This window comes from Canis lupus, chromosome 2 (assembly GCF_003254725.2).
Source record: "Canis lupus dingo isolate Sandy chromosome 2, ASM325472v2, whole genome shotgun sequence".
NCBI classification, from domain to species: domain Eukaryota; kingdom Metazoa; phylum Chordata; class Mammalia; order Carnivora; family Canidae; genus Canis; species Canis lupus.
The window spans coordinates 70,380,492-70,667,584 of NC_064244.1; the positions used below are offsets into that span (position 1 = coordinate 70,380,492).

General features: G+C 42.4%; 7 protein-coding genes, 3 long non-coding RNA genes, 9 other non-coding genes and 1 pseudogene across 41 annotated transcripts; 10 read left to right on the forward strand and 10 right to left on the reverse strand.

Moving 5' to 3' along the window:
• Positions 1–14,421: 14,421 nt before the first annotated feature.
• LOC125754274 (uncharacterized) lies at positions 14,422–18,383 on the reverse strand. Its single transcript, XR_007408053.1, has 2 exons — positions 17,833–18,383; positions 14,422–15,030 (listed from the first exon to the last, which is right to left on the reverse strand). It is a non-coding gene; the product is annotated as an uncharacterized LOC125754274 (long non-coding RNA).
• On the reverse strand, positions 14,531–14,664 carry LOC112660745 (U11 spliceosomal RNA). Its single transcript, XR_003137182.3, has one exon. It is a non-coding gene; the product is annotated as a U11 spliceosomal RNA (small nuclear RNA).
• A 5-nt stretch (positions 18,384–18,388) lies between the features above and the next one.
• TAF12 (TATA-box binding protein associated factor 12) lies at positions 18,389–51,524 on the forward strand. 2 transcript variants are annotated; one of them, XM_025447501.3, is made up of 7 exons: positions 18,422–18,548; positions 33,621–33,705; positions 34,435–34,686; positions 36,400–36,477; positions 43,812–43,926; positions 49,466–49,554; positions 51,047–51,524. In XM_025447501.3, the coding sequence occupies exons 2-7, from the start codon at positions 33,634–33,636 to the stop codon at positions 51,080–51,082; spliced, it is 642 nt and encodes a 213-aa protein (XP_025303286.1). In that variant the 5' UTR covers positions 18,422–18,548; positions 33,621–33,633; the 3' UTR covers positions 51,083–51,524. The 2 variants fall into 2 exon arrangements, with proteins under 2 accessions (XP_025303287.1, XP_025303286.1); XM_025447502.3 differs by lacking the exon at positions 33,621–33,705 and having other exon boundaries at positions 18,389–18,548.
• On the forward strand, positions 26,739–26,845 carry LOC112660704 (U4 spliceosomal RNA; annotated as a pseudogene).
• A 7,733-nt stretch (positions 51,525–59,257) lies between the features above and the next one.
• LOC125754273 (uncharacterized) lies at positions 59,258–60,462 on the forward strand. The gene is made up of 2 exons (XR_007408052.1): positions 59,258–59,395; positions 59,987–60,462. It is a non-coding gene; the product is annotated as an uncharacterized LOC125754273 (long non-coding RNA).
• Positions 59,738–61,338, reverse strand: RAB42 (RAB42, member RAS oncogene family). Its single transcript, XM_025447500.2, has 2 exons — positions 61,094–61,338; positions 59,738–60,293 (listed from the first exon to the last, which is right to left on the reverse strand). Exons 1-2 carry the CDS (start codon positions 61,330–61,332, stop codon positions 59,870–59,872), a joined length of 663 nt encoding a protein of 220 aa, XP_025303285.1. The 5' UTR covers positions 61,333–61,338; the 3' UTR covers positions 59,738–59,869.
• A 7,470-nt stretch (positions 61,339–68,808) lies between these two features.
• On the forward strand, positions 68,809–68,943 carry LOC112660736 (small nucleolar RNA SNORA16B/SNORA16A family). Its single transcript, XR_003137174.1, has one exon. It is a non-coding gene; the product is annotated as a small nucleolar RNA SNORA16B/SNORA16A family (small nucleolar RNA).
• A 492-nt stretch (positions 68,944–69,435) lies between these two features.
• On the forward strand, positions 69,436–69,566 carry LOC112660741 (small nucleolar RNA SNORA44). Its single transcript, XR_003137178.1, has one exon. It is a non-coding gene; the product is annotated as a small nucleolar RNA SNORA44 (small nucleolar RNA).
• Positions 69,567–69,783: 217 nt separating this feature from the next.
• LOC112660744 (small nucleolar RNA SNORA61) lies at positions 69,784–69,916 on the forward strand. The gene has a single exon (XR_003137181.1). It is a non-coding gene; the product is annotated as a small nucleolar RNA SNORA61 (small nucleolar RNA).
• Positions 69,917–70,738: 822 nt separating this feature from the next.
• LOC112660693 (small nucleolar RNA SNORD99) lies at positions 70,739–70,812 on the forward strand. The gene has a single exon (XR_003137141.1). It is a non-coding gene; the product is annotated as a small nucleolar RNA SNORD99 (small nucleolar RNA).
• Positions 70,813–71,297: 485 nt separating this feature from the next.
• Positions 71,298–97,382, reverse strand: LOC112659938 (tRNA selenocysteine 1 associated protein 1). Of its 3 annotated transcripts, XM_025447177.3 has the most exons (9): positions 97,231–97,381; positions 96,615–96,712; positions 88,175–88,274; positions 87,509–87,561; positions 85,748–85,879; positions 84,332–84,451; positions 80,768–80,930; positions 80,544–80,577; positions 71,298–72,168 (listed from the first exon to the last, which is right to left on the reverse strand). In XM_025447177.3, exons 1-9 carry the CDS (start codon positions 97,255–97,257, stop codon positions 72,032–72,034), a joined length of 864 nt encoding a protein of 287 aa, XP_025302962.1. In that variant the 5' UTR covers positions 97,258–97,381; the 3' UTR covers positions 71,298–72,031. The 3 variants fall into 3 exon arrangements, with proteins under 3 accessions (XP_025302962.1, XP_025302963.1, XP_025302964.1); XM_025447178.3 differs by lacking the exon at positions 84,332–84,451 and having other exon boundaries at positions 97,231–97,382; XM_025447179.3 differs by lacking the exon at positions 85,748–85,879.
• On the forward strand, positions 89,253–89,352 carry LOC112660694 (small nucleolar RNA U13). Its single transcript, XR_003137142.1, has one exon. It is a non-coding gene; the product is annotated as a small nucleolar RNA U13 (small nucleolar RNA).
• Positions 97,383–101,761: 4,379 nt separating the features above from the next.
• Positions 101,762–126,085, reverse strand: RCC1 (regulator of chromosome condensation 1). 10 transcript variants are annotated; one of them, XM_049105606.1, is made up of 13 exons: positions 125,929–125,999; positions 124,300–124,351; positions 118,558–118,688; positions 108,871–108,952; positions 108,229–108,276; positions 107,131–107,318; positions 106,772–106,951; positions 105,630–105,726; positions 105,393–105,515; positions 104,745–104,900; positions 104,369–104,488; positions 103,883–104,035; positions 101,762–102,917 (listed from the first exon to the last, which is right to left on the reverse strand). In XM_049105606.1, exons 3-13 carry the CDS (start codon positions 118,678–118,680, stop codon positions 102,742–102,744), a joined length of 1,446 nt encoding a protein of 481 aa, XP_048961563.1. In that variant the 5' UTR covers positions 118,681–118,688; positions 124,300–124,351; positions 125,929–125,999; the 3' UTR covers positions 101,762–102,741. The 10 variants fall into 10 exon arrangements, with proteins under 10 accessions (XP_048961563.1, XP_048961562.1, XP_048961560.1 ...); XM_049105605.1 differs by lacking the exon at positions 124,300–124,351 and adding an exon at positions 124,423–124,568 and having other exon boundaries at positions 125,929–125,997; XM_049105603.1 differs by lacking the exon at positions 124,300–124,351 and having other exon boundaries at positions 125,929–126,085.
• Positions 126,086–127,077: 992 nt separating this feature from the next.
• Positions 127,078–127,281, reverse strand: LOC112660729 (small nucleolar RNA SNORA73 family). The gene has a single exon (XR_003137166.1). It is a non-coding gene; the product is annotated as a small nucleolar RNA SNORA73 family (small nucleolar RNA).
• Positions 127,282–128,002: 721 nt separating this feature from the next.
• On the reverse strand, positions 128,003–128,207 carry LOC112660730 (small nucleolar RNA SNORA73 family). The gene has a single exon (XR_003137167.1). It is a non-coding gene; the product is annotated as a small nucleolar RNA SNORA73 family (small nucleolar RNA).
• Positions 128,208–135,680: 7,473 nt separating this feature from the next.
• On the reverse strand, positions 135,681–233,802 carry PHACTR4 (phosphatase and actin regulator 4). 8 transcript variants are annotated; one of them, XM_025447790.3, is made up of 15 exons: positions 233,580–233,802; positions 208,854–208,907; positions 166,844–166,871; positions 165,687–165,860; positions 165,046–165,126; positions 158,025–158,189; positions 156,886–157,287; positions 151,238–151,835; positions 149,700–149,884; positions 148,276–148,429; positions 146,582–146,637; positions 145,387–145,448; positions 143,025–143,162; positions 142,342–142,418; positions 135,681–137,908 (listed from the first exon to the last, which is right to left on the reverse strand). In XM_025447790.3, exons 4-15 carry the CDS (start codon positions 165,826–165,828, stop codon positions 137,893–137,895), a joined length of 2,076 nt encoding a protein of 691 aa, XP_025303575.1. In that variant the 5' UTR covers positions 165,829–165,860; positions 166,844–166,871; positions 208,854–208,907; positions 233,580–233,802; the 3' UTR covers positions 135,681–137,892. The 8 variants fall into 8 exon arrangements, with proteins under 8 accessions (XP_025303575.1, XP_048961548.1, XP_048961558.1 ...); XM_049105591.1 differs by having other exon boundaries at positions 233,637–233,801; XM_049105601.1 differs by having other exon boundaries at positions 166,848–166,871; positions 233,637–233,699.
• LOC112660278 (uncharacterized) lies at positions 175,618–184,824 on the forward strand. 2 transcript variants are annotated; one of them, XR_003136821.3, is made up of 3 exons: positions 175,618–175,816; positions 183,512–183,783; positions 184,520–184,824. It is a non-coding gene; the product is annotated as an uncharacterized LOC112660278 (long non-coding RNA). The 2 variants fall into 2 exon arrangements; XR_004813716.2 differs by having other exon boundaries at positions 183,530–183,783.
• LOC112660276 (60S ribosomal protein L39-like) lies at positions 177,304–177,960 on the reverse strand. The gene has a single exon (XM_049105636.1). The coding sequence runs from the start codon at positions 177,901–177,903 to the stop codon at positions 177,748–177,750; it is 156 nt and encodes a 51-aa protein (XP_048961593.1). The 5' UTR covers positions 177,904–177,960; the 3' UTR covers positions 177,304–177,747.
• LOC112660701 (U4 spliceosomal RNA) lies at positions 201,207–201,342 on the forward strand. The gene has a single exon (XR_003137144.1). It is a non-coding gene; the product is annotated as a U4 spliceosomal RNA (small nuclear RNA).
• Positions 233,803–265,443: 31,641 nt separating the features above from the next.
• Positions 265,444–273,483, reverse strand: MED18 (mediator complex subunit 18). 3 transcript variants are annotated; one of them, XM_025447809.3, is made up of 3 exons: positions 273,303–273,483; positions 272,570–272,712; positions 265,444–266,348 (listed from the first exon to the last, which is right to left on the reverse strand). In XM_025447809.3, the coding sequence occupies exons 2-3, from the start codon at positions 272,640–272,642 to the stop codon at positions 265,795–265,797; spliced, it is 627 nt and encodes a 208-aa protein (XP_025303594.1). In that variant the 5' UTR covers positions 272,643–272,712; positions 273,303–273,483; the 3' UTR covers positions 265,444–265,794. The 3 variants fall into 3 exon arrangements, with proteins under 3 accessions (XP_025303594.1, XP_025303593.1, XP_048961586.1); XM_025447808.3 differs by having other exon boundaries at positions 273,290–273,466; XM_049105629.1 differs by lacking the exon at positions 273,303–273,483 and having other exon boundaries at positions 265,444–266,412; positions 272,570–272,708.
• Positions 273,484–287,093: the final 13,610 nt, after the last annotated feature.

A 287,093-nucleotide genomic window follows, 5' to 3' on the forward strand; every position in this document is an offset into this window, starting at 1 on the left:
TTTGATAGAAACGAGAGACTAAGGCACAAAGCAGTAAGATGATTAAGAGGAAATAAAGTCATGTGAAGGCTTTCCTTTTTTTCACTTGTTTTCCCTGTGAATTACTTACTCACTATAGAAAATTGAGGGATCCCTGGGTGGCTTAGCGATTTGGCGCCTGCCTTTGGCCCAGGGCACGATCCTGGAGTCCCGGGATCGAGTCCCGCATCGGGCTCCCGGCATGGAGCCTGCTTCTCCCTCCTCCTGTGTCTCTGCCTCTCTCTATGTCTATCATAAATAAAAATAAAATAAATCTTAAAAAAAAAAAAAGAAAATTGTAGAGTGCAGGGCAGCCCCAGCAGCTCAGCGGTTTAGCGCCGCCTTGAGCCCAGGGCCTGATCCTGGTGATCCAGGATCGCGTCCCATGTCAGGCTCCCTGCATGGAGCCTGCTTCTCTCTCTGCCTGTGTCTCTGCCTCTCTCTCTGTGTGTCTCATGAGTAAATAAATAAAATCTTTAAAAAAAAAAAAAAAGGCTGAATAATAGAAGGATCAACAACTTTAAGGGACAGCTAGCAGTTAGGAGAGGGATGTTCAAGGCATCCAGGCCCCTGTGGGGAGATCGTGAGTGTGAACTGGATGCAGGCCTACAGTGGTTACAGTCAGTTTGGAAATAGCAGGGGATCAGGAAGTGTGTGGAGGGTTGGGGTAACTGGATGATGGGCATTAAGGAGAGCACTTGATGTAATGAAAACATTGGGTGTTATCTGCAACTGATGAATCACTAAACTACCTCTGAGACTAATAATACACTATATGTTAATTAATTAAAAAAAAAAAAGAAATAGGGGAACTGAGGGATGCTGATGCCCAGGTCTGCCAAGGCCCCGCTAGCTGCCACACACTGCTGTAAGCATCTGAAAAATACACAATCTCCTAGGTCCTTTTATTAACCCAATTTAACAGGAGAGGTTAAGAACTTGCCCACGTTCACACATCTATTTATTGGCTCAGTTGGATTTGGACACAGGCAGTTGTGTTCCAGAGCCCATACTCTATCTCTCTATTGTGGAGTTCCTATTCCTGGCTGTACATAGAATTACTTGAGATTTTATAAAATACCTATACCAGGGCTCCACCCCAGATGAATTTGGAGAAGATCTCTGAGGATAGAGAAAGGATGCCTAAGTGGCACAGTTGGTTAATAGTCAGACTTGGTTTTGGCTCAGGTCCTGATCTCAGGGTCATGGGATCAAGCCCTGTGTCAAGCCCTGCCTCAGGCTCAGTACTCACTGTGTACTCTTTTGGCTTTTCTCTCTCTCCCTCCCACCCTCTAGCTGGTGCTCTCTTTCTCTCTCTAAAATAAATAAATAAATCTTTTTACAAAATAAATAAAATGTCCTTAGAAGACTCTAATGGCCAGCCACGTGCAAGGGCCAATCTAATCCTTACTCAGTGCCATGCAATTTTATTTTATTTATTTTTTTTAAAGATTTATTTATTTATTTATGATAGAGAGAGAGAAGCAGAGACACAGAAGGATGGAGAAGCAGGCTCCATGCCAGGAGCCCGACGCGGGACTCAATCCCAGGACTCCAGGATCACGCCCCGGGCCAAAGGCAGGCACTAAACCACTGCCCAGGAATCCCCCAGTGCCATGCCATTTTAAACACTTCGTATTAACTTATTTAATTCCCACAAGTTTGGTATGATAGATGTTCCCATCCTCAGATAGGAAAACTGAGGTTGCAATAGTTAGCAAGTGGTAGAGCCAGAATCTGAACTCTTTACCTCAGCCTCTGCTATGGCCTAACCATTCTGATTTCCTGAGACTAGGTGCTCATCAGATTGAAAGGGAAAGAAATAAACACTGCTTGAGCCCCTTTTCCGTGTCTGCTACTGTGTTAGGAGCTTTCCCATAGATGAAATTCCACATAGGGATTGTTATCCTCATTTTCCAGAAAAAACAAGACAGACTCAGTGAAGTTAAGTGGTACACTCTGGGTTGCAAGATTGAGAAGCAGCTGAACTGCCACTTGCATGGGTCCATCCAAAGTCTAGGCTCTGTCTCAGGACAACTTTTTCCGCTTCTATGATATCACCTCCTGCCCATGCCAGAGGTTGAAATCAGTACCACCAGGACCAAGCATTGAGCAGACCTACTAGGGTTAGACCAGCTGGAGAGTTTGTGCCCTATTTTGAGGGGCCACAGTCTGCCATGGAACCAGAATGTGGGTCCAGTGTGGCTAGAGCATTCAATTTGGAAGAGGAAGTAGAAATCCGGAGTTTTATTTGATATCTGTGGATTTGTGTCAATAACCAATTTCAAAAAAACGAAAACAATTCGAAATTTCAAGCAGGGACTCTGGACTCTACCTTGCCCATCTGTGAAGAGGTGTGGCCTATGGGTCCCAGGTGGCAGGGTCTGGTTTCTCTTCCCAGGCATCTACTTCCAGCTGCCTGACCAGCCACGGATTCTGCAAAGTCAACATGTCCACACTGAATTCATGATTTCTATCCCCACTTCACCTTAGATTCCCCCCCTTCCCCCACCTCTTGTCTCCTGTACCTCAGAGAATGGTACCTCCATCACTCAGTCACCTCCCAACTGCCTCCTCTCTGAATCCCACCTAGTCCACACGACCATCATCACCTGCTTCTGAGCCAGAACCTCCTTTTTTTTTTTTTAAGATTTTATTTATTTATTTCTGAGAATACACAGAGAGGAGAGAGAGAAGCAGAGACACAGGCAGAGGAAGAAGCAGGCGCCATGCAAGGAGCCTGACGTGGGACTCGATCCTGGGTCTCCAGAATCAGTGCTAAACTGCTTGAGCCACCTGGGCTCCCACCGTGAGCTGCCTCCCAGGCTTCACTGTTACTTCCTCCAATGTCTTCTCTTCCTCTTACAATTAACCTTGAACTCCTCATCATGGTCTACAAGACCTTTCATGAGCTGGCTCTGGCATCTCCTCTTGACTCTTGTTTTGTTTTAATTTTTTTTTCTCTTGACTCCTTTTTGTCACCCTGCTCTAGCCTCACTGACCTTCTCCCAAGTTCCTCCAACACATGGATTGCATGACTTTCCCCTGTGCTGTTCCCCAAAGAATCCTGGAATGTTCTTCCCCCCACACCTTCAGCTGGCTCCTTTCCATGCTCCAGGTCTCACCTCAGTTCCTGAGCCAGGCCTGCCCTGTCCTCACTGTCTCCAGTCGCCTTGCTCCCCAGTCACTCTCTCTCACATCTCCTTTATAGCCCTTATAGACACTGGCCACATCTTCCTTGTCTGTATCAACTTCCCTCCCCCTCCCCCACTTCCCTTTCTAGTCCATCCCCTTCTCTTCCCCTAACCTGCCACTGACATGCCTATATACCCTGTAATGGAATCCCCTTGAAGGCAGGGACACAGTCTGTTTTATTCAACCTCCAGAACATTGCCTGGTACGAGGGGAGTTCCCAAAAAACATTTATTAAGGACTGCCTACGCTTTTGTGGCTACTTACCCACTCCCACAGCTTACCCTACCCTCTGCATCACATCTTCAGAAGCCAGAACCCACTAACAGATGGAGAGTGAATCAGAAAAAGAGGTGGAGAGAAAAAAGGAGGAAGTTCTGCCAGTGAGTGAAAAAAAAAAAAAATCTGGGTTGAATCTAGATTTTGTCAAGTGAGTCACCTACTCCCCCCATCCCAGACCCACCACCCACTGTCCACCACCATGACCAAATCAAAAAGCTTAATTTCTGGTTTTGGAGAGGCCAAGATTTAAGTCATGCTGACTCCTTGAACTTGGATCTGTCTCTGTCTCAGCCTCCGTTTCCTCATCTGTAAAAAGAAGATGGTAAAGGTACCTCATTTACAGAGGAGTTGTGAAGAATAAATGGGGTTAAAAAGACGGAGAATAATGTCTGGAATGTATTAAGAACTCAAGAAATACCAGCTGGTATTACTATTAATACTCCAACTGGCAACACCCACCTGCCTTACAGAACTCAGAGCCCAGTCAGCTGGGGCCTCTATTGGATACAGGACCTCTCTGGGCCTCAGTCTCCTTATCTATGATGGGGCCCATTAGTAGCTACATTTCATGAGTACATGCTCCATGTCAGGCACTTGGCTTACACACTCTTTTGCTCCCTGAGCTGGTGCCAGCTTCCAGCCCCAGTGATGGAGACTTTTTTTAAAAAAAGATTTTATTTTTAAGTAATCTCTACACCCAATGTGGGCCTGGCACCCACAACCCTGAGATCAAGAGTCACACCCTCTACCGACTGAGCCAGCCAAGGCACCCTGATGCTGGAGACATCTTAGGCACAACCAAAACCTTGTTCTTTACCATCGTTTCTTTTCCTTTAAAATTTTTCATTTTGATGTATTCAGTTTTAATTTTTAAAGATTGTGGTAAAATATCCATAACATAAAACTTAGCATTGAACCATTTCTAAGTGTACACTTCAATGACATTAAGTACATTCACATTTCAGCACCATCCATCTCCAGAACTTTCTCATCATCCTCAGCTGAAACTCTGTGCCCATTAAACAATAACTTCTCATATCCCCCACTTTAGCCCATAGGAACCATTGTCCTACTTTCTGCCTTTATGAATTTGACCGTTTAAGGTACCTCAAGTAAGTGGAATCACACATGATACTTGTTCATGTGAGTCTGGCTTATTTCACTTAGCATAATGTCTTCAGGGTTCATCCATGTTGTAGTGGTTACCAGTACTTCATTCTTTTTTAAGACCAAATAATATTCTGTTATGTGGATATTTATTTATTTTGTCTATCCATTTACCCTTTGATGGACATTGGGATTGTTTCTACTTTTTGACTATTGTGAATCATGCTGCCATGAATATGGGTGTACAAATATATCTCTGAGACTCTCCTTTCAGCTCTTTTGGGTATATACCCAGAAATTTCCAGAAATGGAATTGCTAGATCATCTGGCAATTCTACTTGCAATTTTGTGAGGATTGCCATACTGTTTTTCACAGCTGCTGTATCATTTCACATTCCCACCAGCAGTTCTCAATAGTTCCAATTCCTCGACATCCTTGCCAACACTTTTTTTTAAGTTTATTTATTTATTTAAGTAATCTCTACACCCAATTTGGGGCTTGAATTTACAACCCTGGGATCAAGAGTTGCACACTCTTCCTGAGCTAAACAAGTGTCCTGCCAACATTTGTTTTTTGTTTGTTCATTTTTTTTTAAGATTTTATATATTTATTCATGAGAGACACGGAGATAGAGGCAGAGACACAGGCAGAGGGAGAAAGAGAGAAGCAGGCTCCATGCAGGGAGCCTGACGTGGGACTTGATCCCCAGTCTCCAGGGTCACACCCCCTGGCTGAAGGCAGCGCCAAACCACTGGGCCACTGGGGCTGCCCTCCCCTGTTTATTTTTAATAGAAGCCATCCTGATAGGTGTGAAGTGGTATTTCATTGTGATTTGGGGTTTGTTTTTGTTTTTGTTTTTTCGCTTTTAAAGATTTTATTTATTTACTTAGAGCAAGCCAGAGAGAGAGGATGAGCAGGGGGAAGACAGAGAAGGAGAGGAAGAGGGAGAAATAGATTCCTTGCTGAGCAGGGAGCCTGACCTGGGGCTCGATCCCAGGACCCCAAGATCATGACCTGAGCCAAAGGCAGACGCTTAACTGACTGAGCCACCCAGATGCCCACACATTGTGATTTTGATTTGCATTACCCTAATGACTAATGTTGAGCATCTTTTCATGTGCTTATTGGCCATTCCTATATCTTTAGAGAGATCTCTATTTAAGTCCTTTGCCCATTGTTGAATTGAGTTTCCTTTTTTACTGTTGAGTTATAGGAGTTCCTTATAGAGTCTGGATGGCAGCTGTTATCAGATATGTAATTCACAAAGATTTTCTTCCATTCTAGGAGTTGCTTTTTCACTATCTTCCTATTGGCCTTCAATGCATAAAAGTCTCAAATTTTGATGAATTCCAATTTACTTATTTTTTTCTTGTTGTTTCCTGTGCTTTTGGTATCATATTTAAGAAATTACCAAATCCCATATCATGAAGCTTTCCCCGTTTTCTTCTAAGAGTTTTATAGTTTTAGCTCTTACATTGAAACTTTTTATACACTTTGAGATATTTTTTGGATGTGATATAAGGTAAGAGTTCAAATTCATTCTATTGCCCATTCTATTGGGCAGCCCGGGTAGCTCAGAGGTTTAGTGCTGCCTTCAGCCCAGGTAGTGATCCTGGAGACCCTGGATTGAGTCCCATGTGAAGCTCTCTGCATGGAGCCTGCTTCTCCCTCTGCCTGTGTCTCTGTGCCTCTCTCTCTCCCTCTCTATGTCTCTCATGAATAAATAAATAAATAGAATCTTTAAAAAGAAAAAAAAAATTCACTCTGTTACATGTGAATACCCAGTTTTCCCTGCAACCATTTGCTTGAAGACTGTTTCTCCCCTACGGAGTGGAAAATAGTTGTGACACTCTTATCAGAAGTCATTTGAGGGCAGCCCGGGTGGCTCAGGGGTTTGGCGCCACCTTCGGCTCAGGGCCTGATCCTGGAGACAAGGGATCGAGTCCCACATCGGGTTCCCTGCATGGGGCCTGCTTCTCCCTCTGCCTGTGTCTCTGCCTCTGTGTGTGTGTGTGTGTGTGTGTGTGTGTGTCTCATGAATGAATAAATAAATTTTTTAAAGAAAAAAAATCATTTGATACCAGGACTTTCTATTCTATTACATTGATCTATATGTCTGTCTTTATATCAAAACCACACTGTTTTACTTATTGTAGCTTTGTAGGAAGTTTTGAAATCAGGAAGTGTAATCTTCCAACTTTGTTTCTTTTATAAGAGTATTTTGGCTATTTGGGGTCTCTTGAGATTCCATCTGAATTTTAGGGTGGGTTTTTCTATTTCTGAAAAAAGAAGTTGGGATTTTTATAGAAATTGCATTGAATCCCGGGATCACGACCTGAGCCAAAGACAGATGCTCAACTACTGAGCCACCCAGGTGCCCCATCATTTTGTAGTTTTTATGTACAATTTACACTCCTCCTCGGTTAAGTTTTACCTCCTTGTTAAACTTATTCCTGAGTATTTTATTCTTTTTGATGTTATTGTAAATGGAATTGTTTTCTTAATTTCCTTTTTGGATTGTTAGTGTATAGAAACAATTTTTGTGTGACCATCTTATCAGCGGTCACTTATCCCAATATCGTAGATATGGACCAATAGGGGAGCACAGGGACCAGGTTTTTGTTTTCTTAAGTAAGCTCTATACCCAACATGGGGCTTGAACTCATGACCTTGAGATCAAGAGTGGCATGCTCTACCAACTGAGCCAACCAGGTGCCCCTAGGTTTGGTTGATTTTAAGAGGAGCCATGCTTGCATCTCTGTCTACCTGAAGGTTAGAAATGCCCTCTTCCCCTCTGACAAATTGACACTCTCTTCCTCTCTCCTTAAAATGCCAAAGCTTGACAGCCTCTCAAAATGCATCTTTCTGGAGGTGTCTGGGTGGCTCAGTTGGTTGGGCATCTGACTCTTCTTTTCTTTTAAAGATCTTATTAATTGGGATCCCTGGGTGGTGCAGCGGTTTGGCGCCTGCCTTTGGCCCAGGGCACGATCCTGGAGACCCGGGATCGAATCCCACGTCGGGCTCCCTGCATGGAGCCTGCTTCTCCCTCTGCCTGTGTCTCTGCCTCTCTGTCTCTCTCTCTCTGTGTGACTATCATGAATAAATAAATAAAATCTTTAAAAAAAAAATCTTATTAATTTACTCATGAGAGACATACAGAGAGAGGCAGAGATATAGGCAGAGGAAGAAGCAGGATCCATGCAGGGAGCCTGATATGGGACTTGATCCTAGGACAGCGGAATGATGACCTGAGCTGAAAGCAGATGCTCAACCGCTAAGCTACCCAGGTGTCCCTGACTCTTGTTTTCTACTCAGGTCATGATCTTGGGGCCATGGGATGGAGCCCTCCATTGGGCTCTGTGTTCAGCAAGGAGTGTGAGATTCTCTTTCCCTCCCTTCCTGGCCCCTGCACTCTCTTTTTCCCTCAAATAAAGAAAAACTAAAAAAAGAAAAAAAAAAATCCATCTCCCTGAACCACATCCCTTGCCCTCACCCACCTGGAGTAAATCCATCCTATTAGGAATCTATGACCTGATTAGAAGGAATTCCATTCTAGTTACAGAAGGTCCTGCAACTTCCTTACAGGTGGTGTAGGCTTAGACTACCGGTTAAATGGGAAGACTGTTCTTGTCCTACCTAGGAGAATGGACAGAAGCAATCTGTCTTGTTTATACCTATATCCTATGACATAGTAGGTGCTTAATAAATAGCAGTGAATGTACTCATATATACATAAGTACCTTATGGATTATGAAGATTGTATAAATACATATTGAATGAGTACTAAGTACATATTGTGTACTAAATACATATTGAATCAGATACTACAAACACCAAGGATGTAAGTAGTATACAAGACACAGACAGGTTCCACACCTTCACATAAGAGACATTCTGGCTGGGGAACATAAATATTGAGCAACTAACTTTACATTACTTGTAAATGCATTAATAACAATTATGATAATGTTCCGGTGAGAAGTACATGGTGCCATGAAAGAGTGTAACAGAGTGGGGGAGCTAACCTAGTAAAGGGTGGGGAATCAAGGAAGGCCTTTCTGAGGAAGTGATATCATATGAGTTGAGATATGAAGAATAAGGAGAAGTTAGCCATGATGGGAAAGGAGGGGAGGAGGAGGACCTATTGAAAAAGAACATTTTCAGCTAGAAGATAAATTTTTTGGAGGCCCTGGGGCGAGGAGAGAGTAGTGGCTTCAGAGATATACAGAGACCAGTGTGGCTGGAACCCTGAGAACAAAGAGGGTGGTGAGTCATGGAGACTTACAGGATGTTAACCCAAACTAGTTAGGCGCCACTGAAGGATCTTAAATGAGGGAGGAGGCGGGAGAGGGGGGCAGTGACATAATCCGCTAACACACAGGAGCTCAGCATGCAGGAAATTCACTAAGGTCAAGTTTATAAATTAGAGAACTTATTCCATAAACTGATTACAGATTCTCAGGCTCCTAGCTGAGTATACTCTCCTTCTAGCCCTTGAACTTTTTTTTTAAATGTCTTTATTCAAGTAAAATTGTCATACCACAAAACCTCTTTTTTTTAACAACTGATAATTTGTTAAAAAGGTCGGTTTAAGCATCTGCAATGGGGACTTCAACCTCAACTCCTTTCTCAATACTGATGGAAGTAATCTGCTTTTAACTATCTCAGAAGAACTGTGCAAATCAGTTGCTTTCGGATCCTCATCTGAAAACTATCCCAAGTTTTAGAACCTTCACCACAGGAGTTTTTCTTGTAGTGATTCTCAGAGTCTTGGTAGGCATCTGAACTGGTTGTTTTACATTGAGATTCTCTTTGTGCCTCTGATCAAGTCAACACATACTTCTTCCAAAGATTTTATGCTGCAGCTGGTGAGAGTAATTCTACTTCAGTGAATTGCCACCTCTGGTTCCGCCGGTGTCCTCCCGGTGTGGCTTTCTGCCTGACTTGTTCCCCAGGGAGAGTGAATGGCAGTGAGGCAGGAGCAGGAGCAGGGCATCCAAGGCTCTGCTGTAGCTGCCACCACATCTTACTCCAAGAGCAAAACCCGTCCATTTTAAGTGTATGATTCAAAATTTTTAATAAATTTATAGAGATGGGCACCTCTGACCATAATGTAGTTTTCAGACATTTCCTTCACCTCCCCTAAACCCCCCATGCCCATTGTAGTTAAGCCTCACCCCACAGGCAGCCACTAATCTTTTTTCTGTCTCTCTGTATTTGCCCTTTCTGGGCACTTTGTATAAAAGAAATCATATAATAGTTGGTCTTCTGTGACTGGCTACTTTGTGGTTTTGTTTTGTCATCAGTTGCCTTTCAGTGACTCTGTGTCTCCATTATTTCTCTAACCTTTTTGTGCACTCTGTACTTTCATAGAAAATAGGAAAATATGGTGGCGCCAGATTGGCTCCGTTGGAAGAATGTACTAATCTTGATATCAGGGTTGTGAGTTTGAGTCCCATGATGGGTATAGAGATTAGTTAAATAAATAAAGCTTTTTAAAAAAGGAAATAGGAAAATATGGGTAAACAAAAGAAAAAAAAGCTTCACTTTCCCAATAAATCTTTCCTTTTTTTTTTAATTTTAAAGATTTTATTTATTCATGAGAGAGAGAGAGAGAGGCAGAGACACAGGCAGAGGGAGAAGTAGGCTCCATGCAGGGAGCCTGATGTGGGACTAGATTCCTGCACTCTGGGATCATGCCCTGAGCAGAAGGCAGATGCTCAACTGATGAGCCACCCAGGCGTCCACCCGACAAATCTTTCCTAACAGATTCTGCTGTAGTTGACATTCTCCTGGAGCATTCTGTGCAGTCAGAGCACCTGATTCCTGTCAGAAGACCTGAGCTCACCTCTTGACTCTGCTATATTCTAGCTGTGTGATCTGGGCCTCTTGGAATTTCTGTGTTCTATTCTGTAAAGTGAGCAAAATAATACTACCTACCTCATTGATTTATGTGATGAGTAATAGGAGCTAATGCATACTAAGTGCTCAATAAAGGGCCTGGCACTTGATAAGTGCTCCACAGAGGTGAGCCATTACCATAAATTTTCCTATGCAACATTTTAATTAATTAATTAATTTATTTATTTATTTATAGTAAGCTCTGTGTTCAATATGGGGCTTGAACTCATGGCCCCTAGATGAAGGGTCCCATGCTTTACAGACTAAGCCAGCCAGGTGCTTCTCTATGCAACATTTTGTATTATTTTTTAAATTTAAATTCAATTAATTAACATATAGTGTATTTACTGTTAGTTTCAGAGGTAGAGTCCGGTGATTCATCAGTCTTACGTAATACCCAGTGCTCATTATATCACACACCCTCCGTAATGTCCATTACCCAGTTACCCCATCTCCCCAACCTCCTCCAGCACCCCTCGGTTTGTTTCCTATAGTTAAGAGTCCCTCTCTGATTTTGTCGTTTTATTTTTCCCTCCCTTCCTCTATGATCCTCTGTTTTGTTTCTGAAATTCCACATGAGTGAGATCATATTATAATTGTCTTTCTCTGATTGACTTATTTTGCTTGGCCTAATACCCTCTAGTTACATTCACATCATTGCAAATGGCAAGATTTCATTCTTTTTTTCTAAGATTTTATTTTATTTATTCATGAGAGACAGAGAGAGAGGTAGAGATATAGGCAGAAGGAGAAGCAGGCTCCCTGCAGGAGCCTGATGCAGGACTCAATTCAGGACCCTGGGATCACGACCTGAGCCAAAGGCAGATGCTCAACCCCTGAGCCACCCAGGTGCCCCAAGATTTCATTCTTTTTGGTGGCTGAGTAATATTCCATTGTGTATATATACCACATCTTCTCTATCCATTCATCTGTCGATGGACATCTGGGTTATTTCCATAGTTTAGCTATTGTGGACATTCCTGCTATAAACATTGAGGTGCAGGTGCCCCATTGGATCACTACATTTGTATCTTTGGGGGTAAATACTTAGTAGTGCAATTGCTGGGTCATAGGTTACCTCTATTTTCAATTTTTTGAGGAAACTCTATATTGTTTTCCAGAGTGGCTGCACTAGCTTCTATGCAACATTTTAATGAGTACGTTGTATCCCATTTGTGGCTATCCCTTAGTTGGTTTGACCATTGCTCTTGAATATGTAGGCCAGGGGCCAGTTAACTATGCTCCCTGGCTATTGCTTGGGAGTCTAAGAATGGTTTTCACATTTTTAAAAAGTTTTTAATTTAATTTTTTAAAGGATTTTATTTATTCATGAGAGACACAGAGAGAAGGCAGAAACATAGGCAGAGGGAGAAGCAGGCTCCCTGCAGGCAGCCTGATGCAGGAATGGATCCCAGGACCCTGGGATCATGACCTGAGCCAAAAGTAGACACTCAACCACTGAGCCACCAAAGTATTCCTGGTTTTCACATTTTTAAATGGCTGGTAGGATTTTTTTAAAAATCAAAATAATACTATTTCATGACATACAAAAATTATATGAAATTGAAATGTCAGGGTCTATAAATAAAATTTTATTGGACACAGTTACACCCACTTGTTTATATATTGTCTGTTACTGCTTTGCAACAACAGAGTTGAGTGGCTATCAGAGACCGTATGATCACAAAACCCAAAATACACACCATCTAGCCTCTTTACAGAAAGTTTGCTGATACATTGTGTAGATAATTCTTCATTTCTTATGCTTCATAAAAAATACTGCAAGGAACATCCAAGGCCTGTGAGACTAGGTCTCAGGGGCTGGTCTCTTCAGGCTTCCCTATGTCCTGCCACCTGGCTGGTTTCATTCTGGCCATTCTGGTCTTTCAGCTCTGGGACTGTGTAGTACATTGGATCCACCCTCAATGGTTTGCCTCTACATAAACAGCCCTTCCCCCAACAACTTTGTTTGGTGGTCTTCTATTTCTTCTTTTGGTTTCAGCTTCAAATTCTTTGCTTTAGGAAAGCTTTCCCAGAAACTCCCCTTCCCAGCCAAACTCAGCATAGTACTCAGTTTGCTCTCTCTCCCCTCACTAAGCCTTGTGAAGTTAGACACTTGATGGATCACTACTACACTTGACCCTTGAACAATGCATAGGTTAGGGGTGCGCCAACCCCCGCCCACTCTCCCTACTGTAAAATATACCACTATAGGGGCAACTGGGTGGCTCAGTCAGTTGAGCATCCAGCTCCTGATTTCAGCTCAGGACATGGTCTCTGGGTCATGGAATAGAGCCCCACATCAAGCCTCAACCAAGCTCCACACACAGCGAAGATTCTGCTTATGCCTCTCCCTCCCCCTCTGTTCCTCACCCTGCTCTTGCTCACATTTACCCCCTCTTTCTAAAAGAAATGTCTTTTTAAAAAAATCCGAGTATAACTCCCCACCCAGTATAACTTTTGACTCCCCTAAAGCTGCATTCTGTTGACTAGAAGTCTTACTGATAACATAAACAGTGGATTAAGACATGTTTTTGTATTATGTGTATTATATGCTGCAGCCTTATAATAAAAAACTAGAAAAAAGAAAATGCTATTAATAAAATTCTAAGGGAAGGGCACCTGGCTGGCTCAGTCAGTGGAGCATGCAACTCTTGAAGAAGTATAAGTTCAAGACCCACCTTGGGCATAGAGCTTACTTTAAAAAAAAAAAAAAAAAGACAAAGGAGAAAAAATACATTTATATTACGATGAGAGTGGACTGTGCAGTTCAAACCCATGTTGTTCAAGGGTCAACTGTATATTGAATCACTAGTATACACTTGTTGTTACAATGGATGAACCCCTTGCTAAATCTTTTTTTTTTTTTTTTTTTAGTTGCTCCCTCCCCCCCCCCCATAATCTCCACACCCAAGGTGGAGGTCCAGCTCACCACAGGGACATCCAGAATCCCATGCTCTTCTGGCTGAGCCAGCCAGGTGTCCCTAAATCTCCTTTTAAACATAGTTTTACATATGAGGATACATTCTTGAGAGATGATTTTTTTTTAAATTTTATTTATTCATGAGAGACACAGAGAGAGGGTCAGAGAGGCAGGCAAAGAGAGAAGCAGGCTCCCTGCAGGGAGCTGGATGCGGGACTCAATCCAAGGACCCCAGGATCACAACCTGAGCCAAAGGCAGATTGTCACCCACCCAAGCGGCTGAGCCACCCAAGTGCTCTGAGAGATTTTTTTTTTTTTTTGAAGGTTTTAGATTCTTACCTCTTTGTTGAATAGTTATCCAGAAAGGTTGTTGGTAGCCAGCAGTAAGAAAGTGCTAAACTGATACTTTAAACTATTGCTTCTGTTTTTTTTTTTTAAGATTTATTTATATATTCATGATAGAGAGGCGGAGACACAGGCAGAGGGAGAAGCAGGCTCCATGCAGGGAGCCCGACGTGGAACTCGATCCCGGGACTCGATCCCAGGACTCCAGGATCGCGCCCTGGGCCAAAGGCAGGCGCTAAACCGCTGAGCCAGCCGGGGATCCCTATTGCTTCTGTTTTTAAAGGCCAAAAGCTATCGAAAGAACATTAACACAGCTTCATTTTATTTTTATTTATTTATTTTTTTAACACAGCTTTAGAAAGGGATGTATACGCCTGGTTGAGGGGAAGAATTTTTATAAAATCAGTTATGTTTGCTGATTCTATCACCCCTGCAAGCAGACACTTAGTCTGGATAGTCCCTCTGGACTCCAGAGTGCCCTTGAATAAACATGTAACTTTACTTTGCTCAAACCTCCATTCCCTAACCTGTGAAATGGAAAAACAGCCGCTTTTCCTACGTCAGCCGTCACCCGCTTTACTGTGAAAAACCACAGTGTGTAACCACAGTCCTTTGATGCTTCTCGTAAATAGTTGGCTTAGCTAATCTAACCAGAACGTTGTCGAGCTTCTTACACGTTGGAGACTTCAGTTACTCCCTATAACTTCTTAGGCGTAAGCATCAGAGCAACGCAAAAGTTCTTACATTAGTTAACTTCTGACAGGGGCGCCGGGACCAACGATCACCAGCTGCCCAAGTACCAAAAAATTATGCTTCCGAAATCTCTTGATGTCGATTCCGCACGAAGAGCAATGGAGCTGCCCTACGTGTGCCACTCACGACAGAAGCCCTTTTTGCCTTGCCGGGCCCATAAACAGGGTGGCAGTGCTGGCGAAACCCTCTTTCGATAAAGGTGAAAACAAAGTGCAAGCAATTTCCTAATTCCTCTTCCTCAGGTTGAAGTGGGGAACTGCAAGACATGCTGAGCCGTAGGGCAATCTTCACAGGGAGACTTTTGTGATTTGTCCTTTCGATTTTTTATATGCAAGTAAAGGCAAGGACGTAACTGATATGCAAATGTGCGCGGTGCTTGCTGGGAAGGAGCTGGCGAGCGCGGAGGGAGTCGGCGAGCCGGGAAGCTGTCGCCAGCTGCAGTGCACGCCGGCTCGCACCTGTTGTACGCTGCGCACGATACCCGCTTCTTGGCGCCGTGGGTACCTATCTGGGGAAGACATGAATCCCATCCTATTAAAATTGAAAATGCACAAACTTGGGCCACCCCTAGCCATCTATCTACCCTGCAGCGGCCCCACCATAGAAACATTGGAGACACAGGGAGAGAAAGACCAATGGATTAGCAGAACGTAGTGTGTTCTTCAAGTGGAATGAATGGTATCTGCTGCGCTGCCAAGAAGTGAATTAGACACCAAACACCACTGAGTACTGAGTTGCAGAATCAGGTACAGCGTGATGACCATTAAGGTGAAGGGGAACAAAAGCAATGCTAAATTTGGATTGGTTAAAGTAGATCTTTATCAACAGATATAAAAGTGGTTGAATAGGCTCACATATCATTAATAAAGAGCATATTACATAAAACAGTGCTGTATATTTTCTAATGCCACATACTTTAACCTTTAAAAAAAAAAAAGATTTGAGAGACAGAGAGCGAGAGAGAGCAGAACGGGGAGGAGAGGGAGAAGCCGGCTCCCTGCTCAGCAGGGATGCGGGGCTGGATCCCAGGACCCTGAAATCATAACCTGAGCTGACGGCAGACATTTAACCCACTAAGCCACCCAGGTGCGCCCCTATAATTATTTTAAAAAGCAAAATGGGGGCAGCCCGGGTGGCTCAGCGGTTTAGTGCCGCCTTCAGCCCAAGGCCTGATTGTGGAGACCTGGGATCCAGTCCCATGTCAGGCTCCCTGCATGGAGCCTGCTTCTCCCTCTGCCTGTGTCTCTGCCTCTCTCTGTGTCTCTCATGCATAAATAAATAAAATCTTTTAAAAAAAAAGGTGGGGGGTCACATGCTCTCCAGACTAAGCCAATCAGGTGCCTCCCTATATTTCATTTTTTAAAGTCCAGCTTGTTGATATGTAATTTATATATATTAATTTCACCTTTTTTTAATCATATGGTTCAACTAATATAGACATGTACCTTTTACCACAATCAAATCAAAATATCAAACATTTCTATCACCCACAAAAGGTCCTTTGTCTCCTTTTCTAGCCAACCCCCACACCCCCTAGGCCCAATCCTGGTAATCAGTGCTCCTCTGGCCCTGTAGTTTTGCCTTTTCCAGAATGGCATAAAAATGGAACTACTCACATAGACTTCATTTTTAATATAAAATCAATATGTGCTAATTGTAAAAAAAAATTGAAAGAATACAGAAATGTGAGAATGTTTTCCCCAAACTACTACTAAAAGTTTAGTCTTTCTCTTGCCATACTGTTTCCTGTGTACATATATGTAGATTTTTATAGACAGGCACTTTAATATCATACAGAGGTAACTGGCCTCTACAAAGAAGCTGTAAGAGAAGGGATTCACATAAACAGCTCTTACACTATAATAGGAAGCTGACTTGTACTATAAACGTGGAAAGCCTAGATATGGGCAGTCAGCTGTTTGTTGGGGCCTCCTCCTATAATCCACCACTCATCTCTTCAAAAACAGATTTTATTTATTTATTCATGAGAGACACAGTGAGAGAGACGCAGAGACACAGGCAGAGGGAGAAGCATATCTCTTCAAAACAAATCATTATTTCACTCCTCTATTCACCACTCCAGTGCCTTCCCCTTATAAATAAACCCCGAGTTCCTACCATAGCCTATAGGTCCTGCCTGAGCTGAATCCTGCCTGCTTCTCCAAACTCTTTACCTGCCACTCTCATAACCTATGAAGGTCCAGCCACCTTGGCCATCTTGGTCCTTAAAGATGCTTTCCTAGCTCAGGGCTCGCCCATCACCCAGTTAGATAAATCTGGTTTATTCTTGTATTCTCCCTTCTTACACTTTTGTGTACTTTTTGATGGTCTATTTTCCTACTGTAGATTGTAAACTAAGGACAAGGATATTTATTGTCTGTGGTATCTACTAGAACAGACTCAGCATTTAGCAAATAGCTTGGCACATAATGAACACTCTATTGAATGAATGAATGTACATTTACTATTTTTAAAAAGATTTTATTTATTTATTCATGAGAATACACAGAGAGGAGAGAGAGAGAGAGGCAGAGACACAGGCAGAGGGAGAAGCAGGCCCCATGCAGGGAGCCTGATGTGGGACTCAATTCCCGGTATCCAGGATCAGGCCCTGGGCTGAAGGCGGCGCTAAACCGCTGAGCCACCGGGGCTGCCCTGAATGTACATTTAAACTGGTATTAAAAAGATGGGAGAAAAAAAAAATAAAAGAAAAAAAAAAAGGAAAAGAAAGATGGGAGTTGTGGGGAGTGTATGTGTGTGCCCAGATCCTTAGGAGTGAAGAGAGTAGTATCAGGGAAATTAGACTAAGGAAGACTGCTTAAAACTTAATGGTGAAGGGGACTTGAATCTAAGAATTCGGATCTGGTGGCAGTGTAGATGGTGACTGGAATGGGAGTTTGGTGGGATTTTAAGATAAAAAGACAAAGAGGGCACTGGGGCACCTGGCTGGCTCAGAAGAGTGTGAGACTTTCAGGGTTGGGTTTGAACCCTATGTGGGATATAGACATTACAAAAAAAAAAAAAAAAAAAGAGAGAGAGAGAGAGACAAGAAGGGCAGGTTACTGCACTGATACATACAGGCGGGAGACATCTCTTCTGATTACTGTGGACAGTTACCATGGCTCACTTTGGGCTGTCACAACCCTTTGTACATTCTTTTACGTTTGTGGGTTCTTCTTCATCTTAGGGTAAATGCCACATCGGCTAGGACTGGGTCTTACGTGCCTATCACCTGACATAGGGTTAAAAATAAAATTATCCCAAAGCGCTTGCTAGAAAAACCAAAACCATCAGTTCAATGGTTACATACACGACAGAATCGGGCTTTACAGGGAGACTTCTGAGTTCAGGTTGAGACTGCACAGCTAGAACCTTAATCTCTCACGGGTTTTCTTTAAAAGATTAAATAAATGATAGATACATCGGAAGGGCTGAGCAAAATTCCTGGATGACAGCAAACACTCCATTGATATTATGAGTCGCCGCCAATCCACAGGTACAAACGGTGTCTCGTCTCCAGGTTGTTGCGTTGCCAATTCCCTTGTTAAGGTGCAACAGGATTACGTACGGGGTGATGCGGTCCCAGGTGGTATCTCTGTCCCGAAATCAAGATAAAGGCACCAACTAAAAATGGCGACCTCTCGACCCTCGGAAGGCGTCAATTACCGGTAGTGCTTGCGATAATACGACAGGCAGAGACGGCAAGAAGCAGCCAGGGCACGGTTCCTAACACCTGGCTAGAGGGCGAAGGGCTCGCCCACGCTGCCAGTCAACCACCAGCAGGAAAAAGCACCGCGGCCGGAGCGCAGTAACTGCCCAGGACCGCGACCACGTGTCAGAGGGCAGTCTGCGCCTGCGCAAGCCAGGCGCGCGCCCGCCGGCCGGAAGAGCCGCGCGTTTCCGGGTTGGAGGCGGGGAGCGGTGCCGGAAGTACTCGGGGAGGGCCGAGCAGTCGGACCGGCTGCTGAGACGAACGCTTCACTGGGGCAGTCTCCGCATATCATGGGGAGATAGACGCTGCTGCCTGTGAGTCTTGGGCCCTGGCAGTTGAGGAAGAAGAGCGGGAGGAGGGAGTCAGGACCCAGACCCACAGTGGGTCAGTGTTTGAAGAACCAGGTTGTGGAGGAGACCGGGTTGTGCGAGGAATCAGGCTGTTGGGACGGGACTAAGGGGCTCGGGGCTCGGAGAAGACGCGGCTGTGGGGACCCGGGCTGGAGACGGGACTTAGGGAACGGGGATGGATGTGAGTTCCCCGGCACCTGATGGAAAGCGGGGTGCGAGGGACAGGATTGTGAGGACCCGTGCTCCTCGAGAGGAGAGGGTCGGAACGGAAAGGGGCGTGAAGACACGGGCTTCCGAAGGGTAAGAGCGGAGCCGCGAGGACTTGGGCTCCTAAGAGACAGAAGCGGGACAGTGAAGATCCACGCTCCTAAGGATTCAGAAACAGGGCAGCGAGGACTCAGAGAACACTTGGGTTTGGAAGGAACCGCAGCGGGCAGTGAAGATGGGCTTCTCTGGGGACGGGATCAGGGCTTGGAGACTCCGAAGTACCTGAGGGAACCGGGCAGTGAGGACCCGAGCTCCCCCAAAGCGGGGAGTGTAAGGGGTCATGGCTGCGAGGAGATCAGCCTCCAAGGGAAAGGGAGAGAGTTTGGAAAAGATCTAGGGATCCGTTTTTTTCTTTTTTCTTTTTTCTTTTCTTTTTTTTTTTTTTTCTTTCCCCATCACATTCTCTGAATCCTGAGTGGTAAAGGATGTATTCAGGGGAAGAAGACCCTTCCTTCGCGCTGCCTGCTCGGCGTTTGGCAGGCTTTTCTTGTGTCAGATACTTTATCTAGGAAAGCCCACATGCAAGCATCTCCGTTTTCTGCTTCATTCTTAACGAAGCTCTGATGTGAAGTCGAAGCCGTTTGAACTCAGTTCTATGCTCGATAAGTGCTTTAAATACCATTCCACTCGACCCTGATGGAGCACAGATCTCTGCATATCAAACCAAAGAATGTTAGACGGGAGGACAGGATGGCCCAGAAAGATAATCTTTTTTAAACTCCTGTTTTATATGTAAAGAGGCTAAGGTCCAAAGAAGGCACAGGATGGAGGTGAGGCAATGATTGATTAGATCATAATTTTGATAATAGTACCCTGCTGTGCCCAGGAAGTAGGAGAACCTTGGCTAATATCCTTGAAAACATGCTTCTGGAATCTTTGCTTTAACGTCAGACTCAAGAGGGAAATTTTTACAAATTGAGTACTTTATTTTGAGGCTTGTCACTATATTGACCTCGATACCATGAATCTCACTTAACCAGTTGAGAGAACCTTTAAACCCATCCGTCCACCCAAAGAAATACAGTAAGCTGTTTGGAAAGTTGAAGTTAAGTAAGTTGTATCCTGTATTTTTAGTATAAGCATTTACTGGAGGTGGCTGCTTTTAGGTAAAAATGTCAGGGATACTTGGGCCAGTCACTTCCCTTCAATAATATCTTTTACTGAAACCTACTCAGACCAATTAGGCACCATCATAAGCACTTCCAAATGTTGTATCATTTAATTATCACAGCCCCACGGGTTAGATGTTGGGAGTCCCATCATACAGATACGGAAATTGATTCCGAGAGATTAAGTCACCCTGCCTGAAAACACATGGTACTAAGTGACCCAGCCCCAGTCAAACCCAGTTATGTGTTTGACTAACTTTTTTTCAACTTTTCTAATTGAATTCTTCTCCATATATCGGTTTGCCCATCAACAAAATAGAAATAAGAGTTATACAGAACATATCATTGAATGAAAGCACTCTCCTCCTCTTTAAGATGTCTCTTAATGTCAAGTACTATAACTTGTTAGGGTCCTTGTCTAGTGTAGTATTTGAGGAGAACTAAATTACTGTGTTTTTAAATAAGCATAAGGCAGTCAAGATAGAAAAATGGGACCTGAATAGAGCTTTTCTTCACAATAGAGTAAGATATATTTAATTTTAAATTGAAGAGGCCAAGAAAGACCAAATTGAAGAACAAGAACTTAAGTTGGATTAACTTTACAATTAATTGTAACATGAAGTAGATGATCAGGGAAATTGGGCTAACTTAGCTGAAACTATTGTTTTCTCCCAAAGGGTTAGACTATTTGCAAATGCCTCTACTGTATGCAAGTGATAAAAACTTACACCAAATTATGAAGTAAAGCATGCCCATGCCACCATTTCAAAGTACTTGATGGTTTAATTAATGGTAACTTATTCCTGAGTTAATATCCTCATTTACATTTGCAAAATGTACTTATTTCACTCATTTGTGGCTCTAGCATTGAGTTATTATAATAGTATTTCAAAGGACCTGATCAGAAAATCATTGTTAGAGCAGATATGAATATAGAACATATTACTTTTGACCTGCAGTCTTCATGGAAAGCCCCCAGATACTTTGGAGATAAGATTCCAGCAGTGTTTAGATTGTACTGTACGTGCAGTACAGGTGCGCTGGGTGCAGAAGACAAACTGAAATTGGTACATATGAACTTAATCTGAAAATCTTACATTAATTCTTAAAGCCAGAAGGGATTTTAAAATTTGTCTGATCCTACTCAATTATAGATGTAGAAACTCTGGTCAAAGGAAGCTTACATAACTCAGTGGCAGAAGTAGGATGATACCCAACCCTCTTGACTTCAGTCTTCCCTATGCCATAGTACCCCTCATCAGCCTCTTGTTGACTATTTACCACTACCATTTTATTTTTTAGTCACTGTTGTTTTTTTTTTTAATGTCTATAGTCAAAAAAAATGGTTATAGGAGGCCACATCACATACTACAATGGGAAAACCTTTTAGTTTTAATATGCTGATTTTTTAGAACTAAGATCTAGAAAAGAAGAGCATGTATATTATATAATATTAGCAAACATTTATTTGTACTTTCCATGTGCCGGGCACTCTTCAAGGTGCTTTATATACAGAATCTCAATATATTGTCACAATAATCCCATGAGATATACTTTATGACTAAATTTTTCAAATGAGGAAATTATTTAGGCATAAAGAGATTAGATAACTTGCTCAGGGACATAAAGCTAATTAATAAGTGGCAGAGTTGGTACTTGAACCCAGACACTGCCACCAGAGTCCATGCCCTTGATCACTCTACTGCCTTTCTGTTAAATCAAAACTACCTAAATGGGACCAAACTAGTCAAAGAACTAGTGGGAAAAAAATTCCATGTTTCTGTTGCTCTCAAGTCTTACAGAATGCAATTAGTTGATTTTTTTTTTTTTTTTTTTTTAGGCTGGGAAATAGGAGTTCATTTAGATACATCTAGAAGCAGTGAGGAGAGAAACAGGTAGAAAACCCAGTCATTAAGTTAAGTCAGTCACCACAATGATAGGGCTTTTATGCTATCATCCTGGTAGTCTCCTTCACCCCAGCATTTGTTTAAATAACTCCTAAACATTTCAGAAGTTAAAGGGTTTTAAAGACAATCTGGTCTTCTACTCCCTTACTCTCTTCACTTAAAAAAATATATATATTTTAAAGGGAGGGAATCTGTAGGGTGCTTGGCTGGCTCAGATGGAGGAGCATGCAATTTTTGATCTCAAGATTTTAAGTTCAAGCCCCCAATATTGGGTGTAAACTTAGAAATAAAATCTTAAAAAAAAAATCTGTTAATGGAACAGATGTCTCTAAAAGGTATGGTCTTATAACTAATACAAGCCATCCCCACATCTCTTACCCTCTGAAAAATCAGATCCTCTTTATACAGTAATAGAGTTATAACTCGGTTTTTGTTTGAGGTACAAGCTGTTAGAAGGAAAAGCAGTTAGGGCTTGTTGTCCTGAGCCTGTCAACCATAGTTTAAATGCAGCTGGTAAAGGGGAGGGTGGATAGACCCAGTATTTATTTATTTATTTGTTTGTTTGTTTGTTTGTTTGTTTGTTTTTTATGATAGTCACAGAGAGAGAGAGAGAGAGAGGCAGAGACACAGGCAGAGGGAGAAGCAGGCTCCATGCACCGGGAGCCCGATGTGGGATTCAATCCCGGGTCTCCAGGATCGCTCCCTGGGCCAAAGGCAGGCGCCAAACCGCTGCGCCACCCAGGGATCCCTAGACCCAGTATTTAATTGAACTCCCAGCCACATAATCTTGTTTTGATAAAATTACTAAATAATTTTTACTCTTGATAACTGGGGCATGGACTTTCTGGACTTATTTTGTAAATCCCATAGCGTGTGATTTCCACATAGTAAATGCTAGTTTACTATTATAATTGTTAACTGTCCCACAGTTAATGTCTTTGTTTTTACACTGTACTACTTCCCTATTTCTTGGCATTCCAAGTAAGTGAGCATTAGAAATTTGAGTAGCCCAAAGGCAACCATGGTATATTACATAATAGAATTCAGGTTATTTACAGTCACTTCATTCCATTGTGCTTGGTCAGCATCATCCATAATTTGACTTGATGAAAGTTGTCAGTAAACAGGTAATTTGGAAGTGGAGGCACTGACCATTTCAGAATTGTTGTGATGTTTTATTTTTAAATTTCCGTACCAAAAATCCACCCTTATGAGGGTACAGTTCTATGAGTTGTGACAAATGCATACTGTCACATAAGCACCATAACACTCTTACCTAAAAGTTCCACCACCCCCAAAATTTCCTTTATGCTGCTCCTTTGTAGTCCAATCCTAGCCTACCCCAAGCCACTGGCAACTACTAATCTGTTCTCTCCATCCATATAGTTTTGCCTTTTCCAGAGTGTCATATAAATGGAATCATACAGTTAGTAGCCTTTTGAGTCTTGCCTCTTCCACTTAGCATATGCATTTGAGATTATCCATGTTGTTGCACATATCAGTAGTTCTTACTATTGCTAAGTAGTATTCCATTGTATGGATATATAGTCATAGTTCACCCATTGAAGGATACTGGATTGTTTCAGCTTTTGACAGTTATAAATAATGTTGCTATAAACATTCACATACCAATTTTTGTTGAATATAAGTTTTTATTTCTTTAGGGTAAATACCAAAGAGTGGGATTACTGGGTCATATAAGTATATATTTAACATTTTTTTAAAGATTTTATTTATTTGACAGAGCACAAGGAGGGGGAGAGGCAGGCAGAAGGGGAGGAAGAAGCAGGCTCCCCACTGAGCAAGGAGCCCGATGTGAGGCTTGATCCCCAAGGTCCTGGGATCATGACCTGAGCTGAAGGCAGGACGCTTAAGCCACCCAGGCAACCCTATATATTTAACTTTATAAGAAACTGCCGGGATGCCTGGGTGGCTCAGTGGTTGAGCGTCTGCCTTCAGCCCAGGGCTTGGTCCTGGAGTCCCGGGATCAAGTCCCACATTGGGCTCCCTGCGTGGAGCCTGCTTCTCCCTCTCCCTCTGCCTATGTCTCTGCCTCTCTCTTTCTCTGTGTCTCTCATGAATGGATGAATAAAATCTTAAAAAAAAAAAAAAAAAAAAAAAAAGGAAAAAGAAAAACTGCCAAACCGGGGTGCTTAGATAGCTCAGTTGGTCAGGCATCTGCCTTCCACTCAGGTCATGATCCCCGGGTCCTAAGATCCAGCCCTGAGTCAGGCTCTCTGCTTGTCAGGGAGTCAGCTTCTCCCTTTGCCCCTCTACCCCACTTGTGGTATGTCACTCTTTCTCCCTGTCTCTCAGATAAATATATAAGATCTCGAGAAAAAAAAAAAAAAACTTCCAAAGTTTTCCAAAGAGATTGTACCATTTTACATTCACACAGAAATATATGACGTTTTCAGTTATTCAATTACTTCTCCAGCACTTGTCTATTTAACAAAAATTTTATTATTCTAATAGTATTTAGTGGTTACTCATTTGCCTAATTGCATTTCCCAGATGACTAATGATATTGAGTATCTTTTCATGTGTTTATTTGCCATCTGTATATCTTCTTAGGTGAGGGATCTGTTCAGAATTTTTGCCCATTTTTTAATTGGGCTGTTTGTTTTCTTATTGTTTAATTTTGAGAGTTCTTTACATATCCTGGATACAAGTTGTTTGTCAGATATGTAATTTGTAAATATTTTCTTTTAGTCTATGACTAAAGTCATAAGTCATAAAGTCATTTGACATATGACTAAGTCAAAAGACTTAGTCTTTTGTCTTTTTAAAAGATTTTATTCAAAAAAAAAAATAAAAGATTTTATTCATTTATTCATGAGAGAGAGAGAGAGAGAGACAGGCAGAGGGAGAAGCAGGCTCCATGCAAGGAACCTGATGTGGGTGGGACTCGATCCTGAGACTCTGGGACCACACCCTGAGCCAAAGGCAGACACTCAAACCGCTGAGCCACCCAGGCATCCCTTCCCTGTGCTTTCTTGTAAAAGTTTTATAGTTTTCTATTTTTAAGTCTGTGATCACTTTTGAGTTTGTTTTTGTATAAGGTGTGAGATATAAATCAATGTTCATTTTTGTTGTTACTGATATATTTTTTTGTTATTTTTAAGATTTTTTTTTTTTAATCTTAGACATGTGCAATGTAGGGGAAAGGCAGAGGGACGGGAGAGAGAATCTCAAACAGACTCCCTGCTGAGCACGGAGCCCAACAGAGTGTGATCCCTTGACCCTGAAATCATAACCTGAGCTGAAATGAAGAGTCGATCACTCGACTAACTGAGCCATCCAGGCGCCCCGATTTTTTGTTATATTTTTAAAAACAGTTGTCAGAATTACCTATTTTTTCAGAGGAAACAAATCCAATAGTATGCTAATTCTTTTTTCATAGATAACATATGCAGAATTTGAGGTGTATAATGAAAAGTAAATATTCCCCTTTGGTCTCATAGGCCACCCAGATACTACCGTTCCCCTCCCCACCAAGATAATTGCTGTTATCAGTTTATGTATCTTTCCAGGAATAATTTATGCATTTACAATTATATGTCTTTTTTTGTCTTTTAATAAATGACAACAAATTATACTCTTCCATACCTTGCATTTTCTTTTTTATTTATTTATTTATTTATTTATTTATGTATTTATTTATTTATTTATGATAGTCACAGAGAGAGAGAGAGAGTCAGAGACATAGGCAGAGGGAGAAGCAGGCTCCATGCCGGGAGCTTGACGTGGGATTTGATCCCGGGTCTCCAGGATCGCACCCTGGTCCAAAGGCAGGCGCTAAACCGCTGCACCACCCAGGGATCCCTATACCTTGCATTTTCAATGAACAGTGTATCTTAAAGGTCACTTCATGAGCTTCCTTGTTTTTCCAAAGCAGTTTTATTGAGATGCTATTCACATATCATACAATTCACAATTATCAGATGTACGGTTCAGTGGCATTTTTGGATATTCAGGGTTGTGCAGTTATCATCATAATCTAATTTCAGATTATTTTTATCCCCCCTAAAATCCTCTATTATCAGCAGTCAATCCCTATCCCTCTCCTACCCCCCTCCGCCCTGGCAACCACTAATCTACTTTCTGTGTGTGTAGATTTGTCTATTCTGGACATTTCATATAAATGGAATCATACATGTGGTCCTTTTTTTTTTAACATGTGGTCTTTTTGACTGAATTCTTTCATTTATTATTTTTTTTAATTTTTAAAATTTTATTTAAGTAACTCTACACCCAACATGGGGCTTGAACTCACGACCGAGATCAAGAGTCGTGTGCTCTTCTGACTGAGCCAGCCAGGCAGTCCTGGATTCTTTCATTCAGCTTAATATTTCCATGAGTCTTACACTTTTCAATATATTTCACTATGTGGTTATACCTTAATTTATTTAACTAGATCAGTTTTTTTTTAAAGATTTTATTTATTTATTTGAGAGTGTGAATGAGTGAGCCTGAGAACACGAATGGGGAGAGGGGCAGAGGAAGAGGTAGAATCAGAGTCCCCTCTGAGCCCAGAACTCCAGGATCATGACCTAAGCCAGAGGCAGACGCTTAAGTGACTGAGCCACGCAGGCACCCCTATTTAGCTACATCACTTTTTTTTTTTAATTTTTTAAAATTTATGATAGTCACACAGAGAGAGAGAGAGAGAGAGAGTTAGAGGGAGAAGCAGGCTCCATGCACCGGGAGCCCGACGTGGGATTCGATCCCAGATCTCCAGGATCGCGCCCTGGGCCAAAGGCAGGCACCAAACCGCTGCGCCACCCAGGGATCCCCAGCTACATCACGTTTGATGGACATTTAGGTTGATATTCCTCACATGTATAGTATTCTGTTTACATAGAAGTCCAAGCTTTGCACAGTGGAAGTATCATAGCCAATGACGTTTATCGGAGGCCGATTATTGCTAATTGAAACCTTTACATAGAAGCCCAACTATAGGACAGCCCCGGGTGGCTCAGCAGTTTAGCGCTGCCTTCAGTCCAAGTCGTGATCTTGGAGACCCAGGATCAAGTCCCACGTCAGGCTCCCTGCGTGGAGCCTGCTTCTCCCTCTCTCTGCCTGTGTCTCTGCCGCTGTGTGTGTGTGTTATTCTCTCATGAATAAATAAAATATTTTTTTAAAAGTCCAACTATAATATAAATTGCTAAAGATGGAACTATGGGGGCAGCCTGGGTGGCTCAGCGGTTTAGCGCCTGCCTTCATCCCAGGGCGTGATCCTGGAGACCCAGGATCGAGTCCCACATCAGGCTCCCTGCGTGGAGCCTGCTTGTGTCTCTGCCTCTCTCTCTGTCTCTCTTTCTGTCTCTCATGAATAAATAAATAAAATCTTTAAAAATAAAGATGGAACTATGGGATCAAAACAATATGTTTTGCTTTTTTTTTTTTTTTTAAGAGAGAACACGTGTGAGCAGGGTGAGGGAATGCCAGAGTGAGAGAATTTTTTTTTTTTTTTTTTTTTTTTTTTTTTTTTGAGGGAGAGAATCTTAAGCAGGCTCCATGCACAGCATGGAGCCCAACTTGGGGCTTGATCTCATGACTTTGAATCATGACATGAGCCAAATCAAGAATCAGACACTCAACTGACTGAGCCACCTAGATACCCTAATACATCTTTTCTAATTATGGTAGTACTGCCAAGTAGCTGTTTGTAGAGACCAACAAATTTAATATCCTCCCCCTCCTGTCCAACAATGTGTGAAATGACTATTTCTTTATAAAACTTTCAAACAATATGTATACAACTTTTTCATCATTGCCAAAGGAAGATTTTTTTTTTTTAAAGATTTTATTTATTTATTCATGAGAGACACAGAAAGAGAGAGAGAGAGAGAAGCAGAGACACAGGCAGAGGGAGAAGCAGACTCTATGCAGGGAGCCCGATGCGGGACTCGATCCTGGGTCTCCAGGATCAGGCCCTGGGCTGAAGGCAGTGCTAAACTGCTGAGCCACCAGGGCTGCCCGGAAGAATGGTTCTAATTTGTATTTTTATTATGAATGAGAATAAGGATTATTTCGTACCTTTAAGGACTATTTTAATTTATTGTACTGTTGGGGTTTTTTGTTTGTTTTTTTGGTTTGTTTTGCAATTTTTCTTTGGGTGTTTGGGTGCTTATTGAAGTTTAGGTATTTTTTATATGTAACAGAAATTAGTCCTTTGTCTTTGATACATTCCATATATTTTTGCTAGTTTGTCTTTTGTCCTTTAACTTTATTATGTTTGTTGCCATGCAGACATTTTAATTTTTATATAAAATTTGTTTTTCTTTCTTTTCATTTTTCTTTTTTAAAAAGATTTATTTATTTATTAAGGAGGGGTGGTGGCAAAGACATAGGCAGAGGGAGAAGCAGGCTCCATGCAGGGAGCCCGATGTGGGACTCAATCTGGGGACTCCGGGATCATGACCCATGCCGAAGGCAGATGCACAACCACTGAGCCACCCAGGCATCCCTATTTATTTATTTTTCAAGCATTTTTTTTTTATATGATTGAACATGTCAGTCTTTTATGGCTCCTGGGCTTTGCATCATCTTTAGGAGGGCTTCTCTCTCTCTGTCTCTCTCTCTCTCTCTTTTTAAAGATTTGATTTATTTAGAGAGAGAGAAAGAGGCCAAGTGAGTGGGAACACGAGCAGGGGTCAGGGCGTGCAAGAAGGAGAAAGAGAATCCCAAATGGACTCCACGAGCCTGATGCAGGACATGATCCCACAATCCCGAGCTCATGACCTGGGCGAAACTCAAGAGTTGGCAGCTTAACTGACACACCCAGGCGCCTGTGAGAAGTGCTTTTCATTTACTGCTGAGAATATTTTTTCCTGTTTTTAAAAGTTGAGACAATTGTAGATCTATGCACAGTCAATAAGAAATAATACAGAGGGATCCCTGGATGGCGCAGCAGTTTGGCGCCTGCCTTTGGCCCGGGGCGCGATCCTGGGGACCCGGGATCGAATCCCACGTCGGGCTCCCGGTGCATGGAGCCTGCTTCTCCCTCTGCCTGTGTCTCTGCCTCTCTCTCTCTCTGTGACTATCATAAATAAATAAATAAATAAATACCTTTAAAAAATTAAAAAAAAAAAAAAAAGAAATAATACAGAGAATTCCCTTGTGAACTTTGCTCAGTTTTCCCCAATGGTAACGTTTTGAAAGATTGTTGTCTACTGTGACAATCAGGATATCAACATTGGTATAATTCACCAGTCTTACTCAGATTTACCTAGTTTTACTTGTATTCATTTGTGGGTGTATATGGATTAAGTCTATACAATTTAGTCATTTTTGTAGATTATTATTTTTTTTTAGCAAAAGGCGAAAGATTTATTCAATCTGAAAAGAAACCAGAGTATTTTTTTTGTAGATTCTTTAATCCATCATTACAGATGATGATTCCATCACAAAGGTCCTCCTATTGCCCTTTTATAACCACATCTGGTTCCCTGCCACCCAGTCCCTGACAGCCTCACTAATCTGCCTCTCTCTAAAATAAATCTTTAAAAAAAGAGTTGCATGCCCTATTGACTAAGCCAGCCAGATGCTCCTCCCTTTTTCATTTATTTATTTATTTATTTTTAATATTTTATTTATTTATTCATGAGAGACACAGGGAGAGAGAGGCAGAAACACAGGCAGAGGGAGAAGCGGGCTCCATGCAGGGAGCCCGAAATGGGACTCGATCCCGGGTCACCAGGATCACACCCCAGGCTGAAGGCGGCGCTAAACCGCTGAGCCACTGGGGCCCCCCTCCCTTTTTCTTTTTAAAATGAACTATTTCTTAGAACAGTTTTAGCTTTATAGAAAAATTGGAAAGATAATACAGTTTCTGTACACTCTGCACCGAGTTTCTCCATAATAACATCTTACATTAGTAGGGCACATTTGTTCCAAGTAATGAACCAATATTGATGTATTGGTTCAGTATTATTGGTTCAGTATCATCGGTTCGGTATTATTAACTGAAGTCCATGATTTATTCAGATCTTAGTTTTTCCATTTGTCTTCATGTCTCTTTTGGCTCCTCTGTGATAGTACATACTTAAATTTTTTAAGAAACTGCAAACTATTTTTACAGAGTGGCTATACTGTTTCCATTCCCACTGGCAATGTACCAGTGATCCAGTTTCTCTTCATCCTTGTCAACATTGGTGCTATCACTATTTTTTATTTTAGTCATACTGATAGATGTGTGGTTTTATCTCACTGCAGATCTTTTTTTTTAAGATTTTATTTATTCATTTATTAGAGAGAGCGCACAAGCAGAGGGAGGAGGAGAAGCAGGCAGGGAGCCCCATGTTGGGCCTGATCCCAGAACCCTGGGATCATGACCCCAGCCTAATGCAGACACTTAGGCGGATGAGCCACCTCATTGCAGGGTTAATTTGCCCTTTCCTTAGTAACTGAAGATGTTGAACATCTTTTCCTGTACTTCATTTGCCATCTGTGTATCTTTGGTGAAATGTCTGTTCGTATCTTCTCTCCGTTTTGTGACTGAATTACTTAAAAAAAAAAACCGTTGAGTTTTGAGAGTTCTTTACGCATTCTGGTTACAAGTCTTTTGTTTGATATGTACTTTGTAAATATTTTCTCATAGTCTATATCTTGTCTTTTTATCCTTTCCACATGGGGCTTTCACAGAAGAAACTTTTATTTTGATGAGGGCCAATTTTCCAGCATTTCCTTTTATTGATTGTGCATTTGGTGTCAAGTCTAAGAACCTTGCCTAGCTAGAGCCCAAAGATTTTTTTCCTAAAAGTTTTATTAGTTGTACATTTTACTTTAAAGTTTATGATCCCGGGGATCCCTGGGTAGCGCAGTGGTTTGGCGCCTGCCTTTGGCCCAGGGCGCGATCCTGGAGACCCGGGATCAAATCCCACATCGGGCTCCCGGTGCATGGAGCCTGCTTCTCCCTCTGCCTATGTCTCTGCCTCTCTCTCTCTCTCTCTCTCTCTGTGACTATCATAAATAAATAAAAATTTAAAAAAAATAAAGTTTATGATCCGGGGTGCCTTGATGGCTCAGTTGATTAAGTGTCTGCTTTTGGCTCAGGTTGTGGTCTCAGGGTCCTGGAATCGAGCCCCACATCAGGTTCCTGGCTCAGCAGGGAACTTGCTTCTCCCTCTCCCCCATGCTTGTGCTCTCTCTATCTCTCTCCCTCTCTCTCAAATAAACAGAATCTTAAAATAATAATAATAATAAAGTCTATGGGATCCCTGGGTGGCGCAGCGGTTTGGCGCCTGTCTTTGGCCCAGGGCGCGATCCTGGAGACCTGGGATCGAATCCCACATCGGGCTCCCGGTGCATGGAGCCTGTTTCTCCATCTGCCTGTGTCTCTGCCTCTCTCTCTCTCTCTCTCTCTCTCTGTGACTATCATAAATAAATAAAAATTTTTAAAAAATAAAATAAAATCTTTAAAAAAATAATAAAGTCTATGATCCATTTTGAATTAGTTTTTGTACAAAATGAGAGGTTTAGATTTCAGAATTTTAAAAAATCTCCTATATTCTAGCATATTATTTTATATTTAAGGTTTAAATATTTGATCCAACAAATATAGAGGAGAGTATGAAGGGAGGAATATATAGTCCCCTCTCATTCCAGGTGGATCAAATATTTAAATTTTAAACATGAACCAGATGTTTTCCAGATGTACTCATATACCATAATTTATTCAATGATCTATATTTTCCCTCTGCTAAATGGAATGAACATTAGTATATAGGTTTGCGTGGGAGCACAAGTATTCATTTTTCTGGGATAATTACCTGAGAGTATAATCCTTTACTTATTTCGGTGAGGGGTGGGAGATTTGATTTATCGTCCTTAATTGTGGTATGATTTATATACAGTAAAATGCACGGATCTTAAATATTCAGTGTGATGTATTTGACATAAGCCCATGTAATCATCACCCATCTGAATGTAGTATTTTAGGAGATCCCTGGGTGGCCCAGTGGTTTAGCGCCTGCCTTTGGCCCAGGGCGCGATCCTGGAGTCCTGGGATCGAGTCCCACGTCAGGCTCCTGGCATGGAACCTGCTTCTCCCTCCTCCTGTGTCTTTGCCTCTCTGTCTCTCTCTCTCTATGTCTATCACGAATAAATAAATAAATCTTTTTAAAAAAATGAATGTAGTATTTTAAATCCAACCCAATAAAGGAATGGTCTAGGAAACTAAGGGCAGTGTCAGTCTGGTAATGAGTGTCTGGTTATTATCTGTTTCGTTTTGTTTTGTTTTATTTATTTATTTTTAATTTTTATTTATTTATGATAGTCACAGAGAGAGAGAGAGAGAGAGGGAGAGGCAGAGACACAGGCAGAGGGAGAAGCAGGCTCCATGCACTGGGAGCCTGACGTGGGATTCGATCCCGGGTCTCCAGGATCGCGCCCTGGGTCAAAGGCAGGCGCCAAACCGCTGTGCCACCCAGGGATCCCACGTTTTGTTTTGTTTTAATGAAAGAAGTAGCTCGCTTATACAGAATTACTGAAAATGCAGAAGTATTGTTGTTCGCTCTTCAGCAAAACAGTGTAGTAAAGTGCTAGTTTCTGAGGGAGAAACTCAGATTTTTCTTACATTGCACGGATTCGTTGTATTTCCTTAATAGCCAGCCATTGGAGCGATTCTTTAAGGTTAATTCCTAAATTTTTATTTTTATTTTTTAAAAGATTTTATTTATTCATGAGAGAGTGAGAGAGAGGCAGAGACACAGGCAGAGGGAGAAGCAGGCTTCCCACAGGTAGCCTGATGTGGAACTCGATCCCAGGGTCTTAGGATCAGGCCCTGAGCCAAGGGTAGACACTCATACACTGAGGCACCCAGGCATCTCAGGTTAATTCCTAATTTAATAAATGATTATTCATATTTGGTGCTGAGAAGATAGGCTATTTTTTGTCTACAGGTCTTAGTATAGAAACTCTATTATATGGAAATCCCTGTTTAAAAAAAGTCTTATTTTGAGCAATACTCAGTTCTATTTGGGAAGCCCCTTGAAGGTTGTGGGACTGTTATTTGAAAGGTATAATATGTTCAATATGGTAAACATACTGATAATCTTTAATAAAGCTCTTTCATAGCTTGCTGTGGGGAAATAGTTTGGCTTTATAGCATTACAGAATTATTACCATGTTAACAATATTTCCCTATCCTGATTCTTCCATTAATAACATTTATGGGTAAGGAAAAAGAAAGCATATGGTTAAAAAACAAACAGGTGACCCAATGTTCTGCTGTCCCCCTCAGCTGACTCTTGGACAAGTTTCTGTTGATCACTTAACCAGTGCATAGTTAGTTGCTTTTATTAAGGGCAAACCAGGAAAGGTGATTTCTCAGAGAGTTAGTTTGCTGGGGAGGAACTCAGCAATAGGGGGCAAGAGTTGATGGGTATAGATATATTCGTTCAGGTTGCTAAGCTTCAACAAGTTCTGAAAACCACTGCCATGATTCCTGCAGGTTCGTTTCACCATTTTGGCAAGTTTTCATATGCTGCTAGCTTACTCCTAACAATAGAACATTGTTTTATTGGAAGAGAATCTATATCACTATAATCATCATTAATTTCAAAAGTTGTGTGTGAAAGAGATGGAGATGTTTTCCTCACTGTCCAGTATGAATAGGAGACAAGAACAAGGATGTGTTTTGCCACATCCAGTTTGCTAGGATCCTGGTCAGTGAAGTTGTGCCAGGCCACGCAACTGAAATAGTCCTGTGGCAAGGGTGGTGGTTGATGCCAGTTGTTCATTTACAGGTAGCTTTTGAAAATGGCTGCCTCTCATTTCACCGGGCTCACAGCCGTTGCTGATGTAATTAAAGATCTAGACACTCAGATAGCTGTAAGTAAGCTCGTTGAGGCCACTGTTGGCAGAACTCAGTAAATGTGCTTCTGATCTTGATGACACCAAAGCTGCTGTCCACAGAGTCCACTTCATGGCTTTAAAATTTAGGAGTATTGGCTACTCCAGGCTAGGGACTCTGCATGTACTTAAAAGAGTGCTAACACTCAGAGAAAATTTGCTCTTGATGACAAAGAACAGCTTACTTTTAACGGTTGCTAAAAATTGTGTTTATTAGACATAGACCTGACATAGATTTAAGCATGTTTTGAAGTGCCAAAATGAACTAATCTGTTTTCTTAAGTTTTGTGACTGGGTTTTAAGTATGTTATTGTGCCATGACTTATTTGAATTTAACATTATTTGCTGTTCAAAAATAATGCATGTAGTACCTAACCAAGTATTCTATTTTTACAAAGTCTTCAAAAATGTCTTACTCATTCTAGTTTATTTTTGTACATAGATTTCTCGTTTCATTTACTTTCTTCCTTATTTAATTTTGTGGACTATTTCATTTCACTTTTGGAGAAGAGATGGTTTCTAAATATGAGGTGAGAGCAATGAACATTCTTCATTCCCTCCATTTTTAATGTACAGGTACCAAATGGTGACTGTCCCAGCTACCCTGGAGACCCTTCCAGTCTGACAGACCTTCTATAATTTTACTTTCACACCTTATCCTTTATTAAAGGTGTTTCTGGAGCTAGTTCTCTTGTTTTCCTTCTACAGTTGATTGGCCTTGGTCCTCACAGCTCCAAAAAGAAACAGGATCTCGATAAGCTCTATGAGCTGAAGTCCAAAGCTCGGCAGATTATGAACCAGTTTGGCCCCTCAGCCCTAATCAACCTCTCCAATTTCTCATCCATAAAACCGGAACCAGCCAGCACCCCTCCACAAGGCTCCATGGCCAATAGCACTACAGTGGTAAAGATACCAGGCACTCCTGGGACAGGAGGGCGTCTCAGCCCTGAGAACAATCAGGTATCATCTCTTCCTTTTCGCTCTCCTAGGCATCTCTTATCTGTGATTTGAACCAGTAATGCTTTGAGAGTTGTTGATCTCAGATGCTACCTCTTCCTCTCAGCTGGAAAAGAAAGCCTTTTTTTTCCCTTTGGACTTCTAAAGTTCTTTATCAAATGATCATGTACAACATTGATCAGTGTTTACTCTGCAGTGTTTATGTGTATGTATGTATATGTACATACAGTTACACACAAACAACGTATTGCCTATGACAGGTTTTTATATATGTATATAGAAAAAATATATATATGCTTCTTATATGCTATATAATTCTTAAATAAAATAGTAAAATAACTAATGGATTCATTATTCATTATCCCTGTAATAAAAATACCATTGCTTCTAGTCTTTTCTCCTTCTAGTTCGTCCAGCTGCTGCCATTATTAACTTTCTACACTGGTTCTAAAATCAGCACCCCACCCCCACTCCTTTCTGCCCATGATTCTGATTCTGCCCTCCAGAGCCACAAGAGGCAAGAAATAAGTATAGTCTCTTGTCTTGGGCCTTGTAGGCGGGATAGAATAGGAGGGAGAGACATTTCAAGAAAATGGTGGGAGGGACTAGCAAAGATAAGTAGGGAGGGTTGGGCAGATAGGAAGCTAACGTGTGTTTAATGTGGAGTCTGTTGGAACAGGAGGGAGGTAAAATTGTATAGGAGGGTCATGGGAGAATATACTGGGCAGATACTAGTTAGTCTCCTCTGAAACTTTTGATCATTAGACAGTCTTTGCAAATATTTAATAGAGGAATAAGAGTAACAATAAAAAAAAGTCATGTCTTAGGAGGACTAACTTGGCAGTATGTGGACAAGAAACGTAGGAACCATGGCAGACTGAGAGAAGACAAAGTCTAAAACTTTCACAGTAAATCAAAACATAGAATGAAGACTTGCACTAAGGGGTAATACTAGAATGGATAAATCTGACACATAATTAACAAATATTCATCTAAAAATTTTGTTCTTTATTTTCAAGATAATACATGCTTATCACAGAAACTTATACAGAAGAATAAAGAGCCCATAATTCTACTGCCAAGCCAAAATAACTATGATTAGCATTTTGACGTATATTGTTTAATGGCAAGTGTATGTGACATGACATTTCCTTTATGAAAGAGAGATCATAGTTGTACACACACAAATATTAGACAGAGATGAACAAATGTTCCCTGCCCTCAGGGAGCTTTCAGCCTATTGAGTCAGAAACAGGCAAGCTTATAAATATAGGCAGTGACAGAAGGGTGCACTGGATACAGTGGAGGCCAAGGAGTGATTCCTTTTACCTGGGTGGGCTAGGAAAAGCAGAAAGAAGGCACCATGGACTGAGCAGATAGGAGGAAGGATGGAAGAGCATGTCCAAAGGCAACAGAGGCACGGTACAAGTTGTGGTCAGAAAATTGCAAATAGAAGGTAAGGCACAGTGAGCAAAAGAGGCAGAAATAAACTGACAGATGTTGGCCTCTCTTGCACACTGCTCTTTCAGCCTTTCCCTGGGCTACTTCTGTCATGAGAGTATAGTCTTATAGCATTCTACTGGGTCAGCCACACTGTTAACTTCTGGAAAGTAGAAACTAAACCCAATACATAGACAGCATTTCTTCGTTAGAGGGTAACACGGTGTTCTGTTTCCTTAATACTTGGCTGAACAATCTTCTCCCAATTAACTGTAGGTATTGACCAAGAAGAAATTACAAGACTTAGTAAGAGAAGTGGATCCTAATGAGCAATTGGATGAAGATGTGGAGGAGGTAAGGTGGGGTTGGACACCCCATAGTCCATGTCCCTGAGAGCCAAAACAGGACAGTGATTAAGAGCACACACTTTACAGGCAGACAGATCTGAATTTGGATCTTGGATCTGCCGCTTCCCAACTTTGTAGCCGTGGACAAGTCACTTAAGCTTTCTGAGACTCTATTTACTTTTGTGTTGGTGGAGTATGGTACTATTTACCGATAGGGTTATCCTGAGAGTCCCATGGAATCACTGTAAAGCAGTCATCTAGGAGAATGCCTAGCACTTTATACCTAGCAGCTGCCGCTACTTTTGCTTGGCAAAAAGGATTTAGTTTGCTGCTCATAGGCATTCACTTTCAACAATTTTGGTTGTTTCTATAATATTCCTCCATATTTCTAAGTAATACGCTGAAACAGATACTCTTTGATTTCTGTCTACTGACTTCTGGTAGATGAGAATTTTGTTAAGCCACTCGCACATGTCCATCCATGCTTTCCTTTCCCTCATTTTTCCAATATAGTTTGATCTCAGCTTTTGGATAACTCAGAAATCAGTATTTAAATTATTCTGACCAAGTACATATTGTTCACCACTGAACCAAGTCCTGCTTTGTACTACATATAAAAGTTGATAATTGACTTTTTAAAATTTAAAGATATTATTTTTTTATTTTTAAATTTTTTATTAAAGATTTTTATTTAGGGCAGCCCCAGTGGCGCAGTGGTTTAGCGCCGCCTGCGGCCTGGGGTGTGATCCTGGAGACCTGGGATCGAGTCCCACATCGGGCTCCTTGCATACTTCTCCCTCTGCCTGTGTCTCTGCCTTTCTCTCTCTCTCTCTCTCTCTGTGTCTCATGAATAAATAAATAAAATCTTTTAAAAAAATAAAGATTTTTATTTATTTGAGAGAGAGAAAAAAAAAGAGTGAGAGAACGCATGAGGGAGAGAGAGAGAGAGAGAGAGAAGCAGATTCCTCGCCAAGCAGGAAGCCCGATGCAGGGCTTGAGCCCAGGACCCTGGGATCGTGACCTGAGCCAAAGGCAGACTCTTAACCAACTGAACCACCCAGGAGTCCCATATTTTATTTTTTTAAGTAATCTCTGTACCCAATATGGGGCTCAAACTTACAACCCTGAGATCAAGAGTCGCACACTATACAGACTGAACTAGTCAGGCCACCCCCTTGATTGACTTATTTTTATTTAGTTTGTGCCATTTTTGTTCTCCTTTGCTATCAGCTCCAGTATACACCAGTATACACCTATCAACATTGTTTTCCAAATGGAAAAATAATCACAGATTTGGGTCCTCCCCTCCCTTAGATTTCACTCTCAGAAACCTCCAATGTTCTGGTCTGATTAATTTTAGGCCACTTGAACAAACCCCTCCTGCGTCTTCCTTTTGCTATTTTTTTTTTCTCTTTGGCTCTCTTATTTCCTAGATCCCACATCCTCTTCTTTACTCCCTTTTTTTGTTAGAGCACTTTTTTGTTGTTGTTGTTGTTACTGCCTACAAAAGGATGGATGAGAGGCAAATGTTTGAAAATATCTACATTCTTACCTCACACTTAATTTTTAACTTGAATGGATTTAGAATTAGATTATGAAAGTATTTTTTTCCTTTCAATCATGAAGGCATAAACTCCATTGTTTTCAAAAATCTATTAAGAGATCATGCAGGGCGCCTGGCTGACTCACTCCATAGAGCATGTAACTCTTGACCTTAGGGTCATGAGTTCAGCAAGGAGCCTGCTTAAAAAAAGAAATCTTTTTTTAACTTTTTTTTTTTTTTTTTTTTTTTTTTTTTAAATTTTTATTTATTTATGATAGTCACAGAGAGAGAAAGAGAGAGAGGCAGAGACATAGGCAGAGGGAGAAGCAGGCTCCATGCACCGGGAGCCTGATGTGGGATTCGATCCCGGGTCTCCAGGATCGCGCCCTGGGCCAAAGGCAGGCACCAAACCGCTGCGCCACCCAGGGATCCCCCTCTTTTTTTAACTTTTAAAAAAAAAATATTCTGTTTATTTATTCATGAGAGACACAGAGAGAGAAGTAGAGACGGAGAGGGAGAAGAGTAGGCTTCTCGCAGAGAGCCCGATGTGGGACTCGATTCTGGGACCCAGATCACGCTCTGAGCCAAAGGCAGATAGGTGCTTAACTGCTGAGCCACCCAGGCACCCCAAAAGAAAGAAATCTTATGTTATTCTTTTTTTTTTAATTATTTATTTATTTATTCATGAAAGACACAGAGAGATAGAGGCAGAGACACAGGCAGAGGGAGAAGCAGGCCCCTCACAGGGAGCCTGATGCGGTACTCACTCGCTGGACCGTGGGATCACGCCCTGAGCTGCAGGCAGACGCTCAACCCTGAGCCATCCAGGCATCCTGAAATCTTATGTTATTCTGATTCTGATTTTTTTAGTCTTCCTTTTTTTTATTCTGAAATTTCATACGAGCCTTAGTATGTATCTTTTTTCATTTATTGTGCTGGGCTCCTGAATCCTTCTTTTACTTTGGGAATTTGAGTGCCTTATCTCCAGGATTTTTTTTTTTTTTCAGATTTTATTTATTTATTAGAGCACAAGCAGGGCGAGGGGCAGAGGGAGAGAGAGAAGTAGACTCCCCACTGAGCAGGGAGCCTGACATGGGGCTTGATGCCAGGACTCTGAGATTGTGACCCAAGCTGAAGGCAGAGGCTTAATTGAGCCACCTAGGCACCCATGTGATGATCTTATTTATTTTGGGGTTTAGAGTTTCTTTTTTTGTGTGTGGGTTTTTTTTTTTTTTTTTTTTTTTTTTTTTTTTTGCCTTTGCTGAGGAATATGTAGTGACAGGGAAAAGAAATACAGGTTACAAAAACAGTATGACTTCATTTTTATTTTCATTTTTTAAAAAAGGTTTTATTTATTTATTCATGGGAGACATAGGCAGAGGGAGAAGCAGGCTCCATGCAGGGAGCCCGATGTGGGACTTGATCCCAGGACTCCGGGATCATGCCCTGGGCCAAAGGCAGGCGCTATACTGCTGAGCCACCCAGGGATCCCTATTTTCATTTTTTTACCAGAGGGAAAATATTTGCTCTCTTTGTGTGTATGTGTGGGGGTGGGGTGAGGGTGGGGGTGGGGTAGCAGTTTTATTGAAGTATAATTCATATACCATAAAATTCACTCATTTGAAATTACAGTTCAGTTGTTCTAAGTCTTTTCACTGAATTGTGCAACTCTCAACACAATCATTTTTAGAACATTTTCTTCACTCCTTAAGAAAACCTATACCTACCTGTTGGCAGTCACTCCCATTTTTTCCCAACCCCTACAGCCCCCCCCTTTTTTTTTAAGATTTATTTATTTATTTATGATAGGCAGAGAGAGAGAGAGAGAGAGAGAGAGAGAGGCAGGCAGAGACACAGGCAGAGGGAGAAGCAGGCTCCATGCTGGGAGCCCAATGTGAGACTCGATCCCAGGACTCCAGGATCGGGCCCTGGGCCAAAGGCAGGCACTAAACTGCTGAGCCACCCAGGGATCCCCCCCTACAGCCCTTAAGCAACTAACTGCTAATCTACTTTCTGTCTCTGTAGATTGGCCTACTCTGGACATTTCAGATAAATGGAGTCATATGATATGTGGTGTTTGTGACTGGCTTCGTTTATTTAGTATAATGTTTTTAAAGTTCATGTTGTAGCAGGTATGAGTACCTTATTTCTTTTTATGGCTGAATACTCTTCCATTGTTTTTTTTGTTTGTTTTTTAAAGATTTTATTTATTTATTCATGAGAGACACAGAGAGAGAGAGAGAGAGAGAGAGGCAGAGACACAGGCAGAGGGAGAAGCAGGCTCCAAGCAGGGAGCCCAACATGTGACTCGATCCAGGGTCTCCAGGATCATGACCTGGGCTGAAGGTGGCGTTAAACTGCTGGGCCACCCGGGGCTGCCCCAATACTCTTCCATTGTATGGACATATGTATTTTGTTTATCCCAGTCATCAGTTGATAGATTGTGCCCACCTTTTGGTTACTATGAATAATGTTGCATAAACATTCATGTGCAGATTTTATTTTTATTTTTTTAAAGATTTTATTTATTTGTTCATGAGAGGGCAGCCCCAGTGGCACAGCAGTTTAGCACCACCTGCAGCCCAGGGCATGATCCTGGAGACCCTGGATCGAGTCCCACGTCAGGCTCCCTGCATGGAGCCTGCTTCTCCTGCCTGTGTCTCTGCCTCTCTCTCTCTCTGTCTCTATGAATAAATAAATAAAATCTTTAAAAAAAAATTTTTTTTTTATTCATGAGAGACATATATAGAGAGAAGCAGAGACACAGGCAGAAGGAGAAGCAGGCTCCATGCAGGGAGCCCAATGTGGGACTCAATCCTGGGACTCTGGGATCACACCCTGAGCCAAAGGCAGACGCTCAAACGCTGAGCCACCCAGGTGTCCCTCATGTGCAGGTTTTAAACAAATTTTTGTTTTTTCTTTTTTTTTTTCTATATTAATATATAGGCGTTTGTGTAGAAATACGTTTTCATTTTTCTTGGTAATATACTGCAGAGTGGAATCGTGGAGTCACGTGATAACTATGTTTTTATAAACTGTTTCTCAAAAATGCTGCATCCTTTTAGATTCCCACCAGTAGTGTGTGAGATTTCTATTTTCTTACATTAGTTTTTTGATAATTTCTTCTCTGCTTTTGCTCTTTCATTCTTTTTTTTTTTTTTTTAAGATTTATTTACTTATTTGAGAGAGAGAGAGTGAGGGAGAGAATATCTAAGCAGACTCCCATTGAGCATGGAGCTTGAGGCAGAGCTTGATCTCCTGAGCCATGAAATCAAGACCTGAGCTGAATCCAAGAGTAGGATGCTTAACTGACTGAGCCACCCAGGCGCCCCATCTCTTTCTTCCGTAGTAACGGTTGTATATTGAATCTTCGGCATTAATTCTCAGGGATTTTTTTGTCTTTGCTCTCTTATTTTTCATTTCTTTAAAATTCTGAGTTCTACTTGATAGGAAGATTTCCCTTAGTTTATCTGTTAAACCTTTTTAAGTTTTTTTGTTTTGGGGGGGTTTGTTTGTGGGGTTTTTGGGAAAGATTTTATTTATTCACGAGAGACAGAGAGAGAGGCAGAGACAGAGGGAGAAGTAGGCTCCTCTCAGGGAGCTCCGTGCAGGACTCTATCCCCGTGCCAGGATCACGCTCTGAGCCGAAGGCAGATGCTCAACTGTTGAGCCACCCAGATGTCTGGGGGTTTTTTGACATAAAAATTTTAATTCCCATGAGGTTTTCTTATTGACTAATTGGTCTTTTTTTTTTTTTTTTTTTTAAGATTCTGTTTTATAAGTAATCTCTACACCCAAAATGGGTCTTGAACTCACAACCCCAAGATCAAGAGTTGCACGCTGTATTGACTGACCCAGCCAGGTGCCCCTAATTGATCTTTTTTATCCCCAAGCCACTTTGTTCTTATTTTATGATTGTAATATCTTCTCTTACCCTTCTCTCTGAGGAATTAGATTTTTTGACATTTTCTTCTTTTCCCTGTATTATCTTAGTGTCCTCTGTGTCCGTTTTTTTCTCCTTTGGTTTATTTTCTTTTTAGTGTTGGAGATTTTCTTCACATGTTTGGTATTCTTGACTATCTGTTTTTAATGACTAAGCCACTAAAAAACTGATTCTCTACATGTTGGTATCTGTAAGTCTTTTCTCTGGAGTCATTTAGCATCTCCAGAGAAAAGTCCTCTAGGCTCCTATCTGGAGGGTTTATCTCTAGCTTCTGATATTCTGGGAGCAAGACAAGAGAGAAAGGCTGTGTCTGTCCCCTACCTCTGCTGTGTCTGGTTGTTCTAATCCAGAGCCATGCCTATTCAGTTCTCTAGAGAATAAACCTGTGTTCTAGGTCAGATGTGTGTGGGGAGGAGTAACTTGTTTGTTTTTGGAGAATGGGGGCATGGGGTCCAGTCTGTATATAGACCTATAATTTCCCAGTTTTTAGTTCCATGCCTCAGCCCAATTTTCCTTGATAGATGACATTTCCAGATCCTGGATCTTTTAGGGATGTCAGGGGGCAAATCAGTTCAATTCTCACTGGGGTCCCCTCTATGGGCACTTATGTTGTACCTTCTGTGTGCTAAGTCAGATCCCAATTTTCCTGTTACCTCTTTGGCAAAAATTTACTTTGAAAGTTTATTGGGATCAGGTGCCTGGATGGCTCAGTGGTTGAGGTCTGCCTTTGGCTCAGGGTATGATCCCGGAGTCCCAGGATTGAGTCCCACATTGGGCTCCCTGCAGGGAGCCTGCTTCTCCCTCTGCCTATGTCTCTGCCTCTCTGTGTGTCTCTCATGAATAAATTTTTTTAAAAAGTTTATTGGGATCTCTTAAGTTTTTCTCTCCTGTTCTTATTATCTTTGTGGATTTATATGTCTTTTTTTTTCCTTTACTGTTATTTTAGTGCATTTAGGGAAAGAGAGGAGGTTATTTTTGAAATTGGTCTGCCATGTTTAATCATAAATCTCTCCGTCGGGGGTACTTGGATGACTAGGTCAGTATAGCATGTGACTCTTGGTCTTGGGGTGGTGAATTCAAGCCCCATGTTGGGCATAGAGCTAACTTAAAAAAAAAAAAAAAAAGCGAAAGGAAGGAAGGAATCTCTCCATTAGATGGCATCCATTTGATTTCATAGGAAGATGACAATGTGATAGTGGCCTAGCAAAATAAGGAATGTCTTCTGTGGTTTTAATTTTATTTTTGGTCAGTAGAGGAAGCCATGGGGATTGTATTAACTGATGAAAATTCCAGTTTTTTCACATAGATTTTTAGCTTCGCAATTCTGACTTTACTCTTCACATAGTCCAGGATAATTGATAATGAAGTAGAAAGAACCCAAGTTTTGGATATGGAACCTCGAAGTCAAATCGTGATTTCACTCTTTAACAGTTGCATGTCCATGAGTTAGCACCCTTCTGTAGAAGGAAGATAAAATCCATGCCCCATTTTTTCCCACAGGATTATTATAAGGACTTTAGAAACTAAGAGTGAGGAAGTATAATGATTCACTTTTGTTTTCCCACATAATTCTGAAGAAAACATGAGAGTGAGGGTGAGGGCTGGTTGAAGCCTCTAGGTAGAAAGTATGAGAGTCCTCAGAATGGTGTGAGTTGCAGTCTACCTGCTTAATGAGTTGATGTGTTTCTAGTGTTGTCCTCACTCCTCCTCATCCTCACCTTAGCCCAAATGCTGATTCCAGGCCTTCTAATAGAAAGCCTAACAAAATACGTGATTCAAGCAGACAGTTGTCTCAGCAACAGGAGCTTACTCTGCCAATGTCATGGTTACTCTCCCCCACTTTTGTCTTCCCCAGATGCTGCTGCAGATTGCTGATGATTTTATTGAGAGTGTGGTGACAGCAGCCTGCCAGCTTGCTCGGCATCGCAAGTCCAGCACCCTGGAGGTGAAAGATGTCCAGCTGCATCTAGGTATGGGGTCTTGTTTCTCCCTAAGGCATCCACACCCTTCCTCCTTCAGGACTACCAGGAAAGTGTAGTGAGAGGAACTTTCCTGTCAGGATTAGACTTTGGGGCTCTGGGGTAGATGTATTCATTCAGTAGTAGCATTACACAGAGAAGAGAAATCCATCGATGGTCTGGAGAATGAGCCTGTACGCATTGGGTTTGCCACTTTCTGTCTGTTATCACCTTGTCTTTCCTACTTACTTTCTCTTAGAGCCTCTTTCCTCATTTGTAAAGCAGAGATCATAATATCCTTATAGAGTGATAGTGAAAATTATGGGTTATGTTTTAGGTGACCAGCTTGGGGCCTGGCACAAAGTAAGAGTTTTGTAAATGTAGCTATTATGTCTCCACCATTTAAATAATGGTATTTCTTTCCTAGTTTTTAGCCTATTTATGCATTCCCCTTCCCCAAATTATAAGCATAATATACATATAATTAATTCAAGCTTGGGTTTTTCTGATAGATGCTTGTCTAACATTGATAACCATAACCACTTGGGAAATGAATAAGCTCCTCTCTGCATTGATTACAATGTGCTCAAAAGAAAGTGAACAATCTTGTGAGTACAAAGATAATCAGGTCAAAAAACAAAACAAAACAAAACCAAAGATAATCAGGTCAACTGAATGAGGCAGAAGATATTAAGAGATTCAGTATAGATCAGCTCATGAGTCATTACTGAAAGGCTTTCTTCCCAGTGTCAGGAAGATGTGGCTTGGGGAGGAGCTGGTAGTCTTGGTAGAATAACACATTTCTGGTTAGCATTGCTGCAGGCATTAGTAACAGATGACAGACATTCCAATTATCTATTATTAGGTAACAATCTTAAAACGGTAATAGTGGCTTAATACAGTAGCAATCGTTTATTCTGTTCATATGTCTGAGGGTTGACTGGCTTAGCTAGGCGGCTTTGCTGAGGGTCTCTCATATAATTAAAGACAAGTGGTAGCTGGGGCTGAGATTGTCTTGAAAGAAGATGTATTAGTCTCCTAGGGCTGCTGTAACAAAGTGCCACAAACTAGGTATCTTCAAACAACAAAATGTAGGGACGTCTGGGTGGCTCAGCCGTTGGACATCTGCCTTTGGCTTAGGGTGTGATTCTGTAGTCCTGGGATCCAGTCCCACGTCAGGCTTCCTGCATGGAGCCTGCTTCTCCCTCTGCCTGTGCCTCTTCCTCTCTTTCTGTGTGTCTTTCATGAATAATTAAATAACATCTTAAAAAAAAGTATTCTCTCACATTTCTAGAGGCCAAAAATCTAAAATCGAGTTATCAGCAGAACCATGATTTGTCCAATGCTTCTACAAAGAATCCTTCCTTTTCCTAGCTGCTGGAGGTGGCTAGCAGTCCTTGGCATTCTCTGTGTATAGCTGCATCACTCCATCTATGGCCTTCTCCCCTGTGTGTGTCCCTCTCACTGTCTCTTCTCCTCTTGTAGGATGCCAGCCATACTGGATTAAGGGCCCACCCTACACCCGTACAACTTTGTCTTAATTAATTGTATCTGCAATAACCTTATTTCCAGTATATTCTAAGGTACTGGGGGTTAGGACTTAAACATGTTTTTTTGAAGGACACAGTTCAACCCATAACAGTTTCATCATGTCCAAGTCTGATACCGGTGCTAGAAACTCTCAAAAATCTGGGACACCGGGGGCACCTGGGTGGTGCAGTATGTTAAGCATCTGATTCTTTGTTCCTGCTAAGGTTATGATCTCATGGTTGTGAGATCAAGCCCCAAGTCAGGCTCAATGAGGAGTCCACTTGGGATTCTCTCTCACTCATGCTCGCTCCTTTTCTCTTGCTCTCTCTCTCTCTCTAAAATAAGTAAACCCATAAAACAACAACAACAAACTTGGGACTCCAAAGGTCTCCCTCTCTTTGTAGTCTCTTGACTGTGCAGTCTGAGGAGACCTGGACTTCTTACCTAGTAGCCAAAGGCTCCCAAGATGAATGTCCCATAACCACCTGACAGAAATTACACAGCCTTTACTAACCCAGTATCTGAAGTCACACAGCATCATTCCTACTGAATTCCATTCTTTTTTTACCCCTAAAGATAGATAGATTGATTGATTGGTTGATTGGGAGGGGGCACAGAACCAGGGGGAGGGGCAGAGGAAGAAGGAGAGAAGCAGACTCTCCAGTGATTCAGGGCTCGATCTCACAACCCTGAGATCAGGTGACCCCTGAATTCTGTTCTTTGAGGCTATCAAAAAGATTTGTCCAGATTCAAGGGGAGGGAACACAAGCTCCACTTCATGATGGGAGGCACGTAAAGGAATTTGCAGGCAGACATGTTTTAAAACCATCACAATGCAAATTGACAGAGACAGAAAGTAGAATGGTGGCAACAACGGGTTGCAGGAGGGGAAATGGGGGCTTATTTAATGTGTACAGAGTTTCAGTTTAAGATGATGAAAGCACTTTGGAGGTGGATAGTGGTAGTAATGGTTGCACAACAATGTGAATATGCAGAATGCCACTAAACTGTATACTTGAAAATGGTTAAAATGGTAAATTTTATGTATATTTTGCCATAAAAATCCCACATACAACAGATTATATTACTTTGAGAGTTTAGCATTCCTATTTTTAAAATTTTTTGTATTTTAATTATTGAAAATAAAATTGGAATGTTGTTTGTTCTTTAAGGATGAGAAGTACTTACCACAGTGACAAGAATACTCACAAATCTGCATGGCCAGAGGAGCTTCTGTAGCAGGCCTAATAGAGACTGAATCATAATCAGAAGATTGCTTAGTGGGGCATGGGATTGTAATGTGGGGAATTAGGGAACCACCTAGATCTGCTGAACACCCCCCCCCCCCCAACAAAGATAGGCTTGCCGGTGGGGCTGTAAATTCTGGACACCACCTCTCTCGTAACAGACTGGGATGGGTACAACCGGGTTTGCTTCTAACCGGATTTCCTATGCTTGTGTAACTAACTAATATTCCCTTCTGATGTACAGTCTTAAGAAGTTTAGAAGTTCAATGACATAATGTACATAGAATGCTTTGTATAATGCTGCTATATGCCACACATTTTACTATACCTTTTAATCACTAAATGATTGTTATTGCTATTACATTAATATTACATAAAATATAAATGCATACATATTTAAATATTTTGCCACACACACATAATGTGTGTACATTCTTGCCTGGTAGCTACTTTTTTATTTTTTTAAGATTTAAATGTTTTTGATTTATCTTTTTTTTTTTAAAGATTTATATATATATATTTAAATTTTTTTAAAGATTTTATTTATTCATGAGAGAGACAGAGAGAAAGAGAGGCAGAGACACAGGCAGAGGGAGGAGCAGGCTCCATGCAGGAAACCCAATGTGGGACTCAATCCCAGGACTCCAGGATCACACGCTGGGCCAAAGGCAGGCACTAAACCGCTGAGCCACCCAGGGATCCCCTTATTTTAATTTTTTAAAAAATATTTTATTTATTTTGGAGAGAGAATGAATGGGGAGAGGAAGAAGGAAAGAGAATCTCAAGCAGACTTGCACTGAGTGAGGAGCTGGATGCAGACTTGATTCCACAACCCTGAGATCATGACCTGAGCTGAAACCAGGAATTGGATGCCTAACCACCTGAGCTACCCAGGCACCTGGATTTATTTATGGGAGAAAAAGTCTTAAGCACTGAGTGTAGAACCCAAAGTGGGGCTCAGTCCCACGACCTCAAGATCATGACCTGAGCTAAAACCAAGAGTCAGTCACTCAACCGACTGTGACATTCAGGTTCCCCTAAGATTTTATATATTTTTTTAATTATTATTATTATTTTTTATGATAGTCACACAGAGAGAGAGAGAGAGGCAGAGACACAGGCAGAGGGAGAAGCAGGCTCCATGCACCGGGAGCCCCATGTGGGATTCAATCCTGGGTCTCCAAGATCGCACCCTGGGCCAAAGGCAGGCGCCAAACCACTGCGCCACCCAGGGATCCCCAAGATTTTATATTTTTATGGAATCTCTATACCCAATGTGGAGCTCAGACTCACAACCCTGAGATGGAGTCACATGCTCCACCAACTTAGCCAGCCAGGCACCCTTCTACTCTCTTCCTTTAAAGAGACTTTGCAGATCCATATCCTGACCCACTGAGTGTTGATTGTAATTTAATTCTCAAAGAATATCTCAGTGTCACTGTCTTTTTTTTTTCTTTATTAGAGAGAGAGTGCACACACAAGCAGGGGAAGTGGCAGAGGGAAAGGGAGAAGCGTGCTCCCTGTCTAGCAGGGAACCCAATTGGGAGGTCAACCCTGTGATCATGACCTGAGTTGAAGGCAGACGATTAACTGACTGAACCACCCAGGCACCCCTTTCAGTGTCACTTTCAAGTACTGACAACAGATGATATTAGCAGAAAGCTTCAGACATTTTTATTTTCAAGAAATATTTGAGGAGAGCTGTATGTAAAATTATTCTAGAACCAAACATGAATCACTCATTCACCCAATAGTTACTGTACATTAGACACAAAGTATTACCGTAAAACCACTAATATTCAATTCGATTTAAGTAAGTGCTGTGCCTGGGGCAAAACAGATTTGCAAAGCAAATTTTTCAGTGCTTTTGGGGAGTATGATAAAGTAGACTTAATCCCTAAATAATCTTGCATAAGTCTAATTTTTATATTGGGTATACTTAAAGTGCAGCACACTTAGTAGCTATGCCAATTACTGACATAGTCAAGTAAATAAAAATCTCTGCCCTCTTGGGACTTCTGGTGGCACTCTGACAAGGATGATCATATCCAGTGGCACCAGGACACAGGGCTGTGGCATGGACATACCTATGTCTATATCCATATCTCCGTGAATATATCCCAGGCTCTGAGATTGCCTTATGCCCTTGAATGCCCTCAACCCTCCTGTGAGGCTGTTATTACAGTTGTTACTACCATGTAAAAGATAAAGAAACTGAGAAACTGAGACCTGGCACCATCCAGCTCCACAGTGAAACAGCAAAGTTGGGACTCAGCTCTTAAATCCCGAATGCTAGGAATGCCTTTCTGCTCCTCATCTTCCTTTGGGTTTGAGAGAATTGACTTTGAACATAGGAGTAAGGCAACTGAAGGGGAGTCTGGCTGATTCAGGTAGAGTATGTGACTCTTGATCTTGGTGTCATGAGTTCAAGCCCCACGTTGGGCGTGGAGCCTACTTTAAAAAAAAAAAAAAAAAAAGAGGAACAAAGGACTTTCCTCTTTTGTGGAGCTGCATGGAAACCATAGGGCCCAGCGCTTAGAGCCTAGACTATTCCTTTGACTTTGCAAGAAGGTCGAATGATGTCATTTAAAACCTTGGAGGCACCACATGTGATTCACCCATTTGTATTCCACAGAACCCGTCTGCAGGGCTACTGTTAATTACTGTAGTTGGTCACTCATATTAGTCCTCCCTGACCCTTGTCTGAGGGTCACACTGCACCTGGATACTGTCTTCCCTGGTCTCTCATCTCTGTGCTGGCCTCTTCCTTGCAGAACGCCAGTGGAACATGTGGATCCCAGGATTTGGCTCTGAAGAAATCCGACCCTACAAAAAGGCTTGCACCACAGAGGCCCACAAACAGGTGAGGAGTTGTCAGAACCGCAGGGCAGCCCCAGCTGATCCCTTGAGCTGTGTCTCTGAGAGAGTGCACATAGCTCCTGTCCCTGCAGTTGTCATATCCTCCACACAGTAAGCTCCGCTCCCTGGACCAAAGATCAGAGAGGGCAAGAGGCAGTAGGACTCCATGGGAAGAGCAGTCAGTTATTTCTCTGGTACTCTGCTGTTCCTACATGAGGTCTCACTCAGGTTTTTTTCTCAACCCTGATGGATGTCACTTAAAGCTGTTGATTGTAGGTTCTTCTAATATGGCCAGAACTTGCCCCTTCTACATCTTGTCCCTAATGAAATCTTCCTGCATTATGGCTGATTTGAATGTTGTAAGTGGCCCTCTGACAATAGGGCAGTTTAAAGGAAGGAGAGCTATGCCGTCCTTGTGCTGGAGGGTAGCAGCTAAACTGCTGTGCCAGGCATTTTAGCCTCTGTCCCTCTGACTACAGACCTAACGGGTCAGTAAGAGAACCTAACTCCACTTCTGCTGTGGAACAGGTTGCCCCTGCCATTGGTCAGTCTGATGGCAAAGATGACTTCCTTTTGATAAAGTCTTATTTTAACTGGCTGCTCTGATTTGAAAAATGAGCTATTTTTCCAAGTGTGATGGGCACATTTGGGTGGTTCTGGCTGAGTGTCTCTTGCTTGTCCATAGCCTGGGATCTCTGGAGTGTGTATGTTTACAAACCTCACAGAGGAAGCCCTACAGGAAAGCCACCAATAGCCTGAATCAAAGGGGACCACAGTATTCTTCAGAAGGGAGTCCCTCCAGACAACGGATGGCTCTGTTTTCCAATTATCCACTTTGCAGCTCTATCTATGTATCTATTTATCTATCTCTCTATCTCTGTCTCAGCAAGTATCATAATATTAGGACAAGCTCTTGGTCAAAAGAGTATAAGCAGAACAGTCAAAAGAGTATAGCAGAGCAAATTAGTAATTTGGCCAGTAGCTGGTATTAGTAAAATTTGAAACCCATGACCTGAATATTTTCCTGATGGGTCGTGGTGGAAATTGTCAGTGTACATTTCCTTCATTGTAGGTCACCAAGTGTGAAATATCAGCTCTCTTTATGTGTGGCAGCAGGTTTGAAACAGACCCCTTCCCTGTTTTCTTCATCCTCAGAGAGATTAGGGTGGGGGAGCCTAGAAAACATGTTTTGATGGCCTGTCCCTAAGTCCCCAAAAGGCAAGAATTGTCATCTTCTGTTTTTAACTTTTTTGCTATCCTGCTAACCTATGGCACAATTTGGGTCTTTTGGTCAACAAAATGGATCTCCTGGCCTGTCTAAACATCCCTTGGGGCCCTGAAGACTGTTCTCAGGCTCAGAGGAGCCTGCCGGGCTTCTCTGTGCATGTGGGTTCCTGAGAGCTCCAGTCTGTGGTATAGACCGCACCCTACATGGGTGACTAGGTGCAAGTTCCTGACTCTAAGCTATATAATTGGTTATTTTGCTCTCCTTTCAGAGAATGGCATTGATCCGGAAAACAACCAAGAAATAACACACGGAAAGGTCAGGGGATGGACAACAGTGTATTTGGAGATACTTGAGCTGAGACCTCAGCCATCTCATCCTTGGATTTTTTTTTTAATGCTTTACAGAGAAGCATATATTTTTTATTAACAGTGCAGCAATATCTATAATGACTGAGAGGATCTGCCAAAAGAATAAAGCCTCCTACCCCAACTTCCAGTCCCTTTTCCCTGACGTCTCAAAGAAGAGCAATGTATCTTCCAGAGAAGATTTTATTTGTGGTTTATTATATAAGTGATTGAATATTGGACGAAGCATTATGGTCTTGTTTGGTGAGACAGTATTAGCAGGATTTGTAGAGGTTTGTGTTTCCTTCTCCCTTCCCCTTTTCCCTGTACTTTGTAATGTCAGTGTTTATATGAATATGACTTTCATTTGCTTTTCCAGAATAAAGAAGTTATTAATCGAAAGACAGGGTACATGGCTTCCAGCCTTTGAAAGGCCAGAGGGAGTTGAGGACAAGCAAGGCTGGATGTAGCTCTGTCAGCAGGTGGCAGCACCATTACTCATTTCTGTGAGGCCGAAAACCCAGGAATTTTTCTATTTTACTCCAAAGAAGGCCACACCATCAGTAGGAGTTTGAGTCTGGTCTCTCTGCCATAAGAATGGGGCAGAGTGACCTGTCCTCGTGAACGCCAAGCTGAAGAGGCATCCTGGTTTTGGCAAAGCCTTTTCTGACCCTCTCTTCTGGATCTCCTGGCATTCATCGTTGGTCCTAAGAAAGGACGGCAGTGACCTGGGGAAGAGCCAAGCCAGTCTGCGCAGGTGCATTGTCTGTTCTAGTTGCTGATACCCCTGATCTTGGTATTTTCACCATCCTGCAGAGGAAGCCAGGCCCCTAAGGCCTCCTGACCTTCTGTAACACCCGGCATCATCCTGTCCTGAGCCCAGCATAGCCCTTGTGAATTGTCAGGGTTCCTTGGGCTTCAGAGGGCATGGCTGTTTTATCCAGGGGTTACCAGCACGGGCACATCCTCCTTGCCCTGCTTTTCACTCCCTCCCACTCAGAATTTGACCCCAGAACCCCTCTCTTCAAGCCCGGTAGATCTCTTGAGGCTGTGCTGATGGTCCTGTTGCTCTTGGTCACGGTCTCAACATAGCATGCAGAGAGGCAGCCAGCTTCTCCCCTTCCTCCAGCATCACCTGTTGCCCAGGCACCAGGTCTCTTTTGTGGCCTCCAACCGGGAAGTGGATGTTGAAGGGTTTCACTTTTTCCTGAACCTCCCAGTGCCACTGAGTGACTCTCTCAAAGGATGTTCTGTTGGTGATCTCAAACAGCAAAAGGCCTCCTGCTGTGTTCCCAGATCAGGAGCAAGTCACTGATCTTGACAGCCAAGAAGGAATCAAGAGTTAGTTTTGAATCCTCCATTGAGGACAGAAAGGGACAAAGGAATTGGGGCAATTTAATGAAGAGAGCTGGGGTAGAGCCCAAAGTTCTCAATTCTTGATCAGCTGTGTGACAGGTAAGTGACTTCATCTATCATGAGTTGTCCTACTTGTATGTAGAGAGGCTTATGCATTCAGCAAATATTTATAAGCTGGGCCTGGGCTTGGGCCTGTGCTGGGCAATGGGCTACACTGATGAATAAAAGCACAGGGAGCAGTCCTGCGATAGGGTGAGTGTAAAACTGGACTTGCCTGGGGCGCTTGGGGGGCTCAGTCAATTAAGCATCTGATTTGATTTTTGGCTCAGCTTGTGATCTCAGGCTCCTGGGATAGACCCTGCATGGGGCTTGGGCTCAGCATGAAGTCCGCTTGAGATTTTTCTTTTCCTCTGTCCTGTGTGCTTTCTCTTTCTCTCTCTGGAATAAATAGATACATCTTAAAAACAAAAACAAAGCAAAAAACCTGCCTCTGTGTGCCAGGGTGGCTCGTCATTTAGGTGTCTGCCTTCATCTCAGGTCATGATCTCGAAGTTCCAGGATCAACCTCTGAATCAGGCTCCCTGCTCAGCGGGGAGTCAGCTTCTCCCTCTGTGCCTCCCTCCGTTCCTGCACTCTCTCTGTCTCTCTTGCTCACTCGCTCTCAAATAAATAAAATCTTTAAAAGCAAAAACAAAAGAACCTACCTCTGTGCCTAGGGCTACAAAGGAGAGGTCGACAGGGTGAGAGAGGGAGTCTGACCAGCTGAGTTGAGTGACTCAGGTGAAGGCGTGGAGATCTCTGAGGGAGAGAGACCTGCCTGGAAGCCATCTCAAGCAGTGCTGTGAGGTGGATCAGGTCATGCAGGGCCTTGCAGGCCCCAGCAAGAGTGGGCTTTACCCAGAAGGTAGCGGGAGCAACTGCAGGCCCTTAATCAGATTTGTGTGTGGAGAAAAGGTCACTCTGGCCAGGCAGTGGAGAACGAATAGCTGGGAGGGGAAGAAGACAAGTGTGGAAGCGACAGATCCTTTAGAAGGCTGCTGCCTGATAGAGGTGGTGGTAGTGAAGTGGAGGGCAGGGGAAATCTGAAAGATGGTTGTGTGGTTCATGATCTTTGGTGGCTGTGTGTAGGGATACAGGACAGGGCATCACCATGTGATCTGTAAGGCCTCCTCTGACTTGGTGTGACCATCCCTGCTGCAGCTCAGCCCCACCCTGGGCACGAGGCTAAGTAACCACACCCACTTGACTGAGTCCCAGAGCCCAGCATGATGTGGAAGATAGGGCATTAGGGCCAATGGACTCCTGTGCTCCAGTGTCCTTGCAGAGGGTCCTTGCAGAATGCCTCCAGGTGCCATGTGCTCTGCTAAACACCTTCCATGGATAATCACATTGTGTTTTTCCCACAAGTCTGAAATAAGAATGTGCTTGGTATATGTCACTCACTTTAATTGTAGTATCATGTAATCCCAGGTTTCTGGGTGGAGGGTGGGGGCAAGACTTAAGGAGTTTAAGGAACTTACTCAGGTCACACAGCTTGCTTCAGTGCCAAGGCTTTAGCCAAGTCCATCTGACTCCGGAGCCTGCACTCTTAACTCTGCCTTAACTCCCCCTTAGTCCTATGGAGACAAAATGGGGGTGACCGAGAACAGCATATGCAAAGAACCAGAGGCGTAAAGGTCAGTGCATCAAGATGGCTCAAGCACAAGGTCTAACACTGGGAGAGGACGGCCAGAGATGAACAGGAAGTAAGCTCAAGAGGCGAGCAGCTTGCAGGTATAGTGGCAAGGTCCAGCACCCGGGCTTCAGAGGCTTGCATGTGCATGTGTGTGTGTGTGTGTGTGGTGTGTGTGCAGTGTGTCTGTCCGTCTTGCAGGGGTGGGTGTAGTGTAGGCAGCCCAGCAGACTGGCTTTGGGCTTCCCATCCCTCTTCTGCCTGAGTAATACCTTTTATTTTTTTTTTAAGATTTTATTTATTTATTCATGAGAGACACAGACATAGGCAGAGGGAGAAGCAGGCTCCCTGTGGAGAGTCTGACGAGGGACTCGATCCCAGGACTCTGAGGTCACGACCTGAGCCAAAGGTCAGGTCAGTGAGCCACCCAGGTCACAACCTGAGCCAAAGGCTCAACCAGTGAGCCACCCAGGCATCCCTTTTTTTTTTTTTTTTTCTTTTTTAAAGATTTATTTATTTCTTTATTTGAGAGAGAGGAGAGAGTGAGGGCAGGGAGCAGAAGGAGAGAGAGGAAACTCAGTATAGAGCCCAGTGCGGGATTTGATCTCTGAGATCATGACCTGAGCCGAAATCAAGAGTCAGACACTCAACTGACTGAGCCACCCAGGTGACCCTGAGCAATACCTTTCATAATTGTTGGACATTTTAGGCCGAATAGAAAGACTCCCATCTGATAAAAGGATTCTGATGCTAAAAACAGGCATATAAACAGGTTGAAAACCATGCAGGTGCTAGGGACCGGTGGGGTTTTTGGTGGAGGACTAATGTCATTGTGTTGACATGTTAAAAGCCTTGCTCTGGCTGCCAGTGTAGAGAATGGAGTAGGAAGCAGGTGGGAGAGGGACCAGCCAGGAAGTTGCTGGAGTTATTTTGGGCTAGGAGTAAAAGAATATGGCGTGCGAGGTTTTCCTGAGAAAGTATTAACCAAAAGATAGAGGTAGAGGCTGGTTGCAACAACACAGGTGAGTTTTGAGGATACAGAAGTTGCCATTGGGACCAGAAAGCCATCCTGGAAAGTCCCCTGTACCTGCATGAGGTGAAGCGGGAAGGAGGCAGCTGAACTGGACCGAAGCCTTACAATTGCCTGTAGTTAGGAAAGAAATTAGGCCCTGGTGTCACCCACTGCAGCCCCGCATTTTATAGGTAAAAACATGAAGGTCTGGAGAGGTCATTATGACCTGTCTGAGGTCCCTGAGCAGGCCCCAACCCAGACCTATGCTCTTGGTCCGTTGTCCATCCTTCTCATGGGAGCCCTGGCCTTGAAACGCTACTGTCTAGTGGAGCAAAATAAGAGATAACAGAGCCTGAAATCTCCAGTTGTCCTGAAGACTCAGAGAAGGTATTGATACATTTGGTTAGGCCAAGCCTTGAAGGATGAACCAGAGTTTTGACAGAGATGGAGGAAGGACATTCTAGTGCAGGGTCTGACACGAGAAAGACCCAAAGGGAGTTTATTAGCAGAAGGAACTTAACATTATTGTGCACTTCACATACGTTGTCCTATTTAGTCCTCCAATAAAGCTTCAAGGTTGGAATTGTTCTTGTTTTACCATGAAGACCAAGGCTCAGAGGTAGAGGACAGAGGCTGGGTTCCCACCCAGACATCTTTAGTTCCAGCCTATGTGTGGAGGGTAGAATGTGTCTTCACTCTCCACCCACTAGGTTTCAGTGGCTCCCAGTATGGGTAGGGTCTTTGGAAAGGGTCCCATGGGTGGCCGACTGTCTCTTCAAAAGGGCAAAAGGCATGGACCCAGGCCTGAGAGCCTGACCTTGTCCAAGTCGCTGTGGCTGGAGGGTTTAGTCAGGGTGCGGCTTTGGAGACTGAGTTTTGCTTGCTCAGACTACTAGGGATAAACCCAAAGGGAATGATTCTGGAACTTCATCCTTAGTATGGAAGCAGAGCCCAGTTCACATCTCCAGAGGGGGGGTCACGATCTTCAAGAACTTCGTTAGAGCATGGAGCCCTTGTTATTTCCCCACAGTGTTTTTACTCTGTTCCTTTACAGTGATCAATAAAACCCTGAGGGGAAGAAGAGGACTTCCATTTTGTGGATTCCTAATGTGTGACCAGCACTACCTTTCATTTCTCACCTAAACCTTTCTAAAAGCCTGTGAGTTAGGTATTACCAGACTCATTTTCCAGAGAAGTCCACTGAGGCTTGCAGAGATGAAGTGAGTTCCCGGGTCCCACAGTTACACATAGTGGAGCTGGGAGTTAGACCAGGCTTGACTGCAAAGCCCACCCTAGTTCAGGCAGCTGGGATGCTGTGGTTAAGAAGTGATACTTATCTGAGGCCAATCCCGTCACCCAGGTAGAAGGGAGAGGGCTGGGGGCCATCCAGTGGAAGGGAACCGCGCAAAGCCCGGGGCTGCAGGTGGTTGGGAATTTGTCAGGGCAAAGTGGAGGGTTGAGGTGGTGTGGGGAGGCAGCACCCACCAGCTCTGGGAGGGCCAGGACTATGGGGAGAGGATTTGAGTTATACTCTGCGGTGATACGGAGCCAGGGAAGGAAACTGGGAAGGGGAGCACCCATGTCAAATGTACTTTAAAAACTTCCCTCTGGGGCACTGCGGGTGCTGAATCAACAGGGGCTACCCTACAGGCCTCGAGGGAGGTGGCCCAGCCTACACCAGAGACTGCAGGGCCTGACCTGTGACAGCAGTGGCACCCAGCATGGAGGCTGCTTCTGAGCTGCACTGGGAGGAGAGTCAGGGCTGCCAGGTGGGTCTGCCCCGCCACTGCTCTTCTCTGCTCTTCCTCTAGCCACTGGGCTGGGCAGGGCTGCTTCCTTCTGCTACCAGAATTCTACCCATCGAAGACACTTGCAGTCTCCAGAGGTTTTGCGACACTGAGAGGGGTTTGTGAGGTTGGGACCAGGGCCCTGAGACACAAGTTATGACCTTCTGGGCCTGGCCCGAGGCAGTGGACAAGGCTGTTGGAACACTCAGTTGGCCTGGTTTTAGCAGCTGAGCCACATCAGTTTGCCATCATGGACTTTAAGGTCCCTGTCTATGAAATGGACGGCTCAGCCCCACCTCACAGGGGTTAATAAGCCATAGAAAGAGCCCACAGTGCATGAGCTCGTGTGTGTAGTAGGAATTCACATAATGCCTCATTTAATCCTCACAACACCCCTGTGAGATCGAAACTACTGTTCTCCCCATTTAACAGATGGAAAACTGAGGCTGAGGAGCCTTAGAGATGTGACTGCAGCCTGCTGAACAGTCTTCCAGGGGAGGCATCTGGGGACAGTGGGCAACATCTTCTTGGAGAGGGACCCAGCCTTGGGTGGGCCTGGGCTTCAGGCTTGTCCTCTGGTGGCCAGATAGGATTTGGACAGGGGAAAAGTCAGTTTTTTCTTCCTCTCTTTAGGGATTTGGGTCGGTTCTGAACACCTGACAGCAAACTCCTCACCTCCATCCTCAGGACCAGCTGCTCATCTCCCAAACAAGCTCTGGTTTACACTGTACTCCTATCAGGGAAGCTCAGAGATGAGAAACCACAGACCAAGCTGAAGGTCACTCCCTGCTTGTTCATTTAAAGTAGCTCAGATCTCCAGTAAATTACTAGAAAGAGCCCAGCTCTTTACCTGTCCCTTGCCTTGGGACTTCTCCCTCTGCTTACTGGCTTCAGTTAACCTCACTGGGCCTTAGTCTGCACATCAGTAAAATGGAATAGTAGTACCTACCTCACATGGACATAAGTCCTCAATGTTGGCCACTGCTCCTCATGCCCAGACCTGCCTCTTAGCTTGGCCCCTCTCTTCCCTCCCCCAGCTCTCAGCTCAGGGAGGCCCTCCTGTCCCATCTCTCACACCTGTCTCCAAGATCTGTGGGCCTCTGGCACTTTTACAACTGGAATTTAGTTCACTTATTTACTCATTTTTTTTCTCTCTCCCACTAGAATGTCAACCCCAGGGGAGCTTTTCTTTTCTTTTTTTCTTTTTTCTTATATATATATTTTTTAAAGATTTATTTATTTATTCAGAGAGAGAGAGAGAGAGACAGAGACACAGGCAGAGGGAGAAGCAGGCTCCATGCAGGAAGCCCGACGAGGGACTCAATGCCGGGACTCCAGGATCACACCCTGGGCTGAAGGCAGGTGCCAAACCACTGAGCCACCCAGGGATCCCCCAGGAGAGCTTTTCTGTCATGTTCGCTGCTGCATCCTCAGAGCTCAGAACAGAGTAGATGCTTATTAAAACAAAACAAAACAAAACACAAACAAGTCATACCCCTCTCCCTCTCCAAGTGGTGAAATGAGGGTAACTGCCAACCTTGCAAGACTATCTTAAGGATGAGTGATGTTTTAAAAGAGGAGGCGGTGCATGGGGAGACCCACCCTGGCTCAGCCCCTTGGAGAGGAAGCTAAGAAACCCACCCTGACTGGAAATCTCCCAAGAACCCTTGAAGAAGGGATAATCAGTCATATGATACTGAGGAGGAATCTGGGACCGATTAGCTCCCCAGGTCACAAAGTGAGTGACTGTGTTTGTGGTCTTTATTGTGCCCACTGGCACAATGGCCCCTCCTCTACACTTGCTCATATTACCAACATAAACCCCATCTCCAGGAAGCCTTCCCTGATTGCCCTAGGACATTCTCTGCCTAGCAGCGCCTGTTCCCCTGGAGGCAATTTCTGAGATGAGGATTAGTGGGCTGACATTGATTAGAGGATTGTTGAGATCAACACCTGTTTGGGGGAGGAACTGTAGGAAGTGGGACTGAGCAGAGGGAGACTTTAGCTGTGAGGTAAGAACAATGGGCTCAATCAGCCCCCTGAAGAGTGATGATGCTGGGTTTGACCTTCAGAGCTGGGGCAAGAGAGCCAGGCCTCTACCCCTCAGTAGATCAACAGATCAACACTGGATGCAGTCAGCCCTGAGGGGTAGGCAGTTCCCGGAGGGTGCTGTGAGCACAGCATCATCACTGTCATCACCGTTAAGAGCAGCACTCCCAGCAGCTGGGGGAGGGGGGGTATTGGAAGTGGGAGGAGGAGGCTGTGGGTGTCCGCTATTTCCTAGCGTCCTCTATTGTCTGACCTAGGATGCTCGCTTGCCTTCATCCCTGCCTCCCAGATCCAGATCCAGCGCCCGGCCTTGGAAACGGGGCATTGGGCAGCAACCCTGAGTTCCAAGGCACACTTTAAGACTCATCCAAGTCTGAGGACCTAAGGAGGCTCCCAGGTAGGCTTGCCCTGAAATTCCTCGCCCGTATGGCAGCGTCCAGACTCAGTGCGTCTCAGCGTCCAAGCTCAGGAGCACTGCCAGAAATGTCACAGAGGAGAAAGGGTGGTGAGGACAGTTCTTGTCATTCAGTTCTTATGGTATGGCTGGCTCTGGCTGAGCATGTCCCCCCATCCATTGTCTCATTTTCACACACCCTCCCAACCCCCACTGTGGCAAGAGCCCCACTGACAACTGAGGAAACATGCTGAAGGACTCTGAAGGACATGAAGCTGCACACCTGGCTTCTTAGAGCTTTCTAGCAGAAAGGGGCTGAGCTCTGAAACCCCAGAATCCAGGAGGTGTGACTGCTAGGATAGTTTATATTAACCCTTTGGATACATCCTGCCATTTGCTCTCAAGAAAGATATTGACACTCCCCATCCCAGCAGCACTTTTGAGGTTGGCACTGCTATAACCCTTTCCCTCCCACAGTCAACACTGGCAAGGACCTGGGGGCTGCTGTCTTGGGGGGGCCCTGGGGACTTGGGTCTTGTGGATGAGCCGGACACCCCCCCAATCCTCCTCCATCTTGATGTCCCCCTGCTCCAGGGCCTGCTGGATGGAGTCAGCAATGGTGTTGAAGGCCAGGTCCACATTGCAGTTATTTTTAGCAGAGGTCTCCATGAAGGCCATGCCCAGGGAGGCAGCCAGCTCCTCGGCCTCCTGAGCAGAGACACAGCGGGTGCTCCGCAGGTCACTCTTGTGGCCAATCAGTAAGAAGATCACTTTGTCGGGGCCCTGAGTGGCTATAACCTCCTGATGCCAGTCGCAGATATGTTCAAAAGACTTCCTGTTTGTCACATCGAAGACCAGTAGGACACCCACCACATTTCGGTAGAAGGACCTGGTGATGCACCTGAAGGAGAGGGAGTGAGCTGGGAGACGTCTATACCTTCAAGGCCCCCCAAAAGGCAGGGCTTTCCCTGCGCCCAAGCTCCTCATAGCTCCCTACACACTGCCAGGTACTTCTCTGCTCCGGTGTCTGTCTCTCACAATATAGTGCCTGTGTCTCAGCCATGGAACAAGCTCGAGTCACATCCTCTCTGGACCATTCCTCCATTTCTGGAGGAAAAGGGATGTTTTCCTGGAGCGCTTTTTTTTTTTTTTTTTTTTTTTTTTTTTTATGATAGTCACAGAGAGAGAGAGGCAGAGACACAAGCAGAGGGAGAAGCAGGCTCCGTGCACCGGGAGCCCGACGTGGGATTCGATCCCAGGTCTCCAGGATCGCGCCCTGGGCCAAAGGCAGGCGCCAAACCGCTGCGCCACCCAGGGATCCCGTTCCTGGAGCTTTTTACAGCTTTTTGCTTCCAGTTCTCTGCCTGGCCAACTCCTAAGGCATGCTTCCAGGCTACCCCAACCCTCTCCTCCTTTCCCGTGTCTCTGATCCTTCTCGCTCTGCTCTAGTGGGCTCTCTCAGCAGCCAGGTCACCCATCCCTCGGGTCTCCGTGGCAGGGCCCTTGCGCCCTCCCAGCGCCAGGGTGTCAGGCCTCTGGGTGAGGGGCTTGGCCCACCGGCTGCATCTGTGGGACGAACGACTCCACGTGGAGGGCCAGAGACCAGGGCAGGGGCCCCCAGGTCTGTACCTGGACCACTGAGGCCGAGCCCTCTGGGGGGACTGCCTCCCCCCCAGGTCCCTCATCCCGCCCCGCCCGCACCTGAAGCGCTCGTGGCCCGCCGTGTCCCAGAGCTGCAGCTTGACGCGCGGCCCGGCCCGCAGCTGCAGCATGCGGCTGTAGAACTCGACGCCCACCGTGGGCGCCGGCTCGGGCTCGGGCTCGGGCTCCGGGGTCCCGGGCGCGCCCGCCACGTAGCGCCGCAGCAGCGACGTCTTGCCCACCGCCGCGTCCCCCAGCAGCGCGATCCGGAACTGGTAGCGGCAGCCCCCCGCGGCCATGGCCTGGGTCCCGCCGCCCCGCCGCCCCGCCGCCCCGCCGCCCCGCCGCCCAGCCTTCGGTGGCCACCTGCCCCGCCCCGCCGTCGGAGGCTGGCAGCCAGGCCCCGCACCCTCGCTGCCCCGCCCCGCCCCGCCCCGCCCCCGGAGCCCAGCTCCTTGCCCCGCCCCTCAGCCCCGGGCGGCAAGACCCTGGGCACGTTCCCGTCCTCTCTGCGGGCCCCAGTTTCGTCCTCTAGTAGCCCCTACTACGCGGGATGGGAGATTAAAGAAGGCAATGTGGGGAGGAGGACGAGCGAGGCCCGAGAACCAGACAGGCCCTGGCCCGAGCTTAACGCCCCGAGCGTCCAACAGTCTCCCCCGGGCCGGCTTCTCTCAGCCCCACTCTCCGGGCAGTTCCCTGGTTGGGCCCCTGCGGCTGGAGCTGGAGACACTAGTCTAGAAAGTTGGTGGCTTACAGGTGCCCCTTCCCCACCCAGGTGATCCTTTCCCGGAGCCCCACTGGCCCTGGCGCAGGGCCTCCCAGGGCCTTCCGTTCAATGGTCAGGTTCAATGTTCAACAGCCCCCCCCCCCTCCCCCGCCCGAGTCCTCAACACCTGCCCGGGCTAGGCCTCAGGGCTCAGGGAGAGATGCCAACAGGGCTGGTAAGCAGGCGGACATAGGCGAAAGCCATTCCAGAGGGAGTGCAACTGGCCTGTGGAGCGGACAACTTACATTTATGAGGCCAGAGGGTCAGTTCTTCACGCTCAGCGGGCAACAACTTTGAGAGGGCCATAGTGTGCCCATTTTAGAGCCAAGGAGACTGAGGCTTGTCTCAGGTCACAGAGCAGAGCTGAGACTCACATATGAGTTTGTCTCACTCTTCATTACCCCTTGAGCCCACAAAGGGGACTGCAAACCAAGTACCTAGAGGACGGAACACAGTGATCAGGTCCCACTTGGGTTAGTGGCAAGGGTAAGCCATCTCCAAGAGCCAGTCTACCCTCTCCAGTCAGGGCCAAGGTTGGGTTTCTGCTAGTCCCAAAACAGTTCCTCTGTTGGTTTACTTTATTTTTTTTAAAGATTTTATTTATTTATTCATGAGAGAGAGGCAGAGACCCAGGCAGAGGGAGAAGCAGGCTCCCTGCAGGGAGCCTGAAGTGGGACTCCATCCTGGGACTCCAGGATCATGCCCTGACCCGAAGGCAGACGCTCAACTGCTGAGCCACCCAGGCGTCCCTCCTCTGTTGGTTTAATCTCACTGTGCACTGTGGGTGGACTTTACCAGTTTCACTTGTTTTGGCAAATTTGTGGTGAGAGAAAATCCTCACTATTGCAAAGTATCAAATCATCATGTTTCCTTCTCACAGAACCTTGCAAGATGTTGCTATTCTGGTCATATTTACAGATGAAAAAATTGAGACTCAGAGAGTGACCCTGAGGTTCCAGCGTCACTAAGGAAGACTAGCTGCCAACTTTTCTCAAGGTCAAAGCCTTTTTTGCTATTTCTGTTTCTGTCTGGACAGGTTGAGGATCTGGGAAGGCCCAGATTTTCTTCTAGCTATTTTTTAAAATGTATGTATGTATGTATGTATGTATGTAAATAAGTAAGTGATGTCTACACCCAAAGTGGGGCTTGAATTCATGACCCCTAGATCAAGAGTCACATGCTCTACCAACTGAGCCAGCCAGGTGCCCTTCTTCTGTTTAACTCCTAACAAATCAATAACAAGCCATTTTGACAGGTCTCCACGTAATCACCTGCATGGTAGAGTCGAGAGGGGCCCCTATCTCTGCTCATCCCCCACCTCTAGGAGTAGTAGAGAGAGAGGAGCCTGAGAATCCAGGAACCCTGAGGAGCCTCAGGAAAAGTGTGTTCTGGGAAGAATCCTTCCTGCCAGCTTCGCCCAAATCAGCCTGCCCCACTGATGCCTCGATCGAGATATTTTCTCTGTCTCACTCTGTTTAGCTGGAAAAATATATTTCTTTAAGATTTTATTTATTTATTCATGAGAGACACACAGAAGCAGAGACACAGGCAGAGGGAGAAGCAGGCTCCATCCTGGGGATCTCAGGATGCCGGGATCACAACCTGAGCTGAAGGCAAGATGCTCAAACACTGAGCCATCCAGATGCCCCTGAAAAAATATTTTGTGTCAAGTCCCTAGGATGCCTCTGGCCCCTTCTTTACCCACCACTGGTACTCTGAGCTCCAGCCATGCTGAACATCATTCCTCCTCTCAGCCCTCTGCTGGAAACACTCTTCTCCTCTTCAAAGGGCTAACTCCTACTTCAGACCTTAGGTTAGATCCCTGTCCCTCAGGAAGCCTCTCACTGGCCAATGAGGTCACATGCTCTTCTGTCCACTGCAATAGCTATCTCCTTCCTAGGTTACTTGAGGGCAGACATGAATGGTTGTATCCTCAGTGTGTAGCACAAAGGAGGAACTCAGCAAATAGTTATGCTCGAAAGGATGAATGAAAGTGGGTAAGTGCTATTGAGTCATTAATTAATTCAGTCAAATCCCACAAAAGGGCTGGACTGAGGGAGCTACAGGGTCAGCATTGCCTCCTGCAGGATGCTGGGTCTCCCAGGAAAAGTAAGAGCTAGGGAGTTCCAGGAGGAAGGGCGCTCCAGGCAGGAGCAGCTGGAGCAGAGGCAGAGGGGCCTGAAACAGCTTGAAATGCAGTTTGAACCCAGCATTCCCAGAAGCCTTTGTGGTCAGCACATGGGCAGTGCACTGTCAGCATTCAACTCTTTGAACTTCCTCTCTCAGACACTCCCGCTGTGGGCCAGGGTCAGGTGCCTGCCCCCCCACCCCCACCCCCACCCCCCAGCATCTAGCCCCAGAATCCAGATGTCAGCAGACCTTGCCAGAGACTCTCACTATGTGACTAGGGGTGGGGCCAGTGATGTTTCCTCCCTACCCTGCTTCCCCTTCTGCTAAGTAAGCAAGTCATAGAGCCCACCTCACAAAGTAGTTCTGGAGAACATGCAACACAGCAGGCGAGTTGTACACATTTGTATGAGATCTAGGTGGTCTTGGCCAAGTTTTATTCAGTAATTAATTCATTTATTTGTTTTGTTTTAAAATATTTTTTTAACTTTTTTTAACTTTTTATTTATTTATGATAGTCAGAGAGAGAGAGAGAGAGAGAGAGAGAGAGAGAGAGGCAGAGACATAGGCAGAGGGAGAAGCAGGCTCCATGCACCAGGAGCCCGACGTGGGATTCAATCCCGGGTCTCCAGGATCGTGCCCTGGGCCAAAGGCAGGCGCCGAACCGCTGCGCCACCCAGGGATCCCAATTTGTTTTGTTTTAAAATATTTTATTTATTTAGTCAACAGAGAGAGAGCACAAGCAGGGGGAGTGGTGGGCAGAGGCAGAGGGAGAAGCAGGCTCTCCACTAAGTACACAGCCAAGTAGAGATGGATGCAGGGCTTGATCCCAGGACCCTGGGATCATGACCTGAGCCGAAGGCAGATGCCCAACCAACTGAGGCACCCAGGTGTCCCTAATTAACTAATTTACATAGTAATTATTTGAGAAGTGCTAACTATCTTTTATATACCAGGCACTTACACAGCAATGAAAATTAAAAAAACAAACAAACAAACACAATTCCTGTTTGGGGGAGCTCACGTTGTAATGGGGAAGACAAAATAAATCCATACATAACATGATAGCAAAAAGCCACAAGTGCTATAAATAACCAAGGGCAGCCCGGGTGGCTCAGCGGTTTAGCGCCACCTTCAGCCTAGGACGTGATCCTGACGACCTGGGATTGAGTCCCGCGTCAGGCTTCCCGCATGAAGCCTGTGTCTCCCTCAGCCTGTTTCTCCCTCTGCCTGTATCTCTGCCTCTCTCTCTCATTAATAAATAAAAATTTTAAAAAATCTTAAAAAAATAAATATCAAGCAAGCAGGACAATGGCTTGAAGGGTGACAGGGTGCTGTTTCAAAACGGTATTCTGAGGAGGTGACTAGAACAGAAAACCAGGGGCTGTGAGGAAGTGAGTAGTGTGGTTGTCTGTGATATCCAGAGGATAGTTCCAGGCAGGAAGAACAGCAAGAGCAAAGGCCCTGAGCTGGGACCAGGCAAGGGGAGAGAATAATGAGGAAGCAAGTGGTGAGTGATGAGGGTAGAGAGGAGGAGGAGTCAAATAAATTATCTGTGGCTTCAGAGGCCATCATGGGACTTCAGCTTTTATTCCAACTGTCTTGCAAAGTCAGTGGTGATTTCGGAGCAGGTGAATAATTTAGTGTAAATTTTTTATTGGTTATGTTTTCTATTTTTATATCTTAATGGAGGTATAAATGACACACAGTAAACTGTACATATTATAGAGTACAATGTAATCAGTTTTGATGCAACTGTGCATCCATGAAACCATTACCACAATCAAGATAATGAACATATATCACCTCATGTCCTTTTTATTTTTATTTATTTATGTATTTGTTTTAAGTAACCTCCATGCCCAGTGTGGAGCCCAACACAGGGCTGAACTCATGATCCTGAGATGAAGACCTGAGCTCACATCAAGAGTCAGACACTTGGGACGCCCGGGTGGCTCAGTGGTTGGGCATCTGCCTTCAGCCCAGGGCGTGATCCTGGAGTCCAGGGATCCAGTCCCACAGCGGGCTCCTTGCATGGAGCCTGTGTCTCCCTCTGCCTATGTCTCTGCCTCTGCCTATGTCTCTGCCTCTCTCTGTGTATCTCATGAATAAATAAAATCTGAAAAAAAATTAGAACACAAAAAGCACAAAGCATAAATAAATGGACATACTGGACTTCATGAAAATTAAAAACTTGGGACGCCTGGGTGGTTCAGTGTTGAGCATCTGCCTTTGGCTCTGGGCATGATTCTGGGATCCGGGATCGAGTCCTGCATGGGGCTCCCTGCAGGGAGCCTGCTTCTCCCTCTGCCTATGTCTCTGCGTCTCTCTCCCTCTCTCTGTTTCTCATGAATGAATGAAGGAATGAATGAATGAATAAATAAATAAATAAATAAATAATAAGAAAATTAAAAACTTTTGGTCTTTAAACACGGTAGCTGGTGTGTTGAGACCAGACTATGGGGAGACCTGCAGAATCAGGGAGACTAATTAGGAGGCCAATGTAGTTGTGAGTCCACAATGAGAGCATCAGTGGAGGTGGTAAGGGACGGGCTTACCATCTTATTTATTTATTTTTTAATTTACTTATGATAGTCACAGAGAGAGAGAGGCAGAGGAAGAAGCAGGCTCCATGCACCGGGAGCCCGACATGGGACTCGATCCCGGGTCTCCAGGATCGCGCCCTGGGCCAAAGACAGGCGCCGAACCGCTGCGCCACCCAGGGATCCCGGGCTTACCATCTTAAAGGTGGAGGACACAGGATTTGCTGATGGATTAGAAGTGGGACGTTAGAGAAAGAGGAGACCAGGGTCACTCCAAAGATTTACCGAGATGGGGAAGAGCAGGTGTGGGGGAGGGAAGCCTGTGTTCTGAGAAGCTTATTTACTAGCCACGTACAGGTGTCCAAGAGGCTGCAGGTTGGAAGGTGTGGAGCTCAGGGGACAGGTGAGGCTGGAGAAGCACATCTGGGAGTCACCAGAAAGCTTCTGGCCCTCTCAGAGTCTGTTGCTTTTTCCATAAATGAGAATGATAGTAGTACCCACTTTTTAAAGTGTATATTAAGGATAAAAATGAAAGAATAGTTTAAGCACAGAATAGGTATTTACTTCTTGACAACTTGTTTTACACTGATGCTGGCTCATTCCATGGACAAAACAAATGGATGGCACAGTGACTCTGCGTGAGGTCTCTGCGGTGGACTCGAGGATTCCTGTCCTTATGTCATTAGCTACCTGGGTGATGCATGCCTCAGTTTTTTTATCTGTAAAGTGGGCATAACCGTAATACCGACACGCGGGGTTATTATGAGAACTAGCTGAGATAACGGAGCATCATTTACGCGGCGCTCAGTAAAGGTGTTTATGTATTAGCGGAAGAGGCAAGTGTTGCACAAATAACGCGGTCAGCCTCCGCACTCGGTCGCCTCCTCCGCCCAAAGACGCCCTCCGAGCGGCCCCTCCCCACTCGGCGGCTCGGCGGCGGCTCCCGGCGGTCGGCGCGAAGTCCTGTCGCTGTCCACAGCGTCACCTCCCGGCTTCGGAAGCCTGACGGAACTGCAGCGGACACGGCGGCTCCGCTTCACCGTGAGCCCAGGGCCCGGAGCCGGGCGCCCAGGGAGCGCAGAGCGCGGCGGAGCGCGGCTCCAGCCTCGGCCGAGAGGACTCCGCACGCGGTTAGGGCTGCGAGCGGGACCCGGCGCCTGAGGGCGGGCGGACTACAACTCCCAGCGGTCTGCGCGGCGCTTTGCTCCTTTTGTCGCGCGGCCGCCAGGGGCGAGGCCTATATAAGCCCCCAGCTGCGGCGCGGCCGTCCTTTTTCCCAGCCGCCGTGGTGCTGGCAAGTCTTGGCGCCGAGCCGCTGCTCTGCCGCAACGCACGCCCATCCTCCCCCCACCCCGCCTTGGCGTCGCCGCCATTGGCCCCGCACGCACCGCAGCCTCTGGCCGAGGCCACGGGATGTTGGGAGCGGCTCGGAGCTGCCGGGCCTCCCGGCCTGCTGGGACTAAGGCCCGGAAGGCCGGGTCGGCCGCATGCGCGGTGAGAAGGGCCGGAGCCCGGCGGGGCCGCACATGCTCCCGCCCCGGCCCGCGTGTCCCTGCTCTGCGGGGCGACGGGTGAGTAACGGCAGTCCTGGGCCTGAAGTGGCTTAGTTGGGGAGACGCCGCTCTGGGGTGTTCACCAGGACTTCAGATCTGAAGTTGAATCTGCCGATTACAGCTACCCGTTGGGTGACTTTGGGGAAGTAGCTTCACCTGTCATCTGGCTGCACAGCAGGTTGAGGAGTTCATGCAGGTGGATTAAACGATAGGGTTTCTAGGGGTCACGTTTTAGAGCCCTTGAGGTCCTAATTAGTAGATAACTTAATTGGTCTTAACGTATTTGTAAGATAAATGGTCCTGTATAGATTAAATGAGACAAAACTGGTACATAGTAAAATAAAAGTAGTAACTGGGACTGTTCTCAGGATTCCTCGCTGACTCTGTCCGTAGAGCATGTGACTTTTTTTTCCCCCAGATTTTTTTGAGGGAGCACGGGGAGCCCAACCGGAGGCTCCATCCCAGGACTCTGGGATCATGGCCTGAGCCAAAGGCAGCCACTAGCCACCCAGGCGCCCCAGAGCACGAGACTCTTTATCTCAAGGTTGTGAGTTGATCCCTAAATCTCGATTTAAAAAATAATTTGTCTTTGTCTGGCTGGAACTGAGGACGGGAAGATCAAGACTTAACCTGAGCTGAGCACCCCCAGGCGCCCCAAGGGTATCTTCTCTTTATTTGGTCGCCAGTATATTTCAGTAGATAAATTCCAGTTGGGCAGTAGTGCGTGGCTTTTATGGGAGTCTGACCGTTGGACAGCAGTTGGGGCGGTCTTGGGACCTGAATTGCCCTGGCCCTTATCGAAGCTGCAGCTGCTTCCACATAGCTGCTGTGGTCAAAAAGGAGCCCAGAGTGACAGTTTTCCTTGACGGTCGCCGTTCTGTTTGATGTAACTGATCTGCAACATTTCAGGAAAAGACAGTTCCTGTTGAACCTTCCATTTCTCAGGTATAGGTGGAGTCCTTTATTAAAATCGACAGGTTTCCAGAGGCTAGCAGGAACATTCTGTTGATGGGGCCTCGCATATAGTTATTGTCAAAATAAAACTTTTGGGAAGTAAGTTGCTGAGACCAAAAGCCAGTATGGAGGCCAGGGGAGCGGGTTGGACAGGTGTACTGGGAAAATCTAGAGGCATGTGGCACAGATCTCAGCAGTGCTTTGGGTCACTGCCTTGAACGGTGTAAGGCATAAGTACCAGGTTCAAAAACCACACCTTGGATTCTGAAGACGAAGACCATGAGAAGGGAACAGTAAGATCATTCAGGACAACTGTTTTCTCATCTTAGCTGTGCCGGCTGAAGATTCCAGGATGACTTTGAAGTTGAGCTTTCTGGTGAGGATTCTGGGGTCATGACTGATGGAACACAACCACCTCGGGACCTGGTAGGTCTCTGGGAACTACCTGATGGGTCAGTTCAGCATGTTTCCAAGGGCTGTGGCCGGTAGTGGCCATGGGATCTCCAACTGCATGCGAGAGCAACTTGGAGAGACTTTGACAGCACAGGTCAGCATAATACCTGCAGCTGCCACTCGCCTTTCCTATAACCACTCGGGACCTGGGCCAGAAGCCTTCTGCCCCAGTCTAGGTGTTTCTGTAAATGTCCATGTGGTTGGGTGTACTGGATCAACTTTGTTTAGAGCTTTCACACTTTTCTCTGCAGGCTGCCCCCAAGTGTCCTGGCAGCGTCTGTAACTGAAGAATCCAAGGATACCAAGGTGTTGCTGTCCTTTAGACAAGGTAAGTTAGATGTTGAAGACAGCCTGACCCTCCGGTTCCCTTTCCCATCGGATCTGAACGCTGGTCTTGGTGGTCGTAAAAGGAGGAAAAGGAAAAGTGAATCTGGCCCTGCAGTGCTTATAGTCTGGTATATAGCTTGTGGGCTAGTTTCAAACAAGGTTTGAATTCTCTTTAAACTGGTTTCCTCTTCTCTAAAATGTGATTGTCTTAGGCTCTTTTTTTTTTTTTTAAGATTTTATTTACTCATGAGAGACAGACCTAGGCAGAGGGAGAAGCAGGCTCAATCCCAAGACCCTGGGATCATGACTTGAGCCAAAGGGAGAGGCTCAACCACTGGGCCACTCAGGTGCCCCAATAATCTTAGGCTTAAAGGGGGGATGTATGTAAAGCTCCAGGCAGCTGTAGTGCTTGCTGACTTAATTCTGTGTTTGATAAATATCAATGGCTTTCTTGTCTCTTGATTGAGTGTCCTTTTCGGTTGCGGTTTTTTTTTTTTAGATCTGTTCCCAGTAAAGTTGCCCTTGTCTGTGATTATGGATCCATAGTCGGGTAAGTTGGCTACCTGAAACTTCCATAGCTTCCTTGCAGCTTTGAGTAGTGCTTGAGCTTTGTGAATCCTGAGTAGTGTAGTGAATCAGTATAAGCCTACTCAGGCCTTCGGGAAAGTGTTAGCTTTTTCATACATCATTTACACCTGACCTCCCTGTGTGCCCTACTGGCTGTTAATAGCCAGAAGATAAAAATTTGCCCACTCTGTTGGAAGGCCAAGAGCACATGTGCTAGGAGTAGAAGATACCAGATGCCAAAGCCCTGCACCTTTGGTGGCAAGGGCTGGTTGCTGTGAGTGTACTGTAGTGGTTTGAGCTCATGCTGAAGTTTGGGGAAACCTCAAAACATGGAATCTTACTGGCCCCTGTCCTGGGAGAATGGGAGATGGGTTGGGTAAAAACAGATAGTTCATCTAGCAGGTTTTTTAGGCTGACTGGTCCAGGATGAAACCTAATCTGAGTGGACATCTATGGATGATAAATGCGGATATGGGACTGAGACCAGCTCTTCAGAAAAACCCAGCGTGGCATTAATTAATTGGGGATGTTAACACGCTGGCTTATACTTCCTTTTTAGGAGAGAAACACTATGGGATGAGGCAAGTTGAAAGACAACAGATGATTTTAGTGAAGAATCACGACCTCTGTATTTCTGTGAATGCTGGCACAGGGCATGTAAGTGACCAATAAAAAATTTGGAGTATGTTTGTGTCTTGTCTTTTTTTTTTTTTTTTTAAGATTTTTAATTTTCTCTATTCAGAGACAGGCACAGGCAGAGGGAGAAGCAGGCTCCATGCAGGGAGCCTGATTGGACTCGATCCTGGGTCTCCAGGATCACGCCCCGGGCTGCAGGCGGCACCAAACCACTGCGCCACCAGGGCTGCCCTGTGTTTTAATGTCTCTTGAATTGCTGGATATTCCATACCATTACAGTGTCCATCTTTCCATAAAAATAGGTTGACCTCTCAGGACAATATGATCAATTCCATAACTGCCATCGTATATAATATATCCTTTAATAGGCCTGAAAATTCAGGCAGAGCCTAAGACATGTCCCCTAAAACATCTGAAGGCTTTTTCTGACTTAAGCTATTTATCTTAAGTTGCCCTTGTTGTGGCCCTTCCCCGATATACAATTTCCTGTTGCACAGAAGTAGGGAAGTTCTGATTTTCCACATGGGTACTGGAGAAATTCATACCCATCAAATGAAATTAAGGTCAAGAAACAGGTGAGCCAGGTACACAGAGGTCACAATTAAGACCCTCAACATGGGTTTGTCTGAGTTGCTCTGGGAGCATGCCCCTAAGTCTAAAGCCTTCTAGTCTAGATTTAGCTGGTTCCATGCAACTTCCTTCCCAGCTGGAAATCTAGCCTGCAAACTTGGGGGGGGGGAGCTCTGGGTTAAAAAAAAAAAATCCTAATCCACTTTTATTAATAACCCCAAACTCTCCTTTATCTCCAAGAGAGTATAGATAACTCAGCCTGGGAAGTTGTTTAAATACAATTAGAACCTTGCTCAACAGTGCACCCTGGTTTTCAAACTGGGAAGGCTGATGGGCAAATGAAGGCAGCGGTGTTGCAGGAATGTCAATCTCAGAAGAGTTGATTACTAAAATCTTACAAAACATTTCCAGAAGGGTAAAAGTTCTTCCAATATTACTGTTAAAAAGGAGTCTCTCATCTCCTTCACACAGTCCATCCATTTCGGCTTGTCCTCTGTCCTGACTACATCATGGCAGGGATTTCTGAAGATACGCTGTCGAGGGGCTGCCAGTGACAATCCATAAGGGCATCATATAGCTCCTCACTCTGCTCCATGAACTCCTTGTTGGCCTCTGTCACATCCAACTGCGGCATGGGATCTGCAAGAGAAGTCAGGGTGGGTTCAGGGCACCCGGAGAAGCACTCCAAGGCTTGGACTCCATTCCCTCCTCCCAGGGCTTCCTGTTCCCCACACCCAAGTTCCCTGTCCTTTGAGGATCAAAGTAGAGTCTACTTAGAGAATGCAACAGTAATACTCAAATAATGGTGGCTGTTAGTCCATCTCGTATCTCTGGACTTTACATGCCCTGGCTTTCCTAGTGTGGGCCTTCAATTTTGGGTTATGGAAATCTGATCAAAACTACGAAGTCCAGAGCGCTATTCTTCAAAGGGAACATTATAGAGCAATGAAAATGAGCCTCGGCTGCATTCAACTTGGTGGATCTCACAAATGGTGTTAGTAATTTACCAGGATGCGCACCGAGTAATTATAGAATTGTCAAGTCACTATACTGTACACTCGGAGCTAATAGATCTATATGTTAACTATAGCAGAATTTTACTGAAAAATGATGTTGAATGAAAAAAGGACAGTACATACAGTACAACTGCATTGTATGAAGTTAAAACAGGCAAAACTAAATCATGTTACTTAAGGATGCAGATCTAGGTGGATAAATGGTTATCACAAAAGTCAACAGTTTTCCCTAGCAGGGTTGTGACTGGGAAGGATAGCTTCTGGAGGCTGGCAATGTTCTCGATCCAAATAAAGGTTTCACAAGCAATTGCTTTATAATTACAGAACTGTATACTTGTTTTACATACTTTTCTGTATACATTATTTTTCACAAGTTTTAAAACTCCTTAATCACTATGACATAACCCTTTATAGACTTTTACTTGTAGTCTTGTGTTGGTTTAAAATGCACACACACAGGGCAGGGCGCCTGGGTGGTTCAGTCAGCTAAGTGTCTGCCTTTGGCTCAGGTCATGATCTCGGGATCCTGGGATCAAGCTCTATGTGGAGTTTCCTGCTCACCAGGGAGTCTGCTGCTCCTTTTCCCTCTGCTGCTCCCTACTACTTGTGTTCTCTCAAATAAATACGTAAAGTCTTTTAAAAATAAAATGTACAAACATAACCATTCATTAAAACACTTATTTTACAATTAGAGAAATTAAAGAGGACCTAACAAAATAGACATCCTGTGTACAATGGAATATGTTGCTTAAGATAGCAATACGCCCCAAATTGATCTACAGATTTAATGTAATCCCTTGTCAGCTGCTTTGTTTAACAAATGGAGAAGCTAATTGTAACTTAGATGGAAATGCAAAGGATTCATAATAGCAAAAAAAATTTTGAAAAAGAACAAAGTGGGCAGCCTGGGTGGCTCAGTGGTTAGTGCCGCCTTCAGCCTGGGGCATGATCCTGGAGACCCTGGATGGAGTCCCTTGTGAGGCTCCCTACCTGGAGCCTGTTTCTCCCTCTGCCTGTGTCTCTGCCTTTCTCTCTGTCTCTCATGAATGAATGAATGAGTGAATAAATCTTAAAAAAAAAAAAAAAAAGAAAGAAAACAAAGTTCAAGGACTTCTCCATTTCATTTTTTTTTTTTTAATTTTTTTTTTTTTTATTTATTTATGATAGTCACAGAGAGAGAGAGAGAGAGAGAGGCAGAGACACAGGCAGAGGGAGAAGCAGGCTCCATGCACCAGGAGCCTGATGTGGGATTTGATCCCGGGTCTCCAGGATCGCGCCCTGGGCCAAAGGCAGGCGCCAAACCGCTACGCCACCCAGGGATCCCATTTCAAAAACTATTACAAAGCAACAGTAATAAAAACTGGCAGTGGCTTAAGGATAGACATGCAGATAAATGGAATAAGTTTTAAGAGTCCAAACCCACGGTATAGATTTATAGTAAGTTGGTTTTCAACAAGGATACCAGACAACTCAATGGTAAAGAACAGTTTTTCAACAAATGGTGCTGGAACAACTGGAAAAGCACAAAGAATAAAGCTAGACTCTCCATACTTTACACAAGAATGAACTAAAAATGATTTAAAGAACTAAATGTGGGATCCCTGGGTGGCGCAGCGGTTTGGCGCCTGCCTTTGGCCCAGGGCGCGATCCTGGAGGCCCGGGATCGAATCCCACGTCGGGCTCCCGGTGCATGGAGCCTGCTTCTCCCTCTGCCTGTGTCTCTGCGCCTCTCTCTCTCTGTGACTATCATAAATAAAAAAAAAAAAAAAAAAAAAAAAAAAAAGAACTAAATGTAAGAGCTAAAACTCTAGGGATCCCTGGGTGGCGCAGCGGTTTGGCGCCTGCCTTTGGCCCAGGGCTGATCCTGGAGACCCGGGATCGAATCCCACGTCGGGCTCCCGGTGCATGGAGCCTGCTTCTCCCTCTGCCTGTGTCTCTGCGCCTCTCTCTCTCTCTCTATCATAAATAAATAAAAATTAAAAAAAAAAAAAAAGAGCTAAAACTCTAAACTTTGAGAAGGAAACAGGCGTAAACAAGCAGTACCTTTTAGATATGACACCATTTAAGCACAAACAAAAGAAAAAATAGGATTTCACAGAAATGAATGTTTGTGCTTCAAAGGACATTATCTAGAAAGGGGAGTGATACCTCATGGAATGGGATAATTTGTAAAACATATGTCTGATAAGGAACTAGTATCCAGAACAGAATATAAGGAAATCTTATAATGCAACAATAAAAAGACAACCCAATTTAAAAATGGACAAAGGGCTTGAATAGACATTTCTCCAAAGATCTACACACACACACAGCCAATAAGGATACGAAGATGTTCAATATCATTAGCCATTGGGCAGCCCAGGTGGCTCATCAGTTTAGCGCCACCTTCATTCAGCCCAGGGCCTGATCCTGGAGACCCAGGATCAAGTCCCACACCAGGCTCCCTGCATGGAGCCTGCTCCTCCCTCTGCCTGTGTCTCTGCCTCTCTCTCTCTCTCTCTCTCTCTCTCTCTCTCTCTCTCTCTCATGTCTGTCATGAATAAATAAATAAAATCTTTAAAAAAAAAAAACCATATCATTAGCCATCAGGAAACTGCATATCAAAACCCCAATGAGGGATCCCTGGGTGGCGCAGCGGTTTGGCGCCTGCCTTTGGCCCAGGGCACGATCCTGGAGACCCGGGATCGAATCCCACGTTGGGCTCCCGGTGCATGGAGCCTGCTTCTCCCTCTGCCTGTGTCTCTGCCTCTCTCTCTCTCTCTGTTACTATCATAAATAAATAAAATTAAAAAAAAAAAAAAAACCCAATGAGATACAACTTGAAGCCCACTAGGATGGCTGTAATAAAATTGAGTAACAATCTACTGGTGAGGATGTGGAGAAACTGCAGCCCTTGTAGGAATGGAAATGGCGCACCCATTTTTGGAAAAGTTTAGTGGGAATGGAAAATGCTGCAGCCCTTTCAGAAAACTCTGGTGGTTCCTCCAATGTAAAGAGTTTGCCATATGATCCAGCAATTCCACTCCTATATAATGAAAACTTATTTATGTCCCCATAAAAACTTACACATGAATGCTCATAAGTAGTATATTCATAATACTATAAGTGGAAACAACCCAAACATCTATCAATAAAATGGATATCCACAGAATGGAATGTTGTTTGGCCATGAAAAAGAATGAAGTAATGACACACTCTACAACACTATGGTTAAGTGAAAGAAGCCATTCACAAAGGACCACACATTATATATAGTTCCATTTATTTAAAATGCCCTGGTGCACCCAGCTGGCTCAGTCAGTAGAGATGCAACTTTACTTTTAATCTCAGAGTTGAGTTCAAGCTCCACATTAGGAGAGAAGCCTACTTAAAAAAATTTTTTAGGGATGCCTGGGTGGCTCAGCGGTTGAGCCTCTGCCTTTGGCTCAAGGCATGATCCCGGGTCTAGGGATCAAGTTCCATGTTGGGCTTCCTGCATGGAGCCTGCTTCTTCTTGTATCTCTGCCTCTCTGTCTCTCATGAATAAATAAATAAAATATTTTTTAAAAAGTTTTTTTTTAGGGCACCTGGGTGGCTCAGTGGTTGAGCATTTGCCTTTGGCTCAGTTCATGATCCCGAGGTCCTGGGATTGAGTCCTGCATCAGGCTCCCTGTAGGGAACCTGCTTCTCCCTCTTCCTGCGTCTCTCCCTCTCTTTATCTCTCATGAATAAATAAAAACCTAAAAAAATATATTAAAAAAAAAAAAACCCCGCCCAGAATAGGTACATTCAGAGACAGAAAGTAGCTAAGCAGTTGCTGGGGGCAGGAGGGGCTGCATGTGGAGAGGGACTGCCACTGGTCTGGCCACTGGTCACAGGAATTAGTGGTAATGGGTACACAGCTGTGTGACCCTTCTAAAAACTACTGGAGGGCAGCCCCAGTGGCGCAGCGGTTTAGTGCCACCTGCAGGCCAGGGTGTGATCCTGGAGCCCGGGATGGAGTCCCACGTCAGGCTCCTGGCATGGAGCCTGCTTCTCCCTCTGCCTATGTCTCTGCCTCTCTCTCTCTGAATAAATAAATAAATTAAAAAAAAAACAAAAAAAAAAACTACTGGACTGTATGTGTACCTTAAAAGGTGAAATCTGAAAATAAATAAAAAGGGTAAATAAAAAGGGTAAAGTCTGTTATGTGAGTTATATTCCAAAAAACAAAAACCCTAACGGGGCTTTTACTATGTATCTTATTTTATACCTGGCCCTTTTTTCACTGAAAACATTTCCCTATGTCAATACTTGTAGAAAAAGACCAAGGGAAAAAAAAAAAAAGACTACATCTGTTTAAGAAATCCTCTATACACATTCATCTGGACCATTGATTATCATTTGGGGTAAGATCTTTCAAGGTAAGGGATACCTGGGTGGCTCAGCGGTTGGGTGCCTGCCTTTGGCTCAGGTCATGATCCTGGGATCCAGGATCGAGTCCTGCATCAGGCTCCCTGTGAGGAGCCTGCTTCTCCCTCTGCCTATGTCTCTGCCTCTCTCTCTCAGTCTGTGTCTCTCATGAATAAATAAATGAATCTTAAACAAATAAACAAACAAAAAAGATCTTTCAAGTAAAATTACTGATCCAAAGGATATAAACATCATAAAAACTGTAATATAAAATAAAAAATTGGGGCAGCCCAGGTGGCTCAGTGGTTTAGTGCCACCTTCAGTCCAGGGCGTGATCCTGGAGACCCATATCGGGCTCCCTGCATGAAGCCTGCTTCTCCCTCTGCCTGCGTCTCTGCCTCTCTCTCTCTCTCTCTGTGTCTCTCATGAATAAATAAATAAAATATTAAAATAAATAAAATAAAATACTAACTTTTTAAGAAACACAGTATGTATTTTATATATATAAATTCTTTAAAAAATATATGTATTTTTTAAGATTTTAAAGTAATCTCTACACCCAAGTTGGGGCTCAAACTCACAACTCTGAGATCAAGAGCCAGCCAGGCACCCTAAGAAACAAAGTATATTTGAATTTAAAATTGCCTATTAATAGTGTGATGGTTAAATTTTTATGTGTCAACTTGGCTAGGTTCTAGTGCCCTGTTTGGTCAAATACCAGTCTAGGTATTGGTGTGAAGGTATTTTATATATGTGATTCACATCTGTAATGAGCTGATTTTAAGATTATCCTTCCGGTGCCCAGATGGCTCCGTGTTAGGTATGGAGCCTGTTTAGGATTTTCTCCCTCTGCCCCACTTCCCCATGCAAGTGCTCTCTCAATAAATAATCCTCAATAATATGGGTGGGATGGGATGCCTGGGTGGCTCGATGGTTGAGCGTCTGCCTTTGGCTCAGGGCATGATCCTGGGATCCAGGATCAAGTCATGTCGGGTTCCTGGCGGGGAGCCTGCTTTTCCCTCTGCCTGTCTCTCACATGAATAAATAAAGTCTTTAAAAAAAAAAAGATATATATATATATATATATATATATGTCGGTCTCATTATCATTTGAAAAAAAATTTTTTTTCATTTGAAAATTTTAAGGCCTTAATTTTGGTGAGGTTTCCCAAAGAAGGAATTCTGCCTCAAGACCATAACATAGAAATCCTGCCTGTGTTTCAAGCTTGCTGGCCTGCCTTACAGATTTACACATCCTATATCCTACTGGTGATATAGTACAGATCGCCTCTGATACAAACAGCATGTTTAAACTTTTTTTTCTTGTGGTTTACAGGCATGTGTGTTTCTTTTGCAAATTATTTCCAGCTTTCTCACTACTCTTAAGAATCTGTTTCCTCTTCCAAACCAGTGCCGAATCTTTTCATGTAAGTCCTATGCCTATTTCTGCACCCAGAAGGATCTTTTCTCTTGGAATTTTAATCTAATTATACAAAGGTTTGAGCATTTACAGAAGCTCCCTATGGAAACTATAAGAGAGCCTGACCAGTCTGGTTTCTCCACTAAGCATAGGTAACAACTTACAGGAACAGTTTAGGAAAGAGCTCGATCAAGGGCAAGCATTTGTGTATGCTGAAGTCCACAGATACATATACAATAGAGCATCCTTCCTCAGTCTGAAGACAGGGCCTGATGAACCATGGCTCACGGAAGCCAAGGAAGGGACAAAGAAGAGCAATGCTCTCTGCTGTGGCCCCGCTGGGTGGTTATTAGGTTGAACTGGGCGGGAGGCTGTAGGACTCAGTGGTAAAAGCACTCCAACTGAGGCAAGACAGCAGGGGTTCCAGGAGTGACTCCCATCAACCTTTAACAAGTAATTTGAATCCTTTACCTTATTTTTTTTATTCAGTAAAACCAGAATAAATTGTACTTACCTCAAAATAGTTGTGAAGTTTAAATGCATTAATAGATGTAAAACAGGAAAAAAAAAATAGATGTAAAACAGGGCCTGCACATAGTAAAACCTCCATGACTTAGCTATTATTAACTCCCCAAACCTCAGTTTTCTTTTCTGTAGATTGGGGATTATAATGGTACCAATCCACCATCATAATGTTGAAAGGTAGCAGGGCCTGGCACAAAATACGTTTGGTATTAATATATTATATTAATAGATGAGAAAGAGACTGGAAAATTCTAATTCTAAGGAGTTACACAAAAATATTATAATCAGGTTAAGATTAATCTGCTCCTGGAGGGAGAAGTCAGAGACTGAGCATAGAAAGTCAGGAACTAAAAAAAGAAAAAAAAAAAAGAAAGTCAGGGACTCCTGGCCTGATTCAGCATCTAACTCACAGGGTGTGCTTGAGCAGAGCACTTGGGTGGCCAGTTCTCCATGTGTCAACTAGAGCTCCTGTATTTTGCTGGCCCACCTCCAAGGACACTGCTGTTAGAGACAGATGACAGCATGTGTATACAAGTGCTTTATTACTATTTTTTAACTTTTACTTTATATATTTTTTTTAAAGAGAGAGTATGCGTGTGAAAGCAGGGGGTAGGAGGAGGAGTAGAGGGAGAATCTTAAGCAGGCTCCATGCCCAGTGTGGAGCCCGACGGGACATGGGGCTCAATCTCATGACCTAAGCCGAAATCAAGAGTCAGATGCTTAGCTGACTCAGCCACCCAGGTGCCCTAAGATTTTATTTTATTTTTTGTAATCTCTGCACCCAACATGGGGCTTGAACTCACAACCCCAAGATCAAGAGTCACATGCTCCACTGTTGAGTCAGCCAGGTGTCCCTAAATTTTACTTCTTTAAAATTTAACATCTATTCAGAAACATATTAAAATTATTTTTCATAGTTTTTTTAAAGATTTTATTTATTTATTCATGAGAGACACAGAGAGAGGCAGAGACATAGGCAGAGGGAGAAGCAGGCTCCATGCAGGGAGCCCGATGTGGGACTTGACCCCTGGACTCCAGGATCATGCCCTAAGCCGAAGGCAGACGCTCAACCAGTGAGCTACCCAGGCGTCCCAAACCTTAGAAATCCTTTAAGTATTAATGATCTCATTTGAAAAGTCATTTGTTTAAAGATTAGCAATTCCTTCAGTTTTACTTTCCTTTTTCTTCTGTTAAATTCAGTAAAAATGACAATAAATGCTTTTAATTAAAAAAAAAATATGTCTATTATATGTAGCAGGATCGGGGTGATTTTCAATTTCTTCTTAAGATGTTACCATATTTTCCAAATTTTCAATCATAACTATTACTTGAGAATGAGGAAAAAAATGTAATATAAAATATAGAGAAAAAAATTAAAAGGAGATAAAAAAATGAATTTTATAAACTATCAAACAAACATAAGGCAAGAGATATGCTGGACACCTACAAGTGGGGATTGAATGTCCCACATCTAGGAAGTGACCGGCTCGGTCCCCTGTCGAGCTGCTTCCTCTAGGCTCCCTGGGACTGCGCACACATCTCTGGAGGACACACTCACTTCTTACTATAATTATGCACGTGCTAGTTCTCATTCCTCTGCATCTAGCTAAAGGCACAGTGGCAGCCACAGAGCAATCACCTGACAAAGGAAAGAGGAGTGAGAAAACAAACTTCCTTCTTACCTTCCAACGCATCATCCCCAACTTCTTCGTATGTCTGCCAAGAGACCAAAAAGAGGGTAAGAAGCAGCATAAATTCCTGGCCCAAGACAAGGAGGCCTTATTTTTGACAAAGAGGTCACTTCATCTTTCCTCATTTCTTCTGAAGCCCAAGCTCCCATCCTCACTAATCCCGTGATGGAGGAAGACATGACCCAAGAGGACCAGATCTGCCAAACCATGGTTACCTGCATGGTGCTCTGGGTGTAGCCATACTGGGGGTAGCTGTAGCTGTAGCTGCCTGTGTTCTGGTCATAACCCCATTGGGCGTAGTAATTCTGGTACTGCTGGTAATACTGGTTGTAGCTGTAACTGTACATCTGACTATACTCCACTGGCTTCACACGGCTCCTGAAACAAAGAAAGAAGCAAAAAATAAATGAACACAGGCAAACATTGCCATCACATGGCACATCTACATGGCCAGGGGCTGTCCGGAGTGCTTCCTGCAGATTAACCCATTTAATCCCCACAACAACCTGATTCAATAAGAATACACTTATTCCTATTTTTACAGATGAGGAAACTAAAGTCCAAAAAGGTCACATAATTTGTCCAAAGTCACAGAGATCCAAACCCAGGCAGTTTGGCTCCAGAGCCTAGGTTTCAGAGTCAGGGGTTTTTAACGGTCTCTTATCAAATCTTGTCAGTACTAAAAAAAAAATATATATATATATATATATATATATATATATATATAATAACCATCATCATCATCATCATCATCATCATCATCATCTCGTCAGTACTGACTTGTCTTCTTCTCAAGATCCAGGTTAGGGGGTGGGGGAGATGACTGTTTTTCTGCCAGCCACAAAGGCTCAGGTGAACATGGCCTGAAAATTTTGAGTATAGGATGATCCAGGAAACATTTCAAACTACAAAATGTCTAATCACCTCTTTCCCCCAAAGATGAAGTGTTCCAGTAGCCTTATCATCACCACTATAGTCACAGCTATTGTTTATGGATTAGGTACTCAGGATTTGGGTCCACTGTTTTTCATATACAGGCTCCTATTTTAAGTCCTGTACAACCCTATGACAGAGCTATTATTCCCATTATACAGATGAGAATACTGAGCCTCTAAAAAGGTTAAGTGACTCACCCAAGGCCACCCAGGACTGGAGCCAAAACCCCAAGACTCATTTCTGAACACTACATCATTACATACAGCACCTGTCCTGACAGATACAAGACATCTTGCCAGGCTCCTATACACGTGCTGCTGAAGTGAGCACTTGCCAGGCTCCTATATCCTGAGCTCACCAATCAGGGCTGAGGCCCAGGCTCAGTGGATAGCTTTTTTCTTGCTAACCACTTGCTACCCCAGCCACTGCCAACCAAAGACAGAATGTCAAGCTTGCAAAGGATGCATTGCTTTCAAAAATACACAAAACCATGTATGAGTAGGCTTATGAGACAGGCCTGGGGTCTGAGCAGAAGTCCTAGACGAGAGAATCAGAACAACATGGCAATGCGCTTCCAGTCATCATACTCCAAAAAGCCAGATTCGTAAGTGCAACGCAACGTGCAGGAGGCAGAAGCTCAGACCACCATGCCAGGTGGTTTATAAAGAGAATTATAACTGTCACATGGTGTGGAATGCGCCTGCGTCCTCATGACTGGTGTATTCTATTTCCATGGTGAAGCCAGAGACGAAACCAAGTCATAAGCAGGAGTTGAACCACCACAGCAAACCCTGTCACAGGAACCACAAATTCTCAATGTCTGAACGAGCTCTTCACAAGCTCCTTTTGAGTTCAATGTCTACATGGTGAGCAGGACTTGGCCAGAACAGTTAGACAATTCCACGTCTGACTGCCTTAGCACCACTTCCTGATGGGGAGGCTAGGCCCTCTCCCTGCCCAGTGCAAGGCTGGAAACTACTAATGTTCCCCTCTGTGAATACCCCCACCATGTTTCCAAGGAGTCTGCTACCCTCCTGATACGTTCACGTAACTGAAGGGGGTCTCCCTGGCCTGGGTTTGCACATTTCTATTCTTTCTCCACACTGAGCTCTCACAGATGAACTCTCAAAGGAACCTCTCACTGCCCTCAATTCCTAGTGCTTGATAGCACCTCCCTAGACACAGGCACCAAATTCTGACAACAATGATCAACCAAGAAATGGAACAGAAGTAACCTCCTTGCAGAAGGGACTTTGTTTCTCTTGTTTATAGCTACAACTCCAAACTCTAGGTCAGAGCCTAAGAGTTTTAGGGAATCAGTCACTGTTGATCAAATAAATGGTAACACATCAGAAACCAACACCATCAATTATCAGAGGAACTGCAGGCTACCCTGCAGCTGTTAAAATGTATTATGAGGATTGTGCAGCTATGTGGGAAAGGGAAGGTATATATAAAGAAAACCAGGGGGAAAAAGAATGAGCACTATTATAATTAAAAATGAATAAATAAATAAATAAAATAAATAAAGAAATCTACCACATGTAAATTGATCCACACGGAGTGTGTGTCTATATCTATATATTACAGATGTTTATGGAGAAGCCTGGAAGTCAGAAATCCTAACAGTCATTTTAGAGTAATGAGGAAATTTTTCTTTTAAATATTTTCTTTAATGGTTTTATATAGTGGAGTTTATTGGTATTTTTTAAAATATTTTTTAAAATATTAATTTATTTGAGAGAGAGAGAGAAAGAGAGCACAAGCAGGGGGAGGGGCAGGAGAGGGAGAAGCAGTCTTCCTCACTAAGCAGGGAGCCTGATGTGGGGCTTAATCCTAGGGCCCCGGGATCATGACCTGAGCCAAAGGCTCAGGCTTAACCAACTGAGCCACCCATGCTAGTGGTTTAGAACAAATGACTTATATAGTACTATAAAACAAATAACATTTTGAGGGGAAAATCACGCAGGCTGACCTCCATGTATTGAATCCAGCCAAGCAGCAAAGAACCTCCAAATCTTTTGCTGCTTTGAAAAACCTAGCTATATGAAAGTCCTGTCCTAAGAATGTACCCTTCCAACCCTGGCATGGAATTTCTCAGCCTTGGCATTACTGACCTGGGGGCAGAACAAATAAGTCTGTTGTGGGAGCCATCCTGTACAGTCTAGGATGCTTAGTAGCATCACTGGTCTCCACTCATTAGATGCCTCTAGCACCTCCCCACCCAAGTTGTGACAACCAAAATTATCCCCAGGTGTTGCCAATATCTCCTGCGGGATAAAATTGTCCCCAGTTGAGAACCACTGCTTCAAGCCAAAGGACAGAAGATTCTACGCAGAGAATAGCTGTCTTCTACTGAGTGAGAAACTTGCTTGGAACTGTAAGGGAAGAAGGGCTTTCCACCTGGCAACACAGGTAGGATAGTGATGTATGTAATATTCTGTAATGTTTGGATCATTACCTCTTAGCCATTCTCATAGCTAAAATTGGATATAATTTTCTTTCCTTCTCAATTCTTATTAATTCTGTGGATAAATTTCTAACAGTGACACTGCTGGCAAAGAGCAGGAACATTAAGTATGCAGAGACCAAATGCCTGCTCAATACTGCTACCAGCAATGTCTGAACATGTTTGCCTTTGCTGGTCACAGCTCTGCCCCAACCATAAACTTCCAGAGGGGCAGGGTTATGCTCGCTCGTCTTTAACGAAAGCCTGGCAAATAACAGGCCTCCCTGCAGTCTCCCATCCGGGATGTGGAAGCTCCAACAATCAAGTGGATGAGGAGCGTCCAGGCGGGCATCAGTCCAGAGGCCCTCTATCTTCCCGCCAGCGCAGCACTCACGCTTTGGGGATTGCCACGCTCAGCCGCACTGGTTTAGACCCCAGGCCGACCGCTCCCTGGCATTCAGTCAGAGCTCGCTTCTGTTCCAGTTCATCTGTGAATTTCACAAAACCATAGCCCCTGCAGGAAACAAAAGCACACACCCTATTTAGATCACAAATGTGATGTAGGTGAAGTCTAAGAACGGAGGAGCGGGGGAGTCTATCAAACTCTGCAGGAAGGGATGAGAGTCCCATCAATAGAAATCCGCCGCCGCCGAGCAATGCAAATACTCCAGCACTGCAGGATCCTGAGACTGGAGGAACCCCCACTTTAGTTCACCATTCCCCTCCACACCTTCACTGATGGGATCCTTCCCGAACAGTGGCTTCCCTCCCAATCCACCGGAAATACTGTCACCATCATCATGGTAGCAGTGGTGGTAGTACCAGCTGTAGTTCACTGAGCAAAATTTTACCACATCCGCCCTGTAGAACAGGTATCACGTTAGGCAATGGGGCTCAGCAATCACAAGCAGACAAGCTTCTTGCTCTGAGGGACTCATATTCTCTAAGATTTTATTTATTAGACAGGGAGAGAACACCCATGCGCACGAGTGGGGGGAGGGGCAGAGGGGAAAGGACAGGAAGAGGGAAAGAATCCCAGTAAACTCCACGCTGAACCCAGATCCTCTGAACCCAGATCCTTGCTTGGAGCTGGATCTCCCGACCCTGAGGTCATGACCTGAGTTGAAACCAAGAGTAGGTCGGAACCAAGAGTCAGACACTTAACCAACTGAGCCGGCCCAGCACCCCTGGACTCATATGTTACTTGGGAGATCAACAAATGATAGCTAACATTTCATGCATACTTATTTCCTAGGGGCTCTGCTGAGCATTTCCCCAGGCTTATCTCTTCAAACTGCCCAAAGATTAGATAAGAGTAGTCCGCATTTTACTGAGAAAAAAACCAAGTTCAGAGGGATTTAATCACCTGCCCAATATCATTGTAGAAGCAGGATTCAATCCAGGTTGTGAGTTTTTAACTCAAGCTGTGCTTATAGCTATTACTCTGATCAAGAATAAGCCTTTCTTGCGGTTTCTCCACTTTTGAAGTAACAGTAATAAATAAAATGGCAAACACCTCTCAAGCATACCCTATCTGCTTTATTTACATCACATCATGTAATCATTAGGTCAGCCCTGTGAGCAGGCACGATTAATCTGCATCTGTTGTACGGATGAGGAAATCGGGTCAGGGGTTGGGTAACTTGTTTACTGTAGTATCCCTAGCCAGTACTGGAGTCAGGATGCACACCACAGTCTGGCTCCAGAGCCTGTGCTCTTAACCACCGTGCTACATGGCCTCACTCTAACGCCTCCATCTATGACACAAATGCTGGAACAAGGTGGGCATCAGTAACAGGTAAGGCCTTACTTAGACACGCCTGTCTGGTCCAAAACCACCTTGCCTCCTCGACAGGAGGGGTAGACTTTGACGAAGAATTCATACAGCATGCCATCATCCACATCTGGGGTCAGGTCCCCCACAAAGAGGGAGTACTCAGGGCTGAGAGGAGAGAACAAGATTCAGAGACAGACACCAAAACCTCTGTTCTAACAAGCTCTTCTGGCTCACTTTAAGAAACCTCTCCTGGGCCTTCTCAGGGAACAGCACATCTGATGGGTCCTTAATTTGTTGCATTGGCAGTCCTGGCAGAAGTGTTGTGGAAGCAGCCCCCGTCCCAAGTGCTTAACCCACTGAACAAAACCTGTCTGGCTTTAAATATTAGAAGAGTGCAGGTGGGGGGCCCTGATCAGAGGTCCTCCAGAGAGAAAACTAGACACTCTGTATCTGCTGCAAATGTTTTAAGTAATCTCTATGCCCAATGAGGGGCTCGAACTCATGACCCTAAGATCAAGAGTTGTGTGCCCTACCAACTGAGCCAACCAGGAGCCCATCACTGCATGTTTTTAATTCAAACAGTAAAAGATAGATAATGAGAACTGGACCTTATCTCCTAAGAATGAAAGCATAACTAAAATGAAATATGTCAACTTTTAGAACATAGGTCAGCAAACTTTTTCTGCGAAAGGCCGGATAGTAAAAATTTTAGGCTTGGTGGGACACCTATGGTCTCTGTTTTTGTTTCCACATCCTTTAAAAGCATAAAAACTATTTTTAGCTCATGGGTGATACAAGTCAGGTCACATTTTGTCAACCTCTGTTCTAGAAAAATTATTAAAAAAAAAAGTAAACTCATTCTTAGTTCAAGTATGATACATATCCCTTGTTTAAATCAGAATACACAAAAAGACAAAGAAAAATATAATTACCAATTTCCCAACAACTCAAAAGTAATCACTACGAACACTCTGTTTTATATTTTTGTCTTTGGCTTCTTTTTTTCTTTTTTAAGGTAGACTCTACCCCTCAGCATGCAGCCAAACGCAAGGGCCTAACCTCACAACCTTGAGATCATGACCTGAGCTGAGATCAAGAGCTGAACACTTAACCGACTGACCCATCCAGGCGCCCCTGGCTTCTCTTTTAGAATTTACAAAACTCAGGTATGACTCACTTGTTTTGTTTCTAGCATTTTTTCATTTTCAACCTATCACTAACTTCTTAATGTGTCTTTATTTGCTACAAAATGACATATTAATGGATATATAGTATTCCAATTAATGAACATACTGTCATTTAAGCCACTTCTCTATCATTAAATTATTTGGTTTCCCAATTTCTCCCATTATATGTAACATTTCAATGAATACTTGAGGCCAATCTTACACACATCCACATATAAATTCTGAAGTAGAATTAGGGGTCAGTGGGCACAAATCCTTTTAAATCTCTTATACATTGTTTTAAAGCTTTTGAAGAGCACCCTGAAAGAATCGATTTATGTTGCTACAACAGGTCAATTCTTATTGAATGAAAAAACATCAATACTGTGGTAGTAACAGGGCAGAAGGCAGGACCAAATATAGAGAAGACATGGGACTTGACAAGAAGCACACAGGGCAGGTCCACTAGATGAAGAGGATAGAGAGTCATCCTTCAGGAGGAAGGCAAAGCAGACTAACCTCGGCCCCCCAACCTCCTTTTAGGTAGTGACCAGCATAGTGATGCATCCTGTCTCTATCCAGACATTTCCTGGGGCTTGGAGCTACCTTGGGACTATCCCGTACTTACCTGTTATCTGGTTGTTTCCCATAAGTGGCATAATTCAGCTTAAAACGTTTTGCCTAGAAATTTAAAAACAAACAAACTAAAACAGAGAAAGGTGTTTCAAAAGTCTAACAATATTTGAAAAAAACTGAAATAAATTACCTTGGCCAAAACATCTCCCCCTCTCTAAGCCTCAGCTTTTTCTCCTGTATAAAATGAGGGGGTGGCACGGATGACCGCTAAGGGCATTGCCAGCTCCATGATTCTATGAGCCCAGGTGTGCCAGCGTGATGCAGCTGTAAGCTAAGTAACTGTGGGAAGAGCAGAATGTAACTCTCTTGAAATGTGTCCTCACTGCTGCCAGCCTGTTCTATTTTCTCAATCAGGCAAGAGGTCTAGAGTTTCAAGTCTTCTGTTAAGGGAGGCAGCGGGGCAGGGTGCAAAAAGCACGGATTTTAGAGGCAACCAATCTTCAGTTTGTGTCCTGCCTCTGCCACTTACTATTTGTGCTGCCTCAGACATGTTACTCCACTTCCCTGAGCTTCAGCTTCCTGGACTGTCAAAGATAACGATGCCTACTGTGCAGGGTTGTTACAGGATTAAATAAAGTGAGGATACAGCAGGGATTCAAAAAATGAGTTATCGATGACAATAAAAATGGGAACATCATCATTATCCAAGTGTCCTTACAGGTGTGGCTCCCGGAAGGGGTTTCCCATTAATTTTATGCAAACACTTCTCAGCTGTGGCCAAATCTGCAAATTCTACAAAACAGTAGCCAGCTGGGATTCTGGAAAGAAAGCAAACAAGAGGAAAAGAATGGTTAAAGATGGGATTCCTAGGTGAGACTCAGCCCTGGCCTGAGGAGAGGGAAAAATATTTTTCTAATCAGAGCCTATACTGTTTGTGTTCCCTGCCCTATTCCAGTTCAGAACTAACATACAAACCTAAATATAAGGAATGCCCATCTGGGTCAGTCTCAGACTCAGCTTATTTATGTACTGTATCATCTATGAAGTACTTTTTTTTTTTAAAGATTTTATTCATTAAAAAAGGCAGAGACACAGGCAGAGGAAGAAGCAGGCTCCATGCAGGGAGATCGATGTGGGACTCGATCCCGGGACTCCAGAACCACGCCCTGGGCCAAAGGCAGGCGCTAAACTGCTGAGCCACCCAGGAATCCCATCTATGAAGTACTTTTGCCAAAAAGATTTAAAACTTATTTGAGAGAGAGAGCACGTGCATGCACAAGCAGGGGGAGGGGCAGAGACTTGGAGAGCAGGAGACTCCTTGCTGAGTGCAGAGCCTCATGATGACCCTGAGATGATGACCTGAGCCAAAACCAAGAGTCAGATGCTTAACCTATTGAGCCACCCAGGCGCCCCTAGGAATCAAACCCTTAAATCTAATGTCCTGTTTATAGGAAACATTAGGGACAGAACAAGTAAAACACCACCATAAGGAAGCAAATAAAGGCAGATCCCAGGGGCACCTGGGTGGTTCAGTGGTTGAGCATCTGTTTTTGGCTCAGGGTGTGATCCTGGGGTCCTAGAATGAGTCCCACGGTCAGTCTCCCTACAGGGAGTCTGCTTCTCCCTCTGCCTATGTCTCTGCCTGTCTTTCATGGATAAATAAAATCTTTAAAAAACAAACAAACAAAAACAGATTCCAGAATGTAGGCCCTTATGTAAGACAATTAGTCTCACCTCTAAAAATCCAGGGTTATGAGAAAAGGAGTGTGAGCTTTCCTACACTTAGACAGGAAGTGATCCTTTTGTAGTTCATAAGTGTGATGACTCAGTGTTTATACTGTTGTGACATGTACCTCCCTCAAACTCTTACAACCATGGCACACGACCTGCCTGACATGAAAAAAAAAAAAAAAAGATTAAAAACCACTATAAAACATATTCTGAGGCATCTGGGTGGCTCAGTCAGTTAAGCCTCCGACTCTTGGTTTCAGCTCAGGTCATGATCTTAAGGTCCTGAAATCCAGCCCCGGGTAGGGCTCTCTCCTCAGCAGGGAGTCTGCTTCTCCCTCCCTCTCACTGTGTACTCCCACTCTATCAAATAAATAGAATCTTTTTATTATACTTTTTTTGTCACATAATTGTCCATCTATCCATCCCTCTACTTACTTATCCTTATTTACTGATATATTTCAAAATTGTAGATATTGATATACTTCCCTCAATTACTTCAACAGGCATTTTATTCAATTATTGTTTACAATTCTTTCTTTCTCTCTTTTGGTTTACAAGCAATGAAATATACATGCAATGAACTACACAAATCTCCTAGACACTGAGTTATTTTTACTACACATAAATTTTGTACATTCTATAATTTTAAATAAATGGAATCATACAGTAAAAGGCTTCTTCATTTAGCATAATGCTTTTTTTAAAAAAGTAGGCTCCACACCCAACACAGGGCTTGAACTCTGGACCCTGAGATCCAGAGTCACATGCTCCACCAACTGAGCCAGCCAGGTGACCCTTCATTTAGCATAATGCTTGAGAGTCATTCATTTGTTGTTAGATTACTAGTTTGTTCTTTTTATCGCTGAGTGGTATTCACCAATATTTATCTATTTATCTATCTGCGGATACCTGGGCTGCTTGCAATTTTTGGCCATTGTCATAAAGCTGCTATGAACACTCTTTTCAAGTCCTATTTTTAGTGGATAGAAGTTTTCATTTCTCTTAAGTAAATACCTAGGACTAGACTTGCTGACTCATAGGGCAGATGTATATAAGGAACTGCCAGACACTTGCCCCCAGCAGCTATACCATGTTTTAGTCTCATCAGTGATGAATGAAAGATGTGGGTGCTTCACATCTGACTGCCTTCTTTTTTTCTCTTTGAATTTAAAAAATTGTAGTTAAATATATGTAACCTTGGGGTGCCTGGCTGGCTCAGTTAGTAGAGCATATGACTCTTGATCTCCAGGTTGTGGGTTTAAGCCCCATGCTGGGTGTAGATATCGCTTAGAAATAGAATCTTCAGGGCATGTGAGTGGCTCAGTGGTTGAGCATCTGCCTTTCGCTCAGGTTGTAATCCCAGCATCCGGGGATTGAGTCCTGCATTAAGTTCCTACGGGGAGCCTGCTTCTCCCTTTGCCTATGTCTCTGTCTCTCATGAATAAATAAATAAAATATTTTTCAAAAATCTATGAAAAGGGAAGCCTGGGTGGCTCAGCGGTTTGGCGCCTCCTGGGAACCCGGGATCGAGTCCTGCATCAGGCTCCCTGCTTGGAGCCTGCTTTTCCCTCTGTCTGTGTCTCTGTCTCTCTCTCTCTTTCTCTGTATCTCTCATGAATAAATAAATAAAATCTTAAAAAAAAAAAAAAAAAGATAGTTCCAAATCTTATTTCAATAAAGTAGAAAGTGTTACAGAATGTGTTTTCAGGGGCACCTGGGTGGCTCAGTGGTTGAACATCTGCCTTTGGCTTCGGTTGTGATCTGGGGTCCTGGGATTGAGTCCTGCATCAGGCTCCCAGCAGGGAGCCTGTTTCTCCCTCTGCCTATGTCTCTGCCTCTCATGAATAAATAAAATCTTTATTTTTTTTAATTTTTATTTATTTATGATAGTCACAGAGAGAGAGAGAGAGGCAGAGACATAGGCAGGGGGAGAAGCAGGCTCCATGCACTGGGAGCCCGAAGTGGGATTCGATCCCGGGTCTCCAGGATCGCACCCTGGGCCAAAGGCAGGCGCCAAACCGGTGCGCCACCCAGGAATCCCAGATAAAATCTTTAAAAAAGAAAAAGAGAGAGAATGTGTTTTCGTACAGTAGCTAATTATCTCGGGTTTTCTGTCTACAAGAGCAAAAATAAGAGATATTTAGGCTAGCATGATCTACCAGTCAGAAAATCTGTTCCTAGAATGTGCAAATAAAAAGCCAGTGGAGACAGTATGTAGAGAACTGGGGGGATGGAGGTACCAACTCTAAAGAGGAGGGAGCAGCAGAGCCCTGGCTTCTCAGGGAAAGGATAGCACACTCTTGGCTCTCCCTGAGAGAAGCTCTTCATCCCTGCCCTGGGCTGCAGCCCCTCAAACCTCAGGATGAAAACTGGGGGCCCGGTGGACTAGGGCAGCTCTACCTGAGACATTCCATGGATGGGCACAGGGTTCTGAGACTGCTGATCAGACCTGAAGGCTCAGAGTCAAGGTGTGTTAGTGGCCTCATGCAGCAGGGGGAAACCCCTCCATGGCTCGCTCTCACCATATTTTCTTCCATACTGCTGCGTGGGTGCTTCTCCCTTTCTTTTTTTTTGTTTTTTGTTTTTTTTTTTTTTTTTGCTTCTCCCTTTCCACCTGTCCTGTCACATCCTGGCATCCCACAATCCAGACAGGGACAGGTAATGAGTTCTCTATGCCTGTCTTGGAGTCACTGAAAACTTCCACTGCATTTCATACAGAAAAACTTACAGAGATAGGCCAGTGGAAATGCGTGTCCTTGACAATTTCAGAGAACAGGCATGGATCTATATAAATATGCTCCTGTCTTGAGTGTTCTACTGCTAGGAGCTTTGAGGAAGTTGGTTAGCAGTTACTACCTGTTGTGGTGCTGGTTTTTCCTCCGTCCCTCCACACTGTATATATGTATGTGAATGGCCTCACGGCTTCCCTGTTTTTTCTCATTTCATAAAATGGTTGAAAGACGAAGGAAAAGAAAGAAAAGAAAGAAAAGAAAAGAAAAAAGAAAAGAAAAGAAAAGAAAAGAAAAGAAAAGAGAAAAGAAAGAAAAAGAAAAAGGAAAAGGAAAAGGAAAAGGAAAAGGAAAAGGAAAAGGAAAAGAAAAAGAAAAAGAAAAAGAAAAAGAAAAAGAAAAAGAAAAAGAAAAAGAAAAAGAAAAAGAAAAAGAGGGATCCCTGGGTGGCGCAGCGGTTTGGAGCCTGCCTTTGGCCCAGGGCACGATCCTGGAGACCCGGGATCAAATCCCACGTGGGGCTCCCGGTGCATGGAGCCTGCTTCTCCCTCTGCCTGTGTCTCTGCCTCTCTCTCTCTCTCTGTGACTCTCGTAAATAAATAAAAAATTTAAAAATAAAAAGAAAAAAGAAAAAGGAAAAGAAAGAAGAAAGAAGAAAGAAAGAAGAAGGAAGGAAGGAAGGAAGGAAGGAAGGAAGGAAGGAAGGAAAGAAAGAAAGAAAGAAAGAAAGAAAGAAAGAAAGAAAGAAAGAAAGAAAGAAAGAGGAAGGAAGGAAGGGAGGGAGGGAGGAAAGAGAGAAGAGAAATAAAAGAAAATCGTTTCTTAGGTAGGAAGCTGCTTTTGGCCCCTCTGACCAACATAGTAGTCTTGAAGCATTCTTAGCCCACGTGACTGATTAACTAAACCTTTGACATTTAAAGATCATGCATTCTTTCCTAGAAAAAACAGAAAACTTCTATGTGTCACCATGCTCTCCTACACCACTATGGGCATCAAGGACGCAAATCCTCTTGCACAACATCTCCCCATCCCTGAACCAGAGCCCACTGCAATACCTCCAAGCACTGTGATAACATCTGTTGCTGGCACCATTGAGACTGCACGTAGTCAAGAGTTGTCATACACCACTGCATTCCCTTAACTGATTAACTACCTTAAATCACTTTAAAAATCTCTGGGCCAGGAAAAAACTTGGAATTAGCTTTTGGACAAGAGTCTGCCTTCTTCCCAGGCCTCCTGAATAAAGCTCATCTTCTTTGTCAATCAAAACTGATCTCTGGGAGGGGGTGGAGCAGAATCAGGAGGAAAAAAATAAGAAATAAAACTCTCATCTCTAGAATATTGGCCTTTCCAGCTACAGGCAGCCGAGCTTGGGTTTCAGTAATAGGTACTGGGATTCTGAATACACAAAGGTTTACCTGTCAACCAAACAGCCAGAACTGACCACACTTCATCTCTCTCATCTATATTTTTCAACCATTTGATGTTTTAGCAAGCTGCTTTAGTAGAGTTCCTGGCAGAGTAGCTGCTCAGTAAACACTGTCAAATTGATTTTAAAAATTCTTTTTTTTTTTTTTTAAGATTTATTTATTTATGATAGACAGAGAGAGAGAGAGAGAGAGAGGCAGAGACACAGGAGCAGGCTCCATGCCAGGAGCCTGATGTGGGACTCGATCCCGGGACTCCAGGATCGCACCCTGGGCCAAAGGCAGGCGCCAAACCACTGAGCCACCCAGGGATCCTCAAAAATTCTTTTTCTAACTAAAACCCTAAGGAAAACTAAAAACCCTTCAGGAGAATGAAGAATGTAGAGGCAATATAGCACCACTATCTCAAAATATTCTCTGCATTTTGTTTTGCTTACATATTTACTGTGTCATTAGAATGTAATTTTTTTTTTTTTTTTTATGATAGAGATTGAGAGAGAGAGAGAGAGGCAGAGACACAGGCAGAGGGAGAAGCAGGCTCCATGCTCCGGGAGCCCGACGTGGGATTTGATCCCGGGTCTCCAGGATCGCGCCCTGGGCCAAAGGCAGGCGCCGAACCGCTGCGCCACCCAGGGATCCCCAGAATGTAATTTTTTTTTTAATTTATTTTTATTTTATGATAGTCACAGAGAGAGAGAGAGAGAGGCAGAGACACAGGCAGAGGGAGAAGCAGGCTCCATGCACTGGGAGCCCGATGTGGGATTCGATCCCGGGTGTCTCCAGGATCGCGCCCTGGGCCAAAGGCAGGCGCCAAACCGTCTGCGCCACCCAGGGATCCCCATTAGAATGTAATATATATAAACTCCATGAGAAGAGGGACTGTGTGTGTCTGGTTTGTTTCAGCCATGTACCCAAGGAACCTAGAACAATAGCACATAGTACTGTTTCTAAAAATAACGTTTTAAGTGAATGACATAAGAGTTAAGGGCACTCATGATTTTAAGTCTTGGCTTGTCATTTATTGCTCTGTAAACTTGAAGACAGTTAAGAAGCTTCTCTAATAATAGTATTTAGCTCAGACGTTTTTGTCATTAAAAAATACAATTTACAAATTAAAAAATGGGGATCCCTGGGTGGCTCAGTGGTTTAGTGCCTGCCTTTGGCCCGGGCCATGATCCTAGACTCCCAGGATCAAGTCCCGCATCAGGCTCCCTGCATGGAGCCTGCTTCTCCCTCTGCCTGTGTCTCTGCCTCTCTCTCTCTCTCTGTGTGTGTGTGTGTGTCTCTGATGAATAAATAAATTAAAAATGTTTAAAAAATAAATTAAAATTAAAAAATGATTTTAGGGGCACCTGGCTGGCTCAGTCCATGAAGCAGGTGACTCCTGATCTTGGGGTTGTGAGTTTGAGCCCACATTGGGTGTAAAGATTGCTTAAAAGTAAATTTTTTTTTTCTTAAGATTTATTTATTGGAAAAAAAAAGATTTATTTATTGGGGCACCGGGGTAGCGTCTGACTTAATTTCAGTTCAGGTCATGATCTCAGGACTGTATGATTGAGTTCTACATGGCGCTCCACACTCAGCAGAGAGTTTGAGACTCTCTCCCTCTGCCTGCTGTCTCTCCTCAGCTCGTGCTCTCTCTCTCTCTAAAATAAGTAAATCAATAAATCTACAAAAAAATAGTATCTTAAAAAACTTATTTTTTTGAGAGAGCACACGCAAGGGGGTTGGACAGGGGAGACAGAGATAATCTTTTTTTTTTTTTTTTTTTTTAAAGATTTTATCTATTTAGGATCCCTGGATGGCTCAGCTGTTTAGCGTGGCCTTCAGCCCAGGGCGTGGTCCTGGAGTCCTGGGATAGAGTCCCACATCGGGTTCCCTGCATGGAGCCTGCTTCTCCCTCTGCCTGTGTCTCTGCCTCTCTCTCCCTGTGTCTCTCATGAATAAATAAATACTATCTTTAAAAACAATTTTTTAAAAAAAATATATTTGACAGAGAGAGCATGAGCAAAGGGAGGGGCAGAGGGAGAAGCTGACTCCCCGCTGACCAGTGAGCAAAGCACAGGGTTCAATCCCAAGACCCTGAGATCATGACCTGAGCAGAAGGCAGACATTTAACTAAGTCACCCATTTGCCCCAGAAAAAGATAATCTTTTTTTTTTTTTAGAAAAAGATAATCTTTTTTTTTTTTAATATTTATTTATGAGAGTCACACACAGAGAGAGAGAGGCAGAGACACAGGCAGAGGGAGAAGCAGGCTCCACGCACCGGGAGCCCGACGTGGGATCCGATCCCGGGTCTCCAGGATCGTGCCCTGGGCCAAAGGCAGGCGCCAAACCGCTGCGCCACCCAGGGATCCCAGAAAAAGATAATCTTAAGCAGGATCCACACCCAGCCAAGAGCCCCCCACTGCAGGCTTGACCTCAGGGCCCTGAAATCATGACGTTAGCCAAAAATCAAGAGTCCAGGCTTAACGACGGAGCCACCCAGGCACCCCCACCAAAACATGATTTTAAAGTGCCTCTGCCTAGCAGATCACGATCTGTTTATATTTATAGAGAATTTTCCATATGCCAGACACTGCTTTAAATGCTGAATGCGGGGACGCCTGGGTGGCTCAGTGGTTGAGCATCTGCTTTTGGCTCAGGTCGTGATCCTGGAGTCCTGGGATAGAGTCCCGCATCAGGCTCCCCGCACGGAGCCTGCTTCTCCCTCAGCCTGTGCTTCTGCCTCTGCCTCTCTCTGTCTCTCATGAATAAATAAATAAAATCTTAAAAAAAAAATAAATGCTGAATGCGAATTAACTCATTTAACCCTCACCATATCTCCATGAGGTCTATAGATGGTGTTATGATCTCCATTTTCATAGTCACGGTGAAATGGAAATGGAGAGGTTTAGTAATTTGCCCAAGGTAGCACAGTAGACATAACTTTCACTCTGGCTCTAGGGTCCAGTCCTTAAGCAATGGGCAGCCTGGGTGGCCCAGCGGTTTAGCGCCACCTTCAGCCCAGGGCGTGATCCTGGAGACCAGGGATCGAGTCCCGCGTCTGGCTCCCTGCTTGGAGCCTGCTTCTCCCTCTGCCTGTGTCTCTGCCTTTCTCCGTCTCTCATGAATTTAAAAAAAAAAAAAAAAAATGTTAGCATCTCTAACAGTCTATTAACTATTATGAGGGGTTGGAAGCCCCGAGTTGTCCATGTTTACATTCTCGAGAATGACCGCAGCACGGTCTATAAAGGGACAACCGAGAAGATCGAAGGAGAAAAATGTACCCAGTGAGGCGGTTTCGGATAATTTTGACGCTCATCACCGTCTCCCCCATGGTGGCAAAGGCTCTGGAGATGAAATTCTCATCCATGTAGGGCTCCAGCTGCGTAAACACAAGAGCAGGGCAGTCAGGGTAGCGTCCGGGCGCCTCGCGGCGGTCGGGGCCGGGCTGCGCGCGGCTGGCGGGGGCGCGGTGAGGGGAGCGGGGCTCTTCATCCACTCGGCGGCCTGAGTCCCACCTCCCACGTTCCAACGTTCCAATCCTTTGCCTCCCTTCCCGTCACACTTGCTCCCTGTGGGGAGCCCCCTCCCTGGATCTAGGACCCCTAACCCTCCAGTCCACGGGCCACAAGCAGCCTTCAGCCCGTGGGATTCTTGCCGTTCCATCCCCCCGGGGCGCCTCCCGTTCGCTTCCAGGAACGCAGGCGAGAGGCCAGAAAGCGCCCTCCTCAGACTCCGTCCCTTCACCTAGATTTTGGGACGCGCCTGTGTCACCCAAAGGGCCGTCCTCCCCGTGCACTTCCACCCTTCTGGGATTCGAGGACCCTGCCCCTTCACTCTTCCTCCCCCGGGACGCCAAGACCCGCCCTCCTCGGGCCCGGGCACACCGGCCTCACTCACGTCGCCCATCCACAGGCTTGCCGCCATGCCCGCAGGCCGGCCGGGACTCCGCGGCCCGACGAGGCCCGCGCCGGCGCCACACCGCGGGGCCGGGGCCGCCAGGGAGCATGCGCCTCCGCCGCCCTCTGCGCACGCTCCGAACCTCGGCGCCCAGGGCCGCGCCGGCTCCGGCCGCGCCGGGTTTTGCCGACGACCCGGCTGGTGGGGCGCGGAGCTCCCGGCTCCCTGAGGGCGGAGCCAGCGGGAGTCCGCGGAGCGGGCGGGAGCGGGCGGGGCACACGCTGCGCCGGCCTGGGGTTGCTCGGCTAATTGGTTTTCTCGGGTTTCTTTCTGATCATGTTTTCAAACACACACACTTACATTTAAAATTGCAAAACTAATGTGTGCTCATTGTAAAAACAAAAACTGAAAAACCCTGCAAATATATGCACACTAAAAAAAGTCCCCAGGAAGATCCAGTTCCACTGTGTGACCTTGGGCAAACCCGGACAGGTCTGCCTCAGCCGCCCCCTCCCCCGCATCCCATTTCCCAGTTTGCGAAACGTGAAATTTTTTGTTGAAGTTGGATGGAATTCTTCCTCCATCATTCCTGTACATAGCCCTGGGGTGAAAAGGGGGGGGGGGTTTACGGGGCGTGTAAATTGGAGCAACCCTATCATCTCATCCAAGCAATCCCCACGTCCTGTCACTGTTTTCCAGAGTCCCATAGCCACTCTCTAAATGCAAACCTCCAGCTCTAATTTGTCCCAGAACAATGCCCTGTCCCTAGAAGGCCCTCAGCAAACAGGATTTCAATGCCTAGGTAATGCCGGCAGGTTAACCCCAAGTCAGGGACTGTCCCAGGCCAAAGCCTCACTTTGACGCCCATTTCTCAGAATGGGGAGCTTCTGTGAGTAATTTTCAACTTTAACAGGGACGCTCATGCCGACAGCTTGAAGATGCCTTTCTGGGGCTCCCTCTTGGCTGGTGAGCCACTCGGGCCCTTCCTTACCAGTTTTTACCTCCTAAATTTAGGGCGTTGGGCCCGGAAGTCAAGTGCTTACTGATTCAAAAACTTGAGATCCAACCAACAGCTGCCACATTTCCAGTTCATCCTACTTATCACAGCAGTGTAGTTGTCAGGGCGCTTTGGCTGTCAATTGCAACAAACGGAGCACCAATCCCAGCCCTGCTCTAATTATTTTGGCAAGTTACTTAACCTGAGACTAATACGGATAATAGTAGTGCTCACCACATAGGGTGCTGTGAGGAGAAAATGAGAAGTTGGGAAAAGAACTTGGCCCAATGCCTAGTGTCCGGTAAATTCTCCAATATGGCATTTGGAGGCCTTCAAATTATAACTGAGGGCTGCTTATTCAGTAGTTTGCCAGCCCCTTTGCGGTGCTCTTTGCTTACTGCAAGTGGAAGACTTTTAAACATTTGCTTTTAATTTAGATTGTAAGCTTCATGAGACAGGGATTTGTGTGTTTTGTTTCTAATCAAATTTCTACAACAGTGTTGTTTGGGGATAATGGTAGACACTGAGAAAATGTTTGCTAATTTTATGAAATAAACAATAAACAGGGATCCCTGGTGGCTCAGCGGTTGAGCTCCTGCCTTCTGCCCCCGCGTGATCCTGGAGTCCTGGGATTGGGTCCCACATCTGGCTCCCTGCATGGGTCCTGCTTCTCCCTCTGCCTGTGTCTCTACCTCTCTCTCGGTCTCTCATGAATAAACAAAATCTTTTTTTAAAAAAATAAACAGCAGTCCCTTACCCTATCACTATCCTCAATTCCCACTCCCTTCAGAAAATGTTTCCATGTCTTCCTAGAATCTGCGCATTTTTTTTTTAAAGATTTTATTTATTTATTCACGAGAGGCAGAGAGAGCGAGGCAGAGACACAGGCAGAGGGAGAAGCAGGCTGGCTCCACTCAGGGAGCCCGACATGGGACTCGATCCCGAGTCTCCAGGATCACAGCGTGGGCTGAAGGCGGCGCTCAACCGCTGAGCCACCGGGGCTGCCCTATCTGCACATTTCTACATGATATACTTTCTCAATGGTAGTTTCAGATGTTTTAGCAACTGTCCTTCATTCATACATATACACTTCTCCATCTTCTGATTATAATTTCTGGCAAAGCAGGACCACCTGGCTGGTTCCGTCAGTGGAGCATGCCACTCTAAATCTCGGCGTTGAGTTTAAGCCTCACGTTGGGCAAAAAAACAAATTTTGTCAAAGCAATATGGACATTTACAACTTTGTAAATATTTATAGCAGAGCCACATCTTATACAATGATTACATTTGTTTTGGGATAAACAATCCAGGTTGGAGGAGGATGGAGGAAAAGATAAAAGAGTACTTGATGCATTTCAACAAAAGGAAATTGATACTTAGGGACACCTGAGTGGCTCAGCAGTTGAGCGCCTCCCTTCAGACCAGGGCGTGATCCTTTAAGTCCAAGGATGGAGTCCCACACTGGGCTCCCTGCATGGAGCCTGCTTCTCTCATGAATAAATAAAATCTTAAAAAAAAAAAACAAAAAACTGACACTTAAGTCGGGCGCTAAATACTCAACACCAAAAAAATGTACAATTGTCATAAAGGCATAGGGAGTATTATAGAGTACCATGTGCCTGACACTGTTCTAATATATGTAAAGCACCTACAGAGAGCTTTAAAACGCTCACGTGCAATACAAGGAAAAGGAAGTTCTAGGCTCAGGTAGAGGCTGATGTAGATTCCAGCCTAGTTTGTGCATTGGTAGGTAGCTTCTTGAACTCAAGCAAGTCACAAATCTCAGGGACTGTTTCCTGAAGGACAAGTCTGACTTCAGAGGGCTGATACAGGATTAAAAGAGCTATTATTGCATGTAAAGTGTTCAGCACAATGCCTAGCATTTTACATTCCAATGCAGAAAAGCTGTTAAGAACAAGGAATTTTCAACATGCTATACTGTCAAAAGGAAAAACTTCAGTAAATCTAATCGAAATGGGCTTTTTTGGGGGGAATGAGGAAGAGCAGACACACAAGTGTTTCTTTACAAAGAAGATATTATAATCAAGAGACTTAAAAAAAAAAAGAGAGACACTTTTAAGAAGTTAATTTCCCATCAGTATAGTGCCTGTATCAAAACTAAAACCTCAAAGGGAAAAAAAAAATCACAGAATACATTTGAAGTTCTTTTACATCATATTCATTTTTCCTTCCAAGTCACTGACATCCATGAAGAATCCTTCTGGTGATAATAAAAACTTCCTGTTATGTATATAACAGACATTCACTGTCTGTTACAGCATTGTCCCCTGTAACTTTCCGCAATTACAAAAATGCTCTATGTTTGCATAGCCCAGAGGCACTAGCCATACAGGACTACTGAGGACTTGAAATGTGGCTAGTGCAACCAAGGAAATTAATTTTAAATGTTTACAAATTTTAAGGGATTCAAATGTAAATAAACACATGTAACTACTGACCACCATTATTGACATGTCAGCTGTATGATTTGGTTGATCAAATGGCTGGGAAAATCTACAATACACGTTGTAAAAAAAAAAAAAAAAAAAAAAACACGTTGTATGGGGCGCCTGGGTGGCTCAGTTGGTTAGACATCTGACTTGACTTCAGCTCAAGTCATGATCTCAAGGTTGTGGGATCAAGCCCTGTGTTAGGCTCTGTGCTCAGTGGGGAGTCTGCTTCAGATTCTCTCACTCTCTCTGCCCTTCCCCCACCCCCCTCTTTCTCTTTAAAATAAATAAATCAATCCTAAAAAAATGGATCTTTAAAAAGGGGCAGCCCAGGTGGTTCAGCAGTTTAACACTGCCTTTAGCCCAGGGCCTGATCCTGGAGACCTGGGATCGAGTCCCATTTCAGGCTCCCTGCATGGAGCCTGCTTCTCCCTCTGCCTGGGTCTCTGCCTCTCTCATGAATAAATAAATAATTTAAAATACACATTGTAAGCAGTCTTAAGAGTTATTATGAGGGACGCCTGGGTGGCTCAGCAGTTGAGTGTCTGCCTTTGGCTCAGGGCATGATCCTGCAGTCTCAGGATCGAGTCCCACATCAGGGTCCCTGCATGGAGCCTGCTTCTCCCTCTGCCTCTGTCTCTGTGTTTGTGAATAAATAAAATCTTAAAAAAAAAAGTTATTATGCAGTTAATCTTGTTTAATCAATTACATCAGCTGTTGAAAATGATATAACAGCAAGCTTAGTATAAGTATTTATAGATAGGTACTGTATTCAAATCTTGGTTTGGGATTAGGATATGAAAAGATCCATTCCATGTCTCTTACATTATGCAGCATAATTTTTTTAAAAAAATCCAGTGAGTGATTCCTGAAACATAAATACCTAAGCAAAAATCAACTTTTTCTCTTTTTTGATTTGTATGAAACAGCCACATCAATAGCTGACTGGCACATACCATGACATTGCAACATCACTTAAGTCCTAGCTTTGACCAGGTGCATAGGTACGGTTTTATTCTGCTCTTCCCAACACAGCAGGTGCTCCCTTAAAAAAGCAGGGAGTATGTAAAAAACAAGTGGCCTGTTTTATAAAACTCTAAATTTATTCAAAGTGTTAAAAGATTTCACTCTCCCCTCCAAAATACTTTACATTTTTAAAAAATCAAAACAGTTTTCTATTTTCTCAGCCACTGTACAAGCTGCTGCTTCCCTTCCTGGGCACCAGCCTCTGGCCCTCTGACCCCCTTCCCCTCCCTCCCTTCACTTTCAATATTGCTATAAGTTTGTTTATAAAACTTTCCTTCCCCTTCCCTCCATGTCCTGCCCTGCAGATGTAGCTTCCTTTCCAGACTTCAGGCCCTTGGCTGCAGGTAAGGCAGGTTGGATGGGCAGGATACTCAGGCAATACCTGAAGGGCAGAATGCTTTGTGCTTCTGGGATAAAGGCTGATTGGCTTTTTTCTTGATCAAGTGGAGGATCATTTTTTCTTCCCCATGAACATCTGTTGAGGGCCACATATTTGGCTTGGGGTTGCCCATGGCTGGGCAGCCCTGCCCCATCTCAGGTTTCCCCCAGGCATAGGTCCATGACAGCTGGGTCTGACCACCATACCATTTATATGCCTGTGGATTGTGAAGGACAGAGTGGCACATGGCTACAGTAGGGCCTGAAGATCCCCAACTTTTCAGAACGTGGGCACCAAATCCCGAGGGGAGGAATTTTTGGTTTTTGGCAGGCAAAACCAGGGTCAGCCAGGACCATGGGAGGTAGGGATGAGGGAGAAAGGTCTAACCACAGAGCTCTGGGGTGAGCAATGTTCCGGCTGCCGAAACCCCCTCCCCTCTTCCATTCCCTCCCACCTCCCCTTCATCCTATAGGTTGCAGGATGATTCAGGAAAGGAGGATGGAAAAGAGGAAAAGGATTCTGTTCTGCTGATAGGAAAAAGGCAGGAGATGACAGAGCACTCGGGGCTGGGGGAGGCTTGCTGGAATCTGTAGTTTTCATAGCTTCTCAGTTCCAGGAGAGAGGGTGGGGGGCCGGGAGCCAGGCCCGCAGAGGCTTCATCAGCTCTGTTCCTTGTCCTTGACTAGTAAGACTGTGTGCTGGCCCCCACTGGACACAGATAAGACCACACGGTTCTCCAGCTGTTTGCCTGTCATCTCCACTGGGCTCCAGGCATCGTCTTCCTGCCCTGTGCCCAGCTGATAGTTGGTGCCCATGCCCCAGGCAAACACACGACCTGCAAGGGAGAGAAATGGGGGCAGCTGTCTCTAGGATCCCTAGCCCCACCTTCCTATATCATGAGAAGCCTGGAACATGAGGGTAAATTCTGGCTTTGGCCTGTAGTAGCCGAGCAATGTCCCTGCCTCTGGGAGTTCAGGGGAGCTGGGAGCCAAGGAGAGGATGGATTAAAAAAACAGCTTTGTCAACCAGAGACCACAGTCCTTACATATTGCCAAAGACTTCTCCCTTCCCCTATGCATGGCATTCAAGGCCCTACATGACTGGCCACTCCCCAAACCCTTACACTAACCTTCCATTCCAAGGACCTCTGAGACCTTTGAGACTGCTCTAGACATTTCTGTGCCTGGGATGAGCTCCATTGCTTATCATAAAGGATTGAGCCTTTAAGGTGTAGTACAAGCTCTACTTCCTCAGGAACTATTCCCACATAATCCCAGGTCAAGCGCTTCCATCAGCTCCAGGCTTCTCAAGGTGTCCATGGCTATCCCACTCACCCACTCAGGCTTTGGTGACCACCTAGTTCACACCCTCCTCTCCTGTACCTGCCAGAACCCTGGTATCTAAGCCTTCTTTCTCCTAATAAAAGTCTAAGTACAACTCCCTTGGAAGGTGGCAATACTAGGCTATAAATCAAGGGGTCACCTTGGTGGAAAATGTAAAGATAAGCCTGAGTTAGGAGTCTGGAGACCTGGATTTAAGGCCTATTGGCTGTCTGGGCCTCAGTGATATGTCTCTCTTTATTATTTTTCTATGCTACAAAACAAATCACCCTCATTAAAATAATCTGTTCACTCATTTTACGTTCATCAAAGCCAGAGCTTCTGACAGTCGAGAGAAAAGCAACGTGCTCTCTGCACCTCAGCTCTATTTGATGATGGACCTCAGAGCCTGATGAGCTCTGGGGGTAAGAACCATGACCCCCAAAACTAAACCACACCAAGTGCAGGTAGCCTCACTTACCATCCTTGGTCACAGCATACCCCACGGAGGCCCCACAAGCCACTGAGGAGACAGCAGGGAGCCTGGAGATGAGGGTGGGTATGCTCTTCTCCTCAGCACCCTCCCCAAGGCCCAGCCGCCCATACTCAGCCCGGCCAAGGCTGTACGCTTTTCCTGTGGGAGGGGGGGAGAGATGAAAAGTAGCAGAAGGTACACTCCAGGTAGACCAGGTTAGGGTTAAGTTCCCGTATCCAAGGGAGCTGGTCCCCACAACCAGGGCGGTGAGAAGCAGGTCTGCAGCATCTCTCCTGGTTTTGGGGGAGGCCTGGGAGAACCTCCTTAGGACCCCACTGAACTCATGCTTGGAAAAGTGCCAGGACTCTGGGGGATGGGGGTGGCCCTCAAGGACCCACATCTGGCCCAACCAATGGAGCAGATCCAGGTTCCAAGGACCATGGTCTCAGGAGTCTGGCCAGGAACACTCCACCCCTGACCCAGAGGTCCCACCTTCTGAATCCATGCAGACTGTATGATGCTGGCCACCAGAGAAGCCCACCCAGGACTTGGTAGAGTTCTTGAAGGATGTCAAGTTTTGGGGTACAAAGCAAGATTCTGTCCCTGGGGTTCCTGGGAGGAAAAGGCCAAGATAGAGCGGTCAGGGGTGAAGCTGTCCAAGGAGGGGTCCTTCTTCATCCCCTCACACAGTGAGGCTGCTTCCCTCACACAAACACCAAGGTACGGATAGTCTCAATTTACAGATGACAAAACTACAGCTCTGAGGGGTTAGCTCACCCCATCAAGGATGCATGACGAATGAGTGGAGAAGCCAGGATTGGAACCCAAGTCACTCTGGGCTATGCCAGGTGTAGGGCTTGGGACTCACCAAGCTGATGATAGTTGGAGAGGCCAAAACCATATACATGGCCCTCACAGGAGATGGCAAAGGTGAAGTAGGCACCACAGAAGGCATCTTGGAATCTGACATGACCCCGGCTTCCTCTGGATTTCAGCATCACACACTTGGGGACCAGGAGTCGTTCTATAGGCAGAGAGGAGGCGAGAGTCAGTGGCAGACACATACAGCTTCTCTCTCTGCCCTGCGTGTTTTTTCCCAAAACTATAGCCCTTGCAGGGAAGCTACACAGGGATTCTTTTCCCTTTTCCCTATTAAAAAGAGGAAACTGAAGCCAAGAGAGTACAAGTGCCTCGCTCAGAATCCCAAAGCCGTAAGAGGTAACATTTACACAGAACTTACCATGTGCCAAACATTCTATGTTAACCTATTTCAGTTCACCACAACCCAATGAAGTAGGTTTAGAGATGAGGAAATATGTCCAGGGTCCCAAAGCCAATAGGTAGTAGAACCAGGATTCAAATCCAGGGTGGTCTGGCTTAGAGTCAGAGTTCTCATCTATCTCCATAGGCCTATCTGATGCAAGCCTAAACACACATAGAGACTCCCTCCTGCATCTGACCTTCACCAAGGGGTGGCTTGCCAAGTTGCCTGGCCAAAGGGACCTGAGCCACCTACCAAGGCCCTGACGGCCACCACGGTTGGCAAATAATTCAGGCACACGGCCCAGCTGGCCCTGCTCCCCGCAGCCCAAAGTGTAGAGGTCACCATCAACTGTCAGCATCACCAAGTGGTCATTTCCTAAGGGGGAGAGGAAGGCAGAGGATACAAGGCTTGTCTGTAAGGCCCAAGACAAGCCCAGCCCCAGAACAAGTTTCTCCAATTCCTGCCTAGAGTGAGTACCCCCAGACTCACCTGAGGCCACCTTCACTACAGGCATAGTCAGCTGCACTTGCACAGGCACCATGCTCTTCTTCATGGGCTCCAAGAGTCCAATCACACCATTATTGTCCTAGAAAGCAGGACACAGCACTTACCAGCCAGTCCTGGCTGCCCCAAACCAGCCAGATCCAGGCTTGCAGGCAACCACAGAGCTGTCTGGTGAAGGGCATTGGTGCCAGATGGGGATAAAGAAGTGGGCAGGAGCCAGGACAAACAGTGAAATACTTAATGAATGAAATCATATGTGGCTTGTCATTTGCATTAAAATAAGAAAGGAATAGGGTAGTGGATGGGAGTAGAGAGGAAACAAGCTTGGCAAAGTTGATGACTGTGAAATGAGGAGATGGATGTTCAATGTATTTTTCTGATTACTTTTATGTGTTTGAAATTCTCCATAAAAAACTTTAAAAATAGCCCTGATGAGGAAACACTTTTGTTTTTGACGTTTCAAAATAAACTAAATACCGAAGTATCACAATTTTAATGTTGACTCTACTGTTTTTATTTTTACTTTTTCTACTGTTTATTTATTTATTTATTTATTTTATTTATTTATTTTTTTATGATAGTCACACAGAGAGAGAGAGGCAGAGACACAGGCAGAGGGAGAAGCAGGCTCCATGCACCGGGAGCCCGACGTGGGATTCGATCCCGGGTCTCCAGGATCGCGCCCTGGGCCAAAGGCAGGCGCTAAACCGCTGCGCCACCCAGGGATCCCTTTTTCTACTGTTTAAATTACACTCCCTTCCCTCAGAAATTCTGAGATGTGACAATCCTTCCCATGGACCCCCAAACCCCTGACAGATGTAGAAGAGGGCCTGGGAGGGCAGAGGTTGAAGGCAGGGAGATGGGTGAGAAAGCAGGCTGGCTTCCTGGGTAAGCCTCAGCCCAAAGGCATCCTTGACCCACTCCTTTTCAAGATACACACTTCCTGATACAGATTCAAGGAAACAGCCAATGGTGTAGACGGCTGAAGAGAAGAGACCCGGTCTGAGCCCAAGCTCTGCCTCTGGGCCATGATTTCTCTACCATTAAGTACAACAAGGAAATGGAAATGGATTATCACTGGGGTCTCACTAGTCAACCTCCATGCAGTCTTCCAGACTTGGTCTTACCCGGAAGGAGCCCCAGAGGAAAACTCGACCATCCTCAGTGAGAGCTGCTGTGTGACTGTCTCCTGCTGACACCTGTACCACTTTCTCTTGCAGTTCCACTTTCCCGGGGACCATCTCTGAGCCCTCCACTGATGTGTCCCGTCCCAGGGCTCCTTCATCGTTGCAGCCGAAGGAGTAGACCTGTGCCCAAGATGCCCCCATTAGTGGAAGGTCTGGCTTCAGTCCATTCTTGTTTAGGCAACTCCCTGCGCAGCTAACCAGCTCCATCTCCACAGAATAATGTGTGTGGCTCAAAGCTCCTTCCCCAAGCCCCCCAATCCTGGGCCCGGTCCAATCCTGTGCCACCCACCCCAACATACCTGGCCACTTTTGCTTAGACACACAGTATGCATGCCCCCAGCCTCAGCTTGCACGATGTCCTCCGGAATGGGCACCAGGGCTGGTTTCTTCCTCTCCATCACATTCTCGCCCAGCCCCAGCTGGCCCACGTCGCCCTGGCCCAGTGTCAGCACGATGCCTGGTTCTGTGCTGTGGGACCTATGGGAGACTGAGGGATGAAGAAGATGGCTCCTGAGTGTGCACGATGACAGGAGGGAGGAGAGGGTCACTGCATGGGCTCTGGAACCACACAGACCTGGGTTCAAGCCCCTGCTCTGCCACAGACCAGTCATAGGATCTTTCTAAGAAGCCTGTCTCCTCATCTATAAAATATGAATAACAAAAATAACTCTGTCACAAAGTTTTTGTGAAAACTAAAAGCTGAGCACGTTATTAATGTGAGGGAAAAGATGGAAACATGAAGACACTCAATACTGTGATATAAATCTTGGTGGGGACGGAAGAGAATAGTGAGGATGCATATAGCTTTCCTGAATGGCTCTAAGTTCTCAGGAGTCACGGTGCCAACAGTGAGGACTCAGGTAACGTCTACCCTTTACTGACTGCTAACTCTATGAATGTTAAATTGCTTCCTAGTCCCTTAAATTATGCTACAAACCTTCTATATTTAGGCTTCTGTTTTACAGGAAAGCAAACAGACTCAGAGAGGTTAAGTAACCTTCCCAAGGTCACGGAAATTTGCACTGAAGCCAAAGGGAACCTACGTGGGTCAGAGCACTGTCCCTAGCCTCCATCCTCCGGCTGAGACTTAACGCCTAGACATATTCCCCAACCCTTCCGCTCCTATCTGGGAGCAGCCAAGCAGCTGAACAGGGAGGGGCAGGAGCAGGGGCAGAAAACCAGCAGATGAGGAAATGTACAAGCCAACCAGGGGACTGCACCGGGCCATCTGCTGGCCAACGGCGGTCGCCGCGGGCCCGGACAGCCAATGGCGTCCAGCTCCTCCCCCGGGGGGCGTGGCCACGGCTGCCAGGGCCGCGACGGCTGCGCAGAGGGTGCCCTGGGCAGGGAGCCACATGGTCGGGTTGTCTGGTCAGGAGGGCTCAGCCTCTGGGCACCTGGAACACGACGGGAGGCAACGGCCCTCACTGCCTGGTTACGACGGTCTGCAAAAGACAGACACTGTCTGAGTGTGGGTTCACACTCTCCCCTCCCAGATTGGGGGTGGATCTCTCTCCTCCCCATCTCCCTCCACAGTCCCAGGAAGGGGGGAAACACAGCTACCTCCCTCAAATGTTAGCAAGATATTATCTCTTTCCTCTTAACAGCCCAGTGAGGTTGGTGCTGTTCTTGCCTCTATTTTATGAATGGGGAAATTCAAGCTCATTGAAGTTAAGTCACTTGCCCATAGCTACAGGGCTAGAAAGTGGCAGAGCCTGGACTTGAACCCATTTCTGGAAGTCAATGGTCCTAGCCCTAGAGCATTACTGCCTAGAGCAAAGTCCTAGCTAGGGTCTTGTTTTGGGGGCTGGTTGGTTGTTGTTGTTTTTGCCAGTACCGCTGTGTAGACAAGTCTCTGCTCCTTCATGATTTCCAGAGGGTGGGATTCAGTAAGCTACAAGAGACCCTCCATCTGGGTGGAGTTTCTGGGCTTCCAGGCTCCTCAGCCTCAGATGTCGAGAAGGAAGGAGCCCAATCCTAGATTCTGGGGGCTCCAAGAGGCCCTCTCCATTCGGAAATAAAGGCCAATACCAACTTACCCTTCACCTTCTTGCTTTTGGGGAGAGCATCTTCTGGGGGTGACCTTCTCTTAGCTATACGTTTTGGTGGCATCTTCCTTTCCTGAAAAACCGAGGCAAATATTCCATTTCAGAAATGGCAATCATTTTCCTGCCCTAACTAGGCAACATTTGCCAAAACCCCAAAAAACATAAGAGGAATTCCAGCAATTCTACTTAGAATTTATCTGAGAAAGCAGCCACTTAACTGACAGAGCCACCAGGTGCCCCAGACATATTTTTTTCTTTGTACCTTTCTATATTATCTAAAGTATCTGACAAATAACTTTACATATATTTCTAAGTTATTTATTATTTATTTTAGGTTTATTTATATATTTTTGTAATCTCTACACACATGGGACTGAGATCATGAGTTGCATGTTCTTCTGACTGAGCCAGCCAGGCACCCTATTTTTTATTTTATTATAAAAAATAAAAATCTTAAAAAATAATAATAATAAAATAAAAATAAAAATCTTGAAGAACAGTATTAAGTAAAGTACCTTTCATAGTACCCCCCCCCCCCCAACCGTGAAATAACCACTAGTAACTTTGGTAAAGACTACTGTTATCAGATCAAAAAAAAAAAGTTATTTTCATTACATAAAACCAAACCAGACCATTTATGCCTTCTGATCCAAAAGTGCCACTCCTGGGAGGAACCTGGCTTTCCTAAACAATCTAGTAAGAAAGAAACACTGTATATACTCACCAGGTGTTAAATAAGGAAGGGGGGAATGACTGATGGGCGAAAGAAAGGTTCTTGGACCTAGCACCATCCAGGATAGCTGAGAGCTTCAGCCTCAAACCCTTCTCTTATTTGGCGGCTGCTGCCCCACAATGGTCTCCCTGTCTTCCTCAAGGCTGCTGAGAACAGAGACATTCTCCCCAGCTCTCTCAATTCCAATCCAGCCCAAATTGTGTCCAAAGCCTTCTTCCTCCACATACCCAGCCCTGGAAATAAATCTTTATAAAGCCCTAGTCTTTAAGATTATAAAAAGCAGGGATCCCTGGGTGGCGCAGCGGTTTAGCGCCTGCCTTTGGCCCAGGGCGCGATCCTGGAGACCCAGGATCGAATCCCACGTTGGGCTCCCAGTGCATGGAGCCTGCTTCTCCCTCTGCCTGTGTCTCTGCCTCTCTCTCTCTCTCACTGTGTGCCTATCATAAATAAAATAAAATAAAAATTAAAAAAAAGATTATAAAAAGCAGTCATATTGTCTAAGCCTAGTGTTCCCAAAATCTGGACAGTAAACCCTCTGGAATGGACAGCAGGGGCCAGGGCACTTTAGAGCTATCCTGATAATAGAAGGGGTATAGCCTATGCCAGTGAAGAGTCTCAGGACCAGAATCAGTGCTCAGCTACTTTCTAGATGCTTGACCTTGGGAAAAAACTTAATCTCTTCATGATTCAGTTTCTTCCTCAGTAAAACGGATAATTTTACCTACATCTTTGTTATGTGGGATTAAATGAGCTAATACTATAAACATAATAAGTTAATATTGGCATTATAACATGTAGAGCCTGCCCCACATAATGCTTGAACAGTTCTAATCTAATGCAACCCACCTCTCTTCCATTTTGTAGCTAAGAGATGAGACTCTACCCAAGATAATAAATGGAATAGGAACTCCAAGAGCCCTTCTCAGGCTCACCTGTGGGCCTAACCATCTCTTTCTCCACCAGGTCCTAGAGCATCAGCCTCTCCAGCTCCCCTCTGCATGAGGGCCAATGGCCTCTGAATTTCTGAGCACATTTCTGCTAACTATCCTTAGGGAGAATAAAGGATTGAAGATAAGAAAGTAGCCAGAGGTTTAGAATCCTCCTAGCCTATGTAGCCTAAGTTTCTACAGATTGTGACTGCCCAGTTCTGACTCTGATAAAGTGGCATTTCTGAATGTCAGCCAACTGTTTATTCTCTAGGGGTGACTCCTCCTTTCCAACCCGCCTCTTTGAGACCCCCTCTTACCATGCTAAAATGCACATCCTCTGGCATTAGAGGGAACCGGATTTACCTGCCAGAGCTGTGGCTTGTTCACCCTGGCTTTTGTGACCATGGTTGGCCAGCAGCCTTGACCTCTCTGAGCTCTATCCTCTTTATTTATTTATTTATAAGAGTATTTATTTATTTGAGAGAGAGTGAGAGCCAGAGAACAGGGGGAGTGGGAGAGGGATTTATTCCACAAATATGTGAGTGGCTATTACCGGTGCTTTGGCTTTGGGCCAGGTATAGCAAGGAAAAAGGAGATTAATCCTCTCCCTGTTCTCATGGAGTTTACATTGTAGCAGGAAAGAAACATTAGGGGTGGTGCTGAGTGAAAAATAAGCAAGGTGACATAAGAGATAACCTGGAGGTGAACAACAATGTGAGTGTACTTCACAACACTGAGCTATATGCTTAAAGATGGTTAAAATGGGAAAAAATGGTTAAAATGGTAAATTTTATGCATACTTTACGAAAGAAGAGAAAGAAAGAGAGAAAAAGAAAGAAAGAAAAGAAAAGAACTTGGGTTAGGGGAAGAGAGTGGTCAGAAGGTGCCATTTAAGCTAAGACTTGAAATATGAAAAAACCAGCAGGGCAAGAGCAGGACAAAAGTAGCCTAGTAAATGGTGTGGCAAGTTTGGAAACCTGGAGAGGCCAGTGTGGCTGCAGCTGGAGAAGAAAAGGTCAGCTGGCACAAGGTGAGCAGGGGCTGGGTCATGCAAGGCCTTCTAGGGAAAACAGAACAACTTTAAGAAAGTCTTTATCGGATTTACATTCTTAAATGGTTGTTCTGGCTACTGTAAAGAAACTGGAATGGACTGGCAGAGGAGGCTATTGCAGGCATCCAAGTGAGAGATGATGTTGACTTGATCTGGTCGGTCTGTCTGAGGTAACAGAGAAAAAGGAGACAAAACAGATCAACTTAGAAGACAGATTTGAGGGATCCCTGGGTGGCGCAGCGGCTTGGCGCCTGCATTTGGCCCAGGGCGGAGACCTGGGATCGAATCCCACGTCGGGCTCCCGGTGCATGGAGCCTGCTTCTCTCTCTCTCTCTGTGACTATCATTCATAAATAAATAAATAAATAAATAAATAAATAAAGACAGATTTGATTCACGAATTAGATGTGTAGTAGAGTGAGGGAGAGGGAGGGATCCAGAATGACTTTCTTCATCCTAAAAAAATCCAAGGGATCCCAGGGAGGCCTACCCAGGTTCCCCCTAAGCGCTTGGCCAAACACAAGGACTCTGAGGCGTTGGCTTAAATGACTTGGAGAATGGAATGGGGCGCCTGGCTGGCTCAGCTGGTGGAGTATGTGACTCTTGATCTCAGGGCTGTGAGTTCGAGCCCTACACTGGGTACAGAAATTACTTAAAAATAAAATCTTTTTTAAAAAAAATGACTAAAAGGATGGCAGAGTTCTACATAGTGAGCTGGGACAAGTGGGAGAGGAGACTGGAGAGCCCCATTTTACCAGGTGTTTTCATTAAGTCTGAAGTTGCTGGGAGCCAACAAAAAGGGATGTTAAGCATGCAGAGCTGAGTGGGTTAAGGGGTGTAGGATAGAACAGGTATCCCTTATTTCAGGTAGACAGCTTGTATTTTTGGCCAAGCTGGCAGCCAGTTCACCGTGTCCAAAGCCCTGTCCTACCAAAGGCAAACCTCCTGTCGGCTCATTAGAATGACCTGTAGAGGTCAGCTGTGCCAGGGAGGGAGAGCATATAGTAGCATGGAAAAGCACTCACAACAAGAAGTTAAGTGAACATAGGGAAGAGGGGCACCTGGGTGGCTCTGTGGTTGAGCACCTGCCTTTGGCTCAGGGTGTGATTCTGGGGTCCTGGGATCGAGTCCCACATCAGGCTCCCCAGAGGGAGCCTGCTTCTCTCTCTGCCTACGTCTCTGCCCCTCTCTGTGTGTCTCTCATGAAAAAATAAATAAAATCTTAAAACACTCACACAAACACACACACACACACACACACAGAGAGAGAGAAAAGAATTATATCAGCATACTGGTGCTGATGCTAGGCTGACCTGTAGGCAAGGCCTGGAGGAGAGACAGAAAAATAAATACGAAGTGGTTGGTATCACGGGGCACTAACAAAAACGTGTTACTGTGGGTTGGAACCCAGTGAACATCTCCTTAGTCACCTGTGTTTTGGCTAATATCGTGGAGCATCTCACTGCAAGCTAGGCACATTTATCCTACTTTACAGATGAGGAAGCTGAGGCTCAGAAAGGTAAAGTATCTCATTCAGGACTAGAAAAGGAAGTGAAGGTCTCCACCAAGTTGGTCACACTCCACAAAGCTAGTGCCCTTGCCAAATTCTTCCCCGAGCTCCCCATTCTCTCACCTGCCTGGGACCTGTCTCTTATATCCTCTCCCCAGGAAAAGGCAGCCACTTGGCTCTGGTCTTTCTGATCCCCACCCCATGTCATTCCATAAGTCATTCAAGATCTTTCTAAAAGTTGAACCTGAAACAAGCAGCTTCCTTGCTCAGATTCCCCAATGGCTCCCTTTGCCTGGAAGATAAAGCCCATATTTCTTAGCCTGGTGCAAAAGGCCTCCAGAGTCTGGTAATGACTTAACTTTTGGCCTCATCCCTTCTCTGTCAAATCCTCCTTTCCCTTCCCACAGAATTTTGGACTGCTTACTGTTCTCTCCATACTGTTTGCATCTCTATCTCTTCCCATCCCTTATCCTACTGAAGAATGTCTACTCAGTCCCAAAGTCACCTCCACTGGTAAATCTTGATCCCTCCTCTCATCCTAAACTAACCATTCTTTCCCAGAGAAACTGGGACAGAGTTTTGGATCTTGACTACTCTAATTTACATGTTTGTCCACCATACCAACCTAATCCTTAAAATATGAGCCATTCTGGTGGCACTGGCCATGCCTAACTTCTCTATGCCAACAACCTCTTACTTCTCACAACAAGTTGAAGGACTATAACTCTTAATCCAATTGATGGGCCTGAGGCTCACAGAAGTAAATTTATCTGCCCAAGTTCATACAGCCATAAGAGAGTCAGGAACAGAACCCAGGTATATCTGATTGACTTAAAAACCGGCCAAAGGCAGGCCATGATCCAGACAGAGGTGAAGGCAGCCCAGGCAGGCCTTCCCAATCCTCCATGAGCTTGGCCAAACATGATACTTGAGGGCAGAGGCCAACGAAGTGGATGAGGATAGTGAGACCAGAGAGGAGACACTGGGTCTGAGCGAGTGGGTCAGGTGGGTGTGGGAGCCACTGAAAGATGTGAGGAAGGCCAGACCTGAGTTCTCTATGAGCCTCAGAATATTTGCCTCTCAGATGAAGGCCTCTGGATACTGCAGAATGCTGTTGTGGGCAATCCTGGAGGTAGGGCAGGAGATGAGGGCACCTTCTAAAAGGTGGAGCCCCTGGGGGCACCTGGCTGGCTCACTCAAAAGAGCATGCAACTCCTGATCTCAGGGTAGTGAGTTTGAGCCCCATCATGGATGTAGAGATTATTATTATTTTTTAAAGATTTTTAAAATTTATTCATTCATGAGAGACATAGAGAGAGAGAGAGGCAACGACACAGGTAGAGGGAGAAGCAGGCTCCATGCAGGGAGCCCAATGTGGGACTCGATCCCAGGACTCTAGGACCACGCCCTGGGCCAAAGGCAGGTGCTAAACTGCTGAGCCACCCAGGGACCCCCCAAGATGTAGAGATTATTAAAGAAGTGAATAAATAAGCTTAAAATAAATAAGTAAAAATTATAAAAGGTGGAGCCCTGCACCTATTACCCATCTGCAAATCCTCTATTGCACAAATCAGTCCTTTGTACAGTCTCCTTTTTTTTTTAAAGATTTATTTATTTATTTATTTATTTATTTATTTATTCATGAAAGAGAGAGAGAGAGAGAGGCAGAGACATAGGCAGAGGGAGAAGCAGGCTCCATGCAGGGAGCCTGATGTGGGACTCGATCCCGGGACTCCAGGATCGCGCCCTGAGCCAAAGGCAGGCGCTAAACCGCTGAGCCACCCAGGGATCCCCCAGTCTCTTTCTCTAACTGCTCTGGGTGTGTTTTCTTAACCACACACTAAGTGTCTGGGCTAGGAATAAGTAGCAATCTTTGGTCCACCCCTTACCCCTAACAGACAAACACTGCTTCCATCCTCAGCAGCATACAGTCTGGGAGAAGAGTGAGACACAGTCACAAATAAGTAAAAGATATAGAGTGAACTTCCATGAATATCCAACTATAATGCCCTCTGAGTAAGTGTGTTCACCCTAGTTTTAAAGATAAGAAAGTCGAGGGCAGCCCCGGTGGCGCAGCGGTTTAGCGCCGCCTGCAGCCCGGGGTGTGATCCTGGAGACCCAGGATCGAATCCCATATCTGGCTCCTTGCATGGAACCTGCTTCTCCCTCTGCCTGTGCCTCTACCTCTCTCTCTGTGTCTCTCATGAATAAATAAATAAAATCTTTAAAAAAAAAAAAAAAAAAAAGGTTAAGAGAGTCGAGAGGCTCAGGAAAGTGTCCCAGGCCACAAAGGTGGGATGAGATCCCAGGTCTCCTGACCACTCCTGACCAGGATCTGAGCATCTATCTCCCTTCCTTCCCTCCCCTCTTCTGGGGAGAGTGAATGAAGGCACACCAGACTAGACAGTCTACCAGGGGCCTGGTGCTCCTGTTGTGACCTCCTATGACCTCTCCACAGCCTCTTTTCTGCAAAAAAAGACAGCCCTCTCTCTCTGACCACAGCAGCTGTCCTGGCCACCACCCCACCGCGCCTACATGAGGAGGGCAGACACTTGCCCGACAGTCTCAGAGGCTTAAGAATCTCTTTGTGAGAAAGGTCCCCAGGAGGAAAGGGAGGAGACAGTCTCATGTGTCAACAAACACTTGCTGAGCTCCAATGTGCCAGGCACAGAGCTGGTATCCTTCACTCCTGGAGTTCCTCACCAGAGGAGCCCCCTAGTACACAGAGCTATGCCTGGGGGAAAGGGGCTTGAGCTTCCACCAGATGTTAGAACCACTGCTTTATGAAAAATACAGGATATTAATAATTCTCATCACATGCATCTTAGCTTCATTTTACAGATAAGGAAACTAACACCCAGGGAGATTGGGTGGGTGGCCCCGGAGCACCCAACTAGTAAGCTGCAAAGCCCAACAGTATTCCTGCTCTTGGGATGTCTTTGTAACCAGAGCAGATGATGGCATCCCTGGGTGGCGCAGCGGTTTGGCGCCTGCCTTTGGCCCAGGGCGCGATCCTGGAGACCCGGGATCGAGTCCCACGTCGGGCTCCCGGTGCATGGAGCCTGCTTCTCCCTCTGCCTGTGTCTCTGCCTCTCTCTCTCTCTGTGACTATCATAAATAAATAAATAAATAAAACTTAAAAAAAAAAAAAAAAAAACAAGAGCAGATGAACTGAATTCATCTTTCTAGACTCCATTCTGACGCCCTGCTTGGGTGACACCTGCTCCCCTGCAGTGTTCCTTGGTCTTGCACTCCAGACCTTTCAAGACTTGCCGTACTGTCCCGTTACTCTTTGTGCGCCAGACTTAAATATCTGTGGAATTCGGGATCCCAACAACTCACCTATACCTTCATGCCTTTGCATGCTCCTGCCTGGACTGCACTAACCCCTTCCCCGCAGTCAGCTGCATAACCCTACTACGTTGTCCTTTCACCTGGAAAGCCACCCTGACCCTCCTGGGCAGGCCTGGGAGACCGCCCCCCCTCCCCAAGAGCCCCCGTACCACTCCGTACACTCAACTTCCGCTAGGGCACAGAAGTCCCACTTGGTCGGAGCACCTCAATTACTAGCAGGTGAACGAATGACTTGCCGGCAGCAGCGCCCCTGGCTCCAGGGACATACTCGGTGACACACGGGACCGTAACGGAGGCCCCCGGATGGGTGTCCCCGTGGGGGCCGGGGGCTGTGTAAGGGCCACGCGGGGCCCTTCTCACCATTGTTCCCCAGCCCCGGCCACTCAGCACGGAGCAGCCAGCCAGTAAATAATCGGCTGACAGACGAGGGGATGCGAGCCTCCCAGCACACCTCTCCAAGGGCCAGCAGTCCTCGTCCCGGCGCCTGGTGACCCCCGCAGAAGCCCTGCGTCCCTCAGGCACACGCTCTCTCCGGGCAGGATCGCTCCCCTGCTCTGCCAAACGCATCCTACAGACGAACGCTGGACCAAATCCCTTTCCCGCTCCGGAAGGGCAGCCCCTGCGGGGGCGGCGGGTCCCGGGCCGCGAGGAGCGCGGGTCTGCGCCCCAGGGTCACCGCGGCCGCGCGCTCCCGGCCCGCCGCGCTCGGGCCGTTTGAATCTCCCGCCCGCGCGGCCGCCGCGGGCCGGGCGAGAGGCGCGGCGGCTGGGGGGCCGCGCGGGCCTCGCCGGAGCCGGGCGGGGCCGGGCGGACGCCAGGGCGCCCCGAGGGGCCGGGGACCCGCGCGCCCGCCCCCGCGCCTTCCTGCCGCCCGGCTTCACGTGGGGCCGGCGCCGCCGACACGAGCGCGCGGGCAGCAGCCCCGGCCCGCCTGGGCTCCGGCTGCGGCCGCCCCGCGCGCCGCCCCCCGCCCCGACCCCCCGCCCGCGACCGGCGCGACCCACCTCGCTGCAGGTCCGCCACAAGCAACTCCTCCGCTCGCCGGCCCCGCCGCCAACTGCCCCAGAGCATGCGCTCTGCGGGCCTCCGGCCCCGACCCCGGGCCAGAAAGGAAAACAAAGAGCCCGGCGGCCCCTGGCGGCCGCCCCGGGAAGTGCAAGTGGCGCGCTCGGGCTGGAGCGCTCTGGACCCGGCTCGCTCCGCCCACGCCCCGGGATTGTGCGTGTGTATTTCCGAGGCTCCAAGTCCCGACCCGGGGACTGACGACCCGAGACAACTTGAAGCCAGGGTCGGCTTGGGAAGATCTGGTGGGGCAGGGGCCGCACGGAGGAGAAAGGTCTTCCCTGCTCTCCAAAGGGTCCCCGTCAGAGAAAGATGAGAAATCAGACTGTCAACCACCACGGAGGGGCATCTGGCTCAGCGTGGGGCTTAAAGGAAGGCTTTTCAAGGTAAGTCTAAGCGGGCAGGGCAGCTAGGACACGTATCCTTTGCGATGACAGGGAACCGATGAAAACCTGGGGTGGTTGCGGGAAATTGCCAAGGTATGCCCTGGGCAGGGGGTGCCCGGGGAGTGAGCTCAGAACGATGGAGGAGGAGGAGAGTCATCACGATGCAGGGCCTCGTGTGTCTAAGGACTACACCCTCTGTTCCCAGGCAGTGGGGAACTAGGGAAGGGATCCGAGCAAAGGAGTGACCTGAGCAGAGTTTTGTTTTAGAGCAAAATGGAGAATGGAACTGGGGAAAGGGGAGACCAAGAGTGAGGGGAGCAAGAGAAGTGTGGGAGATTAGCTAAAAAAGAAGATGAGGGTGTGGATTGGGGTTGGGTGCTCTCTTGTTAACAGTCTTTCCCCAGGATGGATACAAACAGTTCAGGATGTCAGGTGTTCCCTGAGGTGACCTCCTCTGGCCTTTTGACTGTGTCTGGGGATTTCTGAGGTCAGGGCAGGGACCCCTGCAGAAGGGTATTTTCTCCATTTCATGTTGATTCTGACTCTGAAAGTCATTCAATCATACCTGAACTTTTGATGAATATTTACCAACTGAATTTCTTCTACTATGCAGAGCCCACCCCAAAGTACTCCCCCATCTTCAGGGTCTCTTACCTCTCCAAGTTTACTTCTGCCTCCATCATGGACTCCTCTTTTGGATGATATGCTGTGAAACTTCTCCAAATTTAAGCCTGGATCTTTGATCTCTCTGCTGTCTTCTTCCAAGATCTTACTCATTCACATGGCTTAATGTAATTATAAGAATGATTATCACCAATTTTGTAGAATCTTTTACTTTGTTAACTACAGAAACACATCCACTCATGTCCATGAGCTCATTTGTTCCTTACAAAACCTCATGATTGTTGGAAAATGAGACAAATGAGGTTCATAGAGCTGAGGGAAGTTCTGTAGGGTCAACCAGAACTCTTGTTCTTTTAAATGAGAGGACAGTCCAAATGGCCTGATTCTGACCTCCACCCTAAGTTTCAGCCCCATATCTCTTCCCAGAAGACCCAACACCAAAAATAAATCATGTTTTTATTTTCTCCCCTCCCAGCTTCGTCCTTACAGCCAAGATTAAGGTTCTCTGAGAAGTAAAGATTTAATCCTTAACTTCTTTTCTGGTTCTTCCTCCTTCTCTCCTCTTCATGTTTCTGTTTCTGCCCCTCTGGTCTAAAGCACCACCCTCCTGGCTTCTACTTCTGGCTCTCATCCCTTCCCCTCCATTTTGTTCCACCTAGATCTCCCCACATTAGTCTCCCTAACTCATGGCTGTGAGAACATGCCCTGCTTAGAAATCTTGGAAGACTAATCTCTAAAGATGGTATTTCTTTTTTTTTTTTTTTTAATATTTTATTTATTTATTTAGGATAGTCACAGAGAGAGAGAGAGAGAGAGAGAGAGAGGCAGAGACACAGGCAGAGGGAGAAGCAGGCTCCATGCACCGGGAGCCCGACGTGGGATTCAATCCCAGGTCTCCAGGATCGCGCCCTGGGCCAAAGGCAGGCGCCAAACCGCTGCGCCACCCAGGGATCCCAAGACGGTATTTCTTCACTGCTCTGCTTGGAGCACCAGGTGGCAAATGTCCTATTCTCCCCTTAGCCTCTGCAGTGTACTCTGAAGGTGCCCATATTCATCCTACCTTCTCGCCTTATGTGGGCTGTTTTCCCTAACAAATGCCTTTCTTCCTGCCTTGCTGAGGTCTTGATGAATCTTTTTTTTTTTTTTTAAGATTTTATTTATTTATTCATGAGAGACACACACACAGAGAGGCAGACAGAGGTAGAGGTAAAAGCAGGCTCCATGCAGGGAGCCCGATGCAGCATTCCGGGACCGTGGGATCATAGCCCAAGCCGAAGGCAGACACTCAACCGCTCAGGCATCCGAAGTTCTTGATAAATCTTAAGGCTCAATTCAGTTCCCATCTCCATGAAGCCTTCCTTGGCTTCACTTTATCTTTTCCTGTTCTGAACCCAAATACTAATTTTAATTTTTTCACATTCTATCATTATTTTATTTATTGAGCACAAACCATAATAGGAATAATTAATTGAATCTGGCCTAGGAGTGTCTCAAATGATAGAAGTGAAAGACATTGAAAGTTATTATAGCTGTATTCCATATGCATAGAAGTTAAGAAGAAACGTAGAAGTTAAAAAGACCCAAAGTGAATTTCTTGGCAGTATCTAAGATTGCAAATATACTGGATGCTATTAACAATAGATTCGATATTGTAAAAGCAATGATTAGTAAACTTGAGGGCATAGCAATAGAATCTATCCAAAATGAAACACAGAGAAAGAATTTTTAAAAATTGAAAATACTATCAGTGAGCTATTGAATAACTTTAAGTGGCCAAATATACAGGAAAGCAAGGAGGAGCTGGGGACAGAGAACATATGAAGAAATAACAGCTTAAAAATTTGCAAACTACAAACCTAGAGATCTGTGATAGGTAATTTTATATGTCTACTTGGCTAGGCTGTGGTGGCCAGCTGTTTGGTCAAATGCCAGTCTAGAAGTTGCTGTGATGGTATTTTTCAGATATGATAACCTTTAAATCAGTAGACTTTGAGGAAACAGATTACCTCCTGTAATGTGAGTGGGCTTCATCCAATCAGTTGAAGGCCTTAAGGGAAGGCATTCTACCAAGACTGCATGTAGGCTCAAGACTGCAGCACCAACTCTTGTGGGAATTTCTAGCCTGCCAAAGTGCCCTACAGATTTCAGACTTGCCAGCCCCCGCAAATACATGTGCCAGTTCTTTAAAATAAATCTCTATCTATCTACACACATACCTCCTGTTGGTTCTGTTTCTCTAGAGAACCTTGACCCACACAAAATCCAAGAAGCTCAAGTAACTCCAAGCACAAGAAACAACATACATCAAAATCAAATTGCTTAAAACCAATGATAGAAAATCTTAAAAGCAGTCAGAAAAAAGACATGTTATATACAGAGAAACCAAGGATACAGTGCAACATGTTAGGTACAGAGGAACAAAGACAAGGATACAATGCAAACAAGATGACAATGGAGCAACATCTTTAAAGTACTCCAGCAAAATTATATCTAATAAGGTAAACCCATCAAAAACATCCTCAAAAATGAAGGTGAAAAGAAGTTATTTTAATATGTACAAAAGCTGAAAGAATTCATCATCAGGGGATCCCTGGGTGGCTCAGAAGTTGAGCACCTACCTTCGGCCCAGGGTGTGATCCTGGAGTCCCGGGATCGAGTCCCACATTGGGCTCCCTGCATGGAGCCTGCTTCTCCCTCTACCTATGTCTCTGCCTCTCTCTCTGTGTCTCTCATGAATAAATAAATAAAATCTTAAAAAAAAAAGAATTAATCACCAGTAGAATCATTGTAAAAGAAATGTTAAGGGAAGACCTTTGGGCAGAAGGAAAATGATACCAGACGAGAATCTAGATCTACACAGAGGAATGAAGAGCACTAGAAAGTACCTTATTTCACCTTCATTTTTTCTTTTTTTTTATTTACGATAGTCACACACACAGAGAGAGAGAGAGAGGCAGAGACACAGGCAGAGAGAGAAGCAGGCTCCATGCACCAGGAGCCCGACGTGGGATTCGATCCTGGGTCTCCAGGATCGCGCCCTGAGCCAAAGGCAGGCGCCAAACCGCTGCTCCACCCAGGGATCCCTATTTTTTTCTTTCTTAAAACTGTAAGAAGGATAATTACCTCTTTTTTTTTTTATGAGAATTACCTCTTTAAACAAAAAAAAAATACGGGTTTTATAATATATGTAAAAGTGATACATGTGACAACAATACTAAGACTATGAAGTGATAAACATATGGTTCTTATACTATCCTAAGTGAAGTGATATAGTATCAATTAACATGGACTCTGATAAGTTGAAGATGTATACCATAAGCCCTAAAGCAACCACAAAAATAACAAAGTTATAGCTAGTAAGCTAACAAAGAAGGTAATATAGAATCAGAAAAAGATGCTACTCTTTTTGGGGGGAGCAGTGGGAGAGGGAGAGAAAATCTTAAACAGGCTCCACACCTGATGCAGGGCTCAATGCAGGGTTCAATCTTGCAACCCTGAGATCTTGACCTGAGCTCAAATCAAGAGTCGGACACTTAACCAACTGAGCCACCCAAATGCCCAATACGCGTTTTTTAAAAATATATTTATTTGGTTATTTATTTATTTGAAAGAGAGTGCACAGAACTATGGTGGGGTAGGGGCAAAGGGAAAGGAAGGGAGAGAGAGAATCCGAGGCAAGACTCCCTGCTAAGCAAGGAGCCTAATGCAGGGCTCAATCCCACAACTCTGAGATCACGACTTGAGCTAAAATCAAGAGCCAGACACTGACTGAGCCATTCAGGTGCCCCTGATACTCATTTTTTAAAAGGTAGAATAACAAGACAAAAGAAACAAAGAACAGATGAGACAAATAGAAAACGTAGATCAAGATGATAAGACTCAAACCTAAGTACATTAATCATATAAAATAAGGATCTAAACACTCCAGTTAAAAGGCAGAGTTTATCATAATAAATTTTAAAAGACCCAATTATACACGACTTACAAGAAATATAGTTTAAATATAAATACACAAATAGGTTAAGAGCAAAAGGATAGAAAAGACATTCTGATAACACTAGTCAAGAGAAAAAACGCTGGAGCAGCTATAGTAGTAACAAAGTAGATTTCAGGGCAAAGAATATTATTGAAATAAAGGAAGGAATTTCATAAATGATAAAGGAGTCAACTAATCAAAATATACAAGCCTGAACTGATATGCAACTACTAACAGAGTTTCACAATACGTGAACCAAAAACTGGAAGAACTTCTTGAAGAAATAGACAAATCCACAAATATGGCTGGAGATTTTGATAACCCACTCTTGATAATTGATGGAGTAAGCAGGCAGAAAACCAGCAAAGATATAGTAGGCTTAAAGAACACTCTCAACCAACCAGCTTGACTGATTACATTTATAGAATGTTTCACCTGTCTTCACAGCAAAATATATATTCTTCTCAAGTGCCCAGGATACATTTACCAGGAAAGTCCATGTTGTAGGTCACAGAACAAGTCTTGTAAATTTAAAAGGATTCAAGTCGTATGAAGTATGTTCTTAGACTACACTGACATTAAAGTAGAAACCAAAAAAAAAAAAAAAGAAAGTAGAAACCAATAACAAAGATCTTTGGAAAACTCCCAAGTATTTAAAGACAAATGCACTTTTAAATTTCCCATAGATAAAAGAAATCAAAAGGGAATTTGAAAGTATTTTGAGCTGAATTAAAATGAAAACACAACATATGAGAAGTTGTGGGATACTGTTAAAGCAATTATTAGGGAAAACTGATAGCACTAAATGCCTATTAAAAAAAAAGAAAGCTCTCATATCAATGATCTCAACTTCTACCTTAGGAAATGGGGGGTGGGAAACATTATATGGTCTCATTCATTTGGGGAATATAAATAATAGTGAAAGGGAATAGAGGGGAAGGGAGAAGAAATGGGTAGGAAATATCAGAAAGGGAGACAGAACATGGAAGACTCCTAACTCTGGGAAACGAACTAGGGGTGGTGGAAGGGGAGGAGGGCGGGGGGTGGGGGTGACTGGGTGGGGTGGGGGTGACTAGGTGGCGGGCATTGAGGGGGCACTTGACGGGATGAGCACTGAATGTTATTCTGTATGTTGGCAAATTGAACACCAATAAAAAATAATATTATTTAAAAATAGAAATGGGGGTGGGGAGAGGAAAAAAAGAAATGACTGGAAGAGGGGTGTCTGCGTGGCTCAGTCGGTTAAGGGTCCAACTCTTGATTTCAGCTCAGGTTGTGATCTCAGGGTTATGAGATTGAGCCCGGAGTGTTGCTCTGTGCTGAGTAGGGAGTCTGCTTCAGAGTCCCTCCCTCTGCCCCTACCCCTCCCCACTCATGTGCTCTCTCTCAAATAAATAAATGTTAAGAAAATAAAAAAAAAGAAATGAGGCAGAGTAAACTCCACTTAATCAGAAGAAAACGAGATAGAAGCAGAATCAGTGAAATAGAAGATAGAAAAAAAGTTTGCCATGTGCCAGGCACATACAGGTACTGAGCTTATATATATGGTCCCATTCCTTGAGGCCAAGGAAGGGCTCTCACTCTTTCAGGAAACTATGCATTTCTACTTTATTTTCCAGTGTCTAATAAAACTGAGTGCATGGGTTTGTAATTCATTACAACTGAAACTGAGATTTTATGGTGAAGTGGTTATTATATTAGCTTAATAAAAAAAAGTGGTTTAAACCAGGTAGAAATAGAATTTTTTGAGGCATGACATAGGTTGAAAATAGGTTCTGTAAGTGCCTGCCACTTACTGGCTGTAGGACTTGGCCAAGTTCCTCATATCCTCCAACTGGTTTTCCTTATCTGCAAAATGGGCATAAAGAGTACCTACTTTACAGAGGTACATGGAGTATCAGGTTAAATAATGTACATACGTCACCATGCTGTCTTGTTCAAAGCTAATTCGGTTTTGGGAGTTAGGTCCGAATCCTCGTTCTGCTCCTTACTAGTTAGGTGGTCTTGGGGAAGTTACTAATCCCTTAACTTCTCCTGGAATGATAGGGTTCGTCCTGAGATAAACCTGGTTCAGGAATAGATATGTGATGGTAGACTTTATTCATTCAACAGAATTTATTGGACACTGTATCCTAGGTTGTTTGCTTCAAAAGCAATATTTAACAAACTCATTGTGCCTTTATACATTTTAAACTTTTACAATTAACTCATTTAATGCTCATTAAAACCCCAAGGTAGGTACTTTTGCCATCCACATTCTATGGATGAAAAAAAATCAAGGCAGAAGTCACGTGACCTGCCGAAGGTCACGTGGACAGCAAGTGGTGGTATTAGAATTCAAACGCAGGCAGTCTTCAGACTCCTAGGTTTGGCAACTGATAGGGCTGCCTACATGCAGAAAAAGGCCTGAAGACACCTGGGGGGCTCAGCCTTTGGCTCAGACCTGGGATTGGGTCCCACATTGGGCTCCTTTTGGGGAGCCTGCTTCTCTCTCTGCCTTTGTCTCTGCCTCTCAATCTTAAAAAAAAAAAAAAAAGAAGAGCCTGTTTGGAAAAAGCCTAGACAGGTAGGTTGCAAACAGGTCTGGCACAAAGGGTGGGGCCTAGAATACCTGCTAACAGTGTTGCTTCAGCTACACTTTGGACATGGAAAGAAAAATGCACTTATGTCCTGCCCAGCAAGTTACTCAGCCTTACCTTGTTAATTTGTACCAAAAACTAAAACCCCTGCCTGGTTAGAAGGGGGGAAAAAAACCTCTTCAGACATTTGACTGAGCACTTCCCCTCCATAGGCTGCATATGTGGTAGAGGAAAAGATGAGAATTGGACACAGGGTCGGCCTGGGGTATAGAGGATCCCTCCCAGCAAACCTGCACGAAGATGATTTGCTCAGAGGCTTTACTTCTTAGCTGTGGGCTTGGGCAATCAGCCGGTTAGACTAGCACCTACATTCATCGTATGTGCCAAACTTAGAATGGTGCCTGACACAGGTTAAGTACTGCAAGTGTACTTGTTTGGACAGATCACCTTAGTCATACTCTTTAAAAAAAAATAAACCCAACAAGCTCTCCCAGGTTCTTCATACTACCTTGTTCTATCCAGAGTGAAATTGTCTGGCCAGGCATTCCAGCAGTCTGGGCTAGGGTCCATTACTCAATCTACTTGAATGCCTGGGTGGCTCAGTTGAGCCCCTGCCTTTGGCCCAGCAAATGATCCCAGAGTCCTGGGATCAAGTCCCACATTAGGCCCTGCGTGTAGCCTACTTCTCTGCCTGTCTCTCACCAAAAAAAAAGAAAAAGCAAAAACAAAAACCCAATAGCCCATTTGCCTTTTTCCTGACCCTGAAGGCTTGAACTGGTCACATGGCTGTTAGAAGCCCCCTCCCCACCACATGTTCTTTTAGCCCACTCTGGATCTAGACTCTACCTTCTAGATGGTTCCCTGCTAGACCCCATCCTTCAGGACCTCCACTGCCCTGTAACACTGGCAGCCAGCACAAGCCTCACAAGATTTCCATTGTGACTCAGCTTCACATCACAGGCAGGATGACAATTTTCTCAAGCTTAAATTCCACTGGAAACACTGGCAGTAGATTTTAACCGGGCTCCCTGCACAGAGCCTGCTTCTCCCTCTGCCCCCACCCCCCGCCTCATGAATAAAATCCAAAAAAAAAAAAAAAAAAAAGAGGTCCTCTAAATTCGCTCTGTACCATTACATCCCTTTGAATGCAACCAGGAGGCTCTTACATACACACTTAGTAACTGGTAAGAATCAACATGTTCTCTCCAGTGTAAGAGTAACCAAGTATCAGGAGACCAAAAACACACAAGCCTAAGGCCTTTAATCAATGCAGAACCAACCAAACGTTTACATAAAAAAAAAAGCCACACAAATATGCAGTCATCTTTATTATAATTCATAAGTACATCATAAACAGACCTGGATCTTTAATAGAAAACCCACTTAACTTGAGAATATCGGAAAAAGGCAGTTATTTTAGTTTTTTTAAAGAGAAGTTTTCTCCTCATAGGCATTCTGGAATCTTCTGGTTTCGTGGGTGAAAGGACCATACTGTTTTAATAGACTTGCCCATACTCAGTACTGCTCACATTCCTCAATTTTAGCAGGCATCAGTCCCGATTCTTAAAAGTATGGTTTGTGGCTCTGTGGTTGAGTGCCTGTCTGCATTTGGCTCAGGATGGATTCCCACATGGGGCTCCTTGTGTGGAGCCTGCTTCTCCCTCTGCCTCTCATGAATAAATAAAATCTTTATAAAAAGTATGGTTCTAGAGCCATACCTAAGAACTTCCTTTTCTAACCTGCTCCCCACCACCCCGATTTACTTAAAGGGAAGTTTCAAAAGGGGGTCAAATATGCCCAAGCTTCCAAACCTCCACGCTTATCTTATAAACAGCATTTATCATTTTACCAACCCTCCCCTGCCAAATAAAGAACACAAAAGATCAACTGCCAGTTAAGTGAAGCTCCTCTTCTTTCCTGAATGGGGGGAAAAAAAAAAAAAGAGGATCAGACTCCTAATAACGACCACTAAAAAATTTCATTTTAGTTTTCATTAGATGTTTCCTGCATGGTTTGTCTCCTCAGTCATGGTCCACAGGACTCTGAGAAGCTGTAGGAATATGCAGGCGCAGACTCAAGCCCGGCTTCATCTCCAACGTTGTGGAAAGGGACTGTACGTCACGGGGCAGAGCCCTGAGCTCCCATACGCCACCTGGACAGAGCCCGGGGAGAGTGACCTCCCGGGAGTATCCACGTTGGAATGCCTGATTAAACAGCCTCACTCTCAAAACATTTTCAAGAGATTTCATTTTCCGCATTCCATTCTGCCCAAGTGAATCTGAGGAAAGCTTCTTTAAAACCCAGTTATTACTACTGACTGTTTCATGGTTTCTGTACTTACTGTCCTAGGAATATGCGGGTACATATGCTCACTTTCATTTCTGTTATCTAACAGGGCTTGTACTGGAGACTAAATCCTTGGCTCCCATGCACAGACTTTGACGGAGTATGCATGCTTTATTTATATGGTTTGTATACACGAAGTTTTGCTAATCTTGGTTTTGGTTAATTCATCCAAAATTAGCAGAAATTTCTACCGTATCACATGACAAAGATGCGAAAATATTAACCTTTACTCAATAAAAAGCAATCTTCCCAGACATGAGCATACATCTACAAAACTGTCAATATGCCAACAAGAATACAGTGAAGTTTTAATCTGGATATATTAAATGCAAGGAGCACATTCATGAAAAGAACTGGGCTGGAATGATTAAATGTCAACAGGAAAACACCGACAAGCCAAAACCAATTCTTACCCCCAATTTTTGGATTTACTTACCTCAGATCAAATTATTTGGAATCCTTAGCCATTGCTGCAAAAACAAAGTAAGGTAAGAGCTTAATCCAGTTGTACAGCAGGTAATAAAAGCAGATTTCTTTCCAATCAACCTATATCCAGATAGGGGGTGCTCTAGAGAGCTGTTTCCTGCATGGTTTGTCTCCTCAGTCATGGTCCACAGGACTCTGAGAAGCTGTAGGAATATGCAGGCGCAGACTCAAGGCCCGGCTTCATCTCCAACGTTGTGGAAGGGGACTGTACGTCACCGGGCAGAGCCCTGAGCTCCCGCACGCCACCTGGACAGAGCCCGGGGAGAGTGACCTCCCGGGAGTATCCACGTTGGTCACCGTAATTTCATTTGCTAACTAAAGAGCTAGAAATAAATTTCAACCAGTAGAGGGTGACTTCCCCAGGATATCCATTCTGGGGTAGATACTAAATTCCCAAGTGTCAACGAAGTTCGAGTTCAATACCGACCAGGAGTCTCAGGTCAGTAGTCTAAATGCACTTTCAGCCAGGTACCCAAAACAGAGCTAAAAATCCCAGTAGGCGATTAGCACTACTGTTTAAGAAATGGCACATCCAGCGGGTCCCTGGGTGGCTCAGCGCCGCCTTCGGCCCAGGGCGTGATCCTGGAGACCCGGGATCGAGTCCCGCATCGGGCTCCCTGCATGGAGCCGGTTTCTCCCTCTGCCTCTCTCTTTCATGAATAAAATGTTTAAAAAGAAAAGAAATGGCACATCCAGAGCGCTGACACAGCAATTACGGGTCCTATCTACAACTCGGCCATCAGGAGTGCGCCCTGAGATCACCCTACGTCATAAAACAAGCGGCAGAATTAAGAACGCTCGCTTTCGAAATCGATTCTTAATCTCCGATGGGCCGTCGGGAATAGAATGATCGGCATGCAATCCCACCGCTTCCTAGGAGACCAGATCAAACAACAGGGGCGGGGTGGGCCGAGCATCTGGCATCCTGGTGCGTGAAGCGGCAGCCCCGTAGGTCTCAGCGCGAGCGCCTGGACTATGCGCAAGGCCCGCGGCTCGCGAGGCCTCCGCGGCCCACATCCGGCCCAGCCCCGCTGCGCGAGCAAGCGTAGTCAGCATGGACGCCGCAGAAGGGGCTCCAGAGAGCACGATGCCCACAGGAACAGCTTGCTGGCAGGCCCCGGGGTACTAAAGCTAGAAGTAACCAACCGAAAGGGTAAAACTCTTACCTACTAAAGACCAAACGGCGCCGCAGTCTTTCTCCAAAAGGCCGTACAACCCCCAAGGCATCCTTATTTATACCTTCTGAAGCGGGCGGAAGTCAAGGTATCTCTATTGCGCCTGCGCAGCGCCCTGCGCAGTTAGGGAATCGGAAATTCGCAAAGGATGCTGGGAGTTTAAGCCCCACCCCTACCCGACTCAGAGGCTTCTCGCGACAATAGAGCCTCGCGCGTGGGAACCTGCTGGAGAATGTGAATTACGGAAACGGAGTTTGGGAGTATGTAGCCTGGTGCTGAGCAGCAAGGGTGCTCCTCAGCAATCCGCTCGCCCAGTCTGGACGATATAGACTGAGATAAACCCGCTAGCCTCCATCCCCCAACGCTTTGGAGTAATTCTATGCAAAATGAAAAAAAGCCGCCTAGGGACGCCTGGGTGGCTCAGCGGTAGAGCGCCTGCCTTCGGCCCAGGCCGTGGTCCTGGGATCGTGGGATCGAGTCCCGCATCGGGCTTCCCGCATGGAGCCTGCTTCTCTCTGTGTCTCTCATGAATAAATAAACGAAATCATTTTTAAAAAAAGAGAGAGAGGAAAAAGCCATCTAGAGAAATGCAGGATCTCAACAGTGATTGAATCTGCCCTGTCACATGTGAAATTAACTTTTGATAAATGATAGGAAAATAGGACAGAAAGGCTTTCACATAAATTGGCTAAAACTAAAAGCCTCCTGTACACGATAATGGATGTATTCGATACTTCGAACTGTACGCCTAAAAAGGTTAAAAAGGTAAATTTTACATCAAGTATATTTTAACACACAGTCGTGTGATATAAAGTAGGCATGTAAAGAATCCTGGAGATACATATTACATGTGAAATTTTGCAAATGTGATAGGATTTTGAATATGGTGTTAAGCGGATAGAGTTAATGTAAAAATAACACAGAGCCATCATAGCTGGGCTATAATGAGTGGAAACACTTATAGTGTTCCTCACATAAGATTTTGTGCCGGATTCTTTACATAGGTTATTTACTAGCACAGCAATTCTAAGACAGTGGTATCATTTACCTAGATTTTTTTAAAATTTATTTTTAAGATTTTATTTATTTACTCATGAGAAACAGAGGCAGACAGAGAAGCAGGGTCCATGTAGGGAGCCTGATGTGGGACTCATCCTAGGACCCCTGGACCAAGCCCTGACCCTGAGGGCAGCCACTCAACCACTGAGCCACCCAGGTGTCCCATTACCTAGATTTTATTTTATTTTTATTTATTTATTTATTTATTTATTTATTTATTTATTTATTTATTTATTTTTAAAAAGATTTTATTTATTCATGAGAGACACAGAGAGAGGGGCAGAGACACAGGCAGAGGGAGAAGCAGGCTCCATCCAGGGAGCCCGATGAGGGACTCAATGCAGGACTCCATCTGGGGACTCCAAGATCATGTCCTGGGCGGAAGGCAGGCGCTAAACCGCTGAGCCACCCAGGGATCCCCCATTACCTAGATTTTAAAACGTGAAACACACTAGGAGCAATGGTTCTCAAAGCAAAGTTGTCAGACCTTAGGGTCTCTGACACTCTTGGGGATCCATGAGGTCCAGACTATTTCATAATACTTAGACTTCCTTTGCCTTTTCACTGTGTTGAATCTCTGCACTGATGCTATAAAGCAAAGTGGTGGGTGGTTTGAGGCTCTGTCACCAAACTATTGTTATCATTATTCTTTATCATCATAAATTTACAGTTAAAAAAATCATTTTCTCAAACTTTTTAGAAGTGAAAACAAGAAAAGTGGTTGCCAGGGACTAGGGGGAGGGTATGTGGAAAGGGGGAGGTGTTATTCAATAGGTAGAGAGTTTCAGTTTAGCAAGATGAAAAAGTACTAGAAATCTGTTATACTGCAGTGTGCATATAGTGACTACTGAAGTGTACACTTAAACATGGCTAAAAAAGGGTCCATTTTATGTTTTTTTAAAAGTATATATATATTTTATTTTTTATATTTTTAAGTATATATATACTTATATATACTATATATATTAAATATACTATATATATATAGAGAATATATATATATTTTAAGTAATCGCTACACCCAGTGTGGGCCTTGAACTCACCCTGAGATCAAGGGTCCGTGCTCTTCCAACTTAGCCAGTTAGGTGCTCCACCTCCCTCTGACAAAAGCACATTTTATGTTATGTGTTTTTTACCATGGTAAAAAAGAATATCTATAGCAAATTAAAATTAGAGTCAGCTTGCCCTAAGAATGCCCTTGGTGGAGAAATAAAAGTCATTAATTTAATTCTCAACTTATGAGTATCCATCTTCCTAGAATTTTGTGTGACAAAGTGAGAAGTACATATAAAGTACTTTTGCAGATGCAAAAGACAGCATTTGTCTCCAGGAAAAGCACTTGTATAATCGTTTTGAGTTGTGAGCTGGAATAGCCACATTTTTTCATGAAATACTCTTTAACTTGAAAAAATGGCTGTCATCTTTATGAACGGTGTGGGATTGGATTTTCTTATTTACTTAAATCAAAACAACAGATAGCAACAGATCCAATACAGGAGCAAATTGAGAAATGGACTGTCATCTATTAAATCAGACATTAAAGGGATTTGAAAAAAATGTAGAACAATGCCATTCTTCTCCTTAATTATTTTGGAAAATAGTTATTTTTCACAAAAACACATTGTTAACATGTATTGGGGTTATTTTGAAATGTATTATTTCTTTATAATATTATAATTAATGGTATAAATTATAAAAAGATTTACATTTTTCTCCAGTTTTAATTTTAGTACATCAATAGATATCATAAATAGATAAAAAGTTCTTTGCGGGGGCAGCCCAGGTGGCTCAGCGGTTTAGGGCCGCCTTGGCCCAGGGCCTGATCCTGGAGACCCAGGATCAAGTCGCATGTCAGGCTCCCCTCATGGAGCCTGCTTCTCCCTCTGCCTGTGTCTCTGCCTCTCTCTATCTCGAATAAATAAATAAAATCTTAAAAAAAAAATTCTTTGGGGTTCTGAATAATTTTTAAAATTGTAAAGGAGTTACAAAACCAAAATATTTGAGAACCAGGAGGCTTTTTGGTTTTATTTTTTTTTTTTAAAAGATTTTATTTATTCATGAGAGACACACAGAGAGAGGCAGAGAAATAGGCAGAGGGAGAAGCAGGCTTCCTGCAAAGAGCCTGATGTGGGACTTGATCCCAGGACCCCGGGATCACAACCTGAGCCAAAGGCAGATGCTTGACCACTGAGCCACCCAGGTGCCCCAGAGAACCAGGAGTTAAAGAAGATAAATAATTCTGCTATTTCTCTGGCCATATTACCAATATTCAGCTCCTATTCAATCATTCATTCAACATTTACTTAGTGATTTATGTGATTTATTTGCTAAGTATTGTGCTAGACACTGGGGTCTCTGACATAAAACTTTTTTAAAAAAGATTTTATTTTTAAGTGATCTGTACATCCAAGTGGGGCTTGAACTTACAACCCCAAGATCAAGACTCGCAGTTTCTACCAACTGAGCAAGCCAGGTGCTGACTTGTGACATGAAACACTTTGTTGTCTGGGAAGAGCCCACAGTGGGAGAAATAGACAAGCCAGCAAATTACATTACCACTTGATGAGTGCTGTATGCTGAGAACACAAAGGACAGGGCAACTGAACAATCTGCTCAAGGCTGAAGGCATTTTTCTGGGAGTTAAAATTTGACCTCAAACTTGAAAGGGGTAAAGGAGTGGGGTATGGACAATGATAGCATTGCAGGCTGAGGAGCTAGCAGGACTATGGTCTCCTGGGAAGGGTAAGAAGTCAGCTTGATGAGGAACATGGAAGGAAGAAGTGCCTGAACTTTTCTTTTCTTTTTAAAAATTTTTATTTATTTATGATAGTCACAGAGAGAGAGAGAGAGAGAGAGAGGCAGAGACACAGGCAGAGGGAGAAGCAGGCTCCATGCACCGGGAGCCCGACGTGGGATTCGATCCTGGGTCTCCAGGATCACGCCCTGGGCCAAAGGCAGGCGCTAAACCACTGCGCCACCCAGGTATCCCTGAACTTTTCTTCATGAGATGAGAAAGTAGATAAATGCTAAATTATAAAATATGTTGTAGTCCAGGCCAAAGAGTTTAAATTTTCTCTTGCAGGCAACTAGGGACCAATACGTTTTGAAGTAAAGGATTGGTATGACCAGCTTTGCATTTTAGAAAGGTAATTCTAGTGGCAATATTGGAGGATAGATTGGAGAGATCAGAGGTTATAAAGTTCCATTAAATAATGTTGGCTTTGAACTTTGGTAAACAAGGCAAGAAGAGATCTAGGAATTGAGACATTTCTGAGGTAAGAATGCATGGAATTTATTGTCCCACTGGACCTGAGAAAAGAGGAACTTGCAGATAATACCAAAGTTTCAGGCTTATGACAGTGAGCATCATGGTGGTCCTCTAACTCTGGTGATTAAGAAGGTAGGCTGTGAAGGTAGACAGTAAGGTCCACATTGGAGGTGCAGAGGAATTCCCTGGGGAACATTTGGGTGTGTAGATGTCCAAAGGGCAACTGGATATTGGGTTAGATTCCAGCAAGAAATCTAAGTTGCAGATAAAGATGTAGAAGTTGTCAGAATAAGAGTGGTGGCTGATGTCACCTTGGGAGAGCAGGAAGAGTCACAAAAGGACATGAAAACCCATTTAAATGGTGGTCAGAGAAGAAGCCAGCAGGGCAGAGAAAGCATGACCAGAGAACTGGGAGACAGTGGGGTCTGGGAAGCCAAGGAATAAGTTTTGAGGACTAGTTTTGGCCCAAGTGTCAGATGCTGTAGAGGAATCAAATACATTACGAGCTGAAAACAGGTTTAGGAGGTGGCAGTTAACTGAGAAGTCGCTGGTGACCTTAGACTAAACCATTTTAGTTCAGATTTAGTTTAGATTTTGAGGAGGTGAGTGCCTATAACCTTAGAAATGGAAAGCAGTGTGTACAGACCAGAGGTCATAAGCCAATGTCAAGAAGCCTGTTCAGTTTATATCACTTTTTTCTCCACCTGTCACTCATTTAGCTCAACCGCTTGGACTGTACAGGAATTTAAGTGAACATCAGAAGAGGTTACATAAAGGGAGTGTAGAAAAAGCTTGAGATAGTGGGATGCCTCAGTGGCTCACCTTTGGTTCAGGGCATGATCCTGGAGTCCCGGGATCAAGTCCCCCCATCAGGCTCCCTGCAGGAAGCCTGCTTCTCCCTCTGCCTATCTCTGTGTTTCTCATGAATAAATAAAATATTAAAAAAAAAAAAAGCTGGAGGTAGGGCAATAGGTTTAGAAGGTTAAGGGAAGATTTTTTCTGAGGCTGATGGATAGGAAGGCAGGTGATAAACATTGAATGAATGAATGAATGAATGAATGAACGAATGGTGTGTCTCTTCAGTACCAAATGGAGGAAAAATAAGGATGTTTGTCTCTGCCAGATGACCTCTATACTTTGTTGGGGGAAGAAATTAATGTTATCTACACAAGTGATAAGTGAAGCAAGTGGCCCAGGTTGCTGGTGGTTCCTGTTTTACTCTTCATGCCTCCTAGAGCTAGAATTGAATAGAGCCTTGAAGCAGTGGCGTAGGCCGTGTTTTCGTTTCAGGGCTTGGCTTTTCTTTGTTGTGCATTCTCATCCTTCATAGGTATACTTCCTATCGCATCCCCTCCCATTCAGTATCTCCTGTACTTGCCCTTTCTCGGTCTCCAGTTATAGTCCTCCCTCTCCTGGGAACACTAATCTAAGTCTGTAAAGACTGTAAATTCTTTGATCATTTCAGCAAATACTGAGCAATGTGCACCTTCAAAATACCCTTCTGTAGACAATGCTTAACCTCAAAAGAGCAATGGCAATTTGAGACCTCTTTGGAGATTTGGCCCTGTGGGGTTTGGTCTTTAGAGGGCTGGAAGGAAAACCACGGAGCAAGTGGAACCACTTTTGAGCAGTTTTGACTCATGGTTTCTTTTAACTCTTGGTAAAGGGTGGTGTACTAATCAGAGCCATTCTCTCAAGTGACAGGAGGAAAGTGAGTCATTTGGCGAGGCCACCTGGATAGAAACTGGGCTGCTTGCCAGAGGAGTACAGTAGGACTGTCCTACTGTGCTGTAGTCTACTTATATATGGTTCATACACAGTTAAATCCTTGCAGGGACAACTGATTGGGATGCAACTGCTTATCCTTAAATATATACAAAGAGTGACTACATATTTTGCCTTGACCTTTTGGGAAGGGACTTTCACCTCCCAGGTTCTTCACTGGCAATAGGAGTGTATTTTCTCAGACCAGGGGTGGGAGAGGATAAAGGATCTGTGCCATACTTGGTAAATACCATGGGGCGGGGTGGGGGTTGTCACAGTTGGCTTTCTTCTGCTGCATATTCTTTTTCCATACATGTGCAGACACAAACGTGACCGACCTTATCTCTGGGTACATTTAGTATTCTTGGTATTATTTTTTTCCCATCATCTACTTCTCATTTAGGGTGTCCAGCAGTATTTTAGGTATTGTTTATAAGCTATCTTAAATCTTTTGGAATAAGATAGAACATTAAAAAAATAAGCACTTCACACCAGAATAGTATAGTTTGACTTTTTTTTTTTAATTCTAAAATACTTTATAATTAATATTGATAGGAAGACTGATATACAATGCAATTATTTACTTTACAAGGAGATTCTGTACATCAGGGAAGCATCTTGAAGTACAATACATCAGACTTTTATTTATTTTTTACATTTTGATTGTGAATTGTTACTTATACAAAAAGGGAACACAGATCCATTACATATATATATATATATATATATATATATATAAAAACACCTGAAAAGACTTGACCCCCAAAATATCTTGTTTCAAAAGAACATGATGAGATGAAAGACAAAGTAGAGTCCAAGGCGGCACACAGAGTGGACAAGTGGCTCAGGAAATCAAATCCTGTTTCAAACTTGGCACATTAAGGGAAAGTCAGGCAGTGGAAGAAGGGTTTGAAAATGCCACCTCAAGCCACAGAGAATGCTGGCATAAGCCAGACAGCCTCCAAACCAACGGAGAGAGGAAGTCATGTGTGTGGCCACCTTATGTACAGGCCTCTAACCACTGTGCAGAATCGTCACTTATCTTACTGTAGTCACGCCAAATGTCAGGAGCTTCAAGGAGCTATGGACCCACTGTAGTTCCATAGCTGCAGAGCATCTAATGGTAACTGAGAAATCAGAATACTTTGTTATTTCCCTTACAGAGAGAAGACACTATCTTTTAAGGTCACCTCAGCTCTTCTGTTTTGACCTGATATTCTGATTTTTCAGCAAATAGTATATGGCCATAAAAGAACATCTACTGAACAGTTCCAACAGAACAGGGATCGCAGAAGGATCTAGGATACAGCCACAACTTTCTGAACATTAAAGTAAGGGGGGGAAAAAGCCACATTTATCAGTTAAATAGGAAATTTTTTTTTCTTCCACTTAGTATGAACAGATATTAGAAGGAAATGGTAAGGCTGTATGGTTTTCAAAATAAAAACTCAAAGAAAACAAATTAATTTTCTGCTTTAGGAAATCATATTACTATATATTACAAATACAAAAAGGGGCAGGGGCTGAGTCAAGGCCTGGGCACCAATGACACTGGCTACTGCTTGGCAGAGGAGAGATAACTTGAGGCAGAAGCTGCCAGAGGATCAGCAGGTGGAGGCTGGGGGGAGGGGGGGGGAGTGGGGGAGAGAGGGCCAACAGCATGGAGAAGGGAGGAGGAGTTGGTCATGATTGTGCCCCTCCTACTTCCTCCTCCAGAGACTTCTGGTCCAGCACCTGGACCCCGTGGCCCTAGACCTTGTAGTGATTCTGGCTGAAGTGTGGGGCCCCAAAGCAGATGGCTGCTCCCACAGAGTTGTGGAGGAGAATACATCTATTGGTCAGATGAGTTCCAATATCATTTGGTATGACAAAAGTACAACAGCTTATAAAATTTAAGCCATGAGTTAGTTTTCTGCCAAGTTGGCATTAATGATAAAGGCCTTTTTTGGTTTTGGTTTTGTATATAGAAAACATATATGTTTTCTCATTTTCCTGACTTGGAATCTAGTTGCAGCTCAAAACTTAAGTTTCCAGCACCTCTTCAAGATTTTTTTTTTAATTTTAAAAATAAAAATCAGGATGACTTGTGCCAAAATGGAAGAGCATGTCAGATCCTGAGCTTCTTTCAGACTGGACTGCCTGAAGAGGACTATATTGCTGTGTTGAGAGGTATAGTGCAGTGCTTTCAACTGACATGCCAGTGCAGTATGGAGGGGTGCCCTGGAGGTGGGGTACCCTTTGCCAGGAGGCTGAGGGCCTCCAGAAGGTTCTTCCCACCACCAGGTGGATCAGACATTGGTCTGATCCAATGATCAGGGATTTGGTCTTCCACAAGGAGATCTTACAACCAGGACAGAGCAGATAAGGCTAATGGTGCAAACTGTGCCCTAGCACAGGCAGTCATCTTGGGGCAAGGGTGTGGGTGGCCCAGAGCGTGGGTGGCTGGTGAGGAGGACCCCTCAAGTATGCTGCAATATTGAAAGTTCAAAAGCACTGACAAAGTGTTCAGTTTTGCCCAGAGTAGCACATGACCACCCATTCCAGTGAAATGCTACATTCATATAAGTGCTGTTCGCCCCAGAACTACATCCCAGACGACTCAATCCTGGCTGTGCTGGGAAGTGCAGATATTCCTTCCACATCACTCTGAGACTGAAGCAGCCAAGCAGCCCTCTTTTGGGGGTTGTGTAGTTCCTCTCTCAGACTTCAGCATCATGGACGATGGTAGCTAAAACAAGATGAGCAAAAAACTCCAGTTACCAGATACCAATGCTTTGCTATTATGTTAATAGTAATGAAATGTTACACTCTCAATATTCAAAATTGTCTCTCTGCTACTCTAATTCTACCTGACTTTTCTTCTCCTTCTTTTCTTTAAAGTAACCTCCACACCCACTGTGGGGCTTGAACTCACAGACCTCAAGATCAGATGCTTTACTGACAGCCAGCCAGGTACCCTGTTTTCCTTCTTCTTCTTTTTTTTTCTTCCTCCTCCTTCTTTAATTGCTTTTCCTCAGAATGCTTTCCTGGCTCATTTTCCTCTGTCCATCCTTTAGACACAAACAATTTTCCCCTTAAGAACCACCATCTTTCCTCATAATTTTATACCTTTCTTTTTAAGATTGATTGATTTATTCATGAGAGACACACAGAGAAAGAGAGAGAGAGAGAGAGAGAGAGAGGCAGAGACATAGGGAGAAGGAGAAGCAGGATACCCACAGGGAGCCCGATGCAGGACTCGATCCTGGATCCCAGGATCATGCCCTGAGCTGAAGGCAGAGGCTCAACTGCTGAGCCACCCAGGCGTCCCTCATAAAACTTTATACCTTGAGGCTCTGCTTTTTTTTTTTTTTTTTAATACCTGGACTCTTGGCCTGAATATCCAACTGTCTTCTAGGCATCTCCACCTCAATGTGTCACAGGTTTGTCAAACTCTTCCAGTTTACTGTCTGCCTTCCCCTTTTAGAATAAAAGCTCATTGAGGTGGAGACATTATCTTGTTCCAGGCTATATTCTGAGCACCAAGTACTGCTATCTACCAGGTAGTAGGTATTGAATAAATATGTGCTGAATAAATATCCTAAAGTGTTCACCTCAACTCCTCATCGACTTCACACATTTCAAAAATCACAAGTTTGAAATCTTAAGAGTCACCTAACTACCTCCTTTAATTTATCCCTGGAATCAAGAGATTGCCCAATGTTGAGTTTATGCTTGAAATTAAAAAAAAAAAAAAATATATCTATTTACTTGAGAGAGTGAGTGCACAAGCAGGGGGAAGGGCAAAAGGAGAAGGAGACTCCCTGCTGAGCAGGGAGGAGGAGGTGAGACTTGATCCCAGGATCCTGAGATCACAACCTGAGCCAAATGACTTAACCGACGGAGCCACGCAGAGGCCCACTATGCTTGAAATGCTGCTCAAATCTCTCTTGCATTCTCTCGATCTCTTCCCTGGTTTCAGCTACCAGTGTGCTCACTGTGACTATTTTAGTTACTTCCTAACTGGTTTCTGTGCTGCTAGTTTCATCCTACATATTCGACCAGAGCTCCACCTGAAACACTCATACTCCAGTGGTTCCAATGTCCTAGCGTAACAGTCAAAGCTCATTGTGCTGGTCTCCTCTTAACACTGCTCTCGTATGTGTCCTGCTCCAGGACAATGCGTGCAGAGACAATGCACACCTTCTACCTTCTCACCTCCGACAGCCTTGTTAATGCCAGTCCTTCTGCTTATAACGCTGTTTGGTAATGCTGGTTTCTTCCTTTTGGTCCAAATAAATTCTTTCATATGCTTTAAGATCCAGTCTAAGCGGCACCTTCTCTAGGACTCTTTTCTTTAATGTTGCTCACTCTAGTACTTTATTGCTATTATAATAACAATGAGAATGGCTAACACTGACATAGTTAGGAAATGGTAGACTTTGGATACGAAACCTGGCAGATTTAAGACTCAGGACGGCTGAGGCATTTATCATATCGACTGTACTATACTGAGTAGTACACAGGTCTTTTTCCAGATTAGATGACAGTTCCCTGCTGGCAAGCAAGGTTTATTATTTGAGTTCATATTACAATGCCCTGAATAGTGTCACTGTTGTTCAAAAAATTTGCCTTCTCTATTCCTATCAGAGTTTGGCACAAAAAATTCTGTAATTAAAAGAACCAGAGCACTTGGGTGGCTCAGTTGGTTGAGTGTCCAACCAACTCTTGGTTTCAGCTCAGGTCATAGTCTCAGGGTCATGGGATCGAGCCCCGAGTCAGGCTCTGTGCTCAGTTTGCTTGAGCTTCTTCTGTCCCTCTCTCTCTGCCCCTCCCCCCACTCACACATGTTCCCTCTATAATAAATAAATAAATAAATATATTTTTAAATAGTTTATTCATGAGAGAGAGAGAGAGAGAGACAGAGAGAGGCAGAACACAGGCAGAGGGAGAAGCAGGCTCCATGCAGGAAGCCTGACGTGGGACTCGATCCTGGGACTCTAGGACCACGCCCTGGGCCGAAGGCAGGCACTAAACCGCTGAGCCATTCAGGGATCCCTGAATAAATAAATCTTTTTTTTTTTCTTTTGAAAAGTTTTTTTTTTTTAATTTTTTTTAAAATTTTTATTTATTTATGGTAGTCAGAGAGAGAGAGAGAGAGAGAGAGAGAGAGAGGCAGAGACACAGGCAGAGGGAGAAGCAGGCTCCATGCACCGGGAGCCCGACGTGGGATTCGATCCCGGGTCTCCAGGATCGCACCCTGGGCCAAAGGCAGGCGCTAAACCGCTGCGCCACCCAGGGATCCCTGAATAAATAAATCTTAAAGAACAATCTGCCTGTATTGTGATGGAAAAATGTTTAACAATATTTTATGTTCCAACTTTGCTTATTTGTTTTTTTTGTTTTTTGTTTTTTTTAATTTATTTATGATAGGCACACAGCGAGAGAGAGAGAGGCAGAGACACAGGCAGAGGAAGAAGCAGGCTCCATGCACCGGGAGCCCGATGTGGGATTTGATCCCGGGTCTCCAGGATCGCGCCCTGGGCCAAAGGCAGGCGCTAAACCACTGCGCCACCCAGGGATCCCTGCTTATTTGTTTTTTATAGCAAACTAATTCTCATTGTATCAACTCCCTTCATTTAACCTTTAACATTTTTTTATTATTAAAAAATTAATTTATTTAGTTATTTTTTATTAAAGATTTTTTATTTTATTTTATTTATTCATGAGACACAGAGAAAGAGAGGGACAGAGACATAGAGGGAGAAGCAGGCTCCTTTTAAGGAGCCTGATGTGGAACTCAATCCCAGGACCGTGGGATCACACCCTGAGCTGAAGGCAGACATTCAATCGCTGAGCCATCCAGGAGTCCCAAGGCTTTTTTTTTTTTTTTTTTTTTTAAAGATTTTACTTATTTGACAGAGAGAGAGAGAGAGAGAGAGAGAGAGAGCACATAAGCAGGGAGAGTGGGGGAGAGGGAGAAGCAGGCTCCCCGCTGAGCAGGGAGCCCTATGAAGGGCTCCATTCCAGGACCCTGGAATCATGACCTGAATTGAAGGCAGACACTTAACCGATGAGCAACCCAGGTGCCCCATCCTTTTTTTTTTTTTTTAAACTTTATTTTTAGTTATTTCTACACCCAACAACATGGGGCTTAAACTCATGACCCTGGAGATTAAGAGTTGCATGCTCTTCCAACTGAGCCTGCCAGGTGCCCTTTGCATCTTCACCTACACACTTTCACTGATTGCATTTGTATCCAGCTGATTCTTTAGGTATTGGATGAGTCCTTAATTACAACAGTAATTCCACATCAAAATATTTCTTGGCCTGTTTCATGAAAGCAGCTAATTCAAAACTTGTATCAGACCAGCAGTGCTAGAAATAACTGAAATCAAAGAGGCTGACGTCTTGCCTAACTCAACAACAATTCCCTCATACATACCCTGGGATGGTGAGGTGCAGGAAGAGAGCTCCAGGGACTTTCATTAGTTATTTCTTTCTCCAGTCCTGCTTCTACAACTTGATTAACCCTTCTGGGCCTGTTTCTTTTTTCTTTCTTTCTTTTTTTAAATTTTATTTATTTATTCATGAGAGACACAGAGAGAGAGGCAGAGACATTGGCAGAGGGAGAAGCAGGCTCCCTGCGGGAAGCCTGATGTGGGACTTGATCCTGGGATTCCAGGATCACGACCTGAGCCAAAGGCAGATGCTCAACCACTGAGTCACCTAGGCGTCCCTCTTTTTTCTTTTTTAAGTAAGCTCTACACCCAGTGGGGCTTGAACTCACAACCTCCAGATCAAGAGTCTCATGCTCTACCAACTGAGCCAGCCAGGTACCCCCAACCTGTTTTTTCGTCAACAAAATGGAGATATTAACAAAGCCTGCAGGCTCACTGCAAGGATTAAATACTATATATTTCACTTAGTATAGGCACTTCCTACTGCCTCTTAGTCCTCATTTCTTTCTCTTAATGTAGTCTTGCAGTCAACATGCTGTGTCCTTTTGTGTGTGTGTGTGTGTGTGTGTGTGTGTGTGTGTGTGTGTCCTTCTTTTAATGATGTCATTAGAGTCCTTCCCATCTGAACAACTCTGGTATTTGTGGTGGAGCTCTATATAGTTTGCAGTACTTGTGGTGGAGCTCTATATAGCTTGCTGTACTTGTGTCTTTTGGGTCTTACCGTGTAAAATGTTTGCTCTCTTCATGAACCTCCATCTCTGAGCTTTTAAATTCATTTAATTCTTTTCTTATAGCAGCCTGTGGAGTAGAAACAAAAATGTTTCAGCATCTTCTGTCTGCCATAGTATAGCAGTGTCATTTGCCATCTGTTCTCTATTGTGCTTAACTTCATGAGCCAGTGCAAACTGCAGTGGGCAACCCAGAGTGAGGAAAGAAGCCAGGTCTACACACTGAGCCTGATACATGTCGCCTTCTCTGACACCACTCATAGCCTAATGAACCAAGTATCTCTACTTAAAACACTCACAGAGCTAAAAAGAGATATTGTTGCTTTTATAGTTTCCACAACACATAAAAATGCTTTTCCTGTTATAAAAGTGAAATACAAGTAACTATTAAAATCTACCACCCAAACTCCCTCCAACCAAACATAACCACTGTTAAAGTGTGTTTTAATTTCCTACCAGATTTGTGGACTCTGTGAGACAGCAAGAATTTTCTTTTGGTTGTGGTGGTCCTGGTGGTGGTAGAGTTATTAGCATAGAGTTTTACACATCTTGGCATTTTGTATCTTGATTAAAAATTCAACATTATATCAAAAGTGAAAATTTCATGGTTTTCCCTTCTAGTTAGTGTCCTACTTTCTTCAAATAGAGAGAGACACACACACAAACAGCCACCTACCTTGTCAGCAGGAGTCAGTTTGGTCCAAGGTTTGTCGGCTCGCCGGTCATAATCTTGAGCATCTGTTACCTCCACATATTCATTAAACCTCAAAATCTTCCTGGCAAGTAGTTCAGCCACAGTTGGCCTTTGACTGAGCTGAAAGACATAGAGCCTCTTAATTTACTACGCCAGGAATTAGGCATCAATTATGCATTCAAATTGCCTCCAACCCAGCTTCAACCTTAGCTGCACACTGGAATTACCTGGGGGCCTTTAGATACTACAGATTCCTGGGTCCATTCCCAGAGATTCTGGGTATTGGGAGGTTTTTGTTTTGTTTTGTTTTGTTTTTTAAAGCTCCTCAATGCACAGCTAAGATAGAGAACCAAAGCTATAAACCTGTATAACCAGTATAACCGGTGCTTCTCAAACTTTAATATGCATATAGATCATTTGGGGATCTGGTTAAAATGCAGATTCTGATTAAGCAGATCTGAGGTGGAGCTGGAGATTCTTTGTCTCTTACAAGCTCCCAGGTGATGGGGCGCCTGGGTGTCTCAGTCAGTTAAGCGTCTGCCTTTGGCTTGGGTCATGATCTCAGGGTCCTACAATTGAGCCCCGCATGGGGCTATCCGCTCAGCAGCGAGTCTGCTTCTCCTTCTCCCTCTCTGTTCTCTCTTGTTTTCACTCTATCTTAAATAAATAAAATCTAAAAAAAAAAAAAAAAAAAAAAATAAATAAATAAATAAATAAATAAAATCTTTTTTTTTTTATTTTTTGAAAAAAATTTTTTTAAAAAGATTTTATTTATTTATTCATGAGAGACACAGACAGAGGCAGAGACCTTGGTAGAGGGAGAAGCAGGCTCCATGCAGGGAGCTTGATGTGGGACTCGATCCCAGTACTCTGGGATCACACCCTGAGCCAAAGGCAGACGCTCAACTGCTGAGGCACCCAGGCGTCCTATAAAATCTTAAAAAACAAAAAAAAACAAAAAAAAAACCCAAAAAAACAGAAAACAAAACAAAACAAAACCCAAACAAGCTCCCAGGTGATGCCAATGCTGCTGGTCCAGGGACCACATTTTGGGTAGCAAAAGGATTAGGGCTATAAACTCACATATAATACATTATAAAATGAATACATTTAATATAAAAGCAATATATAGTGGGTAATATAAAGGGTAGATTTCCTTTAAAATGAATAATGCCGAGATTTGGTAATGAATTATGATTTAAGATTGTGCAATCAGGTGACCTGCTCAATCTGAAGGCATCAAGTCCAGCCTGTGGCATCCAGCTCCCCTGAATGTATCAAGAATGATTCCTCTGCTCCCAGGGAAGGGGAAGTAGGAGAAATAAGGAAGATGATGTCTAGATCCATCACTTTTCTGGAGATTCTTATAAGTTTTAAGAACTATCTAGAGAATTTAGGACAAATCAGAATCTATTAGAGGCAATTATAAACTATTATGGCGGGAAGGAAAGGAATCCTCAAGCTTAAAAGCTAACATAGGTCTAGTACAGAAAAAATTGTACCCCATTTGATCTGGGACAAAGAACAAAAATCCCAGTTGGTGTTTTCATACTTTGCAGGTATCACTAAGGGTCAGTTCAGTTCCTTCCAACTAGAAAACAACCAATTTGCAAATCTGAATGCTACGCATTCCTCCTGTTACTGTTGCTATACTTCAACAGGTTTTAAAGTCTACACCAGAATCCCATGTTTACCAAATAAAAAGTCAGAATTTGGGATCCCTGGGTGGCGCAGCGGTTTGGTGCCTGCCTTTGGCCCAGGGCGCGATCCTGGAGACCCGGGATCGAATCCCACGTCAGGCTCCCAGTGCATGGAGCCTGCTTCTCCCTCTGCCTATGTCTCTGCCTCTCTCTCTCTCTCTCTCTGTGGGACTATCATAAATAAATAAAATTAAAAAAAAAATAAAAAATAAAAAGTCAGAATTTATGCAAACATTAATGGAGCACCTTTTTGTGTCAGGTGTTCTTTAAATAGTAAAAATGATTTAAAATTGCTCTTGATAATGCTATATTGTTGGGGCACCTGGGTGGCTCAGTTGGTTAAGCATCTGCCTTTGGCTCAGGTCATGATCCCAGGGTCCTGGAATCAAGTCCCTCATTGGGCTCCCTGCTCAGTGAGGGGTCTGTTTCTCTTTCTCCCTCCCCCCTGCTCGTGCTCTTTCTCTCTAAATAAAATCCTTAAAAAAAAATGCTTTGCTGTCTTCAGTATCTGCATCATGTATTCTAGTTTCATAGCAATTTGTGGCAATTCAAGTAAAATTCATTTCTTTCTAACCAAATAGGTCATTCAAATACAAGATATGTGGCCAGTAGACAGACTAAAACCAAACACTTGGGCTACGTACCTTTCTAGTGAGCCGACGTTTAATCTCTCGTTTTTCTGCCTGCCGATCAGCTTCATTTTTAGCTACAGTCAACAGTCCAAAACAATATTACTTCAAAATAGCAATTTGCATATCAGTGTTTTCAGTAATTACACAGCAGATATTTCTTGTAGGCTCCAAGTCAGAATAAAATACTAACTTTGGGGATGGCTAATCAAAACAATTTTCTTGTCAACTGGTATAGTTGAATAGTTAAGAGCAAGGGTCACCCCCTGGTACCAAATCCAGCCAGTTGGCTATGTTTTTACTGCCCATGAGCTAAGAATGATCTTTCCATTTTTAAATGATTATATATTGAATGGCATGGTAAGTACCTATGTAATAGCTTCCTTTTGCTTTTGGCCTACAAAGATAAATATATTTTCTGTGCCCCTCAGAAAAACTCTGCAGATTCTCACTCAAGAGTAACCAGCAAGAATGAAGAATAAAGATCACACTGAGTTTTGTGTGATATGTCTATAAAGGTCCTCAAGTTTTAAGCTGCATATATCCACACAGTGGTGAGAGAACAGGGGATGGGCTGGTCAAACTGAGCACACCCACAATAGCTCAATGAAGCCTAATCCTCTCAGTGTGGAGGCTTTTAAGGGTAAATTTCACCCCAGAGTCTGGAAAACTGAATCAAATGTCTATTAGATCAGAATGCTATTTTAGGAAGTTAATTATGAACAAAGAAAGAAAATAAAATACATGTTCTTGTTTTGTGACTTTAGATGTATGAAAGTCTTAAGAGATGAAAAAAGCAGGGGGACTCCTACATCTGGAACTTGCTTTGGGTCCCAGCCCTCAAAGTCCACTAGGAACAGGAAGGTCTTCTCCAAATGCACAGCTACTACCTTCCCCGAAGACAGGGAAAAGTTGAGCAGCACCTACATATGCTGTGAAATCCTCCCATATGGCCAAGGCAGTCTCAGGATAAATCATCAGAGCAGAATTTTCTGGCGGTTCCCAGTACATTAAGCAATACCACAACGATATCTTGTAAAAGAAGCTTGGGGGAACTCTGTTCTTCAGGGGAAAAGGTATGAGTGGTCCTTCCTGGGCTGGAACACTCTCTCTTTGGCTCTTGTAGAAAATGCTTTTCTCTAGTCTGTATATTAAATTCCGAAATATACAAAGAAAACTTGTACAACTTTATTCCCATAGCTGGACTCACGTTGTAGTATATTTCGCTGTTCTAGTTCTTCTGGCGTCGGTCTTTGACTCAGTCGTCTGAAAAGGAGATAAATAAGGGTATTGTCCATGTCAAGTCTCCCAATCCTGCTTATAAAGATCTGTTTTGGGCTCAGTTTATATTAGCCCCTAAACTAGCAAGAAAGCAAGAGATTTCCAAACTGTTTAGTTATTTTTATTTCATTTATCTGCTTATGAAATAATTCTCATGTTGAAAGTGTTAATACAGATACTACAACATAAAAAGGAATTGTAAATGCAAAGAGGAGGCCAAAATTCCAGTTGTAGCTCTGGTATTATTTTTTTTTTATTATTTTTTATTATTTTTATTTTTTTTTAGCTCTGGTATTATTAATGAGCCGTGTGACCACAAAAAAGCTCAGTTAGATCCTGAGTGGTCTCATTTGTAAAATGAAAGTCTGGACTGGACTGGTAGTTCCCAAACAGATTTGCTGATGGAGCACAGAATCTAAGGTATATAATAGACATTCTGATTCAGAAAACCAGGGATGAGGACTGATTTCATATATGGATTTTTACAGTCCTTCCCATAGGACTGATGTCTTTCTTTTGATTTTTAAACCAGTGATTTAGCAACCACTGGAATTTAAGGCTGTCTCTTTTGAAGTGATATTGTGTAATTCTATGATTTTAACTTTGGTTCCCTTTGCGAAATACTGATGAAGTTTCTCATTTCATCCACAGCTCTGAGATGTTACCACCGATAACTTGTCACCTCTGGAATCACACAGTTATTCACTTGTTACCTTTGATTAATATTTCTCAGACTATATTTGAACTGCATACTAATAACTCTTTAGCTACCTGCACAGAAAACTCCTAGCCCCATTTTATATACAACTGACAACATTCTTTATGTATTTCAAAGATTTTTTTGCTTCCTCTGAACAAGACCTTCCTTTTTAGGGATGCCTGCATAGCTTAGTGGTTGAGTGTCTGCCTTTGGCTCAGGGCGTGATCCTAAGGTTCCAGGATGCAGTCCTGCATCAGGCTCCCTGCAGGGAGTCTGCTTCTCCCTCTGCCTATGTCTCTACCCCTCTCTCTGTGTTGTGTATAAATAAAATCTTTAAAAAACAAAAACACACAAAAAAACTTCCTTTTAAAATGTTCATTAAACCAAAACCCCACAATCCAGTAATGATATATGTATATACCTATAAAACCATCACCACAATTATAGTGAACAGATCCATCAGCCTTTTACTGGTTTCCTAGGGCTGCCATAACAAACTACCACAAGCTGGGTGGCTTAAAACCACAAAAATTTTTTTTAAAAATACTTTTTTATTTATGTCTTCATGAGAGATACACAGAGAGAGAGAGAGAGGCAGTGACACAGGCAGAGGGAGAAGCAGGCTCCATGCAGGGAACCCGACACGGGACTTGATCCCTGGTCTCCAGGATCACACCCTGAGCTGAAGACGGCTCTAAACCACTGAGCCACCGGGGCTGCCCTATCTCATTGTTTAGAGCTCTAAGAGAGCCATTTGATTCCTTAATTTCCAAATTCCTAGACAACACACAACTGCATACAACGTGTATTTTTAAAAATTATGCTATTTCTAAAATTAAAAAAGAAAAAAGGTAAAAGTTAAGTCTTTAACACACCTACTGGGAAAATCAAATCAAATCAATCTCTTCTAAGCAAAGGCTTACCGGATCAGCGTGTTCCCAATCTGGTGCCGTATTTCATTCCACTCCTCTTTGCTTTTCCGAGGCCAAGAATTCATGTTCAGCTCTGGTTCACTGGGTCTGTGGTTCAACTTCATTGCCAGTGTGTCCTTCCTCTTCACTTTGTTGGCCAGAGCACCTTTATGAAAGGGAAAGAAAAAAAAGTAAACGCTAAGGCTCAACCTCACCTAGAACCAGGCAAGAGTCTGAACAAGCAGTATCACATCTCCCAGCTAATGCAGAGGTGGGGGTAAAGCTGAAGACATCTAAAAATCTAATTAGCCAGATGGACTCAGCTGGGGCAAATATATCTTCTCCTTTCTATATTTTTTACATTTCTCTACATTTCTTATGAGTAAGAGTTGCTATAGAGAGAATTTGTTTTTGTTTTTTTAAAGATTTATTTATTTATTTTATGATAGACATAGAGAGGGAGGGAGGCAGAGACACAGGAGGAGGGAGAAGCAGGCTCCATGCCGGGAGCCCGACATGGGACTCAATCCCGGGACTCCAGGATTGCGCCCTGGGCCAAAGGCAGGTGCTAAACCGCTGAGCCACCCAGGGATCCCCGCTATAGAGAGAATTTGAACATGGGACAGCCCCCTCTGAATTACAATGTAAAGGTATCTGCATTAACACACTTCATAAGATTCCGTTTCTTTCTTTTTTTTTAAAGTAGGCTCTATGCCCAATATGGGGCTTGAACTCATGACCTTGAGATCAAGAGTCACATGCTCTACCGACTGAGTCAGGCAGGAGCCCTGGGATTCCTATTCTTAAAGCTGCCTTCCCACTTTTAGGAATCAGGGTTCCATTATTTGCAGATTTGTGTACATAAACATGTGTTTTTTCTTTGCCCCATGGACACAGTAAGTTCATGAAACTAAAGGAGAGTATTACTATGTCTTTTTAACACAGCCCAAATACCAACTTCTTCTACACTAAATTCTTTAATACCATCAAGGTAAATAGTTTTTCAATCACAAATGGATAAAAACCTGCATGACTCTGGGTGCCTGGGTGGCTCAGTCGGTTGAGTGTCCGACTCTTGATTTTGGCTCAGGTCGTGATCTCAGGGTTGTAGGATTAAGCCCTGAGTCAGACTCCTTACTCAGCATGGAGTCTGCTTGAGATTCCTTCCCTCTCTCCCACTCTGTGTGCTCTCACTAAAATAAATCTTAAACAATGACAAAACAATAAAACCTGCATGACTTAATCTACTTGGCTCTCTCTGACTGGCTTGTTAGAACAGTGGGAATAGCAAGGACAAGGCTCTATCACAGTGGCTTCCAATATTGGTTAGCCAGGTGACTCCAAGGGAAAGGGTGCCCATTCCTCTTATACTTGTTGACACCAGCAAGTAGCTTTATCAGGAAAATAATTTTCTCCTTTGTTTTTCCCTTTCTTACTATGGTGGCTCTCATCTTCATCCTCTTCATCTCGGTACTGAATGGGACCTTCTGAATCAGAGTCACTCTCCTTCTCTTCCTCTTCCTCCTGCAGACACTGTGGTAGTTTAGGAACAGCTGAGGTAGATGCCACATCTTCAATTAATGCAGATGGGTGGGTTTGTTCTTCTTCTTCATCGTCTGGACTAACAAATTAACATAATTACATTTTCCTTTCAGAAACATAAGGGTAACTGATTTGTAAGGCAAAGTACTGAATAACTATAGAGAATTCCACGAGTGAAATAAATTTATTCCTTAAGAATCTTGCTAAGAAACTTTTTAGCAGCTAGTAATCTAAAAGGCTCTGGGCTCAAATCCTAGCTCTACAAGTTATTCACTAGCTTGTAAGTTATTTAACTTTTCTGAAAATGTGAAGAATACCTACTTGCTATGCTTGTTGTGAGAATAAAATAGATAAATTCTAGAATGTACTAGTATTTGGCACACAGGTCCCTACTGATCTATGTGTAAGATGCAAGTTTATTTTGGGCTGATTAAATGAGAAGACCACACAGCATCCAACACGGTGACTGGCTCATGGAAGATATACAATAAAGAACTTAACCCACTTTTTTCCTTTGGTTTAACAATGGAGTAGGACTAAATGATAATCTAATCTAAGGAAGCAAAGAGAAATCAAGATGAAAACTAACCTCTCCCCTTTCCACCCTGGGGGCATAAAACTGTGACTTAGTCCATCTGTTAACTCCTTAACTGTCTCTTTCCAGGATGTAAAAAGATTATACCACCAAGTACAACGATTATGGCAAAGCAGCTGAGCAGTATGTGGCAACAACTCTATAACGATTCTCCAACTTGCAAATCTCTGGTAAATCTCCAACTTGCCAAAAAGTGTTAACCTTCAGTCACAATTTGTTAGAATTTTAAAAAGGCAATTGTTTGAATCTATTGGAGGACAAATGAGGGAGAAAACAAGCTAACCAGTTCTAGTTTATGCAGTTAGAACATTGAACCATCTTTCACAGCCCCCTTCTTTTTCTCTAGACTGCTCTCTGTCCCTCTGTACTGAATTTAGGTGCCAGGCACCATGCTTTCATTTGTCTAATTTCATCCTTAACAAGCCTATGAGGTAGGTATTATTCCTGTGCATGGATCAGACAGCTCGCTCAAGTGCAGAAAGGTTAAGTAACACACTACCGCAAACTAGGAATTAAGAGGTAGATCTGGGATTTGAACCCAGAGCTATCTTACTCCAAGGCCAATGCTCTTAAGCACCATGTTATACAGCCTCCCTTGTATCACATACAAAAAATAGAGTGGTTTTAATTTTCAAGTACAAAATTTTGTGACTGCTATGGAAACAATGTTATTGATTAGCAGGGTAAATAAAGTCCAAATTCTGGAACACATCTTTATTTGTTGAGTATTCTTGCTTTAAATTTAATTACATTTTCTTTTTATAAATAATTTTCTTCCAAGAAAGGCTATATAGAGTAAAGAAGAGGCAACAAAAGGCAAGTTTTAAAGGCACTCACACTTTCAGCATTTCAATAGTGATGGGAAGTGACCTGGTCCGACCCAGGGTACTGCTGTCCTCAGAAAAGTTGTCACTGTACTCAAAGAGCAAGGAATGAGCTCTGTGAGAGCCCTCCAAGGGAGGAGTCATGGGAAGTGGGCTGGTCAGGGCCTGCTGGATACGGATATGCAGTGGGAGTGGAGGCAGCCTACAGGGTATCTGGGGCTCCCCAAAGCTGTGGTCCAGCATCCTCTTGGGTATTTCCTTTTTCTGATCTTCCGGCTGGGAAACCTCCTGGGGTAGGTCTAAGGAAGGTGGAAACTCATTTTCTGTCATAACTTGAAAAGTCTTAGCAGGGAATGGAGGGGACCGTCGGGGTTCAGGAGGTATATGAGTGGGCAGTGGAGGGGATGGAGAGGAGGGTGGGATCATCAACAGTGGTTCAGAGCCCACAGAGCATGTGTTCTTTTCTCTCTGATCACTTGGTGCTTTTGTGGTGGCAGCAGCAACAGACTCCGAGGCGGGTACCAACGTTGATGGAATACCTCTCTTAGGTGGTAAGGGTGGGGATGGTTTTGATAACAATGTACCGCTGTTTATTGCTTGGGACAGTTCAGCTGGAAAAGAGAGAATAACACCTCAGTTTAAGATGGCTTCACAATTCTTTGAGGGGCCAGTCCCGGGCCTAGATTAGAACTGAGCTTACTCTCAGCTTTCAGGCAAATTAGATCATTTCATGGCTTTGCCACAACCTAGGTATCTCCTGCCAAAACAAAATTCATTCATTCATTCATTCATTCAAAAGATTTTATTTATTTATTCATTCATGAGAGACACATACACACAGAGAGAGGCAGAGATACAGGCAGAAGGAGAAGCAGGATCCATGCAGAGCCCAACATGGGACTCGATCCCGGGTCTCCAGGATCAGACCCTGGGCTGAAGGTGGTGCTAAACCGCTGAGCCACCCGGGGTTGCCCCAAAACAAAATTTATATTTAAGTATCTAGAAGGCCTAATAAATATATAGACATGTAGGAAGACCACTACCTTAATACTCTGATGAGAAATTTCTTACTTCTTTGTTCTAATACATAGGACTTTGATCATGCCCTGGGCCAAAGGCAGGCACTTAACTGCTGAGCCACCTAGGGATCCCTACATAAGACTTTGACTCGATGTAGATAAAGTTATTATGATAAGATAAAAAATGTGGATAGTAAGTTCTTCTAACAAAACTCTTTAAAAATGTAATCATGCAGGTAGTAGTAAAAAAAAAAAAAAAAACACCAAAATACTATCAGGCATTGTTACCATAACTTGATAAATAATGACATCTAGGTATCCCAACTCTGCATTATAAAATGATCAATAATGACATCTTGATTTTTTTATAGCAAATGCAAAGGCCTTTGAGGAAATCAAAGGCTATCCTTGCTATCCTTGACTTCAGATTCTCCTTATAGAGGAGGTTATCTCTTTTTATTTTATTTTAAATTTAATTTAATTTATTATTTTATAAAAGATTTTCTTTATTTATTCATGAGAGACACAGAGAGAGAGAGAGGCAGAGATACAGGCAGAGGGAGAAGCAGGCTCCAAGCAGGGAGCCTGATGTGGGACTCGATCTGGGGACTCCAGGATCACGCCCTGAGCCAAAGGCAGATACTCAACCACTGAGCCACCCGGGCGTCCTATCTTTACCATTATATATAAGGAAAAACGGAGGCCACAGAAGTTAGGTGACCTGCCCAAGATTATACTTCATATAGGCAAAAGCTGGGTTAGGCCCAGGTCTCATTATTAGACTCCATCTTCTAGATCCCACGGTCTTTGTGATTTTTTTGAGTGTCCATACCTCTTATCCTTTATACCCAAACCCCCATCACCATTTCTCACTACACTATGGGCTCCTTGATGACAGAGCAATCTGTTTCTATCAGCATATCCACAGAGGCTGGCATAGTGCTAGGCACATGGTAAATCCTCAATACATGTTTATTAGAGGAGAGGCCCCTATCTTTTATCAGAAAAGTATATATCCCAATGTGAGCTCCCCAAGCTCAAAATGACCTAAGTTTTGATACAGCAAAGTCCCTTTGGTGGACTCCAAATGGCCTTTAAGAAGTAGATCATCACATCACGCATGGGTTAAACTTGCAAAATAATTAGTCTCTTAATCACCAACCTCCAACCTACTACTCAAATGCTAATTTTGGTTACACTACTTGTTTTCAAATGGCTTCCATATGTCTTATCTAGAGAGTAAAACCTTAAGGTCCCCTGAAATAAAAATTTACTTGCCCCTGAGTCCCATTCCACTGGTAGCATTCAAAGTAAAAAGCTAGCTAATTTGATAATGTTTTAATGGCATTCACCATAAATTTTTTTTCATTTTAAACTATAAATTATGAAAATAATTTAAATTAACATAACATAACCATAATTTATTAACTGTGAATAAATTAATTTTATATTACTTTAATAATCATTTAGTTTTTTATGTTATAAATGCTCAAATGCACTCTAAGAAAATGTAATTCCAGGGATGCCGGGGTGGCTCAGCTGTTGGGCACCTAGTTGGGCACCTGCCTTTGGCTCAGGTCGTGATCCTGGAATCCAGGATCGAGTCCCACACTGGGCTTCCTGCGAGGAGCCTGCTTCTCCCTCTGCCTGTGTCTCTGCCTCTCTCTCACAGTCTGTGTCTCTCATGAACAAATAAATAAATCTTTTTAAAAATGTAATTCTAGTATAATTAACAAAGTATTATACAACTTAGGTAAAATTTTTTTATTTTATTATTATTTTTATTAAAAAAATTTTTTTTAAGATTTTATTTATTTATTCCTGAGAGACACACAGAGAGAAAGAGAGAGAGAGAGAGAGAGAGAGGCAGAAACACAGGCAGAGGGAGTAGCAGGCTCCATTCCATGCCTGACGTGGGACTCAATCCCAGGTCTCCAGGATCACACCCTGAGCTGAAGGCGGTGCTAAACCGCTGAGCCACCAGGGCTGCCCAACTTAGGTAAAATTTTAAAAGACTTTCTAAAAAACATTGCATACACATACAAAAAAAGATTTAAAAAAATATTAATTTTAGCCTCAATGAGATTTTTTGGGTACACTGGACATTAGCCGTTTGATACTCCATTTACAACAAAACCTATACCTAACCAAATTTGAGTATTTTATTATTTAAATTGATAAGGTAAATTATCTTTGGTAAGTTAAGGAAAATATATGCCTCAAGATGTTAAAGAACTGTTGCATCTATCCTCACAATGGCATCTGGCTGTAGTTCTGTGGGCAAGATGCTGGAATGTTCACTGGAGGAGTTACAAATCCTTCCATCTGTTCAGCTTCTTATGGTGGTCCTTCCTTTCTCCTAAAACTAATTAGTCCTTAGCCCTAACACTGTTATGCCCATTAGTAGACATAGGAATGTCTAAAGCAGTGGTTTCCAAATGTTTAGATCTCATGGACCAATATAATAACAACTTTTTAAAAAAGATTTTACTTATTTATTCATGAGAGACACAGAAAGAGAGGCACAGATACAGGCAGAGGGAAGAGAAGCAGGCTCCATGCAAGGATCCTGATGTGGGATTCGATCCGGGAATCCGGGATCACGCCCTGAGCAAAAGGCAGATGCTCAACCGCTGAGCCACCCAGGCGTCCCAATGGACCAAAAAATTAAAATGAAATTCTCAACCTCAGGTTGTCAATTTTTAATATTTCCAAGTAGACTTGATATCAAGTAAACCATTTGTGAACATAATGCTTTCATAAAAGAAATGAATTTTTAACATCAAAGAATTAGGAAGGTCATAGTTTCAGAATAAAGGATAGTCCTTTAAATCAAATCTATTTAACCTTAATAAAAACTCTGTAAACTGTTCTATTTTTCTCCTGCTGAGGACCATTCAAGACTGATCTTGATCCCTCAGTCACAAGATCTATTGCTTTGGGCTATTCATCTTAGGCCAAAGTGGCCTCTGTGGCTCAGCCCAGAGAATAATACACATATGGTTTTTTTTTTTTTTTTTTTTTTAATACTGTCTTATCCTGAAAAGGGTAGAGTATTACTGGTTTAGAGCAGTGGTTCTCAATGTGTGGTCCTCACATATGCAGTATCAGTATCACCTGGGAACTTATTAGAAATGCAAATTCTCAGGCCCACCCTACACTTACAGATTCAGAAACTCTCAGGGCAGGGCCCAGCAATCTGTGTTTCAACAAACCCTCCAGGCGATCATGATGAGAACCAGCCTAGACAGCAGTTTGAGAATACAGGTGTACAGGACAGAGGTCTGGGCTCAAGAGCTGAAAAGCCTAGGTTTGGTTTCTATCTCTCATTAAGTGCAACCCTGAGTGAGTCACAACTTCCTCACGTTATAATTGCCCTAACTATATAATAGATAAAATCGCTTTCCTACTTCACAAGGAGGTTCTAGAAGCAAGTATATGAAAGCTGCTTGAGTTACTCAGAGATAAGTCAACATATCACTGTCCATCCAGGGTGATGATAACAGTAATAACCTTGATTCTTTTGTTAATCAAGCCACTCCAACTTGTCATACTCATAATGAATTCTAAGCCTGTTTTTCAGGGTTCTTGTCGCCCCACACAAGTTGGGGGTATTAGCTGTTTGAGTATACTTTATTCTTCCCTTCCATCATGACCAAGAACTTCAAGCCACAGGAAGCCTAGTATCATTTTTCCTGAAAAACTACCTTCCTTCCTCTTCTCCCTTTCTCAAAAATTCCTCTAAGAAGGTATACATGTATGTAAAGAAAAGCTGACCTAAATAGGACTTCAGGTAAATATAAACAATTTTACTAAATTGATAAAAATATACTGGTTATCTTCCTGGTTTTCTATCTTCTACCACTTATTTTATTAAAAGTAGCATTCTTAGGGGCTCAATGGGTAGAGCGATTGACTTTTGACTTTGGCTTGGATCATGATCTCAGGGTCTTGGGGTCGAGCCCCAAGTGGGGTTCTGCACCTAATGTGGAGTTGGCTTGTCCCTTTCCCTCTGCTCCTCCCCAGTTCATGCTTGTTCTCTCTTTTCCTCAACTAAACAAAGAAACAAAATTAAAAAAAAAAAAAAAAAAAAAAAAAGAGCATCATTCTTAACTCTCCCAAGATAAAACATGATTTTATCAGGACACTGAATAATATCTTTTACAGTTTGCATGAAGGTATTGTGCCAGCCACTGAATCACAAATTATCCTGGCATCTATATAATCACCTTTTTATCTGTTGGCCTTATGCTGAAGGCAGGCATTGATGGTCTAAAGTAGGTTAAAAAAAACAACAACAACACATTTTCTCCATGTAGGTCAGACCTATTGTGGTTTTCACATGTCCAGTCCCTCAACCATAAGCAGTATTTCAGAAACACTGTTTTAGGAAAATAGATATTAACCGCCCCCCCAACCAAACTGGAACTGAATTTATAACTATCTGATTCTAGTCCATTTTCATCCATAGCTATCTGCCTCATTTTCAAGACTTTCTCTATATCGAGGGCTTTCAAAGGGACAAGACATGGAGAAGTCTCTCACAGATCAAATCAATACTGTACCAATTATCCAATAAAACAATCATCCAAAACCAAACCCAATCCAACTCAAAGCAATGGAAACCTAAAGACTTACTTACCAATGACAGGATTGCTATTTCTGTGAGCTGGTTTAGGGGGAGGGATTGGGGGCTGCTTGGCAGGGACCGTAGGAGTGAGACTTGGGGTAGCAGTAGTGTTAGTGCTGGCAGGAGCAGCGGGTAGAGTCCTGGGTGCTGGGGTGGGGGGTATAGAAGAACTAACAGTTTTTGCCAGGTTTGTGGCAACAGAGGTGGCAGCAGGTGCCATGGTGGAGGCGGCAGTGGAGGTGGAGGAGATGGACCTGGTGGTGCTGCCAGAGGAAGTGGCATCCTTTGCTTGCCCTTCATTTGCTTGCCCCTCATGAGAAGAGGACAAGGGTCTTTTAGGGGGAAGAAAAGGCTGTTTGGGTGCATTCTCAGGAACGGACTCTGCTTCAGAATTAGACTGGCTTCCAGTTGAGCCTGCATAATAAGGGAAGAAAGAGTAACACGAGACTGAAAAAGTTAACACATCTACAGGCTTGTGGTCAAATGCATCCATTATTTAACTTGCAGATTAGTTTATAAGCAAAGTTTCCCAACCTCAAACTACTTAAGGTATGACACTTTCTCAATCACAATCTCAAAATAAGAGAGGCCTGAATGGTAGTGATTCTTTCCACAGGAGCCAGGCAAGCAGAAGAGGCACAGAATCCTGAGAGGGGAGGACAAGGAACAAGGAATGTGTGGTTTGAAAAAGTCTACAAGTACCTGATGCTTAACATCCTCTTCCATCCTTTAGAATCACAAATTAGGGAATATTCTTTTGGGAATTTAAGAATGACACGGGAAAAATTCCACTTGCAGTTGCTACTAGTTGAGGAATCGCTAGAGGAGAACAGAATTCCCTCTGGATTTTATTTCTCCCCTGGCTCTAGTAAAACTGAGTTTTTTTTTTTTTTTTAAAGATTTTATTTATTTATTCATAAGAGACAGAGACAGAGAGAGAGAGAGAGAGAGGCAGGCAGAGACACAGGCAGAGGGAGAAGCAGGCTCCATGCAGGGAGCCCGACATGGGACTCGATCCCAGGTCTCCAGGATCAGGCCCTAGGCTGAAGGCGGCACTAAACCGCTGAGCCAGTGGGGCTGCCCAGTAAAACTGCGTTAAATGAGAATGACTGATCCATGGCTCTTACACTAAAAAATTCAGGGTTTCTTACCTAGTCGCTTCTTTGGGTCCTCTTCTGGAACAGGTTTCCTAAGACTTGCTATTCTTCCTAACTCCTCTTCTGCTTGGTCTGGACTAGAAGATCTGGTACTCCCTATGGGAGTAGTATGGCCATTTCTTAACATGGCATGGCTCAGCTTCCCTGGATCCTCAGCACCTGCACAATCAAAAAGGAGAGAGCGAAATGATGGACTGGTGTGGTCAGACAGGGGAAGAGTTGGTGATTTTTAACCTTTTTTTACCCCCTTCTCCCCTTTCCCATTTGAACTTACAACTCAGATCAAGATGATCTGGATCTTTATAGCAGTAACAGAAATAAGTAATTCCTTTTGCCAATGAACATCTGGTTGCCTATTATGTGCCAGGTGTCTTGCTACGTGAATAAGACAAATATACATAAATAATGAATGCTAACTATTCAGACCTATAACAAATGGAGTGCTGGGGTAGGAAAGAAGAAACAATTCTCTTGGGGTGGGAATGAGGTTAGGAAAGCTTCACGAAGAGTGGTGGCTAAACTGGGTCTTGAGGAAAGACAGGAAGAAGGAGTAGCATGGATGAATGTATGAAATCATTTGGCATTTTCGGCAACTGGCATCAAGTTTGTCTGGCAGAACAGATGCACATAAGAAACATCTATGGATAGGACTGGAAAGGCCAGCCAGAGCAGGCTATGAAGGACACTGAATCCATGTAAAGGAGCCTGGGCCAAATCCTGTAGATAACAGGAAGCCAAAGAATTACAGTAGAAGAGAGATCTGATCTGATCTGTCTTTTTGAAGGTTAAATGTGAGAGCTAAGAGGAGGATGGATCAGGCAGGGACTGGAACAGGAAGCTTATAATGAGTGTTGGAATAAAGGTGAGACATGGCAGAGGGTGCCAGGCATTAGGAAAGCACAGCAACGGGTAGAATGGACAGACAAGACACATTCCTACAAACTAAACTGCAGGAATGATCCTTAGGCTGGAGGCTTTGGGAGGACCACTCGTTACTATAAAGACTGCAGGTAAGGTTCCTGCACAGAACAGTTAAGACAAACATTCCAGTTACTGCTGAGCTTCCCTAGATAGAGAGGGAACGGAGAAACATGAGGTTAGACTTACACTCCATCTCACCTTCTAGTGTCATGGGGACTGGAAATAGTTGCTCTCTAGATGATCTCCCTTCTTGGCTTCCCACAGAGACACTCCAGGTAGTATCATTTTGGTGACTCTTTAGTTAGTCCCTGAGTTCTCAGGGACCAGTCTCCCTCACCCCAACCTACCATCTCCTCATTAGATTAGACAGGATCATTCTCCACAGTGTCAATGAGAGGTGGAGCTGGAGGTGAAGTAGTAGAGAATCTGGCAAATGAGTACTAAATGAAAATACATTTCTCAAGATAAAGTATTCTTTTTTTTTTTTAAAGAATATTTATTTATTCATAGAGACACAGAGAGAGAGAGAGGCAGAGACACAGGCAGAGGGAGAAGCAGGCTCCATGCAGAGAGCCTGACGTGGGACTCGATCCAGGGTCTCCAGGATCACGCCCTAGGCTGCAGGCGGCGCTAAACCGCTGCGCCACCGGGGCTGCCCAAGATAAAGTATTCTGATGATATTTTAAAACGAGGAAGGTAGCAAGATGACAACTATGCAAATGCAGTAAGTTACTGCTTATGTTAATATAGCCAGCCTTAACAAATATAGGACTGTCTAGAATATTAACTAAGGAATCATTTTTTTAAATATTTCATAAATATTTTTTAAATATTTCATAAATATTCATTCATAAGAGGCGCAGAGAAAGAGAGGCAGAGACACAAGCAGGCTCCATGCAGGGACTCCGACGTGGGACTCAATCCCCAGTCTCCAGGATCATATCCTGGGCTGAAGGCAGCGCCAAACCGCTGAGCCACCCAGGCTGCCCAGGAATCATTTCTGAGCCAAAAAAAACCAAAATGCTAACAAAATGGAGTATAAGCAGTATCCAGCTTTTAATATCTATAGATATCCTTGCCCCATCTCAGAAAACATATGAAACATTTTATAATATAGTCAAGTTAGAACCATGCATATTTAAGCCAAAAACTATGTTTGAGTATGAAAAAAACTTCAAAGTTCAAATGTTGCTTTTGGCCTAAACTGGAAATATATAATAATCCAGGTTCTGAGGCCTATCTCAGAGTTTCTTCCTAGAATAAAGCTTTTTGTCAGTTCCGTGGTGGACAGAGTAGTATCTTGTCCAATGGCTACAACTCATTTATCAATTGGGCCTTTGAGCTTCTAGGCTAAAAACAACTTGGATTAAGAGCCAATAGGAAGCATAGGGCAAAAGAGACTGAATGGAGGTGAAAAACAATAAACAAGTAATGTATAGGGTTTGTGGATGAGTGAGCAAGAAAGGTGAGACATAGGAGAGGGCATTTGGTAAGGAATGGCCATTATAAAAAAAGCAAAAACAAAAACAAAGCAAGGTTCAAAGGTGCTGCAACAGAGGTGTTACAATTATAGTTAGCCATCTAAAATACCTAGAAGATTTTGTGTCTAAAAGTAAAATTCAAAGTCTCATAAAAAACTGGTTATCCATGCTTATAGCTAACCATGCAGAAAAATAAGAAAAAAAAATCCCACTGTATTCTCATCCTAATATCCATAGGGAACCAATGCTAATTAATATTTTAGTAATTTCCCTTCATGTTTGTTATCTTTGTTAATTTTTTATATAGTTGAGGGGTGCCTGGGCAGCTCAGTTAGTTAAATGACCAACTCTTGGTTTCAGTTCAGGTTATGAACTCAGGGTCCTGAGATCAAACCCTGTGTTGGGCTCTGTACTCAGAGAGGGGTCTGCTTAGGATTCTCTCTCTCTCCCTCCCTCTCCCTCTCCTCTTCTCCCTCATGTTCTCTTTCTAAAATAAGTAATCTTTAAAAAATCTTAAATCTGGGCAGCCCGGGTGGCTCAGCAGTTTAGCACCACCTTCAGCCCAGGGTGTGATTCTGGAGACCCTGAATCAAGTCCCACATCAGGCTCCCTGCATGGAGCCTGCTTCTCCCTCTGCCTGTGTCTGTGCCTCTCTCTCTCTCTGTCTCTCATGAATAAATAAATACAATCTTTAAAAAAAACCTTAAATCTACCTAATTTAATTCAATTTTGTGAATAAGCAATATGTTACCATGGTTCAAAACCATACTTCATACTTTTTGTATGATATCCCATTGGTTTGGTTCCTATTTCCCATTGTCCAAAGGATAGGATACAGTTTTAAAACTTGGCTTTCACATTTGTCTCATGCAAAGGAACTCTAATGAAGAGAAATGAAATACAATCAATGTACTGTAGTCTTAACTCTTCCAATAAGCTGCTTCATAAAAGTCACACATTGAAGAAAAGTCCTGACATTAAGTGAATAAGGAGTGTTGAAATACCAAAACATGACCTTTATGACAAACAGAAGATTAGGGAAGCAATCTGGGCATGGAGACAAATTTGGTTAAAAAACCCCAAACAAACAAGGACGCCTGGGTGGCTCAGACAGTAAAGTGCCCGATTTTTTATTTTGGCTCAGGTCATGATCTTGGGGTCATGGGATTGTGCCTTGCATCAGGCTCCCTGCACTCAGCATGGAGTCGGTCTAAGATTCTGTCCTTCCCCCTACTTTCTCTCTTTAAAACAAATAAATAAAGCCTTTTAAAAAATATTAAAACAAACCAAGGAAAGTGACATAGTAGTGCAGGTGGCACAAAGCTGAGATTGTACAGAGACACAGAGAAGGACAGCCCCAAGGATCCTTCACAAGCCACTCAATTTTGGAGTTAAAGATCAGAGCCAGTTGGGATAGATACTTGGGAGAAAAGTGAACAGTCTTTTTTCTTTTTTCCCTACCCCTCACCAAGAAAATGGTTGCCGTTAGTATAGGAAATTGGGAGATAATTATTAGAAGAAATAAAGTAATTTCAGAGCACCTGGATGGCTCAATGGTTGAGCATCTCCCTTTGGCTCACATCATGTTTCTGGGGTCCTGGGATCGAGTCCCCACAGGGAGCCTGCTTCTCCCTCTGCCTATGTCTCTGCCTCTCTCTGTATCTCTCATGAATAATTAAATAAAATCTTAAAAAAAAAGAAATAAAATCATTTCATATTTATACTCGAGATTCCCTAAAAGAATCAGTTATTCTTATTTATGTTTTAGTATTTTCCCTTTACTAATTATTTTCATTCCCACAAAAAATATTTGCCTTCCTTAAATAAATAAAATATAGATAACACAGCATTGAATTTTCTCAAAATATCTTATTAGTACTTTTTTATTGTCAAGTATAGCACTAGTAGAGAAAAAAATGTATAAAACATAAATGTAAATTTCTTTTTTTTAAACTTTTTTTAAAACATTTATTTATTTATTTATTTATTTATTTATTTATTTATTTATTTATGATAGTCACAGAGAGAGAGAGAGAGAGAGGCAGAGACATAGGCAGAGGGAGAAGCAGGCTCCATGCACCGGGAGCCTGATGTGGGATTCGATCCTGGTCTCCAGGATCGCGCCCTGGGCCAAAGGCAGGCGCCAAACCGCTGCGCCACCCAGGGATCCCATAAATGTAAATTTCAATGAGCTATTACAAGGACACTTGTGTGATCATCATGGACATTAAGAAATATTTCCAAATAGCCAAACTGTGGAAAGAGCCCTGATGTCCATCTGACAGATAAATGAATAAAGATGTGGTATATATATTATGTATATAATGGAATATTACTCAGCCAAAAAAAATGAAATCTTACCATTTGCAACGAAGTGGATGGAACTAGAGGGTATTATGCTAAGCGAAATAAATCAATCAGAGAAAGACAATTATCAGATGATCTGACTCATATGTGGAATTTAAGAAGCAAAACAGAGGATCATGGGGAAGGGAGGGAAAATTTTAAAAAAGATGAAATCAGAGAGGGAGACAAATCATAAGAAACTCTTAACTAGGGGATCCCTGGGTGGCGCAGCGGTTTGGCAGCTGCCTTTGGCCCAGGGCACGATCCTGGAGACCCGGGATCGAATCCCACGTCGGGCTCCCGGTGCATGGAGCCTGCTTCTCCCTCTGCCTGTGTCTCTGCCTCTCTCTCTCTCTCTCTCTCTCTGTGACTATCATAAATAAATTAAAAAAAAAAAAAAAAAAGAAACTCTTAACTATAGGAAACAAACTGTGGGTTGCTGGAGGGGCAGAGGGCCGGGGGATGGGGTAACCAGGTGATGGACATTAAGGAAGGCATGTAATGTAATGAGCACTGGGTGTTATATGCAACAGATGAATCACTGAACTCTACACTTCTGTAACTGATAATATACTATATATTAATTAAATGAATTTTTTAAAAAAGTGTTTCCAGAGTGTGCCTGCGTGGCTCAGTTAATTGTCTGACTTCAGTTTAGGTCATGATCACAGAGTCGTGAGATAGAGCCCCCTGTTGGGCTGTGCTCAGAGGGGTGTCTGTTTCTCTCCCTCTCCATCAGCCCCTCCCCCTGCTCATGTGCTCTCTCTCTAAAAATGAATAAATCCTAAATATATACATAACTTGTGATACATTTATAAAATAAAATATTATACAGCAATGAAAACTAACTACACCTGTATATTATGATTCTCATAAGTAATACTGAGCAATTGAAATCAGTCAGGAAAGGATATATATCCTATCATTTCTGTAAATGTAAAGAAAAAACAGGCAATCTTAAACTACAGTATTTAGAGATGCATGCTTAAGTGGTTAAACTATAATAAAACAAAGAAGATTATCCCAAGAGTTCTAAGAGTGATTGCTCTGTGGAGGAAGGAGAAGTGTGTTAGTAGGAGGCAAGGGAGGCCTCAGGGGTCTGGAAACATTTTTTTTTTTTAAGACTTATTTATTTGTTTTAAAGAGAGAGAATGTGCACAAGTAAGGGAAGGGCAGGGGGAGAGGGAGAGAGAGAATCCCAAGCAGACTCCATGCTGAGCACAGACCCTGATGAGGGGCTTAATTTCATAACTCTGAGATCCTAACTTGAGCTGAAATCAAGAGTCGGACACTTAACTGAGCCATCAAGGCACCCCTGTGTATTTTATTATCAGTACACATTTGGGTTGTCTCCAATTTTGCTCTATTGTTAGTAAATACTGCTGCTACAAGCATCTTTGTACATATCTCCTGATAACACATGTATACAAATTTTTGTTGAGTATATACCAAGCTCTGGACATGTTTGCACATACGTTTGCATAGCTTCAGCTTTCACAGATTACACTAAACTATTTTTTTTTAAAGATTTTATTTATTTATTCATAGAGATATACAGAGAGAGAGAGGCAGAGACACAGGCAGAGGGAGAAGCAGGCTCCATGCAGGGAGCCCGATGTGGGACTCGATCCAGGGTCTCCAGAATCACGCCCCGGGCTGCAAGTGGCGCTAAACCACTGCGCCACCGGGGCTGCCCTACACTAAACTATTAAAAAAAAATTTTTTTAAAGTAATCTCTATGTCCAACATGGGGGCTCAAGCTCATAATCCTGAAATCAGTTGTTGCATGCTCTACTGACTGACCCAGTCAGATGCCCCCATTTATATGTATTGTTTTTTAAGATTTTATTTATTTACTTGACATAGAGCACAAGCCAGGAGAGGGGAAGGCAGGAGAGAGGCAGGCAGAGGAGCAGGAAGAGAGAGAAGCAGGCTCCCTCCCACTGAGCAGGGAGCCTGATGTGGGACTCAATCCCAGGACCTGGGATCATGACCTGAGCCAAGGGCAGATGCTTAATCAACTGAGCCATCCCGGCACCCCAGTATGTATTCTTTAGTGAACTGTCCAGTACTTTTGTAGAGTCTTCTACTGAGTTGTCTTTTCTCTTTTTATAGAAGTTTGAAAAAAATATTTTAGATGCAAGAACAATTTTAAAAAATCTTCCCTCCCTCCCTACAGCAAAAACAAAAGAATATTAAAATGCCTAGTCAGAATCAAACACCAAGTGTACAGAGACAGACACATGCTATTTTATTTACAAACTTACCCTGCTCAGAGTCTTCCAACAGAACCCCTCTTTTAACCAGCTCTTCTCTTGGTTTTCGCATAGATATTTTTCGCTCTAAAACTAATATTAAATTGGAAAACAGCACTCAGAAATGTGGCAATTAAAGGTCAATTTTAAGCATTCTAACCCAATAGGTAAAAGAACAAAGTGGTTCGATTTTCTATTCTCTGGAACAGGAAAGCTAACTTCAAATTTAAAAACTAAATTTCTTTCATAGCCTACGTTATTGGGAGAGCAGCATTTTTTTTTCTTTTTTTTTTTTTGAGAGCAGCATTTCCAAAAGGAACTACTCTTATATAATTTTAGCTCTTTTTTCATTGGCATTTTAATAATAAGGTATCTATGGGTGAACTTTTTCTGAAAGTAGTCAGGGTAGAAAACTACCATTTAGGAACTCCATTCACTCACTACCTGATAAACTTTAATCCCATCAAAATAGCCATCTGGGATGAGGTTATCATATATAAGGCTTAAGTGAGTGACCACTTGGTTTTATTTCTAAAGACTGAATTCCCTCTTCAAATAGCAGGTTATAGAAGCTTGGGAAGAGAATGAGAAAGGTAGTTCTAATAGAAGAAACCCATTAACCTAGAACATATATTTAAATCTTAATATCTCACCTTCTGAGGTCTCTTTGAATTTATCACTACTTTTTTTTTTCCGCCATTTCCAGGGCTTGAAGATCTTGCCAAAGCCTGAGAACTTGCTCTTCCTTTTGGTGGGAGGCGTTGTGTCTCCTGCTTCCACACTGTCCATGACCATGCCTGGGTCTGCAGTGGGGTGGCTTGCTTCTTCTGTAGTATGGTGAAAGGCACATAGGGAAAAGAACAGCCAATTTATTATTTCAGCATAATCTCTAAAAGGTCCCTTCCCCTCTCTTCCTGTGGTATTTGGAAAGGATCAGAGCAATGATAAACAATCATGCAGACAGATTCCTTGACATCACATGGACACCAAACATCAAAATCCGTAGCAGATAAATTACTAAGAGGGAAAAGGAACCAAAACCAAGCTGATGTCATTTTAGGACAAAAATTCAATGAGATGATCATAACCAGCTTAAAATCTCTTAAAGGCGCACACACACACAAATGTGGATGTCTTCAATATGGATGAGATCTTGCCCCAGAGTGGCTTACTGCTGTTGCCATTCTCATCCTTTTGGCAAGGGGGAGGCCTTCCCCGACTAACATTACTGCCTCTGGTATCATGAAACAGGGAGATCCATCTTTAGTGGGTGAGTCATCATTCTCTACTAAACGCTGCTCTCTCCTTACCCTCCTCTTTCAGGTCATTATAGTTCAGAGTGGGTAACACATTAAGTGTTAACACTTTACATGCATCAGTTTTTCGGATTATTTTTGCCCTCACAAGACCTTAAGTTTGGAGCACTGAAGGGAGCCTGGGGCTGGGGCATTACAGAGAGTGCTTTAAAATGAAATCGTTTTGGAAAGTAGAGCTGGGATTCCAGTTTGCTTATCACAATAATACTTTAGGGACAATCATGATCTTAAGGATATGATGACAAAACATAACTGACACGGTATATGTGCGGGACTGAAATGAAAGGCCATGAAATCTCTCATAATGACCACACATGCAGGGTTTAGTTAGTTAGCTTTAGTGGCAGATAAAGGAGCAGCCAAGACTGGGCCAAAAATAATAATAATAAAAAATAAATAAATAAATAAATAAATAAATAAATAAATAAATAAATAAAAGCAGGAAAGCAACAAAAAAAAGCAGGAAGGCAACACAATACAGCTTTGCACTCCACCTACTGTCCCAGGGTTCTCTGGAGAAGTCTAGAGGAGAAGAAAAAAAGAGTCATGTGGAATAACCGTCCTGGAATTAAAACGGAACCTTTATTTACAGAAATACATCAAGGACCACATACTATACTATCACATGCAATAAGTTAACATGTTTATTGTGCACAATTTTCTCATCTGAGGCAAATAACTCTTTTTTTGGGGGGGGCAAAGTGGGCATAATATATGCACTAAAAGTTTCTTTTAAAACTATAGTTTTTCATAAAAGAAAATACATAATTGACAAGCATGTATTTTTTTTTTTTTAAGAAAGACTTGCCAAATTCAACCTTTTTTCAGTTGATAGACGTGAATCTTGGGAAGCCTGTTGATGAAAGTCAGATTTATACAACTGTAATTATCAGAGTGACTGCAGCAGTGACTGCTGGACGCGTTATTTTGCTGTATATTGATGACTTAGGCAAAACAGGGTTCTGGTTACTGAAGTGCAACAGATGGAGATGAGAGGACAATGACTCTTTTCTTCCTACTTGGATGATTTACTTGAACACATCCTGGGCCTCAACTACTTTATTTTATTTATTTGTTTGTTTGTTTATTTATTTATTTATGATTTTATTTATTTATTCATGAGGAACACAGAGAGAGAGCCAGAGACACAGGCAAAGGGAGAAGCAGGCTCCACGCAGGAGCCTGACGCAGGACTTGATCCTGGGTCTCCAAGATCGCACCCTGGGCCGCAGGTGGCGCTAAACTGCTGGGCCACCGGGGCTGCCCGGCCTCAACTACTTTAATTCCTTCCATGAAATGCAAGAGAATTTGGTTATCATAATGCCGGACCATATTTTTATAAGTTTACTTGCCAGAGACATCAGAACAACACCTGTCACAACAATTTCCCATCAGTGGTACCCTGGGATGGCCCCTCAGGAGTGGCGCATGGGTGAATACATGAATAAGAGTCAGTGCTTTAAGACAGTATACACCCGGGATCTCTGGGTGGCGCAGCGGTTTAGCGCCTGCCTTTGGCCCAGGGCGCGATCCTGGAGACCCGGGGTCGAATCCCACGTCGGGCTCCAGGTGCATGGAGCCTGCTTCTCTCTCTCAGCCTCTCTCTCTCTCTCTCTCTGTGTGTGTGTGACTATCATAAATAAATAAAAATTAAAAAAAAAAAAAGACAGTATACACCCAATTATGAAATATCAATGAGACCTCAAGACACTTTAGATATATCATATAATATTTAGCATATGTTAATGATAACACTTTCAGAAATGGAGCCAAGCACCATAAGGTGTTCATAGTCACCTTACTTACTGGAAGCAAGGAGGAACTGAAATGTGAAATATCCTGCTAACCTGTCCACTGAATGGACTTTACTCAGTTCCAAATGATACACAGGAAAATGCCTGTTTGATTAAAAGTAATAGTGAAGATAATATAAAAACTCAAAAAACAAAACCAAACCACTAACAATAGAAAGAAGGGTGAGTGCTTTGCGACACTTTTACAAAGAAAAATAGCCAGAAAGCTTTAGGAGTGTTAGGTAAGAATGGATCACAGTCCTGTCTGCCAATTCCCTCAGTAAGATTCAGCAAGTCTAGCTTGTTGCCAGTATCTTGCCAGGTATCTAACCTAACCACTTTCTAAAGTCAAACTTCGATCATCCCTTTTAATCTTTTATTGAACAATGTATTTAGATATCCCCTTTCTCTTGTACATCCAAAACAATAAAATCATGGTATCCTTTCAAACATATTCATGTCTACTGGCATTTGAGCTCAAGGTAAATTCAGTTAATGTTCAAAAGTACGGTATGTGTGGAAAATACCAACAGCTATGATAAAAATGACTATGTCCGCCATCACATCTATTGCTAAGAATAGCCCTCCTCTTTCGTTGTGTAAAGAAAGTTACTGAATATAGTCGCTAAATACCAAAACCAGAGACAACAGCTATTTATCCTCTGATGTTTATGCAAATATGCTTAATTTTCATGTTTATAAAACTTGTTTTTTTTTTTTTTTTTTTTTTTAGTTTTCGAGACAGAATGCATAGGCGCATGAGGGAGGGCTAGGAATAGGGGCAAAAGGAGAAGGAGAGAGCATCTTGAGCGTGGAGCATTGGAGCATGTCGCAGGGATCCATCTCATGACGAGATCCTGACCTGAGCCTGAGTTGGACACTGAACTGACTGAGCCATCCAGGCATCCCCAAGTTTATAAAACTTTTAGAAGAGGATATGCCTCTTGACTCATGCAGTGGGGGATTCGGCCACAACCAACCCTGACCTGGTTATTACCCAAATTCATTCATTCTTTTTTTTTTCATTCATTCTTATAAATATATTCTCATATATTCTCATATTTTCCACGTTCCTCACCTCCATAGGACAGACATTATTACAGTAAATCCTAATCTGTTCAAATGTTTGATATTAGCCTGGTTGCCTTTTCAAAATACAGAATCTACAGGTAGCGGGACCTAGGAATATGGTTTTAAAAATCTTCACAGGTGGGATCCCTGGGTGGCGCAGCGGTTTGGCGCCTGCCTTTGGCCCAGGGCGCGATCCTAGAGACCCGGGATTGAATCCCACGTCGGGCTCCCGGTGCATGGAGCCTGCTTCTCCCTCTGCCTGTGTCTCTGCCTCTCTCTCTCTCTGTGAGACTATCATAAATAAATAAAAATTAAAAAAAAAAAATCTTCACAGGTGACTCTTATGATCAGTCAGGTTTGTTAAATCCAATCCCAGGTTATTATCTGCAAACCTCATGCTCAAAGAGACAGAGGCAGACCGTTCTCTGTAACCTAATTTTTTGTTGAAGAAAAACAAACTAGAAAATCATGGCACCATTTCAGTGTTTCCTACTTAGGCATTCCTTTTTTTCTTTTTATCCCTACTTAGGTATTCCTACACAAAAACTATAAGGGTCTTTCCTGAGCCTCTTAGCCTCAGATATAGCTTAAATTAAAACAGAAAAACAATAAAAAAAAGCTTGCAGTTATTCTTCTTCCAAATTGTTTTTTTCTTTTTTAAAGATTTTATTTATTTATTCATGAGAGAGACACACACACACACACACAAACACAGAAACACAGGCAGAGAGAGAAGCAGGCTCCATGCAGGGAGCCCAATGTCAGACTCCATCCCGGGACTCCAGGATCACCACCTGGGCCGAAGGTGGTGCTAAACCGCTGAGCCATCCAGGGATCCCCTCTTCCAAATTGTTAATGTACACCTGGAAACACGGTATATTGTGCAGTTGAGGATAGTGTCTACATCTGCCAATAAAGTCAAGTCGTTTAATCACATTGTACAAAATCGTTAACATCCTTTCTGACTTGTTAGCTTTTTCTGTCAATTACTGAGAGGTATGTTAACAACTTTACATATAATAATGGATATATTTCTTTCTCTTTTTAGACACACACACACACACACACACACACACAACACACACACACAACACACACACACACACACACACACAGAGGCAGAGACACAGGCAGAGGGAGAAGCAGGCTCCATGCAGGGAGCCCGATGTGGGACTTGATCTCGGGACTCCAGGAACACGTCCTCGGCCAAAGGCAGGCACTAAACTGCTGAGCCACCCAAGCATCCCAGTTCTATTAATTTTTTGCTTTAAATACCATAAAGCTATGTCTTGGGTATATATAAATTTAGAGTTATTACATCTTTCCCTTAAATTACCCTTTTATCATTATGAAATTCCCTGTGTCAGTATAATAACACTTTTGCCTTAACTTTGTTTTTCTATCTAGTTTGACAATTGTTATCCTTGAGTATTTAGTCCACTTATATTTTTTACTGATGCTTTGCTATTTATTTTCTATTGGTTTGATTTGTTTCTGTGCATCCTTGACTTACTACAATACATTGTTAGTACTTTACTTAATAATGCAAGAATCTGGGCAGCCCCGGTGGCGCAGTGGTTTGGTGCTGCCTGCAGGCTGCAGTGTGATCCTGGAGACCTGGGATCAAGTCCCACATCGGGCTCCCTGCATGGAGCCTGCTTCTCCCTCTCCCTGTGTCTCTGCCTCTCTCTCTGTGTGTCTATGAATAAATAAATAAAATCTTTAAAAAAAATAATGCAAGAATCTTACATTTCAACTCATTTATACTCTGTTATATTTTATTTCAACATACACATAACAATAAACCACAGCAAACATTATTATTGTTGTTCTCACAAATGATAGTCTTTTATATTTCCTACAAATTTGCTTTCTCAGGCACTCTTTATTTCTGTAATCTTGTGTTTACAATTAGGATAATTTTATATCATCATTTTTGAAGGATATTTTCACTGGGTATAGTATTTTCTGTCAGGAGTTGAGTTTTTTTGTTTGTTTATTGCAGCTCTTTATAAGTGTCATTTAATTGGCTTTTTTTCTCCCCTTAGACTGCTTTTCTTTGTATATTTCATTCTTTTGATGCTTTCTCTTTGCCTATAGTGTAAGTGATATAGGTGGGATTCAAGTCCAAGTCTGACTTTAAAAGTCTACAACCCTTTCAATCATACTGCTTTTATTTATTTATTTTTCATACTGCCTTTAATTTCTTTCTTTTTTTTTAAATTTTTTATTTATTTATGATAGTCACAGAGAGAGAGAGAGAGAGAGAGGCAGAGACACAGGCAGAGGGAGAAGCAGGCTCCATGCCCCGGGAGCCCAATGTGGGATTCGATCCTGGGTCTCCAAGATCGCGCCCTGGGCCAAAGGCAGGCGCCAAACCGCTGCGCCACCCAGGGATCCCTCATACTGCCTTTAGAATAAAGATTAAGTTGAAATCTTACAAGTCTTTTCAACATCTGGTTTCATTCATCAACAAAAGTTTATAGAATATAATGCAGTAAACTGGCACATTACATGTTTAGTTCTTACAACAATCTGATGATTGGTATTAATCTCTATTTTAAAGATCTAATTTATTTGAGAGAGAGAGAGAGAGAACACCAGTGGGGGGTGGGGTGCAGAGGGAGAGAGAGCAGAAAGTCCAATGCAGGGCTTGATCCCATGACCAGGAAGAGATCATGAACCCAGCTGAAATCAAGAGTCAGATGCTCAACTGACTGAGCCATCGGGGTGCCCTAATCTTAACAAGTTTGGTATTCATCTCAAATATTGCTCACTACCAAAATTTATGAAGGGTAGAAAGTCTAAAAATTAAGTTTCTTACTGAAGCCTCCTTAAAAACAAATTTGCCATCCCAATATAATTACTTCAAATTTCAATTATTTCTCTTATAAGTCATTACTTTGTACTTAAGTTGGATATAGCAATCAACTTTTATGATTTAGATCAATATTACACATTATTTTTTATCAGATTACTGATTTTTCTTTTTTATTTATCAACTATATTCTGTATTTAGAGTCTTTCTTCACTGACTACTGTGTACCATAATTCTTTAGATCTTGCTTTGAGACAGATTCTTCATGCTTTGATAGGATATGTGGGAGAGTGAGCTAGGACTCGAAGTCACACTCTCAGGTATGGGACTAGTCTGGGAGTGCTCTGGAAACTCAACTTTTAGCTATTAGTCAAGAGCAACACCCATAACTGATTAAAATAAAGAGTTGATAAAGTTCTTCCCACACACTCTTTGCTTAGCTGCCTGCTAAAATAAACAAATTCTGAATCAAGGGAGTGTTCTCATGGGTGAAAGTTATCAGAAAAAGACTAAAGGGAAGCCGATTAATTATTCCTAATGAAAAGGGAAAGAAACAAATCATCTTGTCTTTTCCCCTGATAGCCATTATCTTGACGCCAGAGGAAAATCACAAAAACTTGATTCCATCAAATAAATGTCCTACACACGAAGGGTGAAATCTTCAAGTAATTAAATGATATTGAGGAGGCAGCCAGTCAAGCTTTCCTTTCTTAAGTCCAAAAGTACTTTTAAGAAGAGAAGGTAGTGGACTGAAAATAAACTATGGTAAAATTCCCTGACAAGACCTATTCTGCAGTCTGCTTAAATCCAAATTTGAAGAGCCTAGGTATTAGTCCCCCATTACCAAATTCTATTCGAGCACATATTCTTTGTTATCTGACTAGGTATTATTAATAACTAGAATAGTGGCCAAAGCTATGTACATGTTTTTTTCAAATTTTCATTCCAACTCTGTGTAAAATATGTTTTTTTGTCTAATTTTGTCTAATAAAAGCCTAAAATATGACATATTTACACAAAAGTTTAGGAAACTCCACTTTAGAAGATGGAAACTGCCCAAAGATGTTTTTTTCTGATAGTGTTATTTGAGGTGATACATAACTGGGAAAATCTTAAATATACAACAATAGATATATGAATAAACTGAAAATTTTATATAAAATAATATATAATCACTAAAACTAAATTTCTAGAATAATTAATAATCTTAGGTTAAAAAAGAACATAAATCTATATGTAAATAATAACTATCACATTATATATTTTGCTGGTAGGATTATGGGAAATTTGTGTTTTTTTTCTCTCTAGCTTCATATATACATATATATTTTTCTTTTTTGCAATGAACATGTATGGCTTTTGTGATTAGAAGAAAACCAAATTTACTTTTTACAATGGGAAGTGGGAGCTTTCAAAACACGACAAATAATAAATAAGATCCAGCATATACATAAATACACAAAAGAAAACAATACTCCCTATATACTATGTTCCTATAAAAATGAATTATTTCCCACATGAAAGTCACAGTCTGAAACCACTCAAGGATAAATTTCCTTGGTATTTGGAATAGTAATAATACATGTTAAAATGAGTAGATCTGGATTACCCAAATAATACTTTCTATTCTCACATACTTTTAAGCATATCACCACTGTTTGCCATGAGCACGATTTTGTGCAAAAGGAGTTACAGACCAAATTTAATGATGATCTAAATTCATCAGGTATAAACTTTTCAGCTGTAGAACATATGCATAAATCTGTGATAGCAGTAGCTGACCAGATCTAATGAAGCCACTAATCTCTGTAGCATTCTTAGATCCATTAAAGTTGATACACTGGTTCAGGTTTCTTACTATGAAGTTTTGTCTGACAGGAAGGAAATTCAGTTGCATTGCTTGGAAAACTGAAATAGAAAGAGAAACTGACAGATGAAAAAAATATACAAAGAAAAAGTATATTTAAGAATCCAGAAATCATCCCTTTTTAAAATGTTTTTAAAAGATTTTATTTAGTGTGTGGGCAGGGCAGAGGAGAAGGAGAGAGAGATTTCAAGCAGATTCCAGGCTAAGCCTGAATTGCAGGGATCTCATGGCCCCGAGATCACAACCTAAGCCAAAAATAAGAGTCAAAAAAAAAAAAAAAAAAAAAGTCAGAAACTCAACTGACTGAGCCATCCAAGTGGAATTAAAGGAGCCCCCTCCTTTAAACTTTTTTTTTTTTTTAAAGATTTTATTTATTTATTCATGATAGTCACAGAGAGAGAGAGGCAGAGACACAGGCAGAGGGAGAAGCGGGCTCCATGCAGGGAGCCCGATGTGGGATTTGATCCCGGGTCTCCAGGATCGCGCCCTGGGCCAAAGGCAGGCGCCAAACCGCTGCGCCACCCAGGGATCCCTAAACTTTTTTTTTTTTTTAATTTTTAATTTATTTATTTATGATAGTCACACAGAGAGAGAGAGAGGCAGAGACACAGGCAGAGGGAGAAGCAGGCTCCATGCAGGGATCCCAATGTGGGACTCGATCCCGGGACTCCAGGATCACGCCCCGGGCCGAAGGCAGGCCCGAAACTGCTGAGCCACCCAGGGAATCCCCTTGAAGCTGTTCCTAAGATAATTTGCACATCAACCATATGTTCTCAACAGCTCTGATTTTATGATCATTTCCCTCCATTTCCAATTTGAACAGAAAAAAATAACAGGCTTCGAGTCACATTTAGATACTCCATTGTTTCTGCTTAAACTAGTTATAGAATTTAAAATGGCCCTATGGCTCCATTCTATTTTCCATGAGAGCCTAAGAAAGACCTCTGTTTGTCAGAACACCAAGTGTACGATGCTGGCTATAGTTTTAGGATTGTATGTTCTAAAGAAAACACCTTTTTCTTTGAGTCACACAGCTGTAGCCCACTAGAAAAGCATGTCTTGGTGTTTCTTGGAGGTAGTAGATGTTGGGAGAGGAAGATAACTAACCAAATTATAGTTTGGAGTTTCTGATTTGAGTAGTACTCTGACACTATGCCCTGGTATTTAAGGTGCTAACTCCCTCACTCAAGTTGTAACACCTCAAATTTAATAGGCTTGTTTCTTATACCATGTATTATGCAGAGTTCTAGTATTTTCTTTTTCAACTCTCAGGTTTTTCCTAGTCAACATTTAATGCAGGTTTTTTAGTTCCAGTTTTGTTTCAGAACTTTAAAATCTTTAAAAATATTTTATTTATGTATTTGAGAGAATGAGAGAGAGCACTTGAGAACATTAGCAGGAGGAAGGGCAGAGTGAGAAGCAGACTCTCCACTGAGCAGGGAGTTGGGGGTGATTTTTAAATGTACAATGTTATTAAAAATTATGTAACACTTTTTATCTTCAGCTAACTATTCATGAGCTATTAGCTGTAGTTACATATATCTCTATTACTTGCTAGAGATAAGAATAAAACACGTTAAATAAGCCTAAGGTCAAAGTGTTCCTTTTAAAATCTGATTATAACCAATTCTTAAGGATTTTTAAAGATTTTATTTATTTATTTATTTATTTATTTACTTACTTACTTACTTACTTACTTACTTACTTACTTATGAGAGAGAGAGAGAGAATGTGAGCGGGAGTGAGGAGCAGAGGGAGGGACAAACAGACTCTGCACTGAGTGCAAGCCCAACTGGGAGCTCAATCTCACAACCCTGAGATCATGACCTAAGCTGAAATCCCGAGTCAGATGCCTAACCAACCACCACCACCCAGGAGCTCTTATAATCAATTCTTAATCATCTTGTTGGAAGGCAAGGTAAGACACAGGCAACTGGAATCAATAGAAAACTTAGTTTTCAACACAGCCTTCACTACCCTCTCCTCTTCATTAGGCTTGGTAATAAGCAACAAAATTATTGGGTCTCAGTTCCACCTCTCTTTCTTGTACCTTATTAAGTTTAAAAAAAAATCTAAACTTTTAAAAAGATTTTATTCATTCACAAGAGACACACAGAGAGGCAGAGGACACAGGCAGAGGGAGAAGCAGGCTTCATGGAGGGAGTCTGATGCAGGACTCGATCCCGGGGCCCTGGGATCAAGCCCGGAGCCAAAGGCAGACGCTCAACCGCTGAGTCACCCAAGCGTCCCAATCTTGTGTTTATACAAGTATTTTCACAGCATCAAAATTTTGTAAATGGAGAACATTAATTTGTGGTACTTACTATAGCACTTACTCATTTTTGCCTTCTGATAAAAGAGGATTATTATTGGATTTAAAGAGCTGTTTTAGAAAACTACAACAAAAGTACAGAAAGCAAAAGCTGCCACAAATGAACAAAGCAGGCTTTGTCTAGCACACGCCCACAACTTCCCTCGGAAACACTGCTAAATTCTGACCTTCAGGAAATAGAACTGGACAAAATGCTGCAGAAGATAGAAGGTCTCTCTGTATCTGCAGGGACAGTTAGGTCTGGGATTCCAACTCTGGTAAAATAGTTTTCTGATCATGACTGTATCAAGATGTGATACCCTTGGCAACTTGATGTGTACATTTTTTTAAATAAGAATTCCAAGTTGAGAGTAAAGTTTTATAGTGAAGTGCCAGAAAATAATATATTCTCTCATGGAAAAAAGGCTTAAACTTTCCAAAGTTCTCCTGCAAATAGAAAAAGGGGCTATTAAGAAAATCCACTGGAGCAGAGAAAAGGGACAATAATTTTTGGTTGGTAGTTCACATTTGATAACAGAAAATCCTATAAGGAGTCCATAACAGACCTCTATACTATTGCTTCCTCCTCCTTTCTGATTACATGTGGAAAGTGCCTGTTCCTTCTTAGAAGAAAGCATTTATTGTTACAATTAGATGAGTATGAAAAATATTTCTGATTACTCTCATCACCAAATAATGACAAATGTTTTTCTTCAAAGTGTTACGCAGTAGTTTATTTTTAATTAACCCACCTATTATTTATTCCTGTTAATACTGTTGAATAGCTACATTACATTTTATTAATCAAATGATCTCACTGATTTTTTTTTTTTTTAAAAAGATTTTATTTGAGAGAAAGCACATGAGCAGGGGGAGGAGCAGAGAGAGACACGCTGACTCCCCGTCAAGACCTGAGCCAAAGGCAGACGCTTAGCAGACAGAGCCACACAGGCGTCCCCTAGCCACACTTTAAATACTTTGTTGTCAAGGGCCATTTCTATCACTGCAGAAAGTTCTATCAGACGGTGCTATGTGAGATCTGACAGGAGGGGCAATTCAGTACTTCACAAATCAGGACACAACAGCAGCTCAGCTGAAAGGTCTCACATTTATTACTGAACCAACCTACTGGTATAGAGGCATAGTAACAGAGAAAATCATTCTCTTTTTTTTTTTTTTTTTTTAAGATTTATTTTTATTATTATTATTATTTTTTTTAATTTTTATTCATCTATGATAGTCACACACAGAGAGAGAGAGAGGCAGAGACAAAGGCAGAGGGAGAAGCAGGCTCCATGCACCAGAGCCCGATGTGGGACTCGATCCCGGGTCTCCAGGATCGCGCCCTGGGCCAAAGGCAGGCGCCAAACCGCTGCGCCACCCAGGGATCCCCGAGAAAATCATTCTCTTGATAAGACATGTCTATTGGCCAGGTAGGAAGGATGTTTCCATATTGATAAGATAGGAACATGTGATCTCCATGTGGCTTAAATATGTGTGCCAATTATGTTTGCTATTTCATGATGTGCGGTGCTTCCTCACAGACCCAGTTTGGTTCTTCTCCAGTGTCTCCTCTTGGAATTGTACCTGATTTTATTACCAGTTTTCATCCAAATCCACTGGGGAATAGGACGATTCTGCTTTTGTTTCTTGGCCAGGAATCGCTTGATTCTGAAAGTCTTGTGAGAAGACATGGCGATCACAGTCAACCACACGCAACCAGGATGGCGGCGGAAAGGAGAGACGATCTCACTGATTTTACCTCTAAATGATCATATATTTCTTTTTTTCTTTAAAGAATTATTTATTTATTCATGAGAGAGAGAGAGAGAGAGGCAGAGACACAGGCAGAGGGAGAAGCAGGCTCTCTACTAATGCAGAACTCGATCCCAGGACTCCAGGATCACTCCCTGAACCGAAGGCAGACGCTCACCTGCTGAGCCACCCAGGCATCACGTAAATGACTATATATTTCTAAATCACCTTGCCCTAACTGATTCCATCATTATGAGCTTGAGAACCTAAAACTACAAATTTCAGAGCAAAATGAATCAAATGGGAAAAGAATAAAGAAGTATAATACACCATCTTTTAAAGCAATATATTTCTATGTAGAAGTAAAAAAAAAAAAAAAAAAGGCTAATTGGTGAATGAGAGGTACATGAAAGTTCAAAAATGAAAAATAAAAAAACCCTACAAACCTAGAGATGGAGAATGGAAAGGCAGAAAGAAAGTTCCAGACTAGAATTTATTAAAATTCTTTGGTCTTGGGGCACCTAGGGGCTCAGTCAGTTAAGCAACCAACTCTTGATTTCAGCTCAGGTCATGATCTCAGAGTTATGAAATTGAGCTCCAAGTGGGCCTCTGTGCTGGGCATGGAGCCTGCTTGAGATTCTCTCTCTCCTTTTCCCCTGCTCCTCCTCCTCCTCTCTAAAAAAATAAAAATAAAATAAAATTCTCTGGTCTTGTGCCTAATTTAAGGACCTGTGCTGACTATAATTAGCTGGCTGCCCTAAGATGATAAATGGGTAAAGGATTTTAGTGAAGACAGAAATAGCTTTTATGTTGATCAAGAAATACAAAATATTATTACTTGAAAGTTTTATCTGAGTATACAGGCTTCTCTTATGGACGTATTTCACTTGAGGATAATTTTTTTTTATATCAACTACTGAGGATAATTGCTAATTTCCTTGAATGGACACTATAGCATAAATTCCTTCTCTGCATTTTAAAAATGATTTATTTTTATTTTTTTTATTTACTTAAAAGAGAGAGAGAGAGAATGAGCAGGAGAAATGGCAGGCAGAAGGAGACTGCTCACTGAGCCCTATGCAGAATTCAATCCCAGGACCGTGGGATCACCTGAGCCGAAGGGAGATGCTTAACCTACTAAGTCACCCAGGTGGCCCCTTCTCTGCATTTAAATAATCAGTTAGTTCACCAGTTGTTAGAGAGGTCCTATGGTAAAACTCTAAATGGATGCTGACATAACACCTTGTCAATGTGCATATAAGTCCTTGCACAAAGGTTATTTATTTGAAAGCAGACTGTTCTTAGTTAACAGCTCTGGATTCCATCATAAGCCATGGTCAACTAACTTAGAAAAAAGGAATACATCTTACATTTTATCTAAAGACAAATTTTAAAAAATTTGTTTTTAAAGATTTTATTCTTAAGTAACATTTATAGCCAACGTGGAGCTCGAACCCACAACCCTGAGATCAAGAGTCGCATGCTCCACTGACTGAGCCAGCCAGGCATCCCAAGAATATGCCTTATCTTAAACAAATTTATAAATATCTTGGACTTTTTAAAAAAAATATTTTATTTATTCATGAGAGAGAGAGAGAGGCAGAGACATAGGCGGGGGAGAAGGAGGTTCCCGGTGGGAAACCTGATGTGGGACTCGATCCCAGGACCGTGGGATCACATCCTGAGGCAAAGGCAGACACTCAACAGCTAAGCCACCCAGGTATCCTGGACTTTTTCTTTTAATATTTAAATTCTCAACTAGAAAGTAAATTTCTCAAGGGCATAAGACATGAGTCATACCTATACAAGCTCCACTAAAACATTTACAGTACCTTGAAAATAATAAATATATTCTATATAGTCAATAATTTATTTTGTATCATTTGGCTTGTCAAACCTAGTACCATGGGGATCACTGGGTGGCGCAGCGGTTTGGCGCCTGCCTTTGGCCCAGGGCGCGATCCTGGAGACCCGGGATCGAATCCCACATCGGGCTCCCGGTGCATGGAGCCTGCTTCCCCCTCTGCCTGTGTCTCTGCCTCTCTCTCTCTCTCTGACTATCATAAATAAATAAAAATTAAAAAAAAAACTAGTACCATGAATTTTATTTATTTTCATTTTTTCAAAGATTTATTTATTTGACAGAGGAGAGAGAGAGAGAGAGAGAGAGAGAGTGCACAAGCAGGGGAAGCAGCAAGCAGAAGGAGCAGGCTCCCCACGGAGCAGGGAGCCTGATGCGGGACTTGATCCCAGAACCCTGGGATCATTACCTAAGCGGAAGGCAGACACTTAACTGACTGGGCCACCCAGGTACCCATCATGAATTTTATTATCAAATTTTTTTTTTTTTTTTAAAGATTTTATTTATTTATTCATGATAGTCACAGAGAGAGAGAGGCAGAGACACAGGCAGAGGGAGAAGCAGGCTCCATGCACCGGGAGCCCGATGTAGGATTCGATCCCGGGTCTCCAGGATCGTGCCCTGGGCCAAAGGCAGGCGCCAAACCGCTGCGCCACCCAGGGATCCCTATTATCAAATTTTTTAAAGTAAATTCTACCCCCAGCATGGGGCTCACAACCCCAAGATCAAGAGTCTCATGCTCTACCAACTAGGCCAGCCAGGTGTCCCAATACTATCAATTTTAAAGTCAAAACTAATTACTATATTTCAGGCCTAGAACTGTAAACAAATTATTATTATTATTTTTAAATTTTTTTAAAATTTTTTTTATTTATGATAGTCATACAGAGAGAGAGAGAGGCAGAGACACAGGCAGAGGGAGAAGCAGGCTCCATGCACAGGTAGCCCGACGTGGGATCCGATCCCGGGTCTCCAGGATCGCGCCCTGGGCCAAAGGCAGGCGCCAAACCGCTGCGCCACCCAGGGATCCCCGTAAACAAATTATTTAAATTTTAATTTACTTTGTACATTTATCCTTCCAAAGAATCTGATAAAACTTTCTACATACCCAATCACTGAAATGCTTTTTAAATTTCATTAAGAAACAGTTAGGCGGCCGGGGATGATGGCAGGAAAAAAAAAAAGAAACAGTTAGGCTTGGTAAAAGTCTTTAAAGCAATGGTGTAGTCCTCAAAGTTGTCAATGTCAATGACCTGACCTTCATTTGCTCATATAGAATAAATCCTGAATTATGAGAAATTCAGCGGTGCCTGGCTGGTTCAGTCAGTGGAGCATGCGACTCTTGATCTCAGGGTTGTGTGTTCAAGCCCCACACTGGGTATAAAGATTATTTAAAAATAAAATCTTAAAAAAATATATAATAGAATGCAGTCTGTCCATTAAAATAGCTTATAGCCAGCTATGAATTATCTAGGCAATAGGAAATAAAGCTCAAAAATTAAATCTAGAGAGAACATACAAATCTTAGGTACCTGAGTGATTTCTATTTCTTCTTCAGAAGTCTTTTTTTAGGACTACCGGCAGAAAAATTGATGAATTTGATGCTCTCACTTCTTATTAAACAAATATATCAAACTTTATCTACTCGGATGAAATTTTTCGTATATAGATGTTAGATGGGCATTTTTTACAAGTTATATCTTATAAGTAAGTTATACCTCCTTACCCATTTCTTGCCATTCAAAGACCATTCATTTCCATCTCATAGATAAATGTCTAGCATTGTTTAGATCCTCATCCTTATTAATAAAGAAAGACAGGAGAATTTAGTGGCCCAAAAGTGAATTTACTCAATTCAGGAGAGTGGTTACCTCTGGGAGCAAAGCAACAAAATGCCATCACAAGGGAATGTGGGCACATAGATAGGGGCAGGGTGGGATATCTCACTGTTTTTAATTTCAATTCTTAGGCTGGGCAGTGGCTACAGCTGGGCAAGGAATCTTTTATATTTTTCACTATGCCTTTTCCTAGTTATGAAATGTTTCATTAAAAGTAAAAAAAAAATAAAAATCACTGGTGATTTTTACGGTAAAAATTTCATTTTCAAGGTAAAATGAATCAAGTCCTGACTTCAGTCCTAAAAATCTGTTGTGCTATGCCTCACTTTGTAATCCATGTACTTCAGTATTTTTTAAGATTGATTGATTGATTGATTTATGATAGACATAGAGAGAGAGAGAGGCAGAGTCACAGGAGGAGGGAGAAGCAAGCTCCATGCTGGGAGACTGACATGGGACTCGATCCCAGGACTCTAGGATTGTGTCCAGGGCCAAAGGCAGGCGCTAAACCGCTGAGCCACCCAGGGATTCCCCACCATGTACTTCAGTTTTGGTAAAACATGAAAATACTCTGTAGGAATTTCATCTGGGAAGTTCTCGGGGAAAATACACTTTTAGAAACTAAATAATATTAAGTCAGGAGACATTTAGGAATGTTACCTGTGTTTTTACACTTTTAAACTTTTCTTTAAAGTCACCAACATTTTTCATTTCTGAAAAAAGAACAGCCTAGGACTGAACATGTTTTCTGTGGCTTCCTAAATCAAAGAGAAGGTATAAATCTTTTTTTTTTTTTTTAAGTGACATGTCAAGAAATGATTCACAGGCTTTCCCCCATTCTGCTTATATTTCCAACCCTTTAACAAATCCACTTAAAACTAATTTTTCCCACCCTTACATCCTCATCTTACGCAAAACCCCACAGTTGGGAAAATGAATCTTCAGTGACAATGGACTTCCATTTCACTTACAGCCTTGAACCTACACTTGCATTTACCAGCTTGGTCTCTAGCTGTCTCTGAGACAATAATACCTCAAATGTAAACCACTGACTTCAGAAGTGTTTGTACCAAAGAACTGCCTTATGACAAATGGAAATTCTAGCAAAATGGGAAAAGCCTGAGACTTACTTGGAGAATGTATAACTGAGTCTAAGAAATTATGCCAATTCTTAAAAATAGTCCCATTTATAGAAGTCAACAGTTCTAGTTCTCTGCCATATAAATCCTAAGTCTGCAACATGCCAGGAAAACACTGAATTTGAAATATGATTTCCTATAGCACTTATCTTCTGCAAGAGCAAAAAATTAATAAATGACATCCTATCAATATTACATATATTAAAAAAAAAACTCCAGAGGGATCAAGTAAGACAAAACTGAGTAGTAAATTAATATAACTGAATGAAAAACAACTTGCAAATTTTCATTCATTCTTCACAAAGTTGTAAACATCATAAAGTTATAAACAACAAAATGCTCACACTCAACTTCCTATAAAATATTCAACTTCACCTGTTCATCTGCCCTGCCTGTCAAGATTTTGTTTCTTTGCCTTCTATTACTCACCAACTGCATCTGGATTTACCGGTCTGGAGACGTCAGCTTGCCCCATGATTAAATTGTCTGATGTGTCTCACAACAACAAATTGTCCCGGACCAACAAAAACTTTTCTTAAAAAATAAATCCACATATAAAGGGGGCATGCACTCCTCTCTCAGTGTCACTGCCAAACATCAGGAAAAATCATGAGATCGGTTAATCTGCTGGAGTTTCTGTTCCCTGTGTCCCGGCCTGGGCACTTGTGGTTCTTACAAATATGTCTTCACGCTGGCTCTCTTCACACAGGAATGCCTGTCATTCCAGAGCACACACTGTGAAGAGCTGAAGTCAGGAAGGGGAGGAGACTGCCAACTACATTCTAGCTGCTGAGCGGCACAGCCCTAAGAAGCCACACCTACCTTTCCTGACACCAAGCTTGTTTTATAACTCTCCAGACTCACATCCATAGAAGAATGGGAGCCTGCTCAAGAATCTACCAATGAACTTGTAAATGTAATCATACAAAAACCATCAGGGTTATGCACAGCAGACTGACGGGCGCAGAATTCAGCTCAAAGGTAGGTCTTCAATACAGGCTTGCCTCAGAAGTATCGACTGTTCTCACATTTCACTGCTTGCTCTAAAATTGTAGTATTTCCTACCTGTAAGTGGCATACCCAAAGCAGGATAAGATCTATATATGGGGAATTAGTAACATTAAGAATGATATTTTAAGACTGAATATACTTTTTCTAGAAATAAGAAGAAACTGTTCTGAAAATTTTCCTTATTAAAATAATAAGCTTGAAATAAATGTTTGGAAGATATCTTGGGGATTACAAAATATAGGGAGTAACCCTACATGTTGCCTTAATACATGGAAATATCAGCTAACCACCTGCAGCAACTGAGGGTCCAGCTTGCACACTGATTTTTTAAAATAATATAACTAATTTTTCATCTAGCTAAAATACATAAATATTAAGGACACAGCATGAATTTTTATTTAGACAACCCATGTAAGCTAACACTGAATTTTCTAAATGTAAAAAAGACATACCTAACACAAATTTACCGTGGTGTTTAGCCACATACTCTCGATTATTTCACTAACAAATGATAAACTAACACTTGTGAAAAGGAGGTTGACATTGGTTATTGGATTTAAACATCGCCGCAACTAACCAACCATGCATTGTGAAGAACGTATTGTTTAACCTGTTATTAGTTTAGGAAGCTGAGACTACTAAGGTCAAATTCTGTGATTTATGTCATCATCAATTTTTTTTTTTAACTTTTATTTATTTATGATAGGCACACAGTGAGAGAGAGGCAGAGACACAGGCAGAGGGAGAAGCAGGCTCCACGCACCGGGAGCCTGACGTGGGATTCGATCCTGGATATCCAGGACCGCGCCCTGGGCCAAAGGCAGGCACCAAACCGCTGCGCCACCCAGGGATCCCCTGTCATCAAATTTTTAAGTGCCAAAGTCCTTCAATAAATGACAGCTGCTAAAAAAAAACCAGAGCTTTTAGTTTAAATCTTTGTCTTCCAAACTGAGATCACAGTAATTTCCGGGCTTTCCTTTTGCCTTTTCTTAGCACCTTCTTTTCCCCATTATCTTATCCCCATTATCTGCTTTTGATACAGAAAAAAATAACAAAGGTAACGAGTAAGAAAATTATAATGCTAAGGCAGTGGTAAAAAAAATGCAGAAAAATTGATGCAATATTTAATTGTTCATACTGGTAGTAGTCAGAAAAACATTATGTTGATCAATAAAGTAGGAAAGAGTAAAAGGAAAACCATATTGAAAGAATGCTCTAATGTAAGAATGCCCAATACCTTCAAACTCTGGCACTTATTTATTAGCCTAAAAACAGAGCATATGTAATAGCAGTTTCCACACTATAAAATGAGGAGGCAAAAGATGGCAAATGCACTGCCCAAAAATCATTAGGTGCTCAACATACTGTAATAGTTATCATCATCACCCTCATCTTCATCATCATGATTGTAATACAGCAACTGCTTAAGAGGATGAGCTCTGGAGGCAACTGAAATTTTAATTCCAGATCTCACTAGGTGTTAACACTAGACAAGCTGCTTCACCTCTCTGTGTCTCCATTTTCTAATCTGTAAAATGGGCATAACCATACTCAGCAGCAAAAGACAGGTGTAAAGACTAAATGACATGAACATAAAGTCCTCTGTAATGTGCTGGCACATGGAAAACTCAATAAATGTAAGCACCAATGATCACAGTTGTTATAGTAAAAAAACAAGAAAGGAAAGGCAAGGAGCAGCCAGACAATGGTACATAGCAAAAAATGCAGTCATTACAAAGAGGTTGGGCAGAAACGGAAGAGGATGACATTTTTGTATCATGAATCCAGAGAGCAAATTGGAAAAAGCAGGCCAAGAAGGAAGTCTGAATACAATCAGGGTTGGTATACAAAAACCTCAAGCAGATGGAACAGCCCACACAAAACTATTACTATGAATAAATTTAAACCAGGGATATTACACACACACACCTAAAACAGTACTATAGAATTCAGTTTGTATTGACTGGACCATACAAGAATACAACATGAAGATTTACAGACCCTAGTATAGTTGCTATTTACCATCTACCAATTTTTTTTTAAAGACTTTATTTATTTATTCATGAGAGACACAGGCAGAGGGAGAAGCAGGCTCCATGCAGGGAGCCTGATGTCAGACTCGATCCCAGGTCTCCAGGATCAGGCCCCGGACCAAAGGCAGCACTAAACCACTGAGCCACCCGGGCTGCCCCCGACCTAACAAATATTAATGCCCATCTTGGTTTGGCTCGTCGCTTCTAGGGTACTGTGAAGGTGACAATAAAACTTAAAAATATAAGAATGAAATGGCTCTTAGTGACCATTAACTAACTTGCTCAGAGCTAAGACTAAAACCCCAAATGTCCGGATTCCAACTCTAGGACTCACTTCAGCCCTTGTGGAAATGGTCAAGGAAATATTTATTTCCTAAAGATATACATTCTCTACAATAACAACAAATCTCTCCAATCATTCTGCTGCCTATGTACCAAGTGAAAACACTGTCCCTGGCCAGCCTGTTTCAGTTTCATTCCAATAGTCAATATATACTTGCTGCCAACTGGTAAGCAGGTAAGCTAAGAGACAGAGTAAGATACTGGTTCAGTGATGACTTTAAAATGTAACAACAACAAAAAAAGTAACAAAGCCTTGACTACATTCTGGTTTTCCATGTATTATACTTTAGAAATGCAAAGACAGGGCACCTGGGTTGCTCAGCTGGTTTGGTGGCCGACTCTTAGTCTCAGGGTCACGTATTTGAGCCCCGCATTGGGTTCCACACTGGACATGGAGCCTATTTTTTAAAAAATGCAAAGAGCGGGCACCCTGGGTGGCTCAACGGTTTAGCACTGCCTTCAGCCCAGGGAGTGATCCTGGAAGCCCATGTTGGGCTCCCTGTATGGAGCCTGCTTCTTCCTCTGCCTGTGTCTCTGCCTCTCTCTGTTTCTCTCTGTATCTCTCATGAATAAATAAATAAAATCTTTAAAAAAATGCAAAGGGCAATCTTGTTTTAACTTTTTTTTTTAAAGGTTTTATTCATTTATTCATGAGAGACATACAGAGAGAGGCAGAGACACAGGCAGAGGGAGAAGCGGGCTCCACGCAGGGAGCCCGACGTGCGACTCAGTCCTGGGACTCCAGGATTACGCCCTGAGCCAAAGGCAAACGCTCAACTGCTGAGCCACCCAGGCGTCCCTTGTTTTAACTTTTAAAAAAGTACACAACTATTTCTTCTTGTCACTGAATAAAATTAGATACTCTCTTTTTAGAATACTTTTGCTCCACAGTTTACGGCCTCCAGGAATAGGGGAAGTGGCAGATTAAAATTTGTGAATCTCATAAATTTGAATTTATGAAAAGAGCAAGAAGGCCTTGTAAAAATAAGGTTTAACAGGCAAAGATAGCACTTGAAGCTCTCTAATCAGGACCTCATTTTTTAAAAGAACCACTTCTAAACACAGCAGTAACCTATAATGAGCTGGGCATTCAAAGCTCTTAGTGACATTTATAACTCCAAAACCTTTTGTTGGCAAACACGTCATATCACACACTAACATGAGAATATGATTTATATTTTCAATAAGCAGTTTACAAGATCAATCACAGGAGTATAATGCTTTCATTTAAATGTACTTTTATGCTGAAATACCAGTATAAATTGGATTACCTAGGAGAGTAAGCTCTTAGCGATTTTAATCACATCTCCCTTCATTAACTTCACCATACTACTTTCTTCCAGCCTGAGATGTCTCAAGGAGGTGAGTCTAGTGGCAGGTTGGCAAGACAGTCACCTTCCTCCAGGAAAGGCTGGCCAACAGAAAGTACTGACAGGTCACACAGACACATATCGAAGTAAAGGACTAATTTCTCAATTTCTGAATCTATAATTGGAGGAGGCTGTAGCTTCTTATTCTTTACCCTATGATGAAACTCTCATCTAGTCTGGCTGGCTCTGGATAGTTGAAGGAGATAACACCCAACAATAACCCATGTCTCAAACTCCATGTGGGAATTAAAAAGCTTTGCCAGTCACCTGTAAAAACTTTTCAAGGTCTCACCTATTTGTAAAAATTCTTCACTTGGCCTGGGCTTTCTTCCCCAGATCCATCTACTAGTACTCTAAGAACTGGCTCAAATGTTGCCTCTACTCTCAGGAGCCTTTCTTTAGTCATTCAAGCTGAATTCCAATAAAGATTTGCTCATCACTGATTATGTGCCTACAATGTGCTGGTGCTAAAACCAATAGTTTTAGCCCTTCAGGTGCTGATAGTTCAAGTAAATAAGATCTACAATAATCAGTACTGAGGTATATGCAAACATACCAGTAGGGGTGGGAGTGTCTAGCTCTGTCCTGAGCAAAGAAAATATCTCAAAAGAAGCTACATCTAAGATCAAAGAGTCAGTCACAGAAGAGATGACAGAGGTAAGAAAAAGATACAAGCAACAAGACATAAAATTGGAGAGGTAAAGAGCTCATCATGACCAACTGTGCAGGACCTATCACCCTAAATTGCAATGATCTTCAGACCTCTTACAGGTTAGAAACTTCTCATGGGCAGGGACTATGATGTATTTATCCTTAAACCCTCAATGTTTGACACAACTCAGTGCACAGCGGACATGCAACCGGTATTTATTAACCCTGAGTAAAGGGAAGAAATAACATTCTTAAATTTTAAGCTTTGTTCACAAAATCTAGTATCAAAAGGCAATTAGGGTGAAAAGTGCTATAGACGGAGGGTAGAAGAAATCATTCCAAACAATTCTGGTAATTCTTGCAATACTTCAAATTCTTCATTATTATAGTATTTGTTACAATGATCTATAACCAGTGATCTTTGATGTTACTATTGTGATTATTTTGGGGCACCATGAACCCATATGAGACTGTGAACTTAACTTATAAATCTTGTGGGTTTTTTTTTTTTAAACATTTTGTTTATTTATGTGACAGAGAGAGCATGAGCAGGGAGGAGGGGCAGAGGGAGGGAGCAAGAGAGAAGCAAGTTCCCCATGAGCACAGAGCTCTGATGTGATGTGGGGCTTGACCCCAGGACCCTGGGATCGTGACCTGAGCTGAAAACAGACACTTAACTGAGTCACTCAGGTGCCCCTGTAGTGTGTGTTCTGACTGTTTCACCCACCTGCTGTCTATTCTCCCATCTCTCTCCCTCTCCCTAGGCCTCCCTAGTCCCTGAGGCACAATATGGAAATTAGGCCCACTAATAACCCTACAATGTTAGGGTTAGAACACTCTAAGTGTTCAAGTGAGAGGAAGAGTCACAGGTTTCACTAGACTTTTATTTTTAAAAAGATTTTATTTATTTATTCATGAGAGACACACAGAGAGAGGCAGAGACACAGGCAGAGGGAGAAGCAGGCTTCCCACAAGAAGCCCGATGTGAGACTCGATCCCAGGACCCCAGCATCCCGCCCTGAGCCAAAGGCATATGCTCAACCACTGAGTCACCCAGGCGTCCCAGGTTTCACACTTAAAATCAAAAGCTAGAAATGACTGAACTTAGTGAGGGAGGCATCTCAAAGGCCAAGATGGCCAGAAGCTGGACCTCTCGTGCCAAACAGTTTAACCAAGTTGTGAACGCAAAGGAAAGGTCTTGAAGGAAATTAAAAGTGCTACTCCAGTGAATACACGAATGAGGAGAAAACGAAACAGCCTTACTGGTGATTTGGAGAAAGTCTGAGTGGTCTGGACAGAAGATCAAACCAGCCACAACATTCCCTTAAGCTGAAACCTAATTCAGAGCAAGGCCCTAACTCTCTTCAATTCTGTGAAGGCTGAGAGAGGGGAGGAAGCTGCAGAAGAAAAGTGTGAAGCTAGGTGAGGTGGGTTCATGAGGTTTAAGGAAAGAAGCCACTTCCATAGCATAAAAGTGCATAGTGAAGCAGCAAGCCCTGATGTAGAAGCTGCAGCAAGTTATTCAGCAGATCTAGCTCAGGTAATTGATGAAGGTACCTACTCTAAAAAGATTTTCAGGGACGCCTGGGTGGCTCAGCAGTTAAGCGTCTGCCTTCAGCTCAGGGCGTGATCCTGGAGACCCGGGATCAAGTCCCATATTGGGTTCCCTGCATGGAGCCTGCTTCTCCCTCTGCCTCTGCCTCTCTCTCTGTGTTTCTCATGAATAAATAAATAAAATCTTAAAAAAAAAAAAAAAAAAAAAGAAAAGATTTTCAATGTAGATGGAATAGCCTTAAACTGAAAGATGCCATCCAGGACTTTCATAGCCAGAGAGGAAAAATCAATGCCTGGCTTCAAAACTTCTAAGGACAGGCTAACTCTCTTGTCAAGAGCTAATGAAGCTGGTGACTTTAAGTAGAAGCCAATGTTCACTGACCATTCTAAAAATTCAGGGCCCGTGGGCAGCTCCGGGTGGCGCAGCCGTTTAGCGCCGCCTGCAGCCCAGGGTGTGATCCTGTAGTCCTGGGATTGAGTCCCACATCAGGCTCCCTGCATGGACCCTGCTTCTCCCTCTGCCTATGTCTCTGCCTCTCTCTCTCTCTCTCATGAATAAATAAAATCTTAAAAAACAAAAATCCAGGGCCTTTAAGAACTATGCTAAATCTACTCTGCCTGTGCTCTACAAATGGAACAAAGTCTGGATCATAGCACATCTGTTTACAACATGGTTTACTAAATATTTTAAGCCCACTCTTAAAAACTACTGCTCAGAAAGAAAATATTACTGCTCATTGACAATGCACCTGGTCACCTAAGAGCTCAGATGGAGATGTGTAGTGAGATTAACTTTGTTTCCATGCCTGCTAACACAACACCCATTCTGAAACCCATGGATCAAGGAGTAATTTTGAGCTTCAAGCCTTATTATTTAAGAAATGTATTTTGTATAGCTGTAGCTGTCATAGACGGTGATTACTCTGATGGATCGGGGCAAAGTAAACTGAAAATCTTCAGGAAAGGACGCCAATCAACATGCCAGTAAGAACACTTGTGAATGGGGCACTTGGGTGGCTCAGTCGGTTAAGCACTGAGGCCCACATTGGGCTCCCTGCTCAGCACGGAGCATGCTTCTTCTCCCTTTGCCCCTTCCCTCTTCTCATGTGTACTCTCTCTCAAATAAACAAATAAAATCTTAAAAAAAAAAAAAAAAAAAAAGAACACTTGTGATTCACGGGAAGGATTTTTCCAAATATCAACATTCACAGGACTTTGGAAGAAGTTGATTCCTACCCTCATCGATGACTCTGCAAGGCTCAAGACTTTAGTGGAGGAACTAACTGCAGATAAGATATTAAAAGAAAAACTAGAGAAGCGGAGCCTGACGGTGGAGCCAAATAGCTCAATCTCATGGTAAAACATGAACAGATGAGGAGCTGCTGCTTAGTGATGAGCAAAGAACGTGGTTTCTTGAGATGGAATCTCCTCCTGCTGAAGATGCTGTGAATGTTGTTGGAATGACAACAAAGGATTCCGAATATTAAATAAATTTAGTTGATAAAGCAGCAGGGTTTGAGAGAACTGACTCCATTTTTTTTTTAAGATTTTATTTATTTATTTGACAGAGAACGAGAGAGAGAGAGAATATGCGTGTACACATGCACACACAAGCAGGCAGAGCAGCAGGCTGAGGGAGAGCAGATAGCCCTATGCAGGGCTCAATTCCAGGACCCTGGGATCATGACCTGAGCTGAAGGTCATGGCAGATGCTTACGGACTGAGCCACCCAGGTGCCCCACTGACTCCAATTTTGAAAGGAATTCTACTGTGGGTAAAATGCTATCACACAGCATCGTTTGTTACAGAGAAATCATTTGTGAAAGGAATAGTCAACTGATATGGCAAACTTCATTGCTGTCTTATTTTAAGTTGTTCCAGCAACCCCAGCCATCAACACCCACCACCCTGATCAGTCAGCAGCCATCAGCATCAAGGTGAGATCCTCTACCAGCAAAAAGATTATGACTTGCTGAAAACTCAGATGATGGTTAGTGTTTTTTAGCAATAAAGTGTTTTCTTTCTTTTTTAAAGATTTTATTTATTTATTAATGAGAGACACAGAGAGGGAGGCAGAGACACAGGCAGAGGGAGAAGCAGGCTCCATGCAGGAAGCCCGATGCGGGACTCAATCCCAGGACCCCAGGATCATGCCCTGAGCCAAAGGCAGACGCTCAACCACAGAGCCACAGGCATCCCAGTGTTTCTTTTTTAAAAAATAAGCTCTACACCCTACATGGAGCTTGAACTCATAACCCTGAGACAAGGGTTCAATCTCATGACCCATGAGATCCCGATCTGAGCAGAAACCAAGAGCCAGATGCTTAACCCACTGAGCCACCTCCCCAGCAACAAAGTATTTTATTTTATTTTGCAACAAAGTATTTTAAAAATAATATGTGTACATTAGTTTTTTAGACATCATACTACTATGCACTTAATAGACTGCAGTACTGTGTACTTTTACTTGCACGAGTAAACAAATTCATTTGGCTCACTTTGTTGTGATATTCGCTTTATTGCAGTGGTCTGGAATTGAACCCACAGTACCCCTGAAGTATGCCTAAGGTGTAGTTCCCTCAGTTCTAATGGAAGCAAAATAAAAGGTGACATTTTCAAAGGTACTACAAATAAATACTGATTACAATAAAGTATATTTTAATGACTGGCACTGAAGTAATAGATGTCAAAGGTGCTGTTCAGTTCTCAAATATCTAAAGATGCACTAATACTACAGTTACTAGCTATACAGATTAAATGTATTAATATTTAATATATTTATATTAAATACAATTTGCAATTCAGTTTCTCAGTTGTACTAGTCAAACTGCAGATGCTCAATACCACACATGGCTACTATGCTGGACAGCGCAGATACAGAACACTTCCATCACTGCAGAAAGTTCTATTGGATTTGCTGAATCTGAAGGGTTTTTAAAGTCCACTAGGAAGTATTCTAATAACAAAACATTTATCTCAAAGCACTAACTGAGGTCCTTGGGTGGCTCAGTTGGTTAAGCGGCTACCTTCAGCTCAGGTCATGATCCCAGGGTGCTGGGATGGAGCCCTGCATTGGGCTCCTTGCTCCGCGGGCAGTCTGCTTCTCCTTCTGCCTACTGCTCCCCTTGCTTGCTCTCTCTCCATCAAATAATAAATAAAATCTTAAAAAAAAAAAAAAAAATCCAGGGCAGCCTGGGTGGCTCAGCAGTTTAGCACCAACTTCAGCCCAGAGTGTGATCCTGGAGACCCGGGATCAAGTCCCACATCAGGCCCCCTACATGGAGCCTGCTTCTCCCTCTGCCTGTGTCTCTGCCTCTTTCTCTCTGTGTCTCTCTCTCTCATGAATAAATAAATAAAATCTTTTTAAAAAATTCAAAGCACTACTGCACTTTTCCTAAGCATGTGGTATCTATCTTCCATGGCACCAACGCTAACCACCACCTACTAAAGGCACTATACCCTCTGAGGGAACCCTGACAGTTAAAAAAATGTTTCTTTTTATACAGTACAACTAGTAAGCTATTAATACTCTCTCTTTAGCACTGAATTACTACTTTTTGTAGTAACATCCAGTTAGCCTTTGACTATTAATAACAATTTAAGGCCTAAGGAAGAATTGTCTTATTTTAAAGATTTACTGAGAGGGGCACTTTACATGTCTCAGTGGTTGAGCTTCTGACTTCAGCTCAGGTCATGATCCCAGGGTCCTGGGATTGAGCCCTGCATCAGGCTCCTCACAAGGAGCCTGCTTCTCCCTCTGCCTCTCTCTCTCTCTGTGTGTGTCTCTCATGAATGAATGAATGAATAAATAAATAAAATCTAAAAAAAATTTACTGAGAATTATATCTATTTGTTATCCATTGAAAACTAATAACCTCCATCTTACTGGCCTTTCATTTACTACTCTTTCTACTCCAAATAGTACTTTTTCATGGGCTGAAGGTAGATTTTGGCAGTTATAGTGAAAGTGATGAGGAGTTTTATTTTTTTTTAATTTTTTAAAGATTTCATTCATTCATTCATTCATTTATAGGCAGACACAGGCAGAGGGAGAAACAGGCTCCATGCAGGGAGCCCGATGTGGGACTCGATCCCAGGGCCCCAGGATCACTCTGTGGGCCAAAGGCAGGTGCTAAACTGCTGAGCCACCCAGGGATCCCCTGATGAGGAGTTTTAAAGAAAAAGTACTTTAGGGATCCCTGGGTGGCGCAGCGGTTTGGCGCCTGCCTTTGGCCCAGGGCGCGATCCTGGAGACCCGGGATTGAGTCCCACATCGGGCTCCCGGTGCATGGAGCCTGCTTCTCCCTCTGCCTGTGTCTCTGCCTCTCTCTCTCTCTCTCTGTGACTATCATTAAAAAAAAAAATAAAAGAAAAAAGAAAAAAAAAAAGAAAAAGTACTTTATAAAACATGATATTCATAAAAGCTAAGTCCCAGTGGCTTCTATTAAGGAACCAAAAGCTATCAATGATGCATGAAACTAACCAGTCATAAGTCAAAGAGCTGCCCAACCCAGGGTTTTGAAACAAGTTAAATGTTCTCCAGTAAAGTGGCATTCATTGCTGGTGACTCAGAGAGATGACTATTAGCCACTGCCATTTCTCTCCTTCCTCCTCTCTTTCATTAATTCTTTCTAACTTATCTGGCCCTCAATTTTACTTCAAGTGAGAAAAATACCTAAACATTACCAAGCAATATTCTGAGCCACATATTCAGTAAGAATATAATAAATGTCTGATAATATTTGTAAAGTTACTAAAAAATTTCTAACAAGGAACTTCCTTAAACATTCTTTCCTAGACCATGTGCAGGAGAATAAAGCCTTCATCGTCTACGAAATAAAAATTCTGAGTAATGAACACCTGGCTACACTATGAGTCAACAATAATTCCTGCAATAGGAACCAAGGATGACTATATTAATGGTGTTTCTATCAAACTTGCTCCAACTGGAAATTCAAATGCATTTTATTCTTTGATTTCCATGTATGAGGTATATACCTCTTTTGTACTATATCTTCCCTCAAAGCCCTCAAATCTTTTTCACAACCACAGATTCTAGGAGATGAAGTGCAGGGAGAAAAAAGGTTATGCATATAATTTCTAAATTCAAAAAGAAATTATGTTTTGGGTTATACAAAATTGTGCTTCTAAATCTTGATTTTTAAAAAAAGTAACAGGGGATCCCTGGGTGGCTCAGCGGTTTGGTGCCTGCCTATGGCCCAGGGCCCAATCCTGGGGTCCCAGGATCGAGTCCCACATCAGGTTTCCGGCATGGAGCCTGCTTCTCCCTGCCTGTGTCTCTGGGCCCCCCTCCCCCCTGTGTCTATCATGAATAAATAAAATCTTAAAAAAAAAAGTAACAGTGGGGGCCCCCATAGCATTAGACTCTTGATCTCAGGATTGTAGTAAGTTCAAGTCCTATGTTGGATATAAAAGATTACTTAAAAATAAAATCTTAAAAAAAAATAACAGTGAAACACATTAACATTGTAGGAAAACAATCTAATAAGGTCAGAGAAAATATGGTCAACGTGCATTTTCGCTCACCTGCCTATGCCAAAGCTTAATCCTAGCTAACCTTTTGGAAAAGCTAATCTTTATTAGCACTACTGAGGCTATAAAAATGTAATCACCAAATAAAATCTTTCAAGATACAAATCTGACTATTGTTTTTTCAGCCTAAAAATAATTTATTTTATTGAAAGAGCCCTAAATGTATTAGGATCCAATTAGCTATTAAACACTGTACCAATACTCACTTGGTTTCCAGGCCTACACAACAGGGGTCTTCAGAATCCTAAAATCCAAGGAAGAGCTGACAACCAGTTTGTTGTAGTGAAGGAAAAGAAAAGAGATAAATGGCTGAAATAATTCTTCTAGGATTCATGCACTTGGGAAAAAAGTTTTCTGTATCTTTACACAATTTTATAAATCTTCCCAGTCTGACAGAATTTGTTTGTGGCGCACAGCTTTCAATTCTGACATCCTCCTATGTGTGCTTGGGGCAGTGATAGATTATTTCTTACTGCTTCCAGTTTTATTCCTTTCTAATCTGTCCTCAACAGTGGTGCCATAGTGATGTTTATAACAGCACAAATTTAACAATGTTCTTTACAGATTACAAAAAAATCCTTCAAACCCTGATGCAAGCCCATCTTTCTAGCAAGCCTCTTCTCTCACTCCTCTCCCATACCTGCTCATCTTCAGTTCTAGCACTAATTTTTAGTCCCACTGCACCACCTGAAATTCCTAAACTATAACATGTTCTCCTGGGTCTATCTACCTATGTACCTGCTGTTCTAGTTGCCTGGAAAGTCCTCTTCCTCCCTACAATCCCTCATCTGGCTAACTCCTGCTCTTCAAATTCCAGTTTATGTGTCACTTCCTCTTCAAAGCCTTCTCTGAACATCTTCCTTTTGACACTTAAGACTGAGTTAGGTATCCCTCTTCTTCTTTTTTTTTTTTTTAAGATTTTATTTATTTATTCATGGGAGACAGAGAGAGGTAGAGACATAGGCAGAGGGAGAAGCAGGCTCCACAAAGGAACCTGATGCAGGACTTAATCCTGGGACTCCCGGATTACACCCCGAGCCAAAGGCAGATGCCCAACCGCCGAGGCATCTGCCCCCCCCCCCTTTAAAGATTTATTTATTTGAGAGAGGAGAGAGAGAGAGAGAGAGAGCGAGTGCATGTGTGAGCAGGGGAAGGGGCAGAGGGAGACAGAGAATCTTAAGCAGACTCTGCGCTGAGTGTGGAGCCTGATCAGGGCTCTATCTTGTGACTTTGAGATCATGACCCGAGCCAAAATCAAGAGCTGGATGCTTCACCAACTGAGCCACCCAAGTGCCCCTGGTCTAAGTATTTTACATGTATTAATTAATCTAATTCTCACAAGCATGTAAGTATTCCTTTTATTATCCCATTTAATAGATGAGGAAACTGAGTCACAGAGGGGTAAACTTGTCCAGTGAGTTCAGAGCTAATAAATGGCAAAACAGGGGTTCATGTCTAAGTAATCTGGAGGTGAATCTCTACTCCTAATAATACACTGTAGACCTGAAAATATGCTGAATTCACAGAATTTATTTTGAATCTTAGAAAAACTCTAGGAGGTTTTATATAACAAGAGTAAAACTTAGGAACAGAGCAGTTTTGCAAACTGTCCAAACAGCAACGTTAAAATACACATTTGTTCTCTTAGTTCATCCCTGATATTTCCAGTACAACCACCAAGAATGATGCTTATCATAAAACCAATTTTTAAAGGAATTTCTTAGAAAATAAAGGTCTAAAATCAAGAAAAGTTGGGTTTTTCGGACAGAGACATTTCTACCTCTTACTCCTCAAACTAAACCTACAACAAAAATACTCCAGCTCCAGTGTTTTATGAGAAACACAAATTACTGAAGCACCTTTAACCCATCCTGGGAGCATTATTAGCAATATAAAAGTATGTTTCATCATCATGTACTGTCTAGGTCTATCTTTTTTTAAAAAGATTTACTCATTTACTTGAGAGAGACAGAGAAGGGAGAGTCAGGGAGCTGGGGAGGACAGAGGGGAGAGAGACTTTCAGAGAGTCAACTTCCCCCTTAGCATGGAACCCAATGGGGGGCTCAATCTCAGAACGTTGAGATCATGACCTGGGCTGCAATCAAGAGTCAGATACTTAACTGACTACACGACTAAGGTTCCCTGTCCCTCTATATCTTTAAGATAATTAGGAAATCCCTAGTTTTTCTTATCTCCTCAGGTTTTACAAATTTTCTGAATACAAGACAAAACAACAAAAAGTTCTCCTTAAAGAAACTGCCAGGGCAGCTCTGGTGGCTTAGTGGTTTAGCGCCGCCTTCAGCCCAGGGCCTGATCCTGGAGACCCAGGATCGAGTCCCGCATCGGGCTCCCTGCATGGAGCCTGCTTCTCCCTCTGCCTGTGTCTCTGCCTCTCTCTCTCTCTCTCTCTCTCTGTATCTCTCATGAATAAATAAATAAAATCTTAAAAAAGAAAAGAAAAGAAAAGAAAAGAAAAGAAAAGAAAAGAAAAGAAAAGAAAGAAAAGAAAAGAAAAGAAAAGAAAAGAAAAGAAAAAAGGAAAGAAAAGAAAACTGTCACTAGGGATGCCTGGGTGGCTCAGCAGTTGAGCGTCTGCTTTCAGCCCAGGGCGTGATTCTGGAGTCTCGGGATCAAGTTCCACATCAGGGTCCCTGAGTGGAGCCTGCTTCTCCCTCGGCCTGTGTCTCTGCCTCTCTCTCTGTGTCTCTCACGAATAAATAAATAAAATCTTAAAAAAAAAAAAAGAAAAGAAATTGCCCCTGAACTGTTCAAAGAACACAGATTTAGAAAAGGAAACAGCTATACAAGCAAATCTTGTTTGATAATGTCCTTAAGTAAAAGTCATGCTGAATAACACAACTCTTTGTATATGTATAAAAACATTTCTTCATTTTGGCTCATATTGATAGTTCTTATACTCCTCTTTGAGAGCTGAAACTGTATCTTATTCATTTTTTTCCCTTCATGGTAGTTAGGGCAGTGTGCCAACAAAAATTTATTTATTTATTTATTTATTTTTAGATTTTTATTTGTTATTTATTCATGATAGACATAGAGCGAGAGAGAGGCAGAGACACAGGCAGAGGGAGAAGCAGGCTCCCTGTGGGGACCCTGATGTGGGGCTGGATCCCAGGACACCAGGATCACTACCTGAGCTGAAGGCAGACACTCAATCACCGAGCCACCTACGTGCCCCCTAAAGACTACAATACAATCTGATGTTATTCTGGCTACCACCAGAAAAATGCTGGTTTGATGAAGAAAAAACAAAGCAAATCTTCAATAAGGAACTGAAAGCCACAACTACCATTCCACAAACAATCCATTATACTGCTGTCACCTTCTTGTAATGGAAGCCTCCATTAGGGGATGTGTGTGTATGCACACGTGCATGGGTTCTGGACCCCACTGATGTTCAAACAGCAATCTTGTAAATACTCTGCTGTTTTTGGGTCAAGTCAAAGTTCTACCATGAAAGGTATTTTATTTTATTTTTAAAGATTAATTAATTAATTAATTAATTTATGAGAGACAGAGAGAGTGAGAGAGTGAGACAGAGAGGCAGAGACACAGGCAGAGGGAGAAGCAGGCCCCATGCAGGGAACCGGATGCGGGACTCGATCTGGGTCCCCAGGATCACACCCTGGGCTGAAGGCGGCTCTAAACCGCTGAGCCACCTGGGTTGCCCTGGGTCATTTCTTTTAAAGTAAACTCTACCCCCAATGTGAGGTTCAAACTCACAACCCCGACATCAAGAGTCTCATGCTATACTGACTAAGCCAGCCAGGCACCCCATGAAAGGTCATTTCTAACATGACAGAACACTGATCAAGCCCAAGAAGACAACCACTGAGGCCGTTTTGAAATTAATGGTTTCCTGCCTAATGGGAAATGTTTATACTAGTTTCATTATCAATTTTAAAATCCCAGTGATCAGGACAAACATTATATGGTCTCATTCATTTGGGGAATATAAAAATTAGTGAAAGGGAATAAAGGGAAAGGACAGAAAATGAGTGAAAATATCTGTGAGGGTGACAAAACATGAGAGACACCTAACTCTGGGAAATGAACAAGGGGTAGTGGAAGGGGAGGTGGGCGGGGGGTTGGGGTGACTGGGTGATGGGCACTGAGGGGGGCACTTGGCGGGATGAGCACTGGGTGTTATGCTATATGTTGGCAAATTGAATTCCAATAAAAAAATTTTTTTAAATATATACCAAAAAAAAAAAAAAAGGAAAACCCAGTGATCATTCTTAATCTGATTTTGAAATAAAGTTGAGGATACATTTTTAAAATTAAAGATATTTAGGGGCAACTGGCTCAGTGGTTGAACATCTGCTTTCAGCTTGGGTTGTGATCCCGGTGTCCTGGGATTGAGTCCTACATCAGGATTCCCGTGGGGAGCCTGCTTCTCCCTCTGCCTATGTCTCTACCTCTCTCTCTGTGTCTCTCATGAATAAATGGATAAAATCTTAAAAAAAAAAAAAGAAAGAAAGAAAGAAAAGGACCCTCTCTACCCACCTCTACTTATCTTTACAAGTAAGAGAAAGCAGAAGCATGCAATTGGGAAAAAAATCAGGCTGGCCCCCTGATTTTCAATCCAGAAAGGTCCACCACTGGACTCCATGTTATATCTGTGATTCATGTGGGCAAATGATTCTCAGCCAGAGAGAACATCAGAATTACCTGTGAGGATCTGTGACTAATGGCTATTTCTTTTATTTATTTATGAGAGACACAGAAAGAGGTAGAGACATAGGCAGAGGAAGAAGCAGGATCCATGCAGGGAGCCCCATGTGAGACTCAATCCCGGGACCCCAGGATCACGCCCTGAGCCAAAGGCAGATGCCCAAATGCTGAGCCACCCAGGTGTCCCTATTTCTTTAGATAAATAACAAACAAGAGGTGCCTGGGTGGTTGAATGTCTGTCTTTAATTCAGGGCATTATCCGGAGGTCCCAGGATAGCATCCCACATCGGGCTCCCCGCATGGAGCCTGCTTCTCCCTCTGCCTATGTCTCTGCCTCTCTCTGTGTGTCTCTCCTGAGTAAATAAAAAAAATCTTAAAAAAAAAAAAAAAGCCTGAAAAGGTAGAATAATAAAGGGATACCATTTTAGATCTTAAAATATAACTATTATAATAATAAGCAGGGCTGCTCGGGTGTCCAGCTCTTGGTTTTGGCTCAGGTCATGATCCCAGGGTTTGGGATTCAGTCCTGCTTCATGCTCCCTGCTCAGCTGGGAATGTTCTTGCTCCCTCTCTTTCCCTCTCCCTTCTCTTCTGCCACCCAATACTCTCTCTCTCTGAAATAAATAAATCTTAAAATAATAATAATAATAAACAATGTAGGGCAGCCCGGGTGGCTCAGTGGTTTAGCGCCACTTTTGGCCCAGGGCCTGATCCTGGAGACCGGGGATCGAGTCCCACATCGGGCTCCCTGCATGGAGCCTACTTCTCCCTCTGCCTGTGTCTCTGCCTCTCTCTCTCTCTCTCTCTCTCTGTCTCTCTCATGAATAATAAAATGTTTAAAAAAGAAAAGAAATCAATCTCAAAAGGCTATGATTCCAAGTATATGACATTCTTGAAAAGGTATGAAAGGAATGAACCACTGATACATGCAACAGCAAGTATGAATCTCAATAGCATTATGCTAAGTGGAAAAAAAAAACAGAAAAGGCTATGTGGTGTACAACTCTATTTATATACCACTATAGAAAAAGGGACAGAATTCAGGTCCAAGTTGCCAGAGGCTGAGGGTGGAAGGATTAGATGGAAATTATTTAAAAAGGTAAGCGGGGTAGTTTTTGGGTGAAAGAAATATCCTATACCCTGATTGTAGTATGGGTTATGCAATCTTACACATTTATCAAAAAACAGGAATATATATTGCTTTGAGCAGTGGCAGTATCGTAGCCAATGAGGTTTATCTGAGGTGTGATTATTGCTAATTGAAAAAACAGGAATATATACCTATAAATGGTAACTTTTATTGTATATAAATTGCATCTCAATTAGTCACATATAAGCAAAAATTTTAAAAAAGGAATCTTCTGGGGGATCCCTGGATGGCTCAGCGGTTTGGTGCCTGCCTTCGACCCAGAGCGTGGTCCTGGGGTCCCGGGATTGAGTCCCACATCGGGCTCCCTGCAGAGATCCTGCTTCTCTCTCTGTGTCTCTCATGAATAAATAAATAAAATCTTAAAAAAAAAAAAAAAACAGGGATCATGTCTTATTCATGTTTATACCCTTAGAGTCTGAGACATTCAGTTAGTATATATTTACTCTGTGTTTGGCACCATGTTATAAATATTACAAGTATGGGGGATCCCTGGGTGGCGCAGTGGTTTGGCGCCTGCCTTTGGCCCAGGGCGCGATCCTGGAGACTCGGGATTGAGTCCCACATCAGGCTCCCGGTGCATGGAGCCTGCTTCTCCCTCTGCCTGTGTCTCTGCCTCTCTCTCTGTGTGACTATCATAAATAAATAAAGAAAAAAAAATTTAAAAAAATTAAAAAAAAAACAAATATTACAAGTATGAATTCATTTAATTCTTATTAGCAACCTGTGGGAAAGGCAAAATCCCTATCCTTATTTTACACGTAAACTGAAGTTCAGCAAGTAACCTGAAGTTCAGCAAGTAACCGTATTGCCTAAAAGGACATAGCCAAGAAATGGCAGAACTGGGATCTGAACTCAAGTTTCTCTGACTCCAGAGCCTGAGGGCTTAACTATTAAAACATGCTGTCGGGGAATCCCTGGATGGCTCAGCGGTTTAGTGCCGCCTTCAATCCAGGGTGTGATCCTGGAATCCCGGGATCGAGTCCAACGTCAGGCTCCCTGCATGGAGCTGCTTCTCCCTCTGCCTGTGTCTCTGCCTCTCTCTCTCTCTCTCATGAATAAATAAATAAAATCTTAAAAAAAAATGCTGTTTTGCTGATTGCTGATTTTGCTCAGTGTTCACTGAACAAATGAGTGGCTGAGGAACAAGTCAATTGTGCTGGAGTCTGATAGGTTAATTAACCTAATTCTAATTCATGAGAAGAATAAAATGTCTTATATTTTAAAAGACTGTACTATTATGCAGAGATATAACATGGTTATTTTAGGCATAGCAGTTAAACTGCACATGTAAAATGACCATTATAGTATTTAATTCCCTTTAACAAAATCTTTTTATTATCTTTTAAGTCGAGAAATTAGTTTTATAAATTTTATTTTATTTTTTTTAAAGATTTTATTTAGCCTTTCATGAAGATGGTGCCGAAGGAGAAGAAGGAAGCCTCTGCCCCTCCCAAAGCTGAAGTCAAAGCCAAAGCAAAGGCTTTGAAAGCTAAGAAAGTGGTGCTAAAAGGCATACACAGTCACAAAAAAAAAAAAAAAGAAGATCCATACATCACCTACATTCCAATGACCCAAGACCCTGGGTCTCCAAAGGCAGCCCAAATATCCTTGAAAGAGCGCTCCCAGGAGAAACAAGCTTGATCACTATGCCATCAAGTTCTCCTACTACTGAGTCAGTCATGAAGAAAATAGAAGACAACAACACACTTGTGTTCATTGTGGATGTCAAGGCCAATAAGCACCAGATCAAACAGACTGTGAAGAAGCTCCATGACACTGATGTGGCCAAGGTCAACACCTTGATCAGATTGGGATCATCTAAACTGAGTCCAGCTGGCTATAAATCTAAATATAGGGCAGCCCCGGTGGCTCAGAGGTTTAGTGCCTGCCTTCAGCCCAGGGCGTGATCCTGGAGACCCGGGATCGAGTCCCACGTCAGGCTCCCTGCATGGAGCCTGCTTCTCCCTCTGTCTGTGTCTCTGCCTCTCTCTCTTTCTCTCTCTGTCTGTCATGAATAAATAAATAAAATCTTAAAAAATATATATAAATATAAATTTTTTCACCATAAAAAAAAAGATTTTTTCATGAGAGACACAGAGAGAGGCAGAGACATAGGCAGAGGGAGAAGTAGGCTCCCTATGGGGAGCTCAATGTGGGACTTGATCCCAGGACCCTGGGATGACAACCTGAGCCAAAGGCAGACGCTCAACCACTGAGCCACCTAGGTACACCTATAAATTTTATTTTTAACACTGAGAAATATAAAGAAGAAACAAAAATGTCCTTAACAGTACAACCCAGATAAAATCCCTGTTTATAAAAAAAAAAAAAAAGAAAAAATTCCGTTTATGTTTTGAAAAATAAAAGTAACACATGTATTTAGTTTGAAGATGCAAACCATACAGGCAAATACAGAATGATAAGTGAAAGCCATTCATCTCTCCTATTACTTCCTTTTAAGTTTAATTTCTATAATCATTGCCTATGCAGTGTTGATGACACACTGATAAGAGCTCAGTATGCAAAAGTAAATTCAGATGGAAACTAGTCTACACATTTATCCGACTTATCCCACTTGCTATGATGTTCTAGGACAAGGAGTAGTCAGAAGGGATGAAAAATGCTGAAAAGAGATGAGAGAGAGTCAGAACTGTCACCACTACCACTTTTCAGGCTTGCATTACCACTATGGTTCATCTTTTTCTAATGACAGAAAAAAAAATTACACAGTATCTGTACTATTAAAGTTTACAGAGGCTGATGTTCTATGCACTCTATTTCCCTTAAAATTGGTAATTCTAGGGGCAGCCTGGGTGGCTCAGAGGTCTAGCGCCACCTTCAGCCCAGCGTGTGATCCTGGAGACCCAGGATCGAGTCCCACGTCGGGATCCCTGCATGGAGCCTGCTTCTCCCTCTGCCTGTGTCTCTGCCTCTCTTTCTGTGTCTCTCATGAATAAATAAATAAAATCTTAAAAAAAAAAAAAAAGATTGGTAATTCTACCTTTTTTTTTTTCACAGATTTATTTATGAGAGAGAGAGAACATGAGCTGGAGGGAGAGGGAGAGACTCTCAAGCAGACTCTACACCGAGCACAGAGTCCGATGTGGGGCTTAAGATCATGACAAGATCATGATCCGAGCCGAAACCAAGAGTCAGCTGTTTATCTGACTGAGCTACCTGGCACCCCTGGTAATTCTACTTTACACAGAAAATTTAAAACCACAGTAAGAAATACATACAAATATGTATTGTGTGCTTACTCTTGGACAGTGGAATGTAACAGTAGAAAGAGCTTGCCCTCCATAAGTTTATAGTCCTACCAAGAAAGGAAGATATTTAATATATGTTTTTAATAATGTTTTTTTAAAATTTCTATTCAAAACCTTAGAAAAAATAGAACAAATATCATTTTTGGCATAGTTTAATTCCAAAGGAATTTACCTCCTACTCCCTAAGGATCTCAAAACTAATTAAGTTCATATTTTGGTCTTCATTCATAAAGGAGAGGGAGTGCAGGCTGTGTTATTAAACACATTTTGAACTTCAAGTGATAACAACATAATAGCATCACAAAATGTTTTCCCATGAACTTTGTTTTTGTTTTTTTTTTTTTAAAGTAACCTCTAAACCCAACTTGTGGTTTGAACTCACAACCCTGATATCAAGAGTCATATGCTCCACTGACCCAGCCAGGCAGGCATACTGTTTTCCTATGAACTTCGAAGTCAAGTGCATTAGCTTTGAGCATGGCTCCTTAACATATGTCCTTGAATAGCTAGGAAAAACCCCATTATAACATTATAATGACTTATAAATTCAGTTACAGAATAGGAAGAAAATAATTAATTTTATTTGCTTAGATATAGCTTGTTTTCTACTTCAACATACCACTTCTCATTTTCTCTATGTGATACAAATTTTAATCCAAAGGAGATATTATCTTGTAAATCTGTTCCTAGAATACCATGCATATGAACAAATATGCAACTAGCTTCAAATTCAGGATTCATACTAATAATGTATCTCGTTAAACAATTATTTCATCAAACACATACCAAAAATTTTTTTTTTTCAACAAATTGTGTTCACTTCTATGGAAGGGAGGGTATACAGAAACTTTAAAAAGTTGTCAGAAGATTTTGGGAAGGCAATATAGTATACAGATCCTCTCCTACCCCAAAAACCTTTAGGAGCTTCATATGACAGGGTTTCAGTCCCTTTTCTGGCATGCCATGGGAAGAGTGGCTGTTAACCCATAACAGATGATAAGGGAAGAAGGAAGAAAGCAGAAGCAGTAACAACCATTTTTAAAAGCAGTGGGGTATAAGTGTCACAGTGGCAGAAACTGTACACACATCTTTCCTGGACCCTTCCTTCCTCCAGCACTTAATGTATAGTACAGCCATTACTCCCCCGCCCCAACTCCTCCACTAAAAATTATTATTAATGAATAATACTTTCACTATCAGGTCCTTTTGAAACTGGGGATGAAAGGGAAGGAAAAAAAGAGAATTAAGGTGAAAACTATTTGATTCCTTTATCACCTTCCCCACTCCATGAACTTTGAATGTCCATCCCACACCAACACTGGTAGTATTCAAGAGGTCTATTTCTTGGAAGGGATAAAACAACTGGCTTCTGGACTGGAGACAGAAAAGACAGTGGATGGTGGGAACACAGCACTAAAAGCTGAAGGGAACTGGACAACCATGTGCACAATAATGCTCCCCACCAATCCTCTTCACCCCTTACCTCCTAGACCTCTAGTCAGTGACGGGAAGATAAGCTCCTACTGACTTGGGGCTTCTTCCTCAACGAGACAGACAAGAAGCTCACCTTACAGAAAGGCCCAGAGGTATTCAGCCTATGCGTTTAAAGCTTCTAATTTAAAGCTTCTCACTCTTAATCATGAGCAGACAGCTAATTATTAGGAGACATCAGAGGAAAACTCTAACATAAAACAGATCAAAACAAACAGAGAAAAGCAACTTTAGGGGAAAAGGGACTGTGCAAGGCCAAGAAAGTTTGTTGAGGACAATAAAAGGATATGATGAAAGAAATATTCTGTGAACAAAAGAGATCTAGAAGTTCAGAACATAAGAGTAGAAAATTTTAATTGATGATAAAGATGAATAAATCCTCCAGGAGGCAGAGCTAAAGGAAAATGAGGTGAGAATCAGGAAACTTCTGGGAGGCCTAGCATCACGAAGCATGTGGCAATCAAGAAAGAGAAAGACATGAGATTGAGTAGGGCTATCCAGGATGACAGCTGTGCACCACACCCAGAGAAACAGCTGTCCAGATTGGAACAGTGTGACTCAAGAGATATACTGAAGGTGGCTGTCACTACAATCTCTGCTGCCATTTGCCCTCTTCTTGAATATAAGAATGTAGTGCCCAGGTAAGCCTGGTCCTCAGCTTATCTTCACTAAATGCTGATGAATTTCTCCTCAAAATACTCAGAGCTAGCTGTTTAATGAACTCAGAACACTCAATTCATCCCACAGTAGTGTCTTTTTTTTTTTTTTTTCCACAGTAGTGTCTTAACCGAACTCCCAAAAGCTGTAGGTGGGTCATGGTCAACTTGGGAGGAATCAGAGAACAGCTCACACCGTCTAACCATATTTCTGTCACCTGTCCAAGACTGGGTCCACACTGGAGCCCTGCCCAATACAATTTCCAGGACAAGTCCTGACTTTGCCAAAGTTGCTTTTCTTCCATAGAATAGACTCTTTAAACCTCAGGAAACTGAAGAAAGTGTGGTCCCCAGATGCCTGGGGATCCCCGAGATTCTTCCAGGAGCCTAAGAGGTACACAGATATACTTAGTAATACTAAGGGAATATTCACCTTTTTCACAGTGTTGACACTTGTATCAATGGTACAAAAGCAATAGTGAGCAAAAGGTACCTTACTCAAATCAAGTACCTGCTGGTACCTTAACACAAATCAAGGCAGCAGCACCAAACTGTAATAGGACTCATGGTCTTCATTATCATGTTATTACAGTTAAAAATAATGCCAGTTTTAATTTAAGAATGTCCTTGATAAAGCTGCAAAATTATTAGTTTTAATAAATCTCAATCCTTCAGTACATGTCCCTTTATTATTCTGTATGAGGAAATGACATATACTTAATATATGACATAACATAAACTTAAGTATAACTGCTACCTTTAGTAAAGGCACTTGTGTTGCAAGCTGAACTGAGGTTTTTTTCATGAAATACTGTTTTTACTTAAAGAGTAACTATATTATCCAAGCTTACATATTTGATAGGCATTTTCTCAAAACTGAACAAAAGTGAATCTATCACTACAAAGAAAACTGACAGTACTTGTTGCCAGTGACATAGGTTAGGCTATAGGTCTGTCCCCTCTGGAACCTGATGTGTCAAAATCCCTCACTTCTATTTTCAGAATACAACAAAATAATTCTTTTTCAATCTATCTACATAATTCTTAGCTAATTTAATTACAACAAAATTCTCACCCTAACTTACAGGGGCTCTATCTTCTTAGAAACAAACTTATTTTACATTCATAATTCTTATCTTTATCAGGTGGTATTGAGCAGACCATAAACCAGTAAATATTATATGTTTTGTAAGCAACTAAGAAAATTCCATTTTTCTCTAGAATCCACATTATGAATATAAATGTTAATCAAGTTACAGATTCCAAGATTTAAAGTATAAGAGGAAGAGTCTCACTAGCACAGAACACAACCTTTTTCTCATATTGGTGATCAAAAGCACATTTCGATTTACGTTTCAATTGACTACTGACCAACCCTAACTACCATAGCAACTCTCTTTTTAGTATTCCTTAGTAAATTTAAGTTACATTTAAATTTAAATTAAATTTAGTTAATTTAATGATAAATTTAATTAGATCCAATTAAACTTAAGTTATGCTTAAGTTAGGTGAGGTAAAGAGGTCAAAGAGAAAAAATAAATTTCCAGTAACCACCTCTGAGTAGTCAAATGTTCCTCTAGTTTGTCATATGTACATGTTCTTTAGGATTTGTCACCAAGCAACCAAAATCAACTCGATTTACTAAACTGTTCATAAGTAATCCCCTCCAGATAAATCTGGTAATAAATTCTTGGTAATAAAATTTATGACAAAAGTACTGACTGCCCTCTAGTGTTCAGATTGAGGATTATGCTGATGAACTCGTAAAATACCCTTGGGTGGGGAGGGGAACCCAAGGTCCTAATGAAGCCATTTAGGGTCATTAACAGCAGTGGAGAAATTCAGACCTTGCCAAGTGTTCAGCCATCTTCTTAAAGCAAGACAACAGCTATTAACCTGAGCTATCTAATTACTTGTACCAGTAGCCCAAGTACCTGACCTTAGTTATCTGGGGTAACTGGGCAGGAGTAGAATGTAACATTAGTAACATTTTTACTATACTTCAAGTTACACTGGTATAAAAGGAGATTCAGACGTCTTTACACTTGGCAAAGAATCATAAAATGCTTGAATCAAAATCTTACTCCAGCATGCTAAGGTTAAACAAGAAAAACGGCCTCTAATCCCTTTCTTTGCTGATGCATATTTTAAACACCTCTTTTAAATTTTAAGTACTTCCTAGTCTGCAATATGATTTTTTTTGAGAAAAAAAAGGCCAAAAAAAAAAAAAAAAGGGCCCACAAATACCATTTACTAAGAAAAATGCAGATGATACTTACCAAATGGATCTTCCATGCCACTATTAACCAGTTTAGGGAGGTGGGGTGTAGTTTCTAAAAAGAGAAAAAGGTAAATGATATATTTACAACATAAAATTCATCACCTTTTACGTTTTTTTTTAACCCAATTCAGTAATGCTGATTAAAATTTAAAATTGGAACATTATAGAAATGTATAATTTATTAAATGAGAATATTACCTACTGGGATTTAAGACAGGTGAGATATAGATATATAGCATAAAAATATCGTAAGACATTTAAGGCTAATTTTCATTTTAAAATATATTATTCTCGGGCAGCCCCGGTGGCACAGCGGTTTGGCGCCGCCTGCAGCCCAGGGTGTGATCCTGGAGACCTGGGATCGAGTCCCATGTCGGGCTCCCCGCATGGAGCCTGCTTCTCCCTCTGCCTGTGTCTCTACCTCTCTCTCTCTCTGTGTCTCTCATGAATAAATAAATAAAATCTTAAAAAAATAAAATATATTATTCTCAGTTTACTCAAGTAAGTTTCCTTTCCAATCCCCAACTTGAATTTATGAGGGTATAAGGAAAAAGGAAAATTTTTATGTAAAACAATACCCCCCCACAACAAAACTCATGTAAGTACCTGAGAAAGGGTATGAGTGATACCTTAGAAGGAACTGGCTTTGCCTAAAGAATGTAGAAGTTATTTAAAGTAAGTTGTCAGTTTAGAATGCTCAAGTATGAAAATAAAAGAATGTTTTGAAAGAAATTTGACTGAGTACAGATATCTAATCTCCCTATCCCTTAATTAGACTAGGATCAGTCTGCCCAATCTTGCTTCCTATTTCTCTTGCGGTTTTGAAACTCTCTAAAGCCGCCCCAGCTCGTGATCCCTAGATATAAGGAGGAATTACCATCTTGGCAGGATTAACTGATCCTTATTATCAGAAAGAAGTAGGGTGGCTGTTCTAGAAGGGGACAATGACAATATATCTGGAACCCAGATGACCCATTTGGGTACCTATTGGTACTCCCTTTCCCAATTCTGAGAGTAAACAAATTGGATACTCTGGCCTGAGAAAAGCATGGTAACTAGTGGTTCAGATCCCTAAGTAATGAGGGTTTAGGTCATACCACGAAGTACTAGCCATCAAGATTGGCGGAGATGTGGGCAACCCGGGTGGCTCAGCAGTTTGGCGCTGCCTTCAGCCCGGGGCATAATCCTGGAGACCCGGGATCGAGTCCCACATCAGGCTCGCTGCATGGAGCCTGCTTCTCCCTCTGCCTGTGTCTCTGCCACTCTCTGTGTGTCTCTCATGAATAAATAAATAAAATATTAAAAAAAAAAAGATTGGTGGAGATGGGGGACACCGGGGTGGCTCAGTTGGTTAAGTGTCTGGACTTTTTGTAAAGGTAATTTTTTAAAAGATGTATTTATTTGAGAGAGAGAAAGGCATAGCATGTGCAGGGGAAGGACACAGGGAGAAAGAGAATTCTCAGGCAGACTCTCCAGTAAGCACAGAGCACAACATGGGCCAATCCTGAGTCAAGCCAAGAGTCAGCCACCTACTCTACTGAGTCACCCAGATACTGCAAGCATCTGACTCTTGATCTCTGCTCAGATCTTGATCTCAGGATCACAAGTTCAAGTCCTGAGGTGGGTTTCACACTGGTGTGGAGCCTACTTAAAAAAAAAAAAAAAGAAAAAAAAAAAAAAGAGATGGCAGCTAAGGACAAGGGGAACCTGAACGGAGAATGGAGGGAGGTAATGATTATTATTTGTAACATGGAGACCAGTTACAGCCCAGATACAGTTCATCACACCAACCTTCCCATCCTAAGTATCCCCCAGGAAGAGAGGCCAATCAGAATTCTGGAGGAGCTGTTCTCTCAACACATATAACAAACATGAAGATACAAAATGTCAAAATTTATGGGACACAGCTAAAGCAGTACTTAGAAACATTCAGCTGTAAACACCTACATTAAAAAGAAAGATCTCAAATCAATAACCTAATCTTTACCATAAGACACTGGGGGAAAAAGTAAACAGTAAAGATTAGAGTGGAAATAAATGAGATAGAAAACACAAAAACTGGGCAGCCTGGGTGGCTCAGTGGTTTAGCGCCGCCTTCAGCCCAGGGCCTGATCCTGGAGACCGGGGATGAGTCCCATATCGGGCTCTTTGAATGGAGCCTGCTTCTCCCTCTGCCTGTGTCTCTGCCTCTCTCTCTCTCTCTGTCTCTCATGAATAGATAAATAAATAAAACCTTAAAAAACACACACACGCACACACAAAAATTAACTCAAAATAAATAAAGGATTGAAATATGAGAGCTAAAACTAATTAGACTCTTAGAAGAAAAGACAGGTCTAAATTTATGACCTTTGGTTAGGCAATTAGGTTTCTTAGATACGATACCAAAACCATAAGCAACAAAAGAAAAAGTAGATAGGGATCCCTGGGTGGCGCAGCGGTTTGGCGCCTGCCTTTGGCCCAGGGCGCGATCCTGGGGACCCGGGATCGAGTCCCACATCGGGCTCCCAGTGCATGGAGCCTGCTTCTCCCTCTGCCTGTGTCTCTGCCTCTCTCTCTCTCTCTCTCTCTCTCTCTGTGACTATCATAAATAAATAAAAATTAAAAAAAAAAAAGTAGATAAAGCTTATATTATCAAAATTAAAGACAGAAAATAACAAGTGTTAAGAGGACCTGGAGAAATTGGAACCCTTGTGTACTCTAACAAAATGGTGCAGCCACCGTGAAAGTAGCATGGCAGTTCCTAAAAAACTTAGGGGTGCCTTGTTGGCTCAGTTGGTTAAGCACCCAACTGAGTTGGGTCAGTTGATCTCAGTTCAGGTCTTGATCTCAGGGTTGTGGGTTCAAGCCCGACACTGAGCTCCCCCTAGGTGTGGAGCCTACTTTAAAAAGATTAAAAACAGGGCAGCCCCGGTGGCGCAGTGGCTTAGTGCCGCCTGCAGCCCGGGTGTGATCCTGGAGACCCCAGATCGAGTCCCACATTGGGCTCCCTGCATGGAGCCTGCTTCTCTCTCTGCCTGGGTCTCTGCCTCTCTTTCGCTCTCTCTGAATAAATAAATAAATAAATCTTAAAAAAAAAAAAAAAAAAGATTAAAAACAGAATCATAGCATGATCCAGCAATTCTACTTCTGGATATATACCCAAAATAACTGAAAAGAGGAATTCAAACACATATTTGTATACCCATGTTCATAGTAGCATTAGTGACAATAGCCAAAAGGTAAAAACAACCCAAATACTCATCAACAGATGAATGGATAAATAAAATGTGGAACATATTATTCAGCCTGAACAAGGAACGAAATTCTGACATATGTTACAACAATGTCAATCCTGAGACATTATGCTAAATGAAATAAGCTAAACCCAAAAGGAAAAGATTGTATGATTCCACTTTACCTACAGCAGTCAAATTCAGAGACAGAAAGTCAGATGCTGTTTCCAGGGGCTGAGGGGAAGTGAGAATGAGGAATTATCACTAATGGTTATAAAGTTTCAGTTAGGAAAATGAAAAAGTACTGAAGATAGATGGTGGCAATGGTTATAGAACAACGTGAAAGTACTTCATGTTGCTGACTATACCTTTAAGAAATGGTAAACTTTGTTTACACAAAATATTGTGTATATTTTATTGTAAGTAAAACAACAACTGAATCTTGGTAAGATCAGTGAGTATTATGGCATTTTAACTAGCCTGACTCCCACTTCCATCTCCCTAACTCTGTTAGCCTTGAAAACCAAGAACCTCACAACTACAGTGGCTATGGAAACCAGCAGCCGAGGAGCTACTGAAAAGGACAGAATAAATTTGGAGCTCCCGAAAAGCGCCAGCCCCAGAGAGCCATTAGTACGTGATCTGACTGCTCCCCGTATCTTTATTTGACCTGACTCACCGTTTGTTCTGTGTGAATAGCTCTATCCTTCAGACATTTTTCAAAACATAGTCAGTGGCAGCTGTTTAACATCCCCACAGCCTAAGGCAGTGATATCAGTCAGCTAGAGTCTAACAGGACACTGAACAAAAAAAACCATAAAGTTCAGGAACAAGAGGTCTATAAGGGACTTTGGAAAACCCTGATGTTCTAGAAACCCTTGGGTATCTAGAAGGGCACATGCATTTGCAGACTGTGCACATACCCAGGAAAAGCCTGAAAGCGCCCTGATATCTTACCTCTGGTTGACCTTGAAATTCTGTGCAGGCAGGAAGTAGTAATGGCTAAAGGAAAATTGTAAATTGCCTGCAGGGAACGTTGCAAATATATGCCAACAGACAGAGCCCCCTTGGCAAAGGCTACTGGATAATTTAAATGTTCAAGACAGTTAAGGAAGTCTTTGTCTAATCATTAGCTAACCACTAAATCAACCAAGCAGAGACTTCAGTGGCCATATACAACAAAAAATACAGGCTCTACAGATATTTAGTCCAGGAAAGTCACTAAATAAACAGCAACAAGAAATCCACAGGAGGGAGGGGAGAATCTGAATGGCAGACTTGCCACATTATTTAAAACACTTAGTTTTCTGAAGAAATTACGAGATACATAAATAAAGAGGAAAGTATGGTCTATATAAGGGGAAAAAGCAGTCAACAAAACCGTACCTGAGGAGGCCTAGGTGTTGGACTTACTAGACAAATACTTTGTTGTTGTTGTTGTTAGAGAGCAAGAGAGGAAGAGCACAAGAGGCAGGAGGGGCAGAGGGAGAGGGAGAAGCAGACTACCTGCTAAGCAGGGAGCCCAAAGTAGGGCTCCACCCCAGAACCCTGGGATCATGTCCTGAGCCAAAGGTAGATATTTAACCAACTGAGCCACCCAGGAGTGCTTAAAGACTTTATTATTTTTTTTTATTTTTTTAAATATTTTTATTTATTTATTTATTCAGAGAGAGAGAGAGAGAGGCAGAGACACAGGCAGAGGGAGAAGCAGGCTCCATGCAGGGAGCCTGATGTGGGACTCGATCCTGGGTCTCCAGGATCACAACCCGGGCTGCAGGAGGCGCTAAACCGCTGGGCCACGGGGGCTGTCCTTTTATTTTTTTTAAAGATTTATTTACCTGACAGAGAGAGAGCACAACAGGGGGAGTAGCCGACAGAGGGGAAGGGTGGGAAGCAGGCTCCCCACTGAGCAGAGAGCCTGATGCAGGGCTCAGGGCTCCATCACAGGACCCTGGGATCATGACCTGAGCTGAAGGCAGATGCTCCACTGACTGTGCCACCTAGGCACCCCTAGACAAAGACTTTTAAGTAAGCTATTCTAAATACTTCAAAGAACTAAAGAAAACCATGTTTGAAGAACTAAAGTATGCGCATAATGCCTCATCAAATAGAGAGTAGCAAGAGAAATTTATTTTATTTTATTTTATTTTATTTTTTTAAAGAAAGAGGGCAGCTCCGGTGGCCCAGGGGTTTAGCGCCGTCTGCAGCCCAGGGTGTGATCCTGGAGACCCGGGATCGGGATCGAGTCCAACGTCAGGCTTCCTGCATGGAGCCTGCTTCTCCCTCTGCCTGTGTCTCTGCCTCTCTCTTGCTCTCTCTGAATGAATAAATAAATAAATCTTAAAAAAAAAAAAAAAGAAAAAGAAAAAGAAAGATTTTCTAGAATTGACAAGTAAAATAACTGAAAAAAATTCTCTAGAGCAACAGCAAAAGTAACTACATAGGTAAATATAAAAGACAGTATAGGGGCGCCTGGGTGGCTCAGCGGTTGAGCATCTATCTTTGGCTAAGGGCATGCTCCTGCAGTCTGGGGATCAAGTCCGGCATCAGGCTCCCCAGGGGAGCCTGCTTCTCTGTCTCTCATGAATAAATAAATAAAATCTTAAAAAAAAAAAAAAGACAGTATAAGTGTATATACTTAATTTTTTCCCTATCTAATTTAAAAGAATGCATAAAGCTATAATTATAAAAGCATGGTAATGGGCTTGTGATATATAAATACATAATTTATATAAGAATAATAGTACCGGGCACTGAGGTGGGCACTTGACGGGATGAGCACTGGGTGTTATTCTGTATGTTAACAAATTGAACACCAATAAAAAAATAAATTTATTAAAAAAAAAGAAGAATAGTACCAAGGGGAAAAGGAACAGAGCTATACTGAAAATAAATTGGTATATACCTAAACAAGATTACTAGATTGGGTTAAGGTAAAATGTGAATTGTAATCCCCAGAGCAACCACCAAAAAACAAACAAACAAACAAACAAACAAACAAAAAACTAGCTGGGAGGTCAAATCAGTTGAGTATTAACCTTCCAACAAGTATAAAAGTAATTAGAGAAGGATGAATTAATACGGTCTACAGTCATTAGAAGCCTCAACACAGGGTAATCATTAATGTAAACAAAGTTCCATTCAAACTTTCATGGTAATAGACTGAGGTCTGCACTTTGTTTCAGACATATGTGGCACTGAATAAATGTCTGATATGTAAGTAATGGCAAAGCAGTAATAATCAAGAATCAAATACCTCTGGGTGCCTACGTGGCTCAGTCAGTTAAGCATCTGTCTGTGGTTCAGGCCTTGATCCTGCTCTTGATGGAATCCCAGACAGGGCTCCCTGCTCTGCTGGGAGCCTGCTTCTCCCTGTCCCTCCCTGCCAGTGTGTGCTCTCTGTCAAATAAATAAATAAAATCTAAAAAGGAAAAAAAATAATTGAACATCTGAAAATGGTTGTAAACATAATAGGATTTGCTGGTAGATTGAGAAGACAGAATTAATAGTATCTCAACTGCTGTTAACCACATTATTACTAGATAATCAGAGTGATGATCCTGGGCTAGCTAACAAAAAAGTTTCTTTTTCTTTTCTTATTTTTTTTTTTTTTTAAGATTTTGTTTATTTGAGAGAAAGAGAGAGAGAGAGAACACAAGCAGAGGGAGCAGTGGCAGGCAGAGGGAAAGGGAGAAGCAGGCTCCCTGTTCAGGGACCCGAGCTGAAGGCAGACCCCTGACCCGAGCCACCCAGGCACCCTAACACAAAGTTTCAAGTAATAAAACACCTCTGTCCTTAGAGAATCATGAACAGAAGGGTACCCTTTTTTTTTTTTTTTTTTTTTTTTTAAAGATTTATTCATCTGAGGGCAGCCCACGTGGCTCAGCAGTTTAGTGCCACCTTCAGCCCAGGGTGTGATCCTGGAGACCCAGGATCAAGTCCCACATCGGGCTCCCTGCATGGAGCTTGCTTCTACCTCTGCCTGTGTTCCTACCTCTCTCTCTGTGTGTGTCTCTCATGAATAAATAAATAAAATCTTAAAAAAAAAAAAGATTTATTCATTTGAGAGAGAATGGGCAGAAGGGGCAGAGGGAGAGAGTCTCAAGCAGTTTCTGCACTTAAACAGAGCCTGATACCGAGCTCAATTTCACGATCCTGAGATCATGAAACCAAGAGTTGGACACTTAATTGACTGCACCACCCTGGTATCCCACAGAAGGGTATCTTGCTGAAGAATCCCAAGTAGTAGTCTTTGTAGAAGACTACTCTGTGTCTCCACCTAACCAAATGCCTGTGCTAGAAATACTTCCATGGTTCCTAGGATAACCACCCACATGCAGATGATGCCTAAACCTATATGTATGTTCAGTCCAGATCCCTCTCAAAAGCTCAGAATAGGGGAACCTGGGTGGCTCAGAGGTTTAGCGCCACCTTCGGCCCGGGGCCTGATCCTGGAGACCCGGGATCGAGTCCCATATCAGGCTCCCTGCATGGACCCTGCTTCTCCCTCTGACTGTGTCTCTGTCTCTCTCAGTCTCTCTCTCGTGTGTTTCTCATGAATAAATAAAATCTTAAAAAAAAAAAAAAAGCTCAGAGTAAAAGGCAAAATACTCAACAGTTTATAAGGCCCTATGACCATTCTCAATGACTCCATCATGTTCAACTACTCTCTCCCTCACTAAGCTTCAGGTAGGTGAGCCTCCTCACTGTTTCTTGAACCTGCCAGGCATGCTAGGGGCTTTTGTATTTGCTATTCACTCTCTCTGGAATGTTCCTCCCTCAAATATCCATTCCTCAATTCTTTTAGGTCTTTGCTAAAATGTTGCTTTCTCAGTGAAGCTTTCCTTCATGACCCAACTTTATTTTTTTTAAAGATTTTATTTATTTATTCATGAGAGACACACACACACCAGAGAGAGAGAGAGAGAGAGAGAGAGAGAGAGAGGCAGAGACACAGGCAGAGGGAGGGGAGAAGCAGGCTCCATGCTGGGAACCTGACGTGGGACTCAATCCCGGGTCTCCAGGATCATGCCCTGGACTGAAGGTGGTGCTAAACCACTGAGCCACCCAGGCTGCCCACATGACCCAACTTTAAATAAAAATATTCAGCATTACTCCACCCCAACTCACCCTTGCTTTATCTCTTTTACCATCTTTTTATTTCTCAGAGCGCTTATCTTCTACATTGTGCCTTAAATTTATTTTTATTATGTTTATTTTCTTCTCTCACTAAAATATAAATTCTTTCAGGACACATATTTTGCCTATTTTTTTTCACTACTATATCTTTAACAACTAGAATTGTTGTTAAATAGTTGGAGGGTCATGTGAGTGACACAGTTGGTTAATCACCTGACTCTGGATTTTGGCTCAGGTCGTGATCTCACAATCATGAGATTGAGTCCTAAGTTGGGCTTCATGCTCAGTGCAGTCTGCTTGAGAGTCTCTCTCCCCTTCTTCCTCTGCCCCTCCCCCATGCACACACATGCTCTCTCTCTCCAATAAATCTTAAAACAAAAAAGATATATGTATATATATGTATGTATATATATATATTTTTTTTGAATAGTGCCTGGAAAACAGTAAGTACACAATAATATCTGATTTTTAAATGAATGAGCTCCAAATCCACATGTCCAACTCACTAAACACCTCCACTCAGATATCCTCACAAACTTCCATTCAACATACACAAAAACAATTCATTATCTACCTCACTCATCTTTATTCCCTCCTCTTCTGGCAGGTTCCTAGTTCACCACCATCCACCTAGTTGTTCAAACCAGAAATCTCATCCTCCACATCATATGAGTCATTTCCAAAACATATCTCACACGCATCCCTCTCTTCATCTTCATTGCCTGAAGACACGATAGTATCCAAAATATTCTCACTGCCTCTCACAGCTCAGTAATTAAGTATTCCCTAAACTGGGGCCTATGAACTCTTGGTTTTTGTTTTCCCTCCTACTTCAACTGATGTAGTCCCTGCAGGAACCTCCTTTTCTTGGCCTCTAAATGCTGCTGAGCCCTAAGATTTGGCTCTTGAATCTCCATCTCTTCACTATCTTCACTTTCTCCCTCCCTGGAACATCATGAGCATTTTGGCTGGGTCAGTTCTTTACTGAGTACTGTTCTACACATTGCAGGATATTTAGCAACTCTCATTTAGTATTCCCCCCACATTAAATGTCCACAGCCTCCCTAGTTATTATGACATCCAAAATCAGCCCTCTAAATTTCTAAACCCTCCTAGAAAAAGTGTAACACCCCAAACATGAACCCTGACTAATCATCTCATCCAGTTCTATAGCTTTTTTTTAAAGATTTATTTATTTTAGAAAGAGAGCATGAGAAGGAGGAGTAGAGGGAGAAGGAGAGAAAATATCAAGCAGTGTCCACAGTGAGTGTGGGGCCCAACATGGGGCTTGATCTCATGACCCTAAGATCACAAACTGAGCTGAAACCAAGAGTCAGACCTTAACTAACTGCACCACCCAGGATCCCCAGTTCTATAGCTTTAAGTATAATATATATATACTGATGATTTCCAAATTCATATTTCCAGACTGAATTTCTCCTCTGAACTTCAAACTAGTATATCCACAGCCTTACAACATCTTTATTTGGCAATCTAAGAAGTTTCTCAGACACAGCATATATATATATATTTTTAAAAGATTTTATTAATTAATTTCAGAGAGATAGAGCACACACAAGCAGGGTGGAGGGGTAGAGGGAGAGGGAGACTCCCCTCTGAGTAGGGAACCCAAAGTGGGGCTCAATCCCAGGACCCTGGGATCATGACCTGAACTTAAGGCAGATGTTTAACCAACTGTGCCACCCAGATGCCCCAATGTAGTATATTTTAAAAAACAAAACAGAACAAAACAAAACAAAAACAACAACTCTTGATTCCTCACGCCCAACTTGTTCTTCCTCCAGCCTCCCCTACTCAATAGTTAGGGCAATAGATGTATGACACTTACCAAAAAATTAAATAAATAAATAAATAAATAAATTGCTGGCAAGTATGTTAGCTGCTATTTTGGATCATTATCTTGGTTAAGAGGCAACTTAAGTGTTCCAACTGCTCAGGACAAAAACTTTGGTGTCATGATTGAGTCTTCTCTTTCTCTCACAACCACATCTAAATCATCACTAAATTTTACGGCCTCTGCCTTTAAAATATATCCATAATCTAAACACTTCTCACTACCCAACTCCAAGCTATGGCTACATCTTGCCTAGACTAGTGTGTCAATGCCCTAATCAATCTTCCTTCTTCCACTCAGGCTTTTTAAAAATTTTTTAAAATTATTTTTTATATTTTATTTTTAAGATTTTATTTATTAATGAGAAACAGTGAGAAAGAGAGAGAGAGAGAGAGAGAGGCAGGCAGGCAGAGACACAGGCAGAGGGAGAAGCAGGCTCCATGCAGGGCGCCTGACATGGGACTTGATCCCGGGTCTCCAGGATCACGACCTGGGCCGAAGGCGGCGCTAAACCGCTGAGCCACCCAGGCTGCCCTCCACACTCAGGCTCCTATGTTGTGTTGTCCTCAGAGTGCTCTGGGTGATCCTTTAAAAAAGGAAAGCAGATCATGTCTCCCTATTACATCTGAAATTAACTCCCAATTTCTTACCATGACCTTTGAGATCCTACATACTCTTAACCCGTTTCTTACAGACTTTACTTATCACTCTTGCTCACTCTCTTCCTGCCACACTACCCTATTGCTGCTTCTGTAATTCAAAAAACACATTCTTTTTTTTTTTTTTTAATTTTTATTTATTTATGATAGTCAGAGAGAGAGAGAGGCAGAGACACAGGCAGAGGGCGAAGCAGGCTCCATGCACCGGAAGCCCGACGTGGATTCGATCCTGGATCCCCAGGATCGCGCCCTGGGCCAAAGGCAGGCGCTAAACCTCTGCGCCACCCAGAGATCCCAACAAACACATTCTTACCCCAGGGCTCTGCAGGTGCTGTTCAGACAGCCTGGAATGCTCCTTTCTCAGAAATTGCATGATTCGCTCCTTTATTTCACATGACAACTCAAATATGACCTGCTCAGAGGGGCCTTGCCCAGACTACCCTGTCTAAAATGGCACATCCCTTTCCATCATACCCTATTCCTTCACCCTATCTTATTTCTATTTTTAACTTATTACTAAGTTAATATATACAAGACCTGAGATAAGACAGATATTTTCCTGTATTTTCTTAATATTTTAAAGTTTTACCCTTCACATTTTGATCATCGATGTACCTAAAACTGATTTTTGTGTATGGTATTAGATAGAGATCCTTTTTTTTCATGGCTAACAATTATCTCAGTCCATTACTGAATAATTTATCTTCTCTCCACTGATATGTAATGCCACCTTTGTCACATATCCCTTTCCCTATATTTATAGGTCTCTCTCCCAGCACTCTGTACTATTCTACAGGTCTATTATTTTTTATCCCAGGGCCAAAAGCCAGACAGTCTAATAATCAGTTTTACAATAAATCTTATAATCAGGTAGGACAAGTTTCCCCATGTTATCTTCAGAAATATGTTGGTTGCTCTGTTCACATTTTAGAATCAACTTGTCAAATTCCATGAAAAAAACTTACTGGAATTTTGATTAGAATTACATTTGATCTAAAATCAAACTGGGAGGGTGCCTGGGTGGCTCAGTCAGTTAAGTGTCTGCCTTCAGCTCAGGTTGTGGTCCCAGGATCCTGGGATTGAGTCCCGTGTGGGGATCCCTGCTCCACAAGGAGCCTGCTGCTTCTCCCTCTGCCTCTGTCTCTCATACATACATACATACATAATTATCTTTTTAAAAAATCAAATCAAATCAAACTAGGGAGGGACGCCTGGGTAGCTCAGCAGTTGCACGTCTGCCTTCAGCTTAGGGCATGATCCCAGGGACCTGGGATCGAGTCCTGCATCGGGCTCCCGGTGCATGGAGCCTGCTTCTCCCTCTGCCTGTGTCTCTGCCTCTCTTTCTCTCTCTCTGTGTCTCTCATGAACAAATAAATAAAATTAAAAAAAAAAAATCAAACTAGGGAGAACTGTCTTCTTTATAATACTAAGTGTTCTAATCCATGAATAGTTTATCTCTCATTTATTCAGTCTCCTTTATTACTTCTCTATTTGGACCATCTTTGTCTTTTAAATAGAGTTTTTGGGGAAAACATCTAATTTATTTCTACTGTGATTAAGAGATATTTTGTATTCCTTTTAACCACCGTATTTTCTATTTTTCATTAGTTCCACTCTTTAGTTTTTTTTTTCTCTTCTGCTGTATCAATTTTTTTCTCATTCCTTTTCCTCATTTCTACTTATCTTTATTCTGTTACTATTCTTTTATTATTACCTCTAAAAGACTAATATGAATATTTTACCTTAAGTCTAAAGTTAATTTAGTATCTTTACTCCTTAATTATATAAGAACTCTTGGAATGCTTTCACTTCAAACCCCTTCTCTATTTATATTTGAGTGTTTTCCATTTTTTAAAAAGATTTTATTTATTTATTTATTGGACAGAGAGAGAGCGTGAGCCCACAGAAAGAAAGAGAGGGAGTAGCAGATTCCCCATTGAGCAGGGAGCCTGATGTGGGGCTTGATCCCAGGACCTCAGGATTATGACCGACTGAGCCACCCAGGCACCCCAAGTATGTCCCATTTTTATATCTATAAATAAGATGTTTCTTTATTGTACATTTATTCTTTGCTCATCATTCCCTTGTGCACCTCAGACTCTTGTTTCCAAGAAACAAGAGTTTCCTTTTTCCTGAAGTATATCCTTCAGAAGTTCCTCTGGAGAGGTTCTATGGGAATATGTTCTCAGTTCCCTTGTTTGAAATTTTTCTTTTAAATTTATTTTTGACATAATGGTTTTACTGATACACAATTCTCGGTTGATAGATTTTTTTTCTTTTAGTATTTTGAAAATACTGTTCCACTGTCTTCTTCCTTCTAGTATTGGTTCAACCGGGACACCAACAATATCTCAAAAAGTATATATCCTGCTAGGAAAAACTATATATTCTTGGCATATTCGTTTATATCTGTATTTAAACTCGAGGCTATCTTGGACATTCAAAATGAAACAAAGAATGAAAGCTATTAGTGACAGAAAAAAATTTTTGTTTTTTAAAGTCTGTTCAAAAAAAAAGTTACACTTAGGAAGAGTTTATTTTTAAGCACAATAAAACCTAACATACTACTTAAGGGTAAAGACTTAAAAATGGGACTAGGGGCAACTGGGTGGCTCACCCAGGTAAGTGTCCAACTACTGATGTCAGCTCACGTCTTGATCTTATGGTTGTGAGTTCAAGCCCTGTGTTGGGCTCCACATTGGGCAGGGAGCCTACCTTAAAAAAAAAAAAAAAAAAAAAAAAAAAAATTGGACTAATACCCCTTTCAAGAAAAACTAACCTCCTCCTCTTCCTAGTTAAACACAGTCTTTTCTGTTACCACTAAGACGCATGAATCAGCTCTTTAAAATAGAGGTGTGGCTCACTGATAATCAAAAGTACTCTCAAGGAAATATCATTAGTGAATTACAAAGGATATTATTTTCAGGAAAAATACAGATCTCAGAAAGGGTTATCCTACTTTCAAGATAACGCAGATCAGAATTAATCATATAATTTCTTCTCCTCAAATAATTGGGACTAAATTTGGACTTCAGGCAATTATAGTTTCTTTCTAATAGGTGAAGTTTGGTTACATAGATTTCTATGGTGTTGGAAACCTCATAGAAATGATCTGTTGAAAGATGGACTTAAATAGACTTTAAAAAAAGTTTTGTGTATGTCTGGATCATGGTAATACCAAGTATAAATATCTCATAAAATAAATATAGGGTCATTACTTACAGGAATTTAATGTGGCATAATTGATGTGTAAGAGGTTAACCCTTTTAATCTCTTCTAGTTAAAAGGAAAAAGTTGCTCAACAACTGCTCTTTAATTTTTCCCTTTCTGTTCTGCCCTCCAAAAGCACTAGCACACACAAAAATACTTTATTTACCAAATCCCTTAAACCTTTTATTATTAATTCCTTAACACCAATGCCCTAAAGACAGTTAAACAGAGAGTTAAGAGGCTAGAGCGGAGCTTCTGACTGCTAAAAAATAAATTTTCTTCTCTCTGTAAGGACAAAGAGGAGATAGCTTAAAAAATACAAAGAAATACTCAAGACACAAAAAGACAAATATTGTATGATTCCACTTATTTGAGACACCTAGAATAGGCAAATTCATAGAGACACAAAGTAGAATAAAGGTTATCACCAGCTGAGAGGGGAAGACAATGGGAAGTACTATTTATTGGATAGTTTCAGTTTGAGATGATGGAAAAGTTTTGCAAGTGGATAGTAGAGATGGCTGCACAATGTTGTGAAGGTGCTTAATGCAACTGAATTGTACTCTTAAAGAAGGTTAACATGGTAAATTCTAAGTGTGCAAGGATTATTGTAGTTGCAAACAAACAGACTTATTTATCTCATGCTACAGATTGCAAAGATACATTCATTTAACAAAATGGTTCTTATTGGCCTGTGGCTAAAGTGAAAGGATGAAGCCCTCTCCCAATTACATAAAGATGCTGTTCCAGAAGCCAGTTATCTACTTTTATATAAACATTAGAGCATATAAGACTGTTAGAAAAATTCCCAATCTTATTGGTATCACCAATAGGTAAGAGGCATTGTGTTACCTTTTAATACATAAAGCAAAGACAAACCCATATCCTGAATCCTAAAGTTCTCCCTCAAATTTAAATTCAGTGAAAGGAACAGGAGGGTGTGTGCAAGTGAGAGGAAATGGAAGTACTCTTCACACCCTGTGGCTTGTTCTATACAGTTACTCTCAGTATCTACTGAAAGCATTTTTAATAGGGATTTAGCCATGAGGAAAGGGAAGAAGAGGTAAGTCTCCCTTAGAAATTCTCCCTTTTCTTCTTGTCACTCACTAGAGGAGGAGGGAGTGTTTCAGGGCTCCAGTTTTTAATCTTATTTAATAAACAATTAACCCCCAAAAGAACAACCATTTCTCTATGAACCCAATTCTGAGGTAAATAAGAACGGAATACATCTTCAACACTAGTGTGAAAAATATACCTTATTATTTTTAAAATAACCTTGACACCTTATATGAAGTGACAATTTTTAATTTCTAATGATCTAGGTAGATATTAGTAGCTCAAGATTAAAATGAATACTTTAGTGTCTTCCAAAGCTCCAAATGTCCTCACAAAACAACTGCTAGTAAAAATAACTGTATATATACCATTATGAAAAAAATTAACTTAGAACATTTTTATCCCATACATTAAAATTGACTTTTCCAAAAGTTAAAAAAAAAAAAAAAAGACTAATAGAAACAGAAGTTGAGGAATTCATAAAGTATTTAATCCATCTAAGGAGAAATAATTTTTCTAATGATGGAAGAAATATAAGAAATTACAATGGAAACAGTGAGTGGCTGTGGCATGAAGGTTTCTGTCAAAACAAAACAAAAATAGAAGCACCTAGCTGGCTCAGTTGGAAGAACATGTGACTCTTGATCTCAGGATCATGAATTCGAGCCCCACATTATATGTAGAGATTACTTAAAAATAAAAAAATCTTTGGGTGCCTGGGTGGTTCAATGGTTAAGCATCTGCCTTTGGCTCAGGTCATGGTCTGGGGATCAAGTCCAATATCAGGCTCCCCACAGGAAGCCTACTTCCTCCTCTGTCTATGTCTCTCCTCTTTCTGTGTCTCTCATGAATAAATAAAATCTTTAAAAAATAAATTTAAAAAAATTAAAATCTGTAAGAAAATAAAAAACAAATACCACAGATGGGGGAAATCTTTCAATATACTTGAAAATAAATTAACATCTACAATAAAAGGCTTACAAAAGTATCTAAGGCCATAAAGACCCAAACGGATAAATGAGCAAAAAGAAAAGAATTTACAGTCATAGGAATAAATGTTTCACTGTCCTAATAATTAAAATGTTAAAACAGTATGCATCCGCAATACTCAAAAACTTTTAAAGTTAAAGCAGTACTTACGTATCATTTACAACTATTAAGCTGGAAATATATTTATTTTAAAATATTAAAATCCATTATTAATAAGGTCGGTTGTGAATAAACATGTACTGTAAACTATTAGTGGCACTGCAAATTAGAGGAGACTGATGTCAGCAGTTTGGTAATACCAATCAAGCACTATATAAATGTTCATATTTGCTGATCTAGTAATTTCATTTTTTTAAGATGACAAGGTTTTTTAAAAAGTATTTTATTTCATTTTGAGACAGCGAGAGTGTGTGCGCATGTGCAAGATTGGGGGGGAGGGGCAGAGGGAGAGGGAGAGAGAATCTTAAGCCCACCCCAGCTGAGTGCAGGAGTGTGGAGCCTACTGTTGGTCTCAATCTCACAACCCTGAGATCAGGACCTGAGCCAAAATCAAGTGTGATGCTCAACTGACTGAGCCACTCAGGTGCCCCCCAGTAATTTTATTTTATTTTTTTATTTTTAAATGTTATTTATTCATGAGAAACAGAGAGAGAGAGAGAGAGGCAGAGACACAGGCAGAGGGAGAAGCAGGCTCCATTCAGGGAGCCTGATGTGGGACTCGATCCTGGGTCTCCAGGATCACACCCCGGCCGAAGGCAGCAGTAAACCACTGAGCCACCCAGGCTGTCCAGTAATTTTATTTTATTTTATTTTATTTTATTTTATTTTATTTTATTTTATTTTATTATTTTTTTTTAATTTTTTATTTATTTATTATAGTCACAGAGAGAGAGAGGGGCAGAGACACAGGCAGAGGGAGAAGCAGGCTCCATGCACCGGGAGCCCGACGTGGGATTCGATCCCGGGTCTCCAGGATCGCGCCCTGGGCCAAAGGCAGGCGCCAAACCGCTGCGCCACCCAGGGATCCCTAGTAATTTTATTTTAAAAGAAAAAAAGTTATACATACAAAACCTATGTGGCAGCCTTATTTGTAATAGTTAAATGAAAATCCACAACACAGGAATCTTCCAGTTTATTTCCACAAACAGATACTGTTAGCTGGGAGAGTAAAGAGGTAAAGTCAAGAGGGAAAAGTGACCTACAGAGACACGGTTAAAGTGCTCTGGGATCACTCAAGGTAAGGAGGAATCATTAATCTTTTACACCAATTTTTCATACTGTATTTCCTACCAAAGTGCAAAGGAGAGAATAAGCAGCTGCATAGAGAGAATCAAGTACATTGGTAATCAACTCGATGGTGTGTTGCGGGGTAAAGATGGGGAAGGGGAGTTCTCACTAAGAAACTGAACATGTCGAGTTCCACCAGAATCAGCCATCCACAGAGGAAACAAATTAATAAGCAAGAGCACTTAAGTTTTGTCAGACAATCATAAGATTGTTTTCTATTCTTTTTTTTTTTTAAGATTTTATTTATTTATTCATGACAGAGAGAGAGAGAGAGAGAGAGGCAGAGACACAGGCAGAGGGAGAAGCAGGCTCCATGAGAGAGAGAGAGAGAGAGAGGCAGAGACACAGGCAGAGGGAGAAGCAGGCTCCATGCAGGGAGCCCAACATGGGACTCGATCCGGGGTCTCCAGGATCACACCCCAGGCTGAAGGCGGCGCTAAACCGCTGGGCCACCGGGGCTGTCCGATTGTTTTCTATTCTTAAATAAAATACAGTCAACACTTAACTAAATAGTACTCCTGGAAATGTGACTAACAAGTTCACATCTGAAAGAATAAACGTAGGGAATTTTAACAATGAGAGTTTTTTGGCCACAGATTTTACTAAAATTAGATTTGATTTGAAATGTTTACCTGACAAAAATATCCAGTAACATCACATACTACAAATAAATTTCTAAATCAGTGCACTGACAGCTCACATCCTGAGAGATTTCCCTTGCCACTCAGTACACTTGAATAGAAGGATGCACCTATAGCACTCATCACAATACTACTTTTCCCTTTGCCAGGTCTGATATTTTCTCATATTTATTAAACACCACACAGTTTACAAAGACCTCTTACTTATATTCTTATCTCACATCCCCAAAGAAGTGATTATTATCCCTTTTAACAGATGAGGAACCTAAAGTTTAAGGAGGTTAGCTGACTTGAATAATCAGTGACAACATGGTAGAAATGGAAGTAGAACCCAGGTCTTCAGACTCCAAAGATAGGAAACATATTATATTGAGTAAATAGGTCAGAGCTTTCAGATAGATGGTCAAAACCAACACCTCGTGTTTTATTTTATTTTTTTACAGATTGTATTTATCTTATCATGAGAGACACACAGTGAGAGGCAGAGACACAGGCAGAGGGAGAAGCAGGCTCCACACAGAGAGCCCAACGCGGGACTCGATCCCAGGACTCCAGGATCGCGCCCTGGGCCAAAGGCAGGCGCCAAACCACTGAGCCACCCGGGGATCCCAACACCTCGTGTTTTAAACATAACAGAGAAGTTAAACTGAAAAATCAAGCTCGAATCTGAAAGCTGTATAGTTTTAACCACCTCTTCCCTAAAAATCAAACCGACACTAAACACACTTCCTCTCCTAAAATCCCCTGGAATGTTTTTGGTTGCAAATCATAAAATCTTAGAATTTGAGAGACCAACTAATCCAGAGTACTCTTTTAAGAAATGAGAAAACTGAAGCACAAGGCTTGTGACCTGCTTAGAGATGATGACACCAAAGCCTTCTACGACAATATAGTGTGTTTTCTTCTAAGGCTCATACCAATCGATGGCACTCAATAGATGCTGTTTTGCTGAGAATACAGGAGACAGAATGCAAGTATTAGCGGAAAGTTCGTGTCTAATCTCAGCTAGGCCCTAACTGCTGGTCAGTGGCCCATTCACTCATCTTTGGTTGGCTCCCTTACCTTTTCCACAACTGCTATTCCAAAACTTTAACCGTTTCTGAAGTTGGCTAACCCACTCTATCTAGCCTTTTATCATTCTGAAGATAACTTAACCCCTTCCTTTGAAAAGAAAGATAAAAAAGAGGTCACTAGACATTAACAGACCTTATAAGGCAGAAATTGTGATCCTGAGCTTTGCAGTCAAAATATATCTGGATTCCAGATCTCTTCCATTACTTATATGGTGCTTTTGGGAAATGAAGTTAATCTCTCTGAGCCATTTCTTCAACTGTCAAATGGGAATGCCCACCCACTCTACAGAATTTTTGGAAAATTAAATAACACATATAAGTGTATCTAAGGTGCCTAACTCAGTCTGTGCAACTCTTGATTTTGAGGTCATGAGTTTAAGTCCCAAACTGGCTGTAGAGGGGCAGCCCCGGTGGTGCAGTGGTTTAGCGCCGCCTGCAGCCCAGGGTGTGATCCTGGAGACCCAGGATAGAGTCCCACATCGGGCTCCCTGCATGGAGCCTGCTTCTCCCTCTGCCTGTGTCTCTCTGCCTCTGCCTCTCTCTCTCTCTCTCTCTGTGTCTCTCATGAATGAATAAATAAAATCTTAAAAAAAAAAAAAAAAAAACAACTGGTTGTAGAGCTTACTTAAAAAAAAAAGGTACCTAGATCAGTGTACAGGGTAAGTGGCTGGTGACTACTCCAATTTTAATTCCCATCTCCATCACTTCCAAACACATCTTCCTCCATTCTTTCTTCATGTTTCACTTTCAAGGCTCACCACTCCATCAGCTCTCAATTTTATCTCCTTCCAAGGCTTCTTTATCATCTCCCATTTCTTTTGTGCCAATCTTCAGTATCTGCCTCTATGCGGTTCCTTTTCCTTCACCTTCAAAGATGTCAAATCTTTCCCATCTTTTAAAATCAAATCAAACAAAAAGTCCCTCAAAATCCAACTCTTCTAGCACTTACTCTAAGTATCTTCCTAAACCCCCTAACCTACCCTAAGACAGCAAACACCTTTCAAAACAGATCAGATTATGGCAATTACCTGCTCTAAAAACCTTTGAGGGTATAACAATTCCCTAAGCATAATGCCTTAGCAAAGCACTGTGAATCCTTCTCAGCAACTGACCATCAAACTTTCCTTTCACCAGCCACTCTATTAACTGTTCAAGCCCAGGGGTCCAGAGACCCCCTAAGTATTTCATAACCCTCTAAAATTATATGCATCTTTGTGTATGTGCAGTTGTCTGGGTGAAAATTTATTGCTTTTCTCAAATTTCTGAGAGGGCATCTGAACCAAAAAATGTTAAAAACCAACTCCAAAACCCTCTTAGCTGTACCAGACTTCACTCTTTCCCAGACACACACCTCAAACTTTCCCCCATCCATTCCTATGCCAAACTGCTTCCTCTGGCTGATCAGGCGTGGTGGTGCTTGGGGGAGTCAGGCTGGAATAACCTTAATAGTAACAGGTCTACTGGGTGAATTCTTATTCACCCCTCAAGAACAAGCTCCAAAATCACTTCCTCTGTAATGCCTTCCTTCACAGTCTACCAAATCAGAATCACTCAGTCCCTTTCCTATACTGTAACACAGATCTACTGAACACTTAACCACTCTCAGGTACTGTAATGTAAGCTTTTCAAGGCAGAGGCTCAATACTGTAACATGTCTGTACCTCCAGAACATAACCCAGATCCTAGCACATGATGGGCAAAACAAAAACCTGCTGAATAAACCATTTTTGGCACTGCATTTGTGTCCTGGTATTCTCCACAACTGCCTCTGACCACTTTTGTTATTTGTTCACTCATTCAACAAACATTTATAAAATTCCAACAAAATACCTGGACCTATGTGCTAAGCAGTAAGGATATAGCCTAGGACGCAGTCCTTGGCATTTAAGACCTTTAACTGTGATGATACAGAACAAATATAATGGGTTTATTTGATGAGTGCACAAAGGGTCATGGTGGCCCATATGAAGAGGTGACTAATGGTCACGGAATGTCCTAAAAGGAAACATTACACTCTCTTAGGCCAGAGTATCTACTCATTCTGTCTCTTTCTTTATAAACAACCTTCTTCCAATGCTCCTTTTCCTTTTCTAAACGTTATAATGTGACCAAATACCCTACTCCTGGAAATAATTCCACAATTATTCCTTAAAATTCCATAATTTACTCCTGGAAATTATTCTACAATAATTCCACAGATAGAGCAGGATGATTATACCCATGTCAAAGATTAGAAAACTAAACTTCAAAGAGGTCACTGCTAAAGGTGGCACATGAATGAATGAGGGAGAATTTTTATTTAGTACTTATCTACTGCCTGACTCTTCCAACCACCCCCCCACCCCCCCAATCAGCCTATAAGCCTCAAGGAAAAGAATTTTGTTTTCATTGCATGGTCCTTAGGATCGGATTCCTGCATTTCCAGGAATCTGATTCCAGTGTCTAGAACACAACAGGCTTTCAGTAAATATATATCAACTGAATGAATGGATTAATTTGAAAATAAAGTGGTCCAATAGTAAAACACACAAGGGAAAAAAATTTCTTTCCATCATGATGGCGTAATAAGAAATTTAAAACAGGTTTCTACTAGTTAGGAAAGGCTAGACCAATTGTACGGACTCAATTCCATTGGCATGTTATGCATTTTACCTAAGAAGAATTTAAATAAAGGAGGTGAAGTAAGTTTCTATTTCTGATGTCACATTCATGGCATGTACTGACATAAGCCAAGATTTAGCTGCAGGTTTGAAACTGATTAATAAAAGTCTTTACAAAAAGCAAACACTAAAGAAGGCATTTTCTTGAGACTTGACATTGCCTGGAAAAGTATCTGAATTTAATTTCTTTCTTCAATGTTAGTTCCAGCAGCCAAAACTGCTGTATAGATGTTTTCCAACATATGCTTCAAAACCTTTAAGCAAAGATTAGCTAAAACTTTTTAGTAATGAGGGACACCTGAGTGGCTCAGTGGTTGAGCATCTTCCTTGTCTCAGGTCATGATCCCAGGGTCCTGGGCTGGAGTCCCACATCAGGCTCCCCATAGGGAGCCTGCTTCTCTCTCTGCCAATGTCTCTGCCTCTTTCTCTGTCTCTCATGAATAAATAAATAAAATATTAAAAAAAAAAACTTTTTAGTAATGATTAGACAAAACCATGCCTAGTAACTCACCACTCTTCCACGCCCAAGGGCTCCATATAATTGCCATTGGTTTGAAGCACAAAATAATCACCGCATAACATCAAACAAGGTGATGAGACCAACGTTGAATATGATTTATGGTTTAGTATGACATTGTTTTATCTTCTAGAAACTCCAGTTCCTTATAAGTCACTTTGTTCTGATTATAAAATATTTCCATTATTTTTCTTCATTATTTAAATTTCAATAAATCATAAGCTGTTGGTGGTGGTATGATGAAAACTGCAACAGGTGTGAGGTAATGAAAAGAGCACTGGACTGGAATATGGTTTACTCTACTATTTCCTATCTAGGTTAACTGTGTGACCTTGGGCAAGTCACTTAACATTCTAGAGGCTGTGAATTTAACATTTATCAGCTGTAAAATGAATACTACCACCTCATGAAACTGTAGCGAGAAAATATATAATATGGGTGCCTGGGTGGCTCGGTTAAGTATCTGCCTTTGGCTGAGGTCATAATCCCAGGGTCCTGGGATAGAGCTTAGCTCAGGCTCCTTGCTCAGCAGGGAGTCTGCCTCTCCCCTCTCCCTTTGCCCCTCCACTCAGTTTGTGCTCTCTTTCTCTCTCAAATAAATAAAATCTTTCAAAAAATAACGTAATATAAATGATGAGTTTTCTAACTAACTAACTAACTAACTAACTAACTAACTAACTAACACTAACAGGGCAGCCCGGGTGGCTCAGCAGTTTAGTGCAGCCTTCAGCCCAGGGTGTGATCCTGGAGACCCAGGATCCAGTCCCACATTGGGCTCCCTGCATGGAGCCTGCTTCTCCCCCTGCCTGTGTCTCTGTCTCTGATGAATAAATAAATAAATAAAATCTTAAAAAAAAAAAAAAAACATTAACAGCAACAGCATGTTTGAACAAGTAACAGCCAGTCATTAGCAACTACTGTTCTTAGATTATTTTTAAAATTTCTAGAGCAATTCTACAGATGCTCCTTCAAAACACAACCAAGAAAACAACCAGTCCCTACTCACTGCTGCATTAAACTGAAGAACAACTTCATTAAAGACCTCCATCCCTGTACAATATTACCAACACAATCTGGGATTCCCAGAGTAAATCACTTCCATCATGACATATCTAAATAATAGAGTACAACAGACTTTTATTTCATTTGCCAACTTGACTAGGGAGGGAATTTAACCTATATAACTCTAATAACTTTCCCTGATTCATGTAAAGAACTCCTGGTTGTCCCCATTTCGGAGACTTGAGATACATAATTATTTTTCAAAAAGAGTGTCCACAGTGGCGTCTAGAAAGTTTTGCCTTATGCTGAATCTAGCAATGCATTCTTCCAACTCAACATAAAGTTACCACTATCTAACAAAAGTTGATTAAATCCACACAATTCACCGGTTTCGGTAAGGATCTACTACTACCTTTCCTCCTCAAACTGGCTTCGCTCCTAGTAATTTGGTGAACTGGTCTCTTTGTTGCTTTCTAGAAGCCACTAGGTTTCTGGTTTCCCCATAACGCAGATCCTTCTATTAATAGGCATTTTCTTCCAACTTTTTGTTTCGAGCAAAAGAAATAAAAGGACTGGCGGGTACGAGGGGCGAGGGAATGGGTGGCTGAACAAAGTCCTGTAGCTTTCTTCTGCGTGCAATGAATGAAAAGACTGCTCCGTGCCCTATAAATCACTTTCCTCCAAGATTCAAGAGGTGTGTGAACTATCATTTTGCTCAACCGCGCTGGTTCTTTGGTTCCCGGATCACCGCTGCAACCTATGCAGACACCGCAGCAAATTCGGTCCCTTCCCAGTTTCCTGGGGAGGGGGCTCACTTCTTTTTCACAGGCCCATCCCCCTACGGAGAAAGACGCCTGGAGATTCGTGCCCTGAAGCCGCGCGGGGCTGACGTTTCAGAGTTAGACAATAACCTCGAGGATTTTCAACAGAAATTCCGTCTGCCGCTGCCTGGCGAGCCTCCGCTCTACGCAGCCGGGATGCAGAGGTCCGATAGAGGACGGGTTTGAAAAATGGACTTTGACCTGATCCGGTTGCCGTAACCGGATCCCCAGGGACCGGTCCCCAACAGGGGCGTCCCGGCGGGCTCCCCGGAGGAGGGGACTCCACGCACGGGCACAAAGGGGCAGCCCAGACAAAAGGGCCCCGCCAAGTTGCGGGGGGCGGAGAGGGCCAGCCCGCGCGGCAGGCGGAGAAACCACGGCGGCACCGTTGTGGGAGGGCGGAGGAGGAGCAGGAGCAGGCGGCGGCGGCCCCGGCCCAACCCGCCCCGCCCTGGCCCGACCCGACCGCGGCTCCGGCCGTTACCCTCGCCCGGACCGCGACCTCCTCGCGGAGCCAAGAACGCGGCCCGAGTCTAAGAGGCTCCCGCAGCCAGACCCCGCGCACTTCCCGCTCACTTTCCCTCGCTCATCCAACTCACCCGGGTGGCCGCCGCCGCCTCCTCAGCTTCCACAGTAGTTTCCCCCGGAAATCCTACCTGGCCCGCCGGCCGCCAGCCTGCAGCCAGAGCCTTCGCCCCCGGGAGGGGGAGCGGGAGCGGGCCGGACAGTGAGGGGTAGGAAGTGCAGCCGCGGGGGCTCACGGGACTTGTAGTCTTCGGCAAGGGCCAGCTGTGTCGCGGGCTGGACAAGATGGCGAGACTCTGCAATCTCTGTTCGCGTTGGGGGGGGGGGGGGGGCGGTGGCCCTACCCGGCCTCTCTGGGCATGCGCCACCCGCTGCCAGCGCCCTGCGGTTAGAAGAACTTGGGCACCTTTTCTGGTGCCCGAGGAGGCAAAGGTCTTTGGACTTGGGAGGATAGAATTGAGTACTCGGCTGCAGGCAGTGCGTAAGGAAGGAGCTGTTGCAAGTCTGCTGTTGTAGAAAACTGGGTCCAGTCTCTGGTCAAATTTCATTTATAATTTCTGCAAAAGGAAAAAAAAAAACTATGGAGGGTCACTTTGAAGTACAAAAACTTAGAAGTAAGTTATCCTTAGTTTTGTGCATAAGGAATTAACCCAGTAATCATTCTTGACCCCTCCGTCAGCCTAAGTCCAGTCATTCTACATCCCATGTATCTCAGTTCCATTCCATATTCTGCACTACCATTACCTAGAGGAAGCCACTGGCAGTCCTCTCCAAGTCTTACTAGTTTCAGGCCTCTGGGCTATCTTCCTCCAAACATCTTCCTTGCTGCTGCCAGAAAACCTCGCTAAATGCCAACCCCATTGTGTCACAGCTCAAATTAGACCTGACTGTGTAACCTAAAGCTACAAAACTTGTAGAGGAAAATAGGAAAAAAAAAAATCTATGTGACCTACAAACACATAATCCATAAAAGAAAAAAATGATAAATTGTAAGTCATCAAAATTTTAAATTTTGCTCTTTAAGACACTGCTACGAAAATGAAAAGGCAAGCCACACCCTGGGATGAGATCACAGCAAAACCTACATGCAACAAAGGACTAATATGTAGAATTATTTCAATCCATTAAGATAAAGAACCCAGTTTAAAAAGTGATTTGAAAAGACACTTTACCAAAGAAGATAAACCTATGGCAAATAAACACATGAAAGATGTTAGGGAAATGCAAATTGAAACTACAAGGAGATAATCTACACACCATGACTTATAATATCAAGTGATCAAGTGTTAACAAGAATGTAGAACAACAAGAATTCTCATTCATTGTTGGTGGCATTGTAAAATGATACAACCACTTTGGAAAACAGTATTGCAGTTCCTTTAAAACTTAAATATACACCTACCATATGGTCCAACCATTACACTGCAGGTATTTACCCAAGAAAAACTAAAAGCATAAATCTACATAAAGATTTGAACATGAATGTTTATAACAGCCTTATTTGTGATAGCTAAATGCTGGAAACAACTCAATGTCCTTCAAAAGGTGAATGGATATTTATACAATGGAATATTCTTCAATAATAAAAAAGGAATGGGCAGCCCCAGTGGCCCAGCGGTTTAGTGCCGCCTGCAGCCTAGGGTGTGATCCTGGAGACCCTGGATCGAGTCCCAGGTCAGGCTCTCTGCATGGTGCCTGCTTCTCCCTCTGCTTCTGTCTCTGCCTCTCTCTCTCTCTGTGTGTGTGTCTCTATGAATAAATAAATAAATCTTTAAAAAAAAAAAAGGAATGAAGTACTGATATGCACAACATAATGAATCTTAATTATGCTGAGTGAAAGAAGCAAGACATAGAGGAGTATATTCTGTATGACTCCATTTGTATAAAATCCTAGGAAAAGCAAACTGTAGTGACAGAAAGCTGATCAGTGGTTGCCTGGGGACCCAAGAAGGCAGATGTATGGCAGGCAGAGATTATAAAAGGGATAAGGAAGCTTTTATATTATGTTGACCATGGTTATAGTTTCAAGATTGCATGATGCGTGTTTTAAATATATCAAAACTCATCAAATTGCACACTTTAAATATGTGAAATTTATTGTTAATTATACTTCACTAAATCTGAAAAATTGTATAATCAAATATTTCTTTTAGGGATACCTGGGTGGCTCAGTGGTTGAGTGTTCCCCACCTCCCCCAGGGTGTGATCCCAGTCAGGGGAAGGGGATCTAGTCCTGCATCAGGCTCCCTGCAAGGAGCCTGCCTCTACCCCTATGTCTCTGCCTCTCTCTTTCTCTCTCTCTCTCTCTCATGAATAAATAACATCTTAAAAAAAAAAAAAAAACCTCTAAGAAAGAAAGAAAGAAAGAAAGAAGAAAGAAAGAGGGGTGCTCAGTTAAGTGTCTGCCTTTGGTTGGGTCAGGATCTCAGGGTCCTGGAATTAAACCCCTCATCCAGCCCTGCTTCAGATTCCCTGCTCAGCAGAAAATCTACTTCTCCCTCTCCCTCTGCCCCTGTCTCCCCACTCCTCCTCCCCCTGTGCTCTCTGTTCTCTCTTGTGCTCCCGCTCTCTCTCTCTCTCTTAGAGAAAGAAAAAAAGAAGAAAGAAAGAAAGAAAGAAAGAAAGAAAGAAAGAAAGAAAGAAAGAAAGAGAAAGAAAGAAAGAAAGAAAGAAAGAAAGAAAGAAAGAAAGAAAGAAAGAAAGAAAGAAAGAAAGAAAGAAATCTTTCCTTGGCTACTATTGTTGTAGAAGCTCTAACTGAGGAGTTTCAATATTATGCATGGGGAAGGGGATGGATAGAGATGGCAATTATGAAATCCCAGGTAACTAAAATGATGGTGGTAACAGTAGTAGTGATAGCAGTAATAAAACTCAAAACTTTGTTTTGAGCATCCAGGTCTCTTACATATGCCTTAAATTAGGATTCTCCCCAGAAAGCAGAACCAGAGACAAGTACTAGTTGCAGGTAATTTATTTGGAAGGTGGTCCCAGGAATTTAATGTGAGAACCTAGAGTAAAACAAGAAAGAAGGAGCCAACACAAGGGTGCATTACCAAATGGGCACTGCTGTGAGCACTTGGAGCTAGATCCTACCAAAACCATCTAAAGATTGTCTGGAATGCCTCTCAGCACGGTCCACCCAAGGACTGATCTGAGAAGCATTTATCCATTGGCTCCCATCCCCCATTAATTGGGATTACCCAAGGGGGCATCAACTCTTCCTGTATTCTGAATAGGGTCCCACCAGGGTCCTGTATCTTGGTTTAGGAAAAGCTCCAGGACAGAATACAGAAAGATGCAAGGAGAATTAAAGCCTTTACTAAACTATTTTCTGCGGCTTCAGCTAGAATCTGAGCTAAGTCTGAGAGGACATGTTGTAAGACAACTGAGGTGCCAGACCATCCCTTGCAATGCTCAGATTTGTCCATGTTCTATATTAGATCCAATTCATCAACCTGTTTTCAAGGTGATGGCTGGCAGAAAGACTCAGTGGCACTCATAATTCTTTGCAAAATGTTATGTTCCCCCACATGTCTTTTGTACCCTATAATACACTTCACTCACCCATATGGATGATTCTCATAAATAATATTAAATGAAAGAAACCAGACCAAAGGGGTATATACTGTATGATTTCACATATATAAAATAAAATATGGGCAAAAATATTCTGTTGAAAGCCAGGGTAACAGCTACCCTTCAGGGTAGAAGAGCAGTGTCTGGAGGAAGGTGAGAGGAGGTTTCTGGATGCTGGTATTTTGATCTGGATCTGAGTGCTTGGTCCATGGGTATCTTCAATTTGTAAATTCAGGGGATCCCTGGGTGGCGCAGTGGTTTAGCGCCTGCCTTTGGCCCAGGGTGCGATCCTGGAGACCCGGGATCGAATCCCATGTCGGGCTCCCGGTGCATGGAGCCTGCTTCTCCCTCTGCCTGTGTCTCTGCCTCTCTTTCTCTCTCTCTGTGACTATCATAAATAAATAAATTTAAAAAAATATTTGTAAATTCATTGATTGGGATATACATAATTTTCTGCATATATATTATACTCCTGACATAATTTTTTAAGTGGGAAGTGGCCTGGGCCAAGTTTCTTGTCTTCTGAGAAACCAATTAGCTGTAGACACTAGGGGTACCTGGGTAGCTCAGTCAGTTAAGTGTCTGGTCTTGATTTCTGGGCGATAAGTTCTGGCCCCACGTTGGGTTCCATGCTGGATGAAGAGCCTACTTAAAAGAAGAAGAAGAAGAAGAAGAAGAAGAAGAAGAAGAAGAAGAAGAAGAAGAAGAAGAAGAAGCAGCAGCAGAAGCAGGAGGAGGAGGAGGAGGAGGAGGAGAAAAAGAAGAAGAAGTAAAAAAAAGAAAACGTAAACACTATTGCCAACCATTAATATTTCTGGATTTGGGGCTCATGGGCACTATTGGTGCATAATGTTAAGAGCTTGGGCTTTGGCAATAAAAACTGTTCTGCTACTTCCTATGTGTGTTAAACACAGATAGGTTATTTAAACTGGTTCAGATTCAGTTCCCTCGTTGTAGAATGGGAAACATAATAGTACCTATTATATAGGTTGATGTGATAATAAAGTAACACACATAAAGTGGCCAGCACTGTACCTGATATACATTAAGTACTCAGTAAACAATAACTGTTCTAAGTAACATTAGTTTTTGTCTTTCTATTTTTATTAAGTTCCCAAGTTTTCAACAATGAACAAGGACACAGGCTGCTGGTGCAAGACGTTCACTGTAGTACTATTTGAAATCTCAAAGAACAAAAAATTGGAGATAAGCTAAATATGCATCTACTGGAGAATGGGCAAATAAACTGTGATATATTTGTAATATAGAATAGCACAAAGCAGTTACAGTGAGTCAATTAAAGCTACAGGGATCAACATAGATAAAAGAGAATGTTGAGGGAAAAGAACCAAGTTGTAGGTTATATACAGTATAATATCATGCATGTAAAATTTAAAAACATGCCAAATACTATATACTGTTTAAGTATTTATCTATATATAGTAAGAATATAAAATCATGTATGGCAATAAAATACTCAGGCAACTGATTACTTCTTGGGGAGAAAGGAAAGAAATGGGTGAAAGGAGGGATATATCTGGGCTTAAAGCATCTCTGATATTTTATTTCTTATAAAAACTTTTAAGAAAAAAACAAAACAAAACAAGATTTGAAAGGGGCACCTGGATGGCTCAGTTGGTCAAGCATCTGCCTTTGGCTCAGGTCATGATCCTAGGGTCCTGGAATAGAGTCCCATGTTGTCCTTGTCATGGAGCTCTCTGCTCAGCAGGGAGCCTGCTTCTCCCTCTGCCTCTGCCTTCTACTCCCCCTGCTTGTGCTTTCTATCCCTCTTTCTCGATCAAATAATAAAATCTAAAAAATAATAATAAATTTGCATTAAAAAATATTTGAGGGCAGCCTGGGTGGCTCAGTGGTTTAGCGCTGCCTTCAGCCCAGGGCGTGATCCTGGAGACCTGGCATGGAGTCCCATGTCAGGCTTCCTGCGTATGGAGCCTGCTTCTGCCTGTGTCTCTGCCTCTCTCTCTCTTTCTCTCTGTTTCTCTCATGAATAAATAAATAAAATCTTAAAAAAAAAAAGAACATTTAAAAAACAAACAAACAAAAAAAAACCAAAAAATATTTGACAAAGTTGGTGAGAAAACTTGGGTATTTGTTATATAAACCTCTCTATTTTTCTACATGCTTGAAATAGTTCTCTATTTAAAAAAAAAAAAAAAAAAAGCATGGTGGGGCACATGGGTGGCTCAGTGGTTGAGTGCCTGCCTTTGGCTTAGGTTGTGATCCTAGGGTCTTGGGATCAAGTCCCATATTGGGCTCCCAGCAGGGAGCCGCCTTCTCCCTCTGCCTACGCCTCTGCCTCTCTCTCTGTGTGACTATCATGAATAAATAAATAAAATCTTAAAAAAAAAAGAGAGGCAGAGACACAGGCAGAGGGAGAAGCAGGCTCCATGCAGGGAGCCCGACGTGGGATTCGATCCCAGGTCTCCAGGATCGCGCCCCGGGCCAAAGGCAGGCGCCAAACCGCTGCACCACCCAGGGATCCCAATAAATAAAATCTTAAAAAAAAAAAAAAAAAAAAAAAAAAGCATGGAGCTGAGCAGTGGGCAAAATATTCTACCCTTTTTTGGGGGGTAAAGAAAAACAATAATTTTTTTCAACAATGGCTGTTATACATCCTGAAATCAAACCAATGGCTTTGGTGGGGAAGAAGGCTTTTATTTAGTAATCTCTACCCCCCGCGGGGGGCCTGAGATCAAGAGTCTCATGCTCCACCAATGGAGCTAGACATCCAGGCACCACTGGGTTTTCTTTTGTTTTTTAAACCGGTTTTTTGTTCTTCTATATTGTAAATTTCATTCTTTTTGGTGTTCAGTTCTCTGAGTCAAATACATATGCCTATGTGAACACCATTATAATCTTGGTAAGAACAGTTCTATCACACTAAAATATTCACTCATGCTATCTTTTGTAGTCAACGCCTTCCCTCTACCCAACTTATGGTATTCACTGATCTGTTTTCTATTCTTATAATTTAGCCTTTTTCATAAAATTATGTAAGTGGAATAAAAAATATGTAGCTTTTTGAGACTTTTTTTTTTAAAGGTTTTATTTATTCATTCATGAGAGACAGAGAGAGAGAGAGGCAGAGACACAGGCAGTGGGAAAAGCAGGCTCCATGCAGGGAGCCCGACATGGGACTGGACCCCAGGTCTCCAGTATCACGCTGGGGCCACCAAACCGCTGAGCCACCCAGGCTGCCTGAGACTGGTTGTTTTCAATAAGATGATGCATATGAGGTTCATTCATGTTGTTGCATGTATGAGTAATTTGTTCCCTTCTATTGCTTAATAGTATCCCATTGTATTGCCATACCATAGTTTGTTTCTGTATTTACCAGTTTTAGGACATTGAGATTGTTTTCCTGTTTTTGTCAACCATAAATAAAGCTACTGCAAACATTCATGTACAGATTTTTATATAAACACTTTTATTTCTATTGGGTAATTAGCTAAGATTGGGCTTGCTGAGTTGTGTCAATCCAACATTACTAAAAACCAAAACACAAAACAACAACAACAAAAAAAACCTGACAAACCCAAACTCTTTTCCAAAATGGCTGCACTCTTTTGCATTTCCACCAATAATAATGAGTTCCAGTTGCTCTGTGTGCTTATCAGCATTTGGTATTATCAGGTTTTAAAGAATAGCTTTTAGCCATTCCAAAAGTTTGTAGTGGTGTCTGAATAAAATCTGCATTTCTCTAATGATTGACTAATGACATTCCGTCTCTTTTTATGTGCTCATTGTCCATCTGTATACATTCTTTTTTTGGGGCTGGGGGTGGGATTAGGAGTCAGACTAAAAGGAACAGGACAAGCAGACTCTGTGCTGAACACAGAACCTGATGCAGGGCTCGATCCCATGACCCTGAAATCATGACCTGAACTGACACTGAGTTGGATGCTTAACTGATTGAGCCACCCAGGTACCACCATCTTATATATTCTTTAGTGAAGTATCCATAATAGCCTTGTGCCAATTCTTGTATTTGGGTTGTTTGTTTTCTTATTATTGAATTGTGAGAGTTCTTTATATATTCTAGGCACAAGACCTTTATCATATATGTGATTTGCCAGTGTTCGTCCAGTCTATGGTTTGTCTTTTCATTCTCTCTCTTTTTTTTTTTTAAGATTTTATTTATTTATTCATAAGAGACACAGAGAGAAAGAGTGGCAGAGACACAGGCAGAGGGAGAAGCAGGCTCCATGCAGGAAGCCTGATGTGGGACTCGATCCCAGGTCTCCAGGATCACACCCCGGGCTGAAGGCAGGCACTAAACCACTGAGCCACCCGGGCTGCCCTGTCTTTTCATTCTCTTAAGAGTATCTTTCACAGAGCAGAATTTAAAAGTTTTGAATGTTTAATTCATTCATTTTTTTCTTCTTGTGAATCATATCATACCTAAGAAATCTTTGCCTAGCCCAAGATCACAGAAATCTCCCCCTAAATTTTCTTCTAGAAAAGTTAATAGTTCTAGGTTATCATTTATTTTGAAGGATATGTGTAAATAAATACTTTTATATCCGTAATTTATACTTGGAAGAATATACAAGCTTTCCTCTGTGGTAGGAAAATAGTGCAATTGAATAGTGTATGACAGACAAAGTGATTTCATACTGTATACCCTTACAGGCTATTGAATTTTTCGTTAAATGTAGACCTTACTGTACCATAAAAACAACACCATCAAAAAAGAGAGTTTTTTAAAAAAGCTAAGATCTTGGGGCGCCTGTGTGACTCAGTCAGTTAAGCATCTGACTCTTGATTTCAGCCCAGGTCATGATCTCAGGATCATGGGATTGAGCCCCCTGTCAGGTTTTGCACTCAGCAGGAGTTTGCCTGTCTCTTGCCCTCTGTTCCTTCTCTTGCTCTCTCTCTGTCTCTGTCTCTATCTATCTATCTATCTCAAATACATAAATAAAATCTTTAAAAAAATAAAAGCTAAGATCTCAAGGGGCACCTGGGTGGCTGAGTCAGTTGAGCATCTGACTCTTGATTTCAGCTCTGGTCCTGATCTCAGTCAGGGTCCTGGCATCCAGCCGTGTGTTGGGCTCCAAGCTCCCCGGGAGTGTACATGAGATTCTCTCCTTCCTTCTCCTGCTGTCCCTACCCACTGTAACCCCCTCTTTGTGTAGACTGTCTCTCAATAAATAAATAAATCTTAAAAAGAAAAGGCAACATCTCAAAAAGTGTTGAGGAATCACTGAAACATGGTTCTACCTATCACAGTGATGGTTGTTGGACTTGATGATGTCATCATAGTTTCAAATTCTGAGAGCTCTCTCTTCTTTCACAGATGTGAATGGCTCTACAACCTGGCCGTTCTCTGACTGGGCTGACAACCAAGTCCAATTAACTGGCAAAAATGAATTGGACCAATCAGAACAATATGCAAATGAGCGACTCCCAACTGTACAAAGCTTCCTCCCTGTGGCTTTGAACATTGCAGTTTAGAGACTTAATGTTGCTGCCACCTGCAGGCCACATCTCTCAATAGCGAGTTCCAGGGTATATCCTAGGGGGATTCTTTTCAACTGAGTTCTCTGTGGGGCTCAGAAAGAGTGATATAAATTTCTCCCTCTCCTTTGAAGCCCACTACTCTGCCACAAACCCAAACTAATGGTAGTAATTCCCAAGAGTGGGGACTATGGCATCAGATTGTCTGGCCTTATGTTGGGTCAGATACCTCTTCTATACCTCAGTTTTCTCATCTGTAAGATGCTGATAATAATGATAGCTCCAATGCAGACATGTTGTGAAGATTGATTAAGAACATGTAAACCACTTAGCACAATGGCTGGCATATAGTGAGCACAAAACAAATATCAATAGTTGTTGGTAGGCAGAGCTTTAGAAGCTTCTCCCATTCTAGGGACGCCTGGGTGGCTCAGCAGTTGACTGACTGCCTTTAGCTCAGGATGTGATCCTGGGGTTGGGGATCCAGTCCCACACTGGGCTCCTTGCAGGGAGCCTGCTTCTCCTTCTGCCTATGTCTCTACCTCTGTCTTTCTCTCTCTGTGTGTGTCTCTCATGAATAAATAAAATCTTAAAAAAAAAAAAAGAAGAAGAAGAAGCTTCTCCCATTCTAAACAAATAGTACCTTGACTCAAAATAGTGCAGTGGAAAGACCTTTAGCACCTGGCTCTACCACCTCTGGCCTATGACCTTGGGCAAGTGTTTTCACCTCTCTGAACCTTACTTGACCTCACAGATGGTTTTGGATATTACATGAAATCATGTTTCTAATACACCAATCAGAGTGCCTGGCATAGAGTGGACAGTTAAATGCCGTGACGATGGAGTGATGATTAACACCAGAATAGCTACCAAGTATAGTCAAAGGTTGAACAGCTCAGGTTGCAAACAGGCAGGCCTCAGGTAGATATTTTAATTTGGCCTTCAGTGTTTATAATTTTTAAATTACTTCCTAGCATTAAAACCTGAAATTCCATACTTTTTAATTTTTTTTAAATTATTTATTTATTCATGAGAGACACACACACACAGAGAGGCAGAGACACAGGCAGAGGGAGTAGCAGGCTCTACACAGGGAGCCCAACTTGGGACTTGATCCCAGGTCTCCAGGATCAGGCCCTGGGCTGAAGGCGGCACTAAACCGCTGAGCCACCTGGGCTGCCCCTGAAATTCCATACTTAAGGCTTAACTTCTCTTAAAAATGTGAAGGTTTGACAATGTATTATACCAGACCTACAAGGAAGAATGCATACATAACAGAGAAACCTAATTTCTTCCAAGGGAGCTAAGTAATGGTCCCTGAAGAAGTGATGTTAAAAGCTGAGAAATTAAGATTAAATTGAGGTGAGCCTGAAAAAGAGAGAGGGGACAATGTTCCAAGCAGAGGGATTGCCATGTCCAAAGGTGTTGAATTGGGGAGATCAGCAACCTCAAGGAAACTTCAGGAAAGCCCACTGTCTGGACCATGGTGAGCAAGGAGAAGGTGGGAAGAAGATAAGGCTCTGGTTAGCACCTTAACGATTTTGGACTTTATTGTGAGGACCAGTGTAGTTCAAGGCTGGAAGCTGAGAGGTAGCCATTTGGTGTAACAAACTAAGGGGCTAGATGGTCAGAATGGAGAAGGGTCAGGGGTCAATAATTAGCAGCTAAGAAAACAGAAGAGTACTAGGGCAGTATGGGATCTATATCTAGAAACCCCAGGCATACACAGGACAGCCTGTCAGCTGTGATCTGACAAAGGGCAGACTTTACAGGAATCAAGTTGAGTTGGACACCAGGGTGAATATATTATATTTTCCTTTTAATACTGGGAAAATCAGAATAATAAAGATTTGGCCAAGGACTTATAACAAACAAGATACAGAGCTAGATTCACAATACCTATCTCTAATTTGTTGCTCCTTTCACTACATAGTTTTCTCAGGATGAATAAACTCGGCACCAATACTATGTTGCTAATAATAACATCTCATTTATTGAAAGCTTGCTAAATGTTAGGCTCTATGTATATGTGCATTATTAGCTCATTAGTTTGCTCAGTTAACAAATATATTCCACCCAAAATATTATATACCAAGTGAGTATTAGGGACTGGGCAGAAATGAATGGGACAGACCCAATCCCCATCCTATTGGAGTTCACAATCCAGAAAGGAAATGAGTAGTTGAAGAAGTCATTATAAAGGCAATTGGCAGATCCTTTGAGGAGAGTCAGTGAACCCAACCTACCATGAGTGGCAGGGAAGGCTTTCTGGATGAAGTGACAGTCAAGCTGAAAGAACAGGCATAAAACGTGAGGAAAAGACTATTCCAGGGAGACAGAAGGCACTACCTGGAAAACACTATTTTCACCATAAGCTGATGCAATATGAGCTATGATTATTCCCTTTTCACAGATGAGAAAACTGATGCTCTTAGGGATTAAGTAACTGATCCACTAGATAGTGCTAGAGTAAGAATGTAAACCTGGAGCCACCTAGACCAAAGCTCATTCTCTTAGCTGCTAAGTAGATATTTCTATTAGCTTATCCTTTCCTTCTAATAGTCATATAAGTGGAATGGCATGTCAACTGAGATATCTGCAATGCAGGAAGTTGAAATCATGGCTTACAAATTGTTCAAGCATGTCTATGTCAGGATTGGCTGTCAATTTTGGAATGACAGCTATTTAGTGACACAGCTCTGCACTAATGCCTGAATGGATGTTTAGCGCAAACAGTGGGTGTTTAGCTCAGTCATACTCAGTAGAATATGATTCAACAGCTAGTACTGAGTGCCTAACATGTGCTAGGAAAGGTGCCAGGCACTGTCAGAATTACAGAGATGATGAGACAAATTCCGAAGTGCAAGGCTAAAGATGATGTCCATCGCTAACAAATTAAAAAATTAAATGACAAAGCTGGGATCCTGGCAGTTAGAAACTGTAGGTAATTTGTAATGGCTACCGCATTTTAAAAAAGGATTTTATTTATTTATTCATAAGAGACACAGAGAGAGGGAGGAAGAGACATAGACAGAGGGAGAAGTAGGCTCCATGCAGGGAGCCTGATGCAGGACTCAAGCCCAGGACCCTAGGATCACGACCTGAGCCATAGACAGATGCTTAGCCACTGAACTACCCAGGCATCCAATAGCTACGAGATTTTGAGCATCAATCATGTGCCAAGAACTGAGTTGAGATAACTACATGAAAATAAAAATGATCATGATCTTAACTAAAAACTAGAAGCACATACTGTGTTGAGCAGTTTACATGTACTATTCATTCTTTTAACCAATGTTCATTCTGGAATGCTAATATCATAGTATTAGATGAGGAAACAGATGCAGAGATTTTTGTATGACATCCCAGAGTGAGGAGGTAAAAGAGCTAGGATTCAAACCCAGGGCTACCTGACTCTAAAATTTGGGCTCTAGTGGCACCTTGGTGGCTCAGTGGGTGAAGCATCTGACTTTTGACCTCAGTTTAGTTCTTAATCTCAGGGTCATAATTTCAAGCCCCTTATTAGGCTCTGTGCTGGGCATGGAGCTTACTTACAGAAAAAGACTAAAGAAAAGAAAATTTGGGCTCTAGACCATTGAACCACACTATCTCTGCAAGGAGAATCAGCTTATTAAAACACAGGGGAATGTGGTATGATCTACATGGCCAAGTACACATCCAGACCTAGCAAATAAATGTCAGTGCTTCTAAAACCCTCCAGGGAAGTAGAGAAACAGGAAAAACAACAACAGCAAATAAACAGAAAGCAATGTGTCTAGTAATTTGACACTAGTTAACCCCTAAAACACAGAACCTACCCCGAATATTCATAAACTATTCTTTTTTTAAATTTTTATTTATTTATGATAGTCACACACACAGAGAGAGAGAGAGAGAGAGAGAGAGGCAGAGACACAGGCAGAGGGAGAAGCAGGTTCCATGCACCGGGAGCCCAACGTGGGATTTGATCCCGGGTCTCCAGGATCGCGCTCTGGGCCAAAGGCAGGCGCCAAACCGCTGCGCCACCCAGGGATCCCTCATAAACTATTCTTTTCTGCCATTTAATTCTGCTCAAATTTGCCTGTAGAATTATCTTTAAATTTAATCAGAAACTAAAGCTCAAAATTTTTGGTATCAAGATACATTTCCTTTAATTCTTGTTATATCAATGTGAGGGGAAAAAAACCTGTTTCACAAAAATCAGTGCCAAGCAAATAAGTGACCCCATTAAGTATGAGGTTAAAACTATGCTTAGCAAACTGTGAGGAAAAATAAACCTGCAGGAGGCAGTCATCAGCCCTGAGTCATGTCAACATTTTGTCTGCAGGCAGGGAGGTATGCAGCCTTGTTCCAGATGTTCAGATATGGCCAGAGGTGAAACCTGTGTAGCTAAAGAAGTACCCAAAGTCGATTCTGTGACACATGAACTAGGAAGATCACTGTTGTGTTCAAACATATGGATATTTGCATTTCCTTCTGCTTATTTACCCTCTGTCTCAACATAAAAATGCAAGAAAAGAAACTAATATTTATCAAGTGCCACTTCATATGTGGTATATTATTGTCTCAACAATTCATTTAGTACTGTAGAAATGAGGTCAGAGAAGTAGAAATTCTATCATAGGAGCTATAAAAAATTACTTATTATAATTACCCTGTTATTAAAACAATAACTATAGCTTCCATTTAATGAGTGCATATTATATGCCAGGCTCTGTGAAGGGCACTTCTCATCCATTACTTCATTTAATCTTGATGAGCACCCTATGGTATAGGGAGTATCACCCATTTTACAGAATAAGAAACAGATGTTCAGGAGGTAAAACAACTTCCCAAGGCCACACGGTGAGCAAGCAGTATCTGTTCACGTGGCTGTTTCCCCACCAATCACTGTAAATCTCTTAAGAGCAAGCACTGTGTCTTATTCACCTCTGATTCCTGGTCATTCCTGACACTATGCCTTTTGTTTGTGAAAAACAAAATTTCTCAAGAGAAGTGGGAGAGCCATCATTGGGATTTAGGTCTTCTGTCTTCAAATCTAGGTGTGCTTCAATTATGGGTGTGCTTTCCATTAATTATGGAAATATCACCTGCCTAAATTAGGATCCTGATTAATCACTCACATGCTTCTTTTACTCTGGAAATTCCGATTAGACGCTTTCCATAATGAGCATGATACAGCGATTCCACTTCTCAGCTGTTCTCTTACAGAAATACTAGCACATGTGTTTGAGGATGTATTACTAGGGTATCCAGTTTGATATTTCAGAAAAAAAAAATTGAAAAATAAATGCCCATCAATTGAGGTGTGATTAAATGGTACATCTTTCTACAGAATATTGTACAACTTTAAAGAGAGGAAGATAAATCAGAAAGACAAATACCATATGATTTTACTTATATGTGGAATTTAAAACAAATGAGCAAAGGAGAAAAAAGAGAAAGACAAATCAAGAGACAGATTCTTGGGGGTACCTGGCTGACTCTGTAAGAAAAGCCTGTGATTCGTGATCTTGCAGTGGTGAGTTTGAGCCCCACGTTGGGTGTACAGATTACTTTAAAAAAATAAACTTGGGGGAACCCTGGGTGGCGCAGCAGTTTAGCGCCTGCCTTTGGCCCAGGGCGCGATCCTGGAGACCCGGGATCGAGTCCCACGTCGGGCTCCCAGTGCATGGAGCCTGCTTCTTCCTCTGCCTATGTCTCTGCCTCTCTCTCTCTCTGTGTGTGACTATCATAAATAAATAAACATTAAAAAAAAATAAACTTGGGGATCCCTGGGTGGCTCAGCGGTTTAGCATCTGACTTTAGCTCAGGGCGTGATCCTGAGTCCCGGGATCGAGTCCCACGTCAGGCTCCCTGCATGGAGCCTGCTTCTTCCTCTGCCTGTGTCTCTGTCTCTCTCTCTCTCTCTGTGTCTCTCATGAATAAATAAATAAGTAAATCTTTAAAAAACAAACAAATAAATAAATAAACTTTAAAAAAGAAATGGACTCAACTATTGAGAACAAACTGATGGTTACTAGAGGGGAGAGGAAATGAGTAAAATAAGTGATGGGGATTAAGGAGTGCACTTGTCATGATGAGCACCAGGTGATGTATGGAAGTGTTGAATCACTATATTGTACACCTGAAACTTATATAACATTGTGTGTTAACTAAGGGGAAATAACAAAATAAAATAGAATAAAGAGAATAAGGTAGACTTCTACTGATGTAGAAGAATGAACAGAAGATTTATTAAGTAGAATAAGCAGGTTTCAGAATGATAAGTATGGCTTAGTGTGCATAATAATAATAATACTGTCTTCAACATTTGTTACGCACCTTGTTTCAGGCACTCTTGGAAGTGCATTACACACATTCCCATATTTCACTGAAACTAAGATATTGTTTATGAATGCTTACAATTACTTGGACCTGTGCTAAACATTCTGATTTCAGAGATAAAGGTGATAGCTATAAATTCTCATGCATCTCATTTTCCTATCCACCTTCTCCCCTCCCAATTCCACTAAAACTTCGGTAAAGGATTGCATTAAAGCACAAAAAATGGTAGAGGGGACAGTAAATACAACAGAACTTTGCAGGTGAAAAAGCAGATAAATGAAGGTTCTGGCATATTCAACATCACTGAGTCCTGGGCCAGAAACTGGAGAAGGTTGAGAAGCAGCCTGCTGTGTTCAGGAATTAACATTCTACTGGTATCTTTGGAAGTCGGGGTGAAGAGCAGCTAAAAAAGGACTGGCTGAAAGCTTAGTTCCCTTCCCTACCTTATCCCCCTGAACAGATGTACCTTCTTCTTCTTCTTCAGGGAAAATGAAGTCTGATATGAAAGGTCTAAAGATAATGGCACTAGGTTTCCCAGCTAATGGTTTCTCATGGCCATTGGCTATGGACAATGACCTCATGGTCAATGGCTCTCATTTTCCTCATTTTCTCTTTCTTTCTTTTTCTTTCTTTCTTTCTTTCTTTCTTTCTTTCTTTCTTTCTTTCTTTCTTTCTTCCTTCCTTCCTTCCTTCCTTCCTTCCTTCCTTCCTTTCTTTCTTTCTCTTTCTTTCTTTCTTTTCTTCTTTCTCTCTTTTTTATAATTTTTTAAGTATTTCTATGTCCAATGTGGGACTCAGATTCATAACCCCCAAAATCTACTGACTGAGCCAGCCAGACACCCTTCAATGGCTCTCATTTTCATGCACAGAGCTTCCAATCAGCTTTAGCGCCCTACTTTAATTCATAAACATAAGGCAAGGATTACCAGAAATGAGGCTTTCTTCTACCAGGAAAGAAAGAGACCAAATAGAAGAAAGAAACTTGGAATAAGTTGAGACAAGGCAGAGGGAAGAGAATTTTAAAAATCATCATGTATATCCTTAAAGAGAAGAAATGATACCCGAATATATGAAACGATAGCAGGAAACAAAAATAAAGAAGGGGGAAAAGTTCTTGGAAATGAAAAAACATGAAAACAGAAGCTATGGCCCAATAGAGAGACTGGGAGAGAAAGTGGAAGAACTCTCCATGAAATGTAGCAAGAAACACAGCTGTGGAAAATAGGAGAAAAAAAATATAAGAAAACTAGAGCACCAGGGGTGCCTGGCTGGCTCAGTCAGTAGAGCATGTGACCCTTGATTTGAGGATTGTACATTTGAGCCGTATGTGGGATGTAGAGACTTAAAAAAAATCTTAAGAGGAGGGGGCAGTTGGCAGGCTCAGTTGGAAGAGCATGTGACTCTTGATCTTGGGGTTGTGAATTTGAGCCCCACATTGGGTGTACAAATTACTTAAAATCTTTAAAAAATAAATAAATAATAAAATAACAAAAATTTAAAAAGGAAAATTAGAGCACCAGCTAAGGAAATGGAACAGCTGAATAAAAGTTCCACAAGGAAAGAATATATTAAAAAGAACTGAGGAAATCATAAAATCATTCAAGAACATTTCCCATAAGTTTTCAGATTGTCCACTGTGTGCCCAGCACAATGAATGAGAATAGACCCACATTAAGACTCACTACTGTGAAATGTCAGAACTCTGTAAATAAAGATTCTATAAGGTCTAAGGAAAAAAGAAACTGGTCCCAGATAGATTAGGGATCAGAATGACTTTGACTTTTCAGCAGCGGCACTGGAAGTAGAAGCAAAGGGAGGAATGCCTTCAAAATTCTGAAAGATGATTTTCTTTTTCTTAAGATTTTATGTATTTATTCATGAGAGACACACAGAGAGAGGCAGAGACATAGGCAGAGGGAGAAGCAGGCTCCATGCAGGGAGCCCGATATGGGACTCCATCCCAGGACTGCAGGATCACACCCTGAGCCAAAGGCAGACACTCAACCACTGAGCCACCCAGGCATCCCTGAAAGAGGATTTTCATCCTAGGGTTCTATATACCCAGTTAAAACACCAACATCATTAAAACATGTGGATAAAGACATTATCAGATATATGAGGGGTTAAAAATTTTACCTCTTTTTAAAAGTTTATTTATTTATTTTAGGGATCCCTACACCCAACATAAGGCTCAAACCCATTACCCCAAGATCAAAAGTCACATGCTCTTCTGACTGAGCTAGCTAGGCATCCCTAAAATTTTTGCCTCTAATGTATCCTTTCATGGGAAGCTACTGACAGATATATAGTTCACCAAAACTAGAGGGCCAACAAAGGCTAAAGTTATAGGATTCAGCACACAGGAGAGCCAATACAGGAGAGAAGCAAAGAGAATTCCCAAGAAGCTGGAAGGAATATTCTAGGATGACAACTGTGCTCCAGATGTAGAGGGCCACCTATCCAGACTGGAGCACTCTGACTCAAGAGAGACATATTGAAGGCAGTTGCATTCAAGAACTCTTAAAGTTAAAGGTAAAGAGCCCAGGTGAGTCTGGCTCTGATTCTTACCTTCGTTCAGCTTGTCTTGACCAGGTGGTGATGAAGATCATACACTCCCCAAACTGGGTAATAGGGAAAGTGAAAATGGGATAGTAATATAGCTTTGGGGCTAAAGACACTGTTGCCAGCCTCTGGCCTTGCCAGTGCCCTCCTGCCCCAGAATCATCCTGAGGGCTTCCTGACATCAATCATGAAAGTCCTCAAATAGGAAATAGAATCTAAAGGAACTGGGCCTGGTTTAAGTTACTGTAAAGAGGATGGCAGTCACCTTTCTAGGTCTTCCTCTCTTGAGTTGTTCTTTACAGGTGAATCTGAAGGTTCTTGAAAAAGGTCCTCTGGGGTAAGAACTAAATATCCCCTGTGCTACATGGATGGATGATCAGAGGTAGGCAAGGAGACCTCCTTGTAGGGACAACCAGCTGCAGATGACTGAACTGTATATTGTAAACCAGATTATCTAGATTCTTCTGTTACTTGGTATCACTGGCATGAAAAGAAAGGAGAAGAGGGATCATTATAGAATAAAAGGAAACTTAAAGACATAAAAACCGAATGTAACATGTTGACCTCTTTTGGATCCTAACCCAAATGAACCAACCATAAAAGGACATTTTTGAGACAGGAAAATGTGAATAATAATAATAATTGAATATCATGTGATATTAAGTGTTGTTAGTTTTTTTTTTAAGTGTTGTTAGTTTTGTTAGATATAATAATGTTATGTTTTTGTTTAAATCTTTATTAAGTTAGAGATGCATACTAAAAGTATTTAAGGATGGAATGGCATGCTCTCTGGGATTTGCTTCAAAATACTCCAGGAGGGGTGTCTGGGTGGCTCAGTGGTTAAGCATCCAACTCTTGGCTTTGGCTAATGTCATGATCTCAGGATTGTGAGATTGAGCTCCTCATCCAGCTCTGTGCTGGGCATGGAGTCTGCTTAAGATTCTCTCTCTCCCTCTCCCTCTGCCCTCTCCACCCACTCACTTGCACATTTTCCCTCTCTCTCTCTCATTAAAAAAAGTGTTGGGGGACATAAATACAGATAAGCAAAGATTAAAAATATTATGCATAATCCTACCATCCATGAACATTTTGTAACTCTTTCCATTTAAAATACATATGTATTTTAAAATTGGGATCATACCAGATGTATGTTTTATATTCTTTTTTTCTCATTTTATATATCACTTTTCCCTATGCATTAAATTTTCTATAGCACCATTCTACCTACACACTTCTATCCTACAGAGTTGTGTAGTATTCTATTGTGTTTTCTATTATACTGTAGGATATGTTGGTTCTTTTGAGATTTTGTTTATTTGAATTATGAATAACACAGCAAAGGGTATTAATCTTAATAGTTTTCCTGGAAAAAGTTCCTCAAATAGTAATGGTTGGGTCAGATATTAGTTTACTTGTACAAATTAAAGGTAGAGGACTAAAAAAATAAAAAATAATAAAAAAAAAATAAAGGTGGAGGACTCACTGTCCCATCAAACACCTTATGTTTTCATTCATCCCTATTCTTCTTCTACTTCATTTTGAAATTGTACTCATCTTTTTTTTTTTAAGACTGTATTTATTTGAGAGAGAGAGAAGAGAGCACAAGAGAGGAGGAGGGGCAAAGGGAGAAGTATACTCCCCCCTGAGCATGGAGCCTGATTTGGGGCTTGATCCCAGGATTCCAAGATCACGACCTAAGCCAAAGGCAGATACTTAACCAACTGAGCTGCACAGGCACCCCTGAAATTCTATTCTTTTTATTCTTTTTAAAAAAAAACTTTATTTATTTATTCATGACAGAGAGGGAGAGAGGCAGAGACACAGGCAGAGAGAGAAGCAGGCTTTATGCAGGGAGCCTGACATGGGACTCTATCCAGGGTCTCCAAGATCACACTCCAGGCTGAAGGTGGCGCTAAACCGCTGGGCCACCGGGGCTGCCCTGTATTCATCTTTTTAAGACCTACTTCTAATCCTGAAGTCCTTACAAGATATGTCTTCACTTCTCTAATTAGATTGCCAGTTCCTAGAAAGCAGTATAGAGGGGTCTAATTTGCTTCCAGTTGTAAGATCTAATTTCCAAATGCCTGAAAATGATTTGCAGTTTTGGTGAACAGAGTTGCCTGAAACTAGGAAACAATGGTTCCTAAACCAAAGATCTTCACATTCACCTAGAGATTAATAAGGGAAAAATACAGATTCCTGGGTCCACATTCCAAAGATTCTAATAGGGTTGGCTGGAAAGATTTAGATGATCATCAGGTTTAGCCAATGCTATTTTTAAAAAGATCTTATTTATTTATTCATGAGAGACAGAGAGAGGCAGAGACACAGGTAGAGGGAGAAGCAGGTTCCATGCAGGGAGCCTGACATGGGACTCGATCCCAGGTCTCCAGATCAGGCCCTGGGCTGAAGGCGGTGCTAAATCACTGAGCCACCCAGTCTGCTCTAGCCAATGCTATTTTTGAAAGACTTTATCCACTTACTACCACTTCTACATTCTTTTTATTGGATTATTCATTATATCTTCTTGTTTCTTCAAGTGTTGAGTTCCTTCAGTATTCGCATTTCAGGTGATCCTTGTTCATATAGGGTCTGCAAATGCTGCCAAACTCTTTTTGTGTATAGAGTAGGACTGTTAAGTTCTTATCACCTGAGCTTCTTTGGGTGTCAAGGAATAAATCATTCCCATGCTCCCACTTGCCAAGTCTTATCTGGTTAAATGATAGTGTCTTTGGAGATATCTCATAAGAATCTAGATTCAGACAAGGAGTATCCATTACACTTACCTGCTCCTACTTTGACCACCAATTCACTGTCCAAGGAGCCTCTTAGGGTTCTTGGCCAGGGCTGGGACTCTACCAACCCTGATGTCCTGGACAGTTTGTGTCCACCTCAAAACAACAGAGCAATTCCTCAAAATCCACATTGTAACAAAGTGGACTATACTCCAAAAAAGGGTAGAAGAGACCCTTCTCTTCTACCTTTTCACATTCTGTCACCTGGACCCTAGAGCAGCCCTGCTTGAGACTTGGAATGAAACAGGAAAACAGTTTTAGTTTGCAGTCCCTCTCTCTATAGGACTTGGATACAGGTAGGTCCACAAGGCTGGGCAGTGTGACATCACACTGTCTTCCCCATGCAAGCTTTTTTGTTCCTCCCTATCAATATAAGCCCACCAAATAAATTTGGGCAATTGGTAGGAGCACTACAGTGCAGCTACTGGGTCTTGAGAAGATATGTCTGAAGGCAGCCTAGGTTAAAATGCAGTTCTGCATCTCCTCTCACAGCTGTGATTTTAGCCACGTTTCTCCAAGGGCCTCAGTTTTCTCACCAGTAAAATGAAGACAGTAATATCTGTCTCAAAATATTGTAAGAGTTTAAAACATGATAATTTTTGTTTTTATCACAGTGCCTAGAACATAATAAGTGCTTCATAAATGGTAATGATGAGGGACACCTGGGTGGCTCAGTGGTTGAGCGCCTGCCTTCGGCTCAGGGCATGGTCCTGGGGTCCCAGGGTCGGGTCCCATATCCGGCTCCCTGTGCAGAGTCTGCGTCTCTCTCTGCCTATGTCTCTGCCTCTCTCTGTGTGTCTCTCATGAACAAATAAATAAAATCTTTTTTAAAAAAATGGTAACGATGATTATTACCTATAGACCACCTACTTTTTCAGGAACATCTAATTTTGGAAGTGGGCCCGATCTATGGTCAGTCTGGGACCCACAACAGTATTTTGAGTGATTCCTTAAATAGAGGACACACCTCATACCGACAAATGAATATTGTTTACTTCAAAGTTGTCATCATCTTGGAGCCAGTGCATTTATCCCAGGGATGCTTCCACTCTCCAAAGCATTACTGGGATGCCCAATTCAGAAATGTCTACAGGGTCTATGACATATGCTCACTGGTAGCACCTTCATCTTTTTTTTTTTTTTTTTTTTTTTTTGAGTGAGAGAGAGTGAGCAGCAGGGTGGGGGTGGAGGGCATGCAGAGGGAAAGGGAGAAAAAAAATCCTAAGCAGGCTCCATGCCCAGTGCCCAACACAGAGCCCAATGTGGGGCTTGATCTCATGACCCCGAGATCTCAACCTAAGCTGAAATTAAAAGTCAGCTCAATATTATTAATATTATTATTTATCCAGCTGAACCACCCAGGTGCCCTGCAAATCTTGACCTTCTATAAATTCCAGTTTCAAAATAATCGGAAGTGAATAAATAGGATACAGAGAAAATGAAGTAGGACTGATTTTCTTTCTTTTTTTTTAAGATTTATTTTTTAGAGAGAGAGCGAGAGCATGAGCTGGGGGAGGGGCAGAGAGAGAATCTCAAGCAGACTCTCCACTGAATGTGGAGCCACTCAGGTGCCCCAGGACTGGTTTTCTTATATGGATCTTGTCCTCTTAAAATAAATTAATGCTTTAAAGATAAAAGCACAAAATCCACTTAGATTAAAACAAAAAAGAAAACTTCCGGAAGCATAGCTCTTTAATATAACTACTATCATCTTGGTGTGTTTTATCTTTCCTGGAGCCTGCTTAATATTCTTTCTCTCTCTTTCCCTCTGCCCCTCCCCCTCACATGCTCTAAAAATAAATAGATTATTAAAAACAAAAAAGAAGTGGGACTTTTGGATCATAGGGTATAAGGATTTGATGGTTCTTTTTAAAATTTTTTTTTCTTTTTTCATTTTTTTCAGTGCTTTTTTTTTAAAGATTATTTTAGAGAGAGAGAGAGAGTGAGCACATGCACATGAGTGGGAGGAGTGGCAGAGGGAGAGAGTATCAAGCAGACTCCCCACTGAGCACAGACACTCCACCGCCAATGGGGCTCGATCTCACCACTCACGAGATCACGACCTGAGCCAAAATCAAGTCAGATACTTAATTGACTGAGGCACCCAGGTGCCCCAGAGGATTTGATGGTTCTTAATTATTTCCAAATTGCTTTCCAGTAGGTTTTTGATAATTTATAATGCCACTAGAAACACTTGAATAATACCCATTTCACTGCATCTTAAAAAAGCACTTAGTATTAAAAAAAAGCTAAACTAAAAAGCACTTAGTATCACAATTTTAATGAATTCGGAGCTAGGGGATCTCTGGGTGGCCCAGCGGTTTGGTGCCTGCCTTCGGCCCAGTGCGTGATCCTGGTAACCCAGGATTGAGTCCCATGTCCAGCTCCCTGCATGGAGCCTGCTTCTCCCTCTGCCTGTGTCTCTGCTACTCTCTCTGTGTCTCTCATGAATAAATAAATAAATAAAATCTTAAAAGAAAAAACAATAAATGTATATGTCTTGTGTAACTTAAAAATAATAATTAAAAACAAAACATGGGGCCTGGGTAGCTCAGTCAGTTGAGCCTCCAACTCTTGGTTTTGGCTCAGGTCATGATCTCAGGGTTGTGGGACTGAGTCCCCTGTTGGGCCCTATGCTCAGTGTGGATTCTGCTTGTCCCTCTTCCTCTGCTCCTCTCCATGTTCCCCACCCCAAATAAATAAAATCTTTTAAAAAACCACAGAAATGGATCATTCCTTTAGTAGGGGAGTGAGGGTGACTGCAATTTTCTTTGTTATCGAGTATGGCTGGTATAAGAGTGTGAAGGAGGGGTTAATCTTTCACTTTAAAAGGTATCTCCCCTTTTCTTAAGGGAGAGATGGACCCACACATCCAGGATGCCCTTAGGCAGTGGCAGGTTCTTAGCAAAGTGGGGCCTGACACTAGAACCAACACTGAACTCTAGAGGTGAACAGGATATGAGTCATCACACTGGCATTCTGTCAGGTTGACTATAATTGTTTCTGTGTTTTCCTTGGAGGTGTAAATGTGAAGTGATGAAATTAATTTGAAAAAACAAATATATCAGAAGATAAACATCTAAATAAGTGGCTCCCTTAAAAATACTTATTTTGAAAAAAAATACGTATTTTGAGAAATGACACATATTTACAAATTTTTGCTATTGTTCATATAATTTTTTGGATTTTTAGGGGGGGAGTCAAACCAATTGACCTCAAATTTGGTTTGGATGAACTATTTTTTCAGCTCCCAATTTATTACTTTATTTTATTTTATTTTATTTTATTTTATTTTATTTTATTTTATTTTATTTATTAATGAGAGTCACAGAGAAAGAGAGAGAGAGGCAGAGACACAGGCAGAGGGAGAAGTGGGCTCCATTCAAGGAGCCCGATGCAGAACTTGATACATAATTCATTTAATCCTCATGATAACTATAAGGAAGGCAGTATTAATGTTCCCACTTACTGATAAGGAGACTGAGGCAGAGAAGTTAAGTAATCTGTCTAAAGTCACAAAGTTAATAAGTATCTGGAATATTTTTCCATGTCATTAAACTCACTACTACAATTTTTTTTTTTGCATGATGTCAAGATACTCCATTTGTGAATAAAGTATCATTTAATTATCCCACCTCCTTTTATGAGACATCTAGATTATTCCCATTTTTTGCTACTATGCACATCACTAAGACAACCAGCTTTAAACTTACCTTTGTGCACATCTTTAATTATTTCCTTAGGCTAAATGCTCTCAAGAACAGTTGCATCAATTTTTATTTCTTCCAGAAAGGTGCTCCTTTCTCTATGTTCTCCATGACATTGAGTGTTGTAACTTTTACCACTTTTTAAAATTTATTTTAAGATTTTATTTATTTATTCATGAGAGACAGAGAGAGAGAGAGAGACTGAGGCAGAGACACAGGCAGAGGGAGAAGCAGGCTCCATGCAGGAAGCCCGACATGGGACTCGATCCCGGGACTCAGGATCATGCGCTGAGCAGAAAGCAGACGCTTAACTGTGGAGCCACCCAGGCGTCCCACACTTTTGTTTATAGCAATGTTTTAAAATTCATTTTACCAGTTCTGAGAAATAAGTTCAAGTACTAAAGCATGAGTGATTTCTCTAAAATAAAAAAAAGCCAGTCTAACACCTCCCCCTTTCCATAATCTCCTGCTTTTTTGCAGATGCTAAACCTTATGGCTTACACACTAACTCATCTCAGAGGAATGAAGAATGTTAACCTAGGACAAACCAGCTTACAGAAGCAAGATTCTTGTGGCATACTACTCAGCATTCACTTATTCACTCACTCATTTATTCAATAAATATTTGAAAGGTTATTATATGAGTAGTACTAAGCTAGGCAGGGGTCATGGAGTTCACAGATATAAAATAGAACCTTGCTAAATAAAACAGCACATTACCTAGCACATAATAATTGAGCAAGAAATACATATTGGGGATCCCTGGGTGGCTCAGTGGTTTAGCGCCTGCCTTTGGCCCAGGGCATGGTCCTGGAGTCCTGGGATCCAGTCCCACATCGGGCTCCCTGTGTGGAGCCTGCTTCTCTCTCTGCCTATGTCTCTGCCTCTCTCTTTCTCTGTGTCTCTCATGAGTAAATAAATAAAATCTTTAAAAAAAAAAAGAATATTTATGCCATGCACAGTGCTAAATGCTCAATGAGTCGACTATTTCATTTAACCCCTAAACAGCCTCTACAAACTGTGTTCTTTTATCATTCCCATTTTGCAGATAAGAAAACTAAGGCCTAGAGAGGTTTCCCAGCTTGAGGAACATACTTGAGGTGGAATTCACATTTGAACAAGACTCTATAGTCTTAACCATTATGCTATACTATAAGATACAGTTCTTCCCTATAAGAAGCATACTGTCTTCTTAATAATACTGAAACTAAAAACAGCTAAGAAGTATTAAGCACTTATATGTCAATCACTCCATTAGGCCTTTATGCATATTGATCATTTCATTCATATGACAATTCTATGAAGTAGGTATTATTATATTCCTGTTTTACAGATAAGAAAATAGACATTCTGAGAGTTTAACTAACTTGGGCAAGACACAAACAACTATTAAATGGCAGTGTGAGGTGTGCCTGGGTAGCTCAGTTGGCTAAGGCTCTGCCTTCAGTTCACATTATGATCTCAGGGTCCTGAGATTGAGTTCTGCATCAGGCTCCCTGCTCAGCAGGGAGTCGGCTTCTCCCTCTCCCTCTGCCACTCCCCCCTGCTTGTGTGTGCATTCTCTCTCTTAAATAAATAAAATCTTTTAAAAAAATGGCAGTGCAAGAAGCCAGACACATAAAGTATTACTATACGGACTACATAATGTAATGCGAAACAAATGATGCTACTTAGTTGCCATCAAATGTCAGAAATCGGAGGTTAAGAGATTCTGTGACCTTCTTGTGGTCCAGGAATGACTGCAGGACAGAAAGGGAAAATCCTGGTGACTGTCAGGCCCTGTGTCGAAAGCCTTCATAAGATCTTCTACATGATGAAGGTATTCTTCTTCTCAGTTTGACAGATGAGGAAATAGATCCTCTGGGGAGTGGTGCAATACATGCAAGGTCACATAGCTAGTAAATGCCATGGCTAGAATTGGAACCTTGTTGTCTCTCAAGCCTAAGCTCTAAACCACTATATTAGATGCTTTCCATTGTTTGATTTTTTTTTTTTTATCCTGCTTTTTGCTTATGCAGGAGTCACATAGGCAGAAATGAATGGAAAAGGCAAAGAGGACAGGGTATTAAGAAAGATAATACATATGCCAGAGTGTTGAGGTATATCCAAGGAAAAGGAAACAAATCTGCTTGGTCATTCATCTGGGGAAGAAGACCTTTGTTCATATACCTTTTATGACTATACAAACTGTATAAATGTCTGTTTCTGCCATTATAATGGGAGCTATTAAAGAAATGGACTGTATCTTAGCAATTATTGTAGCCCAGAATCCAGCATAGTACTTAGCTTATTCCAAGTTGGAAAAATAGGGAGTAGTCACATTGGATAGATCTCTGGATGGCAATTAAAGTAGCCCGTAATTCATATATCCTAAACAAAATAATGGGTATTCAAATCCAACAGGGAATTTAAAAGATAGTATCATGGTGCATTGGAGTGACTCCAGGAATACAAGGATGGCCCAATAGCAGAAAGTCTGTCAAAAATAGACCAGGGGTACCTGGGTGGCACAGTTAATTGAGCATCTGACTCTTGGTTTTGGGTTGAGTTATTATCTCAGAGTCTTGGGGGGATGGGATTGAGCCACGTGTCAGGCTTTGTGCTCAGCGAGGAATCTGCTTGGGGCTCTCTCTTCTTCTGCCTCTCCCCCCTGCTCCCTTACTCTCTCTCTAAAATAAATAAATCTTTAAAAAAATTTTTTCAACTCTATTCAGGGACATAAGAAAACCTGAATAAATGTCATAATTGGTATAACCTCAGCAGTGTAAAGATTTTATTCATTTGTTTAACAAATATTCAGAGTGACTACCAAAGGTTAGACATTGTTTTGAGTGCTAGGGACATAGCAGGAAACAAAACAGAGCATTCCTCCTCATGAGTCTTACATTCTAGTAGAGAAGCAGTAAAAGAATAATCTGAAGTTGGATAGTAATACATGCTAAGTCTATTTTGAGAGGCAAATAAAAGTAGGGATACCTGCCCTACTGGTAGAACTGGCTCTACTACAAAGCCTCAGTAATAAAAACATTATGTTGCTGGCATTGAAACGAAGAAAAAGACCAATAAAGTAGAATGGAGAGTTTAGAAAGAACTTAATATGTGATAAAGGTGGCTCACACAGCATTAAAAAGGCTTTTTAATATTTATTTATTTATTTATTTATTTATTTATTTATTTATTTATTTATTTATTTATTTATTTATTTATTTATGATAGAATGAGGCAGAGACACAGGAGGAAGGAGAAGCAGGCTCCATGCCAGGAGCCCGACGTGGGACTCGATCCCAGGACTCCTGGATTGCGCCCCTGGCCAAAGGCAGGTGCCAAACCGCTGAGCCACCCAGAGATCCCCTAAAAAGGCTTTTTTGATGGTGATAGAAAAACTAATTCACCATATGAAGAAAAACTATGGATTTTTACTTGAGACTACATTAAAGGTGGATAATAGGTTAAAGACTAAATGTCAGAAATTAAAAACTATAAAGATAAAAAGAAAAAAACTTACCTCTGGGTAAATAAAAACTTCCTAAACAAGACTCCACATCATAAGGTCAAAATTTAGGGCATCTGCTTAACTAACAACATCACATCACAAAGTTAACAGGAAGGTGACAGACTGGGAGAAGGAACTGCAATGTTTAAAACAAACAAGGAACGTCTAGAATATACATATCTTTCCTACCAACTAACAAGACAGGGAACCAGCTAGAAAAATAGGTGAAAGATATAAATACTTCAGTTTCACATACTAAGAAGTCCATATAATTTCCTATATAAAAAGGTATATTATGGGATGCCCGGGTGGCTCAGTGGTTGAGTGTCAGCCTTTGGCTCAGGGTGTGATCCTGGGATCTGGGATCGAGTCCTGCATCAGGTTCCCTGCGAGGAGCCTTCTTCTCCCTCTGCCTATGTCTCTGCCTTTTTCTCTCTGTGTCTCTCATGGATAAATAAATCTTAAAAAAAAAAAAAAGGCATATTATAAAAGTCTCAAATTTGATTATAACCAGAGAAATGCAAAACAAAACAACCAAGAGCTACCACTTGACATCCTCCAAAGCAGCACAAATTAGAAAGAGGATCCAGGTATAAGAGTTCTTGTATCCTAGTGATAAGAATGTAAATAGCAGAGCCATTCTAAAAATTTATCTAGCAATATCTGGCAAACTTGAGTATGCTCATGATATATGGTTCAGAGGAATATTCCACAACAATGTATAAATTTGCAGGGTGCCTGGGGGACTCAGTTGGTTAAGCATCTGCCTTCAGCTCAGGTCATAATCTCAAGGTGTTGGGACTGAGCCTCACTTTGGGCTCTCTGCTGAGCAGGGAGCCTGCTTCTCTCTCTGTCTCTCTGTGCTCTCCCTCTCTTTCTTTTTGTTTTTTTTCTCCCTCTCTTTCAAATAAATATTTTTAAATTTACAAATTTGCTTATTTTAGCATTTTTTATAGTAATAGAGTTGATGGCAATCTAGGTTTCCATCCTCAAGGGACTGAATGTGTAAAAAACATGGGTGGGTGCAAAGTGGGGATGTACATGGATTTTGGAGCTAGACTGAATTGAAATCCAGTCTCCATTTGCTAATTCTGACTTTGAACAACAGAAGCAGAAAATGAGTAAATTCTCTGTGTCTCACTCTACAAAATGGGAGTTAATAATATCTACCCTAGCTCTATTGTGAGAAGTATATAAGTTAAAGCATTTAAAGCACCTGCCAGAGTTAAGCACTACTCGAGTATCAATATTCCTCTTCATATGAAAGCATATGCAAGTTTTAAGTCATGAGGTACGTTTATACACAACGGTTAAAGCAATGTTATTTTTAAAAAGAAAAAAACCATTTATAGCACAGTAGCATTTGTGTGAATTGAATATGTTCATATAACTCTACATATTACAAGACAGGCATCAGACATCCATCAAACATATCAGAATAGGTGCCTACTGGATAGAGGGAATGAGAATAGAGTTTAGGAATAAAAGGGGAAGAGGAAAAAACAAGAAGGGGCCTTGTCTGAATCATTATGCTAATATGCTATGAAGAAAGGAAGAGGATTTACCCATTTATGCAATCTGCAACTGTGGGGGTGGGGGAAGCTATCTTGAAAACATTCAGGGGAAAGCCAAGAACAGGATCCCACAGCCAGAGAAATAACCAGCTAACCAACTTGGAAGTGCCCCATCTTAGAACTTATCGTTGTGTGAGATAATTCTATCCTTACTGTTTAAGGCAGCTTTGGATGGCTTTTCTGTTACTTGTAGCCCAAAGCATCCTAACAGAATATTCATATAATTTTTCAAGTAACTCCAAAGAGAATTATGATCTGTCCAATGTAGCTCAACTGGGGTGTGATCTAAATGGAGATTATGGAAAAAAATGAAAAATTTGAATAACCTACAAATTTTTAGCAAACCAAACTCTCTTCAGTTTATTAAAAACTTGAGAAGTATTAAAATGAGCAACACTTTTATCCCACTAAGAACTGTTACTTAAAAAAAGAAAAATGTTGGGGCATCTGGGTGGTTCAGTTGGTAAAGTGTCTGACTTCAGCTCAGGTCATGTTCTTGAGGGTTCTGGGATGGAAGCCCCCTTGTTGGGCTCCCTGCTCAGCAGAGTCTGCTTCTCCCTCCCCCTCTCCCCCTCTCCTTGCCCCCCTTCCCATCCGTGCTCGCTCTCAGATAAAGAAAAATATTAAATTCAAATGATAAATGTGAACAATTTTTATAAAAAGCTCTTTATAAATTGATAAAACGAATAATCAATGAAGAAAAGGCAAGTCACATAAGAAAAAGAATGTCCAATAAACAAAAAATGTTAACTTCACTGATGAGTTTCTTTTTAAAGATTTTATTTATTGGACAGAGAGAGAGTTGGGGGAGTTGCAGAGGGAGAAGGAGAAGCAGACCCCCCATTGAAGAAGAAGACCAATGCAGGGCTCAATTCCAGAACCTGTGATGGTGACCTGAGCTGAAGGTAGACGCTTAACTGACTGAGCCACCCACGTGGCCCTGGTGAGTGTTTTAAAAAGAAAACTGTCTCTCATGAATAAATAAACAAAATCTTAAAAAAAAAATAAAAATTAAATAAAAATTAAAAAAAGAAAACTCGGGCACCTGGCTGGGTCAGTTGGTAGAGTGTAGTGCACAGCTCTTGATCCTGGGGTCGTGAGTTCAAGCCTCACATTTGGCACAGAGCTTACATAAAAAAATAAATAAAATTTAAAAATTAAAAGAAAATTCAAACTAGTTACCATTTATCATTAAATGGGAAAAACAAGTTTTCACACTCACATCCAGTTTTGGCAACATTTTTAGGAACCTCATTTACAGCTGGTGAGAGTGAAAACTGGGACATTTCTGCAAGGCATTTGGCAATGCACAGCAGAAGTCTTAAAACAGTGCATACTCTTTGACTCAGCAGTTCCCTAAAATTTATCCTAAAGAATACTCACAGATGTCAACAGTCAACAATGATTTTATTAAAAGCACTCACATTACAGGATTTTTTTTTTTTTTTTAAGATTTTACTCATTTCTTTTGGTGAGAGCACACGCAGAGAGAGAATCTCAAGCAGACTCCTGGCCCAGCACAGAGCTCTATGTGGGGCTCAGTCCCATGACCCTGAGATCATGACTTAAGCCAAAACTAAGAGTCAGACACTCAACAGACTGAGCCACCAGGCACTCCTAGAGGATTGTTTATAAAAGCCAAAAACTGGGAACAAAATAAAAATCCCAAAGTAGAAGAATCAATTAAGTTGTGGAAAATCCATATAATGGGATACACATAGCAATTATGATTATTAATATTTACATGCCAGCTCTGCTAATTAATATCTGTATTAGCCCAAGGAAAACTAATCTCTACCTCGATTTCCCTATTTAAATGAGGTTTTTTGTTTTTACAGAAGGACACTACAGCCTAATATCCTGGAAAGGTGTTAATTATAGATTAAACAAAAAAAGAGGGATGCCTGGGTGGCTCAGTGGTTGGGCGTCTGCCTTCAGCCCAGGGCATGATCCTGGAGACCTGGAATGGAGTCCGGCATTGGGCTCCCTGCATGGAGCCTGGTCCTCCCTCTGCCTCTGCCTGTGTCTCTGCCTCTCTCTCTGTGTGTCTCTCATGAATAAATAAATATTAAAAAATAAATAAAGAAAAGTTTTTCAGTGAACGTGCTACTTTGGTTAAAGGTAAAAACTATTACCTTTATCAGGATTCAAACTAAAAACTGTCATTTTTTGGGATGCCTGGATGGCTCAGTGGTTGAGCATCTGCCTTTGGCCCAGGGCAATCTGGAGTCCCAGGATTGAGTCCCACATCGGGCTCCCTGCATGGAGCATGCTTCTCCCTCTGCCTATGGTGCCTCTCCCTCTGTGTCTCTCATGAATAAATAAATAAAATCTTAAAAAAAAAAAACTGTCATTTTTTTTGGTTCCAATTGGTAGTGAATCCACCCCGAATTAGCAGGGTAATAAAGAATTGGAATCACAGATGCTTCTCTTCATAGCCTTTATTACCCCACAATACAAGCTCACAGTCTCTATAAACCTTACACACAAATAGCAAAACAATTAAAAGATTTTTCTTTCTGAAAGCTAATTTATTCTAGTTTCCTCTCTTTATACAAAGGGACTAGATAGACTTCTCATGTTATCCTGAGCCTTTAATTTGGAAAGGCTGTCACAAAAGTGAACTTGTCACGTGAGGAAAACAGTGTAAAGACCCAACTAAGTTCTTACTGTCCTCCTAAGAATGCCTGGCTGGTAGTAATGAAATGGGGCATTTGTAACATCTTCTCTTTTATAACAGGTGAGGATAGGCCCCAGTGGCGGTCAGACTGTCTTAGTCACATGAGCCTTTTGGGGTCTATTTTCTCTAGGTGAACCAGAGGTTTCAGCTGCTCGGCAAAGTTCCTCATGTCATCAGAGACCATGTCCTGCCCAGCTGGTGCAACAACACTCAGTTCCACAAGATAGGAAAGTGACAAGGCCTCAGTGCTGTCTGTGTTTCCTGGTACCAGGATGCGGAAGATCTTGTATACCATAATCTTCATGATACCCTTACGGAACAAGTGACCCTTGGCAACAAACTCATGGTCCATGCGGAAGCCCATTTCCATCAAGAAGTCAGTGAGGTTCTCAGATGTTGCAATGTCCACACAATTTCGCACCAGGGCATGGCGGTTCTTGTCTCCCATTTCCGGTTGTCCCAGGTAGCGTAGATGCCAGGGTGCCCCGCCCCTATCCATAGAACGCCGAGCCCTTAGAACAAATGGACTAGCCTGCTGGCCCTTAAGGAGGAACACCATTTCATGGTCAAGGAAAGTCTCAGGTTCCATGTTGTCACACAAACCACGAAGGCGATGGATGAGGCTTTCCAAACTGTGATCTAAAACACTTCCTGAAGAACAAAAGAGCATTGTTGAGTCCCATCTTTCATTTGGAGTACTGGGATTAGCAAAAGACTGAAAAAATTTAAATGAAAAACCGAAACAGTTTATTGCAGTGTTTTGTAGAGCACAGGTCCAATATATGAGATTTCAGAGGGGTTATGCTGCCAAGGTATTAGATAACACTATGAGAAACTTAATCCCCTTTCAGTTTTTTGCATTGTCTTATTTGGTACTAGAAAGCCTTTAGGCCTTCCCTAAATGGTAATTGCCAGTGGGCTCTGGGCTCAGAGGCTTTAACAACGAGAATAATAGTACTCTTGTCATTTATTTAAAAAATTATCTTTTATTTCTAGCAACACAAGTTTTCGATCTATAGATTATAACATTTCCTTTTTTTGTAAAATATTTAAGTAAAAGAAAATGAAGTGCTCCATAAAAATAGACTGATCTTTGTTCTCATCTTATTCATCCTCCTAGCAGCATCTGACATGGTTGTTAGATTATACCCACCTTGAATCTATTCTTCCCTTGGCCTCTGGGACACAACTCTTAGTTCTTTACCTAACTCACTGACCATTCCTTTTAAGTCTACTTTGCTGGATCTTTCTCACCTTCCCTAAATACTAAAGGATCCTAGGACTCAATCCTGGTCCTCTTTTTAACAATCTCTTCCTCTCAAGGTGACCTAATTTGGTGCTATGGTTTTAAATGCCACTTATGCCCTGAGGCCTCCCATGTTTAACTCATGAACTATAGACTCATATAGCCAACTGTCTACTCAGTTTCTCCACGTGGATACCTAACAGATATCTTCATCTTCATATGTTGAGTATCCAATTGTTGGCTTTTCCTTCACAATCTTATTCCTCTTGCAGTCTTTCCCATCATAGTGAATGGAAGCTCTCTGCTTCTAGTTCCCCAGGCTCCAAACCACAGAATCATCCTGATTCCTTTCTTTCCCCCATATCCTACACCCAATCCATATTTTAAAAATACATGCATAATCCAACCACTTCTCAGCCCCTCATTCATTTCCATCTAGTCCAAATCTCCTTTATTTCTTGCCTGCTTCTACCCTTCTCCCCATAACAGCCAAGTGGTCTTTTTAGAATATAAAGCAGATAATGATATTCTGCTCAGAATCCTCCAATGCCTTCCCTTGTCATTCAGAATAAATCCCAATGTCTTTATCATCATCTACAAGGCCCTATACATTGTGGTCCCTGCTACCAGTCCAACATCATTTCTTTCCACTATCTCCCTAGATCCTCTCACCAGCCACAGTGATCTTCCTGTTATTTCCTAAAATTGCCAAGTATTTGATAAAGTATTTCTATTCAGAACCTCTTCCCTTAGCCCCTACACTTAGAAAAATTTTCTCACTGGTATCTGCATGCCAAACCTGAATACTTTCTTCAAGTCTTCAGCTCGTGTCACTTTATCAGAGAGGTCTTTTCTGATCACCCTAAATAAGACAGCACATCTTCCTCCAATATCTTTCCACCTCTCTGCTTTAGTTCTTTTTTTATTATTATTATTTATGATAGTCGCAGAGAGAGAGAGAGGCGCAGAGACACAGGCAGAGGGAGAAGCAGGCTCCATGCACCGGGAGCCCGACTTGGGATTCGATCCCGGGTCTACCAGGATCGCGCCCTGGGCCAAAGGCAGGCGCCAAACCGCTGCGCCACCCAGGGATCCCTGGGAACATATTCAAATATTTATTGAATAAATCATTTAAATAAGAGTATATATTGTTACCATGGTAAATACTGATAGTGGGATCAAAGGACTGAATTCTTGGAAATTAGGAGTATTGTAGTAAAAGCAACAGATCAGGTCCCAGTAACCATAGGATAGAAGATCATGGGAGCAGGGAAGAAGTCTTACATTCAATACATTGTACCCTATATTCAGGACAGTATCAGACATGTGTTTGTTCATTTCTCAAACGCTTGAGGACTTTGTAAGTGTTGGTTCATCAACATATACTTCTTGAATGCTATTCCAGACACTACGCTAGGAAGTAGGGGTCCATGCCCTAATGGAGATTACAATTTATTGGGGAAAACAAAAAATAAATAAGTAAACAAACAAATACAAGGAAATAAAAGGAGATGGGATAGAGAACAATTGGAGGGGTGGAGAAGAGAAGACTTCTCTTAAGGGTTGGTGTGAGAATCCCTGGGTGGCGCAGCGGTTTGGCGCCTGCCTTTGGCCCAGGGCGCGATCCTGGAGACCCGGGATTGAATCCCACGTTGGGCTCCCTGCATGGAGCCTGCTTCTCCCTCTGCCTATGTCTCTGACTCTCTCTCTCTCTCTCTCTGTGTGACTATCATAAATTAATTAATTAATTAATTAATTAAAAAAAAAGAAAAAAAAAAAAGGGTTGGTGTGAGAGAAGGTCTCCCCCAGGGGATACAACTAAACTGAGGCTGGAAGGATGAAAATGAGATGGTTATTTGAATAGTTGGAGAAAAGTACTGGGCCAGAGGGATCATCAAGTTCTAAGCCACAGAGATAGGAAAGGGCTTGAGGAATCAAAGAAAATGGAAAAGTATCAGTTTGCCTGAAGTGCTATAAGGAGGAGGATGATAATGAGGATGATAAGGACTTGGCCTGGGCCATAGCATGTAAGCCTGACATATAATCCATGGTGAAGATGGTATTTTACCCAAAGGTCACTGGGCAGCTATGAGCTCCACACTTCATTTTCAACAAAACAGAGAAAGACATAATTGGATTTACATTTTTTAAAAATATATTTTATTTATTTATTCACAAGAGACCCAGAGAGAGTAAGAGACACAGGCAGAGGGAGAAGCAGGCTCCCTGCAGAGAGCCCAATGCAGGACTCGATCCCAGGACCCAGGGATCATGACCTGAGCTAAAGGCAGATACTCAAACATTAAGCCACCCAGGTGCCCTGCATTTACATTTTAAAAGGATAATTCCAGGAAAACTGGTATGGGCTCTTCAACAAGATGGGGGGCGGGGGGGGGGGGGGGGGTGTGAGGGGAAAAAAGTGTAGGTGAGGGGAGACTGGTCCAAATTAAGAGAGACTTAAGAGACACAATTATCAAATGTAATGCATGATACTTGATTGCATCCTAGTTACAAAACATTTTGGGGAGAAACTTTTGAATATGGAATAGATGTTACATAATATTAAGATGTGTTATTAATTTTCTCAAGATAATAATGATGATATTAAGGTTATGAAGAAAAATATCCGTTTTTTAGAGATGCATACTGAAGAGTTTAAGGGTAAAATGTTATGAGGTAGAAATTTTTTTTAGGGGTGCCTGGGTGGCTCAGTCAGTTGAACAGCTGGTTTTGGCTCAGGTCATGATCTTGGAATCCTGGGATCAAGCCCTATGTCAGACTCCCTGCTCAGGGGGAGTCTGCTTCTCCCTATCCCTCTGCCTCTCCCCCAGCTTGTGCACGCTCTCTCTCTCTGATAAATAAATAAAATCCTACAAAAAAAATAATAATAATTTTTCTTTAAGAACAGCAAAAGCAGGGATCCCTGGGTGGCGCAGCGGTTTGGTGCCTGCCTTTGGCCCGGGGCATGATCCTGGAGACCCAGGATCGAGTCCCACGTCGGGCTCCCGGTGCATGGAGCCTGCATCTCCCTCTGCCTGTGTCTCTGCCTCTCTCTCTCTCTCTCTCTCTCTCTCTCTGTGTGTGTGTGTGACTATCATAAATAAATCAAAATCAAAAAAAAAAAAAAGAACAGCAAAAGCAGGGCACCTGGTGGCTCAGTCAGTGGAACATGTGACTCTTGCTCTCAGAGTTGTAAGTCTGGGCCCAATGTTGGGTGTAGAGATTACTTAAATATACAATCTTAAGGGGCACCTGAGTGACTCAATCAGTTAAGGATTCGACTCTTGATTTTGGTTCAGGTCATAATCTCAGGGTTGTAAGGTCAAGCCCTGCATCAGGCTCTGTGCTGGGAGTAGAGGATGCTTAAGATTCTCTCTGTCCAGGATGCCTGGGTAGCTCAGTGGTTAAGCACCTGCATTCAACTCAGGGCGTGATCCTGGTAGTCCCAGGATTGAGTCCTGGGGTCGAGTCCCACATTGGGCTCCCTGCATGGAGCCTGCTTCTCCCTCTGCCTGTGTCTCTGCCTCTCTCTCTCTCTCTCTCTCTGTCTCTCATAAATAAATAAAAATCTTAAAAAAAAAAAATCTCTGTCCCTCTTAAGAAAAAAACTTAAAAAAAAAACAGTGAAAGAAAAAAGATGAAGCAAATATGGCAATATGAAGCAAAATGAAATCTAGATGATAGAAATGGACTGTTCAGTATATCAGTCTCCATTTTCTTTATGTTTAAACTTTTTAAAATATATTTTTTATGTATTTATTAATGACACAGAGAGAGGCAGAGACATAGGCAGAGGATGAAGCAGAGAGCTCCCTGCAGAGAACTTGATGTGGGACTTGATCCTGGAACTCAGGATCACACCCTGAGCCGAAGGCAGATACTCAACTGCTGAGCCACCCAGATGTTCCTATGTTTGAATTTTTAAATAATAAAACAAATTTAAAAAAAAGATAACTACTGGGGATGCCTGGTAGGTCCCCTGCAGCAGGGACTCTATCACATTAATGGTGCCTCCAGTGACAGGCATAATGCTGACTGGAGGTGCCTTCATGGTGTCTGATTAAGTTGCAAACAACAGAACTGGTTTCAGAATCTCCAGTCAAGCAAAGCATAAGAAACACCTGGAGAAGTGTTACACTGTTACCAGGTTCAGTTGCTAGAGCATGCAAGCTTTTTTTTTTTTTTTAAAGATTTGATAGAGAGCCCTGCACAGGTGGAGAGGGGCAGATGGAGGGGGAGGGAAACAGACTCCCCACTGAGCGCAGAGCCTGACATGGGGCTTGATCCCAGACCCTGAGATCAGGACCTAAGCCAAAGTTAATAGTTGGATGCTCCCCCAACTGAGCCACCCAGGTGTCCTGAGCACACAACTCTTAATGTACAGGTCCTGAGTTCAAGCCCTATGCCAGGCATAAAGTTTACTTTAAAAAAAAAAAAAAAAGATAATAAAAAAAATAAAAAGCTGACTACCTATTGGTATGAGAAGAGATAGTGCTAGTCAGAAGTAGAAACAATGGAATAAGTAAAAGGTTACTAAAGTAGTTCAAATGAGGGATGGTAAACCAGGGTGTGGTACTGTAGGTGGAGAGAATATTTAAAAGATACATTGGAAGTAAAATGAATAGGATTTAGAGATATGCTAGATGTGGGGGTAAAGTGAAAAACAGATTGACTCCTAAATGCTTGGTTCATGCAACTGGTGAATGACAGTGGCACTTACTGGGTTGGGAAAGACTGAAAAGTAGCTTGAGGAGTGAAAATTAATAATGTTGTTCATATTAAGTTACTAAATGGATGATCTGAATTAAAGTCTAACCTCTTCCACTAACATTAAATGACCTCCTGAAAATCACTGCCCTCTCTGGATCTTGAGTTTTCTCATCTGGGCAAGGTACTTTACCTGTTTCCTGATCTATAAAATGGGGCTAATGACAGTATCATAGAATTACTATATGATCCAGTAATCCCACTTCTGGGCATATATCGAAAATTCAAAGCAGGATCTTGAAGAGATATTTGCACACTCACGTTTGCTGCAGCATTATTCATGATAACCAAAAGGTGAAAGCAACCCAAATGACAAATAAATAAATTTTTAAAAATGTAAATAAATAAATTATAAATAAACAGATTATACACACAATGAAATGTTATTCAGCTTTAAAAAGGGGGATCCCGTCAGATGCTACAATAAGGATGAACCTTGAGGACATTATGCTAAGCAAAACAAGCCAGTCAGAAAAAGACAAGCACTGTATGATTCCATTCATCTAAGATATCAAAAGTAGCCAAAATCAGAAACAAAGTCAAAAAGTGGTTGCCAAGAGCTGAGGGAGGGGAAAGGAGTAATTAGTGTTTAATGGGTATAGACTTTCAGTTCTGCAAGATGAAAAAGTTCCTAGAGATCAGTTATACAACAATGTGAATATACTTAACACTACTGAACTGTATGTACACTTAATATTATGTGTTGGTGACCATAATTAACATTTAAAGATTTTTTAAAAGTTGTTGTCTTATTGGGTGCCAGAAATTATGCAGGCTGCCTTTGTGTAACAGCCTCTCATCCCCACAGTGCTGATCAGAAAGAGGAAAACAGGTCATCCAAGTTGCCTGGTTTACTTACCCTGCAGCAGGTACTCCATCATATTAATGGTGCCTCCAGTGACAGGCATCATGGTGACTGGCGGTGCCTCCATGGTGTCTGATTGAGCTGAAGACAACAGAACTGGTTTCGGACTCTCCAGTCAAGTAAAGCACAATAAACACCTGGAGAAGTGTTACATCGTTAATACATGAGCGGGGCACAGAAACAATAGATCTGTTTGTGTCACTGGCCTCGATATGAAAAGATTCATTCAACCATTCAAATTTTTTGAGTAACTGCTATAGGCCAGCTTCAGGAACTGATGATACAGAAATATACAAAGGATACTTGGTCATGGAGTTACAGCACAACCTTTCCAGTCTCAGTGTCTAAACGTTTTCTGTGTAATTTTGAGGAAGTCATCAAACCTGGAAGTCAATGTCTTCCTTATAAAATGGGGCCAACGATATTTAACCAACCAAGACTTTGTGGCTCGGACATGTAAAAACATTCAGAACTGAAAGGTTGTCTGTTAAAAGATTGTCTACTCTTCAATTTATAGATGAAGATAATTGAGTCTCGGAGAGGGGCCCAAGGATACACAGCAAGTCGGTGGCGGAGCTTGAATCAGACTGAAATCTAGGCGTTCCGTCTCTCTGAAAACGCCTTTCCAAGAGAGCGAGGGGGGAAGCGTGAAATTCTTTTAAAAGGATGGTTTAGGTCCTCTTAAGGCAGCATCAAAGACACGTGCCCACTTACACTAGAAACACACCTCCGAGCGCGCTCTGGTCTCTTCTCGCAGAGTGGGTAATGTATCCTCTCCAGCACCTCCGAGCAGCATTTAAATAACTAGCCCCCAGCCCTAAAGTTAAAGCCCTCCAGGTAGTGCAACAACTTCTTTTCTTTCCACTTCCGGCAGGAAGCGGACGTCACGCAAATCTTGACACTGGTGCTCCGCGACGTAAGGGTGCCGAGAAGGGATTAAAAAAAAAAACAAACCGCGCTCTTTGCAGCCTCGCAAACAGAAGCGCATGCGCGAGACGCAGGGCCGCGGTATGGAAGATGGCGGCCTGCCTTGGAGGCTTCCCGGGGATTTACGGCGGGGGAGGGGAGGCGCTTGACGTCATTTGGCGTCCTCTAGGAAAATATTTTTTCAAGCTCGACGATCTGGAATGATATTGTCTAGGAAATCTCTTGAAACTGACGGGGGCAAAAGAGAGCCCAGGGAAGGGAGCTGCGGTAAACAGACTTACAAAATAGACTTTTTTTGTTGGGTACCTGACGACCAAGAGACACCTTTTATTGCAAAGCATAATGTTCTGAACAATTAGGGAGCTCAGCAATACACTTAATATTTGTTCACTTCACTGTATATATTTTACTTAATTTGAAAATATAGGAAGATAAATTCAATGAATGTTTGTTGCACGCTGCTAATATTTGTCAAGCATATAAGGTGCAAAGTGAGGACTAGAATGAAGTGAAAGAGGTACCCTCGGAGTGAAAAAAATAAAGGGACACCAGAAACTCGGTAGCTAAGATAAATACTATTTCAATGCGGTATTTTACAAGTTTAAGGCAATAAATAATGAACAAAATACCAAAACTTTAAGTTTGATCCTCAAAGTAGCCCTATGAGCCAAGTACAATGATTACGGTAATTTTACTGATGGGGAAACCCAAGCAACGAGTTGTTAAATAACATGCAAAGGAATGGCTGCAATACCAATATAAGCTGTTGACTTCAGAGCCCTCTCACTTAAAAAAATTTTTTTTAATTTATTCATCACACACACACATACACACACACACACACACACACACAGGCAGAGGGAGAAGCAGGCTCCATGCAGAAGCCCAACATGGGACTCGATCCCAGGACTCCAGGATCACGCCCTGGGCCAAAGGCAGGCCCTAAACCGCTGAGCCACCCAGGGATCCCCAGAGCCCTCTCTTAATTACTGTACTGGACTTACAGCTCTAGTTCCCCTGCTGTAATCCACTATCTCCCATTCATTAATTTTTAAAATATTGAACATTTCTTGAAGGTCTAGACTGTTCTCGACATCTTGTTAGGTGTTAACTCCATCTGTATCCTCAAATGAGTTTACAGGCATGTTGTGGGAATCAGAGGGTTAAACTAAGGAGTCTGTACTATGAAGTTTGATTCAATAGGAAAATGAGATATCAACAGCTCATCCCCTTTGGAAGCAAGCAGGATGCTTGGTCCATCTTGGGGGCATCAAGGAAGGATTCCTGGAAAAGGTAATCAATGCCCAGAGTAACTTGAAGGGTCAATAGGTGTTAGATAAAGAAGGGAGAAAAGGGAATTTCAGGTGAAGGGAACAGTATGTTCAAAAGGATACTGAGTTAAATAGAATTAGGGTATAGAATCTGAGGTCAGGGACTGAAATAAATGAGTCTGGGGAAGGAGTAAGGCCCAGACCCTGGAAGACTTTGCCTGCTGGACTTAAATAACATTTGTGAGCTTTAAAAAGATCACTTTGGCTGGAATGTGAAAAAAAGCTTGAGAAAGGAGAGCCTGGAGAAAGAAGACCAGTTTAGGAGCTTTGGCACAACTCCAGCTGAGAGATAATTATAGGACAAAAGGCAGATTTTAAAAATATAGAAGAGAATGATTTGATGACTAACCAGAGCTAAAGATAGAAGGAGTCACAGGTGTCTAGAATTCTACCTTGAGTGGCTATGGTAGTGCTTTTTTTTGTTTGTTTTTTTTGAACTAGGAAACACAAAGCAGTGTGGGTGAGGCAGGAAAGATGAGTTCATATGTAGATACGTTGAGCCTGAGGTTTATGAAGCACCCAAGCACTAGTGCCCGGACAGAGTTCAGAGGAGAGTTGGACTGGAGGTAGACCTTTCAGAGTCAGAGCCTCATAGATGGTAGCTAAAGACATGAACATAAATGAGATCACCCTGAAAGAGTGTGTAGAACATGGAGAGAAGATGGCTGAACTGGACCTTGCACAGGACTCTGATAGTTATTAAGGCCGCATATATCCTGGGGCCTAGGATGTGCCTTCTGGTCAGCCTGGTGAGTCACAATGTTGGGCAGAGTGACAAGCTCTCATTACTATAATGATGGGAGGAGATTGTAAAATTGCTGTTGCTCTTTCTTCCTATATGGACACTAACTTCAGAATGGAAAGTTCAGTAAATTATGGGTCCTTTAGGCACCATTGTATTTATTCTTTTTTTTTTTTTAAGATTTTATTTATTTATTCATGGGAGACACAGAGAGAGAGAGGCAGAGACACAGGCAGAGGGAGAAGCAGGCTCCCTGTGGGGAGCCTGATGCAGGGCTTGATCCCAGGACCCCAAGATCACGACCTGAGCCAAAGGCAGATGCTCAATCACTGAGCCACCCAGGCACCCACCATAGTATTTATTCAGATTTTATCTGGAATTTCAAAGTAGGGTTAAATTTTTAAAAATGGGCTAGAGATGGGTGAACAAAATGGTAAAAGTTGGACAAAGCCTAGGAGTTACAGGAATGGATTTTTCTGATAAGGACGTGAGACCTAAAGACCAGAATGGGGCTCACTTCTGTCCTCTGCCACCATCCAGCTGTGCAGCCTTGGGCAATTCACTTCCCCTCTCTGGGCTTCAGCTTCCTTTTTTGTGAAATAGAGATAAAAATAGTACTTTTTTAAGGGGTGGAATTTGTAAAAATTAAATGAGATATTTATGAAACACTTAGAATTCCTGGCTTATTGTAAGCAATCAATAAATGGTAACTATTATTGGTGTTATATCTTGTGTCTCATTTGTGCAAGCATATGCTGTCTTTTTTTTTTAAGTTTTTATTTATTTACTCATGAGAGACACACAGAGAGAGAGAGAGAGAGGCAGAGACATAGGCAGAGGGAGAAGTAGGCTCCCCACAAGGAGCCTGATGTGGGACTCGATCTTGGATCCTGGGATCAGGACCTGAGCCGAAGGCAGCGCTCAACCACTGAGTGATCCAGGCGTCCCAGCATATTCTGTCTTATTGAATTTAGCTTGGCCTGCTATAATAAAATGCCATTAACTGGGCAGCATATAAACAACAGAAATTTATTTTTCACAGTTCTGGAGTCTGGAAGTATAACATTAGGGTACCAGCAGGGTTCGGTTCTGGTGAGAGCCTACTTCTGTGTTGCAGACTGCTGACTTATTGTATCCTCTCATGGTAAGGAGCAGAGCAAAGGAAACTACTCGGGACTTTTATAAAAGCACCAATTCCACTCATGAGGGCATTTCCATCATGACCTCATCTAATCCTAAGTATTCCTAGTACTATTCCCAAAGGCCCCTCCTCCTAGTACTACTATTGCATTGTAAGGTAGGGTTTCAACATATGAGTTTGGGGAGAGACACAAACATTCAGTCCATAATAATGTACTTTGTATATAGTAGGGGTTCAAAAATGTTGAACACATCACAATAGCTATCGATTATTGAATTGCTATATACCGACAACTTGAAACTATATGTGTGTAGATATGACAAATACTGCTAAAATATAGATATCACCATTTCCACGTTACAGAGGAGAAAAAGAATTTTAGAGATGTCAGGTGACTTGCCCAAAGCCAAAAGCCAGCAAAAAGCAGAATTCATATTCAAATTCAATTCTTTGTCACCAAGCCTGTTTCTTTAGCATGCTTCCTGCTGAATTCCCAGGCTCTTTCTCCACAGTAAATTTCCCCAGTTATTACAGTTAGTGGCAGCAAAGGAGGAGAAAAGTTCATACATTAATGCTTCTCAGACAGTTACTAGATTGGGGTTAAAGGATGAGGACCAGTTCTTGAGCAGTCTTCTTCAGGACAGCAGGCCATCAACATGAATTGCAAGACACATGTACATATACACAATTCCTTCATCAGTTCTCTAGAGTGGCCCGCTGGGTATTAAGGTAGATCTACACTACCATTAGATGCAATGCTAGGCTCTCAATCTTAGTGTTATAAACTAATATTTCCCCCAGAAATGTCCTGACATTTATTGGCTGCTTCCTATATGCATAGCCCCATGGAAAAGGTGTAACCATCATTTTTCAACCTAATTAACTCCAGCATCTTCATCAGTTCATGTCATTCTGCCACTCCAAGTAAAATCCAACGTCCTCCTTATGCCTACATGATTTGTCCCCATGACCTGTTACCTCTTCAACCATATACCAACAGTCCCCATCTGTGCTTGCCCCCCATCTGCTCAGTTCTAGCCATGTCTTCTCCTTGCTTTTACTTGAACATGTCAAGGATGCTCCCATCTTGAGTCTTTTGCAATTGTTGTACAATTGCTGCTATATTCTCAAAGTGTGACTACTAGAATATTTTACATTACATATGTGGCTAACATTATATTTCGATTGGATAGCACTTCAAATCTGGATTTGAAGGTGTGGCTTCAGAGCCAGACAGATCTAGGCTTGAATCCTGGATTCTTTTTTTTTTTTTTTATTTATTTATGATAGTCACAGAGAGAGAGAGGCGCAGAGACACAGGCAGAGGGAAAAGCAGGCTCCATGCACCGGATGGATCAAGCCTGATGTGGGATTCGATCCCGGGTCTCCAGGATCGCGCCCTGGGCCAAAGGCAGGCGCCAAACCGCTGTGCCACCCAGGGATCCCTGAATCCTGGATTCTGCTTATGTGGCCTTAGGCAAGTTATTTAACTTGTTAGGCCTTTGGCAGTGCCTGACACATACTGTGTGTTGTAGGTATGCAATGAATCAGAGTTATTATTAGGAGAATGGTTTAGGAACTGGGGGATATTTAATTTGGAAAAGGGTGGAATGTAACATCTGTCCTCAAGTAGATGAAATTATGATAAGGCCAGCAAGAAAGAGTGGAGAAGAGGAAGGGAATACCTGACATTTATTGAGCATCAGGTACCGGAGACTTTATACATGTTTATCTCATTTAAATCTCACAGTACTTAAACTCACTTGACTGATGAGGGAGAAGTTAAGTTACTTGGTAACAACTGGTAGAGTAAGGATTAAAACTCAGATCTGGGGGAAAAAAAAAAAACCCTCAGATCTGGGGACACATGGTAGCTCAGTGGTTGGGCGTCTGCCTTTGGTTCAGGGCGTGATCCTGGAGTCCCGGAATTGAGTCCCACATTGGGATCCTTGCATGGAGCCTGCTTCTCCCTCTGACTGTGTCTCTGCCTCTCTGTGTGTGTGTCTCTCATGAATAAACAAATAAAATCTTAAAAAAAAAAAAAAAAAAACAACTCCGGTCTGTCTGCCTCTAGAGATCTTGCTTATTGTCCTAAGTCCCTCTGCTCCTAAGAAAAAATAGACTAATTTTGTGTAGTTCCATAGGACCGGACTAGAAATGCTGGGTAGAAGTTATAGAGAGACAGATTTCAGCTTTATATAAGGAGCACATATAGGCATCACAGTACTGGTGTCCAGTAATGAAAAGGACTACTTCGATGAGAAGTAAGCTCCCTTTCAGTAGAAATATTGAAGCAGAGATTATGGTAGAAGAATTCTTGCCTGGAGTGGAAGCTTAAACTATTATATCGCCTTGATTCTTAGATGCTATCCACATCTAAGTCACAGCTTTTACTTAATAACATTGTTTCAGGCCATTGAAAAAATACCTCCATCTACATGTGCATATGTATTATGAGACAAAGCCTGATAAACATGGACACTAAGTACCTCTTCCAGTTGAAAAATATGGCATTTGAACCCTGTGATTTCATAATTCATAGAGACACCTAGCCTTTGTAATTTTTTGCCTTTGGGTTTTTTTCATATTATGAAAACAACAGCATCATTATTAATAGTAACCACCAACAGCAAACACCCAATGACAAATAATAAATGACACAATTCTTGCTCTTAAGGAGTTTGGTTTGATGAGAGTCTGGTAAAACATCGCAGGTTATTTTGTGTCTAGTAATCTTCACTGGCGGCTGACTCAAGGGCTCACCTCCCTACCCCACCCCTGTATGACAGGCAGCATCAACCATTTCATCCTCTTAATCTCAAGGCGGGGACCTAAGAAAGTCTGTTGCAGAAGGGTAATTGGCCTATTTACTTGCTCCTTTCTACTTGGCCCAGCCAACTTAACCCTGGTCTCTGGTTGACCAGGTGTTGAGGTGCCTAGAGGGAATAAGCTATAATAGTTAATGTATTACATGTATCCATAAAAGATTAAAGATTAGCCTTATTTTAGCTGAACTGTAACTGTCTGTTTGGGTTTCTCCCCTCCCAGGTCTGTCTGGGGAAGTCAGTGTGGTTTCTGCCTGAGGATAATTAACCCTCAAATTCCCCAGATGGAGGCCCCTTGAGAGCTCCCCTTTAGTGCATGCTTACTGGGTACCATACCAGGATCTGTTGGAAGCACTTTTTGTGAGTCTTTATTACTCATTTACTCCTCATATCAGCCTTCTGAAGCAGGTCGTGTTCTTTCAGTCTTATAGCTGTAAGAATTATGAGGCTGCCATGTGCTATCTTTAGAAGTAAAGGGTTTCATCATCATCAACCCCTTCCTTGGGTCAGAGGGCCATATACCACCATCTGCACTATCAATTCAAACATTTCCTGGGGGAGATTCTGTGTACAGCCCAGAGGATGTAAAGAAGCCCAAGGAGACTCCTTGGAGAAGCAGAAGGGCATGGGTTAACACACTCATGCTTAGGATTTAAGATGGGCCCTGGAGTCAGACTGTTTGGGTTAAAATTCTATCACTGACAGGGTGCCTGGCTAGCTCCTTGTCAGCATGCAACTTGTGATCTCAGAGTCGAGGATTCGAGCCCCATGTTGGGAGTAGAATTTACTTAAAAATGTTTTTTTAATTTTAAATTCTATCACTGTCTAGCCAGGTAAAGTTGGGCAATTCATTCATGTCCTCATCTCTCCAGTGGAAAGAATACTGATACTTTCCTCCAAGGTTGTTATGAGGATTGACTGATATACTTAGCAGATAGCAAGTATCAATAAAAATTTTGACTATTCCCAATATCATTGTGGGATTTGGACTCTATTAAACATGGCTTAAAAATAAACAAACATGGGCCATATCTGGACTCAGCTATATACCAGTGTGTGGCCTTGAGCTGTACTTGATTTCTGAGTCTATTTCCTAATCTCTAAAACAAGGAGATTATCTACACGACAAGATTGCTAAGAAGAGTATAGATGATAAAAACCCATACAGATAATGGTACCGGCACTTAGCATGTAATAGGTATTTTCAGACACTGCCTTCAAGCAGCCTGGCTGAGGAGGCAGGGCATAAACATTAAGAAGAGAACCAATGAGGGGCGCCTGGGTGACTCGGTTAAATATCTGACTTTTGATTTCAGCTGAAGTCATGATCTCAGGATTGTGAGATCAAGCCCTGTGTCAGGCTCTGCACTGGGCATGGAGTCTGCTTAAAGTTTTCTTTCTCTATCATTTTTTTTTTTTTTTAGGGGGTGGAGGGGCAAAGGAGAACTAATGAAAAGAAAATTTTAAGGAGGATTGGTATGTCTCTGTATGGACATACCAAGGCAAATTGTGGCATACTATTCAATCAACACTTACTGTGTGCCTGCTGTAGGCCAGGCATTGTTCTGGTCTCTTGGAATATAAGAATAAGCAGGATTACCTAAATCCCTCTCCGGTAGAATCTAATTTGTGGAAAGAAATGATAAGGAATTGTGTTTTTTAAAAAAATTATTTATTTATTAGACACACACACACACACACACACACACACACACACACAAAGAAACAGGCAGAGGAAGAAGCAGGCTCCATGCAGGGAGCCCGACTTGGGACTTGATGTCTCCAGGATCATGCGCTGGGTGGAAGGCAGCGCTAAACCACTAAGCCACCGGGGCTGCCCAGGAATTGTGTTTGATTGGCTTTCCACTCTTAGGCTTCTTTCTTCCCATTTCCTTGGGTGAAGGAGTTAGAATGTTGCAGTGACAAAAACCATCCTGGCAGAGCAAAGCTGGGAATAAACAAAGGAGGAAGCAGGCACGGGGCCCTTTGTAATGACTAAGTTAACCAGGGAGCTAATTCTTAATGTGTTGGTCTTCCTGTTTGTTGATTGCTCCCATTTGTTTGTTTATAGTGAATGGAATTTTATCAATTGGCAATTATGCACCAAAACCCCATAGAAAGTCTCACCTTGGCATTATCTACAGATACAAGAATGGTTGAAGACTCAGATCCCAGCTCCTACTATAATGAGAAAAAGAGCTAGTGATAGACAACTCTTAATGGTTAACATGAGCATAGCAATCCTTAGTTCACCAAGTGCTTTTAATTCATCTCAGTCCATTCTCCCACCATCAATAGGAAGAGACAGGAGGAAGGGCAGTATAGCAAAAGACAGAGGCAGACACACCTCACCTAGGCTGAGATGCCAACTTCATCTTCTGTAAGCTGGATGTCCTCAAGGAGTGACATCCTCTCCCTATGGCCATCATGAAGATAAAAGGAAATGTACATGACACCTCTAGCACAGTGCTATGTACTGTGACAGGGTTGCTGGTATTATGGCCACCCCAACTTTGTGGACGTGGACATGGGTCAATAGAAATCATTAAAAAATTGTAAGCAAGAGCTGAGACTTTCTGAGAAATATCCAGGTTGGAAGAATTCTTCATTGCTGTTGTCTGTCCTTTCCCAGAAGAAACAAGAGTGGGCTATGCAGGGAATGGAGACCGTGCCAAAGGGATGACTTAGGGAAAGATCTTCTCACACAAAATCATAGGCTTATAGACTTAAAAGTGAGCTTTTGGATTCATCAGTTCAGCTCCTCTCCCTCACTGGACAGAATATATGAGAAAACCAAGATCCAAGGAACAGAAGGGACTTGCCTAAATGACTCACCATAGAATGGCAAGTCCAAAACAGTGGCTAGACTTTTCTCTTGCTATTTCCTTCTGAACCCAAGCTCTTTAGTTGTACAGACTTGTAAATTCTTGACTCTGTACTAACTATCTGTGTGATATAACATCTCTAATGTTCAGTATCCTCATTTGTCAAATGAAATAATAGCATCTACTTCACTGGTTCAATGTGAATATTAAATTATATAGTGCATGTAGAGTGCATAATAATTCAAATATGTATACATTTCTCATTTTACAGATGAGGAACTGAGACTTGCTGGAACTTCCCTGGGTTCTCTCTGGCCAAAGAGAGAGCCTAGAAGAATTGAAGAAACCTCTGGCTGAATATTGGGTGGGCATAGGGTGTCCCTAGGAGCCACCTTTCTGCCCAGGAGCTCAGGAAGACACTAGCCACCCAGAGTGACCTTCCCTGCTCCTGCCACTTCAATGCACAAACATGTTGTGAAACAGCCGGGCAGTGACTCAACCTGGGGGCCTGTCCTGCTGGTCAGCGAAGGCAGTTTGGGGCTGTTTGGTTGAGCCCTGAGAGGACATCATGTCTAACAAACACATTGCCTGTCAAAGCCCTGACGGGGGTGCCAAGCAAAGACTGTGAACTCTGGTCCCTGAAGCGTCACAGATGACTGAACTGGGGTGCCTGAGTTGTGTATATCTCCTGGTTGTTAGTGTGACCTGACAAACATCCAAGGCCAATGTCAGGAAGAGGGGAATGTGTTAGAGGCTGGGAAGCTCCCATTTCTCAAGAAGCAGTTCAATGTGGTGGCCAGGCCCTGGGCTTTTGGTGTCCACATTATGCAGACCTGAGTTCAGATCCTGGCTCTGCTGCTTATTGTCCTTGTGACCTTGGGCAGGTGGCTTACCCTTGGTAGGTTTCTTTTTTTTTTTATTTTTATTTATTTATGATAGTCACAGAGAGAGAGAGGCAGAGACACAGGCAGAGGGAGAAGCAGGCTCCATGCACCCGGAGCCCGATGTGGGATTCTATCCCGGGTCTCCAGGATCGTGCCCTGGGCCAAAGGCAGGCGCCAAACTGCTGCACCACCCAGGGATCCCCCTTAGTAGGTTTCAATTTCCTTATTCTATAAAATGTCTGTTTTTGCAAGGTTGCGTTTTGGAAATAAAAGATGTAAATTTCCTAGAACATGGGAACCTCTCCATATATTATTAGGATCCTGTGCCAAGATCTTCCTCTCCCTCCACTCCAAAAGGAAGTTGTCTCTCCTGAACTCAGGACTTAAATTGTAGAGGTACTTTCCCACTCAGCCACAAGTGGCAAAACAGCAATGAGTACAATGTCCCACAGATCTATGCCCCAAGCCAGCTTTTTTTTATTTTTTTTATTTTTTTATTTATGATAGTCACAGAGAGAGAGAGAGAGAGAGAGGCAGAGACATAGGCAGAGGGAGAAGCAGGCTCCATGCACCGGGAGCCTGATGTGGGATTCGATTCCGGGTCTCCAGGATCGCGCCCTGGGCCAAAGGCAGGCGCCAAACCGCTGCGCCACCCAGGGATCCCCCAAGCCAGCTTTTTTTTTTTTTTTCCAAGCCAGCTTTTTAATTGCAATTCAATTGATTACTGGATTCGTTTCCTAATATTAGAAGTGAAAGAGACATTTTGAACCTGTCAATGTTACCTTATGTGGCAAGAGAGTTTGTAGATGTGATCAAGGGTATTGAGATGGAGAGACTATCCAGATGTGCCCTAAATACAAGCACAGGAATCTTTATAAGAAAGGAGAGGAATAATTGACTACAAAAAAGGGAATATTTAACTACAAAAAAAGGCAATGTGACGAAAAGTGCAGGGGGTGGAGTGACAGGACTAAGCTAAGGAGCTGGAACAGCCACTAGAAACTTGGAAGAGACAAGAAATGAATTCTCCCCTGGAGACTCCAGAAGGGACCAGCTCTGCCAACACCTTGATGTTAGTCCCATAAGACTCATTTCTGAGGGCATCTGGCTCAGTTGGAAAAGCATATGACTTTTTAAAAAAGATTTTATTTATTCATGAGAGGCACAGAGAGAGAGGCAGAGACACAGACAGAAGGAGAAGCAGGCTCCATGCAGGGAGCCGGATGCGGGGCTTGATCCCTGCAGGACTTGATCCCAGGACACTGGGATCACCCTAGCTGAAGGCAGATGCTCAACCACTGAGCCACCCAGGCATCCCAGCATGTGACTCTTGATCTTGGGGTAGTGATTTCAAGCCCCACATTGGGTGTAGTGATTACTTAAGTAAGTAAAAAGTAACTTAAAAAATGTTTTTTAATAAAAAGTAACTTAAAAAAAAGACTCATTTCTGATTCTGGCCCTCCAGAACCATGAGAGTAAGTATACATTTTTATTGCTTAAAAGAGCTAAATTTCTGGTGATCTGTTACAAAAGCAATAGGAAACTAATCCACGCTTGTGGTTGCCCTATTAATTATACAAAATAATTCTTGTGGTATATATTGACACAGTGGAATATCATTTGACAATAAAAAGGAAAAAAATAAACTAAAATAAAACAAATGTAAAGGAACAAAGTATTGACACATACTACCATGTAAATGGATATTGAGGACATTATGCTAAGTGAAAAAAGCCAGTCACAAAAGGACCACTTATTGTATGGTTCCATTTATATAAAATGATCAGAATAGGCAAATCTAGAGGGGCAGAAAGTAGATCAGCGGTTGCCTAGGGCTGGGGGATGGGAGCATTGGGGGTGATGGCAAAGAGGTGCAGAGTTTCTTTAGGGGTAATGAGAAGATTCTAAAATTGATTGTAGTGTCGGGACGCCCGGGGGGCTCAGCGGGTGGGCATCTGCCTTTGGCTCAGGGCATGATCCTGGGTACAGAGATTGAATCCCATATCCAGCTCCCTGTGAGGAGCCTGCTTCTTCCTCTGCCTGTGTCTCTGCCTCTCTCTCTGTGTCTCTCATGAATAAATGAATAAAATCTTTAAAATAAAATAAAATAAAATTGATTGTGTCATATGATGACACAACCCTGTGACTATACCAAATTATGTAATGTAATCTATGTCTGTAAACTGTATCTCAGTAAAATTGTTAAAAAATAACCAAGAAGTTAACATTTACTGAACACTTATCAGACACTGCTATAGTTTAAGCGCCTTCTCATTTAATTCTGCTATAATAATAATGTGATAACAACTAACCTTAACACTTGCTATATGTCAGGCACTTTTTTTTTTTAGATTTTATGCATTTGAGAGAGAGAGATAGACAGACAGAGCATGAGCACGGGAAGGGGCAGAGAGAGAGAGGGAGAGGGAGAAGCAGACTACCTGCTGAGCAGGGAGCTTGGCTTGGGGCTCTATCCTGGGACCCTAAGATCATGACCTGAGCCAAAGGCAGACACTCAACCAATTGAGCCACCCAGGCACTATGTCAGGCACTATGTTAAAGTATTTTACATGCATTAATTCCTTTAATCCCCATATCAACCCAATAATGTAGATACTGTTATGGCTCCATTGGAAGATAAGAAAACTGAGGTACTGAGAACTTCAATAACTTGTCAAAGCCACATAGCTGGTAAGTGGTAGAACCAAGATTTCATCCCAAGTCATTAGACTCCTGAGCCCAAAATCTTGACAGCTGTGTTTGCCCAAAGATACACCTGCACCATGGGATGGCCAGCCCTTCAGCTGGCTGAGTAGATCTGCAGAATTTCCTAATTCCTAACTACAGTTCCTTGCATTGCTCAGCTGCACTTCCCAAATCTTCATAATAAATTCCCTTTTGTAGTTAAAGCTTTCTATTATTTACACCCCAAAGTGCCCTGATTCAGAAAGTGGCGGACTCCACTCACACCAGGGCAGAGCAGGGGCTTCCTGAGGACTTGGTGAGCACTGACTGTGTTCTGACCTGACATCCGGGGACCCCCAGAAACCATGAAAGACCTAGAAGAAAGATCAAGTGATTTAGCATCTCCCAGGGCCAGCATCTCAGCAGCCCTTGCTGTGTGCATTTCAATGTGTAAAGGCTCTGTGAATGCTTATTTAATTAAAAATAAGTTATATTGGGATGGCTGGGTTGATCAGTGGTTGGCGTGGCTCCCTTTGTGATCCTGGGGTCCTAGGATTGAGTTCCGCATCAGATTCCCGCAGGAAGCCTGCTTCTCCCTCTGCCTGTGTCTCTGCCTCTTTCTCTATGTCTCTCAGGAATAAATAAATAAAATCTTTTTTAAAAAGTCATATTGTGGGGCTTTTTTAAAAAAAGATTTTAGGGATACCTGGGTGGCACAGCGGTTTGGTGCCTGCCTTTGGCCCAGGGCGCAATCCTGGAGACCCGGGATCGAATCCCACGTCGGGCTCCCGGTGCATGGAGCCTGCTTCTCCCTCTGCCTGTGTCTCTGCCTCTCTCTCTCTCTCTCTCTTCTCTCTGTGTGACTATCATAAATAAATAAAAATTAAAAAAAAAGATTTTATTTATTTATTCTTGAGAGACATAGAGAGAGAGAGAGGCAGAGACACAGGCAGAGGGAGAAGCAGGCTCCATGCCGGGAGCCTGATGCGGGACTCCAGGATCATGCCCTGGGCCAAAGACAGGTGCTAAACTGCTGAGCCACCCAGGGTTCCCTATTGTGGGGCTTTTAAAAATGTATGATCACTAAAGTTTATTTATAGGTACTATATACAAATATACTATTATACATTACAGTTAAAAAACTGACCTCTGTATTTT

Bases quoted from the DNA above. Each gene is read 5' to 3' on its own strand.
- LOC112659938 (XM_025447177.3), bottom strand. From the start codon at position 97,257: ATGGCGGCAAGCCTGTGGATGGGCGAC. The intron at 96,713-97,230 runs GTGAGTGAGGCC...GTGTTTACGCAG, and splicing joins CAAGCCTGTGGATGGGCGAC to CTGGAGCCCTACATGGATGA. The intron at 84,452-85,747 runs GTAAGGCCTTAC...TGTTTCCTGCAG, and splicing joins GACCAGACAGGCGTGTCTAA to GGGCTATGGTTTTGTGAAAT.
- RCC1 (XM_049105603.1), bottom strand. From the start codon at position 118,680: ATGAGTAAGATCTTGGAAGAAGACAGCAGAGAGATCAAAGATCCAGGC. The intron at 107,319-108,228 runs GTGCCCAGAGGC...TTCATCCCTCAG, and splicing joins TGCCTCCCGTCGTGTTCCAG to TCTCCCATAGGTCCCACAGC. The intron at 106,952-107,130 runs GTATGTTGGGGT...TCTTGGGCACAG, and splicing joins GTCTAAGCAAAAGTGGCCAG to GTCTACTCCTTCGGCTGCAA.
- MED18 (XM_025447809.3), bottom strand. From the start codon at position 272,642: ATGGAGGCACCGCCAGTCACCATGATGCCTGTCACTGGAGGCACCATT. The intron at 266,349-272,569 runs GTAAGTAAACCA...TTTGTTCTTCAG, and splicing joins GATGGAGTACCTGCTGCAGG to GAAGTGTTTTAGATCACAGT.
- RAB42 (XM_025447500.2), bottom strand. From the start codon at position 61,332: ATGGCCGCGGGGGGCTGCCGCTACCAGTTCCGGATCGCGCTGCTGGGG. The intron at 60,294-61,093 runs GTGCGGGCGGGG...CCTCTCCTTCAG, and splicing joins GCGGGCCACGAGCGCTTCAG to GTGCATCACCAGGTCCTTCT.
- TAF12 (XM_025447501.3), top strand. From the start codon at position 33,634: ATGGCTGCCTCTCATTTCACCGGGCTCACAGCCGTTGCTGATGTAATT. The intron at 34,687-36,399 runs GTATCATCTCTT...AATTAACTGTAG, and splicing joins TCAGCCCTGAGAACAATCAG to GTATTGACCAAGAAGAAATT. The intron at 36,478-43,811 runs GTAAGGTGGGGT...TGTCTTCCCCAG, and splicing joins TGGATGAAGATGTGGAGGAG to ATGCTGCTGCAGATTGCTGA.
- PHACTR4 (XM_049105595.1), bottom strand. From the start codon at position 183,277: ATGGGGCAAGCTGACGTCTCCAGACCGGTAAATCCAGATGCAGTTG. The intron at 151,836-156,885 runs GTAAGTAAGTCT...TCTCTTTTCCAG, and splicing joins AAATAGCAATCCTGTCATTG to CTGAACTGTCCCAAGCAATA. The intron at 142,419-143,024 runs GTAGGTGGCTGT...TCTACTCCACAG, and splicing joins AACTGACTCCTGCTGACAAG to GCTGCTATAAGAAAAGAATT.
- LOC112660276 (XM_049105636.1), bottom strand. From the start codon at position 177,903: ATGTCTTCTCACAAGACTTTCAGAATCAAGCGATTCCTGGCCAAGAAA.